The following is a 288,358-nucleotide window of genomic DNA, read 5'->3' on the forward strand; positions in this document are numbered from 1 at the left end:
TGGATTATACATATCTCATCTTTTCACTGGATGTATTCTAGATTGTACAAATCTCACCTTTCCACTGGATGGACACTGGATTATACATATCTCACCTTTCCACTGGATGTACACTGGATTGTACACATCTCATCTTACCACTGGGTGTGCACTGGATTGTACACATCTCACCTTTCCACTGGATACACACGGGATTGTACATATCTCACCTTTCCACTGGGTGTACACTGGATTGTACATATCTCACCTTTCCACTGGGTGTACACTGGTTTGTACATATCTCATCTTACCACTGGATGTACACTGGATTGTACATATCTCACCTTTCCACTGGTTGTACACTGGATTGTACAGATCTCATCTTTCACTGGATGTATTCTAGATTGTACAAATCTCACCTTTCCACTGGATGTATTCTAGATTGTACAAATCTCACCTTTTCACTCGATGTACATGGGATTGTACATATCTCACCTTTCCACTGGATGTACACTGGATTGTACACATCTCATCTTACCACTGGGTGTACACTGGATTGTACACATCTCATCTTACCACTGGATGTACACTGGATTGTACATATCTCACCTTTCCACTGGGTGTAGACTGGATTGTACATATCTCACCTTTCCACTGGATGTACACTGGTTTGTACCCCTCTCTCTTTCCACTGGATATACACTGGTTTGTACACCTCTCATCGTTCCACTGGGTGTGCACTGGATTGTACGTATCTCGCCTTTCCACTGGATGTACACTGGATTGTACAAATCTCACCTTTCCACTGGATGTACATGGGATTGTACATATCTCACCTTTCCACTGGATGTACACTGGATTGTACACATCTCATTTTACCACTGGGTGTACACTGGATTGTACACATCTCATCTTACCACTGAATGTACACTGGATTGTACACATCTCATTTTACCACTGGATGTTCACTGGATTGTACATATCTCACCTTTCCACTGGGTGTAGACTGGATTGTACATATCTCACCTTTCCACTGGGTGTACACTGGTTTGTACCCCTCTCTCTTTCCACTGGATATACACTGGTTTGTACACCTCTCATCATTCCACTGGGTGTGCACTGGATTGTACGTATCTCACCTTTCCACTGGATGTACACTGGATTGTTTATATCTCACCTTTCCACTGGATGTGCACTGGATTGTACATATCTCACCTTTCCACTGGGTGTACACTGGATTATACATATCTCATCTTTTCACTGGATGTATTCTAAATTGTACAAATCTCACCTTTCCACTGGATGGACACTGGATTATACATATCTCACCTTGCCACTGGATTGTACACATCTCATCTTACCACTGTATGTACACTGGATTGTACACATCTCATCTTACCACTGGATGTACACTGGATTGTACACATCTCATCTTACCACTGGATGTACACTGGATTGTACATATCTCACCTTTCCACTGGGTGTACACTGGATTGTACATATCTCACCTTTCCACTGGGTGTACACTGGTTTGTACATATCTCATCTTACCACTGGATGTACACTGGATTGTACATATCTCACCTTTCCACTGGTTGTACACTGGATTATACAGATCTCATCTTTCACTGGATGTATTCTAGATTGTACAAATCTCACCTTTCCACTGGATGTATTCTAGATTGTACAAATCTCACCTTTCTACTGGATGTACACGGGATTGTACATATCTCACCTTTCCACTGGATGTACACTGGATTGTACACATCTCAACTTACCACTGGATGTACACTGGATTGTACACATCTCATCTTACCACTGGATGTTCACTGGATTGTACATATCTCATCTTACCACTGGATGTACACTGGATTGTACATATCTCACCTTTCCACTGGTTGTACACTGGATTATACAGATCTCATCTTTCCACTGGTTGTACACTGGATTATACAGATCTCATCTTTCACTGGATGTATTCTAGATTGTACAAATCTCACCTTTCCACTGGATGTACACTGTATTGTACACATCTCATCTTACCACTGGGTGTGCACTGGATTGTACACATCTCACCTTTCCACTGGATACACACTGGATTGTACATATCTCACCTTTCCACTGGATGTACACTGGATTGTACGCATCTCATTTTACCACTGGATGTACACTGGATTGTATACATCTCATCTTACCACTGGATGTACACTGGATTGCACACATCTCATTTTACCACTGGATGTTCACTGGATTGTACATATCTCACCTTTCCACTGGGTGTAGACTGGATTGTACATATCTCACCTTTCCACTGGGTGTACACTGGTTTGTACCCCTCTCTCTTTCCACTGGATATACACTGGTTTGTACACCTCTCATCGTTCCACTGGGTATGCACTGGATTGTACGTATCTCACCTTTCCACTGGATGTACACTGGATTGTTTATATCTCACCTTTCCACTGGATGTACACTGGATTGTACATATCTCACCTTTCCACTGGGTGTACACTGGATTATACATATCTCATCTTTTCACTGGATGTATTCTAGATTGTACAAATCTCACCTTTCCACTGGATGGACACTGGATTATACATATCTCACCTTTCCACTGGATGTACACTGCATTGTACACATCTAATCTTACCACTGGATGTACACTGGATTGTACACATCTCATCTTACCACTGGATGTACACTGGATTGTACATATCTCACCTTTCCACTGGGTGTACACTGGATTGTACATATCTCACCTTTCCACTGGGTGTACACTGGTTTGTACATATCTCATCTTACCACTGGATGTACACTGGATTGTACATATCTCACCTTTCCACTGGTTGTACACTGGATTATACAGGTCTCATCTTTCACTGGATGTATTCTAGATTGTACAAATCTCACCTTTCCAATGATGTATTCTAGATTGTACAAATCTCACCTTTCCACTGGATGGACATGGGATTGTACATATCTCACCTTTCCACTGGATGTACACTGGATTGTACACATCTCATCTTACCACTGGATGTACACTGGATTGTACACGTCTCATCTTACCACTTGATGTACACTGGATTGTACATATCTCACCTTTCCACTGGGTGTAGACTGGATTGTACATATCTCACCTTTCCACTGGGTGTACACTGGTTTGTACCCCTCTCTCTTTCCACTGGATATACACTGGTTTGTACACCTCTCATCGTTCCACTGGGTGTGCACTGGATTGTACGTATCTCACCTTTCCACTGGATGTACACTGGATTGTTTATATCTCACCTTTCCACTGGATGTACACTGGTTTGTACATTTCTCACCTTTCCACTGAGTGTACACTGGATTATACATATCTCATCTTTTCACTGGATGTATTCTAGATTGTACAAATCTCACCTTTCCACTGGATGGACACTGGATTATACATATCTCACCTTTCCACTGGATGTACACTGGATTGTACACATCTCATCTTACCACTGGGTGTGCACTGGATTGTACACATCTCACCTTTCCACTGGATACACACGGGATTGTACATATCTCACCTTTCCACTGGGTGTACACTGGATTGTACATATCTCACCTTTCCACTGGGTGTACACTGGTTTGTACATATCTCATCTTACCACTGGATGTACACTGGATTGTACATATCTCACCTTTCCACTGGTTGTACACTGGATTGTACAGATCTCATCTTTCACTGGATGTATTCTAGATTGTACAAATCTCACCTTTCCACTGGATGTATTCTAGATTGTACAAATCTCACCTTTCCACTGGATGTACATGGGATTGTACATATCTCACCTTTCCACTGGATGTACACTGGATTGTACACATCTCATCTTACCACTGGGTGTGCACTGGATTGTACACATCTCACCTTTCCACTGGATACACACGGGATTGTACATATCTCACCTTTCCACTGGGTGTACACTGGATTGTACATATCTCACCTTTCCACTGGGTGTACACTGGTTTGTACATATCTCATCTTACCACTGGATGTACACTGGATTGTACATATCTCACCTTTCCACTGGTTGTACACTGGATTGTACAGATCTCATCTTTCACTGGATGTATTCTAGATTGTACAAATCTCACCTTTCCACTGGATGTATTCTAGATTGTACAAATCTCACCTTTCCACTGGATGTACATGGGATTGTACATATCTCACCTTTCCACTGGATGTACACTGGATTGTACACATCTCATCTTACCACTGGGTGTACACTGGATTGTACACATCTCATCTTACCACTGGATGTACACTGGATTGTACATATCTCACCTTTCCACTGGGTGTAGACTGGATTGTACATATCTCACCTTTCCACTGGATGTACACTGGTTTGTACCCCTCTCTCTTTCCACTGGATATACACTGGTTTGTACACCTCTCATCGTTCCACTGGGTGTGCACTGGATTGTACGTATCTCGCCTTTCCACTGGATGTACACTGGATTGTTTATATCTCACCTTTCCACTGGATGTACACTGGATTGTACATATCTCACCTTTCCACTGGGTGTACACTGGATTATACATATCTCATCTTTTCACTGGATGTATTCTAGATTGTACAAATCTCACCTTTCCACTGGATGGACACTGGATTATACATATCTCACCTTTCCACTGGATGTACACTGGATTGTACACATCTCATCTTACCACTGGATGTACACTGGAGCGTACACATCTCACCTTTCCACTGGATACACACTGGATTGTACATATCTCACCTTTCCACTGGATGTACACTGGAGTGTACACATCTCATTTTACCACTGGATGTACACTGGATTGTACACATCTCATCTTACCACTGGATGTACACTGGATTGTACACATCTCATTTTACCACTGGATGTTCACTGGATTGTACATATCTCACCTTTCCACTGGGTGTAGACTGGATTGTACATATCTTACCTTTCCACTAGGTGTACACTGGTTTGTACCCCACTCTCTTTCCACTGGATATACACTGGTTTGTACACCTCTCATCGTTCCACTGGGTGTGCACTGGATTGTACGTATCTCACCTTTCCACTGGATGTACACTGGATTGTTTATATCTCACCTTTCCACTGGATGTACACTGGATTGTACATATCTCACCTTTCCACTGTGTGTACACTGGATTATACATATCTCATCTTTTCACTGGATGTATTCTAGATTGTACAAATCTCACCTTTCCACTGGATGGACACTGGATTATACATATCTCACCTTTCCACTGGATGTACACTGGATTGTACACATCTCATCTTACCACTGGATGTACACTGGATTGTACACATCTCACCTTTCCACTGGATACACACTGGATTGTACATATCTCACCTTTCCACTTGATGTACACTGGATTGTACACATCTCATTTTACCACTGGATGTACACTGGATTGTACACATCTCATCTTACCACTGGATGTACACTGGATTGTACACATCTCATTTTACCACTGGATATTCACTGGATTGTACATATCTCACCTTTCCACTGGGTGTAGACTGGATTGTACATATCTCACCTTTCCACTGGGTGTACACTGGTTTGTACGCCTCTCTCTTTCCACTGGATATACACTGGTTTGTACACCTCTCATCGTTCCACTGGGTGTGCACTGTATTGTACGTATCTCACCTTTCCACTGGATGTACACTGTATTGGACATATCTCACCTTTCCACTGGGAGCACAGTGGATTATACATATCTCATCTTTTCACTGGATGTACACTGGATTATACATATCTCACCTTTCCACTGGATGTATTCTAGATTGTACATAGCTCACCTTTCTGCCGGATGTACACTGGTTTGTACATATCTCACCTTTCTACTGGATGTACACTGTGTGGTGATGTGCATCACTGTAAATACGCAAGGGTTTAATGTAAATACACATAGACTAGGTAGACACTAGAGGGAGCACCAGAGACATGACACACAGACATTCAACCAATAGGGCAGTAAGATAGGACACAACCAATGGGCATTCACGATACACACAGGGGTGACACTACCACAGGAGGGCATTACACCAACCCATATATAAGGACACAGCACACGTGATCTTCCTCTTTCCAGTGGAGACGCTTAGTGTGTACACAGGGTTGATTTGAAACCACATCACACCCATCACGTGGATTGTAGCAGACTGGTTAGTCTGAGTAGCTATAGCTGGATTAACAGGAGAGTCGAATCCAAGTCAGAGAATCGTTAACAGCTTAATAAATGTGTTAAAGCTATCTCTGTGGTAATATGCATCACTGTAAATACACAAGACGTTAATGTAAATGCACGTAGACTAGCTAGACACTAGAGGGAGCACCAGAGACATGACACACAGGCATTCAACCAATAGGTCAGTAAGATAGGACACGACCAATGGGCATTCACGATATACACAGAGGTGACACTACCACAGGAGGGCATTACACCAACCCATATAAAAGGACACAGCACACATGATCTTCATCTTTCCAGTGGAGACTCTCAGAGTATACAGGGTTGATTGAACACATCACACCCACCACGTGGATTGTAGCAGACTGGTTCGTCAGTCTGAGTAGCTATAGCAGGATTAACAGGAGAGTCAAATCCAAGGAGGAGGACCATTAACAGTTTAATAAATGTGTTAAAGCTATCTCCAAGTCTGAACCTTCCTTTGTCAGAGTGTACATCAAGGAAGCAGCTTATGCTATGTCCGTCAAGAGCATAACAAAACACACTAATTGTACATACCTCACCTTTCTGACGGATGTACATTAGACTGTATATGTCTCACCTTTCTGACGGATGTACATTAGACTGTATATGTCTCACCTTTCTGACGGATGTACATTAGACTGTATATGTCTCACCTTTCTGACGGATGTACATTAGACTGTATATGTCTCACCTTCCTGACGGATGTACATTGGATTGTACATATAATCACCTTTCCACTTGATGTATTCTGGTCTGTACATATCTCACCTTTCCACTGGATGTACACTGGATTGTATATATGTCACCTTTCCACTGGATGTCCACTGGATTGTATATATCTCACCTTTCCATCTTTGTAAAACATATATTTGCTGCTTTTTCTTGGGGGAATGCAGGAAAGGAAGATACTATATCCTTTGGTGCAATTGACACAAGATGGGTAAATGAGAGGCTTTTGTGGACTTTCTGTAGCAAACAGGAAGCAGGGTAATTAAAATCTAAAAGATTGGACCAACTAAAACCTAATACATTCACAAATAACAAATACCACTTTGTGTACCAGGGAGATCTGACTGAGCTCTGAAAACAGACTGTTCATGACAATCTCCTGGTCCACAGTAAAGTGCATTCTAACTGCAACCTGACCATTGACCAGGGACTGGGAGGGAATGGCTGCATCAGAGCAGAATAGGGGAGGAAGGGGAAAAGAAGGTTAGGAGTGGGAGGGTAGATGAGGTTCAGTAGGGAAGGGAGGATAAGAGCGAGAGGAGGGAAGGAAGGGGAGAGAAGAGGAGGGGAGGTAAGGGAAAGGAGGGAAGGGAGGGTAGGAGGGAGTATGTTAGGAAGGACTAGGTTAAGGGAAGGAAGGTTTGGATAAGGCCGAATGTTTGAGGAGGGAAGCGGAAGTTTCCAGTCCCAATCAAAAGAGACTGACCCGAAACATCATGGGCTGGATTCTCCGGGATGGGATTTACCGAGAACCCAGCCGCGTGTTTTCCGGTGGAGACCCGGGAGCCGGAATACCGACCCTGCCGTTCTCAACGGGATTTCCCAGTGACTGCACCCCTCGTCACCGGGGTAACCAATACGCCAGCGCGGGACCGGAGTATCCAGCCGGTGGCAACAATCTGTAGATCGCGCCCCACATTCTCCCGCCGGAGATGATTTGCACGAGTCTTCCGATCCCCCTGTGGTCATAAAGCGGGATGCAACTCAGTGATCCACGCAAATTTATGCATGGCGTGGAATAGGAGGAATAATGCTTCCCACAGATCCTGCCTGGACTGCTCTCCAGCTACCAGGCATGGCTCCCTTTTCTGATAGGGGGGGGGGGGGCTGGGTTCGCCAGTAGCCCCTGCCGACTAGCTCCACCCACAAGGAGCCATATAAATATGCATGAGCTCTCCTGAGCAGCCATTCTACCAGCTGCAGTCGGAGGATAAACATCCAACTGTAATAAAGCCTCTCTTGTACCCATTTGTGTCTTTAGTACAATTGATAGCGCATCAAGTTGGTCCACCGTGAGGTCCCCACGTCAGATTCATGATTGCTGAGACCACAAGTCAACCTCACCCACGTGATTCTCGGCCGCGCGGAGTGGGGGTGTGGGGGGGAATCACAGGAGTGTGGAGCATAGGGCATCGGCCGCTAAATAGATACAAATGGGTCACATGACTTATTTGTATTTATTTCCATGCTCCCGCTAGTGTGCGGTGAGGAACGTGTGGCAGCCAGCATGGGGGTCAGAGCATAGCTTTTGGCTCGGTGCCCAGCGCTGATCCTGATTTTGCTCCAGTGTCCGATTCTCTCTCCCATCGGGAAATGCTTTCTAGGCATCCCAGGGACGGAGAATCCAGCCCTCTCTCCCAACACATGTGGCCTGAGTAATAATAATAATAATCTTTATTGTCACAAGTGGGCTTACATTAACACTGCAATGAAGTTACTGCGAAAAGCCCCTAGTCGCCACACTCCGGCACCTGTTCTGGTACACAGAGGGAGAATTCAGAATGTCCAATCCATCTAACACGTCTTTCGGGACTTGTGGGAGGAAACCGGAGCACCCGGAGGAAACCCACGCAGACACAGGGAGAACGTGCAGTCTCCGCACAGACAGTGACCCAGCCGGGAATCGAACCCGGGACCCTGGCATTGTGAAGCAACAGTGCTAACCAGTGTGCTACCGTGCCGCCCAGTGTTTCCAATATTTCCTCTTTTTTGTTAGAAAATTCAGATTTGCATCATTCGCTGTGATTTGACATTGACTGCAACGTGTTCCAGGGAGGGTAATGTCACCAGTGAGTGGATTAAAGTGTCGGTGGTGGATTTTAGATGAATTGTTGGTATTTAACAAAACTTGAAAACAGGAAAAGATTTCAGCAGTGGGTCGCAGTCAGTTCAAGTAGAAGTGAACAATGGTTTATATGTGGAAGTAAGTGGTTTGGGGGAATGTTCCTGGAATCTAAGTATTAGGAACATGGGAAATTAACAAGATTAACAATGACCTTGAAATTAAAACAAAATAACAAACAAGTAACATGACTAACAGACACCGAGAGGAATAATCAGATGTGATTTGTCCTGTAACAAGATTAGCAGGAGTCTAGAGGCATCGAAGTGCGAATGGCCACATCAGAAACATTTACCAGAGATCAACGGGGCTAAACAAATGATTACTTGTCAAGGCAATGAATTTGAGAGAGGTAGACAGCAGAATCTACAGAGAGGACTATCAAAGAGACTAAACGGTATAGCTGCTAACACCCTTAGTGAGGAAGTAGGCTAGTTGCCCATCCAACAGTCAGACGGTTCCATCACATCGAATATATAATAATAATCATTATTATTGTCACAATAGGCTGACATTAACACTGCAATGAAGTTACTGTGAAAATCCCCTAGTTGCCACATTCCGGCGCCTGTTCGGGTACACAGAGGGAGAATTCAGAATGTCCAATTCACTTAACAGCACGTCTTTCGGGACTTGTGGGAGGAAACCGGAGCACCCGGAGGAAACCCACGCAGACACGGGGAGGTGTCCTGGATGGTGTTGAGCTTCTTGAGTGTTGTTGGAGCTGCGCTCATCCAGGCAAGTGGAGTGTATTCCATCACACTCCTGACTTGTGCCTTGTAGATGGTGGACAGGCTTTGGGGGGGGTCAGGAGGTGAGTACTCACCATAAGATTCCTACCCTTTAACCTGCTCTGGTAGCCACATTATTTTTTTTTAAATTTAGAGTAGCCTATTATTCTTTTCAGGGGCAATTTAGTGTGGCCAATCTACCTATCCTGCACATCTTTGGGCTGTGGGGGCGAGACCCACGCAGACACGGGGAGAATGTGCAAACTGCACACGGACAGTGACCCGGGGCTGGGATCGAACCCGGGACCTCGGTGCTGTGAGGCAGCAGTGCTAACCACTGCACCGTCGTGCTGCCCAGCACAGTACTAATGTGGCTAGTTCAGTTTCTAATCAATGGTAACCCCCAGGATTATTGGGGGATTATGATTATGGGGATTCAGCGATGGTCATACCATTGAACGTCAAGGGGTGATGGTTAGGTTGTCTCTTGTAGCAGATGGCCATTGCCTGGCAGTTGTGTGGCGTGAATGTAAGTTGCCACTTGTCAGCCCCAAGCCTGGATATTGGCCAGATCTTGCTGCATTTGGACATAGATTGTTTCAGTATGTGAGGAGTCACGAATGGTGCTGACCATGGTGCAGTTGATGAGGAAACTTCCTTCTGTGGCTACAAATGGAGAATCGATTCTCAGTCAACCTCCAAGACCAGAAACAGAAGCAGCTCTGAGTCAACTTCGGAAGTCTCTCTGGTTCCTTAATCCATTCTGTCCTATATTTCCTCTTCCCCTCTGAAAACAAACATCAGCCTCTATAGAATCTGGAGATGATTGTGAAATGATAATTGACAAACAGCAGAGTGTTTGCCTTAAACCAATGGGACAAATTGTCATAAACACAGTCAGTCACTCTCTTGAAGCGAATAGGAAATGGGGGTACATCAGGTGGGGTGAATCGGGGATTTAAAAAGGACTGGGAGATGGGAGGAGAGGGGGGTTCGATATTAAAGGATTTGTTTCTGGAAGGTTGTTTTGCGAGGCTGGAGGAGTTGAGGGTGAAATATGGACTGGGGCAAGGGGAGGTATTTAGATATCTGCAGGTCCGGGATTTTACCAGGAAGGGGGTTCAGAGCTTACCGATGGCGCCGGCCTCCACATTGTTGGAGGAGGTATTGACGACAGGGGGAATGGAGAAGGGGTGGTGTCGACAGTCTATGGGAGGATTCTGGGGGAGGACAATGCATCATTGGAAGGGAATAAAGCTAAGTGGGAGGAAGAGTTGGGGGAGGGTATGGAGGTTGGGTTATGGTGTGAGGTGCTACAGAGGGTAAACGCCTCAACCGTGTGCGCGAGGTTGGGGCTGATGCAGTTGAAGATGGTATATAGGGCGCACCTCACAAGGGTGAGGGTGCACCGACTCCTTGAGGGGGGGGTGGAGCATGTGTGTGAGCGCTGTGGGTGGAACCCCGCAAACCATGTTCACATGTTTTGGCCCTGCCTGAAGCTGATGGGGTATCGGACGGAGGTCTTTAAGGTCATCTCAGGTGGTACATGTGAGATTGGAACCAGGGCCCCTAGAAGCCATTTTCTGGGTGTCGGACCAGCCTGGGCTGGGGGGCGGGTGCCAGGGCAGATGTCTTAGCCTTCGCCTCGCTGATTGCCCGTTGGCAGATCCTGCTGGGGTGGAGGTTGGCTTCTCCGCCCTGTGCCTCGGCGTGGTGGGGGGGGGGGGGGGGGGGGGGGGGCTGCTGGAATTTGTGACACTCGTCACGGTAAGGTTTGAGTTGAGGGGGAGGATGGAAGGGTTGTACAATTCATGGGCATTGTTTATCTTGCACTTTCAAGAATTGGATGCCATTGAATATTAGGCGGGGGGGGGGGGGCAGGACTGGGGGGGGGGGGGTGTATTGTTTATTGTTTACCATGTATGGGATGACCATGGATTCTCTTTTGGTCTTATTTTGTATTTGGAATGTAGGTGGGAGGTGTGGGTGTGTATGTTGAAGGGGATGTGGTTGGGGCAGTGCTATTGTGTTTGTTATTGTTGGTCATCTTATGTTGGGTGTATATTTGATGAAAAAGTGGAAAATGAGGAGAATAAAAATATTTTTGGAAACGGACTGGGAGAGACACTGGACAAACTGCAGACGGATCTGTCCGATGGGGTGTGGTAATGTGATTAATTCAGTTCAAGTTAAAACGCAGGAAATGAGTTTAATCTTTTCCTTTTAGGCTAATGCTAGTCAGAGTTTTTGTTGATTGTTGGGCCTCGATCCTTAGGAATAAATTGTAGGAATTAGAATGGGATTCAGAGGCTGATTTCAGTCCTGATTGAGCCAGGAGCTGAGAGCCAGAGGCAGGGAAGGTACCACAACTCCACAAAGCTCCCAACATTCCCCACTGACACCTCCTCCACACCACCTGCCAGCCCAGGGGGCAGATACCGGGTGGAAATCCCTGGGTCACATTGGACCCACCCTCAAAACTACTTCCAACTGAATGAATTAACCATCTAATTAACAAGACTGACCTGTTGCACAGTGGCTCCCTACAAGGTGAGCTGAAATAGAGAAAGGGGATGTGATTAATGGAAGCAGTCATCATTTTAATCCCCCATATTCTCGGGCAGTGAGGGGTGGGTAACTAATACTGACTGAGCCAGGACATACATACCCCATCAATAAATATTTCACCATTCACGGCGCCGAAGTCCCAGGTTCGATCCCGGCCCTGGGTCACTGTCCGTGTGGAGTTTGCACATTCTCCCCGTGTCTGTGTGGGTCTCACCCCCACAACCCAAAGATGTGCAGGGTAGGCGGATTGGGCATGCTAAATTGCCCCTTAATTGGAAAAAATGAATTGGGAATTTGCAACATTTAAATACTTGACATTGGACACAAATTAAGCCATCCTCTCTCCATCCAGCCTCTCTCCATCCATCTTCTCTCCATCCATCCTCCCTCCATCAAGCCATCCTCTCTCCATCCATCCTCTCTCCATCAAGCCATCCTCCCTCCATCAAGCCATCCTCCCTCCATCAAGCCATCCTCCCTCCATCAAGCCATCCTCCCTCCATCAAGCCATCCTCTCTCCATCAAGCCATCCTCTCTCCATCAAGCCATCCTCCCTCCATCAAGCCATCCTCCCTCCATCAAGCCATCCTCTCTCCATCAAGCCATCCTCTCTCCATCAAGCCATCCTCCCTCCATCAAGCCATCCTTCCTCCATCAAGCCATCCTCCCTCCATCAAGCCATCCTCTCTCCATCAAGCCATCCTCTCTCCATCAAGCCATCCTCTCTCCATCAAGCCATCCTCTCTCCATCAAGCCATCCTCCCTCCATCAAGCCATCCTCTCTCCATCAAGCCATCCTCCCTCCATCAAGCCATCCTCTCTCCATCAAGCCATCCTCCCTCCATCAAGCCATCCTCTCTCCATCAAGCCATCCTCTCTCCATCAAGCCATCCTCCCTCCATCAAGCCATCCTTCCTCCATCAAGCCATCCTCCCTCCATCAAGCCATCCTCTCTCCATCAAGCCATCCTCTCTCCATCAAGCCATCCTCTCTCCATCAAGCCATCCTCTCTCCATCAAGCCATCCTCCCTCCATCAAGCCATCCTCTCTCCATCAAGCCATCCTCCCTCCATCAAGCCATCCTCTCTCCATCAAGCCATCCTCCCTCCATCAAGCCATCCTCCCTCCATCAAGCCATCCTCTCTCCATCAAGCCATCCTCCCTCCATCAAGCCATCCTCCCTCCATCAAGCCATCCTCCCTCCATCAAGCCATCCTCTCTCCATCAAGCCATCCTCTCTCCATCAAGCCATCCTCCCTCCATCAAGCCATCCTCTCTCCATCAAGCCATCCTCTCTCCATCCATCCTCTCTCCATCCATCCTCTCTCCATCCATCCTCTCTCCATCAAGCCATCCTCTCTCCATCAAGCCATCCTCCCTCCATCCATCCTCTCTCCATCAAGCCATCCTCCCTCCATCCATCCTCTCCATCCATCCTCTCTCCATCCATCCTCTCTCCATCAAGCCATCCTCTCTCCATCAAGCCATCCTCCCTCCATCCATCCTCTCCATCCATCCTCTCTCCATCAAGCCATCCTCTCTCCATCAAGCCATCCTCTCTCCATCAAGCCATCCTCCCTCCATCCATCCTCTCTCCATCAAGCCATCCTCCCTCCATCCATCCTCCCTCCATCAAGCCATCCTCCCTCCATCAAGCCATCCATCCTCCATCAAGCCATCCTCTCTCCATCCATCCTCCCTCCATCAAGCCATCCTCTCTCCATCCATCCTCTCTCCATCAAGCCATCCTCCCTCCATCAAGCCATCCTCTCTCCTGTCGACAACTGGAAAGTGAAGTGGAAAATGCACCCGAATGTATTATTATAAATATATTAGAATATTCATCTTGTCTTTTATTTTGGTGACTCCAAGGATGCTGAATATATCCCCATGTGTCAATCCAGATGTCCCAGTGCCCAGAGCCCAGTGCCCAGAGCCCAGTGCCCAGTGCCCAGAGCCCAGTGCCCAGAGCCCAGTGCCCAGTGCCCAGTGCCCAGAGCCCAGTGCCCAGAGCCCAGAATCCAGTGCCCAGTGCCCAGTGCCCAGTGCCCAGAGCCCAGTGCCCAGAGCCCAGAATCCAGTGCCCAGTGCCCAGTGCCCAGAGCCCAGTGCCCAGTGCCCAGAGCCCAGTGCCCAGTGCCCAGTGCCCAGAATCCAGTGCCCAGAGCCCAGTGCCCAGTGACTCCACCCACAGCTCTCAGCCAACACTCCACATGCGTTCACATCTTGAAGAAACAACGCCAATTGCGCCTGCCCCACCTGGCCAGCAGTTATTTGCCCCCCCCAATCCATGTGGAGCTGGTACTTACCAACCAGGACGAGCAATTGCAGAATCATCCTGAACGATTGAACGGATAGATATCGGTTCAGGAAATAGTGGGAAATGGTTCAAAGTTGTTTCGAAGCTTCGAAGCTGAAGGCAGATTCGAATTGGATTGAATCATCACTTTGCCAGAGGATATGAGAATGCAATCATTCTCCAAACTTCCCGCTCGTTATTCTCCGCCCCGCTGGCGGTGGCCAAAGCTCTCAGGCTCCACTATCTCACCGACTCATCATTCCCCCCCCCCCCCCCCCCCCCCTCCCCATGGAGGGGCATCAGGAATGAAACCGTTCAGCATTTATCCAGTTTAGGTTTGCTGATTGGAGGATACAGGGACCAATTCCTTCATCTTCCTCCAAGACAACTTTCACACCCACCGCAAAACCCAGCAGCCACCTCTGCCGCTGTAAACAGTGGCTCACAAACATCGAGGGAATGTCTGTTGCTGGTGGCAACTAGGCAAGAAATAGGAGCAGCAGGAAGTCCATTCGGCCGATCGAGCACCACCACCCCCATTGAATGGTCATGGCTGATCTTCCAAATTCAACCACTCTCCCTAGCCTACCCTATTCATTTGTTTCGTGTCCAAAAAATCTACCAATCTTACCCTTGACTAGAACCATTGTCTGAGCATCACTGACCCTCTGGGGACAGAATAACAAGGATAAAGATTCTGTGAAGAATTCCTCCTCATCTCAGTCCAGGTGGTGGATCCTTTATCCTGAGATTATGATCCTCAGTTTTAGACTCTCCAGACAGGAGAAACAGTCTCTACCCTGTCAAGCCGGCACTGAGATTAAGGCCCTTTTTCCTCAACCTTTTCTCACGGGCCAGTCCTTCCATCTGAGGAATTAATCGAGTGAGAATTCCTTGTACTCCTTCTCAGATGCTGTTAGGTGAGTTGGACATTCTGAATTCTCCCTCTGTGAACCCAAACAGGCGGCGGAATGTGGCGACTAGGGGCTTTTCACAGTAACTTCATTGCAGTGTTAATGTAAGCCTACTTGTGACAATAAAGATTATTATTATACAAGTAAATCCTTCCTTAGACCAAAACAGTCGACAGAGTTCCAGGTATAATCTCCCCAAAACTGCAGCCTGACTTATTTCTCTCATAATCTATACTCCTTTGAAATAAAGGTTAACATTTGATTTTCTAATCAATTGCTGTACCTCTATACCAACAGTCTGATTCACATACCAGGATACCTAAATCATGTGGCATACCAACATTAAAAAGAAATTCCAATTAAGGGGAAATGTTAGCGTGGCCAATCCACCTAGCCCGCACATCTTTGGGTTGGGGGGGTGAGGCTCCACATGGAGAGTGACCCAGGGCTGGGATCAAACCCGGGTCCTTGGCGCAGTGAGGCAGCAGTGCTAACCATTGCGCCACCATGTCGCTGCGGACACACTAGCATTTACTATTTCGTTCAAATCTTAAAAACAGCGGGCCGGATTCTCTATCGACGGGATCCTCTGTTTTGCCGGCAGCGCGTACATGCCCACGGATTTCCCAATGGCGTGAGGGTGCCCACAATGGGAAACCCCATTGGCCAGCGGCCAGGATAGAGGATCCCGCTGCCAGTGGGCTGGGGGGGTGGGGGGAGGGGGCACACCAGGAAACGGGAGTGGTGGGACAGAGCATTCCATCCTATCTGTTTTTCCATTCTCCTCCAAAAGTGGATAATTTCCTGCTTTTCCAAACACCCTCAATTTGACACTTCCTTTTCCAATAATCTAACTCACCTTTGCCGTGTCAATGTGATCTTCCCAACATCTTACTTCACCCGTTAGCTTTCTCTTGTCAGTGAACTTGGGTATGCGGCTCTCTGTCCCCTCATTTAATTCATTGGTGTAGATTTGCAAATTGCAAATAGCTGAAATCAGGCACTGATCCTTGCCGCACTCCACTTGTTACCTGTTCATTCTTAGTCTCTTTCTGTCCATTAACCAACCCTCTTTGCACTGAGGGGCATGTCTGGCCCCTCAGTGACTGGGACATGAGGTCGAGACCCTCAGCCATAGTCGTCAGAGACTGAGCCACGCCTTGGACACTACAGCCCGTGACTCGGACATCATGCTCCAGGTTTCCCACGGTGGGCACCAGCTGGGCAGCGTTAGCCTGGGTGCCACACATTCTGCACCATCTTCTGCACCATTGGCCTTTGGGACTATCGATAACCCTTCTGAATCTCACCCTCTGACCTATCATCTCCAGCAGCTCAGGCAGAACCATGTCCAAATGCTCGGTATCTGGCTGGGGCCCAGCTGAGTCCTGGGATCCAACCAACCTCCAAATGCCAGAGGTGTGGCTGAGGACAGATCGGTCACCCACGCAGCGCCGGCCCTAGGGTTGCTGGCGCCCCGGGCATGCTGAACTTCGGCGCCCTTGGGGGGGGGGCCGGGGCCGAGGAGGGGGGCGGGGCCGAGGAGGGGCGGACCCGAGGGGGGGGCGGGGGGCGGACCCGAGGGGGGTGGGGGGCGGACCCGAGGGGGGGCGGGGGGGGCGGACCCGAGGGGGGGCGGGGACCCGAGGGGGGGGCGGACCGAGGGGGGGGACTGAGGGGGGGGGGGGCGGGGGGAGCGGACCGAGAGGGGGAGCGGACCGAGCGGGGGGGCGGACCGGGGGGGCAGCCCTGGGGAGGGCGGCCACCGCGCATGCGCTGGTTGGCACCGGCCAAACTGCGCATGCGCGGGACCCGAGTCTCTGGCGCCCCCTCGCACATGGCGCCCCGGGCGACTGCCCGAGTTGCCGGTGCCTTGAGCCGGCCCTGCACCCACGCGGTGGCTGGCGGATGCTGCAGAGGTGAGGAACCACCAGGCTCCACCCGGACGTCCTGTCAAACGTGAGTACTGATTGCCTTACTGACTGACCCATCCCTCCCAGAAACCACATGTCCATTCTCCTGCAGGTCCTCCAGCCGACAGTACCGGCCCATCCCGGGCGGCCCCCTCTCCTGACTTCGAGGAGACCACCTCGGAGGAGAGCTCTGCGGATGCCACGATCGATGCGTCACAGCTGTCATCCCCACCCTCCACCAGCGCAGAGACACACACCCCGGTGGGAAATGTGAGTGAACAGGCTTCATGGGCACAATCTGGTGAGCACCACACAGCTGCTAATGTACATCAGGTGGACGCAGAAACCACCCCCCCGGGCAAGACAGCAGTCAGAGGGCTGCTGGATCCCAGGACCCAGCTGGTCCCCAGCTGATGCTGAGCCTCAGGAACAGGGTTACCCGGGGCTGATGGAGACGTTAGGGAGGGGCCGGGACATTCACAGGGAGATGTCAGTGTCACTCCAGCTGATCCATAATAGCTTGGAGGAGTCTCAGAGGCTGTGAGCGCAGGAGATGGTGCCGGCAATGAGTGGCACCAAGGTCGCTACCAGGGTTGTGACCGCGATGGAGAGCCTAGTGCAGGATGTTGGCACCATGAGTGAAGGTGACCAAGGCCGCGCAGTTGGTGACGGCCACGCTGAGGGCCTCGCTGGGAGATGTCACCCAGTACCAGGCCGACCTTGATGAGGTTCTGTGGGACATGTCCCTCTCTCCGATCGACATTGCCGAGGCGTTGCAGAGCTTGTCCCAGTCACTGAGGAGCATCGCTGAGGGGCTGATACAATGGTGCAGACCATGGAGAACTGCCAGGGCTGGCAGAGCCAGACGATACAGCGGCAGTCAGGGCTCAAACCAGCTGCCCTTCCATTCCAAGGTGAACCCAGGGACCTATGGGCACCGAGTGGGAGAAGGGAGCAGTGACTGCCAGGCCTGAACCGTCCCATAGAATGGTGGCGGTGGCCACCAGCACTTCCGACTTCCACTCGTCTAATGAGGCTGCGTCTCATAGATTATCATAGAATTTACAGTGCAGAAGGAGGCCATTCGGCCCATCGAGTCTGCACCGGCTCTTGGAAAGAGCACCCTACGCAAGGTCAACACCTCCACCCTATCCCAATAACCCAGTAACCCCACCCAACACTAAGGGCAATTTTGGACACTAAGGGCAATTTATCATGGCCAATCCACCTAACCTGCACATCTTTGGACTGTGGGAGGAAACCGGAGCACCCGGAGGAAACCCACGCACACACGGGGAGGATGTGCAGACTCTGCACAGACAGTGACCCAAGCCGGAATCGAACCAGGGACACTGGAGCTGTGAAGCAATTGTGCTAACCACTGTGCTACCGTGCTGCCGACAAGTGAGCCAGAGACCCCAGAGGACACCCACCAGGGACATCAAAGGCCACGGGATGAGGTAAGCAGCTGGCTGCCTCCACCTCAGATGTGCATCCTGAGGACACAGCAGGAGGCAGGAAGGGTCCCAGGGGACAGGAAAGTGGCTAATGTAACACCGCTATTTAAGAAGGGAGGGAGGCAGAAGACGGGAAATTATAGGCCGGTTAGCCTGACTTCAGTCATTAGTAAGATTTTAGAGTCTGTTATTAAAGATGAGGGCGTGGAGTACTTGGAAGTGCGTGATGAAATAGGACTGAGTCAGCACGGCTTCGTCAAGGGGAAGTCATGTCTTTTTTTTTTTAAATTTAGATTAGCCAATTATTTTTTCTAATTAAGGGGCAATTTAGCGTGGCCAATCCACCTACTCTGCACATTTTTGGGTTGTGGGGGCGAAACCCACGCAGACACGGGGAGAATGTGCAAACTCCACACGGACAGTGACCCAGAGCCGGGATCGAACCTGGGACCTCAGCGCCGTGAGGCGGTTATGCTAACCACTAGGCCACCGTGCTGCCCTGGGAAGTCATGTCTGACAAATCTGTGAGCATTATTTGAGGAGGTAACAAGGAAGTTAGACAAAGGAGAACCAGTGGACATGATTTATTTAGATTTCCCAATGGCCTTTGACAAGGTGCCGTATAGGAGACTGTTTAAGTTAAGAGCCCATGGTGTTCAGGGTAAGATCCTGGCATGGATAGAGAATTGGCTGACTGGCAGAAGGCAGAGAGTGGGGATAAAGGGGTCTTTTTCAGGATGGCAGCCGGTGACTTGTGATGTGCCTCAGGGGTCAGTGCTGGGATGACACAATATACATTAATGATCTGGAAGAAGGAACTGAAGGCACTGTTGCTAAGTTTGCGGATGATACAAAGATCTGTAGAGGGGCAGGTAGCATTGAGTAAGCAGGCGGGCTGCAGAAAGACTTGGACAGGCTAGGAGAGTGGGCAAAGAAGTGGCAGATGGAATACAAATTGGAAAAGTGTGAGGTTATGCACTTTAGAAGGAGAAATGGAGGCATAGACTATTTTCTAAATGGGGAAATGCTTAGGAAACCAGAAGCCCAAAGGGACTTGGGAGTCCTTGTTCACGATTCTCTTAAAGTTAATGTGCAGGTTCAGTCGGCAGTTAGGAAGGCAAATACAATGTCAGCATTCATGTCGAGTGGACTAGAAAACAAGACCAGGATGTAATTCTGAGGCTGTATAAGGCTCTGTTCAGACCCCATTTGGAGTAGTGTGAGCAGTTTTGGGCCCCGTATCTAAGGAAGGATGTGCTGGCCTTGGAAAGGTCCAGAGGAGGTTCACAAGAATGATCCCTGGAATGAAGAGCTTGTCGTATGAGGAACTCGGGCAGCACGGTAGCACAAGTGGATAGCACTGTGGCTTCACAGCGTCTGGGTCCCAGGTTCGATTCCCCACTGGGTCACTGTCTGTGCGGAGTCTGCACGTCCTCCCCGTGTGTGTGTGGGTTTCCTCCGGGTGCTCCGGTTTCCACAAAGATGTGCGGGTTAGGTGGATTGGCCATGCTAAATTGCCCTTAGTGACCAAAAAGGTTAGGAGGGGTCAGTGGGTTACGGGAAAAAGGTGTAAGTGAGGGCTTAAGTGGGTCAGTGCAGACTCGATGGGCCAAATGGCCTCCTTCTGCACTGTATGTTCTATGTTCTATGGTTGAGGACTCTGGGTCTGTACTCGTTGGGAGTTTAGAATGATGAGGAGGGATCTTATTGAAACTTTCAGGGGATCTTATTGAAACATGTGAAGCCTGGATAGAGTAGACGTGGAGAGGATGTTTCCACTTGTAGGAAAAACTAGAAGCAGAGGACACCATCTCAGACTGAAGGGACGATCCTTTAAAACTGAGATGAGGAGGAATTTCTTCTGCCAGAGGGTGGTGAATCTGTGGAACTCTTTGCCGCAGAAGGCTGTGGAGGCCAAATCACTGAGTGTCTTTAAGACAGAGATAGATAGGTTCTTGATCAATAAGGGGATCAGGGATTATGGGGAGAAGGCAGGAGAATGGGGATGAGAAAATATCAGCAATGATTGAATGGCGGAGCAGACTCGATCAGTTCAGTGGCCTAATTGTGCTCCTATGGTCTTACATAGTGGCAGAGCTAGGAAGGCCAGGCACATTAAGGATTACTGATGGTACTAGGGTAGGGGGGAGGAGGTAGGAGGTGGGGAGGGGGTTTGGGAGCTGGGAGGGTGGGGGTGGCAGCATCGGGGGTTGTGTAGTGTACAGCACATTAAACAACCTTTTGTACAACCATTATGATGCCTCTGCCACTTTCTTCCACAATGCTAGCTGACCTCCGGAGCCTTTGCCCGTCTTCAGGCATCCAGGCATCACCCCCCCCCCCCCCCTCCCATGTCGCTCACCCACTCTCCGGCCGTGGACATATCCCCGGAGCTGTGTCCCATTTCCTGGGTGTTTGGATGTTGCGTGTGAGCTGTTGCATCGCGCAGTGTTCAAGCACAGTGTCCAGGCATCATGGTCTGATTTGGATGCGAGGCAATGACTCCCACATGCTACACGGCCCGCCCATCACAGGAATCCACTTGAATTGCGTCAAGTGGTCACTTAACCATGATTGCCAATTCCGTATTAGCGATAGCCGCACAGCCGCACAGCCAGAGGCCTCAGCAGTCAATGGGGGTTATGGGTGATCAGTGGGGCAGATGGGCAGCATCTAGGATTGCCCCAGAACGGATCAGGATCGCACCCGGGTTGTCAGCGCCGGGAGGCAGCAGTGCTAACCACTGCGCCACTGTGCTGCCCGAGTGCTACCCACTGTGTTGCCCTAGTGCTAACCACTGTGCCATTCTGCTGCCCTAGTGCTAACCACTGTGCCACCCCGCTGCCTAGTGCTAACCACTGTGCCACCCCGCTGCCTAGTGCTAACCACTGTGCCACCCCGCTGCCTAGTGCTAACCACTGTGCCACCCTGCTGCCCCCGCCCTATATTTCTAACGATACCTAAGTTATAATTGGATCTTCTTCCATTAACAACCCAAACCCTCAATGCTGAATTCTCCAAAAGAAAGAAATATTGGCAGAAGAAAGGGGTCCAAATTGTGAATTTCTTGCTGACTCTCAGCTGAAAGTGGTGTGGTGTTGGGGAATCCCAGTCACTGAAACTGGTGAATCCCATTTCTTCCCACCGCTGAATGGGAAGTGCTGACAGTGAAGTGGGAATGGTATCCTGGAACTCTGGGCGGATTGTGTCTAATCCTCAATTATATTTTCAACTCAGTCCCTTTTTCCCAATGAAATGATTCTCACAGAAGGCTGGTGTCCCTTTGCCATTTAAACCGCTCTGATTCTCTGAAGTAAAGGATTTGTTCACAGGAAAGGGAACGGTCAGACCTCCGTTGATTTGTACCAAGTATTGGTGACAATGTGCTCAGTTCCGTTATTGGCAGAACGCACTCTATCCTTTTGTGAAAAGCTCCAGGCAGTTCCGAACTTTATGGTGGAAAGTTGCCAGTAACAATGTCGCTCTTTGTTATTTTCTTGGCTGGTGAGTATTGTACCTTGACCTAGGTCTATTGGCAGGTCGTCATTGAAATGATTGGTGCTGCATTCTCTATTCGGTGACATTGTGATTTAGGACATGTCGGTTCTGTGCTTTGCGAAACTGGATTGTCCTCTCCAGGGACACTAATTCCTGGTGATTTGGGATTGTCCGAATCTCTCCCGGGAGGATCCACAGGAATAGTCAGGTAGCTGCCGGCTGATTGGTAGTTGTGTGGAAGATGGAAGTTAGGCATCAGTCCACCTATTCATCCAACATCCAATCCAGATGTTTGCCTTGGCCAGTGACTACTGCTCCTACCTCCATCTCTCCGGAGATGTCCACAAGCAGTGAAAGCCATTTGCCCATAGCTGCGAGTGTGGGTCAGCAGGATGTGGGCTTGTGCACCGTCTGCCTGAGATTGGGGGCGAATCTCCTCCGAGTCCCTGCTGAACCTTTAGCCTGGGGCTGCCTCCTTGCACGTTACCATATAGATACAGGGCAGGGCCATTGGGAGAGGACCAGTAGAGCTGCCAGCCAAGTGGTGTAGAGTGAAAAACAGAAGCTATTAGCGTGTTGCAAAGGGAAAGTGAGGGTTACCAACATGTAAGTAATATTATTTTGTAAGGGCTCAAAATGTATTTGCAAGACCGAATGGGAACTGACCAGAGTGGGAATTTTCTGACTAAGATGCTGCTTGGTCGATTGTTTTGAAGATCCTAGCTATAGTGCAAACGTGATGGTATAATAATCACTGTATGAATATTGATTGGGTAACCAAAGTATCAAATCATGTTAATTTTGGAAGGGCAAATGCAAATTAACTATTATTTGTATAAGAACTATGGGAATGATGGATTGCAGTTGATTGGGGAGCCTGTAAAATAAAAAATAGTTGGCACAGTCCCAGATGACCATAGGCTGCTTCTCCCTTTCATAGAACTTGCAGTCCAAAGATGTGCGGGTTAGGTGGATTGGCCATGCTAAATTGCCCGTAGTGTCCTTAAAAGTAAGGTTAAGGGGGGGTTGTTGGGTTACGGGTATAGGGTGGATACGTGGGTTTGAGTAGGGTGATCATGGCTCGGCACAACATCGAGGGCCGAAGGGCCTGTTCTGTGCTGTACTGTTCTATGTTCTATGTTCTATGTAATTTACAATGCCATTTGGCCCATCTAGTCTTTGGCCCTTGGAAAGAGCACCCCATTTAAGCCCACACTTCCAACCTATCCTCGTAACCCCATCTAACTTTTTTTGGACACTAAGGTAATTTAGCATGCGAAGAAATAACTAAGCTGATGGCTGCAGAACTGGAAAGGCAGCTAACAAAACACCTGGAGGCAATGAGGAAGGAGATGAGGGAGGTTTTGAGTGTGCTGGTGGAGGAGGCGATTTCCCCGGTGATGACGGCGGTGGCGAGCGCAGTGGCGGAGGTGCGGGCGCAAGGGGAGGTGCTGAAGGTAGTGGAGGAGACGGTGTTGCAGCACAGTGATCAACTTACCTTGATGGGGAAGGAGATGCGGAAGGTGATGGAGATTAACAAGGACCTGCGAGGAAAATTGGAAGACCTGGAAAACAGGTCCAGGCGACAGAATTTGAGGATTGTGGGGCTGCCCGAAGGAGTTGTAGGGCCGAGGCCGACGGAATATTTTGCTGTGATGCTGGCAAAACTATTGGGGGAGGGGGAGGATCCCTCCCGATATGAGCTGGATTGGGCTCATCGGTCGGGGAGGCCTGTACCAAAGGCGAGTGAGCCGCCAAGGGTAGTGACTCTGTGCTTCCGTAGGTACAGTGTGAAGGAGAAGGTCCTGTGCTGGGCTAAGCAGAAGTGGGTGGTGCAGTGGGCTGGAGCTGGTATACGCAGATACTAGGACTTTATGGTGGAGCTGGCGAGGAGGCGGGCTGCTTTCAACCGGGTGAAGAGGGCACTGTTCATTAGCACGGTGCAGTGCGGCATTGTATATCCAGCGAAGCTGAGGGTGACCTACAAGTTCAAGGACTTTTATTTTGCAACGGCGAAGGCAGAAGGACTGTGGCAGAACTGAGAAGTTGAGATATGACCATGTGCCGATGTAACCTCATGACTGTATTTTCTTCATTTTTGTTTCTTCTTTTTTGTTTCCCTGTGTGCGGGTGTATGGGCTAAAGGAGCCGGTGTTGTATATATTTGGACAAGGGAAGTGATGGGACTTGCACTAGAAGTGAGGGCTCTTTGGGGTGTGGGTGTCTATGCGGGGTTTGTGTGCTAAAAGGGGATTTCTGGGTTTTCCTCGGGCCGGGCAAGGGGGAAAGGGATCCGGGCGGGGGCCTCCACGCTGGCCGGTTTAAACCGGTCAGTGAACGGGAGTGAGGTGGGGGGAGGGGCTGCGGCCATCGGAGCCTGGCAGAACAGGGTCCGAGGGGTCTAGCCGGGGTGGAAAGTTGGGGGGAAGGAACCGAGGTTGGGGGGAGGAGTTTTACAAGAGGCAGTGGGTGGGAGGAGTTGGAGGGGAGTGGAGTGGAGGGTTTACAACTCTTGGGTTTACAATCACATACGGTACTTTTTTGGACGGCGTTGAGTGTGGGGGGAGGGGATTCTAGGGTGACCATGGGCGGGGGGGGGGGGGGGAGGGGATTCTAGGGTGACCGTGGGCGGTCCCGGACTCCTTTCTCTTTTTCTCTGTTGTTTTTTGTTTCTACCATTGGGAGGGTTTGTTTTATTGGATGCATATATTGACAGGTGGGCTGTTGTTTGGGGTGGTGGGAGGATGGGATCATTGTTATTGTTAAGGGGATTGACTTTGTATTTGTTACCGTTTACTGTCTGGGGGTGGGGGGTGAATTTTGGAGGAAAATGTGAAAATGGAGAATAAAACATTTTTTAAAAAAAAGGTAATTTATCATGGCCAATCCAACTAACCTGCACATCTTTGGACTGTGGGAGGAAACGGAGCACCCGGAGGAAACCCACACAGACACGGGGAGAGCGTGCAGACTCCATCAAGTTATAGTTAATGGTTAATACAGGAGAATTTTTAATCAGTAAATATACCTAGCCGAATATTAAATTGAGATTAAATAAAATCTAATTACTGCGGATGCTGGAAATCTGACAGAACACCAGGAAATGCCGGGTAAACTCAGTGGGTTGGGCAGCATCTGTGGAGAGAGAAACAGAGTTAAACTCGTCACTTGGTGGAAGCACAGCTGCCTCACGGCACCGAGGTTCCAGGTTCGATCCCGGCCCTGGGTCACTGTCCGTGTGGAGTTTGTACATTCTCCCCGTGTTTGCGTGCGTTTCACCCCCACAACCCAAAGATGTGCAGGGTGGGTGGATTGGCCATGCTAAATTGCCCCTTAATTGGAAAAAATTAATTGGGTACTCTGAATTTTTAAAAAAAGAGAATGTGAGCTGTGTTTCTGTGTAGGTACTGGCACAGCCCCAGAGCTTATCCAGCATTTTCTGGTTTTATATGAAAATTGTGACTGATTTTCAATGTGGGTGGCATGGTGGTTAGCACTACTGCCTCACAGGGCCAGGGACCTGGGTTCAATTCCAGCCTCGGGTGACTGTCTATGTGGAGGTTGCACTTTCTCCCCGTGTCTGCGTGGGTTTCCTCCCGCAGTCCAAAGATGTGCAGCTTGGGTGGATTGGCCACGCTAAATTGCCCCTTAGTGTCCAGGGATGTGCAGGTTAGGCGGAGTTACGGGGATTAGGTGGGAAAGTGGACCTGGGTAGGTTGCCCTTTCAGAGGATAGGTGCAGACTCGATGGGCCAAATGGCCTCATTCTACACTGCAGGGAGATATTTTAGTTTATTTACAATCCCCGGGTATAAAACAGACAAAGTGCAAAACAACAGGAAACAGTAAAAAGGCAAAGCACAGAACATCACAAGTATTTCGCCCTTACCAGGAAACACAGTGGGTTGTCATAAGAACATAAGAACTAGGAGCAGGAGTAGGCCATCTGGCCCCCTCGTGCCTGCTCCGCCATTCAATGAGATCATGGCTGAACCTTTTGTGAACTCAGTTCCACTGACCCGCCCGCTCACCTTAACCCTCAATTCCTTTACTGTTCAAAAATCTATCTACCTTTGTCTTAAAAACATTCAGCGAGGTCGCCTCAACTGCTTCACTGGGCAAGGAATTCCACAGATTCACTGTCTTTTGGGTGAAGAAGTTCCTCCTCAACTCAGTCCTAAATCTGCTCCCCCTTATTTTGAGGCTATATCCCCTAGTTCTAGCTTCCACGGTTCTGTGGAGGGAATAATTGGTATAAATCTTCCACGATAATATCACACTATTTGAGAATAGGAGAACGGAAAGTTGACGATTTCAGTTGAAATTAATTGAGGGCTCCTTGTAGAAGTAACTCACTCCCATTCTGGTATATTTATTTTTGATGTAAAGTGTGGTGCAAAATTGACGCAAATAGAAATGCCCAGTTTGCATCATCACTGAATGTGTCTGTCTGCACCTCACTGACACTGACTCAGCCTGTGCTTGATGACATGTCTGAATGTTGACTCTTTCTCAGCTCCTTCCTTTTCGGTTTGAATCGTTGAACTCTGTTATTTTCTGTTACAGTTTTTCTGACCATCTCTGGGAATGTCGCAATGGCAGGTTGGTATCTGAAGTTGACAAAGGGGAAGTTAATTGGATGAATCACTTGATTGCTGAGAAGCTTCCCACCCTTTCACAAGACAAGTCACAGTAACAGTCAGCATTTCCAGCTGCTTTTGTTTCGATTTGATTGGATTGATTCTGTCGGTAATTCCCAGTCCTGCCTGGTTTCGCCAGATAGTTGAATATTTGATTTCCTGTTCGCAGGAGCAATCGCATTCATTACATATCTATAAATTAGGCAAAAAAGCATTCTGGAGATGCAGATCAGAGTCAGTCAGAGTGAGGGGAGACGGGGTTTCTGGATCTGTCAGGGGGGGGAGGAGGGGGGGGGGGGTCAGCTGGTGGAGTTAGTGGGACTGGATTCCAAAGTTTAGAGATTGACAGCAATGGGTGGGTTAGAAGGAATTTTTTTTTAATTAAAAAAAATTTAGAGTAGCCAATTATTTTTTCCAATTAAGGGACAATTTAGCGTGGCCAATCCACCTACCCTGGGGCAGCACGGTGGCTCAGTGGGTTAGCCCTGTTGCCTCACGGCGCCGAGGTCCCAGGTTCGATCCCGGCTCTGGGTCACTGTCCGTGTGGAGTTTGCACATTCTCCCCGTGTCTGTGTGGGTTTCGCCCCCACAACCCAAAGATGTGCAGAGTAGGTTGATTGAACACACTAAATTGCCCCATAATTGGAAAAAAAAATGAATTGGGTGCACTAAATTAAAAAAATAAAAAATAATCCACGCAGACACGGGGAGAACGTGCAAACTCCGCACGGACCGGTGGCAGCCCTTTCTCGACTTCCTGGTGAAGGGGTAGAGAGTGGTCGGTCTCAGCAGCAACTTGGGGGGGGGGGGGGTGGGTTTGGGGATGGTTAGGGGGTTTGTTTTTGCGGCGGTGGGTTTGCTATGTTGTTATTTTCTTTTTTCTTGTATTGCTGTTGGTTTTTTGTTATTATTTATTTGGGGGGGGTGAGTTATTTTATTGTGTTGGCGTGGAAACACGCCTTGTTTGTTTTAAATTGTGGGGAGAAAATTTGTTATTGAAAAAATTATTTTTTTTAAAAACTCCGCACGGACAGTGACCCAGGGCCGGGATCCGAACCCGGGTCCTCAGTGCCGTAGGCAGCAATGCTAACCACTGTACCACCGTGCTGCCCCGGGGTAGATGGAATGGCCTGATATTCCCCTGGGTAAGGACACAGGGGCACTGAGAAAAGTTGGCCAAGTTGAGTTCAGACTCAGCTTGGTGAAGGCTGTCCCACCCTGAATCTGCGACATGTTCAATGTTTGTGAAGAATTTCTGGGAATCCAATCAGACAGGATTTAGTGATGCTCCTGGTAGGCTGCAGAGGGTGAAGGGTACAAGTCACCCCCTTGTCAGTGGGATAGTCCCAAAAGACATGCTTGTTAGATAATTTGGACATTCTGAAATCTCCCTCTGTGTACCCGAACAGGCGCTGGGGTGTGGTGACTAGGGGCTTTTCACAGTAACTTCAGTGTTAATGTGTTACTTGGGACAATAATAAAGATTATTATTATGTTCCACTGCTCTCTGGTGGGATAGAATAAAGAAGGTTCACAGAAACTGGTTCTGCACTACAATCTTCAAGAGGGAATGTTGAATGTTGTCACAGTAAGATGTCTTACAACACCAGGTCACAGTCCAACAAGTTTATTTGGAATCACTAGCTTTCCTCAGATAGCTCCTTCATCAGGTCAGTAATAGACATAGACATAGAACAGTACAGCACAGATCAGGCCCTTCGGCCCTCGATGTTGTGCCGAGCAATGATCACCCTACTCAAGTCAACGTATCCTCCCTAAACCAGTAACCCAACAACCCCCCCCCCCCATTAACCTTATTTTTTAGGACACTACGGGCAATTTAGCATAGCCAATCCACCTAACCCGCACATCTTTGGACTGTGGGAGGAATCCGGAGCACCCGGAGGAAACCCACGCACACACGGGGAGTATGTGCAGACTCCGCACAGACAGTGACCCAAGCCGGGAATCGAACCTGGGACCCTGGAGCTGTGAAGCATTTATGCTAACCACCATGCTACCGTGCTGCCCCAAGTAATGAAGGAGCTGCGCTCCGAAAGCTAGTGATTCCAGATAAACCTGTTGGACTTTAACCTGCTGTTGTAAGACTTCTTACTGTGCCCACCCCAGTCCAACGCCAGCATCTCCACATCATGAATGTTATCAGGTGTGGGTTGTGGGTGAGCTGACATTATCTATGGTCTGTTCCAGGTGAGCTGACATTATCTATGGTCTGTTCCAGGTGAGCTGACATTATCTATGGTCTGTTCCAGGTGAGCTGACATTATCTGTGGTCTGTTCCAGGTGAGCTGACATTATCTATGGTCTGTTCCAGGTGAGCTGACATTATCTGTGGAGTCCCAGTCAGGGTGGCTGAGGAGTGGAGATGGCGTGAAATTCACTTGCAAGCTGAACGGACCTGGGCCAGTGGTCACAATGTTCCTGTACAAGGAGGGAGCAGTCTGGAGGCGAACCATAACCATATCGGGAAAGGGCCTCCAGGGTGTCTTCGAGTTCCAGGTGCAGAGATCAGACGAGGGGACTTACTATTGTGTGTATGACAGCGACAGGTTCGCGTCGGTAGCCTACAGTAACCGTGTGACACTAACTGTCAAAGGTGAGATTCCTGTTTGTGTTTCCCATTCTCTATCTTCCTTGTGGGGCGGGTCTTCCAATAGGAGGAGATATGTGAGGAGGGAAGCAAAGGTAAACACCCCCAGCCAATCAGCAAGGGCCACTCCTTCAAGGTAGAGATAGTTTGGGTATAAAACAAGCGAAATTCTGAAAAGAGGAAACAAATTTCATATCAAAAGAAAGGGACAATGGTAACTTGGCTAAGGGATAGGAAGGTCTGATGTGAGGTTTTACTAAGTTGAGGGGAGAATTTCAGATGAATTTCCAACCAGGTCCAGGCTGTGACTAAAACCACGTATTCCCAATTCGCTAGCATCGGCCGCTCTTCTGCTGCTGAAACCTCACCCACACCTTTTGCTAACTCCGGCTGACTTTTTATAAACTTGGGGCCATCCATAAATCCTATGTTCCGCCCCCACCGGCCAGCCCTCTGCTCGTTGACCTTCTCCGTCAGCATTGATTTTCAAGTTCCCGTCCACATCTTCAAATGGCTCCATGTTCCATTGCTCCCCCTTATTGGTAATCTCCAATCCGCCAACCCTGTGGGATATTCCCAATCTCCTCCACCTGCCCTCTTACACATCCCTGACCTTAATCTCCATTGCTGACTTAACTCCTAAACTCAGGAATTCCCTCCCTAAACCTCACCTCTCTTTCCTTTTTTTAAATAAATTTAGATTACCCAATTAAGGGGCAATTTAGCCTGGCCAATCCACCTACTCTGCACATTTGTTTTTGGGTTGTGGGGGCGAAACCCACGCAGACACGGGGAGAATGTGCAAACTCCACACGGACAGTGACCTAGAGCCGGGATCGAACCTGGGACCTCGGCGGCGTGAGGCAGCAGTGCTAACCACTGTGCCACCGTGCTGCCCTCTCACCTCTCTTTCCTGCGGGAAGACCTGCCACAAGAGCTCCCCATTGGACCAAACTTGTGGTTATTTCTGGACTAATATCTCATCTTGTGGCTCAGTGATCGCCTTAGAACATAGAACATAGAACAGTACAGCACAGAACAGGCCCTTCGGCCCTCAATGTTGTGCCGAGCCATGATCACCCTACTCAAACCCACGTATCCACCCTATACCCGTAACCCAACAACCCCCCCTTTAACCTTACTTTTTAGGACACTACGGGCAATTTAGCATGGCCAATCCACCTAACCCGCACATCTTTGGACTGTGGGAGGAAACCGGAGCACCCGGAGGAAACCCACGCACACACGGGGAGAACGTGCAGACTCCGCACAGACAGTGACCCAGCCGGGAATCGAACCTGGGACCCTGGAGCTGTGAAGCATTTATGCTAACCACCATGCTACCGTGCTGCCCCGTCTTTAGTGTTATGCTCCCGCGAAGGCCTGGGATGTGTTTGATGATGTTAAATGTGCTCTCAATTACCCTGCTAATGTTCTTACAGATAAATGGTCTGGTCTTTGTTACGGGAAATACAATTTCAAAGTTTGAGGTGACACTAATTTTAAGGAAGCAGTAAATAGTTAGCAGGATAGTAGCAGACTTTGGGAGGACAGAGACAGACAGCTGTGGGGGGGGAGGTGGAGCTGTGTGGGGGAAGGTGTGGGGGGGAGGTGTGGGGGGAGGTGGAGCTGTGTGGAGAGAGTGTGGTGGGGGGTGGGAGCTCTGTGGGGGGATCTCTGTGGGGGAGAGAGGGGAGCTCTGTGTGGGGGGGGTAGGAGGTGTTCTGTCGGGGGAGCTCTGTGGGGGAGAGCTCTGTGGGGGAGAGAGGGGAGCTCTGTGGGGGGGGGGGTAGGAGGTGTTCTGTGGGGAGAGCTCTGTGGGGAGGATAGGAGGTGTTCTGTGGGGAGAGCTCTGTGGGGGAGAGTGAGGGGAGCTCTGGGGTTGTTAGAGGTGAGAGGGTTGGGAAGACAGTATAACTGTGGAGGGCTGTTAGAACAGATGGAGTTTGTGAGGTGAGTTGGAGAGAAAGTGTTTCCTTTGACAACTAATCAGAAGTCTTAAATTTAAAATAATTGGCAAAAGAACAAGAGACAAAGCAGGAGCAAGGAAAAATCAATGCAGAGTCTTTATGATCTGAAATACATTTTGGTGGCAGTAGATCCATGATAGACATATAACTAGACAGAAACTTGACAATTTTCAGAGTTTTGTCTGAAACGTAATCATTTTCTCATCTCCTACAATAGAATCGATTTGGCCAATAGCAATGGGGATTCGTTTGGGTGTCATTTTCATCCTACACTTGGTTGTGGTCGCCGTGTGGTGTTGGAAACCTGCTAATAAGGAGCGCCTGAAGATAGACCTGACAGTGACTGAGCTTACTAAAACAGCGGAATCACTTTGAAATCGAATGTAGCGTTAAAAAAAATCTGTTTCTACCGCTCTTCATTTCTGGCAATTGACTATCTACCATCAAGTGGAAATCATGTAAACCATCAAACATCGAGGAACAAGGTGCTTTGCAGAAAGCTTTGGTCACAGTCATAAGGTTGACCATTCTAATAAGCAATGGGTCCTGAGTTTAGAGCTGACACTCTGTACTCAGGGTGAATGGCCCAGATAGAGCTGACAAACTACTAATGGGAAGAGATTGTTGTGTTTCTATTTCAGAGGAAGACCCAATTCTAGAAACTTGTCAACAATGAAGCAAAATCTGCCCAAAACGGAGACATTGTCAAACACATGAGGTCCATTCTGTGCCTGTTGGGGGTCGGAACTGTTAACTAATTAATTAACTAACTAATTAACATAAGCTCAATTACTTCTCATAAATGCCATGTTTAACTGTAAGAAGTCTTACAACACCAGGTTAAAGTCCAACAGGTTTGTTTCAAACACGAGCTTTCGGAGCACGGCTCCGAAAGCTCGTGTTTGAAACAAACCTGTTGGACTTTAACCTGGTGTTGTAAGACTTCTTACTGTGCTCACCCCAGTCCAACGCCGGCATCTCCACATCATGTTTAACTGTGATAGTGTTATTAGCTGCTCCTCGCTCATTGTTATTCTTCAGTGAATGTTATTAGTTGTTTTGTGGATGTTATCAAATTAAATTGTTAGTAATTGCATTAGTGGATCTTATTTCTTCTGTGACAATTGTCAAATAGGAGGATTAATCTTCAATAATTACAGTTCACTCATTTACAATCACTGTGTTAATCAGAGTGTCGGGTTGTCTATGTTTAGTACTGTGAGTTGTTTGAGGCATCTTCTGGTCATTGGGTAATGGAGAGCAGTTCATATTCGCTTTTAAAACAAAAATGAAATGAAATAATAATAATCAGAGGGGGCATTGTGACTAAATCAACAGTAAAGGAAACTTAACTAACTCAACCAGCCTGCCATTCCTGGGGGTGAGGAAGCAATCCAGTGCCCACCGTGTGCTCCCTCACCAGGGCCACTCAGCCGCAGACACCTCGGAAGAGAGGCAGACAGTTGGTACAGATGGTCCCTTGATTGTCCGCTGCCTGGACCTGTTGTTGGCCACCTTAGCCAGGCCCAGGAGTCCAAGAAGGTCCTCCTCTCTCTCCACCCCCCCCCCCCCCCCCCCTCTGCGCCTGGTTAAGGCAGAATTCTGAACATTTTGTCAAACCCTAAAACGGATTAATTGGAGGACAAGGTCACTTGCACACAAAAACAGGTGGGCAGCACGGTAGCACAGTGCTTAGCACTGTTGCTTCACAGCTCCAGGGTCCCAGGTTCGATTCCCGGCTTGGGTCACTGTCTGTGCGGAGTCTGCACGTCCTCCCCGTGTGTGCGGGGGTTTCCTCCGGGTGCTCCGGTTTCTTCCCACAGTCCAAAGATCTGCGGGTTAGGCGGATTGGCCATGATAAATTGCCCTTAGTGTCCAAAAACATTAGGTGAGGTTACTGGGTTACGGGGATAGACTGGAGGCGAGGGCTTAAGTAGGGTGCTCTTGGGCAGCACGGTGGCACAGTGGTTAGCATTGCTGCCTACGACGCTGAGGATCCAGGTTCGATCCCGGCTCTGGGTCACTGTCCATGTGGAGTTTGCACATTCTCCCCGTGTCTGTGTGGGTTTCGCCCCCACAACCCAAAGATGTGCAGAGTATGTGGATTGGCCACGCTGAATTGCCCCTTAATTGGAAAAAATAATTGGGTACTCTAAATTTATTAAAAAAAAGTAGGGTGCTCTTTCCAAGGGAAGGTGCAGGCTCGATGGGCCAACTGACCTCCTTCTACACTGTAAATTCTATGGTTAAGAACCCATTGGAACTGGAACATGGTGTTAACTGGACATTATTACAATTACCCACCTCTTGCAGCTTTTCCCTGATTGGTTGATGCTCAGTAACTAGAAAGCTGAAAAAAAAATATTTTTGCCAAAAGTATCCATCTCACTATTTCCCAATGTTAACAGATCATTTAAACAGGTCCAGGATCCTGATGTAGATCAGCATCTTTACTGAAAATGAAGCAGTTCTTCCTTGGGCCGTACTCTATCTGTGCACCAGGTTAAGTTGAAATCCATCCATTCGTTTTTTGAGATATATCGTTTACAGACAAACAGACTAACAGGGATCAAAATATTACCCTGGCAACCTAAAATTATATGAATGAAAAATGAAATGAAAATCGCTTATTGTCACGGGTAGGCTTCAATGAAGTTACTGTGAAAAGCCCCTAGTCGCCACATTCCGGCGCCTGTCCGGGGAGGTTGGTACGGGAATCGAACCGTGCTGCTGGCCTGCTTGGTCTGCTTTAAAAGCCAGCGATTTAGCCGAGTGAGCTAAACCAGCCCCTATGACAAGCAAGGAACATTTGCTCGGGGGTCAGTCACTGCTACTGAGCAAACTAGGCTCTGTTTGTGCCTGAGATGAAATGACTGCACTTTAACGGCGGCGTGTGTGGGAACTGCGAGATACAGAAGTAGATTTGGACCCAGGGATGTTACATTGACACAGGGAGTCCACACGGGGTAAGATACGAAGAAAGATTTATTTACACAAACTAAATATTCACGTGCCAGAGATCCCTCTCTGGTTCGCGCCTTACTGGCCAACCTTTGATACACCGGGTAATTTAGATACCCTAACCCTAGCAGGGGAGCTTGTACTGTGCAACAGGAAAGGCAAACATTCCCACTCCATTGGTCCTGGGCGGGATATTACAAACTGATCATTTCAGGTGGCGATGTTTTTCTCATAGAAAGAAAAAGATGACATGACTCTGCATCGATTATCCCCAAGTTTAATAACTGACATTTCCCCTGAACTCACACAGAGGAAATTCATGAGAAAGTATACAGGCCAAGAATCTGTTGATCGGCTTTGAATCCGAATCACTCCTGCAACTTGACAAGAAAAGCTTAGGGTCGTTATAGGTCATTTCTCAAATAATTTCTGACCCATTGTGGCATCACAGATATAGCCAGAAAGAAGAATTTTCCTTCAAGAAGAAGATGCCAACTGCAAATGATAAGTTGGTCTTCGTTGCAAGAGGACTTGAGTACAGGAACACGGGTGTCTTACTGCAGCTGTACAGGACCTTGGTGAGACCACACCTGGTGTATTGTGTGATGTTTTGGTCAACTGCCGGCATCATTATAACATTCAGAAGCCTACGTATATTGGTGTTCAGCTGACTTCCCTTCACAAACCCTGTCTGGTCCTCATGAATGACCCCCGGCACACAGTCCTCTATACTTGTGGCCAAGATCTTCGCCAACAGCTTGGCATCCACATTTAACAACGAGATTGGCCTATACGATCCACACTGCAGGGGGTCCTTGTCCCGTTTAAGGATCAAGGAAATCAGCGCCCGTGACATAGTCGGGGGGGGGGGGGGGGAAAGCCCCCCCCCTCCCTTGCCTTGTTAAAGGTCCAAACCAACAGGGGGCCCAACAGGTCTGCATACGTTTTGTAAAATTTGACCGGAAACCCACCTGGCCCCGGCGCCTTCCCAGACTGCATGCTGCCTATCCCAGTAACCAGCTCCTCCAGCTCAATCGGCGCCCCCAGCCCCTCCACCTGTCCCTCCTCCACCTTCGGAAATCTCAGCCTATCCAAAAAACGTCCCATCCCCCCCCCCCCCCCCCCCCCCAACGGGGGCTCGGACCGGTACAATTCCCCATAAAAGTCCCTGAAGACCCCATTAATGTCCACCCCCCTTCGCACCACATTGCCTCCCCTATCCGTCACTCCACCAATCTCCCTGTCCACGTCTCGTTTACGTAGCTGATGCGCCAGCATCCTACTCGCCTTCTCCCCATTTTCGTACACCGCTCCCTGTGCCTTCCTCCACTGAGCTTCCGCCTTTCCGGTAGTCAGCAAGTCGAACTTGGCCTGCAGGTTACGCCGCTCCCCCAACAGTCCCTCCTCCGGAGCCTCCGCGTATCTCCTGTCCACCCTCACCATCTCCCCCACCAACCTCTCCCTCTCTCTTTGCTCTCCCCTCTCCCTATGGGCTCGGATGGAAATCAACTCCCCTCTAATCACCGCCTTCAATGCCTCCTAAACTGTCCCCACCCGGACCTCCCCATTATCATTGGCCTCTAAGTACCTCTTGATACACCCCGAACCCGCCCGCCCACCTTCTCATCCGCCAACAGTCCCACCACCAGGCGCCAGAGCAGGCGCTGGTCCCTCTCCTCCCCCAGCTCAAGGTCTACCCAGTGCGGGGCATGGTCCGAAATGACGATGGCCGAATACTCGGCATCCTCCACCCTCGAAATCAGCCCCCTGCTCAGGACAAAAAAATCGATCCGGGAATAGGCTTTATGCACGTGGGAAAAAAAATGAATACTCCCTGGCCCTCGGCCTCGCGAACCTCCAAGGATCCACCCCTCCCATCTGGTCCATAAACCCCCTCAACACCTTAGCCGCCGCAGGCCTCCTGTCCGTCCTGGACATGGATCGATCCAATGGGGGAATCCAGCACTGTGTTAAAGTCCCCCCCCAGTATCAGGCCCCCGTCTCTAGATCCAGAATGCGGCCCAGCATACGCCGCATAAAACCCGCATCGTCCCAATTTGGGGCATAGACATTCACCAGCACCACCCGCTCCCCTTGCAACTTGCCGCTCACCATCACATACCTCCCTCCACTGTCAGCCACCACCTTTGACGCCTCAAACAACACCCTTTTTCCCACCAGAATCGCCACCCCCCCGATTTTTTGCATCCAGCCCCGAATGAAACACCTGGCCTACCCAGCCCTTCCTCAGTCTAACCTGGTCCGCCACCTTCAGGTGCGTCTCCTGGAGCATAGCCACGTCCGCCTTCAGCCCCTTCAGGTGCGTAAACACCTGGGCCCGTTTGACCGGCCCAGTCAGCCCCCTCACATTCCAAGTTATCAGCCGGATCAGAGGGCTCCCTGCCCCCCTCACCTGCCGACTAGCCATAACCCGTCCCCTGCCCGCCCCAGGCCGCTCGGCCCGTACCCCACGGCGGCAAACCCCCCCTCCCCCCGCATACTCCAGCTCCTTCCTGGCCATTTCAGCAGCAACCGGTACCCCCCCCCCCCCCCCCCCCCCCCCCAAGGCTGGGACCCCTCCCAGCCGCGTTACTCCCTCCGTAGCACTCCCGTGAGCCAGGGCCGGCCCAAGGTACCGGCAACTCGGGCAGTCGCCCGGGGCGTCATGTGCTAGGGGGCGCCAGAGACTCGGGTCCCGCGCATGCGCAGTTGGGCCGGTGCCAACCAGCGCATGCGCGGTGGCTGCCCTCCCCCAGGGCGGCCCCTTCCGACCGCCCCCTCCGTCCCCCCTCTGTCCGCCCCCCCGGCACCGCCCCCCCTCAGCCCCGCGCCCCCCCCTCGGCCCCACCCCCCCCTCCGCCCCCCCCCCTCGGCCCGCCCCCCTCTTCGGCCCCCCCCCCCGGCCGAAGTTCAGCTTGCCCGGGGCACCAGCAACCCTAGGGCCGGCGCTGTCGTGAGCCAGCTAACTTCTGCTGACCCCGGCAGCTCCCTCCACACCTCCGACCCCTCCCAACGTGGGGCTACTCCTCCTCCCCCAGACCCATCAGCAGACCCTCCTCCTGCCCCTCCCACTCTCGCGAGGGAAAAAAGCCCGCGCTTCTCAGCACCGACCCCGCCCCCATCCACCCTGAGCGCGGGAAACAGAAGAAAAGCCCGCGCTTTCCCTCTGCCCGACCCCGCCCACGCGAAAAAGACAGCACCCCACCCGCCCAAGAACCAACACACAACCAGCTTAAAACAGCATAAAACAGAGACCCTTCCCACCAAAAGTTATTTACAAACCCCCGACCCTCAGTCAGAGTCCAATGTCTCGGCCTGCACAAAGGCCCACGCCTCCTCCGGGGACTCAAAATAAAAGTGCCGGTCCTTGAAAGTGACCCACAGCCGCGCCGGCTGTAACATGCCAAACTTCACACTCTTTCTGTGGAGCACCGCCTTCGTCCGGTTGTACCCGGCCCTCCGCTTAGCCACCTCCGCACTCCAGTCCTGGTAGATCCGCACTACCGTGTTCTCCCACTTGCTGCTCCGCTCCTTCTTGGCCCACCTAAGCACGCACTCTCGGTCAGCGAACCGGTGGAACCGCACCAGCACCGCCCGTGGCGGCTCTTTCGGCTTGGGCCTCCTGGCCAGTACTCTGTGGGCCCCCTCCAGCTCCAGGGGCCCCTGGAAGGACCCAGCTTCCATCAGCGAGTTCAGCAAGACGACCACATAGGCCCCGAGGTTTGATCCCTCCAGCCCCTCCGTGAGGCCCAGGATCCGCAAATTTTTCCACCTCGACCAGTTCTCCACCTCCTCGAACCGCTCCTGCCCCTTCTTATGGAGCGCCTCATGCATCTCCACCTTTACCGCAAGGGCCGCGGCCTCATCCTCTCTTTCGGAGGCTTGTTGTGGGAGCTCCCGGATCTCCACCCCCTGGGCTTCCTGCGTCGCCAACAGCTTGTCTGCATTCGTCTTCAGCGAGTCTAGCAGCTCCACTTTAAGCTCCTGAAAACATCGCTGGAGAGTCTCCTGCTGCACCTGCTCTCACTGCCTCCATTCCTCTGGGCCTCCGCCGGCCACCATCTTGATTCTCTTCCCCCGCTTTTTCTTAGGCGCTGCCACCGCTATTTTGCTGGCCCCACTCCTGGTCAAGACCATAGACCACTGGGGATCCGCTGCAGACACCTTCCCACGTCGGGAACCGTCGAGCAAGTACTGCTGGGGGCCCTTAAAAGAGCCCAAAAGTCCATTCCTGGCGGGAGCTGCCGAACGTGCGGCTTAACTCCGCATAGCTGCAACCGGAAGTCAATTGTACCCATTTATAAAAATTAATATCCATATTATCCATTAAATAGTATCAATTGGTAGATTGTCTGAACTAAATTGCCCTTAGTGTCCAATGTTATGCAGGTTAGATGGTGTTTTGGGGATAGGGCAGGGGAAGGGGCCTGGGTAGGGAGCTCTTTCAATGGGCCGAATGATCTACTTTGCACTGTAGGAATTCCACGATTCTAATTCTATGAACTATTGCTGACACCTTCTACAACGTTGCAACAAAAGTTGGATTACGCTCTTAATTTCTGTTTGATGTTATTTTCCTCTTTATGTGAACAGTGCGGGGTGAATTTCTCAAGAGTTTGATGTTATTTTCCTGTTGGTGAGAAGAGTTTTGGGTTTGGTTAGTTGCTCAGGGTTAAAATTGCTCAGGGTTAAAATTGCTTAGGGTTTGGTTAGTTGCTCAGGGTTAAAGTTGCTTAGGGTTTGGTTAGTTGCTCAGGGTTAAAATTGCTTAGGGTTTGGTTAGTTGCTCAGGGTTTGGTTAGTTGCTCAGGGTTTGGTTAGTTGCTCAGGGTTAAAGTTGCTCAGGGTTTGGTTAGTTGCTCAGGGTTTGGTTAGTTGCTCAGGGTTAAAGTTGCTCAGGGTTTGGTTAGTTGCTCAGGGGGTGATTTGGGAGTTTGACCCTGAACAGAGGGGAAGCGGAAGTGCCAGTGTAGCGGAAGCGGAAGTGCGGGTGAAAGGTCGTTGCTGGGGGATGATGGCGGCCGATCTGCTCTGAGCGGGCTTCTCGCTGGGGGCGGATTCACTTCTCTGGGTTGAGCGGAATTTCACAGGAAGCGGGAGGGAGAAACTCGCCGCCAGGATGGGGCGCCGATCAACCAGCTCCACCAAGAGCGGCAAATTCATGAACCCGACAGACCAGGCCCGTGAGTACCGGGTGGGAGACTTTGGGGGGGAGACTTTGGGGGGGGGGGAGCGAGGGGAGACTTGGGGGGGGGGGAGCGAGGGGAGACTTGGGGGGGGGGGGAGCGAGGGGAGACTTGGGGGGGGGGGGAGCGAGGGGAGACTTGGGGGGGGAGACTTGGGGGGGGGAGCGAGGGGAGACTTGGGGGGGGGAGCGAGGGGAGACTTGGGGGGGGGAGCGAGGGGAGACTTGGGGGGGGGAGCGAGGGGAGACTTGGGGGGGGAGCGAGGGGAGACTTGGGGGGGGGGGAGCGAGGGGAGACTTGGGGGGGGAGCGAGGGGAGACTTGGGGGGGGGGAGCGAGGGGAGACTTGGGGGGGGAGCGAGGGGAGACTTGGGGGGGGGGGCGAGGGGAGACTTGGGGGGGGGAGCGAGGGAGACTTGGGGGGGGAGCGAGGGGAGACTTGGGGGGGGGAGCGAGGGGAGACTTGGGGGGGGAGCGAGGGGAGACTTGGGGGGGGGGGAGCGAGGGGAGACTTGGGGGGGGGGGAGCGAGGGGAGACTTGGGGGGGAGCGAGGGGAGACTTGGGGGGGGAGCGAGGGGAGACTTGGGGGGGGGAGCGAGGGGAGACTTGGGGGGGGAGCGAGGGGAGACTTGGGGGGGGGGAGCGAGGGGAGACTTGGGGGGGGGAGCGACGGGAGACTGGGGGGGAGCGAGGGGAGACTTGGGGCGGAGAGTTGGGCAATGGGAGAGTTTGGTGGTGGCAGGCGTGGGGAGAGTTTGGGTGTGGGGGGAGGGGGAGAGTTGGGGAGCGAGTTTGGGGATGGTGGGCGAGGGAAGAGTTTGTGGGTGACGAGGGGAGAGTTGGGGGGGCAGCGGGCGTGGGGAGAGTTGGGGGAACGGGGAGCGAGGGGGTGGATGGGAGGTGGAGTCTATCAGGGTGCTGGGAAGCCTGAGGCGGATACAGGGACCTGGGGAATTGAGGAATCCGGATCCGCCACCTCAATATCCCGATATAATATAGAGGGAGGATCTTAATTCAGAGCAACAAATACCGGCTGTGCTCTGATTGATATAAAATGCAGCAACCTTGGTTTGAGGCATTTTGATTGAGGCTCCTGTCCAACGCCTCCTGCTGGTATTTTTATCCTCACTTGGGGATCTCTGTCACACTCGGACCGGCACGTGTGAAATTGGATGGGTAAGTATAGAGAAATACAGCACAGAACAGGCCCTTCGGCCCACGATGTTGTGCCGAACTTTTGTCCTAGGTTAATCTTAGAATTTTGGACACTTAGGGCAATTTATCATGGCCAATCCACCCAACCTGCACATCTTTGAACTGTGGGAGGAAACCGGAGTACCCAGAGGAAACCCAGGGGCACACGGGGAGGATGTGCAGACTTCACACAGACAGTGACCCGAGTCAAAATCAAACTTGGGACCCTGGAGCTGTGAAGCAATTGTGCTATCCACAATGCTACCGTGCTGCCCTTAAGAAGAAATTAATCTACACTCCATTATTCTACCCTAATCCATGTACCTAACCAATAGCCGCTTGAAGGTCCCTAACGTTTCCGACTCAACTACTTCCACAGGCACTGCATTCCATGCCCCCACTGCTCGCTGGGTAAAGAACCTACCTCTGACATTCCCCCCTATATCTTCCACCATTCACCTTAAATTTATGTCCCCTTATAATGGTTTGTTCCACCCGGGGAAAAAGTCTCTGACTGTCTACTCTATCTATTCCCCTGATCATCTTATAAACCTCTATCAAGTCGCTCCTCATTCTTCTCTGTTCTAATGAGAAAAGGCCTAGCACCCTCAACCTTTCCTCGTAAGACCTACTCTCCATTCCAGGCAACATCCTGGTAAATCTCCTTTGCACCTTTTCCAAAGCTTCCACATCCTTCCTAAAATGAGGTGACCAGAACTGCGCACACTACTCCAAATGTGGCCTGACCAAGGTTTTGTACAGCTGCATCATCACCTCACGGCTCTTAAATTCAATCCCTCTGCTAATGAACGCTAGCACACCATAGGCCTTCTTCACAGCTCTATCCACTTGAGTGGCAACTTTCAAAGATCTATAGACCCCAAGATCTCTCTGCTCCTCTACATTGCCAAGAACCCTACCATTAACCCTGTATTCCGCATTCATATTTGTCCTTCCAAAATGGACAACCTCACACTTGTCAGGGTTAAACTCCATCTGCCACTTCTCAGCCTAGCTCTGCATCCTATCTATGTCTCTTTGAAGCCGACAACAGCCCTCCTCACTATCCACAACTCCACCAATCTTCGTATCATCTACACATTTACTGACCCACCCTTCAACTCCCTCGTCCAAGTTGTTAATGAAAATCAGAAACAGCAGAGGACCCAGAACTGATCCCTGCGGTACGCCACTGGTAACTGAGCTCCAGGCTGAATATTTGCCACCCACCACCACTCTCTGTCTTCCATCAGTTAGCCAGTTTGTTATCCAACTGGCCAAATTTCCCACTATCCCATGCCTCCTTACTTTCTGCATAAGCCTACCATGGGGAACCTTATCAAATGCCTTACTAAAATCCATGTACACTACATCCACTGCTTTACCTTCATCCACATGCTTGGTCACCTCCTCAAAGAAGTCAATAAGACTTGTAAGGCAAGACCTACCCCTCACAAATCCGTGCTGACTATCCCTAATCAAGCAGTGTCTATCCAGATGCTCAGAAATCCTATCCCTCAGTACTCTTTCCATTACTTTGCCTACCACCGAAGTAAGACTAACTGGCCTGTAATTCCCAGGGTTATCCCTATTCCCTTTTTTGAACAGGGGCACGACATTCGCCACTCTCCAATCCTCTGGTACCACCCCTGTTGACAGCGAGGACGAAAAGATAATTGCCAATGGCTCTGCAATTTCATTTCTTGCTTCCCATAGAATCCTTGGATATATCCCGTCAGGCCCGGGGGACTTGTTTATCCTCAAGTTTTTCAAAATGCCCAACACATCTTCCTTCCTAACAAGTATCTCCTCGAGCTTACCAGTCTGTTTCACACTGTCCTCTCCAACAATATGGCCCCTCTCGTTTGTAAATACTGAAGAAAAATACTTGTTCGAGACCTCTCCTATCTCTTCAGACTCAATACACAATCTCCCGCTACTGTCCTTGATTGGACCTACCCTCGCTCTAGTCATTCTCATATTTCTCACATATGTGTAAAAGGCCTTGGGGTTTTCCTTGATCCTACCCGCCAAAGATTTTTCATGCCCTCTCTTAGCTCTCCTAATCCCTTTCTTCAGTTCCCTCCTGACTGTCTTGTATCCCTCCAGCACCCTGTCTGAACCTTGTTTCCTCAGCCTTACATAAGTCTCCTTCTTCCTCTTAACAAGACATTCAACCTCTCTTGTCAACCATGGTTCCCTCACTCGACCATCTCTTCCCTGCCTAGCAGGGACATACATATCAAAAACACGCAGTACCTGTTCCTTGAACAAGTTCCACATTTCACTTGTGTCCTTCCCTGGCAGCCTATGTTCCCAACTTATGCACTTCAATTCTTGTCTGACAGCATTGTATTTACCCTTCCCCCAATTGTAAACCTTGCCCTGTTGCACGCACCTATCCGTCTCCATTACTAACGTGAAAGTCACAGAATTGTGGTCACTACCTTCAAAATGCTCCCACACTAACAAATCTATCACCTGCCCTGGTTCATTACCAAGTACCAAATCCAATATGGCCTCCCCTCTGGTCGGACAATCTACATACTGTGTTAGAAAAGCTTCCTGGACACGCTGCACAAACACTACCCCATCCAAACTATTTGATCTAAAGAGTTTCCACTCAATGTTTGGGAAGTTGAAGTCACCCATGACTACTACCCTGTGATTTCTGCACCTTTCCAAAATCTGTTTCCCAATCTGTTCCTCCACATCTCTGCTGCTATTGGGGGGCCTATAGAAAACTCCCAACAAGGTGACTTCTCCTTTCCTATTTCTGACTTCAACCCATACTACCTCAGTAGGCAGATCCACCTCGAACTGCCTTTCTGCAGCTGTTATTAGAATTAGAACAGTACAGCACAGAACAGGCCCTTCGGCCGTCAATGTTGTGCCGAGCAATGATCACCCTACTCAAGCCCACGTATCCACCCTATACCAGTAACCCAACAACCCCCATTAACATTATTATTTTTTAGGACACTAAGGGCAATTTAGCCTGGCCAATCCACCTAACCCGCGCATCTTTGGACTGTGGGAGGAAACCGGAGCACCCGGAGGAAACCCACGCACACACGGACGTGCAGACTCCGCACAGACAGTGACCCAGCCGGGAATCGAACCTGGGACCCTGGAGCTGTGAAGCATTGATGCTAACCACCATGCTACCGTGCTGCCCTTATACTATCTCTAATTAACAATGCCACCCCCCCCCCCCCACCTCTTTTACCATCCTCCCCCCACCTCTTACCATCCTCCCTAATCTTGTTGAAACATCTATAACCGGGGACCTCCAACAACCATTTCTGCCCCTCTTCTATCCAAGTTTCTGTGATGGCCACCACATTGTAGTCCCAAGTACCGATCCATGTCTTAAGTTCACCCACCTTATTCCTGATGCTTCTTGCATTGAAGTATACACACTTCAACCCATCTCCTTGCCTGCAAGTACTCTGCTTTGTCAGTGTTACCTTCCCCACTGTATCGCTACGTGCTTTGGCGTCCTGAATATCGGCTTCCTTAGTTGCTGGACTACAAATCTGGTTCCCATTCCCCTGCCAAATTAGTTTAAACCCTCCCGAAGAGTACTAGAAAACCTCCCCCCCAGGATATTGGTGCCCCTCTGATTCAGATGCAACCCGTCCTGCTTGTACAGGTCCCACCTTCCCCAGAATGCGCCCCAATTATCCAAATATCTGAAGCCCTCCCTCCTACACCATTCCTGCAGCCACGTGTTCAACTGCACTCTCTGCCTATTCCTAGCCTCGCTATCACGTGGCACCGGCAACAAACCAGAGATGACAACTCTGTCTGTCCTGGCCTTTAACTTCCAGCGTAACTCCCTAAACTGGTTTATTACCTCCACACCCCTTTTCCTACCTACGTCGTTGGTACCAATGTGCACCACGACTTCTGGCTGCTCACCCTCTCCCTTCAGGATCCTGAAGACACGATCCGAGGCATCCCTGGCCCTGGCACCCGGGAGGCAACATACCTTCCGGGAGTCTCGCTCGTGACCACAGAATCTCCTATCTATTGCCCTAACCATTGAAGCTCCTATTACTATTGCTTTTCTATGCTCCCCTCTTCCCTTCTGAGCCCCAGAGCCAGACTCAGTGCCAGAGACCTGGCCGCTAGGGCCTTCCCCCGGTAGGTCATCCCCCCCCCCCCCCCCCCCCCCCCCCAACAGCATCCAAAACGGTATACTTGTTTTGAAGGGGAACGGCCACGAGGGATCCCTGCACTGTCTGCCTGTTAGTTTTCCCTTCCCTGACTGTAACCTAGCTATTCTTGTTCAGTACCTTGGGTGTGGCTACCTCCCTGTAACTCTTCTCGATAACCCCCTCTGCCTCCCCGATGATCCGAAGTTCATCCAACACCAGCTCCAGTTCCCTAACACGGTCTCTGAGGAGCTGGTTGGGTGCACTTCCTGCAGGTATAGTCAGCTGGGGACACCAGTGGTATCCCTCACCACCCACATCATACAGGAGGAGCATGCAACTGCCCTAGCCTCCATCCCCTCTTACTTTACAGAATTAGCTGCCCTGTAGACCAACTGGACCTCCGACTCTGCTTCCATTCAGCTGTACTCTAAACTCCTGGCTCCCTTCACGCTCTTTGATAAATATAGGAAATGAAATGTAAGGAGCACCGTACTCCCTCCTCACCTAACTCCCTCAGTCACCAAACTCTCACTGTAGCACTCAAATGCACCCATATTCAGCACTCAAATGCACCCATATTCAGCACTCCATCAGTCACCAAACTCTCACTGTAGCACTCAAATGCACCCATATTCAGCGCTCCCTCAGTCACCAAACTCTCACTGTAGCACTCAAATGCACCCATATTCAGCGCTCCCTCAGTCACCAAACTCTCACTGTAGCACTCAAATGCACCCATATTCAGCGCTCCCTCAGTCACCAAACTCTCACTGTAGCACTCAAATGCAACCAGTTCAGCACTCCAGTGCAAACAAAGTCTGCACTGTAACTAGCTCAGATTTATACTGTGACTCTAGCCTCTGAAAACTGGCCTAATCTAATTAACAAGCTCCAGCTGCAAGTACCTGCAAATCGAAAATTGTTTAAAGCTGATTCAAAATTCACCTTCTTATAGACCAAACAGTAAATTTTAAGTTAATTAACTAAATAAAAGAAATACTAGACTTTAAATAAAAATGAACCCTTATACTCCCTCAGTCACCAAACTCTCACTGTAGCACTCAAATGCAACCAGTTCAGCACTCCAGTGCAAACAGGGTGAAGGCCGTTCCGACACATGAACCTGCTTCACCATTTGATAAGATCCTGCTGACCGATTAGCTGCATGAAGGTCTCACTGCAGAGACATGAGCCCCAAATCTAGGCCTGTGGGGATGCTGGAGGTGCTGGCTTTTCAACAAGGTGTTCACCTGTGGCCTCGACTGCCGTCTTAAATGGATGCAAAATATTGTATGGGACTGTTTAAAGAAAAGCAGACGCCTGTTTGCCAGGATGGGTGGCACGGTAGCCCAGTGGTTAGCACTGTTGCTTCACAGCACCAGGGTCCCAGGTTCGATTCCGGCTTGGGTCACTGTCTGCGCGGAGTCTGCACGTTCTCCCCCGTGTCTGCGTGGGTTTCCACCGGGTGCTCTGGTTTCCTCCCACAAGTCCCGAAAGACGTGCTGTTGGGTGAATTGGACATTCTGAATTCTCCCTCCGTCTACCCGAACAGGCGCCGGAGTGTGGCGACGAGGGAATCTTCACAGTAACTTCATTGCAGTGTTAATCTAAGCCTACTTGTGACATTAATAAAGATTATTATTTATCCGTCAACAATTTCTACATCATATTGCTGTTTGTGGGATCTTGCTGTGTACTGCAGCTGCATTTCTGACATAACAGCCACTACACATCAAAGAGAGCATCAATTGCTGTGAAGAGCTTTGGAATGTTCCACGGTTGTGAAAAATGTTTATATAAATAGAAGTTTTCCTTTTCTTCCCTTCCCTCCTAATTCTAATTTGATTCACTTTTTTATTAAACAGGCAAGGAGGCCAGGAAACGGGAACTGAAAAAGGTGAGGACCTGGAGTTCGTTTAGGATCACTACCTTTGCGTCATCGCCTGGGTATTTTCAATACCAGTCTTTAGATGGTTTGTGAATAATGTTCCCACAACCCGGAAATTCCTGGACAGGTTGTGTGCAAGTCGCCTGTTCACTCCATAAACAAAATGAGAAGAAACATTATTTTTGTTCCAAAAGTATTTTTACATATCGCCTGGGTGTAGTTTGAATGACACATGGGGCGATGGTGGGGAAGTGTTAATGTCACTGGGATAGTAACCCCGAGACCCAAGCTCTGGAGGCATGGGTTCAAAACACATGGTGTTTGAATTTAATTAATAAATCTGGAATATAAAACTTGAAATGAAAATTGCTTATTGTCACGAGTAGGCTTCAAATGAAGTTACAGTGAAAAGCCCCTGGTCACCACATTCCGGCTGTTTGGGGAGGCTGTTACGGGAACTTGTCTAAGTAATGGGGATTGTTGTAAAAACCCATTTGGTTCAGTAATGCCCTTTAGGGAAGGGAATCTGCCGTCCTTACCTGGTCTGACCTACGTGACTCCAGACCCACAGCAATGTGGTTGACTCTTAAATGCCCCCCTCTGAAATGGCTCAGCGCGACATTCAGCTCAAAGACAGTTAGGGATGTGTCACAAACGCTGGCCCAGCCAGCGTGCCCACTTCCCATGAAAAAATATATAGAAGTTACAACCGAGGAAAAGGCCATCTGACTCACCAATCCACGTCAGCATCTTCCCAGCTCGTTGGTAAGGGTTCTGGTCTCATATTTACTAACACAAACACCCATATGCCCGCAACCCCTTTCCAACACCGTCTCTCTACTCTAAACTCGAACGTTGACATTGTTTCTGTCTCAACAAATAACCTTGTGTTTCTCCTGCCCTTTGTATCTCGTATCTGTTCATCTCCCATTGTGTAAAAATTGACTGATAGCTTGGAGGGGAAATTACTTAGCTAGCTTGGGAGCCACCTGTAGGAAGATGATTCAAGGTTTATTCCCACACCTGTGCTGAGTTAGTGGATTTGAGCTTGAATTGAAATGTGTCTTTAAAAAATTTTAAATGCCCAATTGTTTTCCAATTAAGGGGCAATTTAGCGTGGCCTATCCACCTATCCTGCACATCTTTGGGTTGTGGGGGTGAGACCCACGCAGACACTGGGAGAATGTGCAAACCCCACACGGACAGTGACCCGGGGCCGGGATCGAACCTGGAACCTCAGCACAGTGAGGCAGCAGTGCTAGCCATTATGCCAACATGCCGCTCCTGTTGGAAAAACAATATGCCAGGGTTCTCACTTCCGATTGTCATCCAGTGATTGCTGCTGGATGAGAGCCAGAACGGCGGCTTGAATGCAATGCCCTGACGTATTGACTTCTCATATGAAGAGAAGATGACTGCAGTCAGCCTCAATTTCCAGATTGTGCAGGGGAAAAGAAGAGCTACTGAGTTGCTGGAGAAGGAATTGAAGGGAAACAATGCTATTCTGGTATGGAGAGTTGAGAAATCTGAAAAATTGCAAAGGAGAGATTGAGTTCGGAGATGAGGGAAGTTTAGGTTTGTTGAGCATGCGGAATTGACCATAATGGTGTCCAGTTTCTTCAGTTCAGTTGCTACTGATTATATTTTGTTTTATCAACTTCACATCATGCAATGTCCTTCGTGTAAATCTGAATTATTGATGGATCCTTTGTGTTCACAGAACAAGAAACAGCGAATGATGGTGCGAGCTGCTGTGCTCAAGATGAAGGATCCCAAACAGATCATCAAAGACATGGAGAAACTGGATGAAATGGGTAAAGAACAGGAATTAGAACATTCCCAGATGGAACTTTGTGATTTTTTTTTTAAAAGTCCGAACTATATTGAAATATCATATGTATCATATTCCTGCTCAGGGGGTTTGCAGTGTGGGTTTGACGTCTTGGTACACAAGTCATTCATGCCTTCTCAACCTTTGCCCCTTGCCTGAGGTGAGGGTGACCCTCAGGTTAAATCACCACCAGTCAGCTCTCCCCCTCGAAGGGGAAAGCAGCCAATGGTCATCTGGGAATGTGGCAACTTCACTTTTAAATAAGTCAATATTCCAGTCACGGCTCTCCCACTAACTGCTCAATCCTATTTTCCATGTGGTTATGGACAGTTAGTGAACAGTGTTCTCTTCATATATTTGGTGGTTTTAGCACCTCGAGTGTTCCTGTTTGCTTGGAATTGAAATCATCAAAACGTTGATTGTTTAAATCTTTTCTCCCCCCCTCCCTTCCTCCCAAGGACATGTCACACTTTTGGGCAAAGGATTGAGATTGCGGGAAATGATTTAAAATGTTGGAGCAGTTTTTTTTACTGTACCTGATGTGCAAGGTGAATACTAAGTGCTGTTGACCTGTGCTGAAATGATACCTGTTCTGCATGCTGTATTTTTGTTCCCCTCCCCCACATCTCCCTCCCCCATTTCCCGGTTTTGTGCAGAATTCAATCCCGTGCAGCAGCCGCAACTTAATGAGAAGGTGCTGAAAGACAAGCGGAAAAAGCTACGAGAGACATTTGAACGAATCCTGCGTCTATACGAAAAGGAAAATGCTGAATTTTATAAGGAGCTGCGGAAACTTGAGACTGAATATGAACAGAAACGATCGCAGCTCTGCCAGTTCTTCGATGCTGTCAAGGTAAGTGATGAGTTGAATGTACAAACCGACATCTAAACATATGATAAAAGCAAATTACCGTGGATGCTGGAATCTGAAACCAAAGAGAAAACGCTGGAAAATCTCAGCAGGTCTGGCAGCATCTGTAGGGAGAGAAAAGAGCGAATGTGTCAAGTCCAGATGACCCGTTGTCAGATGGGGTGATATAAACATATGAATTAAGAACAGGTGGAGGCTAGTTGGCCACTTCAACCTGCGCTACCATTTGATAAGATCATGGCTGGCCTTATTGCAATTTCAAATCCACTTCCCTGTATGCCCATATAATCTCTGACTCCCTTGTCAATCAAGAATTTATCTAACTCAAGGGCAGCACGGTGGCGCAGTGGTTAGCACTGCTGCTTCACGGTGCCGAGGTCCCAGGTTCGATCCCGGCCCTGGGTCACTGTCCGTGTGGAGTTTGCACATTCTCCCCGTGTCTGCGTGGGTTTCGCCCCCACAACCCAAAGATGTGCAGGTTAGGTGGATTGGCCACGCTAAATTGCACCTTAATTGGGAAAAAAAATGAATTAGGCACTATAAATTTATTTTTTAAAAGATTCACCTAACTCTAGCTCGGAATATTTTGGGGCGGCACAGTGGTGCAGTTTCTATATTACTTCAGATATCCAATGTCCACAGTATTTTGCTTTTAATTAAAAATTGTATTATTTCTGAAAACACTTTCTCATTACATTGGAATGCTGTTAATTATAAGATGGGTGTATGGTGTTCCTTAATCACGTTTTTCTGAGTGGATAGATATGATACGCAGCATGGTACGTTGCCACCTCCATATTTAGTGTCTGATAGCAGAAGGTCATTCTGGTCTTGTGCATCTCTGAAGTGACTTTGATCTCTGAGTATCAGGCCACCAGTGCATTTGATGGAGTGCAGCAGTTAAAGAGAAGTTTGGCTTTTGTGTGTTTCAGCCTAGCTTACACGGGATTTGGACCAAATTACTCACTTAAAGATCTTGTCCACAAAACCACAAATCTGTTGCAAAAGGTTCCTACCCTTGTGCAGTGTGACCTCTTTTTAGAGCTGGAGAAGGGAACAGAAATATACAGTTAACTGTGCTGTACCTGATCTGGCACACTGCAAAAAAATAAATAAAAAAAATAACCTTTATCCTAACAATGAAGTGCTCATCCCTCAAGTGTCCACTTTGTTCACTTGTCTACAATCCGTGTTGATGTGATTCTCCAAATGACATATTTTGTAACCCTGATGTTTAAGAACACTTGATAAAGGGGCAGTAATGTGTTTTTTCTTAAGTTGAGTAAAGGATTTCAGCTAACGTTAAACCAGAACTGAAATGCCCTTTCTGTGTGAGGATTAGCTGAGTTTTTTCAGAACAAATTTCCCTTGTGCTTAGAGAGTCTTAATGTTCTCCTGGTTTGGGGCGAGCTTTCTAATAGGCTCCTGAACCAATATTTTATGCTTCACTCAGAGTGTTCTCTGATGAGAAAAGATTGCAATGCAACTGACAACACACAAGACTTGCCAGAACTGATCTCCACTGCCATCAGATATTTATAATTCCAAATGCAATTGCTGGCAGGGGCTGTTCATGCTCACCTTTGTCTCCCTTGTACTAACGTATCAACTAAAGACATCAACTCTGATGTGAACAACTTATTGCAACAGGAAGCCAAGGACCATAGTTATCAGTGCTGCTATCAAATGACATGTTGTCCATTGCTGCAGTGTAAGCATGTGGCCGTTTCCCTTCTTTCTACAGAACGCTCAACATGTGGAGGTGGAGAGTATTCCACTGCCAGACATGCCTCATGCGCCGTCAAACATTATGATTCAAGATATCCCTCTCCCTGGAACTCAGCCACCGTCTATATTGAAAAAAACATCAGCTTACGGGTGAGCAGCAAATTAATTTGTACCTGAAGCCTCTTGAATATGCTTATAAACTGTGAATATTTAGAAACACGATTTTTGGGGTAGGCATCACTCAGGGCATTTTACTAAATGTATCCTTTGTGTTGTTGTGGTTAACCAGGACTGAAAGAAATTGGCTTGTTAGTGAGTGAAAGTCATTGATTCAGATAAGCAGCATGTAGCATTTTCCAGCTTATCAGTTAGAATTCAGGAAAACATAGTCGTGAACATGAACTCCAAATATTTTTTTTATTTTTTTTTTAAGAGTACCCAATTCTTTTTTCCAATTAAGGGGCAATTTAGCGTGGCTAATCCACCTACCCTTTGGGTTATGGGGGCGAAACCCACGCAGACACGGGTGCAAACTCCATACGGACAGTGACCCAGAGCTAACTGCTGTGCTACAGTGCTAACCGCTGTGCTACAGTGCTAACTGCTGTGCTACCGTGCTAACCGCTGTGCTACAGTGCTAACCGGCTGTGCTACAGTGCTAACCGCTGTGCTACAGTGCTAACCGCTGTGCTACAGTGCTAACCGCTGTGCTACAGTGCTAACCGCTGTGCTACAAGGTGTCTAACGCTGTGCTACAGTGCTAACGCTGGTGCTACAGTGCTAACCGGCGGTGCTACAGGTGCTAACCCGCTGTGCTACAGTGCTAAACGCTGTGCTACGTGCTAACCTGCGGTGCTAGCAGTGCTAACCGCTGTGCTGCAGTGCTAACGGCTGTGCTACAGTGCTAACCGCTGTGCTACCGTGCTAACTGCTGTGCTACAGTGCTAACCGCTGTGCTACAGTGCTAACCGCTGTGCTACAGTGCTAACCGCTGTGCTACAGTGCTAACCGCTGTGCTGCAGTGCTAACCGCTGTGCTGCAGTGCTAACCGCTGTGCTGCAGTGCTAACCGCTGTGCTACCGTGCTAACCGCTGTGGCTAACAGTGCTAACCGCTGTGCTACAGTGCTAACCGCTGTGCTACAGTGCTAACCGCTGTGCTACAGTGCTAACCGCTGTGCTACAGTGCTAACCGCTGTGCTACAGTGCTAACCGCTGTGCTACAGTGCTAACCGCTGTGCTACAGTGCTATCCGCTGTGCTGCCTTGAACATGAACTTTCACACAGTCGGACAATAGCCGTTTCTTCCTCACTAGATCTTATTAAATGCACAGTGAAACAGTTAGAATTTGTCTATATTTTGCTGTCAATCTCCAATCACATTAGTCATGGGATGAAGACAAGTGAAGCAGCATTCGAGGCTGAGGAATAATTGTACCAGGGCAAACAGATATAATTCAGGCCCTAAAATAAAGACACATTCCTCCTTTATTTTGGGGTTTGCAGTAAAATTCCCTGTTGGTGTTGATACTTTGATGGGAGGGTGAAAATATAGCAGAACAAGCTTACATGGGCAGTTTCCATTCTAAATATAGACAGCAATTTGTAATGGGGATCATTAATGTAAAAGTGTGTCGGAAAGAATTAAAAAATAAAAAAAATTTAGAATACCCAATTCATTTTCTCCAATTAAGGGGCAATTTAGCATGGCCAATTGACCTACCCTGCACTTCTTTGGGTTGTGGGGGCGAAATCCACGCAGACACGGGGAGAATGTGCAAACACCACATGGACAGTGACCCAGAGCCGGGATCGAACCTGGGACCTCGGCGCCGTGAGGCAGCAGGGCTAACCCACTGCACCACCGTGCTGCCCTGGAAAGATTTTTAATCCTACTTCCACAATGCTACCGGATACTTGGATTGAGTTTTTTTTTCCCTAAAGTAGGAGTGCGCCTCAGTTATATGTACCACGCTGGGTTAAGTATTGGGGATTATTTCTGTGCATTAAGTGTTGGGGCAATTTGAAGTGATACTTTTAAATGGGCCTTTTTTCTGAAAAGAAATCAACAATATTTGTTCTTCCCTGCAGGCCAACCTCTAAACCTGTTACACTAATGCCCCCTCCTTCACATGGAGTTCCTCGATTGCCACCGGGTAAGAAGCCCCCTGGGCTGCCCCCGGGGCCACCTCCACCTCAGGTATTAGCGCTTTATGCAAGAAGGATGGGCCCCCCTCCAGGCCTACCTCTGAAGGGAAAAGATGAAGATAACGTTTATGACCCTGAAACTGGTAAGGCATTCTTTACAGGTGCTGCTGTGTAGTTACAATATTTTTTATTTTTCGTGTAGTGCTCTGTGCGTTGGTCTAACACTGTGAATGTGGAGTGTCATAGGCACTATCCTGACACTTACTTTGCCTTTTTAGCAATTCAGGATATGCAAGAGGAGGATGAGGAGGACAGTGGGGATGATGATTACCTTGACGGCATGGAGCAGGATCTCGATGGAAATCGAGAAGACCAGGACGAAGACAGTGATGACTCCAAGGATAAAGACAGTGATGATGATGACGATGATGATTTTCGGCATCGAGATGAAGATGATGAAAATTTAAGACTAGATGATGATAAACCAGGTATGTTATCCTTTTATTAGGTTGCTGCCTGATGTGACACGCCTTTCCATGTGATTTTTATTCTGTCACATCACGCTGGGCTAGTGTGCGGTCAATTCCAGCCCCACTTGACCCAGAGTCATCACAGATAAAATAAGATTTTATTTAAAATGCCTAAGGTCCTTGGCTGAACCCAATGAACTACACTCACCAAATTTGTAACTGACACAAATAAAATTTTAATATGTGAATTATTGCAATTATAGAATTCACAGTGCAGAAGGAGGCCATTCGGCCCATCGAGTCTGCACCGGCTCCTGGAAAGAGCACCCTCCCCAAGGTCAACACCTCCACCCGTATCCCCATAACCCAGTAACCCCACCCAACACTAAGGGCAATTTTGGACACTAAGCGCAATTTATCATGGCCAATCCACCTAACCTGCACATCTTTTGGACTGTGGGAGGAAACCGGAGCACCCGGAGGAAACCCACGCACACACGGGGAGGATGTGCAGACTCCACACAGACAGTGACCCAAGCCGGAATCGAACCTGGGACCCTGGAGCTGTGAAGCCATTGTGCTATCCACAATGCTACCGTGCTGCCCTTATAAACAATGTGTAACTATCTAATATCCTTTTCCCAACCCCCCCTTCCTAACTACCCCCCTCCCCACACACACACACACACTCTCATCTACCTACCTTTATTGTATACATGCGTGTACGCGCGCAAATGCACAGGAAAGGGTGGTGGAAAAGGAAAGCAATTATTTTAAATTTATTTATGTTTTAATTTAGAGTGCCGAATTCATTTTTCACAATCAAGGGGCAATTCAGCATGGCCTAGGACAGCACGTTGGCGCAGTGGATTAGCCCTGCTGCCTCACGGCGCCGAGGTCCCAGGTTCGATCCCGGCTCTGGGTCACTGTCCGTGTGGAGTTTGCATATTCTCCCCGTGTCTGCGTGGGTTTCGCTCCCACAATCCAAAGATGTGCAGGGTAGGTGGATTGGCCACGCTAAATTGCTCCTTGGAAAAAATGAATTGGGTACTCTAATTTTTTTTAAAAATTAGCGTTTCCCAATCCGTCTAGCCTGCACATCTTTGGGTTGTGGGGGTGAAACCCAAGCAAACCCGGGGAGATGTGCAAACTCCACACGGAGTGAGCCTGGCACCTGGGCACCGTGAGGCAGCAGTGCTAACCATTGCACCACCGTGGTGCCGCTGAAAGCAATTATTAATAAAATAAAAGGATAAGAATCTTTGATGCACTGGAATGACTTCCAGTTAATGTCTTTCTGAAGTTCAGGCTTTTGTTTTGATACTTCTTCCTTCTTGGCTTGAGCTGGTTTTCTCCGCCATGATGATCTACTTTCTCTGCAGACTCAACATCGTCAAAGGATGTGCCAGGATATCACTGCTTTCAGAACAATAGAGCAGTTCTTTCACTTCCGAAAGCAGCAGAGAGCGTTCCTTCTCCTTCCAAGGTCTAAACACTTCTGCCCAGTTCTCTCGGAGAGCATCAGGCAGGAACAAATCACTGACCATTGTTAGGCAGACCGTTGTCCCTGGCCAACTCCCTGGGTGCCAGTTAACCAATGGATCTGATTTCCTCCATACCTGGTTCCTAAGATCCACTCAGTGCTGACTTCACCTTTCCAAAATCAAAATCTGTGAACAAGGCAACACGGTGGCGCAGTGGTTAGCACTGCTGCCTCACGGCGCTGAGGTCCCAGGTTCGACCCCGGCCCGAGGTCACTGTCCGTGTGGAGTTTGCACATGCCCCCCGTGTCTGCGTGGGTCACTGTATTGTGGAGTTTGCAAATGCCCCCCGTGTCTCACTCCCGCAACCCAAAGGGACTCTTCATTGTCCTTAGCCCCTTGGATCTCGACATCTGGGATATTTCCTATATTTCCTCTGCTCAACTTAAAGGTACATCTTCATTAAAGATCCATGAACTAAAAACATTAACCATAAAATAAATAGGAAATAAGAGAATCAACTGGAAGCGCCGTTACACGCGAGAGATTGGCGGCTTGTGGAAAGATAGCTATGCTTTTCCTTGCATTGTCGTTTACTGGGACATTGAAATGTTTTGATTGAGTGTACCTTGTCTTCCCACAGGCCGCATTGTGCGGTTTGCAGACATACAGGACAAACACAAGAAAAAGAAGAAAAACCTGAAGGAGCTGACTCCTCTGCAAGCGATGATGCTTCGAATGGCAGGTGAGTAATAGGAGAGGCTCTTGAATTCCATTGTAGGCAGCTCTGATTCACACAGAGACAGTAAACGGTCTGTAAGTGATGAGAATGGTAACGTGAAGATCGTTTTGGGTCGAAGTCTTCCAGAAGCTTAGAAAAACATTCTACTGCTGGTACTCCTTTAATCCTGGCTTCCTGAGCTTCCCAAACTCCTCCATTGGCAGTAAAGGCTCTGAGCTCAGGAAATCCCATCGTAAACCTCTTCCCGCCATTAACTATCTTTCCTCCTTGAAGGTATTCCTTAAAGCCTACCTGTTTGATTAAGCTTTTGATCACCTGCTTCAATATCTCATTGGGGTCAAATTTTGTTTGATAACATTCCTATAAGTGCTACGTGTGGCACAGTGGGCTAAACAGCTGGCTTGTAATGCAGAACAATTCCAGCAGCGCGGGTTCAATTCCTGTACCGGCCTCCCCGAACAGGCGTCGGAATGTGGTGACTAGGGGCTTTTCACAGTAATTTCATCAAAGCCTACTTGTGACAATAAGTGATTATTATTAAAAGATGCTTTAGTCTGTTAAAGATGCTATATATATCTATGTTGTTGCTGAGCCATATAGCCCAGGAGGGTCCCAAATTTAATCCACAGCATCTGCTGTGATTGCTGGCAGGGCTGTTACACAATATTAATCAGGAAAATGGTAAAGAACCTTTGCAAATAGCAAGTAAAACATATTAAAGGTAGACAATGTAGATGCAGCAAGACCTTTCCAACTGTCGAGTTGTGTGCCCAAATCCGGAGGCTAGAGATTCAAAAACACTGGCAAAAAATCTAGAAGAGAGGATGAGGAAAATTCTTTCTGGGAGATGTCAGGACCTGGAACACTTTGCCTGAAAAGGTGGTGGAAGCTGATTCCATAAACTCATTTTAAAGGCTCGTTGGACAGGGACTTGAAAAACTTAAGAAGATTGCGGACAAGAAAGGAAGGTGTGGGACAGAGCGGGACTACCCTTTCTAAGAGCCAGCTCGGGTGCAACAAGCAATAGAGTCTCCTCCTGTGCTGTAGGTTTGTAACATTCCATGAAATTAAAATCTGTAATGATTTAAATGGGAACTAATAAATCTCATTAGAAATGGCTATAGATCCCCAGATTATGGAAGAGTAAAATCAGCTGCTGTTTATATCCAGCGTCTCTTGCTGAACATCTGTGTGAACGTCGCTTAAAGCGATATTCAGGCTGGGTGATGCAATGGCCACCTGTACCAGATGCCAAAGCATTTCCAGCAATTGTGTAACTGTATAGCAGTGATCATTAGTATCTTTAGGTGGGCATTGGGTGGGAGGGAGTGAAGGACAGGTGGTGAAAGGAAATAAGTCTGAGACAGCAAATCATCCTGAGCTAGATGTTCAGAGATCATGTCCTGGTTGTTAAGTGCCGATGGTAACCACACGATAAAAACTAGGAAGCAAATCTTGACTTCTTCGACTCCCAAGTTTATTGTTTTGACCAATCACATCTTTAATAGTGCCACTTGTATCTTCTTTATATATTGGTACAAACCTATTAAACTATAAGAGCAATCTATTAAATAATTAAAGCCCCAGTTCTAACTTAAGTACATGGGAACATTAACTCTTTCCTAACACTGGTGCCGGACGTATCAACATAGTGCTAATTATAGGATCCATGGGCCCTGAAATTCCAGATGTTCTCCCAGAGATATTGGTGGGAGACCAGCTGAGTCCCCAATAAATTGTTTTTAAAGAGTCACGTATACTGTTTCCTTGGATTCGTTGGCCTTTTTCCAAAGTTATAATGGGACTGGAGGCTCTCGTGCAGAATTTCAGGGTTATGGCGTGTTACACCAGCAGAAAGGTCTCTGACAGTGAATACCAGAATAATACACCTGATAACGGCCTAGTCAGCAATATTCAATTTGGGTGATCGTTTTCGGTCGTTTAAAAAAAAAAAATTTACCCTTGTGCAGACTGGCATACTGAGTTTTATTTTTCCTTCCTGGGTTGCTGTGCTGATGAATGACATGGGGACAGCCACATTATTCCACTGCGAGGAATTAGTGGTTGACCTGGAACGAAAGGGAAATTGCTGGAAAATCTCAGCAAGTCTGGCAGCATCTGTAGGGAGAGAAAATAGCTAACGTTTCGAGTCCGATGACTCTTTGTCAAAGCTGTTTTGACAAAGCTTTGACAAAGAGTCATCGGACTCGAAACGTTAGCTCTTTTCTCTCCCTACAGATGCTGCCAGACCTGCTGAGATTTTCCAGCATTTTCCCTTTCGTTTCAGATTCCAGCATCCGCAGTAATTTGCTTTTCTCCAGTGGTTGACCTGGATTAGGGCCAATGTAGACTCTGTGGTAGCAACTTCACAATTTTTTTATTTGTTCAGTGTTTATACAGAGCTCTGTGTGCTGAATGTGAAATTAAATTAAAACCGTTCCTCCTATCAGGTCAGGATTTCCCCGAGGATGAAGAGGAGGAGGAGGAGGAAGCCCAGACGGATGGAGGTGCGGAAGAGGAAAAGATGGATACAGAAGAGCAGAGTCGGGAAAAACGACAGCGGGAGGAGGTGCGGCCAGAGGGACCACAGGTCCCACCACCAACTCAGATGCCCCCTCGGGTGCCAATGCAAGCCCCACCAATGCCGGGGCCTCCACCTCTTGGACCTCCTCCGGCACCTCCACTGAGACCCCCAGGACCACCGTCTGGCCTGCCACCAGGACCCCCTCCAGGTGAGAAACCGAACTGTGATAATCCTCCAACGCTAATTGGCGTGACTATGGAAATAATGTTATTTATAAAGCAAACTGTACACTTGAAGAGAGGACTCCCCATTTAAAATAACACAGAAAACTGTGATCACTTTGTACCTCTGCACTGGGAGATTTTGTTTGGAGTTGCTGAGCTTGGCTGTTTCGAACTGTTTGAATTGGTGTTGAAGCAGGGAAGACTTTGTAGATTTTTAAATTGACACAAAGTTCCCTCTTTAAGCATCGTGAAATTGAGTTTTCAATCTGCAATCAGTTCACTTGCGTGGCAGGTAGGGATGGGCAATCCATGCTGGCTGAGACAGCATCATCAACACCCTGTGAATGAATATTTTTTTAAATTGGTGAACAATTTGTGTAGTAAATTAATACTTTTTCAGCCAATTATTGTCAAGAGAATAGTCTCCCTAAAGTTGAAGGAGGACTTGGCTTTTGATGTAAATTATTTGTCACAGATATGTCCTGGCCAGTCTGCAGAGTAGTCTCCTGATTAGTTGAAGGAAAACTGCTTTTGGAGCAACTTTTGTTTTTTTTACACAGAGGGTGGTGAGTGCCTGGAACGCGTTGCCAGGGGAAATTGTGGGAAGCAGATACATTAACGGCGTTCAAAAGGCATCTTGACAAATACATGAATAGGATGGGTATAGAGGGTTACAGCATAAGGAAGTGCTGAAGGTTTTGGCAAAGGTTGGTATCATGACTGGTACAGGCTTGGAGGGCCGAAGGGCCTGTTCTTGTGCTGTATTGGTCTTTGTTCTTGTTGCTTCCAAGAGGGGAGGGCTGAGGTAGGATTAGAAAAAGACTTAGCTTGGAAATGCAACTTTTACTTGGTTTTCTAATTTGTTCTCGTGAAATGTCCCTTGGAAAGGGTCCACAGGAGGTTCACAAGAATGATCCCTGGAATGAAGAGCTTGTCATATGAGTAACGGTTGAGGACTCTGGGTCTGTACTTGTTGGAGTTTAGAAGGATGAGAGGGATCTTATTGAAACTTGCAGGATGCTGCGCGGCCTGGATAGAGTGGACGAGGAGAGGATGTTTCCAATAGTAGGAAAAACTAGAAGCAGAGGACACAATCTCAGACTAAAGGGACGATCCTTTAAAACAGAGATGAGGAGAAATTTCTTCAGCCAGAAGGTGGTGAATCTGTGGAACTCTTTGCTGCAGGAGGCTGTGGAGGCCAAATCACTGAGTGTCTTTAAAACAGAGATAGATAGGTTCTTGATGAATATGGGGATCAGGGGTTATGGGGAGAAGGCAGGAGAATGGGGAAGAGAAAATATCAGTCACGACTGAATGGCGGGGCAGACTTGATGGGCCGAGTGACCTAATTCTGTTCCTATGTCTTATGGCCTTGGAATCTGCAAGTCGAGTGTGTTGGCACAGTTAGGATGGCAGTGTTGCGGTTCTTATGGGATATTGTAACTTTTTTTTAAAGGTTTGACAGTATTTTTTTTGGTCAAAAGAGATCCAAAATATCTCCATCGCAGAGGATTTATCACGGTGATTAGTTATTTCTGTCTGATTATAATCATGTGCTGTTAATTACAGGTGCACCCCCATTCATACGACCACCAGGGTTACCTGGCATCAGAGGGCCGATTCCACGACTGCTTCCTCCGGGACCACCACCTGGGAGACCTCCCGGCCCGCCGCCAGGACCGCCACCTGGCCTTCCTCCAGGCCCGCCGCCGCGGGGACCCCCTCCCAGATTACCACCGCCAGCACCCCCAGGTAGGATGCAATCTGTTTCATGATATCTATTCTATTCATAAACAGTCGTCACAACACTCTAATGATGTAGCTGTAGGTGGGGCTGTAAGTATACATGTAGCACCCATTTAACACGGCGAGGCTCCCTGAAACATTATGTAACATACTGCTGCATTCTTTAAATAGTTCCCCAATCAGCTTCAACCTGACCAGAAAGGAGAATATTCATGCCTCCAAAGACAATATTTCTGTGGAAACCAGAAAGGACCAATGCGATGAGCAGTTAGCCGTTTGCCTGCATTTAACACTCTATGAAGCCAGAAGTATAAGTACATCACTGAAATTGTGAATTACACATTTATAACAACACTGTAAACTTTAAAACTCTTCAATCATTCAAGGAATGTGGGTGTTGCTAGTTAGGTCAGTGTTTATTACCCATGAGAAAGTGATGGTGAGCTGCTCCTTCCAATTGCTGCGGTCCATGGGGTGTAGGTACGCCCACAGTGTTCAGCCTCAGTGGCTCGCTGGGCCATTTCAGAGGTCATTTCAGAGTCGACCATATTTCTGGGGACCTGGAGTCCGCATTTCCTCAGTGCTGCACTGAAATATCAGTCTTGGTTTTTGTACCCCAGCCCCGGAGTAGACTTGATCCAGAAACATGTCACTCTGAGAAGTGAATGTGACCAACTGATCAATGGCTGGCCCGTGTGAAACTTGTGCTGAATGTTACGAATTTCCAAAATGTACGGAAACACAAAGTACTTGTGTTATTAGGGGCTGGTTTAGCACAGGGCTAAATAGCTGGCTTTTAGAGCAGACCAAGGCAGGCCAGCAGCACGGGTTCAATTCCCGTACCAGCCTCCCCGGACAGGCGCCGGAATGTGGCGACTAGGGGTTTTTCACAGTAACTTCATTGAAACCTACTTGTGACAATAAGCGATTTTCAGTTTTTGCTTTAATATGGCGGGTGCTCTAATCAATTGGGAATTATACTCTCTTCCAAAGGCCATACCTCATTTCATTTGATATGCACCTTGCCTCATGACAAACCCTGCAATGTATCAGATGCACATAATGCCCTAACTGATAATCAACTGTTATTAAAAACCAGAACTAGGCATTTGTAAAATGCCCTGTGGGCAGAATAATGCCTGGTGAATCAAACGAAAGGAAGAGTTTTACACATATAAAGGATCCAGTTAAGTTAGTACACATTTAGTGTAATTTATTTTTAGTTCATAATTTAGTTTTGACTTTAAGTTCCACCAATGAACCTTGTGCATAGTTTGCTTATAGAAATGATATTAATCAAAGGCGAAAGAATCAGAAATATTTGTGCTGCATAGCATGCCATATGTTTTCTGAAGGAAAGTGATTATGCAGTAATTCTCTGAAACCTTGTTCTCCAAGCCTAACAAATTGGCTTTCTCCCCAGGTATCCCACCACCGCGGCCAGGCATGATACGTCCACCAATGGCTCCTCCGCTAGGGCCTGCACCACCAGGGTTGTTCCCTCCAGCTCCAGTGCCAAATCCTGGCGTCCTCAGCGCTCCTCCAAGTCTCATTCAGCGCCCGAAAATGGACGAGAATGTGACCACTATCGAGAAGAAAGCCATCGCCACTATCAGCGCAAAGCCCCAAATCACCAACCCCAAAGCAGAGATTACCCGCTTTGTACCCACTGCACTGAGGGTTAAGCGAGAAAGCAAGAATCAGACGCCAATAAAGAAGGGAGAGGAAGAGGTTGTTGCTCCAATTAAACCAATACCAAAAGCCACGCCTGCTGTCTCTATCCAAACAAAGGACGATATCTATGAATCTTTCATGAAAGAAATGGAAGGACTTTTGTAACTAACCCAAACTTCTGCTCTCTCTTCTTGTCCTTGACCACCACCCAACTGCTTGGCATTCGTTTGAGATTTGTGTATATTCATTTCCAAGTCTGCTCTGTAGTTTTTTAAAAGCACTTGTGAAATCTGAATGCTTGTAAGATGTACTGACATTAGACATGCTGTAAAGCTCAACCTGATACCCTATTATGGTTGAAGTTTTCTAGCTGAGAATAGACCCTCACTCGTGAATTTATAAATACTGCACCGGAAGGTAAGACTTCATACCTACTTAGTTTCTAATTAGGGAGGAAAAGGGGTTTATTGCATGTCAACCTACATACAGAAATGTTTGTTTTGATCTCCAAATGCTCCCCCAGATACAGCTTTGTTTAAGTGGACATTGTGCAAGTATTTCATGCATTTTACATTTGCATAGTATGAAAAGTCTGGTGACAACATAAGTTAATCTAATATTTCATGGACCTGAATACTGAGGGAGTGCAAATCTAAATGTGTTCATTGTAGTGAATTATTGTAATACTGTTTGAGCCCTTTGGTTTTGTTTGAATATTATACATGATGAAGTAAATGGAATTAGTCCAATGTTGGTCGCTCTCACTTTTATTTGCACCTGAAATAATCAGTTTGCTCACAAGTGAAGTGACCTCCCATTTCTTTTATCTCAGTGAATTTCTGTAGAAGTAGCACTGTACAAATGTAACATTTATAACTTCTCATGTTTTAACTGCACCTCAATCTTTGAACAGCTAGAGTATTCTTGATTGATAATAATGTAGATGATGATATTTGCATACTTGGAAAGTTTATTTTCAACAAAGGCAGCAAAACAGTAAAATAGAATATCACCAAAAGACTTGCATTTATATAGCACCTTTCACAAGCTCCTGATGTCCCATATTCCTTTACAATAAATTACGTACTTTTGAAGTTGCAATATCCGAAATGCAGGAACCAATTTGCACACCGGAAGCTCCGACCAACACGAATGAGACAGTGATGTTGATTAAGGGATATATATATATGTATATGTATGGCACAGTAATTAACACTGCTGCCTCACAGCGTCAGAGACCCTGGTCCAATTTCGGCCTCTGTGTGGGGCTTGCACGCTCTCCCCGTGTCTACGTGGGTTTCCTCCTACAGTCCAAAGATGTGTACGTTAGATGGAGTGGCCATGCTAAATTGCCCCATAGTGTCCAATCATGTGCAGGTTAGGTGGGGTTATATGTGGGTGGGCTGAGGTAGGGTGCCCTTTCAGAGGGTGGGCTGAGGTAGGGTGCCCTTTCAGAGGGTGGGCTGCCCTTTCAGAGGGTGGGCTGCCCTTTCAGAGGGTGGGCTGAGGTAGGGTGCCCTTTCAGAGGGTGGGCTGAGGTAGGGTGCCCTTTCAGAGGGTCAGTGCAGTGGCCAGGTTACTGGGTCAGACTGGGATATTCCAACCCAGTTAATCTCTAGCTTTGTTAGACCATTATAACTACAGAACTTTATCTAACATTTGAGTTATCCAGCATTACCTGACCTATCTAACTTCCCATGTCTTAAACCGCACATTGCAACAGAAGCTGCAGGGGTAGAGGGGTCCTGCTCCTATTGAGCATAGAATGGACTGGGAGCCACCTGTACCTGTGGGTGGGCGGGGCCCGGGGAGGGGCGGGGCCCGGGAAGGGGCGGGGCCCGGGAAGGGGCGGGGCCCGGGAAGGGGCGGGGCAAGCTGAATGTCTCGATGGCGTAAGGAGCAGGTAGCGGGGCCGTGGTGACGCATGAGTGAAGGGGCGTGGCCATGATGGCGTTTGAATGGGTGGGGTCATGGTGACGCGCGAAGGAAGGGGCGGGCCTACAGTGACGGGGAGGCGATGGTGACGTTGGGAACGCTGATATCGCCATAGCAACCGCGACTTCAACATGGTGAAGTTCGGGGAGGTAAATAGCGGGGGCTTTGGGCCTTGTAACCGCGGTAATTCTTGCGGATGGAAACTGGAGCAGCTCCGGTAACGAGGGGAGAAGCCCCGCTCGCCCGTCCCCGCGCGGATTCACTCACTTTACCCAAACCCGCAGCTTCATCGAGAACGGGGGGGAGGGGAGGGGAGGGCCGCAACCCGGCCCCGCCTACCGCGCAGCCTTGACCCCGCCCATTGCGCAGCCTCGCCTGTCGCCCCGCCCACCGCGCATCCCCATTGGTCAGCCCGCCTGTCAGTTCCGACATCCCGGCTGGTCCGATTGGCTCAGCAGTGTGACTGACGGGGCGGACCGCGAGCTGATTGGGCCGGGCTGGACTGGAGGCGGGCCCAATTCGGTTAGCCTGCGCTGGGCCGCCGAGAGCTGGAGTCACCCAGACAGTCACCAACACCCAGACAGAGAGAGTCACCAACACCCAGACAGAGAGAGTCACCAACACCCAGACAGAGAGAGTCACCAACACCCAGACAGAGAGTCACCCAGACAGTCACCAACACCCAGACAGTCACCCAGACAGAGAGTCACCCAGACAGTCACCAACACCCAGACAGAGAGAGTCACCAACACCCAGACAGAGAGAGTCACCCAGACAGTCACCAACACCCAGACAGAGAGAGTCACCCAGACAGTCACCAACACCCAGACAGAGAGAGTCACCCAGACAGTCACCAACACCCAGACAGAGAGAGTCACCCAGAGAGAGTCACCCAGACAGTCACCAACACCCAGAGAGAGAGTCACACAGACAGAGAGTCACACAGACAGAGAGTCACCCAGACAGTCACCAACACCCAGAGAGAGAGTCACCCAGACAGAGAGAGTCACCCAGACAGAGAGAGTCACCCAGACAGAGAGAGTCACCCAGACAGAGAGTCACCCAGACAGAGAGAGTCACCCAGACAGAGAGTCACCCAGACAGTCACCAACACCCAGACAGAGAGTCACCCAGACAGAGAGAGTCACCAACACCCAGACAGAGAGAGTCACCCAGACAGAGAGTCACCCAGACAGAGAGAGTCACCCAGACAGTCACCAACACCCAGAGAGAGAGAGTCACCCAGACAGAGAGAGTCACCAACACCCAGAGAGAGAGTCACCCAGACAGAGAGTCACCCAGACAGTCACCAACACCCAGAGAGAGAGTCACCCAGACAGAGACCAACACCCAGACAGAGAGAGTCACCAACACCCAGACAGAGAGAGTCACCCAGACAGAGACCAACACCGAGACAGAGAGAGTCACCAACACCCAGACAGAGAGAGTCACCCAGACAGAGAGAGTCACCAACACCCAGAGAGAGTCACCCAGACAGAGAGAGTCGCCCAGACAGTCACCAACACCCAGAGAGAGTCACCCAGACAGAGAGAGTCACCCAGACAGAGAGTCACCCAGACAGAGAGTCACCCAGTATGTCACCAACACCCAGACAGAGTCAGACACAGTCACCCAGACAGAGTCACCCAGACAGTCACCAACACCCAGACAGAGTCAGACACAGTCACCCAGACAGAGAGTCACCCAGACAGTCACCAACACCCAGACAGAGAGTCAGACACAGTCACCCAGTCATAGAGAGTCACCCAGACAGTCACCCAGACAGTCACCAACACCCAGACAGAGAGAGTCATAGAGAGTCACCCAGACAGTCACCAACACCCAGACAGAGAGTCAGACACAGTCACCCAGTCAGAGAGAGTCACCTAGACAGAGAGTCACCCAGACAGTTCCCGACACCCAGACCGATACCCAGACACAGAGAGTCACCCAGACAGTCACCAACACCCAGACAGAGAGTCAGACACAGTCACCCAGTCAGAGAGAGTCACCCAGACAGAGAGTCACCCAGACAGATCCCGACACCCAGACCGATACCGATACCCAGACACAGAGAGTCACCCAGCCCCCTAGACAGATAAATCCCATTCACTGTGTGGACTGGTGGAAAATGGGAGCAGGAGGAGGCCATTCGGCCCTTCGTGTCTGCTCCACCATTCATTATGAGATTCCCCCCCTTATTCTTCTAAACTCCAGCGAATACAATCCTAACTGACTCAATCTCTCCTTGTACCTCCGTCCTGCCATCCCGGGAATCAAGACAGGGTCAGTAGGGAGAGCCTGACTCTAACTGGCTGAGAGCGAGGTTACACAAGAAGTTGCCTGAGTCTCACCCCCCCCAGCCCAGCTCAGAGATGAACTGCAATCCTTCCCCCACTAGTCCAGGAAAAATTCAGATAACTCAGCATGTTTCACTATTACCGAGAGTAATTTCCCAATGTGTTTGAAGTGTTGGCTAGTGTAGACTTGAGAGATGAACAGACACTTCCAACACTGATGAAGGTTCAACTCAAACTACTTCTAACTAACTAACACACGATGACTGGGTCTAAATGATGCTAACTTAAATTAGAGACCTAAGCCTTGTCCGAACCAGTTGATTCTCTCAGCACGTGGTGTGAGTCTGTGCTGGGCTGGATGAGTTCCTGTTACACTCAGAGGCAGCACCCAGAATCCAGCGGGAACCGTAGTGCCCTCTGCCTTTATATTGTGTGTATTCTAACTGGTGATTGGCTGCGGTGTTTGTACATGTTGATTGGTCCCTGTGTGTGTCCATCAGTGTGTGTCTGCACCATGATATACTGGTGTATATTATGACAGTGTTTACATCTCATTAACTCTACATTAACCTGACAGTTTTAGTATTTGAATACCGTTAAATCTGGAAATGTAACTCTTGTTGTTTATGCACAATAGAAACTTGGACTTGAAACAAACTCAGTGGTTTTAATGTATATTTATTACACCTTTGCAGAAGACAGAAAATTAAATTGGCATTTTTAGGCCACCTGATCATATCGCTAAGCTCTTCCCATATGCTACAATAACTCCTACAGTTATAATGGATTTGAAAACTCTACGCTGGATTTGATAAGTGTGGCATCCTAATGATATGATCAATGTATACAGTACTTCCTGCCATGAAGTTTTGAGCAAAATAAACTAACATTAAAGAAATGGCCAAAAGCTCATGAAGTTACAATGGTGATTGCTCTGAGAGCAATTGGGGGTGGGGGGTTTGGGGGGGGGGGGGGGGGGGGGGGTGAAGCATTGCCAGGAATTAAGCCAGTATGGTTAATTCAGAAAGCAAAGAGAATGGTAAAGCCTCAGCAAAGAGGTACTCTTCATGTCAACACGGCCAAAAGCGTTTGAAGGTTGACACTGACTATTGCAGCGGTTTAGACACTAACCTTTCACCTTTGTATACTTGGCTTTAAACCAATCTGAAGTGATCAGTTTTCTTTGTCTCAATCAATACAATCGTTGATCCAAACTTTTGATTCTTATTCATTTCCCCCCCCCCATAGCAACTGTCGAATACGCAACACACCCACTTAAAGGAAGGTGAGTGTTATTATACAAAGTTAGTTTTTAATAATAATAAATAGGCTTGATTAATACTTCCTGATTTTAAATGATAGTTTTAATAAGAGCCTAATTTGCAACATATGTTCCAGTGGATTCTCAGTTTGTAACTCAGTATTTTGACTTATTCAAATTTAAAACCAGTGTGGTGCTTTTCTAGGGCTTCCTCCTAATCCCATAATAATAATGTTTATTAGTGTCACAAGCAGGTAACACTGTAATGAAGTTACTGTGAAAATCCCCTAGTCACCACACTCCGGCGCCTGTTCAGGTACACAGAGGGAGAATTCAGAATGTCCAATTCACCTAACAGCACGTCTTTCAGGCCTTGTGGGAGGAAACCGGAGCACCCGGAGGAAACCCACGCAGACAAGGGGAGAACGTGCAGACTCCGCACAGACAGTGACCCAAGCCGGGAATCAAACCTGGGACCCTGGCGCTGTGAAGAGACTGTGCTAACCACTGTGCTACCGTGCAGCTCCTACATTAATCATAGAATTTACAGTGCAGAAGGAGGCCATTCGGCCCATCGAGTCTGCACCAGCTCCTGGAAAAAGCACCCCACCCAAGGTTAACACCTCCACCCTATCCCCATAACCCAGTAACCCCACCCAACACTAAGGGCAATTTATCATGGCCAATCCACCTAACCTGCACATCTTTGGACTGTGGGAGGAAACCCTCACAGACATGGGGAGAAGGTGCAAACTCTACGCGGATAGTCGCGCCAGGACCGGAATCAAACCCGGGTCCGTGGCGCTGTGAAGCAGCAGTGCTAACCACCGTGCCACCATAACCGGACTGCAACTCATGTTCTTTTGATGCCTCAGTTCTCTGGGCTGTGGGCATGGTTTCAGATAGGAATAATTCTCTCCCAATTCGGATACTGTGGTTATTCAGAATGGAATGATCCTGCTACAATTGATGACTAACGTCCCACAAAACTGCAGAACTGTGTAACAGTTTAGGGTTCTCAATACATGTACCTGCAAATATCCTTACCTTACAACAGCAACTATATTTCAATAATGCGGAGATGCCGGCGTTGGACTGGGGTGAGCACAGTAAGATGTCTTACAATACCAGGTTAAAGTCCAACATGTTTGTTTCAAACACTAGCTTTCGGAGCACTGCTCATTCCTCAGGTGAATCAGATATTGATCAGCTGTGAAGCGTTTTGGGAAGGTATGAGTGAGAGAAATGCTTTCTAACTGTCATGAATTGTTAAGCATTCTCCGTCGTGCAGAACAGCGTGGTCTGTTAAAAAGCCAGTCCTGATTAATGTCATCCTGTTAAACCTCAGTGTGAAAAGATGCAAACACAGTATCTCTTTTATTTCTATTCTCAGATACCGTTATCGAAGAAGAAGCTGAAGAGGGAGAAGAGGGTGCTGGCCTTCTGCCAGACCAGGCAACTACCACTGCCCCCACTGAGGGGCAAGTAGAGACTGAAAATGATGCACAGGAACAAGGTGAAAGAAAGTCATTTGTATGTTAACCGGTCTGTGTATTAAACCTGGGGTTCCCAAACTGGGGTCCGCAGACCCCCCAGGGGTCCATGGAAGATCTGCAGGGGGTCCATGATACTGGCAGCCGCTATATTCCGGTAAACGCTGGTTCCAACTATGTTGATCAACGTAAATAACCAAGTAAACTGAATTAAAGAAACAGAGACACAAATTAAAGGGGCAGTCCCTTAAAGGAAAACTGCCTTAAACAAGCGAATCACAAACGAGACTTAAAGCATCAAACCAAAATGTGATTAAAGTGGTCGATGAGCAACCCCAGCCCCTGCAGTGCCCAGTGGGCACGCAGTGTCTCGAGGGTGCCCATGGACAACGCGTGCACCATCTCCAGGGACACCCAGCCATGAATGTAGCCATGGTGGAGGGCAGTCAGTCGGGTCGGACGCCCTCGCGATCACCCGCTGCTTGGACCTGTTGATGGCAAGTTTAGCCAGGCCCAGGAGCAGGTTCATGAGGAGGTCCTCTTCCTTCCCTGCCCCTCTTCGCACTGGCTGCCTGTAGATCAACAGCATGGGGCTGAAGTGCAAACAACACTGCATGAAAATGTTTTTTCAATAATTGCAAAAGGGATGCAGTCAGTAGCAACCTATACAGACGTGGTCCATGGACTACACATGGCTGCAAGAAGGGCAGGCATTTGTGGAATCCGTGGACAGGTGCATCTTACGCTGGTTCCAAGGTTCAAGATTTAGAAAGAATTAGATAAATCAAATGGACAATCAGAGCAAAACCTCTTGTGGCACTGATAGCAGCCCATCAGCATCCAGTGCTCCGAGAGGCCGTGATCTGATTGACCCCATTTGATTTATTCCACCCTCGCAGGTGCTGGGCAGAACAGCGAGACCAAAGTGAGGCCAGAGTGAGGCAGCAGTCGAAAGGGGATGAATGGCCAGAAATTGGGCGGCAGCGCGAGGAGAGGCTGTGGATGGCCTACAGGAGGCAGCGGGATCTCGGGTAAGGGGAGTTTTCAGGCCTTGGGAAAGGAACAGGCAGAGGGGATTCGGACCTCATGACCTGAGCAGATTCGGGTGTTCAAGCTTTGGAAAGGAGCGGGGAGGAGGATCTGACCTCCAAGAGGGTTGTGAGGATGAGTGTGTTTGTATGTGTGCGGGTGAGTGTGTGTGAATGTGAGAGAGAAATGTATGCATGTGTGTGAAAGAGGGACGTGAGGTGAGAGATGTGCATGTGAGAGAGAGAGATGTCTGCGTGTGTGTGAATGTGAGAGAGAGAGAGATGTGAACATGTATGTGAATGTGATGCAGAAATGTGTGTGTGTGAGGGAGAGAGAGATGCATGTATCCGATACTAGAATCGGCGTCCTAGTATCATTCTTCCCATCAAAAATGACAAAGGGTGAGACTTACAAAGAAAAGTACAGAACAGCAACAGGCCATTCGACCTGCCAAGCCTACACCGACCATGCTGCCCATCTGAACTAAAACCCCCTTACCCTTCCTGGGTCCGTATCCCTCTATTCCCATCCTATCAGGGGCTGGTTTAGCTCACAAGGCTAAATCGCTGGCTTATAAAGCAGACCAAGCAGGCCAGCAGCACGGTTCGATTCCCGTACCAGCCTCCCCGGACAGGCGCCGGAATGTGGCGACTAGGGGCTTTTCACAGTAACTTCATTGAAGCCTACTCGTGACAATAAGCGATTTTCATTTTCATTTTCATTTCATATTCATATATTTGGCAAGACACCCCTTAAATGTCACTATCGTCCCTGCTTCCACCACCTCCTCCGGCAGCGAGTTCCAGGCTCCAACCACCCTCTGTGTAAAAAAAACTTGCCTCGTACATCTCCTCTAAACCTCGCCCCTCGCATCTTATACCTATGCCCCTGAGTAATTGACTCCTCCACCCTGGGAAAAAGCTTCTGACTATCCACTCTGTCCATGCTCCTCATAATCTTGTAGACGTCTATCAAGTCGCCCCTCAACCTCCGTCCTTCCAGTGAGAACAAATCAAGTGTATACAACCTCTCCTCATAGCTAATGCCCTCCATACCAGGCAACATCATGGGAAATCTTTTCTGTATCCTCTCTAAAGCCTCCAAATCCTTCTGGTAGTGTGGCAACAAGAATTGAACATTGTATCCTAAGTGCGACGTAACTAAGGTTCTGTAAAGGCGCAACATGACTTGCCAATTTTTAAACTCAATGCCCCGGCCTGATGAAGGCAAGCATGTCATATGCCTTCTTGACTACCTTCTCCACCTGTGTTGCCCCTTTCAGTGACCTGTGGACCTGTACACCTAGATCTCTCGGACTGTCAATGCTCTTTTAAAAAATACATTTAGAGTACCCAATTTTTTTTTCCAATTAAGGGGCAATTTAACGTGGTCAATCCACCTAACCTGTACATCTTTTGATTTGTGGGGATGAAACCCACGCAGAAATTGGGAGAATGTGCAAACTCCACCATGATAGTGACCCGGGGCTTGGATTCGAACCCGGTTCCTTAGTGGCGCAGTCCCAGTGCTAAACACTGTGCCACATGCCACCCTTCGCCTATCAATACTCTTAAGGGTTCTGCCATCCACTGTATATTTCCCATCTGTATCAGACCTTCCAAAATGCATTACCTCTCATTTGTCCGGATTAAACTCCATCTGCCATCTCTCCACCCATGTCTCCAACCGATCTACATCCTGCTGTATCCTCTGACGGTCCTCATCGCTATCCGCAATTCCCCCAACCTTCATGCCATCCGCAAACTTACTAATCAGACCACTTACATTTGCCTCCAAAGCATTTATATATATATTACAAAGGCCACAGCGCTGATCCCTGAGGAATGCCACTAGTAATAGCCCTCCAATCAGAAAAGCACCCTTCCACTGCTACCCTCTGTCTTCTATGACCGAGCCAGTTCTGTATCCATCTTACCAGCCCACCTCTGATCCTGTGTTATTTCACCTTCTGTACCAGTCTGCCATGAGGATATATTTTTAATCAAAGAATTTTAAAATCATTACCAGATTAATATATGCTTTGATATAGGGAAGGTTTGAGATGGTGCTTGGTAGGGCAGGAGATATAGGGAAGGTTTGTGATGGTGTGTGGTATGGTAGGAGATATAGGGAAGGTTTGTGATGGTGTGTGGTATGGTAGGAGATATAGGGAAGGTTTGAGATGGTGCGTGGTAGGGCAGGAGATATAGGGAAGGTTTGTGATGGTGCGTGGTAGGGTGGGAGATATAGGGAAGGTTGGTGATGGTGCGTGGTAGGGCAGGAGATATAGGGAAGGTTTGTGATGGTGCGCGGTAGGGTAGGAGATATAGGGAAGGTTTGTGATGGTGTGTGGTAGGGCAGGAGATATAGGGAAGGTTTGTGATGGTGCGTGGTAGGGCAGGAGATATAGGGAAGGTTTGTGATGGTGTGTGGTAGGGCAGGAGATATAGGGAAGGTTTGAGATGGTGCGTGGTAGGGTAGGAAATATAGGGAAGGTTTGTGATGGTGTGTGGTAGGGCAGGAGATATAGGGAAGGTTTGTGATGCGGAGCGAGGCCACCAGAGCGAGTTCAATCCCTGCACCGGCTGAGGTTATTCCTGAAGGCCCTGTCTGAGGTGTTGTGTCCCTCAGGTTAAATTTCCACCAGTCAGCTCTCCCCCCTCAAAAGGGAAATCAGTCATCTGGGACTGTGGCGACTTTACCTTTTAGATATAGCTAGAAAATATTTTTTACATTTTGCATCTATTTTGCGACAAAAAAAGGAGCACTGATATTATTAACAATAATCTTTATTGTCAGAAGTAGGCTTAAATTAACACTGCAATGAAGTTACTGTGAAAAGCTCCTAGTCGCCACATTCCGGCACCTGTTCGGGTACATGGTGGGAGAATTCAGAATGTCCAATTCACCTCACAGCACGTCTTTCGGGACTTGTGGGAAGAAACCGGAGCACCCGGAGGAAACCCACACAGACACGGGGAGAACGTGCAGACTCCGCACAGACAGTGACCCAAGCCGGGAATCGAACCCGAATCCCTGGTTCCATGAAGCAACAGTGCTAACCACTGTGCTACTGTGCTGCCCACTTTGATATTATGTGAACATTTGTGGTTCCACATGCTCTTGGGAGGTCACGAGGGGTTCTATGGCTCAAAAGGATTGGAAAGCCATGTATGATTTTATTTTTTTAAATAAATTTTAGAGAACCCAATTTATTTTTTTCCAATTAAAGGGAAATTTTTTAGCATGGCCAATCCACCTAGCCTGTACATCTTTGGGTTGTGGGGGCGAAACTCACGCAGACACGGGGAGAATGTGCAAACTCCACACGGACAGTGACCCAGAGCCGGGATCGAACTTGGGACCTTGGTGCCATGAGGCAGCTGTGCTAACCACTGCGCAACCGTGCTGCCCAGGAAACCATGTATTAAATAATCTCAAAGACTCGGGTGAAACCACCAGCGGCGTTGGTCACTCAACTCAAAAGAGAGAAGTCACAGCTTCAAAGTTGTGTCAGTCACAAACTTGCCTGGATCCTTTGAGTTAGTTTTGCTACCTTAGCAGATAGAGTACCAGGGGCTGAAGTGAAGTGTCTGGGGTGGAGTGGCCGGACTAATTATCCTGCCTGATTGTGGACAGGCACTGACATTCGTCACAGAACAAGCCTTGGGCCAGTAAAGGTGTATTCGGCCGTGAGTAGTTGCGACCTCTCATCCTGGCATCTTTCAGTTCTGCTGGAAAGGATGGAATTGGTTTATTTCTCTATGTCGTTGCAGGGGTTACTGAAGAAAGAGCAGAAGGAGAGAATGAACTTGAAGCTGTTGAAGAAGCTGCCCCTGCGGAAGATTTTCCCAGTGATGAGAGGGAGGAAATAAACCTACCTTCTGAGAGTGATGGAGGGTACCAAGAAATTCAAGAACCTGTGAGTGATGACGTACCAGAGGATATATTGGAGAACAAAATTGAGACAAGTAGCGATGTAGGTATGTTTGTGTGTATGAATGAAAGAGAGCATTCAGAAACCGATCTACCCAACGCAGTAACTCAAGTCCCTGAGTATGTAGCCTCCTGTGGAAAGTTTTCAGTTCTTAGCTCAGCTGTTAAACCGCCAAGATGTCGGTGTTAAGAAGGATGAAGAATGTATTTACAACGTGTAATACATTTATCTTTTCCACTTGGATGTGCTCCAGTAAAACAGAGTGATTCCAGAATAGTAATAATGATTAGAGTGAAGGAATCATTTTGAAGAGGAAATGTATAGGATAGCTTGGAATAAGAGAAAGGTAAGAGAGTTTGAAAATATATTTCTGAATAATTGCACAGTACCTTGTTTTCTCTACAGAGGGAGCAGCTGGTAGTTTAAATTCCCATTAATTATCTTTTTAAATTGCCAGGCTGAGGTTAAGGCCCTGAGGGTAGACCGCCAACAAGATTGAACAAATCGAGATTAGACAAAGTAGGAAGTTGCGATTAAAGGATAATGAGGCTTGAATATTCTAAACATAAAGATTATGGTGAGGAGGAAGGAGTTTGAGGCAGGGAAAGGTGTTAGATTAGGAGGCAGAATGGTCAGCCTTTATTTTAACCAATTGTGACAAGGAGAGGATGGAGGTTGGGAGGAACAAAGGGGAGTATGGTGCAACACGGAATGGTTAAATTCTCCATAACACTGTTAAATTATCCATGCATTTGCACTTGATTTGATTAATGTAAAGGTAAACATAATAATTATAAGTATTTTAATCCTGAAGGAGAGAAAACTGAAGAGTTAGACGTGACTGCAACAGAGATAGTTGTGAGTATCTGCTCCTGATTTTACAAATGATTCAAATCGTGATTCAAAATAATACATAATCTGCATACTTACATCCATGTTTTTAATGGAAACTACCTATGTCAGTGTAACATGTTTTAATAATACCCATCGGCGGGACGGCATGGTGATGCAGTGGTTAGCCGAGGTTCCAGGTTCAATCCCGGCTCTGGGTCACTGTCCGTGTGGAGTTTGCACATTCTCCCCGTGTTTGCGTGGGTTTTGCCCCCACAACCCAAAAATGTGCAGAGTAGGTGGATTGGCCTCGCTAAATTGCCCCTCAAAATTTTTTTTAAAAATAACTTAAAAAAAAACCCCTCATCGGCCAGCAGAAGCCTTGTTTGTATCCCCCGTCTCCTCAGTCTGTTTAAAGCAAATTTACTTTTCAATCTTCTGCAAGTTACGTCTAAAATTCCCCCAAATTAAAGATTGGGAAGACCAAAGGTATTGCCTCCAGCACCTGCCACAAATTCTCTCTCCTCTGATCTCATTTATGCCTCTGTTAAAAGTGAAAATAGAAATGTTTAGAAATAATCAGTCCATCCTTAATTGCCCCTTGAGGTTAGGTGGAGTTACTGCGATACGGTGGAGGCTTGGACTGAAGTAGCGTGCTCTTTCCAAGGGCCAGTGCAGACTCGATGGGCCCAATGGCCTCTTTTGCGCTGTAAATTCTATGATCTACGATCAGGCGACATTTCTGTGGAGGGAGAAACAGAGCTAGTCTCTAACGAGATTACCTGCCTCGCTGTGCCTGACCCGGGATGCGACAAGGCCGTTACATCTCGCCAGAGGCCTCCGCCTCATTTCGCCTCACGAGATCTGGTGAGGCCCATTGCAGGTGGGATCCAGATTTGCATATTCAAGTGTGCAGTCTGGCTCACATGAGTATGTTTACGCTGGAGTTACCCAAGGCGCAGGATCTAATGCCCGTGCCTCAGAGACCCTGAGCAAGAACTGGTCTCCATCAAGGTGGACCAGGTGTAGCAGCACTGGGGGGGTCCCCCAGGCGTTTAGGGGTCACTGGGTGGTCGGGCTCTAGGCAGGGTGGTACTCTGGCACTCCCAAGCACCATAGCCCTGCCAGCCTGGCACCATGGCAGCGCCACCTGGACACCCTGGCAGTGCCACTTGGGTGCCACCCTGCCACTACCAGGGTGCCCAGGTGGCACTTCCATGCTGGCAGGGACACTGCCAAGGTGCCAGGTTGGCAGTGACAAGGTGCCGAGTGACATCTTGCCTGTGCCAGGAATCGGCCTAGAGGTGCCCTACCCTTATGAGGTGGGGTGCGGGAGTCTAGAGGACCCCCTCATTGGTACGTTGGGGCATTGGGAGGGCCTGGAGGGCGTGGTGGGGGGAGTTCAGAGATTTGGGCGCCATTTAAAAAATGGTGCCCCGATCTCTTCTGCACTGGCAAGCGGAGCTCGTTAGTGCAGGAAATGGGAGAAGTGTGGTGGAGGCAGGGCGCTCCTCGCCGAGGACCAGAAATGGAACATTTAATAGTGGAGCCATTCTCGGCGCTGCCACGCCTGGAAACACCCGGCTAAACATGCCCGAACTGGGACTCTGTTTCATTTCTGTTAAATCGCACCCAGTGTTTCAGGTCAATGACCTTTCACCAGAACTGTTTTCACACATTTTATCACCTCCAGACTCTATTATTCTAATATTCTCCTGGCTAACCTCCTAGCTCACATCGTTCACAAACATCTGAACGACTGCTCCTTGGATTCTAATTGCATTAAATCCAGTTCAACAAAGGCCCTTTGGGCAGCACCTTCCAAACCCACAACCACTACCATCTAGAAGGACAAGAGCAGCAGATACCTGGGAACCCCACCACCTGGAGGTTCCCCTCTAGTCACTCACCACCCCTGGTGACTTGGAAATATATCGGCCGTTCCTTCACTGCCGCTGGGGCAAAATCCTGGAGCTCTCTGCCTAACAGCAATATAGATGTACCTACACCTTAGGGACTGCAGCGGGTTCAAGAAGGCAGCTCACCACCACCTTCCCAAGGGCAATTAGGGATGGGCAATAAATGCTGACCTGGCCAGCGATGCCCACATCCCTTAAGTGAATTTTTAAAAATCTCTGTGATCACTGGCCCATATTGATCCTGGCCCACAAGGCCTCAATATTTAAAATTCTCATCCATGTGTTCACATTGCTCCATGGCCTCATCCTTCCCTATCTCTACAGTCCTCTCCAGCTGTACAACTCTCTGCGTTCCCCAACACTGACTCCTAATGCATGCCTCACTTCCTTCAGTCAATTCACTCCTTGGCCAGCAGTGGTGGATGTGTATTCAGCTGTCTAGGCCTGAAGTTCTGTAATTGCCTCTCCTAACTTCTGTGCATCTCCCTGGTCCTCCTCCTGTAAGATGCTTTTCAAAATGCACCTTTTTGATCAAGCATTTAGTCTCCCTACCTGATGTCCTCTTCTTTGGCTCTGTGTCAATCTTTGAGAGTCTAGGATTTTTACTGGTGCTTTTGGAGATCGTGTCCCATGATTCTGTCTATTTGTTTGATTGTAGCTTTGAATCTGTTTAAGATTATTGTTGCTATGTTAGTAATTAACTTTTCCATTTGAGAGCTCATCTGACCAATTCAAACACACTGGTAACAATCCACCTAATTCCCTAAAGTGTTCATATATACTGTTGTAGTAAAGTTTAATATCCTTGAATGCCTTATGAACAAAATGGGCAAGGTTTAATCATTCTGTAAACTCCAAAAATCAATATTAGAAGTAGAAGTTGGGCAGCACGGTGGCGCAGTGGTTAGCACTGCTGTTTCACGGTGCCGAGGTCCCAGGTTCGATCCTGGCTCTGGGTCACTGTCCGTGTGGAGTTTGCACATTCTCCCTGGGTCTGCGTGAGTCTCGCCCCCACAACCCAAAGATGTGCCGGGTAGGTGGATTGGCCACGCTAAATTGCCCCTTAATTGGAAAAAATGAATTGGATACTCTAAATTTAAAAAAAAGAAGTCTGCAGTTAGATGGGCTCAGGACTAATGACAATGTGTCATTATATTGAGGTCTATGGCCTAATGTAGGCACCATGTAATCATGCAGTAACTTAATGCACTTTGGATTTTTTGCTCCTTTCCTGATGCACATTATTTTGCTGGCGTATGTTGCTACAGTCATCACCACCCTTTCAGTACATTGTCTAAATAACTTCATGCGTAGTGCAGCTGGCAGGTTTTGACCCTGCAGAACCATCATAGTCAAGCTGAATTTTGTTTTATCCAACATACACATCCTTCTGGGAGGAGTTAGGAGTAGAAAACGTGGCTAATTCTTCTCCTTCGATAATCTTAGTGTTTAAGTCAATTGTAACGTGCTAAGTAAAGTTCCAGCGGACACTGCCAGTTTCTCGATAGACTGGCAATGAAATCTGGTACCTTTCTGGTCAATGTTTCCTTGTATCACAGTGTGTGGTACATTAAATCCTCAGAGGAGCTGATGAATATCTTGGATTTGATTGAGCCCAGTGTAATCTGTCAATTTAAGCAAGTCATAAACCCAGGTAAACATAAATGCTGAAACTTGGGAACAAGACAATTTACTGTAATATTAGCAATGAAGCAGTTATTGAGTATGACTGCTCCATGTGTACCATGTATAAATACTTTAATCTACACTAATAAAAGATGTAGGCCAGCTTTTGTAAATCTATTTTGTAAATTTATTTTAGATGGTGATTGGCTAATATCATTTTGTACTGAAGAAGATTAGATTAGGTTTAGATTTATTTTCACGTGTACCGAGGTACAGTGAAAAGTATTATTCTGTGTACAGTCCAGACAGATCGTTCCATACATGAAAAACATAGGACTTACAATAAATACACAATGTAAATACATAGACATTGGGTGAAGCGTACGGAGTGTAGTACCACACAGTAGAGAGGATGGGTAGCAAGATCAGTTCACTTCATCAGAGGACCATTCAGGAGTCTGGTGGGGAAGAAGCTCTTTTTGAATCTGTTAGTGTGTGTTCTCAGACTTTTGTATCTTCTGCCCGATGGAAGAGGTTGGAAGAGAGAAGAACACGGATCGGAGGGGTCTTTGATTATGCTGCCTGCTTTCCCCAGGCAGCGGGAGGTGTAGACAGAGTCAATAGATGGGAGGCAGGTTTGCGTGATGGACTGGGCTGTGTTCATGACTCTCTGTAGTTTCTTACGGTCTTGGGCCGAGCAGTTGCCATACCAGGCTGTGATACAGACAGATAGGATGCTTTCTATGGTGCCTCTGTAAAAATTGGTAAGAGTCAATGTGGACATGCCGAATTTCCTTAGTTTCCTTTGGAAATATAGGCGTGTTGTGTTTTCTTATTCGTAGCGTTAACGTAGGTGGACCAGGACAGACTGTTCCTGGGTGATGTGTACACCCAGGAATTTGAAACTGTCAACCATCTCCACCTGGGCACCATTGATACAGACTGGGGCGTGTAGGACGCTTTGTTTCTTGAAGTCGATGACTGGCTCCTTAGTTTTGCTGATGTTAAGGTAGAGATTGTTGTCATTGTACTATGCCACTAGGTTCTCTATCTCCCTGACTCATCGTTGCTTGTGATCCAACCCATTACGGTTGTGTGATCAGTAAACCTGTAGATGGAGTTGAAAATGAATTTTGCCACACGGTTGTGTGTGTATAATGAGTATAGTAGGGGGGGGGGGGGGGGGCGAAGTACACAAAGATTTTACATTCACTCCAATCCACACTCTGTAAAAGCATCTTTCAGTTCACATTCCATCCCTGCTACCCCGTCAATCAGATTTATTTATATTGTTTAATTCAACTTTTTATACCACTAACAGCATGAAGAAACAAATGGAACAGAGAAAATGCCATCACCTTTGCCCACTAGTAGCACTTTTTCAGAAGGGGAGAAGGAAGAACCACTGACTATAATTGGTGAAGATTTAGCACATGATGATGGTCCTGTAAAGGAGGAATTTGCAATAGGTCTACCAACATTGGAACCTGGGACACCAGAGAGAAAAGGTATGATCAGCACTAAAGTGGCTGACAGAGGAAATTCTACCAATGTAAAGTTATATCTTGCATTTCAGTTGGATGGTAAGGTTAGCAATGATTGGGTGGCAGTAGGTTAAAGAGAGAAGTTGCAGCTCACGATAACCCATGAAAGGTACATAATCCTAACTGTATGCAGACAGGAGGATAATATCTTGGTCCTGGATGAAAGAATAGACTTTTGATTTGGAGGCACAATAGAAGTTGGGAAGAACAAAAGAAAAGGCCACTATCAACTTACTGAGGAATAATAACTTAGAAAAGTCTGTTGTCATGGCAAATGATTGAAAATGCTTCTTAACCCAATTGTTAGGTGGAATGTCTATCACCAGATTTAGATATTGAAGAAGCAGTGGGAGAGTGATTTCAGTGCTAAGAAAATATCACCTGAAGAAGGAGCCGTGCTCCGAAAGCTCGTGTTTGAAACAAACCTGTTGGACTTTAACCTGGTGTTGTAAGACTTCTTACTGTGCTCACCCCAGTCCAACGCCGGCATCTCCACATCAAGAAAATATCAGAGTGGGGTTCCGAGTTCATTGCCTGGTGTACTGCAGTGTATGACGCACACAGGAATGTCAGGCAGGGAGAAGCATACACTCATCCTGGAGATTGTCTGACATTCCCTCCATTTAAATTAAGTTGGGCTAGCACCTTTACAGACACAGAATTCTCCCCGGGCAGCCTTGAGTATTTATTACATCCAGGCAATCTGCAGCTAAATGGGGACAACGGGAGAATCCACGATCCTATCTTGCTCAGCTTTGTAAGTTTGTCACTTAGAACATAGAACAGTACAGCACAGAACAGGCCCTTCGGCCCTCGATGTTGTGCCGACCATTGTCCAAAACCAAGATCAAGCTATCTCACTCCCTGTCATTGGGTCCTCTATATCTATATTTGCTGCAGGAGACCTTCAGAAAAGAGTCTGACTTTATTTTTTCAATTGAAGCAAATATTTCTGATACTGTTGTAAGGAATGTACATTAGAATTACGAAGATTTGTGATCAAATGCTACAACAGCCAGGATATCATTTTAGAGGGTGTCTTTTATCGTCTGTTAGACTCACCCACCTATGAAAATAAAGAGGATGAAGCTGAAGCTGAACAAGCATCTCTTGATCGAATGGAGCTAGAGTACCAATATCAAGTAAATCACTTCCTTTTTATATATATTTTTAAAATTTAGAATACTTCCAATTAAGGGACAATTTAACATGGCCAATCCACCTACCCTACACATCTTTGGGTTATCATAGTGATATCATAGAATTTACAGTGCAGAAGGAGGCCATTCGGCCCATCAAGTCTGCACCGGCTCTTGGAAAGAGCACCCTACCCAAGGTCAACACCTCCACCCTATCCCCATAACCCAGTAATCCCACCCAACACTAAGGGCAATTTTGGACACTGAGGGAAATTTAGCATGGCCAATCCACCTAACCTGCACATCTTTGGACTGTGGGAGGAAACCGGAGCACCCAGAGGAAACCCACGCACACACGGGGAGAATGTGCAAACTCCACACGGACAGTGACCAAGAGCCGGAATCGAACCTGGGACCTCGGCGCCATGAGGCAGCAGGGCTAATCCACTGCGCCACCGTGCTGCCCACCCCTTCCTTTTTAATCTTCTTCCTCAGTTAGTTTGCAACATTATTTATTTCGCTCTTCTCATTTCTTAGCCATATTCTCATTCATTGTAAGTACACAAGATAGCTGCTATATTGTGAGTCAAGTAGTACTGGGTTCAAGTCACACTCCAGACATTTGAGCACGTGATCCAAGTTGACCTTCCAGTACAGTATTGAGGGAGTGCTGCACCATTGGGTATGTCCATATTTCAGGTCATAGAATCATAGAAAAGTATAGCACAGAAAGCGGTTCATTTGACCAATCAAACCTACGTCGATGTTTCAAAGAGCAGTTTGGGTTAGTCCCACTTTTTCACAGAATCACAGAATTATTATGACGCAGAAGGAGGCCATTCGGCCCATCCTGTCTGCAATCGCTCTCCCAAAGAGCATCATGGCTTAGTGCCATTCTCCAGCCTTTTTGCTATATGCCTGGACATTGTTTCTATTCAAATAATCATCTAATTCTCTCTTGATTGCCTCGATTAAACCTGCCTACACCACGCTTCCAGGCAAAGCGTTCCTTACCTGAACCACTCGCAAACATTAGCCACTTTCCAGCCCTCTAGGCCCCTTCCTGCCTCAAGTCATTCCTGAAAGATCATCACTAATGCCTCCACAATCTCCTCAGCTATCTCCTTCAGAACAGAGGGGCGTAGTCCATCGGGTCCGGGTGATTTATCCACCTTCAGACCTTTCAGCTTCCCAAGCACCTTCTCCTTAGTGATGGCCACTCACCTCTGCCCCCTGAGTCTCTTGAAGTTTTTTTCAATTTATTTACTTCTGGTTCTAAAAGCCTGTAGGTTCCAGGAGGAAGAGAAAGTTAAAGGAAGCCGGGTAAATGAATCAATTAAAAGATCCAATATATGACATTCCATTCTAATTTAATAATAGGAGGTTGAGAGACAGATTCACTGGTGCAAAATACAAAGCTGATTAAAATCCTTTCCTTTCTTCTGTTGTTGCCCAGGCGTTATTTGTGGAACGGCAGAATTTGAGGAACCATAATAGCCAATTACAGAACAAACTGGCGGACTATTACCGGAAGAAGAAGACCGAGGAAACAAAACCTGAGTTTAAAAAATCCCACTCTGACTATCAACAGCGATACGTGAGGTTCATGGGTAAGGAAAAGATTAGCGTGTGATAAGGACATTGTGAGAAAGAAACATGATCAACTCTGGGAATAAGTTTAAACCCAGTGTTGACAGAAGAGGTACAAAGAAACAGAGTTAATGTTTTGAGTTGAATTTCAGAACAGAAGAACTGAAGAAGAGCCATGTTGAACTCAAAACATTAACTTTATTTCTCTCTCCACAAACACGGGGAGAATATTTAAACTCCACAAGGACAGTGACCCAGAGCTGGGATCGAACCTGGGACCTCGGCGCCATGAGGCAGCAGGGCTAACCCACTGACCCACCGTGCCGCCCCCAGATGCTGCCAGTCCTGATGACTATTTCCAGCACTTTCTTGTTTTAATTTCAGGTCTCCTCGGGTATAGTAGGGAGAGGAGGTGACCGGAGTAAAGAGAAGCTGGAATTGATGCCACTGACTGAAGTTTGTTTGTTTGACGCAGATTCTCTGGCTAAGTTGCAGGCCAAATATAGGGAGGAGGTCGAATTATACACTGAACAGATCAATGATCTTACTACTGAGTGTGAGGAAAAGCAGCAGTTGACAGAATATGCATGGAGGATGTTTATGTCCAGGAAGAAAACGGTGGCAAAGACTGTAATAAACAAACGGCCAGGGCGACATGCAGCACTACTGGTAGGTTGATCATTACTGGGAGTGATTGAGGATATGTAAAAAGGAAAAGAGTAACAGAGTGAGTGTAAAGTGAGAATGAGAAGTTAAATAATAAATAAATAATCTTTATTGTCACAAGTAGGCTTACATTAACACTGCAATCAAAGGGCAGCACGGTGGCGCAATGGGTTAGTCCTGATGCCTCACGGCGCCGAGGTCCCAGGTTTGATCCCGGCTCTGGGTCACTGTCCGTGTGGAGTTTGCACATTCTCCCCGTGTCTGCGTGGATTTCGCCCCCACAACCCAAAGATGTGCAGGGTAGGTGGATTGGCCATGCTAAATTACCCCTTCATTGGAAAAAAAAATGAATTGGGTACTCTAAATTTATTTTAAAAAACAACACTGCAATGAAGCTACCACATTCCAGCGGCAGTTCAGAATTCTCAGCTGGTACGGGAATTGAACCCGCGCTGCTGGCCTTGTTCTGCATCACAAACCAGCTGTCTAGCCCACTGAGCTAAACCAGCCCCGCTTTAGAAAGCAATGAAATGCCGGATGAAATGAACAATTATTTTTTGTTTCTGTCTTCACTGTAGAGCAGTGGTGGCCAACCTGTGGTTCTGAGTGTGGACCACAAGACATTTTGTTGCCCGATGCCCATGAGCGAGGTTGCCACATTCCACTGATTTGTATCCATGTAGTTTTTTCCCCCCCCGGTTGTGATCGAAGTGATTCACACATAAAACGAGGACGAGTGAAGTGAGGAGCATTCTGATTGTCCACAAAATTGACCGTGAGAGCTGGGCGCTCCCTCTGTGTACATATTTATTTTGCTTTTGCCATTTGAAGTTGATAGATCTATGAATATATGCATGATTAAGTATTTTCTATAACTCGTTATGAAATATTCGGTGTGGATAAAATGTATTTAATCTTAACTCTTGATCGCCAACTCAGGATGGCGCCAGAGCTTGGCGACTCTCTGCGAGCTCTCCTAAACAGATCCTCTTTTTACATCTCCTGTAACCGTACTAATCTCTTAAAATTTAATTCTCAGACTAACACTGTCACTAACCTTTCTCTTTTCTGTGTATTTACTTTGTTTACCTTGTATTGCCCTATTATGCATTTTTGTTTCATGTACTAAATGATCTGTTTGAGCTGCTCGCAGAAAAATATTTTTCACTGTACCTCGGTACACGTGGCAATAAACAAATCCAATCCAATCATGGGGTCATGATTAGTGAACAAGCCTAATTTCAATCTCATGGCCACTGCATCCCACTCACTAGCCCAGGTTGCCAATCACTGCTGTGTACCCATCACTGCTGTGTACCCATCACTGCTGTGTACCCATCACTGCTGTGTACCCATCACTGCTGTGTACCCATCACTGCTGTGTACCCATCACTGCTGTGTACCCATCACTGCTGTGTACTGATCACTGCTGTGTACCCATCACTGCTGTGTACCCATCACTGCTGTGTACCCATCACTGCTGTGTACCCATCACTGCTGTGTACCCATCACTGCTGTGTACTGATCACTGCTGTGTACTGATCACTGCTGTGTAGGATGCAAAACCCATTCCAGTAGTGGCTGTAAATCGGGAGGTGAAAGGGAAAGAGGAACTTGGTGAAATTACAATAATTAGGGAAACGGTACTGAAAAAACAGGTGGAGCTGCGGGCTGACAAGTCTCCAGGTTCAGATGGACTTCATCCTAGGGTCTTAAAAGAGGAAGCTAATGAGGTAGTAGAGGCGTCGATGTTAATTTTCCAAAATTCCCGAGAATCTGGAAAGGTTCCATCAGATTGGAAAGTAGCAAATGTGAACCCTCTATTCAGGAAGGGAGGGAGACAGAAAACAGACCAATTAGCTTGACGTCTGTTGTGGGTAAGGTGCCAGGATTGATCATCGAAGTGGTTATAGCTGGGCATGCAGAAAAATTCAAGGTAATCAGGAAGAATCAGCATGTTTCTGTCAAAAATCATATTTAACCAACTTGCTCAAGTTCTTTGAAGAAATAATATGTGCTATAGATAAAGGGGAGTCTGTAGACGTACTGTACTTGGATATGCAGAAGGCATTTGATTTATTGTGATATTTCTTTTATTGTGATAGGAATAGAACATAAAAGTAAGAAAGGGATGCTTCAGTTATACAGGGCATCGATGAGTCCACATCTTGAATATTGTGTGCAGTTTTGCTCTCCTTATTTAAGTAAGAATGTAAATGCGTTGGAGGTGGTTCAGAGGAGGTTACTGGATTGAAACCTGGAATGAGCGGCTTGTCTTATGAGTATAGGTTAGACAGACTGAGCTTGTTCCTGCTAGTGTTTAGAAGAATCTGGGTGACTTAATTAGACATAGAATCATAGAATTTACAGTGCAGAAGGTGGCCTTTCGGCCCATCGAGTCTGCACCGGCCCTTGGAAAGAGCACCCTACTTAAGCCCACACTTCTGCCCCATACCCGTAACCCAGCAACCCCTCCCAACTCCTTTGGACACTAAGGGCAATTTAGCATGGCCAATCCACCTAACCTGCACGTCTTTAGACTGTGGGAGGAAACCGGAGCACCTGGAGGAAATTCACACAGACACGAGGAGAACGTGCAGACCCCACCCAAGCCGGGAATCGAACCTGGGACCCTGGAGCTGTGAAGAGACTGTGCTAACCACTGTGCTACTGTGCCACCCAATTTTCATATCAATTGTTGTGAACCCACTGATGTTCAATGCGAGGACATCCCAAATCCCAGAAGGTAAACCTGGAACGCCAGTTCTTAATTATTTATTTTTGCAATTTAGAAAGAAATGTGAGAAAATAGATTAAACTCAGAGAGGAAAGAGGTCAGTCCTGTTGTAAATTATCCAAGTAACAACATGTTTATTAAACTTTAAAATACACAAGAAAGACAGCAGTAAAGAACAACCTTTGCAATTAACTACAATACTGGTTACCCAGACAGTTTGCTTACATTAACCCACAATCTAAATCTATCTATTTTCCTAAACCCTGAGAATACACCTTCCCCAAAACAACATCATATAGGTTTTACACTATAAGCCAAATCCAGAAAATAGTTACCAGGCAGGACCTATAGCTTTTTTTAAGGAAAGGTTTAGAGTAAAACTTATGGAGTTTGACACAGACAGATTCCCAATGCTTTCTTTTCTGCATCGCTGCTTGCTTCTGTGAGAAAGCTCTGCTTTGGAACTGGATGTGGCTATGATCTAGATCCCTAGATTGCTTCACTTTGCTAAATAAAGTATTGGTTTCACGCTGCTACTAGGCTAACTGCATCTCACAAGTCCTCAGTGTGGCTAAATCCCGATCAGTTTCTTTTAAATCCAATTCTTTACTTTTCATTTTGTTCCAACTTCCTAACAATACGATCCTGAAGGGTTTTGACAAAGGTGGACATAGAAAGGATGTTTCCTCTTGCGGCTGAGCCCAGAACTCGGCAGGCATTGTTTCAAAATTAGGAGTCGACCAGGACAGCAAGAAAACTGTTTTCAAAGGGAGCAGAAGTAAAGCTATAATATTGGAACCTCAGTTTTCAGATCTAAGCCCTGTATGGATTTGAGTTCCTGTGAAGGGTATCAGATTGTGGAAGCTCTCTTATTAGATCTTAGACATACATTAACTTGATAGAGGGTTAACTTATTGTTAAGGGACAAATACAGCTGAAATATTTTCGTTTTGAAAGTCAATTTGACAATCTCAAATGGAAGTTGCAGACTAATTCGAAGCTCTCCAATTACCTTACAATGTTGTTCACTTACAACAATAATAATATTTGTTAGTGTCACAAGTAGGCTTAAACTAGCACTGCAATGAAATTACTGTGAAAAGCCCCTAGTTGCCACACACCGCCGCCTGTTCGGGTACACCGAGGGAGAATTCAGAATGTTCAATTTACCTAACAGCACATCTTTCGGGACTTGTGGGAGGAAACCGGAGCACCCAGAGGAAATCCACGCAGACACGTGGAGAACGTGCAGACTCCGCATAGACAGTGACCCAAGCCGGCAGAGACTGAGATGGAATCAGGTAGAATAAAAGACCTCAGACTCTTCCACTCATTCTCAACTTTATTGTGGGACTACAACCTGCAGAACGTTAAGGATTTTACTCTTTAGATCTCTAAATCTGATTGGGTTCTTAGTGTCAAGATCCTTTTTTGTTTGTTAATATTAAGATCAATAGGTGAGATATATGGGCAGCAGGTGGTGCAGTGGTTAGCACTGCTGCCTAGAGGTGCCGAGGTCCCAGGTTCGATCCCGGCTCTGGGTCACTGTCCGTGTGGAGTTTGCACATTCTCCCCATGTTTGAGTGGGTCTCACCCCCACAACCCAAAGAGATGCAGGGTAGGTGGATTGGACACGCTAAATTGCCCCTTAATTGGAAAAAATGAATTGGGTACTCTAAAATTTTTTTAAAAATAGGTGAGATATAATACTGCTAGGGAACGAGGCACTTCTATTGTGGATATCATTGTCACAATCAAGTAGTCCCAGCTCAGAAAATGCATGCAGAGTAAAACTTTCATTCTTCCCCAACAATATTCTTAACCAGAGAAGGTTACTGAAATCAGCCCATTTATGTATGTGCTTGTGTGTAGGAATTGGAACGCATTCAGATAACTGAGGAGCAGAAAGAGAAAGACATGAGGCAGATTCGATTTCTGACTATTAAAATGAAGAATAAACTGAAGTTTTATGAACATCAGCTGAAGGCGAAGGAGGAACTAGCAGGTGGACTGAACCTGATCGACTATGAGCAGCTGAAAATCGAGAACCAGTCTTACAGTGAGAAAATTGAGGAACGCAATGAGGTACAGAAGAATGATAATCTCTCCTGTCCACCAAGAGCTGGATGGACACTGTCCCCTGTCCATCAGTACTATCACTGTCGATCAATACTGTCCCTGTATATCGATACTGTTCCTGTCCATCAGTACTATCACTGTCGATCAATACTGTCCCTGTATATCGATACTATTCCTGTCCATCAGTACTATCACTGTCGATCAATACTAATGCCCTTTAGGGAAGGGCCCTGTATATCGATACTGTTCCTGTCCATCGATATTGTCCACTGTCCATCGATGCTGTCTCCTGTCCATCAATACTGTCCCCTGTCCATCGATACTGTCTCTTTGTGCATTGATACTGTCCCTTGTCCATTGATACTGTCCCCTGTCCATCGATACTGTCCCCTGTCAATCGATACTGTCCCCTGTCAATCGATACTGTCCCCGTCCATTGATACTGCCCCATGTCCATCGATACTGTCCCCTGTCCATCGATATCGTCCCCTGTCCATCGTTACTGTCCCTGTCCATCGTTACTGCCCCTGTCCATCGATAATGTCCATTTACCATTGATACTATCCACTGTCCATCGATAGTCCCCGTCCATCGATACTGTCCCCTGTCCATCAATACTGTCCACTTACAATTGATACTATCCACTGTCCATCGATACTGTCCCCTGTCCATCAATACTGTCCACTTACCATTGATACTATCCACTGTCCATCGATACTGTCCCCTGTCCATCAATACTGTCCACTTACCATTGATACTATCCACTGTCCATCGATACTGTCCCCTATCCATCGATACTGTCCCCTGTCCATTGATACTGGTTCCAGTCCATCGATTCTGCTTCCTGTACATTGATACCAACTGGACTATATGTGTTTATGGATGGATTGGATTCGACTGTGAATTTCCTCCCACCATGAGATAGTCCACCACACTCACTGTTCAAGCTCACATGTAAAGGAGGTGCCAGACTGGAAGAGTTAACCTGTTTAGGCACAGACAGAGGGAGCATTTCAATATTTTAAAGACACGTAGATATTGGATTAATCGTGAAATGCTCCTTTCAGCCTTAAATAAAAGGTCCACTTTTTCCAACACCATGTTCTTTTAGCAACAGGGGCTAGTCTTGCATTATGGAAAATAAATGTTTGACAGTACTACCTAGTGTAAAGGCCAGTTCCTAGCATGGAAAAGAGATACAGCAGCCCAGGCTAGTTGCCAGGTAATTAGAAGCTTACATGCAACCCACCAAAATCCAATGAAGCTGAGCCTGGGATGGGGAAACTTATAATAATTACATACAGGACCTAACTTGGACTGTTTATGGTTTAATACCTATTTATAGACTGTATTTAACTTCTTCAAATGGAGCGTGGAACAGTCTGGTACTCCATGTTTTTTTTATTTGTTTATCGGATGTGGGCGTCGCTGGCTGGGTCAGCATTTATTGCCCATCCCTGAGAGCAATTAAGAGTGAACCACATTGCTGAGGATCTGGAGCCACATGTAGGCCAGAACAAGTAAGGACAGCAGGTTTCCTTCCCTAATGGGCATTAGTGAACAGATGTTTTTTTTACAACTTCCGACAATGGTTTCATGGCTGATTTGTACTCAACTCAAATTTCATCATCGGCCATGGTGGGATTTGAACCCAGGTCCCAGGCCATTACTCTGGGTCTCTGGATTAGTAGTCCAGCGTCAATACCACTACGCCACTGCCTACCACACCTGTGTGTAAAGATTAAACAGAAATCAAAGCGCACACGAAATACCTTGATGCAATGAGGCTGCAATTCAGATATGCACTGCAGCATCATGTGTTTACTGTCTGCTAGTTATCACGGACAATGCCCGCGCTGTGCTATCAGCTGAAGATGCTGCTCTTGGGGTGATTGGAGCTTTTGTATCTGCTCCCTGGTACCTATATTCTCCCATAGACCCAAATACCTACACATCAATCCCCCCACTTGCCACCGTTACTACAGTGTCCCCCCTCCCCCACTCTGTGCCATTGCCCCAATACCTACATTCACACTGTTCCCTAATACTGATTTCAATGGATAAGAATAAACCAGCATTCCCATTGCTAATGCATCACCCTCCGCTGGTAAAGCCCAACCCCAGTGAGAGCCACCACCTTCCCCAGAGCTCGAGGAAAAGGGTGAACGATGGAACACTAAACGAGGTATGGAAACATTTGGGTGTAAGCAGTTCAAAACTGTAAGTGTCACATCGTGAGACAAACATTTTAGGTAGAGTTTTGCTTTTAAATGGAATATCGGAACAATGCCCAGTGTTGAGATCGGACGTTGGTCTTCCAGGAAGTCACAAAGATGCGGAAGAAGGTCGCAGTCACCATTGGGGTGATGACCCATATTAAAGAGAAGCTGGAGTATGTGGAAGCGGAGAATATGGAGAAGAAAACCCAGCTCATGGACCTTGAGGCTGTTGTGGCACAGGTATGGGGGTGGGGAGGGCCAGGGTGGGCCATCAGGGTGAGAGGATTTATTTTTAATTAATTTAGAGTACCCAATTCATTTTTTCCAATGAAGGGGCAATTTAGCGTGGCCAATCCACCTACCCTGCACATCTTTGGGTTGTGGGGGCGAAACCCTACGCAAACACGGGGAGAATGTGCAAACTCCACACGGACAGTGACCCAGAGCCAGGATTGAACCTGGGACCTCGGTGCTGTGAGACAGCAGTGCTAACCACTGCGCCACTGTGCCATCCTGACCCTTAAGGAAGAGTTGTGTTAGTTTAATAACATTAAGTTAACACAGCACACGGGAGGTATGTGATTGTTTTTCAGGAGGTTTTAATCCTTTTGACTTGCACATGTTAACACCTGTTGTAAAATCAGTGGGCTAGTGGCAGTAACAGTCACATCCAACTTGAATAAAAAGGAAAAGGTTCGGCCTTTGTGTAGCGCCTTTCCTATCTCCGGGTCACTGAAGTGTACAGTCAGTGTTGTAATGTGGGAAACAGTGCTGCATTCTGAGCAGGTTTGAGCCAGGATCTGACCCATTAAAATTGGGTGGTCTTATTTTCTTTTTACATTCTTAAGCTGATTTTTTTTGTTTTATAACGTGCCCTGGTCTGTAACCAGCCTTAAATCTGTGGTTGTTATAGAAACGGGAGATCCTGACCAAAACCAAACAAGCACGGGATAGAGTCCGGACAGCCAACTTCAAACTGAAGGAAAAATGTGGCCTCCTGTGCAACAAGGTGCTGCTTCGTGACTTTGAGGAGAATGTGGACACCAGTGATCGACTGCGCCAAAGGTTGGAGGTGCTGAAACGCCGACACGCTGATCTGACACTCGACTCCTACGGCATCAAGAAGAAAATTGAGTGGGTAAAGATGGGACAGTTGCAAGCTCAGTAACAGCCACTTTGGAGAGCTTGTCCACTTTATTCTGTTACGATAAATATTATATCAGCTGGCATCTGCGTGTTTAATCTTCTGTTCTGATAGTGAGAAACAGACACAATGGGGCAGTTTGTATAGCTGTGATGAGCCACGAGGCAAGCACAGCTACAGCGGAGCAACTTCAAACTGTCTCAAGATTTAGGCAAAGCCTCAAACACCAATCGGAATATCATCTAATGTACAGTTTCCTCGCCCGACTATTAACCAGTTCAAAGAGAGCAGAAAACAAAAGCCCATTCTCTCGATGTCAGTAAAATTCTTATTTTGAATAACTCTAATAATCAATTAAACTAAATCAGATAAACTGAGGGGCAGATGAGAGGGGCAGCCCCTTAAAGCCCAAAACAAAAAGCCAATCACAAATTAAACTTATAACATTATCCAAAATTCTTACGGTTTTGATGCACATTCTGATTTAGTCGTGGTAACCAAGTCAAGGCAACTCTGACAGGGCCAATTAAAATCCTTCCACACACCTCTCCCACTTGATCCAGACTGACAGAGTTTTACAGATTACTTAGAAATAACAATGCACAGATTAATGTCTGGCACTAGTTAAAAGTAGAACTTGAGATACAACTGGATGCCGCATAAGCATAAATATATTTAGATTATAGACTCTACACTGCTCCTCGCCATCGTTGTCTGCAAACTGATGGCGATATTAATGTTCAGGCTGATGGGGTTGAGTGTTGCTCACAGTGGTTTCTAACGGGTAACCCAGGCCATGCTGCTTCCCAGCTCAAACATGGACCACTGCCAGCACCTCCCAGTGTCAGACAATACCATACTGAGCCAATTCATGGAGCTCCAAGTGGCTAAACGCCTCCCAACGACAGATCACAGTAATATCTGTGGAAAGAGAGAGAATTCAACATTCTTAGATCAAGATTTTTTTTTAAAATTTAAAATCCCCAATTTTGTTTTTTTTCAATTAAGAGGCACTTTAGCCTGGCCAATCCACCTACCCTGCACCCATGCAGACAATATGCAAACTCCACACGGACAGTGACCCAGGGCCGAGATTCGAACCCGGGTCCTCAGCGCCGCAGACCCAGTGCTATCCACTGCGCCACATGCCGCCCAATTTTCATTTTGTTCATTTCCTAATGCACTGACTCTTCCTGAATCCTTGCCCAAGTGGTCACTGAACCTGGAGGTTCCCCTCCAAGTCACCCACCATCCTGACTTGGAAATATATCGCCATTCATTCACTGTCACTGGGGCCATATTCTGGCACTGCCTAACAGCACAGTGGGTGCATCTACACCTCAAGGACTGCAGCGGTTCAAGAAGGCAGCTCACCCCCACCTTCTTTTTTTTTTTTAAATAATTTTTATTGAAAGAGTTTTTCCATACAAACATTTACCCCTACTAATTTTTAAATTATTTACAACACAATCCCTCTAGGCAAATGTCCCTCCCTCGCCCGCCCTCTCGCGCGCACCAGTCCTCTCCCCCCCCCCCCCCCCCCCCCCCCCCAGGCAACCTTAACAAACAAGGCAGCCTACAGTTTCAGAAATGAGCAGCGAGCAGACTTGCCCGCGTTACAGTCGTGCATGTCCCCCCACGACCCTTGCTGCCCCCCCCTCCCCCCCCTCCCCTCCCCTCCCCCCCTCCCCTCCCCCCCCCTCCCTCCCCCCCCCCTCCCCCCCCCCCCCCCCCCCCGGGTTGCTGCTGCCACGACCCCGAACGTCTATCTCTGATCTAAAAAGTCAAGGAAAGGTTGCCACCGCCTGGCGAATCCCTGTACCGACCCTCTCAGGGCAAATTTGATCCTTTCTAGCTGAATATAGCTAGCCATATCGTTAATCCAAGTTTCAACGCTTGGAGGCCTCGCGTCCTTCCATTGAATTAATATCCTTCGTCGAGCCACTAGGGACGCAAAGGCCAGTATTCCGGCCTCCCTAGCCTCCTGTACCCCCGGTTCTACCCCGACCCCAAAGATCGCAAGCCCCCATCCTGGTTTGACCCTGGACCCCACCACCTTCGACACCGTCCTTGCCACCCCCTTCCAGAACCCTTCCAGCACCGGACATGCCCAGAACATATGCACATGGTTCGCTGGGCTTCCCAGACATCTGACACACCTGTCCTCACCCCCAAAGAACCGGCTCATCCTTGTCCCCGTCATGTGAGCTCTATGCAGCACCTTAAATTGAATGAGACTCAGTCTCGCACACGAGGAGGAAGAGTTGACCTTCTCCAGTGCATCCGCCCACGTCCCGTCTTCTATCTGCTCTCCCAGCTCCCCTTCCCACTTGGCTTTCAGCTCCTCCCCTGATGCTGCTTCCGCCTCCTGCATTATCTTGTAGATGTCTGATATCTTCCCCCCTCCGACCCAGACCCCCGAGAGCACCCTATCACTCGCCCCCTTACTGGGGAGCAGGGGAAACCCCTCCACCTGCCGCCTAGCAAATGCCTTCACTTGTAAATATCTGAACATGTTTCCCGGGGGGAGCTCAAACTTCTCCTCCAGCCCTCCCAGGCTCGCAAACCTCCCCTCTATAAACAGGTCCTTCAGCTGCCGTATGCCCACCCTGTACCAGCTCTGAAATCCCCCGTCGATGTTCCCCGGGATGAATCTATGGTTCCCTCTTATTGGCGCCGCCAACAGACCTCCCATTTCCCCCCTATGTCGCCTCCACTGCCCCCATATCTTGAGGGTGGCCGCCACCACCGGGCTCGTGGTGTACCTCGTGGGGGGGAGCGGCCAAGGTGCCGTTACTAGGGCCCCCAGGCTTGTGTTGCCACAGGACGCCCTCTCCATTCGTTTCCAAGCTGCCCCCTCCCCTTCCATCATCCACTTGCGCACCATTGACACATTTGCCGCCCAGTAGTACCCCGAGAGATTGGGCAGTGCCAGCCCTCCACTGTCCCTACTCCGCTCCAAAAAGACCCTCCTCACCCTTGGGGTGCCATGCGCCCACACGTAGCTCATGATGCTACTCGTCACCTTTTTGAAGAAGGCCCTAGGGAGGAAGATGGGCAAGCACTGAAATAAAAACAAGAACCTTGGGAGGACCGTCATTTTGATTGACTGCACCCTCCCCGCCAGCGACAACGGTACCATGTCCCACCTCTTAAATTCCTCCTCCATCTGTTCCACCAGCCTGGAAAAGTTCAACTTGTGGAGGGTCCCCCAGTTCCTTGCCACCTGCACCCCTAAGTACCTAAAGCTCTTTCCTGCTCGCTTGAAGGGGAGTCTCCCAATACCCTCTCCCTGGTCCCCCGGGTGTATCACAAAAACCTCGCTTTTGCCCAAATTTAGTTTGTACCCCGAAAAGTCCCCAAACTCTGCTAATAGTTCCATTATCTCCGGCATTCCCCCTTCTGGGTCTGCCACGTACAGCAGTAGATCATCCGCATACAGCGATACTCGATGTTCCTCCCCTCCCCTAGTCAGTCCTCTCCACCCCCCTGAACCCCTCAGTGCCATCGCCAACGGTTCAATCGCCAGTGCGAAAAGTAGGGGGGATAGGGGACATCCCTGCCTGGTTCCTCGGTGGAGCCCGAAATACTCCGACCTCCTCCCGTTTGTCACTACACTCGCCGTCGGGGCCGAGTAGAGCAACTTCACCCACTTAATAAACCCTTCCCCAAACCCAAACCGTTCCAACGTCTCCCACAGGTACTCCCACTCCACCCTATCGAATGCCTTCTCCGCGTCCAGCGCTACCACTATCTCAGCCTCCCCCTCCACTGCCGGCATCATAATTACATTCAGCAGTCTCCGCACGTTCGTGTTGAGCTGCCGCCCCTTCACGAACCCCGTCTGGTCCTCATGGATTACCCCTGGCACACAATCCTCTATTCTAGCTGCCAGGATCTTTGCCAGCAACTTGGCATCCACGTTCAGAAGCGAGATAGGCCTGTAGGACCCGCACTGCACGGGGTCTTTATCCCGCTTCAATATCAGGGAGATCAGAGCCTGCGACATTGTCGGGGGCAGAACCCCCCCCTCTCGCGCCTCATTAAAGGCTCGTACCAGTACCGGTCCCACCAAGTCCACATTTTTCTTATAGAATTCCACCGGGAACCCATCTGGCCCCGGCGCCTTCCCCGCTTGCATCTGACCTATTCCCTTGACTAGCTCCTCTAGCCCTATTGGCGCCCCCAGCCCTTCTACCAGCCCCTCCTGGACCCTTGGGAACCTCAATTTGTTTAGGAAGTCCTCCATTCCCCCTCTCCTCGTCGGCGGCTCAGACCGATACAACTCCTTGTAAAAATCCCTGAAGACCCCGTTCACTTCTTGCCCCTTCTGCACTACCTTCCCTCCCCTCTCCTTCACTCCCCCAATCTCCCTAGCCGCATCTCGTTTGCGAAGCTGGTGTGCCAGCATCCTGCTCGCCTTTTCCCCATACTCATAGACCGCGCCCTGTGCCCTTCTCCACTGCGTCTCTGCCTTCCTGGTGGTCAGCAGGTCGAACTTGACCTGCAGGCTGCGCCGTTCTCCCAGCAGCCCCTCCTCTGGTGCCTCCGCATATCTCCTATCCACTTCCAATAGCTCCCCCACCAGCCTCTCCCTCTCCTGCCTCTCCTTTCTTTCTCTGTGCGCCCTTATGGAGATCAGCTCTCCCCTGATCACTGCCTTCAGGGCCTCCCAGACCATCCCCACCTGCACCTCACCCGTGTCATTCAAGTCCAGATAGCTCTCAATGCTCTTCCGGACCCTTTTACACACCTCGTCGTCCGCTAACAGCCCCACATCCAGCCGCCACAGCGGGCGCTGGTCCCGCGCCTCCCCCATTTCCACATCCACCCAATGCGGTGCATGATCAGAGATCGCAATGGCCGAGTACTCAGCTTCCCGTACCCTCGGGATCAGCCCCCTGCTCAACACGAAGAAATCGATTCTGGAGTACACTCTATGGACGTGGGAGAAAAAGGAATACTCCCTCGCCCTCGGCCTACCAAACCTCCATGGGTCTACTCCTCCCATCTGCTCCATGTACCCCCTCAGCACTTCTGCCGCTGCCGGCCTCCTATTGGTCCTTGAGCTCGATCTGTCTAGCCCGGGGTCCAGCACTGTGTTAAAGTCCCCCCCACCCCCACCTTCTGAAGGCCAGCTAGGGATGGGCAATAAACGCTGGTCTAACCAGCGACGGCCACATCCCGTACATGAATAAAAAAATTGTACGAGTGTAAGTACACACGTTCCATAGCACACAAGGCCATGGACTAAGGGCTGGAAAATGGGATTCGAATAGATAGGTGCGAGATGGCCGGAGACACGATGGGCAGGATGCTTGTTTGGGAGTCTGTTCTCCCACCAGAGGAGAATTGTAACCGGTTTACGATTCCCCTGGGAGTGCAAACTAGCAAGCAATTCCGTTTTCCTCGCCATGTAGATTTGTGCATGGTGTGCATGCGGGATTCTGGGGGAATCCTGTTTACGGGCTGCCATTTTCAGCTGCGATCTGATAGCAACGTCCCGCAGTGCCCACCCCCTCTCCCCGCCCCGCACCACAAATCAGCCCTGAATCGCTACCTCCCCCCCCCCCCCCCCAACACTGCACAGCAGCCCTCTACCCCCGAAATACCTGGGTGTCCCCCCACTCCCAAGTATGGGGGTGCCCTGACCTGACCCCCCCCCCCCCCAGGTCCCCTTTAAAGTGGGACCCCCGCAGGGACCCTTGTAATAGGGGGACCCCCACAGGGACTCCTTGACCACAGCCCCCTGTAATAGTGGGACCCCCGCAGGGTCCCCTGTAATAGCAGAACCCTCCTCCAGGGACCTTTCCCCTCCCTCGGACCCTTGACCAAAGAGACCCCTCACAGGATCTCCTGTAATGGGGGATTCCCCTGGGAACCCCTGCATAAAGGGACCCCCCCTCACAGAAATGAGACCCCTGTCTGGATTCTGTAGAGCAGTCAGACGGACAGTCCAAGGAATTGCAACTATAACACTTACCTTGATGCTCCACGTGTCCAATCCTCGACAGATCCATTCGTTGCAAGCCATTCATAGCTTTCGAGTAGTGGTCTGTGATTGACAGCTTCGATAAACCATCTGCAGCTTTGATCCATACATCTCCCTTCACAGGGCGCCCTGTGAGGGAGGAGGCAGTGCACTGTGGGGCTGCTGGCCCTCAGTTGTGCTTGGATAGTCTCTACCAGCATGGTCTTGGCGTGGCGGACCTCACAGTGGGCCAAGGGTTAACTCCTTGGGTGGGAGGTGGGGGGGGGGGGGGGGGGGGGGGAGGTGGGGGGGGGGGGGAAGGTGGGGGGGTGAGGCTACCCCCTTGGCCCACCATGAGGTCCAACACGCCAGGGCCACGCTGATAGAGACCACCAGTGATCTGCGCCCACGTGACTCCCGGCTGCGGGGACTGGAGAATGAGGGAGGGCCGGAGAATTGGAACGCTGGGTTCGTTAAATGGATGCAAATGGGTCGTTCAGAGCGATTTGCATTGATTGACATCCTCCCGCTGGCATGTGGTATGGATCACCATTCCGGAGGGTCAGAATATCACCTTGATCCAGCATCGATCCCGATTTTGCCCCAACGCCCGATTCACGAATCCAGCTTTCCCAGGAAAGAGAATCCCGTTCTATGTCTCTATTCAGTGCTCACCGACCTATAGTCAGAGAGCAAGTGTGAGTTTAGATTAAGATTCAGGGGCTGGATTCTCCTCCGGCGTGGGATCCCCCATTTCACCGGCAGCACGCTGACGCCCACGGATTCTCCTCCGGCGTGGGATCCCCCATTCCTGGGTGCTGACTCTGGGTGCTGACTCTGGGTGCAGACTCTGGGTGCTGACTCTGCTCTGGGTGCTGACTCTGGGTGCAGACTCTGGGTGCTGACTCTGGGTGCTGACTCTGCTCTGGGTGCTGACTCTGGGTGCTGACTCTGCTCTGGGTGCAGACTCTGGGTGCTGACTCTGGGTTCTGACTCTGCTCTGGGTGCTGACTCTGGGTGCTGACTCTGGGTGCTGACTCTGGGTGCAGACTCTGCTCTGGGTGCTGACTCTGGGTGCTGCCTCTGGGTGCTGACTCTGGGTGCAGACTCTGCTCTGGGTGCTGACTCTGGGTGCTGCCTCTGCTCTGGGTGCTGACTCTGGGTGCTGACTCTGGGTGCTGACTCTGCTCTGGGTGCTGACTCTGGGTGCTGACTCTGGGTGCTGACTCTGGGTGCAGACTCTGCTCTGGGTGCTGACTCTGGGTGCTGACTCTGCTCTGGGTGCTGACTCTGGGTGCTGACTCTGGGTGCTGACTCTGCTCTGGGTGCTGACTCTGGGTGCTGACTCTGGGTGCTGACTCTGGGTGCAGACTCTGGGTGCAGACTCTGGGTGCTGACTCTGGGTGCTGACTCTGGGTGCTGACTCTGGGTGCAGACTCTGCTCTGGGTGCTGACTCTGGGTGCTGCCTCTGGGTGCTGACTCTGCTCTGGGTGCTGACTCTGGGTGCTGACTCGGTGCTGACTCTGGGTGCTGACTCTGGGTGCTGACTCTGCTCTGGGTGCAGACTCTGGGTGCAGACTCTGGGTGCTGACTCTGGGTGCTGCCTCTGCTCTGGGTGCTGACTCTGGGTGCTGACTCTGGGTGCAGACTCTGGGTGCTGACTCTGGGTGCTGACTCTGGGTGCTGCCTCTGCTCTGGGTGCCTACTCTGGGTGCAGACTCTGGGTGCTGACTCTGGGTGCTGACTGTGACAACTCTGTCACTGCCTGACTCCAATGAGCAGACATTTCAGAAGGAATATAGACTCTCCCCAGGGGGCTAACACGGAGGGTGCTGACTCTGGGTGCTGACTCTGGGTGCAGACTCTGGGTGCTGACTCTGGGTGCTGACTCTGGGTGCTGACTCTGGGTGCTGACTCTGGGTGCTGACTCTGGGTGCAGACTCTGGGTGCTGACTCTGGGTGCCTACTCTGGGTGCAGACTCTGGGTGCTGACTCTGGGTGCTGCCTCTGGGTGCTGCCTCTGGGTGCTGCCTCTGGGTGCTGACTCTGGGTGCAGACTCTGCTCTGGGTGCTGACTCTGGGTGCTGACTCTGGGTGCTGACTCTGCTCTGGGTGCTGACTCTGGGTGCTGACTCTGGGTGCTGACTCTGGGTGCAGACTCTGCTCTGGGTGCTGACTCTGGGTGCTGACTCTGCTCTGGGTGCTGACTCTGGGTGCTGACTCTGGGTGCTGACTCTGCTCTGGGTGCTGACTCTGGGTGCTGACTCTGGGTGCTGACTCTGGGTGCTGACTCTGGGTGCAGACTCTGGGTGCTGACTCTGGGTGCTGACTCTGGGTGCAGACTCTGCTCTGGGTGCTGACTCTGGGTGCTGCCTCTGGGTGCTGACTCTGCTCTGGGTGCTGACTCTGGGTGCTGACTCGGTGCTGACTCTGGGTGCTGACTCTGGGTGCTGACTCTGCTCTGGGTGCAGACTCTGGGTGCAGACTCTGGGTGCTGACTCTGGGTGCTGCCTCTGCTCTGGGTGCTGACTCTGGGTGCTGACTCTGGGTGCAGACTCTGGGTGCTGACTCTGGGTGCTGACTCTGGGTGCTGCCTCTGCTCTGGGTGCCTACTCTGGGTGCTGACTCTGGGTGCTGACTCTGGGTGCAGACTGTGACAACTCTGTCACTGCCTGACTCCAATGAGCAGACATTTCAGAAGGAATATAGACTCTCCCCAGGGGGCTAACACGGAGGGTGCTGACTCTGGGTGCTGACTCTGGGTGCAGACTCCGGGTGCTGACTCTGGGTGCCTACTCTGGGTGCCTACTCTGGGTGCAGACTCTGGGTGCTGACTCTGGGTGCTGACTCTGGGTGCAGACTCTGGGTGCTGACTCTGGGTGCAGACTCTGGGTGCTGACTCTGGGTGCTGACTCTGGGTGCAGACTCTGGGTGCTGACTCTGGGTGCTGACTCTGGGTGCAGACTCTGGGTGCAGACTCTGGGTGCAGACTCTGGGTGCAGACTCTGGGTGCTGACTCTGGGTGCTGACTCTGGGTGCTGCCTCTGGGTGCTGACTCTGGGTGCTGACTCTGGGTGCTGACTCTGGGTGCTGACTCTGGGTGCAGACTCTGGGTGCTGACTCTGGGTGCTGACTCTGGGTGCTGCCTCTGCTCTGGGTGCAGACTCTGGGTGCAGACTCTGGGTGCTGACTCTGGGTGCTGCCTCTGCTCTGGGTGCAGACTCTGGGTGCAGACTCTGGGTGCAGACTCTGGGTGCTGACTGTGACAGCTCTGTCACTGCCTGACTCCAATGAGCAGACATTTCAGAAGGAATATAGACTCTCCCCAGGGGGCTAACACGGAGGGGCGTTCCAGTGTCGCCCACATCAAAAGGTTCATTAACTGATAAACAAGTCTCAGATTCAGAAATTACAGGGAGCTTCCCAGGGCTCAATCAGCAAATAGTTCATACCCTCTCACTCCTGCCTTTGGAGGTTTGCTCTTGAACTGTCGGGTCGCTCTTTGTTTGAATTTCGGTGGCCCCTTTCTAGGGGAAGTGGTACATCCCGAAATATTGGCTGGCGGAATCATTGTGCTCATTTTCACAGAATGGGGCTCAGGCGGTGGTAAACGCTGTGCCCTGATCGCACTGAAAGACAAAATATTACAGTTACAACCAAAGATAATCAATTTCCCATATTGAATAGAAGGAATCGTCTGACGATTATTATCCAGGTGGGTATCAGCCGACTCCAACATCAACCCCAACCCTCACGCCAACTCCAATGTACTCGTATGGTACGGTTCTAGCTTTGAGACATTTGGGTGTCCTGTCTGGCTTGATTTTTAGGTGTACCTCGACCCCAGTCATAGAGCCTAATGAATCTTTGAACACCTTCTCATAACTCATAAGAAGTTGTTGCAAGGTGCTCTTTGACTCCACTAATTGATTGACTGGTTCCCAGTTAAGCCTAACCTTTGCTAATCATTCTCCGCCAAATAGAGCAGGAACATTTCCACAGACAACGTGAAGAGGCAACTTCACTATCTTCCCATTTTCTTCTACTTTCACCATAATGCATCCTTTTAATGGGACAACCTCCTCAGTTTACCTCCTGAGGATCACATTTGGAGATTTTAAAGGCAGATGCTTCGGCTTTTGATGGTAAATAATCTCAGCTATTAACGATTCAGCTACGCCCATATCCACTTGCATTTTAATTTCATGACCTTTGGATTTTGGATATACCCAAAAGCATTGTTAATCGCCCCTCATTGACAAGAGCCTCGCTTCAACTCCTGCAGTAGCTCCGTTACGTTGTCTTTTGAGTAATCGTGAATTTTGTCCAATAATTTATAGACACGACTCGTCTGTTTTGATGTGTGTCTTTTCCTCGCACATTATTGGTGTTGAAGAGGTTTTCCGAGCTCCACAAGCCTTGGCAATAAGGCCCATTTTGCCACAGTTGTTGCATGTATTTGTTTTACTCCAGTATCCCCCGTTGAGTGGACAACCTGTGTACCTCTGTGACATGGTTGCAACCTTGTTCCTAATGGTATCCATTTTGTGTGGCTTCACTCCAGCCCCTATCTGTGAAGCTTCTCTTGTTGTTAGCTCCATAGATGTGGCAACTTAAATCACTTCTCGCAAGCAGCTTCCTCTGAATTGCTTCACTGCCGGGTCCACAAACCAGCCTATCACGAAGAGTATCATCAAATGTTGCACCAAATTCACAATATTTGGCTAACTTTCTTAAAGTCGCTACGAATTGTAAAATGTTGCCACCTTCTTCCCGACTATGGCAGTGAAACCGAAACCTTTCTGAAATCAATGACTCAGAGTCTAGGAGAGAAAATCCCCTCTAAGACTTTCATTAAATCAATGTAGGACTTGGCCTGGTTTTTCTGGGTGGACTAAATTTTGTAGCAGCTTAAATGTTTACACGTTCCTGAGCTGAGAAATGTTGTAACCTTTATGTCCTCTGGGGTCTGATTTGCTATGAGATTAATTGGAATCTTTCCTCATATGAATTCAGTTTCTCAGCCTTCATCAGATGCACCCCGTTTCGCCATTTTGGATCCTGGCTCCTAGGGTCTAATTTCAAACAACCTCCTCCCTTTCAATGCTTATGGAAAGTATGGCACAAACAATCCCCTGTAGTTCGCCCCCCCCTCCCTGCCCCACATACTTTAGTTTAGATAGAGTTGGATCTTTTTGAGTCCAGGTGTTAAACGTGTTTGCGGATGGCAACAAAGTCTCTAACGAAGGCGGCACGGTGGCGCAGTGGTTAGCAATGCTATTTCAACGGCTTTTTTTAAAGTCCAGGTTGGGTTCTGTCAATAATTCGTTTTGGATAGTCAAGTTGTTTATTCCGCATACCAACCTGTCTCGCAGCATTTCACTTAGGGATAGTCTGAATTCACAATGTTCTGCCAATTTTCGTTTCTAGCCAAACAGTCAGTGACAGTTTCCCCTGGGATTCTCCCTGCTGTGTTAAAACGGGATCTCTGGAGCATAACAGAGGGTTTTGTATCTTTGTGGTTTTTTTAACCAATTCTACTAACTCGTTAAAAGCCTTCAAGTCAGGGGCATGGGGATAGGTCAGGCTTTTATCACACTCAATATCGGGGCCGCATGTTGTGAGTAAGATCACGTTCTGCTTTACAGTCGCACAGTGGTTAGCACTGTTGCTCACAGCTCCATGGTCCCAGGTTTGATTCCCGGCTTGGGTCACTGTCTGTGCGGAGTCTGCACGTTCTCCCCGTGTCTGCGTGGGTTTCCTCCGGGCGCTCCGGTTTCCTCCCACAAGTCACGAAAGACGTGCTGATGGGTGAATTGGACATTCTGAATTCTCCCTCCGTGGACCCGAACAGGCTCCGAGTGTGGCAACTAGGGGCTTTTCACAGTAACTTCATTGCAGTTTTAATGTAAGCCTACTTGTGACAATAATAAAGATTGCTATTATTATTTTTACCCCGGAAGAAGTCAGGGATACACTCTGTATATTGGGCCCAGTCTCTCCATTTACATCATCGGGTTAAAGTTTACCGAGAAAGGCATTTTCTTTTCTAACCGGAGAAGTCGCTTGTTGGACAATGAAGGTCGCTTGAGAAAAAAAAACTTGTTTACTCTTGGTCACGAATGTAATAATCTCACCAAGGCCAGTCTGCCAACACCAAACCATTTTATTCACCTAACAAACAGGGCCACAGAACAAGTCCAAACACAGAACACTGGCCTGGGGTGAAGCAGCTGGTTTTATGTTTCCCATTGGATGACTTCTTGCCCCCTCAATAGGGAAGTTCTTCCTCAATCCCACAGGGCCACCATAACATGGATAATGCATAACATGGGGCAGCACGGTACCATGGTGGTTAGCATAAATGCTTCACAGCTCCAGGGTCCCAGGTTCGATTCCCGGCTGGGTCACTGTCTGTGCGGAGTCTGCACGTCCTCCCCGTGTGTGCGTGGGTTTCCTCCGGGTGCTCCGGTTTCCTCCCACAGTCCAAAGATGTACGGGTTAGGTGGATTGGCCGTGATAAATTGCCCGTAGTGTCCTAAAAAGTAAGGTTAAGGGGGGTTGTTGGGTTACGGGTATAGGGTGGATACGTGGGTTTGAGTAGGGTGATCATGGCTCATCACAACATCGAGGGCCGAAGGGCCTGTTCTGTGCTGTACTGTTCTATGTTCTATGTTCTATGTAATAGGTGATAAAATCTTTCAAACTCAGTATACATTAGGCTCATGTTGGACGATCTAACACTCTCATTTCCCTTGCCCCCTTGTTATGTTTGAGAATTAAAAAATCAGCTTTTAAAAAATGTTGTACACCGATAATCCTCAAACAGGCTGATATTTCCCGTCAATCCGGAATAATAACTCCAGAAAAACCAACCATTAATCCCCATTTTGCTGGGGGTTAGCATGCCTGCAGCGTAGAGCACCCGCCTCTAGCTGCCGATTGGCCGGGTCCACGGCCGCGCTTGCGCACGGTGGCGACCTACAGCATGGTGGCAGCACCCCCCCCTTCGGCTGGCTTGCGCGCCCCGGACCACCTCCCCACAGTGCGCCAGCCCCTAAAAAAGTCTCCCCCTGCCCGCGGATCAGCCCGCGCTCGACTGTGGTGGTGCTGGACTGTGACCACAGCCGCCACGGCGAGTTCCCGACAGGATGGGGACCACACGCGGTCCACGCCGTCGGGAACTCGGCCGGTCGAGGGCCGAGCATAGGGGGCGGGCATCAGGCAACGTCCTGAGCCCATCGATACGTGGCACGGCGTGGAGGGGACGGAGCATCGTAAAAACGGCACCGTCCCCGATTCGGTCAGGAAGTTTGATTCTCCGGTCGATGGCCAAACTCGGTTTCGGTGTCGACAACCGGAGAATCCAATCCAGGGTCTTTTTTTCATATTATTCAATTTCTGTGCGGATCTCTGAGAGAATCTCAGTCGGCTTCCATTCGCAAATGAATGATTCTGAAAGTGAAACAGCAGCAACAGCGCCGGCCAACCTCCAAACAACACCAACAATCATTGAATATTCTTCTAAACGCACCCACCTTTACTTTAGATTCTCTGTCTCTGGGCATATTTGCTCAGAGGAAGTTTAAAAACCTCCAGAGTGAAGATAACCTCAAATCAGAGGAACAACCTTGTCTGGGAATAATTTCTGATTCCGTAAGAGGCAAGATTGAAGATTTGCAGATCTGATCCCCCAGCCCGTTGCTTCAGATTTACATCGAAATCAGAGCGAAATCTTTGCTCATCCTGTTCCCAGTTACCTGGGGGACTCGAGGTTGTATTTCAGTAATCGGATTCTGCTAATCTCACCATTGGGCAGTTCAGTGGCACATGTTCCCTTATTAACTCAGATTTATGATCATCTCAATTAAACCCCTGATGGGCAGGCAGGCAAGGGACAGGATTACTGTTAAAACCCACACTGGATGCAGTGGGGACGGAGGGGGAGGCGAGGGAGGGGGCAGAGGGAGGGAAAGGAGGGAGAGACAGGGTGGGACGGAGGGAGTGGAGGGGAAGGTGGAGGGAGAGGACAGGAGCGGCACGCAGGAAGAGGAGAGGGAGAGGGAAATGGGAGGGACGGGACGGAGGCGCTGCACTGTCAGAGGGTCAGTACTGAGGGAGTGCCGCACTGTCAGAGGGTCAGTACTAAGGGAGTGCCGCACTGTCAGAGGGTCAGTACTGAGGGAGTGCCGCACTGTCAGAGGGTCAGTACTGAGGGAGTGCCGCACTGTCAGAGGGTCAGTACTGAGGGAGTGCCACATTGTCAGAGGGTCAGTACTGAGGGAGTGCTGCACTGTCAGAGGGTCAGCGAGACTGTCACCTTTCAAGTATTTGATGTTTGCGATTTCCAGATTGGTATGTTACTGTGATAATGATAAATGAAAATCTCCTTTACTTACATCAGGAGGATGCTGACGATTAGCGATTTGGTATTTCAGCCTCGCGCTTGAACCTGGAGAGTTTCAGAATGATGCTCAATCCCCCCTTTAATACTCTCCACAGTTAATCTGCTTTTGCAATCTGTCTGTCCCACACAGTCTTGCTGTTTGTTAAATGTCTGATTGGCTGCATTCTGACCCACCTCCTGCTCAAGTTTAAGGAATTGATTTGGTGAATTTTCTTCCGGAGTCTGGGTCAGTTTATTGGAAGCTGATGAGAAATCCGGAGCTGAGGGACAGCCTCAGTGTCAATGTTAGAACAAACATAAAACATACAGTGCAGAAGGAGGCCATTCGGCCCATCGAGTCTGCACCGACCCACTTAAACTCTCACTTCCACCCTATCCCTGTAACCCAATAACCCCCCCTAATCTTTTTGTCACTGGGGGCAATTTATCATGGCCAACCCACCTAACCTGCACATCTTTGGACTGTGGGAGGAAACCGGAGCACCCGGAGGAAACCCACGCAGACACGGGTAGAACGTGCAGACTCCGCACAGACAGTGACCCAGCCGGGAATCGAACCTGGGACCCTGGAGCTGTGAAGCAACAGTGCCAATCACTTGTGCTACCGTGCTGCCCACGTGCTGAACAGTGATGGTTTGTCATGTGTTTTAGTGACTGGTTCCTGGGAACAGGGATCTGAACCTTGTCAGGATTGAGCGATTCGGTGATTCAAACAGAGAACTTGATGGAATGTATCTCTCTCTGTTTGATTTTTCAGTCTGGAGTGAGTGAATAGTGAGAAACTGCACCTTGCTGGTGGGGGAATGGCTCTGTCATCAGGAGAGTCCTGCTGCTGCTGGTGATTGCCCATAGAATCCCCACAGTACAGAAGGAGGCCATTCAGCCCATCAATTCTGCACTGGCCCTTTGAAGGAGCACCTCGGCCCACTCCCCCGCACTATCGCAATCACTCCAAAACCTAACCCGCACATCTTTGGACTTTGGAATGAAACCGGAGCACCCGGGGGAAACCCACGCAGACACGGGGAGAACGTGCAAATGCCACACAGTCGCCCAATATATGAATCGAACTGGCACTGTGAGGCAGCAGTGCTAACCACTGTATCGCTCCATTACTGTGAAAAAGATCAGAAATGAGGTTCATATATTCCCTCACAACCGGGACCTTCATACCATTGGGAGTGACACTCTTATGGGTGTCCTTCCAATGTGATGGTGTAACCCATTCAATACTAAAGCAGATGTGAGACTAGTGACTGTGAGACTAATGAGTGTGACAGTGTGACACTAATGAGTGTGTGACTAATGAGTGTAACAATGTGACACTAGTGACTGGGAGAACATAAGAACTAGGAGCAGGAATCGACCATCTGGGCCCTCGAATCTGCTCCACTATTGAATAAGATCGTGACTGATCTTTTTGTGGACTCAGCTCCACTTACCCGCCCCTCACCACAACCTATAATCCTTTTAATGTTCCTTAGAAAATTCAGCTAGGCCCCCGACGATGTCACGGGCGCTGGTTTCCCTGATCCTGAAGCGAGATAAGGACCCCTTGCAGTGTGGATCATACAGGCCAATTTCACTGTTGAACGTGGACGCCAAGGTGCTGGCGAAGATCTTGGCCACTAGAATAGAGGACTGTGTGCCGGGGGTGATACATGAAGATCAGACGGGATTTGTGAAGGGGAGGCAGCTGAACACTAACGTGCGAAGGCTGCTAAATGTGATAATGATGCCGGCGGCAGAAGGAGAGGCAGAGATTGTGGTGGCATTAGATGCGGAGAAGGCCTTTGACAGGGTTGAGTGGGGGTACTTGTGGGAGGTGTTAGAGAGGTTCGGGTTTGAGGAGGGGTTTATTAAACTGGTGAGGTTGCTGTACGACGCCCCGATGGCGAGTGTAGCAACAAATGGGAGGAGGTCCGAGTACTTCCGGCTCTACCGTGGGACGAGGCAGGTGTGCCCCCTGTCCCCCTTGCTTTTTGCGTTGGCAATTGAGCCTCTGGCCATGGCGCTAAGGGAGTCGGGGAGGTGGAGGGGTCTGGTGCGGGGTAGGGAGGAGTACCGAGTGTCACTTTATGCAGATGACTTGTTGCTGTATGTAGCAGATCCGGTGGGGGGAATGCCGGAGGTGATGGAGATTCTTGCTGAGTTTGGGAGTTTCTCGGGCTACGAGTTGAACCTGGGCAAGAGCGAGCTGTTTGTTGTACACCCGGGAGATCAGGAGGAGGGGATTGGTAGGCTCCCGCTAAAAAGGGCAGTGAGGAGTTTTAGGTACCTGGGGGTTCAGGTGGCTAGGAGCTGGGGGACTCTGCACAAGCTCAATTTTACTAGGTTGGTGGAGCAGATGGAGGAAGAGTTTAAAAGGTGGGGCATGCTGCTGCTGTCGTTGGCGGGTAGAGTACAATCCGTTAAAATAACGGTGCTCCCGAGGTTTTTGTTTTTGTTCCAGTGCCTCCCCATTTTTATTCCGAGGGTGAACAGCAGCATCAAGGGATTTGTTTGGGCGCACGGGACTCCGAGGGTGAGGAGGGTCTTTTTGGAGCGGGGCAGGGATAGAGGGGGGCTGGCGCTGCCCAACCTCTCTGGGTACTATAGGGTGGCTAATGTCTCGATGGTACGCAATTGGGTAATGGATGGGGATGGCGTCCTGTGGAGGCACGAGCCTGAAGGCACTGGTAACGGTGCCGTTACCGCTCCCTCCAACGAGATACACTACAAGCCCGGTGGTGGCGGCTACCCTCAAGGTTTGGGGGCAGTGGAGGCGACACAGGGGGGAAGTGGGGGGCTCGGTGGAGGCCCCGCTGCGGGGGAACCAACGGTTTGTCCCAGGGAACATTGATGGTGGGTTCCTGGGGTGGCACAGGGCGGGCATAAGGAAATTGGGAGATCTGTTCATTGACGGGAGGTTTGCGAGCCTGGGTGAATCCCGTGGTGGCTGCTGGTGGCAGGGCTGAGCCGGGCTGTAGTTCACGGGGTGGCCGCTGGTGGCGGGGCTGAGCTAATCAGTGCTAATCAGTAGAGAAGATGTGTGGAGAGGCAGCGGGAGGTGTAGACAGTGTTAATGGATGGGAGGCGGGTTCGTGTGATACACTGGGCGGTGTTCACGACTCTCTGAAGTTTCTTGCGGTCCTGGGCCGAGCAGTTGCCATACCGGGCTGTGATGCAGCCAAATAGGATGCTCGTTACGGTGAATATTTCCTCCTCAACTCAGTCCTAAATCTACCCTGCCTTATTTTGAGGCTATGCCCCCCTCCCGGTTCTAGTTTCACCCACCAGTGGAAACACCCTCCCTGCTTCTATCGTTCTGTCAGAATTTTATGTTTCTGTGAGATACCCCCGCATCCTTCTAAATTCCAATGAGTACAGTTCCTCTGGTGGCCGCTGGAGGCGGTACTGAGCCAGGCTGCAGTTCCCGGGGTGGCCGCTGGTGGCAGTAACGAGCACGACAGCTGTTCCCGGGGTGGCCGCTGGTGGCGGGGCTGAGCCGGGCAGCAGTTCCCGGGGTGGCCGCTGGTGGCGGGGCTGAGCCGGGCTGCAGTTCCCGGGTGGCGGGGATGAGCCGGGCTGCAGTTCCCGGGGTGGCCGCTGGTGGCGGGGCTGAGTCGGGCTGCAGTTCCCGGGGTGGCCGCTGGTGGCGGGGCTGAGCCGGGCTGCAGTTCCCGGGGTGGCCGCTGGTGGCGGGGCTGAGTCGGGCTGCAGTTCCCGGGGTGGCCGCTGGTGGCGGGGCTGAGCCGGGCTGCAGTTCCCGGGTTGCGGGGATGAGCCGGGCTGCAGTTCCCGGGGTGGCCGCTGATGGCGGGACTGAGCCGGGCTGCAGTTCGAGCGGTGGCCGCTGGTGGCGGGGCTGAGCCTGGCTGCAGTTCCTGCGGTGGCCGCTGGTAGCGGGACTGAGCCTGGCTGCAGTTCCCGGGTGGCGGGGATGAGCCGGGCTGCAGTTCCCGGGGTGGCCGCGGGTGGCGGGGTTGAGCAGGGCTGCAGTTCCCCGTGTGGCCGCTGGTGGCGGTGCTGAGCCTGGCTGCAGTTCCCGGGTGGCGGGACTGAGCCGGGCTGCAGTTCCCGGGGTGGCCGCTGGTGGCGGGGCTGAGCCGGGCTGCAGTTCCTGCGGTGGCCGCTGGTGGCGGGGCTGAGCTGGGCTGCAGTTCCTGCGGTGGCCGCTGGTGGCGGGGCTGAGCCGGGCTGCAGTTCCTGCGGTGGCCGCTGGTGGCGGGGCTGAGCCGGGCTGCAGTTCCTGCGGTGGCCGCTGGTGGCGGGGCTGAGCCGGGCTGCAGTTCCTGCGGTGGCCGCTGGTGGCGCGCTTTGCTACACTCCGCGGACTCGCCGCCATTTTGTGACCGTGTCTCAGCCGTGGCTCCGGATCTGGCTTCTCTCGCTCGGTAAGTCCCGCCACCGCCTCCCGGGGCCTCTCCGTTCCGCGGCTCCGACACTCTCTGCACCCTGACTGTGCCGTTGTGTTCGGGCCGGGCTGATTGGCCGCTGGGTTGCTGCTGTGTGAGGCCCAAACTGCGCTCTCGGGCTGAGGCAGTAGGAAAGACCGAGGCTTTGCGGCCTTGTCCCGGGTCTGGGCAGTTTGGGGAGGTGGTGAGGGCTGGGGAGGGGCAGAAAGGCCAAGCCCTGGGCCTGAAGCCTGGATTTGACTAAAATGCCCCCTGATTGTGGATCCTGAGTGTGGGCACCAAGCTTTGCCCCGTATGCCAATTCGCTGTCGCCTTGGTAACGGTGCCTTCGAATTGGGGGGTTATTGTTACCACGGGCAACGGCGATGGGGGTCCCGCTGTCACCGTCTCGCCTCCGCGGCCATACGGTAACGACAGGGAAACCGTGCTGGATAAACACACGGACAAAGGAAGGGGCTCGGCCCTTCGAGGAAACGAGCCGATCTTGGCCATTTCTCAGCCCGTGGGGTCCGTGGGGCCGAGTCGCAGCGGTGGGGAGCTGCGGAACATTGTTTCGCCTGATCCCGGCAAGGGACAGACCCTCAGGGTGAGGGATAGGAACTGGGGGAGGTAGAGAGTGCATGGGCTTCCCCGTGGCAGTCTGAAGGTCTTTGTTAAGTTTCTGCACTTGTGCTGATTGTTTGAGTGAAGCCGGTAACAATAAAAAACAGAGAAACGCTGGCAGTCTGGGCATTCATATCGCATCTTGTTGTCTGGCGAGATCTCAAAATATTTAACGTAAAATTAGACACTTTCCAGAATGCAGTTGCTGCAAGAGAAACCAAAGCTGACAAAATCCATTCTGTGCATTGGCAAACCATCAATGAGGTAGTGTTACATAGTAATTCACCATCTTCAGCGAGTGATTTGGAAGCATGCCCCTTCTCGTCAACTGTAGCGAGGAGCGTGAAACAGTAATACACATTCTGATTCGTTATCCTCTATGATTTAGAGTCTGAATTTTTCTCCCTCAATATGATTTCCTTCAGCAAAATTGAAATTACACACATGAAAGTTTGCTAATGGCCCAACTGCACAAGACAGGCCCCGATCAGCGACAAAGAACTGTGTTGCTCAGTCCTGCTTATTCTTCATTCCTACTCTTTGTTTTACAGTATACAGAATGCGTGCTGCCCCTGTAACACTCACTGGGTAGAGCCTCATGACGTTCAAAGATGAACCTCTGCTTCTGTGCGACAACTTTTACCAACATCTTAGCATCAAGGCTGTTGTGAAGTAAAATTGCTGTTTTGCTCAGGGTTTTCTAATATTGTGGCAGTCAGTGGTTAGTTCTGCAGCATCTGTAAGAAGCAAATTTGATTATGGATTTGATTATTTAGGATCACAGCCTGGGGGAAGGGAGGAACTGAGAATGACCACAGAAACTGGCACCAGTTTAATTTTGTACTGGTAGATATACAAAGGTATATACAAAAGGTAACTTGTGTGGGAAAGTAATGAGAAAGGGTATTTAGAGCAGTCATAGTTCCTGCTGATATCTTGCTGATGGGGGCTGGGACAGAGAGTGCTAACCTGTGGCATTACATTTCTTGGCCGGTAATCTAGTTGACATTGTGAACCTCTTAGCATCAATCTCACTTTGTTTTTTTGGATGTGCTTCAGTTGAGATGAGAGACACCGATGTCTCAGTTGTCAAATAATTTTCTCGAGTAAGGCCCAAAGTGACTGCCCTTCAGTATTTCTGCTTTCAGAAAAATGCAGGCCTCTTTTCAGGGGAACAAGGGGGTGAAGATGCAGGGTTGTTAGGAACTGAAATGAACCTGTGAATGGAGCTGTGATTATTTGAGGATATAGCAATCAGAGCAGTCGTTTACTCACACACTGTAGAAGATTCCATGGTACAGTTCAAAGATCTAAAACTTACAAATCAACTGTTCATTTATTTCAACATGGTTTATGGGAGCTTGCTGTGTGTAGTTTGGCTGCTGCTTTTCCTATGTTATAATAGTGAGTGCCGTCAAAACAATAGAATTTCATTGCCTCCCGATGAACTTCCTGAAGGACTATATAAACAAAATCAATCTTTCTATCTGGCTTGGTAGCTGAGTGTTACTGATAATATCCATAAAGTGAGCAGTGTTCACCCAGAGCTATTTGGTAAGGTGACTGTTTTCGGGATCAGTGAAAAGGAACTGTGTTTACTCGAACAATAAGGAAGCTCGGATGTTTTTACTCATGGTATCTGGTGGCATCCGTGAAAAATGTCGAGAACAACACCAGGAAAATTCATCACCCTGACCAAAGATTTTGACTGTGCAAATCATGAAGCTTTGTGGATTGTGCTGCAAATGTTTAAACATGGTCCCAATTCGGCAATTGCTTCACGATGATATGACTGCAATTGTCTTCAGTGGGAGATCGGAAATAGATGTCTTCAAAATCCAGACTGGCGTCAGACAAGGCTGTGTGATTGCCTCCATCCTATTTGCAATGACCAAACATGGCTGTCCACCTCGTCATAGATGCTCCCTTATGTCAGAATTAAATAACATCTAGAGGGAAAACTCTTCCATTTTGGTCGCTGCCATGCCTGAACTAAACTGACCATCATAGATGTTTGTGATCGATAGTTTCTGGATGACTGCAATGTCGGTGCCCACTCTTGGTGGATTGACATGCCATTCTTGATCTTATAAGAAACCTGGCCTGTTCTTGAATGTTGCCAAAACATAACTCCTATGCCAATCCACACCTGGTCAGCCAAATATTCCACCTCCCATATGGGTTGAAGGAGAGACTCTGGAATATGTTGAGTACCGTGGCAGCCACCTCTCTCAAAAAAGGTAAGATTGGCCAATAGTTCTGGAGAAATTCCGTCACCAGTGCCTCTGTTGCATTCTCCAGAGTCAGAGGTTGGATCGTTGAACAAATGTTAATGTCCTTCTTAAAGCTAGCTCCACAAGCATTCGGGCAAACTCCTACATTATCAACTTTGATGGACTGGACATAGTGCTGGATGGCCAAAAATTGTCTCCCTCTCTCGATCCTGTTCTCTTAGCTCTCAAATGACCAACATTCCAGGGGGAAGACAAAGAAAAAACATCAAAGACACTCTGAAGCCCTCCTTGAAGCATTGACATTAATCACTGAGAGGATCTTGCGACCATTTACTTAATGGTGGAACCTGCCTATCAAGTATGCCGTAACAATATGGCAGGAAGGAGAAAATCCTGCACTCTGGATCTCAATGCATGGACATCCTGCTCCATGTGCCCAAGGTCTGTGGCTGGAGAATCAGTCCGTTCAGATTTATGAGGACCCATGGTAGAAGCTCATGACCCTGAGTAGGCGGCATCTTTGAATTGATGGTGGCCTGTGTTGGGAGCTGTGATGAGAAGTGACGTTTGGTGATTGGAGATGTGCTTATTTGATGCATTTACTGAGGCGACCTGACAATTGCCACTCCATCCAACACCTTAAACATCCACCATCAGTTTGCCAGGGCTCCTTCAACAGCACCTTCCAAACCTGCGATCTCTACCATCTAGAAGGATAAAGGCAGCAGGCACATGGGAACACTGCTGCTTGAAAGTTCCCCTCCAAACCACATACCATCCTGATTTGTAATTATTATCACCGTTTCTTCATTGCCGTTGAGTCAAAACCCTCGATCTGAACAGCACTGTGGGTGTACCTACACCACTTGGACTGCTGCGCTTCAGGAAGACAGCATGTCACCTTCTCAAGGGCAACTAGTGATGAGCAATAAATGCTGGTGTAGCTGGTCCAGTCAGCGACGTCTGCATTCCAAATACCAATTTTAGAAAAGTTAGAAGGAAAAGATGGGAGGTGAGAATGAAGAAGATGAAAAGTAGTGACCTGGAAAGTGAAAGACCGATTAGAAGTGAAGGAGAAAGTAAAAATGGAAAGACTGATGGTCAAGTGAGTGAGACTGAAAGTCTTTCATAGCTAGTGCCTCATGGGAATTACATTTACTGCTGTGTGAGTATGTGAGTCACTGAAGGAGCCTTTGCAACTATTGAGCATCCTGGCGAGGTTGGGTACTATGGGATATTTTGCCCCTGAATAAATTTGAGCAGAAGTTTCACCTGAACCCTATACATGGGCAACGTCAGAAAGCGAGCACTGTTTGAGAGATGCCAGAGGGACTGTGTGTCACACCAGTTACTTCTCAGGGAGGTTCTCAATTCCACTGAAATGTACTGACTGCTGTGGGGATATTTTCTATTGACTGAACAAAGGAAATGTGCTGAATTCTTTGAAAATTCCTTCACTTCAACCCTAAATGGATGATGTGGCTCTTTTGTGGAGGGGCTGGTTTAGCTCACTCGGCTAAATCGCTGGCTTTGAAAGCAGACCAAGCAGGCCAGCAGCACGGTTCGATTCCCGTACCAGCCTCCCCGGACAGGCCCCAGAATGTGGCGACTAGGGGCTTTTCACAGTAACTTCATTGAAGCCTACTCGTGACAATAAGCGATTTTCATTTTTTTCATTTCATTTTGTCTCTGCTAGGAAGATTTTGTTGATGAATTGAAAGTGAGACAGTTATACCTGGAGATATTGGCTCACCGTGGCTCAACCTTCACTGTCAGCAGACCAGCTCATTGTTCAGGTGCCATATTGCCCTTCAAAATGACTGGTTATTTTACAGCAACAGTGTGCCTTAGAGACAGCCCATTTACATGCACAGAATGTGAAGGATGGATTAGGAAGTAGCTTCCACTCCACCATATTCCCCCAAAACATTGCACCCAGAGACCTGTTTACAATCTCTACAATTCTCAGCATTGACTCTCTTTCAGACAAAATGTTTGAGTTGATCCCAGCAGACCCCATGTTACTATTTGGAAGAAGACCAGGGGAATTAACCCCAGTGTCATCCTCCATATTTATTCCTCAATCAACATCACAAAAATATTGAACATACGATCAAGGAGCAGGAGTGGCCACTCGGCCCCTCGAGCCTGCTCCACCATTCAATAAGATCATGGCTGATTTGATAGTAACCTCAAATCTACATCCTGCCTACTCTTGATAACCTATCAATTCCCTACTTACCAAGAATCTATCCAGATCTGCCGTAAAAATATTCAAAGACTCTGCTTCCAATGCCTTTTGAGGAAGTGAGTTCCAGAGAGTCACCACCCTCTGAAATAAAACATACTCATTTCTGTCTTATATGAGAAACCGCTTACTTTTAAACGGTGACCCCCTAGTTCTAGATTCTCCCACAATGGGAAACCCTCTCCACACCCTGTCAATACCCCTCAGGATCTGATATGTTAGAATCAAGTTGCCGCTTACTCTTCCTCCAGCGGCTACAGACCTAACCTGTTCAACCCTTCTTCAGTAGACAACACGCCCATTCCTGGTATTAGTCCAGGAAACATTCTCTTGAAGGACACCGATATTGTACACAGTGCTCCAGGTGTGAACGTTTGGGCTATATCACATTGTTGTTTATGGGATCTTGCTATTTTGAATTTGGCTGCTGCGCTTTCTAAATTACAACAGTGACTCTATTTTGAAAGTACTTAATTATCTGTAAAGCACTTTGAGACGTCCAGAGGTCGTAAAAAGTGCTGTATAAATGCACGCCTTTCTTTCAAAATGCATTATATCCAGGGACCCCAGTTTAATTACTTTACAAACACATTACACTTAAATGTTTCTGGTCCCTCAAATTTGCAGGTTAATATTTCTGTTGTAGGTAGTGATTGCGTGTGCGTGTGTGTGTGTATGTGTGTGTCGTTTGCATTCATGTTCCACAGGTGTGCTGAATCAGATGTACAGCAAGACAAAGGGGATAGATATTAGATATTAGGAACAGTGCGCAAAAGCTTCATGAAGAAGCTGGGCTTTACGGGGGGGGGGGGTTTGACAGCGAGCGAGTCACAGTGTGTGACCTTACCACCACTTGAGGGCAGTGACAGGAGATCAGAGAGTTCTGGAGATGACAGATAGGAAGGGACAGGGCTAAGGAAGGTACACGGGTGAGAATTTTTAATCTTTGGGAGACTGACTGCCATTATGGGCGAGCAGAGGTGTTGAGTAAGTGGGACTTGGTGTGGAATAAGGTACAAGCAGCAGAGATTTTGATGAACTGAAGTTAATGGAAGGTTGAGGATTGGAGGTGGGCCAGGAGAAGATTGGAGTAGTTGAGCGTTGGGCTGATCGAAACGCGGAAGAGGTTATCAGGATTGAAGAGAATGGGATCAAATGAAGGCGGCCCCACAGAGCTGGACCATGGAGGACATGGTTGGTGTGGTCAAAGGCTGCAGCGAGGTCATGACGGGTAGTGCACCAAATTCACTATCGGTGTCATGTGTGACTTTGATTACGGCAGAGACAGAAACCCGGTTACAGCGATTCAAACATTGCGGGCCAAGCTGTTTAAGAAGTTGGAAAGAGAGCAAACTTGCAAATACCTGCATGCTTTTATTTTAGTTTTTTTAAAAATTCCAATTAAGGGGCAATTTAACGTGGCCAATCTGCCTACCCTGCACATCTTTGGGTTGTGGGGGTAAGACCCACGCAGACCTGCAAGTGTTTTGATCCAGTTACCACCTACATTCTAACAGCAGTACTCTTGGTCTTGGCACCGGATGTGCATCACCACAGGAGATCAACCGAAGCATGGACATAGCAAACCAACAAAGGAAAAAGCATGATGTTAACATCACTGTTTATCAGACCCTCAGAACCTGCTAACGCTTCTGGTGTTGCAGTGCAGTCACTCATATCAACAGAAAAAGCAGCCAGTCCTCCCCGTGTCTGCGTGGGTCTCACCCCCACAACCAAAAAGACGTGCAGGGGTTAGGTGGATTGTCCATGCTAAATTGCCCCTTAATTGGAAAGAAAGTGTTGCGTACTCTAAATTTATTTTTAAAAAGGCAAAAAAAAAAGTAAATAGCAGCCAAGTCCCACAAACAGCGTTGAGATTTGACAGTGATGAAAGAGGGTAAAGGTGGCCAGGGCAATAGCAGAACTCCCTGCTCTACAAATAGTAGAATCTTTGTCATCTACACAAATGACTGGGCCAGTAAGATGTCCTCTATTTAATATATCTTCAGTATTCCCTTTGTAATTCACTGGAGCATCAGCCTAGATTCTGTGCTTATGTCTGAGGAACCTTGCCTTGATTATGTCAGTGTCCGAGGATGCTTGTATATATTGTGTCAGTGTACCATTCCTATTTCCCAAGCTACCAACATAGCAATCTCTCCAAATGAGTAGACACTTGTACTGAATTTTGAGAAGCCAGGGCTGTAGTTGAAAATTTATTTCAGACTTTTATGTCCAGGATATAGAGGAGGTTTCCATTGCATCATTCCATTTGCTTGGAGGTAGAGATTGAAGTGTTGGGAAAATAGTTCCCAATTCAGGTTGCGATTCACCAGAATCTCCAAAATGGAGGTGATGAACCCAGTGTCTGTGTAACTAGTGTTACTCAGCATCTCTGTAACCTGCATCACTCGGTGTCAGCATACCCCATGTCACCCAGTGTCTGTGTGACCCATGCCACCCAGTGTCCTTGTTACGCAGTATCCGTGTGACCCACGTCACCCAATGTCCGTGTGAACCTTGTCACCCAGTGTCCGTGTGAACCTTGTCACCCAGTGTCCGTGTGACCCATGTCATCCAGTGTCTTAAGTAACCCGCTTCTCCCAGTGTGTATGTAAACCGCGCCACCCAGTGTCAATGCAATGCTTGTCACGCAATGTCTGTGTGACCCTCATAATGCAGTGTCTATGTAACTTGCCCTACCCCAGTGTCAATGCAACACTTGCCAGGCGATGTCCGTGTGCAGTGTCCCTGTGACTCATGTCAAGCAGTGTCCATGTGCCCCGCATCGTGCAGTGTCCGTGTGCCCCGCGTCATGCAGTGTCCGTGTGCCCCGCGTCGTGCAGTGTCCATGGGACCCGCATCGTGCAGTGTCCGTGTGCCCCGTGTCGTGCAGTGTCCGTGTGCCCCGTGTCGTGCAGTGTCCGTGTGCCCCGCGTCGTGCAGTGTCCGTGTGCCCCGCGTCGTGCAGTGTCCGTGTGCCCCGCGTCGTGCAGTGTCCGTGTGCCCCGCGTCGTGCAGTTTCCGTGTGCCCCGCGTCGCGCAGTGTCCGTGTGCCCCGCGTCGCGCAGTGTCCGTGTGCCCCGCGTCGCGCAGTGTCCGTGTGCCCCGCGTCGCGCAGTGTCCGTGTGCCCCGCGTCGCGCAGTGTCCGTGTGCCCCGCGTCGCGCAGTGTCCGTGTGCCCCGCGTCGCGCAGTGTCCGTGTGCCCCGCGTCGCGCAGTGTCCGTGTGCCCCGCGTCGCGCAGTGTCCGTGTGCCCCGCGTCGCGCAGTGTCCGTGTGCCCCGCGTCGCGCAGTGTCCGTGTGCCCCGCGTCGCGCAGTGTCCGTGTGCCCCGCGTCGCGCAGTGTCCGTGTGCCCCGCGTCGCGCAGTGTCCGTGTGCCCCGCGTCGCGCAGTGTCTGTGTGCCCCGCGTCGCGCAGTGTCCGTGTGCCCCGCGTCGCGCAGTGTCCGTGTGCCCCGCGTCGTGCAGTGTCCGTGTGCCCCGCATCGTGCAGTGTCCGTGTGACCCGCGTCGTGCAATATCCGTATGACTCACGTCGTTCGGTGTTGTGCTGTGCCTCTGTGGGGCGAGACACCGGTGCCTCTGTGTGCCCAGTTGTCTGTGTCACCCGTGTCATCAGTGTCTGTGTAACCTGTGTCACCTGTTGACTGTGTCACCCGGTGCCTGTTAAACCCGTGTCCCCCAGTGTCTGTGTGACCCGCATCACTCAGTATCTGTGTGACCCGTGTCACCAGGTGTCTGTGTCAACTGGTTTCCGTGTAACCCATGTCACAGGGTGTCCCTGTCAACCGGTGTCCATCTCACCCATGTAACCAGTGGTGCCCGTGTCACCCGCTGTCCCTGTAACCCGCGTGACCTGGTGTCCGTCTAACCGTGTCCCCCGGAGCCCATGTCACCCGCTGTCTGTATAACCCGGGTGTCCGTGTAACCCATGTCACCCGCTGTCTGTATAACCCGTGTCTCCGGGTGTCCGTGTAACCCATGTCACCCGGTGTCTGTGTAACCCGTGTCCGTGTCACCTGGTGTCTGTGTGACCTGCATCTACCTCGTGCCCGTGTGACTCGCGCCCACCCCATGTCCTTGTAACATTACCTGACTCACTCTGCAGATCACTTTAATGGGAGGCCAAGAATAATTGGAATCTTGCTGAGAAATCACTTTACGAATGTGAAACCGAGAATGGTGCAGTGGTTAGCACTGCTGCCTCACGGCGTTGAGGACCCGGGTTCGATCCCGATCCCGGGTCACTGTCCGTGTGGAGTTTGCACATTCTCCCCGTGTCTGCATGGGTTTTGCCCCCACAACCCAAAGATGTGCAGGGTAGGTGGATTGAACACGCTAAATGAAATTAATGAAATGAAAATCGCTTATTGTCACGAGTAGGCTTCAATGAAGTTACTGTGAAAAGCCCCTAGTCGCCACATTCCGGCGCCTGTCCGGGGAGGCTGGTACGGGAATCGAACCGTGCTGCTGGCCTGCTTGGTCTGCTTTAAAAGCCAGCGATTTAGCTCAGTGAGCTAAACCAGCCCCTAAATTGTCCCTTAATTGGAAAAAAAATAATTGAGTACTCTAAATTAAAAAAAAACAAATGTGAAATTTCTGTTTCACTTGAAAAATCATTGGAAAATTTCCCTACAATCAGAAATATTTTAAAATTATATTTCTATTTCTTTTTCATCAACTCTCATTGCAGGATAGTGATGCTTGTCCAGTTCAGAATGATTGGATGCTGAGTAATATTCCATACTTTCAATTCCAAACAATGGGAAATAGGATTTTGTTCAGTGGGTTGTGTTGTATCCAGGTTAAATAGGAAAGGATAGATCCATTAGAAATCCAGTTTCTAGTGTTTGTTTCTGTTGGGATTCAGTGGAAATGTTTTGATCAGTATTTGATGAGTCTGAGGAGCTAGGAACATAATCGATCTGCTGTAATTCTGAACAGGACCTAAATGAGGGTGAATGAGAGTGTGTGTGTGATATATCAGATTTGACTGGGATATATATACTAGGATTGGCAGAGCTTTTGTGATATTTTGGCTCTGACAGCATGTTTGTATGGTATATGTAAATTGACAATGTGCTGTGTGGTATACCGGGATTAATAGCATCAGTGCATATGTAGTATGAATGTGTGTGGTATACCTGGATTGACTGTGTTATACCTCAATTGATCGTATCTTTGTGTGTGTGCATTGAGTTTGTGTGTGGTATACTTGAATTGACAGTTTGTGCGTGCTGTGTGCATGCGGTGCGCGTGTGTGTGGTAGTATTATTGTTATACCTGGATTTACCATATGTATGCATGTAACTATTTTTCCATACCCCCTCTTATTATATGTTTGACTATTTGAAAAATGTTTTAATATGGACAAGGGATTATTTTCACTGAGACTAAATGTTGTTTTGTATGTTTATCAGTTTATTCTAAACACTGTTCATTGTAACACAGCTGACCAGGAAGCAGGAAGCTCCAGGGCAAGTGGATCTCAGTGTGGGAACGGGGACGTGAGTACGCACTGTTAGACCAGGTGTCCAACACGCAGGTACGCTGTCAATCCAGGTTTACCACTCACACTGTTAGTCCAGCTGTTCAACACACATGTACGCTGTCAATCCAGGTATACCACTCCCACACCGTCAGTCCAGGTGTTCAACACACATGTACACTGTCAATCCAGGTATACCCCACTCACACACTGTCAGTCATGGTTTCATTCCTTTAAGACTTGGAACTGAGTAGTTTGCTCAGCATTTCAGAGGGTGTTTAAGAGTCAACCACATTGCTGTGGGTCTGGAGTCACATATAGGCCAGACCGGGTAAGGACGGCAGATTTCCTTCCCTAAAGGACATTAGTGAACCAGATGGGTTTTAAAACAATAGACAATGGTTTCATGGTCATCGTTAGACTTTTAATTCCAGATTTTTCTTATTCAACCACCTGCAGTGTTGGGATTCAAACCTGGCTCCCCAGAGCATTGCCGTGGGATGACTAGTCCACTGACAGTTCTACTGTGCATCGCCTCCCCATGTTATGGTTATGGGGAGGAGGGGTCTGTTTGTGGGGAGAGAGTCTGGTCGTGGGTAGACCCATTTTTCTGGGTTTTTTTCAGATCAGAAGTCTTTGTTGTCAGAAGTTGCAGACAGGAAGAATACTGGAGGTTGCATTTGTTAACAGAAAGGTTCCCTCTGGAGCTAAACTGGAGCCATGAACTCTTATAACCCTGCTGTGCAATAGAGGCAGAGCCAATCTATGAAAAACTGCAATTTAGTCTGACTTCCAACAGGCGGCTGTTTTGTTGATAGGAGACCAATAGGCGGAGCATTGTTGGTGCGTCGCACTCGTGAGGCATTCACTTTGAAATAGATGTTTGCTTTTTCACATGCAAGCTCTGTAATCAGCACAATGCAGAGAATCGCCTTGAGCAATGGAGCAGCTGCTTTGTCTGGGAGAAAGATTGCATAAGCCAAGCTTGCTACATAAACATTCAGCAATTTTTTACCATTTGCCCTTTCAATTGGAAATCTTTCAAAAGGCCAAAATTGTTGTGAAGACTTGGAGAATATACTTTTCTGTTGCAAAAATCTACTTTGTTCATAAAATATCTAAAAGAACGTTACAGAACATTTCAAATAGCCATCACAGAGAGTGCAACGATATTCAGATTTTCTACATAGGTGGGTCAGTTCAGGGATGGGTTATTCGCGCGTTGTTTCCATGGTTAAATAGTGGGACAACTCTGGGAAACAGGGGAGACTGATTAGTTACTGGGTGCTTGGCAGCAGCCACAGGACCAGACCAGGTTTGGGAGAGCGAGGGAGGTGGAAATGAGGAAACTGAGGTGCAAATGGGCTAGGTCGCAGAGACATTGCTGTGTGTTTAGTCGGATTCCAGTGGCCATCACTGAGGAATTAAAGGAGATCTGAAAGAAAATGTGCAGATGGTGATTTGGAGCCCTGTCTGCTGCAAACTGTTCATAGCCCAGAGTATTTTTTGAAGTGAATTAATGCCGTTTTTTTAAAGGCAATTTAGAACGGATGGTTTATTTGAGGAAAAGACTGGCACCTACTTCACGAACAAAGGCCTTTTCCTGTGTTGTAACATTCAGCTATTGTATGATGTGTGTAACTGGATCCCAGCTGCAACGTGTACTTAATCAGATGCTGATGTTCGTGGGTGTGCAACCGTACATGTATGACCAGACTCTCTAACATTGCTGTATTTAACTTAATATTGCTGATCTGTTTAACTGGACTCCACGCTCGCCTAATTAAGATAACTCGTATAACCCATAAGAAAAGCTGATGATTGCAAAACAGATAACAGTGCAAAGGCAGCCATAAATATAGGCCCACGATGAAGACTACTGATGTGCAGCTGAATAACTCTCTTTCCATCTTATTTGAGTGGAGCCTCCACAGGTGTTTTGGAGATTGCAAAAAACAAAAGTGGCATGTAAATGCAGACCGAGATAGTCAGTGACTCCTCACTGAGCTAAAGCTCGTTCACCTATCATGGGCAGTCCCAGATCTAGAAATTTTAGACAGTCAGCATGAGTGTTGATGAAATTAGATGTCTCATTTGCTGGCACTTCTCCTCCTCCCCCAGCCATTGAGAATATTTCGGTTGATGCAGTTTGCAGCACATTTCGGTGAACTTACATACATGCTTTAACATTAGAGCAAGCAGTGTTTACTAAAACTGGTTTGCAACGGGAAAGTTTTTGTACAATCTTACTTTCAATTCACAGTGGGCTTGAACCATCCATCAACCGGGCGGGTTTCACATCCAAACCACAGGTCAGACTGCTTTGTTAACAGAGGAATTGAAAGTGCAGACTTGTAGTTGGAGTGTGTAGGTACCATGTCACACATGTTGATGTAAGTTATGTTACCTTGCTGCCATACGTTTTGGAATTATAGCAGGTTAACAATCTTGTTTTAATAATTTGAACAATTTTTGCTGTCTCTTGGGCAGTCCCTCAGGGTGGAGGGTGACTCGCTTCCACTCCGGGGAGGTGGGTTCTGCAGTGGCTGGATACTCCCATCCTGGATCCGCAGACTCTGCCACAGGTTTGGCAGGGGGTGTTTGATGAGGTGGGTGGGATGCTGTGGATTCTGCACCCTCTTTCCCCTGTTTCCGCTTGGCCTCCCAGTACTCCACCCTGTGACACTCGAGGTGACTGGCCCCTTCGCGGATTCTTCTTCTCCAGTTTGTGCGTTCTTCGGCAGCAATTCCCACGTGTCGGTGGGGATGTTGCATTTATTTAGGGGGGCTTTCAGAGTGTCCTTGTAGTGAACCCTCTGCCCCTCCCAGTGATCGCTTGCCATTGCGGAGCTCGGAGTAGAGCACTTGTTTTGGGAGTGTTGTGTCGGGCATGCGGGCAATGTGGCCTGCCCATCACAGCTGGTCAAGCGTCACCAGTGCCTTGATTCTGGGTATATTGGCCTGGGAGCGGACGCTCACCTTGATACACCTGCCATTGGGAATTACAGGATTTTGCAGAGGCAGCGTTGGTGATATCTCTCCAAGGATTTGAGGTGTCTGCTGTACATTGTCCATCTTTCTGATGCATACTGGAGGGCAGGGACCACGGCTGCTCTGTAGACCATGAGCTTGGTGTTGGGTTTGACATCTCGATCTTCAAATACTCTGCTCCTCAGGTGTCCGAAGACTGCACTGGCGCACTGGAGTCGATGTTGGATTTCGTTGTCAATGTCTGCTCGCACCGAGAGGAGGCTCGCGAGGTATGGGAAATAATCCACATTGTCCAAGGGCCCATCGTGGATCTTGATGGTCGGGGGACAGAGGTTGGGTTGGTCTCAGTTCTGGCCTGCAGGTGTCGGAGGTTCAACATTTTCCCGCTTAGAACATAGAACATAGAACAGTACAGCACAGAACAGGCCCTTCGGCCCTCAATGTTGTGCCGAGCCATGATCACCCTACTCAAACCCACGTATCCACCCTATACCCGTAACCCAACAACCTTAACCTTACTTTTATTAGGACACTATGGGCAATTTAGCATGGCCAATCCACCTAACCCGCACATCTTTGGACTGTGGGAGGAAACCGGAGCACCCGGAGGAAACCCACGCACACAGGGGGAGGACGTGCAGACTCCACACAGACAGTGACCCAGCCGGGAATCGAACCTGGGACCCTGGAGCTGTGAAGCATTTATGCTAACCACCATGCTACCCTGCTGCCCCTATGTCCGGTATGTTAGCACTACTCCTGCAGGGAGCTTCAGAGTGACGGGGTGGAGTGTTGCTGTGAGGAAGATGGAGAATTGCAATGACACAGCTCTGATTGACTCCAGTTTGCACACATATTGGGCGTGTGATGGTTCCGTTGGCTAAAGATCATGTCCATTGAGCCTCTTGATGGGTGGAAGCCACTGGGAGGATGGGGTTGAGGAGCATTCTCGTGGGAAAGAGTAGGGAAATCTCTCTATAATTTCCGCCCTTGGACCTGTCTCTCTCTTGATAATAGTCACAATTAAGGCATCTCAGATCATCCGGCATTTGCTCTCTTCCTTCCAGACAAGGTTGATGAAGTGGATTTTGGTCAAGAGTGCATCTCTGCCGTAGTTAGTACTTCTATGGGGATTCCATCTGCCCCAGAGGCCTGGTGGTTTTTCAGCTGTTGGATGGCCTTTTTGACCTCACGGTGATCTGGGATTGCGCTGCGGTGGTGGTGGGTAGCGTGTCGTGTGATGGTGGTCGAGGACACTCGTGTCGAAGGCTGTGTCTTGGTTGAGGAGGTCCTCACTGTGCTCTCTCCAGCGGGTACTGACTGCCTCTGTGTCTCTGATCAGCGCCTCTCTGCTTTTGGCTCTCAGTGCGGTGGGTCCTTGGGACCCCGGGCTGTAGATGCGTTTGATTGTGCTGAAGAATGTGCACACGTGGTGCTTGTCGGCGAATTGTTGAGTCTCTTGCGCCCTTTCCACCCACCATCTGTTCTTTAGGTTGCGGCTTCTTTGTTACACTTCGGCCTTCAGTTGCCTGTAGACTTGTTCCCTCTCACTGGAGTTTTGGTGGAGCTGCCAGTTCAGGAATGCTGTGCGCTCGCGGTCAAGGAGATTCTGAATCTCCTGATCGTTCCTGTTGAACCAGTCTTGGTGTTTCCTGGTCGAGAGACCCAGCCTCTCCTCGCAGGTGCTGACTATGGCGGCTTTTAAGGCGGACCAGGCGCAGTGGGTGTTCTGCGGCTCCGGCTTATCGCCAGGTTAGCTGTGAGATGCCGGCTGAGTAGCTCGTTCTTCTTGGGGTGTTTGAGTCCAGCGACATTGAGTCACTTGTGGCAGAGTTTCTTCTGCCTGTGTCGGTTTGGAGCCAGGGTGATGGAGATGATAGAGAGGATGAGTCGGTGGTCAGTCCAGCAGTCGTTGGTTCCGGTTGGTTCCGATTCGTTGCTCAGACAATAATATAGTCTATTAGGTGCTGGTGCCTGGAGTGGTCGAAGTTGCTGCTCTCGCCCCTGCTTGCCTCTCCCCAGCTTCCCTCTCCCCAGACCAATCAACTGTTTTTTGCCCTGCTTCACTCACTGAATCCTAACGTCATCCCATGCCATGTCTCTGCCACTTGCGCTCTTTCAATCTGTTTCTCTGCAACTCCTCGCGCTCTTTCACCCCGTGTCTCTGCCACTCTCCTCGTGCTCTGTTACCCTGTGTCTCTGCCACTCTCCTCGTGCTCTTTTACCCTGTGTCTCTGCCACTCTCCTCGCGCTCTTTTACCGTCTCTCTGCCACTCTCCTTGAGCTCCTTCACTCTCTGTCTCTGCCACTCTCCTCGTGCTCTGTTACTCTCTGTGTCTCTGCCACTCTCCTCGCGCTTTCACCCTGTGTCTCTGCCACTCTCCTCGTACTCTGTGTCTCTGCCACTCTCCTCGCGCTCTTTCACCCTGTGTCTCTGCCACTCTCCTCGTGCTCTTACTCTGTGTCTCTGCCACTCTCCTCGTGCTCTGTTACCCTGTGTCTCTGCCGCTCTCCTCGTGCTCTTTTACCCTGTGTCTCTGCCACTCTCCTCGCGCTCTTTCACCCTGTGTCTCTGCCACTCTCCTCGCGCTCTTTCACCCTGTGTCTCCGCCACTCTCCTCGCGCTCTTTCACCCTGTGTCTCTGCCACTCTCCTCGTGCTCTTTTACCCTGTCTCTGCCGCTCTCCTCGTGCTCTTTTACCCTGTGTCTCTGCCGCTCTCCTCGCGCTCTTTTACCCTGTGTCTCTGCCGCTCTCCTCGTGCTCTGTTACCCTGTGTCTCTGCCGCTCTCCTCGTGCTCTTTCGCCCTGTGTCTCTGCCGCGCTCCTTGTGCTCTTTCACCCCTGTGTACCATATCACACATGCTGATGTAAATTATGTTAACTTTCTGCCAGACGTTTTGGGATTATAGCAGGTTAACAATCTTGACCAATTTAATAATTGACCAATTTTTGCTGTGCTTCAATCAAGCGAAGGAAATACAATGACATCAAATACCAGGAAAGAAATCGGCAATGTCAATTGTTGCTTTAAGCCGGAAACAAAAACAAATTGTTGTTGGTCAGTTTTGTGGAATATCAGTGCACCCTTGCAGAATTCTGCCTTTACAATGGACGGGTTAACATATTTTTAAAAGTCAGATTATTTGTCTGAGCTCCAATGCAACATTGCAGGCTCAGTTACTTGTATTGAGAATGTTTCCCGTGCAGCAGATGTTTGCATGGTCACAGACCCATTCAAATCCAGGCTCTAATTCTCCATGTTTGCTTTTTTCTAATTTGTGCGTGGACTGTGGGCATCACTGGCTGGGCCAACGTTTGGTGCTCATTCCTAATTGCCCTTGAACGTAGTGGCTTGCTAGACCATTTCAGAGGGCAGTTAAGACTCAACCACATTACCGTGGGTCTGGAGTCACATGTAGGACAGACCGGGTAAGGATGGCAGATTTCCCTTCCTAAAGGGCACAAACAAACCGAATGTGCTTTTACAGCAATCGATGGTCACCATCGGTTCGACTAACTTTAAATTCCACATTTGAAAAAATTATTTTATTTAATTTCCACCAGCTGCCGTGGTGGGATTTGAACCCATGTACCCAGAGCATTAGCCTGGGCCTCTGGATTACTGCCATCTCGCCGTTTGCCCACTGAAATAGAAAAGAAATAAGAACGGGCGGCACGGTGGCGCAGTGGTTAGCACTGCTGAGGATTCAATCCCAGCCCCGGGTCACTGTCCGTGTGGAGTTTGCACATTCTTCCCATATCTGTGTGGGTCTCACACCCACAACGCAAAGATGTGCAGGGTAGGTGGATTGGCCACGCTAAATTGCCCCTTCATTGGGAAAAAAAGAATTGGGTACTTTAAATTTATTTTAAAAAATATATAAGGACATATTTAAATGTCCTGTCCCAGCTTGTGGTTATTTAAAACAACTTCTATTGAGCCACCTTGGAGGGGAGGAAAAGTGAACAGAAGTCAGCAGAAGATTAAATCGAAACCTGCTGCAGTGAGATGATAGGAAGGAATGGGCAGGACATCTTTGGGAATGCCAGAAGAGCAGAATGGGATGGGATAAAACAGAATGCTGACTCTTTTTATTCATATGGCTGGGGAAGCCGTTATAGTTTCATGCCGAGGTTAACAATCCATTCAACTTGGGGCGGCATGTGGCACAGTGGTTAGCACTGGGACTGCAGCGCTGAGGTCCCAGGTTCGATCCCGGCCCTGGGTCACTGTCCGTGTGGAGTTTGCACATTCTCCCCGTGTTTGCGTGGGTTTCACCTCCACAACCCAAAGATGTGCAGGGCAGGTGGATTGGCCATGCCAAATTGCCCCTTAATTGGAAAAAAGAAATAAATAATTGGGTACTCTAAATTTAAGGAAAAAAACAATCCATTCAACCTTTTCCAGTTTATGCATTGTGAATGCTGATGATGGCACCAGCAATGGAGAGCTCAGTGCAGTAGTCCAGTACAAGGCCATTGGTCTGACTTGGATGCCCACAATCTCAGTTTGAACTGTACCTCCTGTTCCACACCCTTCTGGTCCTATCCTCAATGACTAAGGGTTGTCCAGATTTTCTTTGGAAGGTTGAAAGCTGGAATAAGACCACTTGTCTCAGTTACAAGGTTGTGGCTGCCCAGAGGTGGGGCTGTCATTTGTACAGTGTGGAGTGTGTTTCAGTAGGTCTGTGGGATTTTGGACAAATGCGTGGGTTCAGTTTGAGATCCTGGGTCAATGCTTTGCGAGCTCTCAGCCACTGGTGTTCTTTGAGGAAGGTATTTTCCCTGTGGATGCCAGGAGGTTCACTGTGTGCCAGCACATGAAGCCACTCGAGCTGTGTTGGGTTCAATGTCCCAGAAATAATCCTCATGACTTCCTGGAGGTGAATACCTACCATGTTTGTGTAGCGGCTGCTGACCCAGGTTGAGCAGCAGGTCTCTGCTGTTGGGTAGACAAGAGCGAGTGAAGCAGTGCCTCATGTGTTGATTCTGCAGTCCCAAATAACCGATAAAACAGGCACACAGTAGTAAGTAGAAGAGTTAAATGGGCGTGAAACATTAACTGTATTTTCTCTCTCCACAGATGCTGCCAAACCTGCTGAGTTTTCCTAGTATTTTCCGTTTCAGATTCCAGCGTCTGTAGTACATTGATTTTATGACATGGTAGTAAAGGCTGACAAGGAGAATACATTATTACTTTCTAATTTTCACTGCTAAATACAAATCATATACAATCAAATACAAATACAGGACGGCAAGGTAGCACAGTGGTTAGCACTGTTGCTTCAGGGCATCAGGGTCCCAGGTTTGACCCAGGCCTGGGTCACTGTCTGTGCGGAGTCTGCACGTTCTCCCCATGTCTACGTGGGTTTCCTTCGGATGCTCCGGGTTCCTCCCATAGGTCCCAAAAGACCTGCTTGTTAGTTGAATTAGACATTCTGAATCCTACCTCAGTGTACCCGAACAGGCGCCGGAGTGTGGCGACTAGGGGATTTTCACAGTAACTTCATTGCAGTGTAAATGTAAACCCACTTGTGACACTAATAAAGATTATTATTGAATCACAAAACACTTGATAAATGATCTGCCCATCACCTCCTCCCTCCAAGATTCAGCAGGTTTCATCCTGTTTATTCCTGGCTTGTTGACTGTAACATTTCATATAAATTTACTCGAGATGGCTATCTTATTATTCAGAGAAACTTGTGTAACCATTCCATGATTCCATGATAATGCACCCAATAGTCATCATTTAATTTCATGACATTGAGCTTGTGTGAAAAGCGATTCAGTATCTCCATTGCCGTACAACATTCAGGAAGCTTGCAGGAAGCTGTTGCAATTTAAATCTCTTTTTGCACAACTGTATACTCAATATGAATGACTATCATTATTTACAGTCTCCCTGTGGAGGACCCAGGCAGGATTTGACCTTATATTAGGTTTCACTGATTGATTTCTGCGATGCCAAATTTGATAGTGATTGCTCTGTCTCTGCATCACGCCTTCCACGAGGTTGCCCGCCAAAAACAGTTGGTTACTGCCACCAAGTGCAAAACTCCTAGAGCCCAGTGGTGTTAGAAAACCGAAGCGCAGTAGCTCACGTGATGACCTTGGAGGTACACAGAAAGTTTGAACCTGCACATGTTTTGTGCATCATGTGCAGATATTGTGTGTCATATGTGCAAACACAGATAATTGGCTGGCACCTTCTGCACTGTAGGGATTCTCTGATTCAATAATATGGGGAACTTTATAAACAGGTTTCATTTTTTTTAATAAACATTTTATTGAGGTATTTTTTGGCATTGTAACAGCAGCAATATAAACAATGTACATAAAAATATAAACATAGTGCAAATACCACCTCCCTCCCCAACAGGTCCCACCATTAATTAACCCCCTAATCTACGCTAACCTAACCCCCCCCCCTTCTGCTGACGGTTAATTCTCCGTGAAGAAGTCGATGAATGGTTGCCACCTCCGGGCGAACACTATCAGTGATCCTCTCAAGGCGGACTTAATTTTCTCTAGATAGAGAAAGCTAGCCATGTCCGATAGCCAGGGCTCCGACTTCGGGGGCCTTGAGTCCCACCATGCTAGTAATATCCACCTCTGGGCTACCAGGGAAGCAAAACCCAGAACGTCCGCCTCTTTCTCCTCCTGGATTCCCGGATCCTGCGACACACCGAAAATCGCCACCTCTGGATTCAATGCCACCCTTATTTTTAATACTTTGGTCATGATGTCAGCAAACCCATGCCAAAATGCCCTCAGCTTTGGACATGCCCAGACTTGTGGACATGGTTCGCTGGTCCTCCCGCACATTTTGCGCACCTATCTTCCACCCCAAAGAATCTGCTCATCCGGGCCACTGTCATGTGAGCCCGGTGAATGACCTTGAATTGAATCAGGCTGAGTCTGGCACAAGTTACGGTCGCGTTGACTCTACTCAACGCATCCACCCTAAGGCCCTCCTCTATCTCTCCCCCCCAGCTGCTCCTCCCACTTTCGCTTCAGCTCCTCAGTCTGCATCTCCTCTGATCCCATAAGTTCCTTATGAATGTCAGAAACGCTCCCCTCACCTATCCATCCTCTGGAAACTACCCTCTCCTGAATCCCCCTTAGCGGCAGGAGTGGGAAGGTTGGTACCTGTCTACACAGAAAGTCCCGCACCTGCAGATATCGAAATTCGTTTCCCCCGCCAATGCAAACATCTCCTCCAGCGCCTTCATATTCTGAAAGCTCCCCTCTATAAACAAGTCCCCCATCCTCTCAATCCCCACTCTCCAGGGCAAACCGGTGATTGTCTCAGATTGGGGACCAGACCGATCCTCCCACTTCTCCCACATATCTCCTCCATTGCGCCCAGACTCTCAAGGCCACCACCACCAGGGGGCCGGTGGAATACCGTGCCTATAGGCAGGTTTCTGTCATGATGCGATATATTTTTGTCGATTCAATATCTCACCTGTAATTAACCAGATTCATAATGGTGTGCGCCTAACCAAATTTATTGATGGTTCCTGCCTAACTGGATTTATTGACGATGGTTCCTGTCTAACCGGTATCATTGACGATGGTTCCTGTCTAACCGGATTCATTGACGATGGTTCCTGTCTAACCGGATTCATTGACGATGGTTCCTGTCTAACCGGATTCATTGATGATGGTTCGTGTGTAACCGGATTCTTTGATGATGGTTCCTGTCTAACGGGATTCATTGACGATGGTTCCTGTCTAAAGGGATTCATTGGCGATGGTTCCTATCTAACCGGATTCATTGATGGTTCCTGTCTAACCGGATTCATTGACGATGGTTCCTGTGTAACCGGATTCATTGACGATGGTTCCTGTGTAACCAGATTCATTGACGATGGTTCCTGTCTAACCGGATTCATTAACGATGGTTCTTGTCTAACCGGATTCATTGATGATGGTTCCTGTCTAACCGGATTCATTGACGATGGTTCCTGTCTAACCGGATTCATTGACGATGGTTCCTGTCTAACGGGATTCATTGACGATGGTTCCTGTCTAACCGGATTCCTTGACGATGGTTCCTGTCTAACCGGATTAATTGAAGATTGTTCTTGTCCAACCCAATTCATTGCTGATGGCTCCTGTCTAACCGGATTCATTGACGAAGGTTCCTGTCTAACCGGATTCATTGACAATGGTTCCTGTCTAACCTGATTCATTGATGATGGTTCCTGTCTAACGGGATTCATTGACGATGGTTCCTGTCTAAAGGGATTCATTGGAGATGGTTCCTGTCTAACCGGATTCATGATGGTTCCTGTCTAACCGGAATCATTGACGATGGTTCCTGTCTAACCGGATTCATTGACAATGGTTCCTGTGTAACCGGATTCATTGACGATGGTTCCTGTCTAACCGGATTCATTAACGATGGTTCTTGTCTAACCGGATTCATTGATGATGGTTCCTGTCTAACCGGATTCATGATGGTTCCTGTCTAACCGGAATCATTGACAATGGTTCCTGTCTAACCGGATTCATTGATGATGGTTCCTGTCTAACCGGATTCATTGATGATGGTTCCTGTCTAACCGGATTCATTGATGATGGTTCCTGTCTAACCGGATTCATTGACGATGGTTCCTGTCTAACCGGATTCATTAACGATGGTTCTTGTCTAACCGGATTCCTTGACGATGGTTCCTGTCTAACCGGATTTATTGATGATGGTTCCTGTCTAACCGGATTCATTGATGATGGTTCCTGTCTAACCGGATTCATTGACGATGGTTCCTGTCTAACCGGATTCATTAACGATGGTTCCTGTCTAACCGGATTCCTTGACGATGGTTCCTGTCTAACCGGATTCATTGACGACGGTTCTTGTGTAACCAGATTCATTGCTGATGGCTCCTGTCTAACCGGATTCATTGACGATGGTTCCTGTCTAACCGGATTTATTGACGATGGTTCCTGTGTAACCGGATTCCTTGACGATGGTTCCTGTGTAACCGGATTCATTGACGATGGTTCCTATCTAACCGGATTCATTGACGATGGTTCCTGTCTAACCTGATTCCTTGACGATGGTTCCTGTCTAACCGGATTCATTGACGATGGTTCCTGTGTAACCGGATTCATTGACGATGGTTCCTGTCTAACCGGATTCATTGACAATGGTTCCTGTCTAACCTGATTCATTGATGATGGTTCCTGTCTAACGGGATTCATTGACGATGGTTCCTGTCTAACCGGATTCATGATGGTTCCTGTCTAACCGGAATCATTGACGATGGTTCCTGTCTAACCGGATTCATTGACGATGGTTCCTGTCTAACCGGATTTTCATTGATGATGGTTCCGGTCTAACCGGATTCATTGACGATGGTTCTTGTCTAACCGGATTTTCATTGACGATGGTTCCTGTCTAACCGGATTCATTGACGATGGTTCCTGTCTAACCGGATTCATTGACGATGGTTCCTGTCTAACCTGATTCCTTGACGATGGTTCCTGTCTAACCTGATTCCTTGACGATGGTTCCTATCTAACCGGATTCATTGACGATGGTTCCTGTGTAACCGGATTCATTGACGATGGTTCCTGTGTAACCAGATTCATTGATGATGGTTCCTGTCTAACCGGATTCATTGATGATGGTTCCTGTCTAACCGGATTCATTGACGAAGGTTCCTGTCTAACCTGATTCATTGATGATGGTTCCTGTCTAACCGGATTCATTGATGATGGTTCCTGTCTAACCGGATTCATTGACGATGGTTCCTGTCTAACGGGATTCATTGACGATGGTTCCTGTCTAACGGGATTCATTGATGATGGTTCCTGTCTAACCGGATTCATTGACGATGGTTCCTGTCTAACCGGATTCATTAACGATGGTTCTTGCCTAACCGGATTTTCATTGATGATGGTTCCTGTCTAACCGGATTCATTGGAGATGGTTCCTTCCTAACCCGATTCATTGATTACATTTTTTTTTAGAGTACCTAATTCATTTTTTCCAATTAAGGGGGGATTTAGCGTGACCAATCCACCTGCCCTGCAGATCTTTGTGTTGTGGGGGCGAAACCCACGCAGATACGGGGAGAATGTGCAAACTCCACATGGACAGTGACCCAGAGCCGGGATCGGCGCCGTGAGGCAGCAGGGCTAACCCACTGCTCCACTGTGCTGCCCTAACCGGATTCATTGATGATGGTTCATGTGTAACCGGATTCATTGACGATGGTTCCTGTGTAACCGGATTTATTGACGATGGTTCGTGTCTAACCAGATTCATTAACGATGGTTCCTGTGTAACCGGATTCATTGATGATGGTTCCTGTCTAACCGGATTCATTAACGATGGTTCCTGTCTAACCGGATTCATTGACGATGGTTCCTGTCTAACCGGATTCATTGATGGTTCCTGTCTAACCTGATTCATTGATGGTTCCTGTCTAACCGGATTTATTGACGATGGTTCCTGTCTAACCGGATTCATTGACGATGGTTCCTGTCTAACCGGATTCATTGATGATGGTTCCTGTCTAACCTGATTCATCGACGATGGTTCCTGTCTAACCGGATTTATTGACGATGGTTCCTGTCTAACCGGATTCATTGACGATGGTTCCTGTCTAACCGGATTCATTGATGATGGTTCCTGTCTAACCTGATTCATCGACGATGGTTCCTGTGTAACCGGATTCATTGACGATGGTTCCTGTGTAACCGGATTCATTAACGATGGTTCCTGTGTAACCGGATTCATTGATGATGGTTCCTGTCTAACCGGATTCATTAACGATGGTTCCTGTCTAACCGGATTCATTGACGATGGTTCCTGTCTAACCGGATTCATTGATGGTTCCTGTCTAACCTGATTCATTGATGGTTCCTGTCTAACCGGATTTATTGACGATGGTTCCTGTCTAACCGGATTCATTGACGATGGTTCCTGTCTAACCGGATTCATTGATGATGGTTCCTGTCTAACCTGATTCATCGACGATGGTTCCTGTCTAACCGGATTTATTGACGATGGTTCCTGTCTAACCGGATTCATTGACGATGGTTCCTGTCTAACCGGATTCATTGATGATGGTTCCTGTCTAACCTGATTCATCGACGATGGTTCCTGTGTAACCGGATTCATTGACGATGGTTCCTGTGTAACCGGATTCATTAACGATGGTTCCTGTCTAACCGGATTCATTGGCGATGGTTCCTGTGTAACCGGATTCATTGACGATGGTTCCTGCGTAACCGGATTCATTGACGATGGTTCCTGTGTAACCGGATTCATTGACGATGGTTCCTGCGTAACCGGATTCATTGACGATGGTTCCTGTGTAACCGGATTCATTAACGATGGTTCCTGTCTAACCGGATTCATTGACGATGGTTCCTGCGTAACCGGATTCATTGGCGATGGTTCCTGTGTAACCGGATTCATTGACGATGGTTCCTGTCTAACCGGATTCATTGGCGATGGTTCCTGCGTAACCGGATTCATTGACGATGGTTCCTGTGTAACCGGATTTATTGACAATGGTTCCTGTCTAACCGGAATCATTGACAATGGTTCCTGTCTAACCGGATTCATTGACGGTCGTTCCTGTCTAACCGGATTCATTGACGGTGGTTCCTGTGTGACCAGATTCCTTGACGATATTTCATATCTTTTACTGAACAATTTCTCCTGCAATTTCTCTTTATTGAAAGCTTAGATTTTATTGTTATGTTACATGTTATCTGGAACCTATCTAATTGATCGTCATTGTAAAGTGTTTGTTCTTCATGATTTCACTATTTGCAGAGTTTTGCAGAACATTATCCCCATGCGAGGTGGGACTGTATTGTAATGTTTTCCAGGACCCACTGCTCTTTTTGATACATCCCCTGGCTTTGGTTTGTAGGGCATCATTTCAAAGTAGGTAGATGACAAAGAGACTCCGCAGCGTAGTAAACAGTGAGGTTGGTTTAAATGTTTTTAGGAGGGCTTGGATAGATGGGTGAAATAGATAGACATAGGTCAGATGAAGTTGAACACAGGTATGTGTGAGGTGATACAGGTTGGTTGGAAGAATGGTTGGGCGGCATGGTGGCACAGTGGTTAGCACTGCTGCCTCACAGCGCCAGCATCCTAGGTTCAATCCAGCCATGGTGACTGTGTGGAGTTTGCACATTCTCTCCGGGTCTGTGGAATTTCTTCTTGGTGATCCTGTTTCCTCCCACAGCCCAAAGATGTACAGAAAATACACCTTAGTGTTCAACGGTTAAGTGGGGTTATGGGGGGGCAGCACGGTGGCCTAGTGGTTAGCACAATCGCCTCACGGCGCTGAGGTCCCAGGTTCGATCCCGGCTCTGGGTCACTGTCCGTGTGGAGTTTGCACATTCTCCCCGTGTCTGCGTGGGTTTCGCCCCCACAACCCAAAAATGTGCAGAGTAGGTGGATTGGCCACGCTAAATTGCCCCTTAATTAGAAAAAATAATTGGCTAATCTAAATTTAAAAAAAAAAAAAAAAAAGTGGGGTTATGGGGGTCGGGTGGGGGACTGGGCCTTGGTAGGGTGCACATTCGGAGGGTCGGTGCAGAATCAGTGGGCTGAATGGTCTCCTGCACTGTAGGGATCCTATGATAGATGCAATTGAAATGAATATTAGTTTTAAAGGGGGAAGCAGGAACAGAGAGACCTGAGTTAGCAACACAGATTTGGGAAGGCTGGTTTTCAAAAAAAACGCATGGAACTTCTGTTTTGTTCATGGCATGGAGTATGCGTGCAGGAGGTATGCTAAATCTTTACATATCATTAGTTCAGCTTCAGCTGGAGTATTGTGTCCTATTATGGGAACCATACTTTGCAAATACTTAGAGAGGGTGCAGAGAAGATTTACTAGAACAGTGTGCCAAGGGCTTCCGTTATGTGCAAAAGCTGGGTTCTCCTTCAAGCAGAGAAAGTTAAGACATTTATGTGATAGAAGTGTTCAAAATCATGAATGGTTTTTTTGATAAGAGTAAATAAGGAGAAACTTTCCACTGGCAGGATATCAACCACTAGAGAAAGCAGATTTTGATCTGCATTGTGCTGTCAAAGGGTGGTAAAGCAGATTCTTTTTTTTTTTTTTATAAATTTAGATTACCCAATTATTTTTTCCAATTAAGGGGCAATTTAGAGTGGCCAATCCACCTACTCTGCACATTTTTGGGTTGTGGGGGCAAAACCCACGCAGACACGGGGAGAATGTGCAAACTCCACACAGACAGTGACCCAGAGCCAGGATCGAACCTGGGACCTCAGCGCTGTGAGGCGGTTATGCTAACCACTTGGCCACCGTGCTGCCCTGGTAAAGCAGATTCAATAGAAACAGTTAAAATAGAATTGGATAAATATTTGAAGGGAAAGGTTTGCAGAGTAGTAGGGAAAGAGGAGGGAAGTGGGACTAAATGGATGGCTCTTTCAAAGAGCTGGCAGAGACCCGATGAGCTGAATGGGCTCATACAAAGATACGTAGAAGATAGGAGCAGGAAGAGGCCTTTTGGCCCTTCGAGCCTGCTCCACCATTCATCACGATCATGGCTGATTCCATGATTCTATATGGTGTATACAATCGATAATAGTACATGTCTCACAAAGTGAGTTTATAAGTACTGAACTATATTCCATTGATGGGGAAGGTCTGGTAATGAGAATGTGTTAACTAGAATACAATGATGAATATACAAACATAAGAATTTGGAGCAGGAGGGAGGTCACTTGGCCCTACTCTGCTATTCAATAAGATCATGGCTAATCTGTTGTTACCTCAATCCCACATTCCTGCCTGGCCCCGATAATCTTTCACCCCCTTGTTAATCAAGAATCTATCCAGCTCTGTCTTAAAAAGATTCAAAGATTCTACTTCCACTGCCTTTTGAGGAAGAGAGTTCCAGAGACTCACCCCCCTCGGAGAGAAAATTCTCCTCAACTCTGTCAGAAATGACTTCATTGCAGTGTTAATGTAAGCATACTTGTGACAATAAAAAGACTATCATATTATTATAAATGAGCGACCCCTTTTTAAACGGTGATCTCCAATTCTAGGTTCTCTGGCAAGAGGAAACATCCTCTCCTCATCCACCCTGTCAATACCCCTCAGAATCTTATTTTTTAAAATAAATTTGGAGTACCCAATTCATTTTTTCCAATTAAGGGGCAATTTTAGTGTGACCAATCCACCTAGCCTGCACATCTTTGGGCTGTGGAGGCGAAACCCACACAAACACGGGGAGAATGTGCAAACTCCACACGGACAGTGACCCAGAGCCGGGATAGAACCTGGGACCTCAGCGCCGTGAGGCAGCAGGGCTAACCCACCCCTCAGGATCTTATAACGGTTTTGATCTAGTCGCCTCTTTCTCTTCTAATCTCTAGTGGATACAAACCTAACTTCAGTTAGGGCGCTTGAGAGTTGCAAGTTAGCTAGGAATGATCTAAAGAGAGAGCTAAGAAGAGCCAGGAGGGGACATGAGAAGTCTTTGGCAGCTAGGATCAAGGATAACCCTAAAGCTTTCTATAGATATGTCAGGAATAAAAGAGTGACTAGGGTAAGAGTAGGGCCAGTCAAGGACAGTAGTGGGAAGTTGTGCGTGGAGCCCGAGGAGATAGGAGAGGTGCTAAATGAGTATTTTTCGTCAGTATTCACACAGGAAAAAGACAATGTTGTCGAGGAGAATACTGAGATACAGGCTGCTAGACTAGAAGGGCGTGAGGTTCATAAGGAGGAGGTGTTAGCGATCCTGGAAAGTGTTAAAATAGATAAGTCCCCTGGGCCGGATGGGATTTATCCTAGGATTCTCTGGGAAGCCAGGGAGGAGATTGCTGAACCTTTGGCTTTGATCTTTAAGTCATCTTTGTCTACAGGAATAGTGCCAGAAGACAGGAGGATGGAAAATGTTGTCCCTTTGTTCAAGAAGGGGAGTAGAGACAACCCCGGTAACTATAGACCAGTGAGCCATACATCTGTTGTGGGCAAAGTCTTGGAAAGGTTTATAAGAGATCGGATGTATAATCATCTGGAAAGGGATAATTTGATCCGAGATAGTCAACATGGTTTTGTGAAGGATAGGTCATGCCTCACAAACCTTATTGAGTTCTTGGAGAAGGTAACCAAACAGGTGGATGAGGGTAAAGCAGTTGATGTGGTGTATATGGATTTCAGTAAAGCGTTTGATAAGTTTCCCCATGGTAGGCTATTGCAGAAAATACGGAGGCATGGGATTCAGGTTGATTTAGCAGTTTGGATCAGAAATTGGCTAGCTGGAAGAAGCCAAAGGGTGGTGGTTGATGGGAAATGTTTAGACTGGAGTCCAGTTACTAGTGGTGTACCACAAGGATCTGTTTTGGGGCCACTGCTGTTTGTCATTTTTATAAATGACCTGGAGGAGGGCATAGAAGGATGGGTGAGTAAATTTGCAGATGACACTAAAGTCGGTGGAGTTGTGGACAGTGCAGAAAGATGTTACAGAGGGACATAGATAAGCTGCTGAGCTGGGCTGACAGGTGGCAAATGGAGTTTAATGCAGAAAAGTGTGAGGTGATTAATTTTGGAAGGAACAACAGGAAGACAGAGTACTGGGCTAATGATAAGATTCTTGGTAGTGTGGATGAGCAGAGAGATCTCGGTGTCCATGTACATAGATCCCTGAAAGTTTCCACCCAGGTTGAGAGGGTTGTTAAGAAGGCGTACGGTGTGTTCGCTTTTATTGATAGAGGAATTGAGTTTCGGAGTCATGAGGTCATGTTGCAGTTGTACAAAGCTCTGGTGCGATCGCATTTGGAGTATTGCGTGCAGTTCTGGTCGCCGCATTATAGGAAGGATGTGGAAGCATTGGAAAGGGAGCAGAGGCGATTTACCAGAACGTTGCTTGGTATGGAGGGAAGAACTTATGAGGAAAGGCTGAGGGACTTGAGGCTGTTTTCGTTAGAGAGAAGAAGGTTAAGAGGTGACTTAATTGAGGCATACAAGATGATCAGAGGATTAGATAGGGTGGACAGTGAGAGCCTTTTTCCTCGGATGATGATGTCTAGCACGAGGGGACATAGCTTTAAATTGAGGGGAGATAGAATCAGGACAGATGTCAGAGGTAGGTTCTTTACTCAGAGAGTGGGAAGGGAGTGGAATGCCCTGCCTGCAACAGTAGTGGACTCGCCAACACTAAACGCATTCAAATGGTCATTGGATAGACATATGGATGATAAGGGAATAGTGTAGATGGGCTTTAGAGTGGTTTCACAGGTCGGCGCAACATCGAGGGCTGAAGGGCCTGTACTGCGCTGTAATGTTCTATGTTCTTCAACCTTTATTCATTAGATAACCTGCCAGGCAGCACGGTGGCGCAGTGGTTAGCCCTGCTGCCTCACGGCGCCGAGGTCCCAGGTTCGATCCTGGCTCTGGGTCACAGTCCATGTGGAGTTTGCACATTCTCCCCGTGTTTGCGTGAGTTTCGCCCCCACAGATGTGCAGGCTAGGTGAATTGGCCATGCTAAATTGCTCCTTAATTGGAAAAATGAATTGGGTATTCTAAATTAAAAAAAAAATAGACAACCTGCCCATTCCTGGTATTAATCTAGTACAGTGTTCTTCAAACCTTTTTTCTGGGGACCCATTTTTACCAACCGGCCAACTTTCAGGACCCAACCCGGCCGACCTGCATGACACACGCCAGCCGACCTGCACGACCCACCATTTTCCCTTACCTTGTTTGCTGCTGACAGGAATGGAGGAAATGGTTTTGGGTCTCTTCGGCCCTCGTACTCGCTCCTCCAATGGAACCTGTTGGATGAAGGTCAAACCTTTCGGTGTCGGAAAGTATGGAGTCTCCATCTGTCCAAAGTTCTGAATTGTTTCCTGTAAAATTATTATTGGCGCGCATGCGCAATGTGGCCGATTTTCTTTTTAACATGTTCGTGGCCGCTTGCAGCCGAAGTTATGAAACGCCGGCTGCTGAGTGGGGATTTGCGCGATCGGGAGCGCCGCGGACAACAGCTCCGCGACCCTCCCGACACTCGCCCGCGACCCACCCGCGGGTCGTACCCCCGACTTTGAAGAACACTGGTCTAGTAAACCTTCTCTGAATTGCTTCTAATGTGTTTACATCTTTACTTCAATAAGATGGCCAATACTATACACAGTATTCCAAATGTGGTCTCACCAGTGCTGTGTACAACTGAAGCATAACCTCCCTACTTTTGTAATCAATTCCCCTCACAATGAAGAATAAAATTCTATTAGCTTTCCAAATTACTTGCTCCAATAATAATCTGTATTAGTGTCACATGTAGGCTTACATTAACACTGCAATCAAGTTACTGTGAAAATTCCCTAGTCAACACACTCCGGCACCTGTCGGAAACACAGAGGGAGAATTCAGAATGTCCAATTCACCTAATAAGCACGTCTTTTAGGACTTGTGGGAGGAAACCGGAGCACCCGGAGGAAACCCACGCAGACACGGGGAGAGCGTGCAGACTCCGCACTGACAGTGACATAAACCGGAAATCGAACCCGAGTTCCCTGGCACTATGAACTAGCCTTGTACACTAGCCATTTGTGATTCATGCCCGAGGACACCCAGATCCCTCTGCACTTCAGAGCTCTGGAATCTCTCATTTAGACAGTAAGCTTTTTTATCCTTCCTGCCAAAATGGACAATTTCATATTTGCCTCCATCTGCCAGATTTTTGCCCAATCGCGTACCCATCTATGTTCCTTTGTAGCATCCTTATGCTCTCGTCACAAGTTACATTTCTACCTACCTTAAAGGGACCAAGGGATATAACGGGATCAAATGATATGGGGGGAAGGCGGGATCTGGGTTTTGAATTTGATGATCAGCCATGATCATAATAAATGGCGGAGCAGGCTCGAAGGGCTGAATGGTCTCCTCCCGCTTCCATTTTCCATGTTTCTATCTTTGTGTCACTGGCAAATTTAGTAACCATACTTTTGGTCGCTTCATCCAAGTCATTTATATACATTGTAAAAAGTTGACGCCCAGCACACATTTCTGTGGCACATGACTCCTGCCCAACAGTAAAAGACCCATTTATGCCAACTCTGTTTCCTGTTAACTAGCAAATCTTCAAAATATGTCAATATGTTACCCCTACACCGTGAGCTTTTATTTTACATATTTGATGTGGCACCGTATTAAACGCTTTCTGAGAATCTCAGTACAGTACATCCACCGGTCCCCCTTCATCCACAGTGCATGTGACTCATAGAAACATACATAGAAAATAGAAGCAGCAGCATGCCCTTTCAGCCTGCTCCGCCATTCGTTATGATCATGGCTAAGAGTTATATTTAATTCCTTTTTGAAATTACACAACATTTTGGCCTAAACTGATTTATGTGGTCGTGAAATCCACAGATTCACCACTCTCTTGGTGAAGAAATTTCTCCTTACCTCAGTCCTAACAGGTTTACCCCAGAAACTCAAACTATAGCCCCGAGTTCCCCACCATCGGGAACATTCTGAATCTACCTTGTCTAATCCTGTTATAATTTTGTAAGTTTTTATGAGATCCCCTCCCCCCCCTCACTCTTCTAAACCCCATTGAATATAATCCTAATCGATTTAGTCTCTCCTCATATGACAGTCCCGCCATCCCAGGAATCAGCCTGGTAAACCTTCGCTGCGCTCCTTCCATAGCAAGAACATCCTTCCTCAGATAAGGACACCAGAACTGCATACAATACTCCAGGTGTGGCCTCACCAATGCCCTGTACAATTGCAGTAAAACATCTCTGTTCCTGTACTCAAATCCTCTCGCTATGAAGGCCAACATACCATTTGCCTTCTTTACTGCCTGCTGTACCTGCGTGCTTACTTTCAGCGACTGATGCACAAGGACACCAAGGTCTCACTGAGTATCCACCTCTCTCAATTTACAGCCATTCAAATAATAATCTGCCTTCCTAATTTTGCGACCGAAGCGGATCACCTCACATTCATCCACATTATACTGCATCTGCCGTGCATATGCCCACTCACTCAGCCTGTCCAAATCCCGCTGAAGCATCTCTACATCCTCCTCACAGCTCACCCTCCCACCCCACTTTGTTTCATCTGCAAATTTGGAGATAATACATTTATATACAGCCTCGTTAAGATAGTTTTAGGATGGACAAAGAACACAGAAATGTTATATTTTATGGAATTTAAGACCTGTAACCAAGGATATCTCATAATTTGTATTCCCGATTTAGTCGTGGGGCAGGTTCCTGGGAGTAATCCAGGAGAGGATTACTCCAGAGATGTGGTGACATATTGGTATTATCACTGGACTAGTAATCCAGAGTAATGCTCCGGGGAGACAGCTTCAAATTCACCATGCCAGATGGTGAAATAACAAACTGGAATTGAACGTCTTAACGTTGATCATGAAACGATTCTTGTATGGTTCACTAATGTCCTTTAAGGGAAGTGAATCTGCCATGTTTACATGTGACACCAGATCCACAGCATTGAGGTTGACTCTTAACGGCTGTGCACCCCTCTGAAATGCAAGCATTCAGTTCAAGGCATGAAGTGCACAACAGTGACGCCCACACCCCATAAATGAATAGAGGAAAAATATATCAACGTTGGAAGTGTCTAAATAAAGCTTGCGGGGAGTCAGTGGTTGTGTATGTACAATGTGGTTACGTACTGATCTGATGTTACAGAATGCAGAATATTTTTTGACATTTTCAACACTAGTAAGTTATTGTACTGGTCTGAGGACCAATGACAGACTATAAGGCTTTGTATGTCAACTGGAGACATGTATGTACCATCAGTGTATTTGTAAAAATTAAAAAAGGCAGAAATCCCAGCTGTTCAAGCTGGGCGTGAGGCAGATCAAATTATCATTGAGCTGTGGAAAATTAGACACCACCGAACTTCCTGTTAATGTGAAAACTTCCTGTTTTTGAACTGTCGACTGTGAATGCAACCTACAGTTTCTACATTTAGGTGCTTGGGAAAACGTAAACCTCTGCCATATTACATAATAAGTCGAGAACCAAGATAAACGTTGAGCTAATTGGAGAAGCATTCATTACAAACTGGAGCACAGTGTGTAGCCTGTTACAGGTACACCATTTTACAGGATTTAAAAAATTATTTCATGGGAGGTGGGTGTCGCTGTCTATTGCCCATCTCTAATTGCCCTTGAGTAGATTGTGTTGAACTGCCTTCTTGAACCATTGCATGTGGTGTTGGTACACTCCCAAAGCTGTTATAGAAGGAGAAATGGAGACCGTGTCTTTGTAGTTTGCCACGGTGCTGCAGAAGGTATTTTAATGTGCTGTTGCCTGTTCTTGGGATATGGTGGATGAAGATAGTGCTCCCATAATATTGATTACATAGTGAGTTCCAGTATTCGCTGATGATGTTATCCAGGTCCTGGTGCAAGCCAGCATGGGCTGCTTCATTACTGGAGGAGTTGTGAATGGAACCATCAGCTAATAACCCCATACTGACCTTGGGTAAGGAATGGTCATTGATGAAACAGCTTTAAATGGCTGTGCCAGGGAACCTTCATTGAGCATCTCCTGCAGTGAAACTCCTGTAGTTGTGATGATCAGTCTCCGACAGCCTTGGCGTCGGGTTAGCCCACCTCGAGGATTTTTCACTCTGACCTCCATTGAGTTCACCTTTCAGATGAGTTGTTGAATTTGAGTTATTTTCTGCACAGTGACTGTAATTGATCCTATGGTACGACATGAATAAGAACAGGGGAATTGTGTCAGCATTTGGCCTACATGTAGCCTAATTAGTTCACTCTCCGGGCATTCAATACGATTTGGGCTTTAATTCCTCTTCTCTGCCCGTTCTCCTTATCCCTTGATTCCTCGAGAGACCGAATATCTGTCAATCTCAGGCTTAAATATATTCACCAATGGAGCATCCACACCCTCTGGGCTACAGAATCCTAAAGATTCACAACCCTTCGGGTAAAATCATTTCTCCTCATCTAAGTCCTAAATGATAAGTTTTCCCGTGTTTCCGATTCCCCAGACCAGGAGAGACAATCTCTCAGCGTCCACCTATGCCACCCCTTCAGAATCTTGTAGCTTTCAATAAGATTGCCTCTTATTCTTCTAAACTTCAGAGAATATAAACTCAATTTACTCAGCTTCTCATCATGGAGCAAGCCTCTCATCCCAGGGGCCAATCGAGTGAACCTTCGCTATACCATCTCCAATGTAAGTATCTTTTCTCAAATGTGGAGACTAAAACTGCACAGTCTTCCAGATTTGGTCTCACCAAAACCATGTACAACTCTGGCAAGAATTCTTTATTCTTGTTCTCCACTCCCCTTGCTCCCCTGGTAATGAAGGCCAGTGTGCCATTTGCTCTCCTAATTGCTTGCTGCACCTGTATGTAAACTTTGTGTTCTCCCTGTGTTTGTGTGGGTTTCGCCCCCACAACCCAAAGATGTGCGGGGTAGGTGGATTGGCCACGCTAAATTGCCCCTTAATTGGAAAAAAAATAATTGGGCACTCTAAATTTTTTTTTTAATTATAAAAACTTTGTGTTCCTTGTACCAACACACCCAAAGTATCAGCTCCTAACAAGTTTCTCACTTTAAAAAAAATATTCAGCTCTTATTTTTTGAAAAACGTGAGTAAATTCACACTTCCCTATGTTCTAATTCAGTGGCATCTTGTTGCCACTCACTTAATCTGTCTATGTCCCTTTGCAACCTCGCTGTGTCTTCCTCACAATTTACCTTCCCACCTAGTTTTGTATCATCAGCAAAGCTAATTATCTGGTCGTGCCTCTAGTTTGTGTTTATGGGATTTTGACTGCCACTTTTGCCTGTACAACGACAGTGGTTGCACTTCAAAAGTAATTCCCTGGTTTAGAATGTGCAGAGGACATGATAAAAGCTATTATATAAAGGCATCTTCTTTCTTTATCTGTTAAAACAACTAATGCAGGTATCTGTTAAAACAACGGTCCATCATGCCTCAGTTGGCTCTCTGATAGAGCTATCCAATGAACCCTACACCCCTGCTCTTTCCCCACAACCCTGTCATATTTTCTCTTCAGTACTTATTCAATTCTGTTTTGATTGTTACTCTGGAGTCTGCTTTCACTCTCCTTTTAGGCAGTGTTTTTCAGTGTGCAGGAACTCACCAAGCAAAAATGTTTCCTCATGTCACCTTTGGTTCTTTGTCAATCTCCTTAATCTGTAGCCCTCACTACTGTCTCTTCAACCACTGAAGACAGTTGCAGTTTAATTACTCCATTTGAAACTTTCATGGTTTTGAACTCCTCGGTTCTAAGGAGAACAACCTGAGTTACTGCAGTCCCTCTGGATAAGTGAAGTCCATCATCCCACGTACCATTGTCGTAAATCTCTTCTGCGCCATCTCCAAGACCCTGACACCCTTCCGACAGTGTGGTGCCCGGAACTGAGTTATATATCCAGTTTTTCTTTAAACAATGAGAAGGGTTCATGCGTGAGCTAATTATAATTACCACAGAGGTCTTGTGGCTACCTCTGGTCTGGATACTCTGGGTTAAAGTACCATGCTAAGACTTGTTGGCCATGGAAGGAGGGTCATAACCTGGTTCAGCAGATTGATAATCAGCCGGGGAATCCTCCCACTATTCCCCTAAGGGGGAAAAGTGTGTGTAACCCTAAACAAAAATATAGTTACCCAGAATTTGCTCATTGGGATAAAGTAGTCATTTGAAAGGAACAATGGCTGTGGGGTTTACTGCCTACATGTCTCTAATTGTAACCTCTCTCTATGTCACAACATCTGGTTATAATACATGTAGAATATATGGTTAGTATCTGGAATGCACATTCTGAGAGTGGTGGAGGCAGATTCAGTTGTGGCATTTTGGCTTTTAAAAGATTTCGACAATTGTCTGAAGAGAACACAAAATAGGGCTACAGAGCTAGGCAGGAGCGTTGGGGGAGGTGGGTTGCTCCTGCAGAGAGCCATGCCATGATGGGCTGAATGGCCTTTTTCATTGCTATAACTATAATAGTCTTTATTAGTGTCACAAGGGGGCTTACATTAACACTAATGAAGTTACTGTGAAAAGCCCCTAGTCACCACACTCCGGTGCCTGTTCAGGTACACGGGGAGATTCAGAATGTCCAAGTCATCTAACAAGCTCGTCTTTTGGGAGGAAACCGGAGCACCCGGAGGAAACCCACACAGACACGGGGAGAACGTGCAGACTCTGCACAGGCAGTGACCCAAGCCGGGAATCGAACCTGGGGCCCTGGCACTGTGAAGCAACAGTGCTAACTACTGTGCCACCATGCCGTCTATGTCCAATTCATCTAAGATACACATCTTTCGGGATTTGTGGGGGGAACTGGAGCACCCGGAGAAAACCCACACAGTCACGGGCAGAACGAATACGATAGAACCCAGTAACTAGTCAAAATCCTGGGAATACTGCAACATCTATTGTGATGATGCGCAACTTTAGGTTGAACCACACAATGGAGACTTAACTCAGCCTTAACTGTGAAGGTGTGAGGAAATGAACATTATCAAAAATATTAGCCATTTGGCAGTGGGTAAAGACTCGCCATCATTTGCAGGGTTCAGATGAGAGCCATTGTAAAAGTGGGAAATCAATTGAGGAGGCTCAGCTAGCATCATATCACAGGTTTATGATGCCACTTGAATCTCTGGATTGATTACCAGACCCCAGGAGATAGCGGAGAATGCCCATGTGTACCTGTCGCCTTCTATTTTTCTTTCCTTCCAGCTACTGGTTGACACCCGCCCCTCTGCTTGATGATTTAAACATTTATTACAGTTCCAAGTCAACTTGTACACAGCCTTACGGTATAGCTAACAATGTTCTAGAGCATCTGATTAGTGCATCAGTGCTAAATGTATAAAATATTTTCTCTATTCTAGTGTATCTGATTGGTAATTTGACTTTCGCTCAGTTCTTCTGTCTGTAGTCTGTTTGCCAAGTTGTAATCTCCCTGCTCATGGGGTCTTGACCAATACCTTCCCCTCAGTGAGCATGATTGTTTTTGTGGAATGTGTCTGATTTGCAGACTGCTGCAGTATTGGATTCCCTGGCAAAGTTGCGGTTTTAAAGTGATCTGCAGCAATTAAAGATATTTCTCGGAAAGGAGATGAATTACTGTATAATTTTTTAAAGTAATGTGTCTGTTGTATGTCAGATTGCAGTGTTGTTCTGCCTGTTACATTGCACCCCCTGCTGTTGTGTTGTGTTGCCATATGTCTGGCTATAGTGTGTGTTACAGTGTGTGGGGCTGTAAGGTATGTGTGACACTGTGTCAGGCTGCATTGTCTGTGTTACAGTGTGTGGGGCTGTAAGGTGTGTGTGGGGCTGTAAGGTATGTGTGACAGTGTGTCAGGCTGCATTGTCTGTGTTACAGTGTGTCAGGCTGCATTGTCTATGTTACAGTGTGTCAGGCTGCATTGTCTGTGTGACAGTGTGTCAGGCTGCATTGTCTGTTACAGTGTGTCAGGCTGCATTGTCTGTGTTACAGTGTGTCAGGCTGCATTGTCTATGTTACAGTGTGTCAGGCTGCATTGTCTGTGTGACAGTGTGTCAGGCTGCATTGTCTGTTACAGTGTGTCAGACTGCATTGACTGTGTTACAGTGTGTCAGGCTGCATTGTCTGTGTTACAGTGTGTCAGGCTGCATTGTCTGTTAGTGTGTCAGGCTGCATTGTCTGTGTTACAGTGTGTCAGACGGCATTGTCTGTGTTACAGTGTGTCAGGCTGCATTGTCTGTGTTACAGTGTGTCAGACTGCATTGTCTGTGTGACAGTGTGTCAGGCTGCATTGTCTGTGTTACAGTGTGTCAGGCTGCATTGTCTGTTACAGTGTGTCAGACTGCATTGTCTGTGTTACAGTGTGTCAGGCTGCATTGTCTGTGTTACAGTGTGTCAGACGGCATTGTCTGTGTTACAGTGTGTCAGGCTGCATTGTCTGTGTTACAGTGTGTCAGGCTGCATTGTCTGTGTTACAGTGTGTCAGGCTGCATTGTCTGTGTTACAGTGTGTCAGGCTGCATTGACTGTGTTACAGTGTGTCAGGCTGCATTGTCTGTGTTACAGTGTGTCAGGCTGCATTGTCTGTTACAGTGTGTCAGACTGCATTGTCTGTGTTACAGTGTGTCAGACTGCATTGACTGTGTTACAGTGTGTCAGACTGCATTGTCTGTGTTACAGTGTGTCAGACTGCATTGTCTGTGTTACAGTGTGTCAGGCTGCATTGTCTGTGTTACAGTGTGTCAGGCTGCATTGTCTGTGTTACAGTGTGTCAGGATGCATTGTCTGTGTTACAGTGTGTCAGGCTGCATTGTCTGTGTTACAGTGTGTCAGGCTGCATTGTCTGTGTTACAGTGTGTCAGACGGCATTGTCTGTGTTAGTGTGTCAGGCTGCATTGTCTGTGTTACAGTGTGTCAGGCTGCATTGTCTGTGTTACAGTGTGTCAGACTGCATTGTCTGTGTTACAGTGTGTCAGGCTGCATTGTCTGTGTTACAGTGTGTCAGACGGCATTGTCTGTGTTAGTGTGTCAGGCTGCATTGTCTGTGTTACAGTGTGTCAGACTGCATTGTCTGTTACAGTGTGTCAGACTGCATTGTCTGTGTTACAGTGTGTCAGGCTGCATTGACTGTGTTACAGTGTGAACAGACGGCATTGTCTGTTACAGTGTGTCAGGCTGCATTGACTGTGTTACAGTGTGTCAGGCTGCATTGTCTGTTAGTGTGTCAGACTGCATTGTCTGTGTTACAGTGTGTCAGGCTGCATTGTCTGTGTTACAGTGTGTCAGGCTGCATTGTCTGTGTTACAGTGTGTCAGGCTGCATTGACTGTGTTACAGTGTGTCAGACTGCATTGTCTGTTACAGTGTGTCAGGCTGCATTGTCTGTGTGACAGTGTGTCAGGCTGCATTGTCTGTGTTACAGTGTGTCAGACTGCATTGTCTGTTACAGTGTGTCAGGCTGCATTGTCTGTGTGACAGTGTGTCAGACTGCATTGTCTGTTACAGTGTGTCAGGCTGCATTGTCTGTGTTACAGTGTGTCAGGCTGCATTGTCTGTGTTACAGTGTGTCAGGCTGCATTGTCTGTGTTACAGTGTGTCAGACTGCATTGTCTGTGTTACAGTGTGTCAGGCTGCATTGTCTGTGTTACAGTGTGTCAGGCTGCATTGTCTGTGTTACAGTGTGTCAGGCTGCATTGTCTGTGTCACAGTGTGTCAGGCTGCATTGCCTCTGTTACAGTGTGTCAGACTGCATTGTCTGTGTTACAGTGTGTCAGGCTGCATTGTCTGTGTTACATTGTGTCAGGCTGCATTGTCTGTGTTACAGTGTGTCAGGCTGCATTGTCTATGTTACAGTGTGTCAGGCTGCATTGTCTGTTACAGTGTGTCAGGCTGCATTGTCTGTTACAGTGTGTCAGGCTGCATTGTCTGTGTTAGTGTGTCAGGCTGCATTGTCTGTGTCACAGTGTGTCAGGCTGCATTGTCTGTGTTACAGTGTGTCAGACTGCATTGTCTGTGTTACAGTGTGTCAGGCTGCATTGTCTGTGTTACAGTGTGTCAGACTGCATTGTCTGTGTTACAGTGTGTCAGGCTGCATTGTCTGTGTTACAGTGTGTCAGGCTGCATTGTCTGTTACAGTGTGTCAGGCTGCATTGTCTATGTTACAGTGTGTCAGGCTGCATTGTCTGTGTCACAGTGTGTCAGACTGCATTGTCTGTGTTAGTGTGTCAGGCTGCATTGTCTGTGTCACAGTGTGTCAGACTGCATTGTCTGTGTTACAGTGTGTCAGGCTGCATTGTCTGTTACAGTGTGTCAGGCTGCATTGTCTATGTTACAGTGTGTCAGACGGCATTGTCTGTGTTACAGTGTGTCAGACTGCATTGTCTGTGTTACAGTGTGTCAGACTGCATTGTCTGTGTTAGTGTGTCAGGCTGCATTGTCTGTGTTACAGTGTGTCAGGCTGCATTGACTGTGTTACAGTGTGTCAGACGGCATTGTCTCTGTTACAGTGTGTCAGGCTGTATTGTCTATGTTACAGTGTGTCAGGCTGCATTGTCTATGTTACAGTGTGTCAGGCTGCATTGTCTGTGTTACAGTGTGTCAGGCTGCATTGTCTGTGTTACAGTGTGTCAGGCTGCATTGTCTGTTACAGTGTGTCAGGCTGCATTGACTGTGTTACAGTGTGTCAGACTGCATTGTCTATGTTACAGTGTGTCAGACTGCATTGTCTGTTACAGTGTGTCAGGCTGCATTGTCTGTGTTACAGTGTGTCAGGCTGCATTGTCTGTGTTACAGTGTGTCAGGCTGCATTGTCTGTGTTACAGTGTGTCAGACTGCATTGTCTGTGTTACAGTGTGTCAGACGGCATTGTCTGTGTCACAGTGTGTCAGACTGCATTGTCTGTGTTACAGTGTGTCAGGCTGCATTGTCTGTGTTACAGTGTGTCAGGCTGCATTGTCTGTGTTACAGTGTGTCAGACTGCATTGTCTGTGTTAGTGTGTCAGGCTGCATTGTCTGTGTTACAGTGTGTCAGACTGCATTGTCTGTGTTACAGTGTGTCAGACTGCATTGTCTGTGTTACAGTGTGTCAGACTGCATTGACTGTGTTACAGTGTGTCAGACTGCATTGACTGTGTTACAGTGTGTCAGACTGCATTGTCTGTGTTACAGTGTGTCAGGCTGCATTGTCTGTGTTACAGTGTGTCAGGCTACATTGTCTCTGTTACAGTGTGTCAGGCTGCATTGTCTGTGTTACAGTGTGTCAGACTGCATTGTCTGTTACAGTGTGTCAGACGGCATTGTCTGTGTTACAGTGTGTCAGGCTGCATTGTCTGTGTTACAGTGTGTCAGGCTGCATTGTCTGTGTTACAGTGTGTCAGGCTACATTGTCTCTGTTACAGTGTGTCAGGCTGCATTGTCTGTTACAGTGTGTCAGGTTGCATTGTCTGTGTTACAGTGTGTCAGACTGCATTGTCTGTGTTACAGTGTGTCAGACGGCATTGTCTGTGTTACAGTGTGTCAGACTGCATTGTCTGTGTTACAGTGTGTCAGGCTGCATTGTCTGTTACAGTGTGTCAGGTTGCATTGTCTGTGTTACAGTGTGTCAGACTGCATTGTCTGTGTTACAGTGTGTCAGACGGCATTGTCTGTGTTACAGTGTGTCAGACTGCATTGTCTGTGTTACAGTGTGTCAGGCTGCATTGTCTGTGTTACAGTGTGTCAGGCTGCATTGTCTGTTAGTGTGTCAGGCTGCATTGTCTGTTACAGTGTGTCAGGCTGCATTGTCTCTGTTACAGTGTGTCAGACGGCATTGTCTGTGTTACAGTGTGTCAGGCTGCATTGTCTGTGTTACAGTGTGTCAGGCTGCATTGTCTGTGTTACAGTGTGTCAGGCTGCATTGTCTGTGTTACAGTGTGTCAGGCTGCATTGTCTGTGTTACAGTGTGTCAGACGGCATTGTCTGTGTTAGTGTGTCAGGCTGCATTGTCTGTTACAGTGTGTCAGGCTGCATTGTCTGTGTTACAGTGTGTCAGGCTGCATTGTCTGTGTTACAGTGTGTCAGGCTGCATTGTCTGTGTTACAGTGTGTCAGACTGCATTGTCTGTTACAGTGTGTCAGGCTGCATTGTCTGTGTTACAGTGTGTCAGACTGCATTGTCTGTGTTACAGTGTGTCAGACTGCATTGTCTGTGTTACAGTGTGTCAGACTGCATTGTCTGTGTTACAGTGTGTCAGACTGCATTGTCTGTGTTACAGTGTGTCAGGCTGCATTGTCTGTGTGACAGTGTGTCAGACTGCATTGTCTGTGTTACAGTGTGTCAGGCTGCATTGTCTGTGTTACAGTGTGTCAGACTGCATTGTCTGTGTTACAGTGTGTCAGGCTGCATTGTCTGTGTTACAGTGTGTCAGGCTGCATTGTCTGTGTGACAGTGTGTCAGACTGCATTGTCTGTGTTACAGTGTGTCAGGCTGCATTGTCTGTGACAGTGTGTCAGGCTGCATTGTCTGTGTTACAGTGTGTCAGGCTGCATTGTCTGTGTTACAGTGTGTCAGACTGCATTGTCTGTGTCACAGTGTGTCAGACTGCATTGTCTGTGTTACAGTGTGTCAGACTGCATTGTCTGTGTTACAGTGTGTCAGGCTGCATTGTCTGTGTTACAGTGTGTCAGGCTGCATTGTCTGTGTTACAGTGTGTCAGGCTGCATTGTCTGTGTTACAGTGTGTCAGGCTGCATTGTCTGTGACAGTGTGTCAGGCTGCATTGTCTGTGTTACAGTGTGTCAGACTGCATTGTCTGTGTTACAGTGTGTCAGACTGCATTGTCTGTGTTACAGTGTGTCAGACTGCATTGTCTGTGTTACAGTGTGTCAGACGGCATTGTCTCTGTTACATTGTGTCAGGCGGCATTGTCTATGTTACAGTGTGTCAGGCTGCATTGTCTGTGTTACAGTGTGTCAGACGGCATTGTCTGTGTTGCAGTGTGTCAGGCTGTAATGCGTATGTTACAATGAGCCGAGCTATAATGCCTGTGTTACAGTGAGTCAGGTTGTAATGTCTGGGTTAGTGTTTCAGGCTTAAACGTCTGGGTTAGTGTTTCAGGCTGTAATGTCTGGTTTAGTGCTTCCGGCTGTAATGCCTGTGCTGCAGTGTGTCAGGCAGCACGATAGCATCGTGGTTAGCACTATGGCTTCACAGAGCCAGGATCCCAGGTTGGATTCCCGGCTTGGGTCACTGTCTGTGCGGGGTCTGCACGTTCTCCCCGTGTCTGCGTGGGTTTCCTCTGGGTGCTCCGGTTTCCTCCCACAAGTCCCGAAAGAAGTGCTATTAGGTAATTTGGACATTCTGAATTCTCCCTCTGTGTACCCGAACAGGCGCTAGAATGGGGCGCGAGGGGCTTTTCACAGTAACTTCATTGCAGTGTTAGTGTGAGCCTTCTTGTGACAATAAAGATTATTATTATTGCCTGTGTTACAGTATGTCAGGCTGTAATGTGTGTGTTACAGTGTGTCGGGCTGTAATGCCTGTGTTACAGTGTGTCGGGCTGTAATGCCTGTGTTACAGTGTGTCGGGCTGTAATGCCTGTGTTACAGTGTGTCGGGCTGTAATGCCTGTGTTAGTGTGTCGGGCAGTAATATTAATTTTACAGTGTGTCAGACTGTGTAATATGTTAAGCTATGTTTGTGTTGCAGTATGTTGGGTTGTGTCTGTGTTACACGGTGTGGGGCTGTAACATCTGTATTACTGGGTGTGAGGCTGTAACATATGTATTACAGGGCGTGGGGCTGTAATGTATGTATTACAGGGGTGTCAGTCTGTATTGCCTGTTACCGTGTGTCAGTTTGTATTGTCTGTTCTAGTGAGTTGCGCTGTGTCTGTGTTACAGTATGTCAGGCTGTAATTGTCATAGATTGTCATAGAATTTATAGTGCAGAAGGAGGCCATTCGGCCCATCGAGTGCACCGGCTCTTGGAAAGAGCACCCTACCCAAGGTCCACACCTTCACCCTATCCCCATACCCAGTAACCCCACCCAACACTAAGGGCAATTTTGGACACTAAGGGGTAATTTATCATGGCCAATCCACCTAACCTGCACATCGTTGGACTGTGGGAGGAAACCGGAGCACCCGGAGGAAACCCACGCACACATGGGGAGAATGTGCAGACTCCGCACAGACAGTGACCCAAGCCGGGAATCGAACCTGGGACCCTGGAGCTGTGAAGCAATTGTGCTAACCACGATGCTACTGTGCTGCCCATAAATGTCTGTGTTACAGTGTGCCAGGCTGTAATATCTGTGTTACAGCGAATTGGGCTGTCTGTGTTACATGAGTCAGGCTGTGCCAGTGTTACAGTGGGTCAGGCTGTAATGCCTGTATTGCAGTGTTTTGGTTTGTGTTAGTGTGTTGGGCTGTAATGTCTGTGTTACAGGCTATTGGATCGTGTAAGTGTGGTCACTGTGTTTGCGTTCCAGTTTGTCGAACTGTGGTGTCTATATTATAGTCTGAAAGATTTGCTGTCTAATAGTGTGTTGGGCAATATTATCTGTGTTACAATATGTTGATTTGTGTTTAATACTGATGCTTATTTTTGCCGATATTCTCTAAAGTCACTGACTACAAATTATTTCTGTGTTACAGCGCACTGGAGCATGGTTTTAAGGCACTGACTGGTCGTTCAGTCATGGCTGATAAAAGGAAATTACAAGGTAAGGGATCAGTCTGCAGGTTAAGGTTTTGGTTTGTTAAATGGGGGGGGGGGGAACATTCTTGGTGTAGTCGTTCTAGTTCCTGTCTTCCTGATCTGAAATTTGACGTGTGATGCTTGCATGTCCGACTGCGCAGAAGCTGTGATAAGAGGTTGCTGAATTGGTTGAAGAATGGGGCAGTTTATTGGTCTCTGCTTTGGTCTGGGACGTTGAACAAGAACCTTCACGCAGCCTAATTAGTTCACTCTCTAGCTTCAGAAAGCGCAAGCAGTGTTAGAAGATAGTTCCTGTATGTCTGTTCCTTGATCCTACAATGTAATTCCTCCTGGAATTCTTGCTGCATGTGATCCATTCGCAGCCCTTCCCCAGCCCATTCACCAGCTCCCTTTAATTAAAGAACCAGCGGCAGTAATTGACAAATACATTTACACTGGTTTTAAGAAATACCAACAATGATTCTTAATAGCAGACAATGTCTTAATATTTGCACACCTAGATTACTAATTCCACATTGGTTACTAGTCAGTAATGTGGCGTTTTTTTGCCAGTGGGATATACTGTACTCCAACTAAACTGTAGCTAATGTGCTACCGGGTTTTTATTCAGGGTTGAAATGCCTCAGCAGTAATCTCCTGTTTTCCAGGTGTGTTGATTTCTCTCTGCAAATACCCGCTACACAATATGAGGAAAAGTACCCCAGACACCAAATCCTGATTCTCAAATGTGGACATTGCAGTCTGAGAGGGGGTGTGGGATTCTGAGGGGGCGGGGGGAGGGTGCAGAGACTCTGAGCAGGGACTAAATGGGAACGTGAGGGATTTGAGAGAAGGGAGCTGTGAGAAAAGTACAGGGCCCCAATAAAGAGAGGCATTTTGTGTGCAAAATGATATTTGATATTCGAGCACATTGCCTGGGGGTGCTCTGGACTATGTATCTATAAACCTCCAGAAAGGCTTAGGGGTTAGCACAGTGGGCTAAACACTTGTAATGCAGAACAAGGCCGGCAGCGCGGTTTCAATTCCAGCCTCCCCGAACAGGCGCCGGAATGTGGTGACTAGGGGCTTTTCACAGTAACTTCATTGAAGCCTACTCGTGACAATAAGCGATTATTATTATTATTATTATTATTATTATTAAAGTCCATCTTCTAATTAATCCTTAATTAAAATGACTGGGGGAGGGGGTCAGGTGACATGGGCGTGGGAATAGTAGCTCTTCCATGGGTGCTAGCGCTACTCATTTTTTAATCCTCCTTTTATCCTTTTTGCGCGGCAATTGCTTGCCTAATCCAGGAGTTAATGCTCCATACTACGTCCGTAGAAGATTTTTGGATGAATGTTGGAGAAAAAAATGTCGAAGAATCCAAAGAAACCTGGCGATAAAAGAGAGCGTTCGGATGCCACAGGGGGCGGAGCTGTCTTCTCAATATGGCGACCTGATCCTCAACGGGTTCTCGACCCAGCACTTCCGAACTCGCTGCAAATAATGACTGAAAATATTATCATAGTAATAGACTACACTTGACGCGTTGACTCAGAACATAAGTGCTCATGAGGCCAAGCTACAGAATACTAATAAAAGGCTCGATGCAACAGAGGAAAGTATCCTGGATGTCGAAAATGTTGCTTACTCAGCCGAAGTTTGCATTCAATCCTTGGAAGATCAGCAGTGTGGTACGACAGAAATCCTGGAGGAAAGGTAGCATGGTGCTGAGGACCCAGGTCCGATCCCTGTCCCGGGTCACTGTCGGTGTGGAGAGTTCACATTCTCCCCGTGTCTGCGTATATCTCACCCCCAAAAAACCCAAAGATGTGCACGGTAGGTGGATTGGCCACGCTAAATTGCCCCTTCTTTGAAAAAGAAAATGAATTGTGTACTTTAAATTTAAAAAAAAAAAGAAATCCTGGGAGATCTGGAGAACCGAGGCTGAAGGAAGAATGTCAGGGTCGTCAGTCTCCCAGAAGGAGTGGTAAGATCCCTGTCACATATTTTGAGAGCTGGCTGCCACATTTCCTTAAGCTGGATGTGAAGGATCGGTATTTCAAGGTGGGACGGGTACATCATATCCTGTCTTTCAGGCTTAGGGACAATCAACACCCAATGCCCATAATCATTCAGTAGTACAGTCGCAATTCTGATCAATAAAAATGTTCCATTCAAGGTGGAGAATTGTGTGAACAGTAAGGGGAGGGGGTAGATATGTGTTTGTTACGGGTCTTGTATGTGGAGAATCTGTTTTGATAATGAATGCAAATGGCCCACCAAATCACTCCCCAGAGTGTGTTTCCAAAGTCTTCATGCAGAGTTGGCTTCAGCTAATTCTTTTGTGGGCGGGACTTTAATTGTCACTCAAACCTCTCGGTGTATAAGCTTCCAGTAACCTGAAATCCCTCCACCCCTCAGGCAATGCCGTTGGTGACAGTTTGTGAGGAGGTGGGGTACTTAGACATGTGGAGAACATGACATCCTTCAGATAAAGAATTCACATTCTTCTCGGCTCCTCATCAGTGTTGTACTTGAATTGACTATTTCTTCATACTTCGAGCAATCCTACATTTGGGATCCTCCTGCTCTATAGGTAGCATTGTGGTCTCTGACCATGCTCCCGTTTCCTCGAAATTTTAGTCAAGGGCCTCCCGCCCCTGATCTAAATCATGGCATTGCGACACATCCTTGTTCAAGGATAAACCCGTCACTCTGTATTTTAAGAAGGTGTTTGAGCTTTTTTACTCCGTAAATTCCCTTCCTGATGTGACCCCCTCCATTTTGGGGAGATTTGCAAGGTTTCTGCTAAAGGGTTGGGTATTTCCTATAGAGTTAACGAATGGTGTAGAGTGCTGGGAAGTCAGGGCTGGTTGGAAGTTATGTTGGCTGAAGCGGAGAGGAGTACGGGAGGAACCCGACCAGCAGTTGGTGAGGGAGATTAATGCGGCTTGATTCCTTGCTGACCCAGCGGGAAGTTTGTAAAGTAAAAATTGTAAGAGTTCGGGAACAAGCCAAGTAATTACTTGGCTTTCTTGACTAAGAAGGGGGCCGATTCTAGGGCTGGCCCTCTGTGTGTGATTCCAGGGGTAATAGATTAATTAAAGCTGCGCACATTAATAGGCGGATTCTTTTCTTCCCGCGATCTTGCTACAGTCTCAGAGGGTCAACGGTTGGTCCTAAATGCTCCCGTTTCTAAAAGGGAGGTGACTGTAAGGGAGCTCCAACCGGGTAAGGCAGGGAATTTAAGAACTTGCTGATGGATCCGTAAATTGGTATGTACTGTCATTAATTTGAGCCAGGTGCTGTATCATAGGCCCTTGGCAATAGTGCCTTTGAATGGTTAATGATGTGAGAATTTTGGCCCTCAGAGAGGGACCATGCAGAAATGCCCATATCCCTCTTGTTGTTTGCATTGGCCACAGAGCCTTTTGTGGCAACTTCCCATTCAGGTGGTCCCCTTCGGGATTTACATATCTGGATGTTGCAAATACCCCTTTCTTTCAGCAACTGTCGGGGACCATTTTCCTCTGTTGATTGCGTCTATTAGGTGGGACCTGACATGTTGGTCCTTCCTGCAGATATCGTGGCTGGGTAGGATTGCATTGATTAAAATGAATGTGTTGGCTAGATTTTTGTATGCTTTACAGATGTTGCAAATCTTATTGCCTGCCAAGGTCTTAAAAAAGATCAATGGAGTGATCAGATCGTTCATATGGAATAAAAAGAAGCCTTGTTTGAAGTTGGCCAAGTTGCAGCTCCCTGGTTCTAAGGGGTGATTAGGGATGCCAAATATTAAAATGTACCAATCAGCCTCTCATCTTAGGTTCATAAGGGACTGGGTTAGAAATAACCCCACTTCCATTTGACCAGTTGTGTAATTAGAGGCACCAGTTCTTAAAGACCATTGTTTTGATCCTTCTTTCTCTTATGTTTGCAGAAATAATTGTTCTGGACTGTGTTTTGAAAGTTTGTTGAGGTATCTGTAAAAATGATAAAACTTGAATAAAAATATATATTTTTTTTAAAGTAAGGGCACGCTAATAATGTTGCTGTGTGCACCTGGTTTAACCAAATAGGATTTAATTGGCGATGTTTTGTTTTCCCCATCGGTTTTAAAGTTAATTGAAAATAATTGGCCATCACTAACTCACAAGTGAACTCTGCAATTCAAGAGAAACATTAACCCCTTCAATTTGCTGTCCTGCAGGGGAAATTGACCGCTGTCTGAAGAAAGTCAGTGAGGGTGTAGAAACCTTTGAAGACATCTGGCAAAAGGTAGAGTTGGTTGAAGCTGGCTGCTCCCAGGTTGAGATCAGGTTCCTCCAAGTTATTCACAGGCTGATGCACTTGCTCTCTGTGAGCGTTTCCATGCCTTCCTATTTTAAACTGGAAACAAACTATCATTAAAGGTTTTATATCTCACGCTGCAGTCATTTCATCTCCTTGTGTACTGTGACATCCCTCTTAGCAGAAACAATTGTCAAAATTGGTTCTTACAATCCCGATTGCTTCCGTTCATCCAGTCACCTCTGCTCATCAACATCCCACCTTTGTCCCTGTTTCTCAATTCGTGCTTCATGAAAGATTATGAATTTTGAAATTAAATAGATATTTGTTTTTGACAGTTAGCTACTTACACAAATCAGCCGCATTTCCTGATCTTTCCTGTAACATTAATTTTATCTTTTTTTGTTTGTTGCAAAACATAAGGAATTAAAATTGCACCTGTGAGATTTTTTATTAAAAAATTAAATTGAGTTCAAAACCCAGAATAGCAAAGAGTCACCATTCTTGGAGGAACCTCTTCTGTGACTGAAAAAAGGAAAAGCTGATGTAGTTTTCAGCCACGGTTAATTTGATTCAAGACAAATGAACAGAATCTCTGGAGACAATCCCAGGCCTGTAATGTGTACTTCACCTCTTGTTAGATTTTGAGGTTGCCCTATGATGATCAGATATTGCGCTTAGAGGGACAAGGGCACTGTTATTGGTGAGTCCAGGTTTTCTTGATCTCTGTGTCTCCCTTTTCTCTTCCTTTCTCCCTTTCTTTTAAATCTCTACCATATTCGTTCTTTCCCATTGCTTCACCCCTTTTTCTCTCTGCCTCCTGGACTTGACATTACGGTGTGGACCTTTCCCAGTGACGGTGAGATTATGAGATCTGAGGGCAGAAAAATTAGTTGGCATTGTTAAAATGCCATTTTGTTTGTAGTCGCTTAATCTTCTCTTGAAACTACCGTATGAATGTTTTGTCATGTTCCTACAGGAGTACTGCTGAGCTGGTAGAACTAACTGATTTTAAGGTGTCACTCATTACCAGTGACTATTAGCTTTATGTTACTGTATCAGGTATTCTGAGGTTCTTTCCCCTTGTTAAAACGGTTTCTTGTACAATTTCCTAATTTTATAATTCATGATTATTTTTTGCTTAATTTCCCAAATACTCACCATTTTAAGACTTCCAGGTTTATGTTCTTCTAGCTGCAGATGATGTTCCCCCCTGGTGTGGGGCGAAGACTGTCCTTACCTGCCCTGTACATGGACAGAAAAACCTCCACACATTCGAAACTAAAGGCAGGAAGTGATAGTGATGGACAGTCCCGGTTGCAAAGCTGTACCTCGGATTATAACTGTTGGGATGCCATTTATTGGATTGTATTCAGTGTCATAACTGCAAGGGAGCAATCAGGGACCATTGAGTGTGGATATGAGAAGAAATGTCCTTTCTAATGTTGCGGGCAGTAAAATAATCCAAATTCAGCTACTGGGTACCGAGAATATTATCAATTTATACTGTGTGTCAGTGAAATAATCAGCAAAGTCAGTACTTAGCTGCTGACAGGCCATGATTCCTGGCTAGCATCAGTAGAGTGAAGCTCCCAGACTGCCAATATGGACAGTTTAGTGCCAGTTAAAGGAAATCACCGTGTGAAGTAGAGGAAGCCAATGGGAAAGCTTTGAGCTAAATGTAAGTTAAATGGCACATTAGCTATCACTAAAATAGTCAGGAATATGTTCAAACTCAGTTTTTAAAATAACACTGTTAAGGTTTTTCCTGATCTTTAACGGCAGCACGCAGACTAAAATACAGAAAATTTATTTGACCAATGTCACGTTTTTCTCAGTGAAGGGAGATGATGCCCTCGGAGCAGAGTCTTGATGGCTTGACCTGGATTGTCATTGTGATTCAGCTGTTCCCAGCTCCTAGAGCAAACATAAACCCTAAGCTAAAGCCATAGGTCTGGTGCGCAATGACAGCAAGGCCCTTTTTAACAGCGTCTTCTTGTAAACAGGTGCACAGCGCAGCAAACGCCAATCAGAAGGAAAAATATGAAGCTGACCTGAAGAAGGAAATTAAGAAACTACAGGTGAGAGAAAGAGCCCCGAGGTGGAGGCTTTTATTTTGCTGATGAGCTGTTTCAGGTCCTGAGGTAATATGCAGACTGGTCTCTGTCGCGGCCACGTGATCTGGTTCAGCACCCCATGGCTGACGCATGGCGATCACGAGTGTGTGTAGATGGATTGTACATTCGCTCAACTGATATCTTCACAACGAGCTTGTGTGTTGGTGAAAAGATTGTTTCCCCCACAATTAAAAAAAAAAAAATATGGCATGTGGATGTTGCTGGCATCCCATCCCATCCCTAGTTGACCTACATGGCAGTGAGTGGTTATGGTCTGCTACTACACCTTGTGCAGTTACTCCCTTGGTGCTATTAGGGAGAGAGTTCCAAGATTTTGATCTTGTGACTCAGAAGGAACGGCGATATATTTCCAAGTCAGGGTTATGTATGGCTTGGAGGAGAACCTGCAGGTGGTGGTGTTCCCGTGTGTCTGCTGCCCTTGTCCTTCCAGCTGAGTTTGGAAGGTGTTGTCAAAGGAGGTTTGGTGAGCTATTGCAGTGCATCTTTTATGTAGTGCACACTGCTGCCACTGTGCAACGGTGGTGGAGGAAATGGCGATCGAGTAGGCTGATTTCTCCTGTATGGTGTTGAGCTTCTTGAGTATTGTCGAAGCTGCACATACCCAGGCCAGGGGAGAATATTCTCCTGACTTGAATCTTATGAACTTTGGAAAGTCAGCGGGTGATTTATTTGGCTTAGAATCCCCATTCTCTTATCTAGTCTTACTGTCATTGTATTTATATTGCTGTTACAGTTCAGTTTCTGATCAATGGTGAGCCCCAGAATGTTGATAGTTCAGCAATGGCAATGTAATTGAATGTCAAGGAGAGATGGTTAGGTTCTCACTTGTTGGAAATGATCATTGCTGGACAGTTGTTACTTGCCACTTATTGCCCAAGCCTGAATGCTGCCCAGGTCTTGCTGCATATGGACACGGACTGATTCAGTATCTGAAATTGCTCATGGTATTGAACATTGTGTGATCCCTGGAATGAAGAGCTTGTCGTATGAGGAACGGTTGAGGACTCTGGGTCTGTACTCGTTGGAGTTTAGAAGGATGAGGGGGGATCTTTTTGTGTCAGGTATGACTGAAGTGGAGAGTTTGTCCCCTGATTTCCACTGACTTCAATTTTGCCAGGGCTCTTTGATGCCAAACTCAGTCATTCGCTGCCTAGATGCCATGGGCAGTAATTCGCACCTTTCCCCCCTTCACTTCCAACCGTTCTGTCAAGAATGTTAAGTTATGCTGCAGCTGAGAGATTGCTGCTTTCACAATCATTTTCACACTTCACATTAGGGCGAAGTGTCCAGATTAGTGCAGCAGCTGTTTTAGACACAACAGGATCCCAACAAAAATGGAAGTGACAAGCTGACGCAGTTTAATGGTCTACTTTCCATGTGAAATACATTTAATTTCACAGCGTTGTCATCCTGTTTTTCTCTCAAACCCGCCTTTACGCTCGTCAGCCATGACATTAATGATGAAAACTGAGTAAGCGCTGAGCAGAGAGGGCTTAGCAATGGGACATAGCATCACAAAGGGGATTCCGGGGTTAGAGTGTAGCAGAGATTTAGGCTTCTGGTCAGAGTATGAATCACTTGCCGGTTGTCAGAAGTACTGAATTGTGACACAACAGAAGTCTCTTACCGTTCTGTCATTCTCTCACAGAATTATTGTCGTCACGGGTATCAGAGGCTGATGTGCTTTGTTGCCCGTGCAGACTTGCAGACCTCGCTCACTCACCCTCTTGAAGCAACTGGGTGGCAGGTCTCAATGTTCCGAGGCGTTAGAATTGATTTGGAGATGGATTTAATAAACAGGTCAGATAATGACTGGATGACTGTTCATCGGTAACATAGTGAACAAGTAATTTATAGTTCAAACAGAATCACTAATCCAATTTCAGCTGCTGGTATAACTTTCCCTTGCATCGAACGGTAGAATAAAATGTAAAGTTGGAGACAATTGTTTTCCACGTTTGAATCCATTTGAAACTTTGGCTCTGATAGTTGGGGCTGTATGCAGGGTGGAAAGGAATATGACATCACAGAAATAGTTCTCATTCATTAAATCTTACTTTTTAAAAAAAATCTGTAAAGTCGAACTCTACCAGAGGAGATGTATATTTGTGCTGCATTCCCAGTGTCTTCATTAAAACAATTGAGATTCTGACAACATTGAAACAGCGTAGCAGAAATACTTGTGAACCTGCTAATAGATTTGCTAAAAATAGCATGTCGAGGGAATTATTGGCATTCAAACAAAAATACAAATAAGGAAACTTCTAAGAAGTCATGCCAGTCCAGAAGTATCATCCCAGGAATCCCCAGTAATAGAACCAGTTCCATCTGATTTTTCTGTAAGATTCTGAGGCGGTGCCTCTATGGACATTCCATTTCCTGAGCAGGCCCAGGATCAATCTGTTGTAAGTATTGGTTCCAATACAAAAACAACAGGTTATATGTCATTCTGTCTTCCTGCTGATGATTTACATTTGTTGTATTGTGTTCTGTTTCGTCTGCAGAGGTTGCGAGACCAAATAAAGACATGGGTGGCCTCCAACGAAATCAAAGACAAGAGGCAGTTACAGGAAAATCGAAAACTCATTGAAACGGTAATGTACCCTCACAGTGTCAGTGCTGTACTGTATAATACCTGTACTGCCCTGCACCCTCACAGTGTCAGTGCCATATTGTATAATACCTGTACTGCCCTGCACCCTCAGTGTCAGTGCTGTACTGGACAATGCCTGTACTGCCCTGCACCCTCACAGTGTCAGTGCTGTACTGTACAATGCCTGTACTGCACCCTCACAGTGTCAGTGCTGTACTGTACAATGCCTGCATCACCCTGCACCCTCAGTGCTATACTGTACAATGCCTGTACTGCCCTGCACCCTCACAGTGTCAGTGCTGTACTGTACAATGCCTGTACTGCCCTGCACCCTCACAGTGTCAGTGCTGTACTGTACAATGCCTGCATCACCCTGCACCCTCAGTGCCAGTGCTATACTGTACATTGCCTGTATCACCCTGCACCCTCACAGTGTCAGTGCTGTACTGTACAATGGCTGTACTGCCCTGCACCCTCACAGTGTCAGTGCTGTACTGTACAATGCCTGTACTGCCCTGCACCCTCACAGTGTCAGTGCTGTACTGTACAATGCCTGTACTGCCCTGCACCCTCACAGTGTCAGTGCTGTACTGTACAATGGCTGTATCACCCTGCACCCTCACAGTGTCGGTGCTGTACTGGACAATGCCTGTACTGCCCTGCACCCTCACAGTGTCAGTGCTGTACTGTACAATGCCTGTATCACCCTGCACCCTCACAGTGTCAGTGCTGTACTGTACAATGGCTGTACTGCCCTGCACCCTCACAGTGTCAATGCTGTACTGTACAATGGCTGTTTGCATCACCTGCACCCTCACAGTGTCAGTGCTGTACTGTACAATGGCTGTATCACCCTGCACCCTCTCAGTGTCAGTGCTGTACTGTACAATGCCTGTATCACCCTGCACCCTCAGTGTCAGTGCTGTACTGTACAATGCCTGTATCACCCTGCACCCTCACAGTGTCAGTGCTGTACTGTACAATGCCTGTACTGCCCTGCACCCTCACAGTGTCAGTGCTGTACTGTACAATGACTGTATCACTCTGCACCCTCACAGTGTCAGTGCTGTACTGTACAATGCCTGTATCACTCTGCACCCTCACAGTGTCAGTGCTGTACTGTACAATGGCTGTATCACCCTGCACCCTCAGTGTCAGTGCTGTACTGTACAATGCCTGTATCACCCTGCACCCTCTCAGTGTCAGTGCTGTACTGTACAATGCCTGTATCACTCTGCACCCTCACAGTGTCAGTGCTGTACTGTACAATGCCTGTATCACCCTGCACCCACACAGTGTCAGTGCTGTACTGTACAATGCCTGTATCACTCTGCACCCTCACAGTGTCAGTGCTGTACTGTACAATGGCTGTATCACCCTGCACCCTCTCAGTGTCAGTGCTGTACTGTACAATGGCTGTACTGCCCTGCACCCTCACAGTGTCAGTGCTGTACTGTACAATGCCTGTATCACTCTGCACCCTCACAGTGTCAGTGCTGTACTGTACAATGCCTGTATCACCCTGCACCCTCTCAGTGTCAGTGCTGTACTGTACAATGCCTGTATCACTCTGCACCCTCACAGTGTCAGTGCTGTACTGTACAATGCCTGTATCACCCTGCACCCTCTCAGTGTCAGTGCTGTACTGTACAATGGCTGTACTGCCCTGCACCCTCACAGTGTCAGTGCTGTACTGTACAATGGCTGTACTGCCCTGCACCCTCACAGTGTCAGTGCTGTACTGTACAATGGCTGTATCACCCTGCACCCTCACAGTGTCAGTGCTGTACTGTACAATGGCTGTACTGCCCTGCACCCTCAGTGTCAGTGCTATACTGTACAATGGCTGTTTGCATCACCCTGCACCCTCACAGTGTCAGTGCTGTACTGTACAATGGCTGTACTGCCCTGCACCCTCACAGTGTCAGTGCTGTACTGTACAATGGCTGTATCACCCTGCACCCTCACAGTGTCAGTGCTGTACTGTACAATGGCTGCATCACCCTGCACCCTCACAGTGTCAGTGCTGTACTGTACAATGGCTGCATCACCCTGCACCCTCACAGTGTCAGTGCTATACTGTACAGTATGCCTTTTTTGTCTTATCACATCGTGTGTGGTGACCTTTTGTCTCCATTCTGTACCACGCTGACGTCATGTGTTCTGCACAACAGCAAGTCATTACTCCACCTGCAGTGGTCAGGGCATTTCCACCAGGTCTTACGGTTGCTTTGCTCTGATTCTTGAATACATCAGACAATAAGTGTAGGTTGGTTGGTTGACTTTGACCAAGTTCCTCTCTGCACAGTTTTAACAGCGGTACTAAAGTTAGTATGCATGCACTAATTATTCAAATTAGCATAGCAACAACCAGAAAATTGTCTTGTTTCCACTCTGCTCTGGACTTTGTAAATTCTGTCCTCGCTTTTCATCTGTTGCATAAGAATACCTCCCCTTTAGTTCCACTGTTTACTGTGATTTGGATCATGCTGTGCGATTGCCTTATTATCAGTAATGCAGAGCTACATTTCTTCCATGTTGCCCACTATCTTATTTAACATAGTGCATTCTGTTCAAAGCCCACATTCTCCCTTTGTTCTCTGCAAATTCACACAGACTTGTTCCTGCACTTCCATATAAAGTACAAAGAGAAAGATGCATTAATAAAAGACAGTGTTGGGGCAGCACGGTGGCGCAGTGGGCTAGCCCTGCTGTCTCACGGCGCCGAGGTCCCAGGTTCGATGCCGGCTCTGGACCACTGTCTGTGTACAATTTGCACATTCTCCCCGTGTTTGCGTGGGTTTCACCCCTATAACCCAAAAGAGATGCAGGGTAGGTGGATTGGCCACGCTAAATTGCCCCTTAATTGGAAAAAATGAATTGGGTACTCTAAATTTAACAACATAAATAAAAGACAATGTAAATTTCCAGAAGTCAAGTTGGAAACTAAAGCAGGGAGACTTTTAGGTCTCATAAAGTGTGAAAAATACCCAGGAACACTTGGGTGCTGAGTACTGACTGGGTAGACATGGTCACATGCTGAACTTTAATGGTCTAAAGCACGGAAAATTCTTTCATTTCTGCATGTATTTTAATGCTTGCTTTTTATTGAAGGAAATTATATGTTTGACTTGATGATATGTATCTGCGCCCAGGGTTTTAGTCCTGTACAGGCACAGCCTGAATGGCCTGCGTTATCCAAAGATGTCAGATTTGAGTGTTGTGTCTTCCTCACACTCTAATCTGCTGGCCTCAGTTGTTGGTCAACTTTCCCGTGTTGTTTTGTGATTATCAAGTGAGGGAAAGAAAACGTGTCACCTCACTACAATTGTAGCGCCGTCAGGCAGCCACAGGGTTGCTTTGGGTCAGCTGATCGGAGAGGCGAATGAGCGGGGCCAGGGGTAGAGAATGCATAGCGCAATTTTCAAATCTAAATTTGAGGTTCAAGTATTTAAATCTTTTCTATAAAGCAAATGGAAAGGTTCAAGATAGTGGAGAGAGAAACAAAGACCAAAGCCTATTCTAAAGAAGGGCTGGGATCAGCGACGAAGGTGGATCCTGCACAGAAGGAAAAGGAAGAAATCTGCCAGTGGCTAACGGTGAGTGATGGCACTGTAGTCCAAATGCTTTTCAGAGGGCCAATGCTGACACAACTCAGGCCAGTTCAAGAACTCCTGCTGTTGCTCCCAGAACTCGCCACATTGTAGGCGGAAAGGGTACGTGGCAAGGCATGAACTCGCACCTCGTCGGGAACGCTGCGAGACTCCTTTTTCTCTTTACAATTTTGTAAATTATTTTTTGTTTGTGTTTTTTGAGGTTGCTTCCTCTGTTTTTTCACTGTTATTTTTTGCATTTCAGTTTTGTTTATCCTTGTTTTTTTTATTAATATATTTTCCTGTGCAAGATATTTCGGCCTCACTATGTTGCCTCCCACTTGTCTGAGGCACGGCACCACGTTAATGCTGGTGCATAAATGCAAGCTGTTGCTTCTTTATGTGCAGGTTGGCCTCATTGCGGACCCTGCTGATGCTGGCATTGCAGCTGAATTGTCAGCCTTGGGGCAGTTCCTTTGCTGCTGTCACTCAGAAAGCCTTTTGGCTTTACTCACTGGAATCAGCCACATCTGCTCCTCCCCAAGTGGGTTTGCAGAGGACAGTGACCAGCAGTGAGCGTGCATGAAAAAAGATGTGATGTTGGCCGATCAGTCAGAGGCCAGGGGGAAGATTTTGGCTGTATTCAGTTGCCTGAAACTGTTGTGGAATATTTTGGGGATCTGAAACCTGGCCTATCAGGAATTCCATCTACAATATAACAGTCTCCCAGTTAAATTGTCCGTGTCATTATTGTGATTATAAAAAATTCCAAAACCTGGAATTGCTAAAACAGTATATATCAAAAGAAATATCAGACGAGATAAACTCTGGTATTAAAGAGGGCAGCCTGAGAGTTGTTGACCTGCAATTCACTGATTCCGTGACTAGCTGGGGTATTGGGATGTGGGGTTAGTGCTTTGTTGTGAATGTGTTATGTCCCTACTGACTGATGGCCAAGTGGCAAATTGACAGCATGATCGGCCCCTCTCGCCTCTGCCATGCTTCACCATCCTCTAACAAGGGCTTTTTGATGACAATCAGTATTGTGAGCAAAATTGGTCAAATTCTGACATTTAGAAAAGGATTCTAATTAATCATGCAAATCTCTTTTTTCATTATCTGTCTTCCATTTCAGAATACGATAGACACGTTAAATATGCAGGTGAGTCACCTTGGCTAATTTTACTATCAATTTGTTTTTTAACCTAGTAATCGCAGTTGATTTATTTTTGAGTCTCGTGCTATGCCATGCAGATCAGTGAAGGTAATCATGTTGCTGTTCCCAGGTCGATCTTTTTGAAAGTGAAATGGAAACTTTGTCAGCGGTGACAAGGAAAAAGAAAGGGGAAAAAGAGGTAGGAATGAAATGCCTTAATACTCAGCCCACAGGTATAGCCCTGACCATACCTGCCTGTTACTGTAGGACCCTGTGAATACATCTTGTGTTCCTGCTGCAGTAGAACCACCTGTGAGAATGTTGTACATACACCAGACACCCTGCATATTCATTTCTCAACTGCTGTATTCTTCACCTTGTTAACTGTGGTCATGTTGTTAACTATGGGCATTTCCTGTTTATTCAGCAAGCCACAGTTGCCACACTAATGTATTGTTAATAGTCTCACATTTCTTCGGTTAAGCACCGAGGAGACTGAAGGCAATATCTTTGGTCCCTCGCCGCAAATTCTGCCTCTTCACTGTTGACTTCAACCCTTCTTTCTGACCATTGTCCTGGACTGAACCAGATCGTTTGCAATCTCAGCATATATTCACCTCGAAGCTGAGCTTCTGACATCATGTACTGCCCATCATAAAGATTACTGACCTCCACTGCCCATCTGCCACTGAAAACCCTTATCATCTCCAGACTTGGCTACTCCAATACCGGCCTCCCATTCTTCACCCTCGATAAACTAGATAACCCAAAACTTGACTGCCCAAACCTTACCTGTACCCAGTCCTGCTCACTTTTCGCACCCTGTGCAAACTGACCAATGCTTTATTTTTAAAATTCATAGATAGAATAGAATTTACAGTGCAGAAGGAGGCCATTCGGCCCATCGAGTCTGCACCAGCTCCTGGAAAGAGCACCCTAACCAAGGTCAGCACCTCCACCCTATCCCCATAACCCAGTAACCCCACCCGACACTAAGGGCAATTTAGCATGGCCAATCCACCTAACCGGCACATCTTTGGACTGTGGGAGGAAACCGGAGCACCCGGAGGAAACGCACACACACACGGGGAGGACGTGCAGACTCCGCACAGACAGTGACCCAAGCCGGAATCGAACCTGGGACCCTGGAGCTGTGAAGCAATTGTGCTATCCACAATGCCACCGTGCTGCCCTAACTTTAGAACAGTACAGCACAGAACAGGCCCTTCAGCCCTCGATGTTGTGCCGAGCAATGATCACCCTACTTAAACCCACGTAACCCGTATACCCGTAACCCAACAATCCCCCCATTAACCTTACACTACGGGCAATTTAGCATGGCCAATCCACCTAACCCGCACATCTTTGGACTGTGGGAGGAAACCGGAGCACCCGGAGGAAACCCACGCACACACGGGGAGGACGTGCAGACTCCACACAGACAGTGACCCAGCCGGGAATCGAACCTGGGACCCTGGAGCTGTGAAGCATTGATGATAACCACCATGCTACCGTGAGGACCTTGTGGCAATCTTTCTGCAGATCATAATTCTCATCCTTATGTCTAAATACCTTTATTCCCAAATCCCTATCTCCTTAACCATCTCCAACCTGGCAACATGTCCCCCCTGCCCCTCCTCCCTTCTGCCCATTACTGACCATGCCATCATTCTTCTAGGTCCTGTGTCCTGGACATCCCTGCTGAAACTCTTTCACCTCCCATCTCTCTCTCTCTCTCCCTTTAATGCCATCCTCTTTAATGAAGCATTTCGTCACCCTCCTAATATCTCCTCCTTTGTTTCGTAAAGTCATAACTTCACAGAAGGAGACCAATCAGCCTGTTGTGTGTGTGTTGACTCTCTGTAAAGCAATTCAGCTAGTCCCTGTCCTTTCCCTGTAGCCATGCTATTTGTTTTTCTGAAGGTGCTGCATATGCAGGACTCTTGGTGTCCATTTTTATCTGTTAGTGGCTCTAAAGCACAGATGTTTTTCCAAGCTATAGGCGCTGTATAAATGCAGTTGTTAGTCAGTTCAATCACCAAGACTACTGTTAAAAGAACCGTAAAGCTTTCTTTATACAATTTGTTCAGTACTTTTAATGAATGTGTTTTAAACAGCTTTTAGGTGGGCATTGTGATTGCTGTACATACTGTTTGGTATGTCAAACACCAGTTTATAAAGGTGCATCGTGACTTTTCTGCCTGGCAGCCAAGCAACAGAGGATTGTTTGCAGAGGTGGGTAGGACCTCGCCCAGGGATCCATGTCAGAAACTCCCAGTGAAGCAGAATTATGGTGTGGATTTGAGGATCTGACAGCTTGGCATAGATAGTGCAGCCTAATCTTTGAGTAAGAAGGTTGTGGTTTGAAGCCCTGCTGCGGGCCTTGAGCACATAATCTAGGCTAACACTGTAGGGCAGTAGCCAGGGAGTGCTGGAGTGTCAAATGTGTCGCACTCTGGATGAGACATTGAACTGAGTGAACACTTCCCTATTCACATAAAATACTCTACAGCTCTTTTCTTGAAGAAGAGCAGGGATTTCTTCCAGAATTCGTACTTCAACTAACACCCCAAAAGAGATTAACTGATCATTCATCTCACTTCTGTTTGTGGGACCTTGCTTTGTACAAATTAGCCGCTACATCTGCCTATAGAACCATAATAACCACTCCAGAAGCAATTACATTGGCTGAAAGGACACGGAAAGTGAAGGAACAATTTGTTTACATAATATTGATCATAATCCATGAACTAATTATATTTTGCATTCTATCTCATTACAGCTGTAAAATGTGTAAACATGTAGTAGTCTTGAAATAATAATTGAAGCCTTTTCCAAGTCTGACCTGAATCTGAACTGATTGCTTAGTTTAAAAAAAAATAAATTTAGAGTACCCAATTCATTATTTCCAATTAAGGGGCAGTTTAGCATGACCAATCCACCTAGTTGGCACATCTTTGGGTTGTGGGGGCAAAACCCTGCTTAGCTCTTTTATCTAACTTGTGGCAATCTTTCTGCAGAAACAAGACCGGTTAGAAGAACTGAAGCAACACATCGAGAGGCACAGGTACCACATAAAAATGCTGGAAACTCTGCTGCGCATGTTAGACAACAGCACGATAGAAGTGGACCAGATCAAGAAGATCAAAGATGATGTTGAATACTATGTTGATTCCTCTCAGGACCCAGACTTTAAAGAAAATGAGTTTTTATACGATGATCTTGATCTTGAGGAGATAGGTAAGAGTATTCTTATTCTGCTGTGGGTCGGGTGGCTTGTCCAGAACCAATGGCAAAGCTACTTTAAACTAACAAATGGGAGGCAACCTTTGTTGGGTAAAGCAGCGGTATATGTGTGTGTATTAAAACGTGTTCTTTCGTGGAAGATCTGGAGCCAGAGGAGTTTCCACTTCCTCAATTTGGAACTGTCTCTGCTGGAATTCCCTCCCTCAGAGACACTTATTTTTTTGTTAAAAAGAGCTTTGGTATATACTTTGTACCATGTACAATGACCAGAAAACATTCCTTGTTGTTGGTGGAGCTGAGAACAAATAGTTTAGGATGAATAAGAAAGGGTAAGCGGTGAGTTCCAGGGCTCATACTCAAAAGAAGCTATTCCCCATCTGCATTGAGTGACTCTGGACACAGCTATCGGCTGGCAGCCCATCACATTGCAGTGGATGATCATTGTTAACTTAAAAACAAGTAAAATGGTAAGGCTAGAATGTGGCCTTGGTCATTACCCCAAGAAAAAAAATCTGCTGGAAAAGAGAGCAAGGGAATAGAAATTAAATGAATGAATAGATGTAACAACTAGGCAGATGAAGAGGAAGCAGAGTATGCTGTTGGGAAATGTATGGTCTCTTCTGATTAATTGGAGTTGATCACTGAATGAGGGGAGTTGAATAGAGTGGTTGACTGGACATGTTAACAGATTGGGGACATCAATCGTGTTGTAGTTAACATAATTGTTCATTGACAATTTGGTCAGTAAGAAAGGGTAAGAGTTTCATGGCTCCTACTCAATTAAAGAAGCTATTCTCTATAAACCCTTGCAGCTGTTTAGAACTAATTTTCAGTGGGAAGCTAAAGGTTCCTGTTAGCAAATGAGCAGAGTTATAATAGTCTTGATAGAGAGTGGATGACACAGCATTGTTAACTGGCTGGTAACCACATACCCTTAGCTCCTGGGATACATTTACTATTTGAAATTTGCTCTAAACCCAACATTAATTTAGACATTCTAAAACCAAACCAATTGCTCTAATTATTTGTCCTGATTGTAAGCAGCTGTGATGAGTAACAATGGCTGGTGACAGCCAGTCACAGCTCTGCATTCATTAACTTCTCATAAAAAAGCTAAACTATCCACCAAATCACAGGATTTGGTAGTTTAGAAGCTCCTCTCTTCTTTAACATCTCAACTTTAGTCCTCCACCCTTTATCAAGACTATTATAACTGCTCATTTGCAGATAGGAACTTTCAACTTCCCACTGAAAATTAGTTCTAAACAGCTGCCAGGGTTTATAGAGAATAGCTTCCTGAATTGAGTATGAGCCCTGGAACTCATCGATTACCCTTTCTTACTGACCATATTATCAATGAACAGTTGTCCCCAAGCTGTTAACATGTCCACTCAACCACTCCATTCAACTCCCCTCATTCAGTAATGAAGTCTCTAGTTATACTGTGCTTCAGTAGGATTAATATGCCTCATTGTGGATGAATTATACTGTCTGGTTTTAACCCAACTCCATTTTTCCAGCACAAACATCAATAATGGCAACATCACCAGCAAGTAACAGTAACAGCAATGTGGAAGATGAGCTTTTTAACCCGTGTAACAGCACTCCCACCTCTACGACATCAAGTTCTCCTGTACCGCTCAGTCCAGCCAACCAGTCTGTGGTGAGTAATGATGTTTTATGATATATTTTGGACATTCAGACAAAGGGGTACATCTTCAAAAGAAGAAAACATCTTAACAAATGCACTGCCACCTGCCCTCCCCAAACCAGAAAGAGATTATGCACATGTAGGAAATGGGTCTAAATGCTCACGCTGGCCGTGCTCAGGTACAGTGATCACATCACTACCTGCATTATCAGACCTCTGCACTAACTCGCGGTGGGGGCAGTTACATTCTGTTTCAGTTCAGCTAACCTGGTGATGTGAAGTAATCGGCCTTGTACTTAATTGTTCTGTGTAAGCTGTCCGTTGCAACGTAATGATGTATGCCTCATTATTTCATTTCAATTTTGAATTGTCCTACTACATTTAGAGCAGTGTTTCCCCCAGTTCTCCTATAGATGGCACTTTGTTGGGATGTCCTTCTGCAGGCAACATTCTACCTGAGCCGCACCTAAATTGCTCCCCCATGCATCTGGTCATTGCATGTTTGGTTATTTGATCGAGAGTCCATCGCAAACAAAGCTGCTCTTATCTCCCAGCATGGAAACTTGCCCTAGCCCAACCAATGACAGTGAAGTCTATTATCTAATGCCTACCGCTACCGTTTGAGATAAGAAGTCAGGAGAAAATATGAATTGTATTTGGAGGTTTCCTGTTCTGTGTAGCTTAGTTTGTCGAAAGGGGGTACATTAACCCATGCAATCATTATGATGTTGAAATTCTTACCAATGCCTTCAGTGCTGATTTTGTAATGCTTCATTTGCAGGAAAATCACGAGGATGAACGGAAGCGGAGTAGGTCAGACAGCGAAATGAGCTTGGTCAGTTTGCCTTTCGAGGGAGTAGATTGCACAGTTTGTTATAAAGATTATGTTATGTTAAACAAAAAGATTCCATCTTGTACAACGTGAATAAGCTGAAACTTTGGGGGAACAAACTTTGTTGTAGATTAAATTTGTCAAAGTATGATTACTCCGTTCCCCTCCAAAAAAAACTAACGGTATTAGTGGGCCAGAGTTGATGGTAACTGTTGTCTTCTTACTTTGTCAACCACTTCAGTTGCGGGTTCAAGATGGGGACTGTGCCTCCTCTTGTAGCAGCTTCTTAAATATATGCTGGGGCTGGAGGTGACCAATCCTGGGGCAGCTTGTTTTTAATTCTCCTTCTGCCCCTGCGAAAGCATTCACTTCTCATTTGCTGTCAATGGGCTGGTTAATGCTCAGCATTTGTGGAGAATTTTGAATTGGAAAGTCTGAGCACTCCCCTCTTGGAATGCGGCTGAAATTCCCCCTGTCCTGAGCCTGCGATGACTTTTGGACCGTGGCATGTTTCTACTGTTGTGATGTGGAATAGACAACACTGAACGTCACTATTTCCCAGTTTTCTCACGGTGGAATTAAGCCTGGTTTAAAAATATTGCGGATGATGGAATCTGAAATCAAAATAGAAAATGCTGGAACCACTCAGCTGGTCAGACAGGATGGGAGAGAATTAACGTTTTAGGTCGGTGAACTTTTAGTAGAACTGGAAGGTGAGAGGTTAATACCTTTTTAAGCATGTACAAAGCTTGGGGAAATGGGAAAGGAAAGAACAATGGGGGAAAAGTCTGCAACAGGATTAAGAACAAGCTTTCTGTGTCCTCTCTTCCCACTTGCCCCATATTCACACCACTTCTCTGCTCTCTTTTCCACCCTCAGTCCCCTGCAAAGGTTCTAGGCAGCAAGACGCACCATGGTAACAATCTCCCTCCATCCGTTTCTATTTCCCAGAGTGCGCAGGGGTTGAACAGCACAAAAACGCCGACCCTGCCCTCGAATGGATCCAGCAATGGTGGAAACAAGCTGCTACAATCCAGCAAGAGTTATTCACTGTAAGTACAGGCAATCCTGCCCCAGCCTTTAGAAATCAATTCCACCCTGTTTCTGGCATCCTTAGTATTTCAGTGTTATATAATGCCTCATACTTTAACCCGAGTAAGCAGACAAAAGACACCGTATCAGTAAAATTACTTGATGTCTGTTGGAGAATCTATGCTTCATTGTTGTAAGTGTACACAGGGCTGGGTCCATGGTGATTTTAGTTTAGCACAGTTTGGGTCAGTGGATAGTGATCTAAGCTGACATTCAATGGCGGAGCCCTGTGTTGTAAGAGGTGTCATCCTTCAGGTGAAAATTTTAACCATGATCCTGGCTAGACTCTGGGCTTGGTTGTCATTAAGATCCAATACCATTTTTCTCCTGGTACTCTAGTCAACTTTCCTCCTTCATACAACACAACCAAAAATAGAGTAAGTGGCCACTTAACTGTGGGATCTTGTCAAGTAAAGTAGTCGCTGCATTTACCTATATAACATTAAAGAACTGGACTTCAAAGGAGCTTGTAATGTGTGGAGTTGTTTCAGAGATGTGATAAGGCCTGAAGAATGCTGACAGTGCAGGATTCCCTCAACCAGCCAAGATTATGGCCGAATCCTGGAGTGTGGTTTCAACCTTTCAATTCTCTGGTAAAACTGGTTCTGAATCGAGGCCAGATTAATGATTACAGCCATTTCCGCTGCCTGTCTTTGTTTTTAAGTAAATTAGTTTAAGCATTTAACGCAGCTGGTGGTGGAAATGAATCCACTATCTAATCCTGGCCAGCATTTTAGGTATAATTGGGCTTTAGAACAGAGCCTACCAGTGGTCTGCATTAACTTGGCACTTCGATGATAAGGCATCTGAGATGGGGAAGATTCTTGATTGTGCATTAGGGGGACATTTTGATGGTCAGGTTGATTGAAAGTGAGCTCTTGGTCTGTTTATGGTTGCCTCACTTGGGGAGTGTTTTGACCTTGACACTGGGTTTATACATCGTGTCCCAGAGGGCGTAGTCACCCCATGATCTTTCCATTGGACCAGTACGGAGGAGTGTTTACAGAAAACCTGCCAGCCCCCACACACTTCGCTGGTGAATTAAATGTGAGCAGACGTCTTGTAGAAGGAGAAAGGGGCGAACTTGTAAAAACAGTTGGTGCTGCTAATCCTTCTTGGGGATGATCAGAAACCATGTTGTCTTAAGAGATGAGAATAAGAACATGGATGGGGGATTTCGGGGATGGTATAGAGCGGGCATTAGACAGCTGAAGGACCTGTTTATCGACGGAAGGTTTGCGAGCCTGGGGGAGTTGGAAGAGAAATTTGGGCTCCCGCCGGGAAACATGTTTAGATATCTGCAGGTAAAGGCATTTGCTAGACGGCAGGTGGAGGGATTCCCTGCGCTCCCCGCGAAGGGGGTGAGTGACAGGGTGCTCTCGGGGGTCTGGGTCGGGGAGGGGAAGATATCCGATATCTACAAGCTTATGCAGGAGAAGGAAGAGGCGTCAGTAGAGGAGCTGAAAACGAAGTGGGAGGGGGAACTGGGGGAACAGATCGAAGACGGGACATGGGCTGATGCCCTGGAGAGGGTAAATTCTTCCTCCTCGTGTGCGCGGCTTAGCCTCATCCAATTCAAGGTGCTGCATAGGGCCCACATGACTGGGACGAGGATGAATAGGTTCTTTGGGGGTGAAGATAGGTGTGCCAGGTGCTCGGGGAGTCCAGCGAACCATGCCCATATGTTCTGGGCATGCCCGGCATTGGAGGAGTTCTGGAAGGGGGTGGCGAGGACGGTGTCAAGGGTGGTGGGATCCAGGGTCAAGCCAGGATGGGGACTCGCGATCTTTGGGGTTGGGGTAGAGCCGGGAGTGCAGGAGGCGAAAGAGGCCGGTGTGCTGGCCTTTGCGTCCCTAGTTGCCCGGCGAAGGATTTTGCTACAGTGGAAGGACGCGAGGCCCCCAAGCGTGGAGACCTGGATCAATGACATGGCGGGCTTTATTAAGCTTGAGAAGGTTAAATTCGCCCTGAGAGGATCGGTGCAAGGGTTCTTTAAACGGTGGCAACCTTTCCTCGACTTTCTGGCTCAACGATAGGGTACTGGGACAGTAGCAGCAGCAACCCGGGGGGGGGGGGGGGGGGGGGGGGCGTTGATTATGTTAGCTTATTTTATTTAAATTTGATTTATCTAATTTTAATTTATGGTTAAGTTCTCTTGTTTGGGGGGGGGTGGGGGAATGTGATACATGTGATGTTACGGTATGGGGGGAATTGTGGGTGTTATGGGGCTGTTAGTTGCATATTACTGCTTTTTGCTATACTTTTTGTTATATTTTCTGCAAAAAATTCCAATAAAAAAATTAAAAAAAAAAAAAAAAGAGATGAGAATAAGATGGCTGTTTGGTGTATGGTGTCCTCTGGATTGATTAGTGGGACCGAATGCCCATTCAAGTTGTTTGTCTTTGAGAATGTTTGAACTCTGCTCCAAAATGATGCTCCACATGTGTTCGTGTGTAACCACCGTTTTTCTCTAATGTCCCAAGCTTGTGGTCTCCCTTGTATGAGGTGTTGATGATTACATTAATTTTTCACTAAAAGTAATTCACACTCTGATTCCAACCAGAAAAAATAGGTTGGTTTCTGGAGGTGTTTAACTAAGCTGGTCCGAAGGGGTTAAATGTTTGGTATTGCAACAATATTGTGGTGGTGTTTTTATTTCCTGAAAGATTGACTATGCAATCTGAGGGCCAGGTGCTAAAATTCATGCCACTGGGTTTCAGAGACTGTATTATCGTTGTTGAAACATTGAAATTAATTCTATTCTGGCAATGTGGGCTGAGCTGAGAGCAAACGCTACCAAAACCAGCCAGAATAAGGAGGCATAAACAGCCTTAAAATTAGGACCAGGTTATTCTGGGTTCTGTCAGAAAGCACCTTGCACCTAAGGTGATGGAAACTGGAAAGTTCTGAACCAAAATCTGTTGAAGTGATGTGAGTGTTGGAGGGGCTGGAGTTGGTGAAGGAAAGTTTCAAAAAGGGTTAAAAATTCAAGGTCGAGGACTTCCAGTGGCGGCGTTTGAAGAAGATTTGGTCTAACGTTTGTGGATATTGGTGGATTAAGTATCACACATCAAGGGGGTAGCACGGTGGTTAGCACAGTTGCTTCACAGCTCCAGGGTCCCAAGTTTGATTCCCAGCTTGGGTCACTGTGCGGAGTCTGCACTTTTTCCCCGTGTCTGCGTGGGTTTCCTCCCACAGTCCAAAGATGTGCAGGTTAGGTGGATTGGACATTCTGAATTGCCTTTAGTGTCCAAAAAGGTTAGGTTTGAGGCAGCAGTATCCTCGATTTGTGCGTTCTTGGCTGAGGTGGTGAAGGTGCACGATGCGGAGTTGAAAGGTGGAGGTTGCTCTGTCTAGGAAGTGATCAGGTCACCTCACTGAAGTAGAGATGGCGGCTGACAATAAAGTTTTAAGGGCTAAGGTGGAGGACCTGGAAAATTGTTCAAGAGGCAGAACTCGAGGAACGTCAGGCTGCCAGTGGGCATGAAGGGCCCAAGCCAGACAGAGGACATGGCATAGTTGTTTTGGAAGATGGTGGGGGGATGGTGGACCCTCCTGAGTTGGATCAAGCCCACGGGTCATTGGCCCCTGTGTGGATAATTCCATAGCTTCCAGGACATAGTGGGAAAAGAATCATTGTGATTGCAGATGGGACGGAAAGTTACCGAGATGTTGGAGCGGGGCTGGTGAGGAGGTGTGCAGCTTTCAACAAGGCCATGGCTGTGCTGTTTCACAATTTAAATTTATTGTCATATGTACTGAGGTACCGTGAAAAGTATTGTTCTGCGTACAGTCCAGGTAGATCATTCCATACATGAAAAAAAAGAACATACGATAGATACACAATGTAAATACATAGGCACAGACATCGGGTGAAGCATACACCGTGTGGTGCTGCAACAGTAGAGAAAATGCATTGAGATAAGTTCAGTCCTTAAGGGGGCCTTTCAGGACTTTGGTAACAGCAGGGAAGAAGCTGTTTTTCAATCTGTTTAGTGCCTCTTCTGCCTGATGGCAGAAGTTGGAAGAGTGACTAACCCGGGTCGGATGGGTCTTTGATTATGCTGCCTGCTTTCCCAAGGCAGCGGGAGGTGTAGACAGTCAGTGGATAGGCGATGGGTTCACGCGAGGGACTGGGCTGTGTTCATGACTCTCTTGTAGTTTCTTATGGTCTTGGGTCAAGAAGTTGCCAGACCAGGCTGTAGTCAATAGAAAGGAGTCTGATGTAGGAGTCCTTGTTGTCAAGAGATGAGTGTGGGGCCTGGGAGTTAGCGTCTGCTGTGGACTGTTTGCGAATTGCAGTGTATTGAGGCAGTATGTTGATGTCTGATGACCAACCTCTCGAAGCACTTCATAATGATCGATGTCAAGGGAAAGAGAGAGAGAGAGAGAGAGTGAAGGGGTTAAATATTTTTTTTTTAAATTCAAGGTCATTAGCATGAAGTCGTGGAGCAGGTATGAGGAGCAGAATGGCTGCCTCTTCGATGATAGGCGATGACTTGGGAGGAGACCTTGTAGAAATCGACTAAGACCAGAATATTTTTCCTAGTATTGCAAGAATGTTTTTGAGAAAACAATTGAGGCTGCATTTATTCACTTCCTCAGGCCCTGGAACCAGAGAGGCAATAGTTAAACTGATGCCAGATACCAAGGAATTGATTATACAAATTGGAATGAGCTGGATTGATGGGACAGTGTGTCAAGAGCCCTGGGACCACTTGAGGAATAAACTGTTTTTCTATTTTCCAGGACACAGGGAACAAATTCCGTTTCTGCCTATGCAGCAGCTGTGGCAGCCGGAACCACCACAATCAACACCACCAGCTCATTCCAGTCGCGACCTGCCAATGCTGTGCCCATTCCCACCAGCAAGCAGCAAAATGGAACTGCAAGTAAGTAATAGTGCCCACTCTGGCTGCTGCTGTTAATATGATGAGCATATATCTTCACTGTTACCTCTCGAGTATCTGTGGTGTAAAACTGTTTGGAACTGTCCAAGCAGTGGGTTGTTCCCCTCTGGGATGCAACCTGGTCTGATTTTTCTGTGTCCCGACTTTAAGCATCCCACATTAAATCAATTTAGAATAGTCTCATCCACCGTAATTGGGGCAAAGGTCACCAGCTCACTTAGTGATTACAATGGACGACACAGTAGCACAGAAGTTAGCACTGTTGCTTCACAGCCTCAGGGTATGGGGTTCGATTCCCGGCTTGGGCCAGTGTCCGTGTGGAGTCTGCACGTTCTCCCTGTGTGGGTTTCCTCCGGGTGCTCCGGTTTCCTCCCACAGATGAATTGGACGGTCTGAATTCTCCCTCTGTGTACCCGAACAGGCGCCGGAGTATGGCGACTAGGGGCTCTTCACAGTAAGTTCATTGCAGTGTTAATGTACGCCTACTTGTGACAATAATAAAGATTATTATTGTTATTAGAGGATGTCACACAGGATGTGAAGTTTGGGCTTCACCTGTTGCAGCAGAGTAGGGTAAGCATTATTCTGTATTTAACCCATGCTCCAGCTCACTTCGAAGTTTGCGATGCAGGTAGTCTGTCCAAATATTTCCCTGAATGAAATATGCCTTGGCTCAGTAGTAGCATTTTCACCTTAATCAGGTTGTCAATATTTATCCAAATGTCACTAAAACAGATTATCTGGTCATTTGAGGGCTGGATTAGCTCAGTGGACTAAACAGCTGGCTTGTAATGCAGAACAGGGCCAGCAGTGCGGGTACAATTCCCGTACCGGCCTCCCCGAACAGGCGCCGGAATGTGGTGACTAGGGGCTTTTCACAGTAACTTAATTGAAGCCTACTTGTGACAAGTGATTATTATATTATTACAGTAGTCCCCCGTTATACCGCGGTTCGCGATATACAGCGGGGGGGCTTATGGACCCCAACTGTCAGCTTCCCTCTCCGGATCAAAGTGAGCCGGCCGCTGAAATTGACACTGCCGGCTGCTCCAATCAGCCGGCAGTGTCAATTTCAGCGGCCGGCTCACTTTGATCCGGAGAGGGAAGCTGCTCTCTCACTGAAACAATCAGCCGGCCGCTGAAGTTGACACTGCCGGCTGCTCTCTCCCTCCAATCAGAAACATTAAAACTTAAAAGTTGGATTGGAGGGAGAGAGCAGCCGGCAGTGTCAATTTCAGCGGCCGGCTGATTGTTTCAGTGAGAGAGCAGCTTCCCTCTCCGGATCAAAGTGAGCCGGCCGCTGAAATTGACACTGCCGGCTGCTCTCTCCCTCCAATCAGCCGGCAGTGTGGATATCCGCGGCTCGGATGCAACGCGGGTGGCTGTCTTGGACCCCAACACCCGTGTTATAAAGGGGGACTACTGTATTTATCTTCCTGTTTGTGGAGATTTGCTGTTGGCATATTGGCTGCTGCATATCGTACAACAGTGACTACAGTTCAAAAGTACTTGATTGGGTGTAAAGCGCTTTGCATTTCCAACAAGCATGGAAGACACAGTAAGAAAAAGGCAGGTTCTTTCTGAAGCATTTGTCACTTCGAACTCCTCTAAACAACAAGTTGTTGGCCGTAACTGTGGTAACACACCTCCCACAGCTCATGTTAAAGCTTCAGGGATTGCTGCTGAATTGTAGAGATGTATTTTGCTGTAAAAATGTGAATGATGCATTTATTGCTGACTGTAGTGTCTTGTTGGCCAGCACGGTAACAAAGTGGTTAGCACTTCCGCCCATAGTGCTGAGGACCCAGGTTCGATCCTGGGCCACTGTCCGTGTGGAGTTTGAACATTCTCCCTGTGTCTGCGTGGGTCTCGCCCCTCAACCTAGAGATGTGCAGGTTAGGTGGATTGGGTTCTCTAAATTAAAAAAAAAGAGACTATTTTAGTGTCTTGGGAGTGCTGCTGAATACTGAGCCTATTCCTGAATAGGAATGGGGGTATGGCTGAACCTAGTATTTCCAGCTGAATATATACACTGTCTGGGATGTTACACGTGCTGGCAGAGTTTCTTTATATTGAATTGAACCTTTTTTTTTTCAGGTTATAGTGCAGTGGTTGCTGAGAACAGCATGGAACATCAGAACAGCTACAGTCTTCCTTCCAGTACAAACAGCCAACCAACTGGCACAACTCCCTTACAGAATAATGTGTGAGTAGTGCAGCACAAGCTTGCTCTGTACGATCTGGCAGTGATGCTGTGGAAAATGGCAGTGACACAGTGATACTGTCCTCAGTCTCCCTCTTCCCCACATCCCTGTCCAATTATGCCAGCCCTCAAACAAAAAAAAATCACCAAAGAAAATAAGTGTTGGAAATTTTGAGGCCCAAAGGATCAAGCTTGTGAGGTGACTGGTTCAATCCTACCAAGTTGTGAAATCCAAGCTGCATGCATCTAGTAACTTGAGTTACCAAATTGTTAACGTGACTGCTTCAGAAAATCCACCCTTACCCCTCCTGGTCACCATGTGCACTGTCTGATTATTTCTAAACAAATCTAGTAAGTAGCTCAGTTGTTAGGGTGGTATAGTAAATGTAGGACTGATTGCATACCGAGAGCAAACTTAGAAAAACCTGCATAGTTGTCCATGAATCACTGCTTTTAGCTTTGCTGTTGAATTCATGACTGCCTCTGTCGCTAAAGAAATGGTGTAAAACTATCCAGGGTTCACCTAACTCAATAAGATGAAGACCGATTGATATATTTGTGTCTTACTTTTGATTGCATTATCTGTCTGTTGTGCAGGAAGGAGCCAGTCAGTGTATCTGTAGCCAGCACAACAAACATCATCCCTGTTCTTGCAGCCAGTCAAGTTAACACCCAAGCCTCCAACTTCTCTGATCTTAAACCAGCACCAGCCATGATGAATGGACCCTTACCGTTTGTCTCTCAGGATTTAAAGGTATGTACAGAATGAGAGAAGATGGACCAGGTGGAGAGATTCCACATTGGCTTGTTTCACTGAAAAGCTGCACAGTTTTTAAGATACCTGCTAGTTATCAGAGTGCTGATAGAGAAACTCCTTCACTTGGGACCACGTTGTGAGGGATTGCATTGCCATGGAAGTAGCAGCCAGTGTCCTAAACGTCACTGAATTTGCTCTCCTATTGTGCTGTCCATGCCCCCCAACCCCACAAGAGGCTGTTCCATCCCTTGGCTGGCTTTGCACTGATCATAAGATCGTAAGGAGTAGGAGTTGGCCATTCAGCCCATTGAGTCTGCTCCACTAATCTTATCATCAAGGCTGATCTGATTGTGGCCTCAACTCCACTTTCCTCCCTGTCCTCCAAAGCTCTTGACTTCCTTGTCAACCAAAAATCTGCCTTTTTTAGAACATAACATAAAAAAGCAGGAGTTGGCAATTCAGCCTCTCGAGCCTACTCCGCCAGTCAGTACGATCATGGCTGATCTCCCTTTTGGCCTCAATTCCACTTCCTGCACGTTCTCCATAACACTTAACCAACTATGAATTAAAAATTTGTCCATCTCCTCAAATTCACTCTATGTCCCAGCATCCACCGCACTCTGTGGTAGTGAATTCCACAGATACATGACCCTTTGAGAGAAATGAGTTCCCATTTGTTTTAAATCTGCCACCCCTAACCCCTTTCCTCTCGTTCTAGATTACCCCACAAAAGGAAGCATCTGTTCTACATCTACGGGTCTCCTCTCGTTCTTCTTAACTCTAGAGAGTATAGGCCTAAACTGCTCAATCTCTCTTCACAAGACAAACCCTTCATCGATGGAATCAATGTAGTGACCCTCCTCTGAACTGCCTCTAATGCAACTACATCCCTCCCCAAACAAGGGGACCCAAACTGTGCCCAATACTCCAGGTGCGGTCTGACCAATGCCTTGTACAGTTACAGCAACACTTCCCTACTCCTTTAGCTATAAAGGAGTAGGGAAAATTCCATTTGCCTTTATTACCCGCATGCTAGTTTTTTGTGATTTGATGCAAGAGGACACCATAGTCCTTTTGCACTGAAGCACTCTGAAGTTTCTCTCCATTTTTCTGACCAAAATAGATAACCTCACACTTACCCACTTCAAACTCCACCTGCCAAATTTTGACCTACTCACCTAACCTAATCTATATCCATTTGTAAGTTTCTTATTTCCTCATTGCGACTTACTATCCCACATATTTTAGTATCATATGCAAATTTGGCTATAGTACCTTCTATTCCGATATCAAAGTCATTAACATGTATTGGAATATTGGAGCCTGTCGCATCCCACTAGTTGCATCTTGCCAACCAGGTAAAGACCCAAAGACCTTGTGTATTAAACTTGTGCGGCACCTTGTCACATGTCTTCTGGAAATCCAGATATGCTTCATCAAATGATCCCTATTAACCACTTTGCTTGTTAAATCTACAAAGAACTCTAACAAATTAGTCAAGTACAATTTACTCGTCATAAAACCATGCTGACTCTGATGGATTGCATTTTGGCTTTCTAAATGTCCTGTTATTCCTTCATAATGGATTCTAACAATTTCCCAATGACGTGTTAAACTAACTGGGACCCAGTTTCTGCCTCCCTCCCTTTCTGAATAAGGGTGTTGAACATTTTTCCAATCCACTGGAACCTTTCCCGCATCCAGGGAATTTTGGAATATTATAACCAATGGATCCACTATCTCCATTGCTGCTTCCTTTAAGACTGAGATGTAGGTCATTAAGCCCTTGATTTATCCACCTTCAATCCCAATAGTTTTAGTACTTTTATCCCCCTGTTGATTGTAAGTTCCTCCCTTTCTATTACTTCTGCGTTACTTGTTATTATTGGTATGGTACTACTATCCACCTCCATGAAAACTTGAGACAAAATATTAATTGTCTGTTATTTGTGCTCCCCACTATTTTTTTTACATATAAATCTAGAGTAATTCATTTACTCTAATTCATACCCCAATTCATTTTTTCCAATTAAGGGGCAATTTAGTGTGGTCAGTCCACCTACCCTGCACATCTTTGGGTTGTGGGTGTGAAGCCCACGCAAACACTGGGTGCTCCGCACTATTAACTCCCTTGTCTCATCTTCCAAGGGCCCAACATTCACTTTAGCTACTTTGCCCTTTTCTCAGGCCCGGCTGTCTCTGCCTCTCGTCCCGAATGGAGGTGTCCCTCGCAGGTCTGGGTGTCTCTGCCTCCCGTCTCGAGTGGAGGTGTCCTTCGCTTGCCAGGCTGTCCCACCCGACAACGTTCCAGCAATAAGACTGAATACTTGGGTATCAGAGCTAGCTGTGCCCCTAGCCAAGCGGCTCCAGTATAGCTACAGCACTAGCATCTACCCGGCATGGTGGGCAATTGCCCCGGTGTGTGCTGTACACACAACACAGGATCAATCCAACCCAGCCAATACTACCCCATCAGTCTACTCTCTACTATCTGCAAAGTGATGGAAGGTGTCACCAACAGCGGTGGAGGAGTCCCTCGCAGGCCAGGCTGCCTCTGCTTCCTGTCCCGAGTGGAGGTGCCCCTGCTATTGCCTGGCACTTGTGTGATGCAGATATTACTTAGCCCAAACTTGAATGTTGTACAGGTCTTGCTGCCTTTGGACATGGGCTGCTTCTGTATCTTGAGGAGTTATGATCTGGGACCCCCCCCCCCCCCCCCCCCCCCCCCCCCCCCCCCCCCCCCACTCCGGGGGGGTTCGGGTTGATTCCAGTTTTGCTAGAGCTCCTTGATGCCATCCCTGGTCAAATGTTGCCTTCATATCCAGGGCAGTCTCACTCGCCTCCACTTGAGTTTCATCCATGTTTGGACCCAAGGCTGCAATGAGGTCCTGGCAGAAGCCAAACTGTGTCAGTGAGCAGGTTATTGCTGCGTGAGAGTGCTGTTGGTGACACCTTCTGTCACTTTGCAGATAGTAGAGAGTAGACTGATGGGGTAGTATTGGCTGGGTTGGATTGATCCTGTGTTGTGTGTACAGCACACACCGGGGCAATTGCCCACCATGCCGGGTAGATGCTAGTGCTGTAGCTATACTGGAGCCGCTTGGCTAGGGGCACAGCTAGCTCTGATACACAAGTATTCAGTCTTAGTGCTGGAATGTTGTCGGGGTCCAAAGCGTTTGCAGTAGCCGATGCCTTCAGCCATTTCTTGGTATCAGATGGTGTGAATGTCATTGGCTGAAGACCGTCACTTGTGATGCTGGAGACCTCTGGAGGAGTCCAAGATGAATCACCAACTCGACACCTGTGGCTGAAAATGGTTGTAGGTGCTTCAGCCTTACCTTTTGCACTGATGTGCTGGGATCCTCCATCAGAGGATATTTTGTGGGGCTGCCATCTCCTGTTAGTTGCGTAACTGTCCTCCATCATTGACAACTGGATGTGGTGGGTCTGTAGAGCATAGATCTGATCCATTGGTTGTAGGATCAATTAGCTCAGCCTATCACATGTTTGGAATGCCAGCCTTGAACGCATTCAGTGACCTAGCCTTCGCAACTCTTTGGTCGAGAATTCCACAGACTAATGACCCTCTGAGTGAAGAAATTGCTCCTCATCTCTGTGTCTAAAATGGGAAGCCCCTTCTTCTAGATCCCCCCATGAGAAGAAACATTCATTCCCCCCCCCCCCCCCCACCCCCAGCAATTATCTTGTACCTGCAGGCTAGCTTTCTGAGATTTGTGTACTTAAGTCTGCTTATGTAGCTTGTTTAAATTCCTTTCGGAAATCCAAAGACGCTACATCTGCTGGTATAAAAACAGAAAATGTTGGATAACTTCAGGTCTGGCAGCATCTGTGGAGAGTTGAACTTTCATTCGAGTCCACATGACTTCTCAGACCATCTGCGGGTTCCCTTTTACCCACCCTGCTTGTTACATCCTCCGAGAACTCTAATAGATTTGTTAAACACAATTTCCCTTTCACAAAACCATGTTGACTCCACCAGATTGTTACGATTTTTTTCGAACACCTCCGGAATAACTGATTCTGGCAGTTTTCCAATGAGAGATGTTAATTCACTTGGCCTGTAGTTTCCAGCTACTTCCTCCTCTTCACCTGCATTGTGACATTTGCCTTTTTCCAGTCCAGTGGAACTGTTCCAGAATCTAGGGAATATATCATCCTGATCCAGCACTGGAACAGTCTTGTCTTAATGGTGTAATTGGATTTGGAAATGAAGAAAGTTTGCACTTCGGGCAGACTGGAGTGGGTCAAGATGTCTCCATTTGAGGGGTTGCCCTCCAAAATGTTGTTTCTGAGAGAGCCTGATTCTGATTCAGGATTCCATTGGAGCTTTATCAGCTGGGGTGTGGGTTTGAGACGGCTTGTTCCATGGACCACTCGCGACTGGGAATGAGCATTTAAACGGGCCAGATATATATCTATTCTGGGGGAAAATGTGAATTTGGGTCTCCAATGAAAAATCACCATTGCCATCGGTCACAGAACACCATCGGAGAGAGACTCTCATTCGGGTTTGGCTAAATGAACAAAACATACATAGAACATACAGTGCAGAAGGAGGCCATTCGGCCCATCGAGCCTGCACCGACCCACTTGAACCCTCGCTTCCACCCTATCCCTGTAACCCAATAACCCCTCCTAACCTTTTTGGACACTTGAGGGCAAATTAGAATGGCCCATCCACCCAACCTTTGGACTGTGGGAGGAAACCCACGCAGACACCGGGAGAACGTGCAGACTCCGCACAGACAGTGACCCAGCGGGGAACTGAACCTGGGAAGCTGGTGTTGTGAAGCCACAGTGCTGTCCACTTGTGCTACTGTGTTTCCCTTCTAGGTCTGTTTTTTAACAGCTTTCAATAAAGGTTGGAACACTAAAAACATGTGTGAAGTTAGAATATGTCAGAGTTGAGCTTTAGAGCTGAGGTGGCATGGTTGTTTTGTATGCTCTTGGCTTAGTTCCATGACAAATTCATAACCCAATTTTCAGAACACTGGAGTAGCCCTGGGGCAAAATAAAGTTGATTTGCTGCTCATGCCTGCCACCTACAGGCCAGTGAAGGTGCGGTGGCCACTGGTACAGAGAGTTGTCCGGCTGGCCAGAGGCCCCTCTGCCAGGAGGAAACTGCTGCAAACCTAGGTGTTTGGTATGGAAGTGAAGCTTTGGTCGGCTGCTTGGGGTACAACTGAAGATTCAACTTTCCAGCCACCTACATCAGAATTATTCTGTCTGCGGTTCCAACAAATACAGAAGGAAAATTATAGCCGTTGCTACAAGGGAGAATTTTTGTTTGGATGCAGTTTAACATTGTAGATCGATTTGATTCCATTTGTTAGGGAAATAGTCGGTGGTCTTTTTCTTTGTGAAAAATGTTATTTGAATACATCCTTTCACTCCCTGCATTCCCTTCCTCATCTCCACACCTTGCTCACCTGGCCCAGGTGCTCTCCTCGCTCACCTCCCACATTCTTTCTTCTCTGCCTGTACTGACTCCCACTTCCAGAACACTGCACTTGCTGACGGACCACTGGCTTCAGCCCACGTTGCATTAATTTCAAAATGGTTGTCTTTGGTTACACTCTTTCTCCACCCTTCAATTTACAGCTTCTCCCAGCTCACACCGTTGCATATCCAACATAAGCCTGTTGTGTGACACGCACACACACACATACACACACACACTCTGACACACACATTCACACTCACTCATCACCACCTCGCCATGCCCTGAAATTAATACCAACAGACTTTCAGAAACCTTTCCAAGTGCCCCAGATCCTGAGGCAACCGTGATTTGCTTATAATTCCTTTGATTAGAGTACCTCAATGTCTAAATGCTAACCTTGCCATCCTCTCCAATGATGTTGGCTTTTTAAAATTTTCGCAAGATATTTAAGCCCCATATTAGCATCCTATGTGTTGTGATTGACTGACTAGAAACTGAACTGCCATATAAATACTTTGGCTACAAGAGCAGGTCAGAAACTGAGAATTCTACAGGGACTAACTTACCCCGTGACTCCCCAATGCCATCTACAGGGCACCAATCAGGACTGTGATGGAATACTCTCCCACTTACTGTATGAACGCAGCTCCAACAGCGCACAGCTCAAGACAAATCAGCTCTGCTGCCTCACAGCGCCAGAGACCAGGTTCAGTTCCAACCTTGAGGTAACTACATTCTTCCCATGTCTGTGTGGGCTTCCTCCGGATGCTCCGGTTTTATCCCAAGTTCCAACGGTATGCCGGTTAGGTGGGTTGACCAGATTAAATTGTCCCTTAGTGTACAGGGATGTGCAGGTTAAGTTACGGGATTGGGGAGAAGTGGGCATATGTAGGTGTTCTTTCAGAGGGTCGGTGCAGACTCGATGGGTCGAATGGCCGCCTACTGCACTGTAGGTATTCTATTCACTCGATTGGTAACACATGCATCTTAAGCATTCACTCCCACCACTGACACAGTGTGCATCATCTACAAGATATCCTGCAGCAACTCCCCAAGCGGCGGGGGGCACAGTGTCGAGGACCTGGGTTCAATCCAGGCCCTGGGTCATTGTGGAGTTTGCACTTTCTGCATGGGTCTCGCCACCACAATCTGAAGATGTGCAGGGTAGGTGGATTGGCCACGCTAAATTGCCCCTTAATTGGGTGCTCTAAATTTATTTGTTTAAAAAGCAACTCCCCAAGTTTCCTTCAACAACGCCTTCCAAATCTGTTACAATACCACCCTGAAAGAGCAAGAGTAGGAGATGCATGGGAACACCACTACCTGCTGAAACCACACTCCATCCAGACTTGCATATATTGCTGTTTCTCCATTGTTTTTTTAAAATAAATTTAGATTACCCAATAATTTTTTTCCAATTAAGGGGCCATTTAGCGTGGCCAATTCACCTACTCTGCACATTTTTGGGTTGTGGGGGCGAAACCCATACAAACACGGGGAGAATGTGCGAACTCCACACGGACAGTGACCCAGAGCCGGGATCGCACCTGGGACCTCAGCGCCGTGAGGCCGCAGTGCTAACCACTGCGCCACCGTGCTGCCCTGTTTCTCCATTGTTGATGGGTCAAAATCCCGGAGCTCCCTCCCTAACATCACTGTGCATGTACTTGCACTATAGAGTCATAGAATGGTTACAGCACAGGAGGCAGCTCTTTGGCCTGTTATGTCGGTCCTCTGAGGGAACAATTTATGTAGTGCCCCTCTCTGCCTTTTCCTGTAGCCCTGAAAACTTCCACCTTTTCAGATAATGCTCCAGTTCCCATATAAAAGCCTCTGTTGACCCTGACACCACCCCCACATTCAGGCAGCGTATTCCAGATCCTAACCACTTGCTGTGATTTTCCTCATGTCGCCATTTTGTCTTTTGTCAATTCCCTGAAATCTGTGCCCCCTCGTTCTTGATCTTTGCCTATCAGAGCGGTTTCTTTCTATCTAATCTGTCCAGTTCCCTTATGATTTTGAGTAAAAACAGAAAAGCTCAAAGCCTGGTAGCCTCTGTGGCTAATCTCTACCTTTTCTTTCTTTGTAACTGATGTTCCTCATCCCTGGGAACATTCCCTGAAACTGCAGTGGTTCAGAAAGGTGTGTTACTGCTGCCTTCTCCAGGGCAGTTAGGGATTGGCAAAAAGCACTCGCTATGCTTGCATTCCATGAATGATTTGTTTTTAAACTGGCCATGAGTGTATGTTGATACACAGGATGCTCGAATGTCATTACTGAAACCTTAGTGCTGGAAATAAGCCCAGTCCAATAAGAATCTCCCTCCAGCTACCCAGCCAGCCTGGCACTGAATATTAGAATGTTGAGAACCTTGGGTCGATTCACAGCACAACCTCTATCACCCATTAATGATGACTGTTAGACATTGACAGATGTATCCAGAGAGGAATGTTATCTGTATACCCAAGTATACGAGTATGATAGTGGTGGTCTTGAAGCAGGTGGGAGCCTCGGAACAGAGTAGGGTGAGGTTGAAGATGTCTGCAAACACACCAGCCAGTTGGTCCGCACAGAATCTGAGTGCACGACCAGGGACTCCGTCAGGACCCATTGCTTTCCATGGATTTGCTTTCTAGAAACGGGCGGCACGGTAGCACAGTGGTTAGCACTGTTGCTTTACAGCTCCAGGTTCGATTGCTGTCTGTGCAGAGTCTGCACGTTCTCCCCGTGTCTGCGTGGGTTTTCTCCATGCGCTCCAGTTTCCTCCCACAAGTCCCGAAAGACGTGCTTGTTAGGTGAATTGGACATTCTGAATTCTTCCTCTGTGTACCCGAACAGGCGCCGGAATGGGGCGATTAGGGCATTTTCACAGTAACTTTATTGCAGGTTAATGTCAGCCTTCTTGTGGCAATAAAGCATATAATAAAGTACTACATATATAAGAACAACCATCAGGAAGGATTTTATCACCTTCACTTGAAGTTTGACAAGTGACATGAGCTGTATTTGTGTAATGTTCAGTGTCCACATAATTGTTACTGAGAAAATGTTTTGCAAAAGAAAAGCACTTTGTTCAGTAATTATTTCATGGTATTCCGGTAAATTCAGTGTAAATATATCTTTAGATTAATTATATTTCTGACTACATAAGTGCAGACTTTCTGCATAATTCTACCCATTCTCCTGTAAACTGTAGTCCCTGAATCTGACAGATGATGGTTGCTGTAGTTAGTGGTGCAGCATCAAAGTACATCACTCCAATTCAACATCAGGAACCCCTGGTTTTGGCTTTGTTTTCATACCAATTTGCACAATGAGCATCGTTTCTCCCTTTTGGGTGTTGGATTCTTTTTTTTTTAGTCAGGTTGAATGAAAAACCAAGTTTCTGGGCTCTCAGTTAGTTTCCGTAGCTGTTGAGCCACACATCTGTCTGAAGCACTGGCCAGGAGTGCAGCACCATGTCCCCGTTGTATTTTCTTGCTGGTATAAACCCTCTGACGGAGGGTCTTCTCAAGCTGGGTGGAGTTACCATTCTCATTGTCACAGCCGAGCTTTCAAACAAGGTAGCTTTGCACGTTTACGTGACCGTTTCAGAGAGAGCTGTAAATAAAAACAATTCCTGGCAGTGGTTTTTGTTTGAAAGGGTAAGGACTGTTGATTAGAATGTTACGGTGTGTTAGGTCACAATCTGTGCGTCCACGAGGGTTGCAGTTTGAAGGTAAACTCCATTTCATGCCCAATTCGCACCTATTTCCGTGTGGGGGGGGGTCTCCCAATAACGAGCAGCACGCCTGTTGCACCAAAGGCCTCTTCCGAATGGTTTGTTTCATGTTTTTTTTTTTCTGCCACAATTGTACGTTTGTTTTGTTTGAATGTATATTTTAACTTGGCCCTCTTTCCACTCCGTAACCCCTGCCCCGTTTAGCTTTCCTAGTTCTCGTTCTGATCTTGCTCGCTTCATTCTCTGCTCTCCTTTCCTGTCAGCATTCCCAGCAAAATGCCCCATGAGCTGGGGCTGCCAAATTTCAACAGCATTTGGCTGTGAAAGTGCAACTTTTGTCAGGCACGCATCTAAAGATGTACTAAAACTTAACTTATCTAAGTTTGGTAGCACTTTCACCAGAGTGGAAAGGTTGTAGGTAAAAGATCCTCTGGGTGAGGTGAGTGCCAAGTCTGGGCTGGCATTCCAGTGCAGTACGGAGAGGGTTCTGCATTGTCGGAGCTGCTGTCGTTTAAATGGTCCATAACCGTAAAAGACCCCATGACACTGCTTGAAGCGTAAGGTGACCAGCTGATAATTCCTTCAATTGATTGGTTTATTTAAATTGCTATTCACTGGATGATGCTGTATTTAGAAAATCACTTTAAAAATCACAATTCATTATGTGAGGCATTTTGAAAAGATTGATGTTGGGCAGCACGGTGGCCTAGTGGTTAGCACAGCTGCCTCACGGCGCTGAGGTCCCAGGTTCGATCCCGGCTCTGGGTCACTGTCTGTGTGGAGTTTGCACATTCTCCCCGTGTCTGCGTGGGTTTCACCCCCACAACCCAAAGGTTTGCAGAGTAGGTGGATTGGCCACGCTAAATTGCCCCTTAATTGGAAAAAATAATTGGGTAATCTAAATTTATTTTTTAAAAAGATTGATGTTTTTTGTCCTTGGTGCTTTAACATTTATTTCTGTGCATACAGCAGGCTCCAGAAACGCTGAGCTCCTTAAAAAGCATGGCAGAACGCGCAGCTGTGAGTGCAGGATTGGAAGAACAGGTTCAGTCATTGCACTTGAACGAGAGAGGTGAGTAGCTGCCTATTAGCAGTTCCCTGAAGGGGGCAGCAAACATCTGTCATTCTTAGCTGGTTATTAAAGGTTTTCACCTCGAGATGGCACAGTGGTTAGCACTGCTGCCTCACGGGAACGAGGACCTGGATTCGATCCCGGCCTGTCCACTCCAGAGGCAGTTACTGCTGCAGGTTAGACAGGAGCTGCCATGAGTAACATCTGGAGTAACAACGTTACTGACTGTATGTTAGACAGGAGCTGTCTGGAGTAACAATGTTACTGACTGTTAGACAGGAGCTGCCTGGAGTAACATCTGGAGTAACAATGTTACTGACTGTATGTTAGACAGGAGCTGCCTGGAGTAACATCTGGAGTAACAACGTTACTGACTGTATGTTAGACAGGAGCTGTCTGGAGTAACATCTGGAGTAACAATGTTACTGACTGTTAGACAGGAGCTGCCTGGAGTAACATCTGGAGTAACAACGTTGCTGACTGTATGTTAGACAGGAGCTGTCTGGAGTAACATCTGGAGTAACAATGTTACTGACTGTTAGACAGGAGCTGCCTGGAGTAACAACATTACTGACTGTATGTTAGACAGGAGCTGTCTGGAGTAACAATGTTACTGACTGTATATGTTAGACAGGAGCTGTCTGGAGTAACATCTGGAGTAACAATGTTACTGACTATGTTAGACAGGAGCTGTCTGGAGTAACAATGTTACTGGGTATGTTAGACAGGAGCTGTCTGGTGTAACATCTGGAGTAACAACGTTACTGGCTGTATGTTAGACAGGAGCTGTCTGGAGTAACAATGTTACTGACTATGTTAGACAGGAGTTGGCTGGAGTAACAGCAAAGGTGCCAGAGGATCCAATATAACCCTGCATGGTCTAAATAAGGGGCAGAAACAGCTGAGAAATCCCTGCTGTATTCAGACCTGTGTTTGGTTACCCTAGTGTGCAACCTATCAATTAACTGTCAGCTGCACTGTGGAACAGGGCAGTCTTAATTGATCTGAGCCAATAGGATTGCAGGGAACTGCGATTAAAAGGATGGAACTCTTGTCGGCAACCAAACTGCACTCAGCTCAGGATGGCCTGCTCTTGGTCAGAAGTCTGCTGCGATCAACCTCTAATTGGAACATTCCCAAAGATGCATTTTGTTAAAAGACAAATATTAAAATGTTTGTAAGTAATGCCTGGAACCCCCAAATTTTCAACAATTTGAAGACTGGCGGAAAATATAACCACAGTATTAATTGTGCAGTGGGCAAGTCACAATGGGTTTCCTAGTCTCTGTGTCGGAGGTCCAGGCCACATTTTGCATCTACTGGCAGCCATTTCAAAAGCAGTTTGTTTAGAAGCTGGGAGCCCCCAAGGTGGGGAGCAGGTGAAAAACAATTCTCTTGCTAACCGCTTAGATATCAGTGAATATATTTGATACTTTTTCTATGTTAAGTTTATTATTATATATTCATAAAGATACTAGTTTATTATGGTGCAACTTGTTTGAAGTTGTTTGTATATATCTGATAGCTCGTGATCAGACAGATTCCTGACCAATGGTGCATCCATTAGGGGAGGTATGGAGATACTATGCAGGTTTTAAATGATTAAAATCTGTTCTATATAAAATCTGTGTTAAAAGTGGTGGGGTTTTCCCCCCAGATCTCTTCAGCACCCCATCGTCACAGAGTAACTCGATGACGTCTAACGTTCCACAAACAACAGAGGTTCACCTTCAGCCGATGCTGGGCGTGTGCCCACTGAGCCCAGTACATCTTTCTAAGGACCAAGAATACCAGCTGCACATGGTGGAATCCGCCTGGCTTCACATGCCTCATCCATCAGACTCTGAGAGGATACGGTCAGTAGTGGCTTGAGCTGGGAATAAGCAATAAAACGAGTTTGTCAGCTGGACGTCAGCTGTTGTGATTGGTTTCGGGGTTAATTGAAGCAATACTTTTTTTGAATGGCGAATATCCTGCACTTTTTTACCATAGACCCTGATAACAACAGCCATTTCTATATAATGTTTTTGCAGGGTCGTTACTATAGTTTCCTGGTATTATAGTAAAGTTGGGAGTAGATAACTTGAGAAATAGACACTTTGGATATCTGAAATTCTTTTTCCAGTGACTGTTCTGAAGAGCCTGTAAATCCAAACCTTTCATGATGGAGCTTTGTGTTTTTGAAAGGCACCTTTCTGTTCAGCAAGTGATTTATAGAATTAATACAGGAACAGTACACAAGGAAAGGTGGCTGAATATCCCAGTGAACAGCCTTGCCTGCTGGTCTAACCAGGCCAGGTGCGGCCGTGTTGATATCGGTAAATGGAGACCATTGGCAGAGTAGGTCTCCGGTGTGGGAGTCTATGGTATTCCCATAGAGCTTGGTTAGCTGGGGTGAGAATGTGCTGCTATAGCTGTGTCTGTGTACGGTTGGTTGGGTTTGTTGTAGAATTTCAGCTGCTCTCGAGATTGATGGCGATGCTGATTTGGAAGTAATTCTCCTGAGTTTCCGTGGTAAAGTTATTTTGTTCATGTGCATGTTTAGGTGTGAGGGGCAGCACGGTGGCCTAGTGGTTAGCACAACCGCCTCACGGCGCTGAGGTCCCAGGTTCGATCCCGGCTCTGGGTCACTGTCCGTGTGGAGTTTGCACATTCTCCCCGTGTCTGCGTGGGTTTCGCCCCCACAACCCAAAAATGTGCAGAGTAGGTGGATTGGCCACGCTAAATTGCCCCTTAATAGAAAAAATAATTGGGTAATCTAAATTTAAAAAAAAAAAATGTTTAGGTGTGAGTATGACGTAGGAAGAGAGTGTGATTGTGAGGCCGTGGTGGAGAATTCTCTTGGTTTAGTTGGCTTTTGCCTGTACTGAACACTGAGGTTCCAGTTAGTATCTTCACGCTGCAATTGTTGGTCTTTGTGTTTACCCACAAGCAGAGCTGGGTACAGAAAGGCATGGTGTGTTTAACATTGTGAAACATTAGTTAGATTTGGCCATGATCCCAGGATTCTGACAATGTCATACCGTTAGATTATTAGATATATGATATTATTGGAAATGCATTGATTTTATTTTTCCTGTCCAATACAATATTTTAAACTGTGGAAATGTAATAAATCAAGTTCAGAATTGCCACAATAAAAGCATTGTAATTTTTCTATTTTTCCCCACAGACACTACCTCCCACGTAATCCATGTCCCACACCGCCTTATCACCATCAGGTCCCCCCAGTCCATTCAGATACACTCGAGTTCTACCAGCGATTGTCAACTGAAACCCTTTTCTTCATCTTTTACTACCTAGAGGTGGGTATTGGTCTGACTGTGTTGTAACAAGTGATCGAACGGCAATTGTTCAGGTTTTACGCCATGCAAAGTCTGTGATTGGGTAAAACAGATATTGGGCCCACTGACTTGACTCAATGGAATTCCAGGCTAAGTTGACTAACCAGATCCCATTTACGGTGGCACAGTGTTTAGCACTGCTGCCTGACAACGTCAGGGTCCCGGGTTCGATTGTCTGCGTGGGTTTCCTCCGGGTACTCCGGTTTCCTCCCGCAGTCCAACGATGTGCAGGTTAGGTGGATTGGCCATGGTAAATTGCCCTTTAATGTTCAAAAGGTTGGGTGGGGTTACAGGGATAGGGTGCTCTTTCAGAGGGTCGGTGCAGACTCGATAGGCCGAATGGCCTCCTGTGCTGCAGTGATTCTAAGTATTGGTGATTTCACATGTCCACAACTCATCCACCTCTTTTATATCCTCCAAAAGGGGTGGGAGATTACTGCCAGAGCTTTTACACTGACCCTTTGGCCTCTTCCCTGGCCTAGGTCATTAAATCTACCTGGTTAAAGTCCATTTGTTTGGTCAGTCCAGGACCATCCTGCCAGCACTCACTACCCAGCCTGACACAGGCTGATTGGGCATTTGTGGGGCTCAATGGACCCTGTAACCCATGAACCTCACAACGAGGACCCTCCTTTGAGATGCGAGACCAGGCGGCACGGTAGCACAGTGGTTAGCACTGTTGCTTCACAGCGCCAAGGTCTCTGGTTCGATTCCCAGCTTGGGTCACTGTCTGTGCGGAATCTGCATGTTCTCGCCGTGTCTGTGTGGGTTTCCTCCGGGTGCTCCGTTTCCTCCCACAAGTCCCAACAAGGCGTGCTGTTCGATAATTTGGACATTCTGAATTCTCCCTCCGTGTACCCGAACAGATGCCAGAGTGTGGTGACTAGGGGCTTTTCACAGCAACTTCATCGCAGTGTTAATGTCAGCCTACTTATGCCAATAAAGATTGTTGTTGTTATAGAGGAATAAAGGTACGGCCCAGTCTCTGAGATTGAGAACTCTGACATTGAATCTGTGTCCCACGGCAGCACAATGGCGCCGAGGTCCCAGGTTCGATCCCGGCTCTGGGTCACTGTCCGTGTGGAGTTTGCACATTCTCCCCGTGTCTGCGTGGGTTTCGCCCCCACAACCCAAAGATGTGCAGGCTAGGTGGATTAGCCACCCCTTAATTGGAAAAAATAATTGGGTACTCTAAATTTATTTTTTTTAAATTGTATTGTCAGAAGGAGGGGGGAAAGTGCTGAACACAAGAGCACAGGACTCCAGTGATAACTGTTATCCACGCTAAATTGTCCCTTGATTGCAAAAAATGAATTGGGCACTCTATAGTTTATTTTTAAAAAAGAATCTGTATCCGACTGCCCTGCTCCCATGTGTTGCATTCCAGACATTCGCAAACTGCCAGGAGGAATTCCTCATCTCAATGCCTCGAGTGTTCTTTGTGGTCCTCCTAATTCAAACTGTGCGCTGTAAATTAGCAAAAGGCGCTAAAGGTTAATGTTTTTCAGCTGCAAACATCTGGTGTGGGTATGCTGAAGTCTTGGTGTTACATATCCCCATGACTCCAGTGCAGTGAATTAGTGCAGTTTGTTCTGTAGGTAAACACAAAGCTGTTTGCACAAACGTACCAGTTAACAGCAGGAAGCAGAGTTTTATGATCTTCATTTTAAAAATTTGACCTGCCCAGTTGGTACCTTTTCATGCCTGTTTTGATATTGGAGCCTGACTGTGGTACAAGGAATCTGCACCAAAAGCTTGTGACGTTTGAGCTTGAACTGTAAGACTTTTAAAAGCTTGGTTTAAAATAACTTTCTCCAACCTTAATCCTGAAGACACTTTGTTGAGAATAGTTATATCGGGTGTGAATGTCCTGTACATCACCCGCATAGAATCATAGAATCCCTACAGTGCAGAAGCAGGCCATTCGGCCCAGCGAGTCTGCACCTGCCCTTGGATAGAGAACCCTACTTAAGCCCACACCTCCACCCTAACCCCTCCCTGTAACCACAGTGGTTAGTATTGCTGCCTATGGCGCTGAGGACCCGGGTTCGAATCCTGGCTTGGGTCACTGTCCATGTGGAGTTTGCACATTCTCCCCATGTCTGCGTGGGTTTCGCCCCCACAACCCAAACATGTGCAGGCTAGGTGGATTAGCCACCTTATTCGAAAAAAAAATTTGGGTACTCTAAATTTTATTTTTTTTAATTGTATTGTCAGACGGAGGGAAAAGTGCTGAACACAAGAGCACAGGACTCCAGTGATAACTGTTACAATCTGAAGAATTTAAATTAAAAAAAAAAAAAAAAAACAGAAACACAAGATAAAAGATACACACTTCAAAATAATCTGAACAAAATCACCCCCAAAATGCTTTGTCGACGGTAACACAAAACAATATTTTTTGGGCAGCAGTCCTTATGGATTGTTGACCATGAAATATTTCATAAGACAGAGTAATTGCTTTTGTTTTAAACAGACGTCCAATCCATGAACCCTGAGAGCAACTCTGCACTGATGTGGCTTTTCCACCGGGAGATTCAAAATGCATTGGGCGGGATTCTCCGTCCCTCCGTGCCAGAACTGGGGTGTGGCGTGTCCCCATGATTCTCCGTCTCATCAGCTGGCCAATGGGGTTTCCCCATTGTGAGCAGCCCCACACCGCCAGGAAATCCCCAGTCTGCTGGCCCAGCGGAGAATCCCGACAGCGGTGAATCCAGACCATTGTTTCTCGGGAGAAATATTCTCCCGGCCCAACACGGAGTTGCTTTCTTCTGTTCAAAAGATTTCCCAGCACATTCCAGAACACAGGAACTGGCTTTCACTGGAACAGACACGCGCACATGCACACCCTACACCTGAAACCCTGTTGTCATAAACACCCTTTTCATCCTGGTCCTCTGTGTTTTCTTCAAATATCCCAGGTTCCCAACTATTAAAATCAATCATGTTGCTATTTTACCTCCTTATTTCAGATCAATAACACCTGCCCTATTTGCTCACTAATCTCCTGTAAAGCACAACTTTGTCACCTGTGAGACTCCTTTTGAAATGCAGCAGCAACACATCAGTTTCAAAACTTATCCCCAAATGCAAACTCCAAGTCTACTTTATTTACTGTTAGTTAAGACCCACCATAAGGATCTCATTACAGAATGCAAAAGGATAGCGCCGTTAATCTTTCACCACTTGGGTTCCACAATCTGACTCCAACAACCTCTCTGATTAACCCTGGATAGGTGGGCACAGCTTTAACTTTAAATGCACAGAATATATACGAAGCACAGAAATCTAGAAAGATCCACTTCTCAGCACTAAACACCTGAGTATTGACAGGCCATTCAACCTTGGAGGCACCACCACAGCTGAGTTTGTTCCCCTGACTTAGCATTTGTACACATTGATGCTCTGGTGGATAGTGAGGAGCTGCATTTCCCCCCCAGCCACTAATCCAGTGGCTATGGCCAAGTGTGTCCGCCCCACTGCAAAGCCAAGAATCAGCCAAGTTAACGGGGTTCACACCTGGGCTGTACCGCTCAAGTTGTTGCACTAATAATAATCTCTCTATTAGTATCACAAGTCGGCTTATTGCAATGAAGTTACTGTGAAAATCCCCTAGCCACCACACTCCGGCGCCTGTTCGGGTACACGGAGGGAGAATTCAGAATGTCTAATTCACCTAACTGCACGTCTTTTGGGATTTGTGGGAGGAAACCGGAGCATCTGGAGGAAACCCAGGCAGATGCGACGCACAATTTTAAAAAATATATTTGGAAACTCCATATAGTGAAAGGAAATTATCCATTTTTAATGTTTATTTTTTGGAAAAAAACCTTTTAATTGTTGAAATGGGAATGTTGTCGAATGGACGGTGCAGACTCGATGGGCCGGCTAGCCGCCTCCTACATTGTCGGAAGTCAGTTCTATAGAATTTCTGTGTTCTAGGTTTGCGTCGCCAATTATGAAAGACTTAATGGAAAGTAATTTTTTCAGATGTTATCCAGAATTATTTTAGTTCTTGTAATGGATAAAGATGGGCTTCCTTATGACTGTGTACCTTACCGAGCATGAATGATCCAGGTTTAGCTGTTAAAGACGATGTCCTGCAGTTGGTGCTGTCTGTGTTGGGAAGGGCATTAGCTGGACGGAACTCAATTCCACTAGGAATAGTCAGTAGAGGTCAGCTGAAGACGATCTGCTAAAATGACATGCTTTACTGGATAAATAATCTAAGGACAGTCAGCTGAGGTATGGAATTTTCATAGAATTTACAGTAAAGCCGGCCATTCGGCCCATCGGGTCTGCACCGGCCCTTGGAAAGAGCACCCTACCCAAGCCCACACAGCCACCCTATCCCCGTATCCCAGTAACCCCACCCCACCCCACCTTTTTGGACACTAATAAGGGCAATTTATCATGGCCAATCCACCTAACCTGCACATCTTTGGACTGTGAGAGGAAACCGGAGCACCCGGGAAAAACCCACGCGGACACGGGGGGGAATGTGCAAACTCCGCACAGACAGTGACCCAAGCCGGGGATCAAACCTGGGACCCTGGAGCTGTGAAGCTACTGTGCTGCCATTGTTGCCCAGACGGAATCGGTACCTATAAGAGGGGAGGCAGGAGATGGGAAAATTGTTTTGGAATGTTTCAAAAGGTATACCTAGATAGCTAACAACTGGAGAAGCTGGCAATGTTCCCTTCGGAGCATTAAAGGGAGACTTGATAAGACGTGTTTAAAATGATGATGCATTTGAGGTAGGGAGAAACTATTTCCAGTGAAAGGTGGGGTGAAGACCCAGGGGGCTCGGGTGCCCAGGCGCAGGGGGCTCATGTGCCCAGAGCAGGGGGCAAAACTAGAAAATTGCAGGGCTGCGTGGAGTCAGGGGGAAGTTTGACGAATGGATTGGTAGCATGGCAATGATGGGCTGAATGGCCTCCTGTGCTGCACAATTTATGAACTGATGCAACCCTGTTTTTAGCCACCTTTTCATTTCTTTTGCCAGGGGACCAAGTCCCAGTATTTAGCTGCTAAAGCTTTGAAGAAACAATCCTGGAGATTCCACACCAAATATATGATGTGGTTTCAGAGACATGAAGAGCCAAAAACCATCACCGATGAATATGAACAGGTATGGATCTGCCCCGGGTTCTTCCATAAAAGCAGCCAATGATCCTTCTGTGTGGGGGGTGGGTTGGGGGGGACGGGGGGGGGAGCGGGGGGGGGGGGGGGGGGGCGGGGGGGGGGCGGGGGGGGGGAGAAGAGTTTCAGGGTAAAGACTGAAATGTTTCAAATCATTTGGTCTCGAAACAAACCTTTGAAGGAAACTGGCTGGTTTCTTTCTGAAAATTGTACTTTTAATGATCCTGAATATTTCATCCTTTGCTCAGTTACTTGTGTGGGGAGGAGAAGCTGGCGTTGCTCACCTTGCAGCAAAGAAGGTTATGGGGAGATGGGTTCAAAATTGTGCAATTTGGATGGGTCACTGAGGAAGTTTAGATTTCTACAATTAGAATGGGCAGTAACAAGAGGGCACGGATTTCCACCAATAGAACTGGGCGGAGAGGTGTGGGAAATTCACATTTGAGCAGTGATCTAGAATATATGACCATGATGAGTTGTTGGAAGTAGATTAAAGGGTTACGTTTGACAAAGGGAATTAGATAAATACGAGAAGTTGAAACATTTACAGAGCTTTGGGAAAGGATCTGGTCAGTGAGGATCAGACACTAAGGGGGATACTGGGCGGAATGCCCAGCTCCTGTGCTGAACCATCGTGTGATTCTACTCGTGCTTACACTTCTGTGCTATTTCCCTTACTGGGGCAGGCACTTGTGAGACCTGGAGGCTTCAGTCAGAGGTCTGACGCCTCATAGCAAAACTTTAGTAAGTAAGGTCAGCACGGCGGCACAGTGGTTAGCCCTGCTGCATCATGGCGCCGAGGGCCCGGGGTCGATCCCGGCACCGGGTCACTGTCTATGTGGAGTTTGCACATTCTCCCCGTGACTGCGTGGGCCTCACTCCCACAACCCAAAAGACATGCAGGGGAGGTGGATTGGCCACGCTAAATTGCCCATCAATGAGAATGTGTCCTTTAAATTTGTAATGAAGAAATAAAGAATTTACTAAGGGTTTGAGGGTAGGCTCTGTGTAGTCAGTCTGACCAACAAAGACAATTTGTGTGCCTTTGGGGCTAAAACAGGAATGTGGTTTAGCTGTGACAGCTTGCTGTGCTTTCTCTCCAACTTCTTTTCCCTATCTGAACGTCATAATCACATTTTGAATTTCTCATTACCATAAAGCCTTTGAGCGTAATATGATTTGGTATTAAGCTCTCTGTTCCAGTCCTTCACCTGCATCTCTTCTGTGCCCACTTTGCACAGAGACTGTTTTTAGATTCATAGGGCTGAAGTTAACATTTTCACAGTATAACGAGTGGCTGCCAGCCCCTAACATTGGGTAAATTATGCAAAGAATGTGTTAAACCACCGACCAAGTGGCGGGTGTGGGTATGGGGGCTTCTGTGTTTCGATCGTGGGTGAGGTGTAATGATAGCGTTGGGTCTGTTTCCAATTACCTCAATGGGCACTTGCTTGAATGCCGTTCCCTGATGTTGCCATAGTCCCAGATGACCACAGACTGCTTTCCTGAGGCGGAGGAGAGCTGACTGGTGGTGATTTAACCTCAGGATTACCGCACCTCAGGTGAGGTTGATAAGGCTTCATTAAAACCTCAGTCAGTACGGGGAATTGAACCCACACTGCTGGCCCCGCTCCGCATCGCAAACCAGTCATCCAGCCAACTGAGCTAAACCCCTCCTGACACCCAAACTCTGAGCAACATTGATGGGAGTGAGGCAATCTCTTCACTCATTGGAGACCATGAATTAGATATTGAAACAAACTAGATTAATCTGAAACTGCTTTCTCTGTAAACTTCCCTGTACAGATGTTTACATCTTACTAGGCTTTTTTTCTGACCCAACAGGGAACATACATTTACTTTGACTATGAGAAATGGGGCCAGAGAAAGAAAGAAGGCTTCACGTTTGAGTACAGATACTTGGAGGACAGGGACCTGCAGTAACCAGGACGTGTACATCCTGTGTGAGGGTGGAGTTCTCTTTCCCCGTGCTGCTGATTGACCTTCAGTAACCCCGTGTTGGGCTCACCAGTCTGAACACACACAATTGTTCTTGGAAGAGAACTTTCATTTAGAGACCTTGTACAATTTTGAGGAAAAAAAAAAGAAAGGCGAAATAAATCAAAAATGTTGTACATCATGTATTTTGTTCTAACCTGTGCATAAGATATTGTATTGGAAAATACTTTGTCAGGAATCTGTACAGTTCTGCGTTTAAAAAGCAGTTAGTGCTTGTATGAAAAAATAAAACATTTTTCATGTATGTTTGTGGATGTTTATTCCGTGCCTGGGTTGGGGCTTTTTTTTAATTAACTGTTCAAGTTGTCCACTTTTTAGACTCTTGAGGTAAAACTTTGTATTTGCAGTGTGCCATTTAAACCTGTTTACAAGCATATGACAAGACCGTTGTTGGGGCTTCTGTCTGTCTAATGCCCCAATAGTATATTCTTTTTTTCTCATCTCAACACATCATCTGTCTGCTTCTCCATGGCTGCAATACTGGAATTGAACTCCCTCCTGTTTGCAGCCTTGCCTCCACCTCATTCCTAAGTCTCCTGTCTCAATACTGTTGGGCTTTCTCTCATCCCTGTGCTGACGGTGAAGCTTGCATTCAAATTAGGAGTCATGAGGACGGCACGGTGGCACAGTGGTTAGCACTGCTGCCTCACGGCGCTGAGGTCCCAGGTTCGATCCCGGCCCCGGGTCACTGTCTGTGTGGAGTTTGCACATTCTCCCCGTGTCTGCGTGGGTTTCGCCCCCACAACCCAAAGATGTGCAGGGTAGGTGGATTGGCCACGCTAAATTGCCCCTCAAGTGAGGAGGAAAATAAAAAGGGCACTCTAAATTGGGGGGGAGAAAAATGAATTGGGTACTCTAAATTTATTTTAAAAAATAAATTAGCAAGAGGGCGATTCCAATGTGGCCACTGCATTTAGATCCCCATGGGCACAAATTTGACCTTTGCATCTGCGTTTTAGTGGCGGATCCATAAAACATTACACCTAAAAGGTTTGGGTTTGGTACTCAATTCGTCAAATTAAGAAAATTGTATGTTCCTCACTCGTTTTATCGAAGCCCTTGATAATTTAAACACCTTGATTGAATCTCTTGACTTCTCAATTTCTCTGCTCCAATGTAGTGTCTGTCTCTGTCCATGGCCATTGTGTCATCCTGGTGAACCTATTTGCTTTATAACTTCAATGTCCTATCCAAAGCTGCACACAACTTGTAACTATCTGCTGATGAGTGCGACCAATCTTGTATTTTGTATAAATATATATTTTTATTCTTGTGTTTCCCTATTTATTAAACCCAAAATGCTGTTGGTCTTGTTATGCTGTATTTACCTGTCTGCCCATGCCACTGAATCGCCGCCGACGTGCAGGCCTCCTCCGCAAACTCCTTTTATTGTGTTGTTAGCAAATGTTGGGACTGTGCTTCCTGAGACTAAATCATCTGTGTACACACAGCAAAAGTTTAGACTCCAGAGCATCCGTCACTTAAGTCAGTGGTTCTCAAATGTTTTTACATCGCTAAAGCCTTCCATCTCTTAAAAATTTAATACAATTTTTATTAGTTTACAATGTGAACCTGATCATTCAATGCCAAATTCAATATTGGAGCCTCTCTCCCCTCTATTGGAGTCTTCCCTTTGGTTTTACTTCTCCTGTTCCTTTTCCAACCTCTCCCTGTCTCCGTCGTTTCTCCCAGGTTTTTGCACCCTTTTTGTGTTTTTGCGCAAGAGCACGGGGCCTTTGTCTTCAACTCTGTGGTCGGCATGTCCAATTCCCAAAGAACCCAGGATCACCTGTGTATGTCGGCCAAGGAAGAGCTGCCCGTGCACAGTTTGGAATATTTTATGTTGGGAACAAACGTGCGCAGTTCGGATTTTATACATCGATTACTTTTTAAAAATAAATTTAGAGTACCCAATTCTTTTTTTTTTCCAATTAAGGGGCAATTTAGCAAATCCACCTACCCTGCACATCTGGGTTGTGGGGGTGAGACCCACGCAGACACGGGGAGAATGTGCAAACCCCACACAGACAGTGACCTTGGGTTGGGATCGAACCCGGGTCCTCGGCGCCATGAGGCAGCACCTTGCCGTCCATTTTTATACATCAGTTAGGTCCATAATCCGAACTGCACGTGTACGTCCCCTTCCCAGCTGGCGCATGCGGAGCAGGCCCAAGGTTCATCAGGACTTGGAGATGTTGACCACGGAGCTGAAAACGAAGATTGGATGTACTTTATTTGCTTTAATGTGTTTATTTTTGAAAATCTTTTTATTGGCTTTTCTCATTTATAAACAGTTGTTACTTATATACATTACATTTTCCTTGCCCATGCTAATTTGCTTTATTTTACAGTGAGGTTTGTTTTGTCCTTCATTTGACTAACTACGTACATTTTGCTGCTCTCGGGATCGATCTATGATCCCCCCCCCCCGGGTTGCGCAATCCTTTGGTTCTTCATCTTTTTTCCCCTGGCTTACTCCTTGTTGCTGGCCTCGAATAGGTTTTGGAACAGACCGACGAACTGCCCCCAAGTATCCAGGAAGCCTCCCTCTGACCCTCGGGTGGCGAACTTAATCTTCTCCAGGTGGAGAAATTCCAAGAGGTCAGCGAGCCAGTCTGCAGCTGTGGGTGGTGCTGTCGATCGCCAGCCGAGCAGGATTCTCCGGCGTGCGATTAGGGAAGCGAAAGCCAGGGCATCGGTCCCCTTCCCCATGTGTAACTCTGGCTGCTCTGATACCACTAAGATTGCCACTATTGGGCATGGCTTCACCCTCACCCCCACAACCTTGGACATTGCCTCGGAGAAGGCTGTCCAGGACCCAGCAAGCTTGGGAAGAGCCCAAAACATGTGGCTGTGGTGGGCCGGGCCCCTCTGGCACCGTTCACATTTGTTCTCCACCTCCGGGAAGAACCTGCTCATTCGGATTCTGGTCAGGTGTGTTCTGTGCACCATTGAGCTGCATTAGGCTCAGCCTTGCGCAGGAGGAAGTGGAGTTCACTCTGCTCAGTGCTTCGCTCTAGAGTCCCCATCCCACCTCTGTCCCCAGTTTATCCTCCCATTTTTGTCTGGTTACTTTAATGTTTTTGTGACACACTTGTGGAGCCTTCCCGATGCACCAGTGTGCTGCGTGTACACTTGCTGGGGACCTGACTCGTCTTCCAACCTTAGCAACCACCATTTGCCTAACTCTCGTCTGACTCTCACTGTCTAAGAAATAACTGGAATAAATAGATTGGGATTAATGGGATGTCAGTCAAACCTGCTCCATCCATGCACCCAGAATCAGTTCATTGTCGACTCGGCCACCATCAATATTAAATGTGCTGCTTCCTTTGAAACTTGCAACTGTTAATATTTATTACTCTGTCCCCTTGATGCATATTGTTCTATCCCTATGGAGGTATGATTGGAAGTGTTCTTCACACATCCTAAGCTTGGGTTAAGCATTCCCATTGCTTGCGAATCTGTAACAATAATTTTTCTGTTTGTCAATCAACAGGATAACAAGGTAACACTTTTTTATTCAAATACAAAAACAAAGTGCTGCAAATCTGAAACTGAAAATGCTGAAATTACTCGGCAGGTTGGCGAGAAGTCTTATCGACCTGCAGTGTTCGCTCTGTCTCTCCACAGGAGCTGATGTTTCCAGCATTTTTTGCTTTTGTGATATCGGGCTGGTTTAGCATATGGCTAAATTGCTGGCTTTTAAAGCAGACCAGGCAGGCCAGCAGCATGGTTCAATTCCCGTACCAGCCTCCTCGAACAGGTGCTGGAATGTGGCAACTAGGGGCTTTTCACAGTACCTTCATTTGAAGTCTACTCGTGACACTAAGCGATTTTCTTTTTCATTCATTTTTCATTCACTTATTTCGCATTTCACCTGGTAACAGATCAGAAAGAAGTCTGGTGAGATGAACAAGTTGCGGAGTAGGTGAAAATATCTGGAGTTCTCCCATTCATTTTAGTGCCTGCTGTAGGAGGAAGGGTTGCAGTTGATTGATTCGTGCAATCCTTCAGCCAAAGTGTCTCTGAACAAGAACCACAATGATTTGTTTTGACTGTCCGGGTTCCCTACGTTTCAATCCAGGAAAGGCAGTTAAAAGGAACTTCCTCTTCATTCAGACTGGAAGGTGACTGAGGTTTTGCTCTGATTGAATTGTGATTGACGATAGTCGGTGTTTCTTCACATCACCACTCCCATTGCAATCTATCCACCGACCCTGATTCATTAGACGATTAAAGGAGTTGGGGAATGTATTGTGTTCTTTCTGCCTGGCTACACGGTTAATAAGTGGCAATTGGCTGTATGTGGGTCACTGGGTGTTTGTACAGCACGGCAAGGGTTAGAGGAGACCGTGGTCTGTTATAGAACTGGTGAGTTAAGATAATTCCATTAATTATTTTGTAACTTTGTCGGTCATATTTTGTCTCTTACTTTACCAGAGGTTGCCCTGGTTAGTGACACTCCGAATTCTCAATTCCCGGACCTGATGGCTATGAAAGCATAAATTCTGGTTCCGTTTAGCCAAATCCGATCTGGAAAATACTGAGATCGAGGTGCGTGCTGTCAAAAGCCAATTTATAAACACCGCTTTGTGACCAGATCTTAGTCTGACCGGGGTGAATTCAGGCGAATAATGTGAACATGCAGATACTGTCTGTAGTAAAGGTGTTCTGTGAATTTTCATTTTAGGTAATGCTGTGGGTTAGTGGAACAGTTGTGATCACTGTTGGCTAAAACTGGCACAGAGTTTCATAATCTTCATGAGAGCAAGGCAGAAGGGTGAACAAGGGGACCCCATGGAGCGAAACCTCAGGTATGAGCATGGTGAGAGTCTGAAATATATTCCAGTTAGCTCCCCCCCCGCCCCCCCCAACCTACCCCACTATTTCTTGGTACCTTAACTGGAAGTTGAAGAAATAATAGTCAAATGCTTTAAACCCATTCTAATGTTTGAAATTTAAGATTAGAAATACCAGACATCTATCTATGTATCCTTTCAACGTATTATAGTATTACTGCACAAAGAACAAAGCAAAGTACAGCACAGGAACAGGCCCTTCGGCCCTCCAAGCCTGCGCCGACCATGCTGCCCGTCTAAACTAAAATCTTCTACACCTCCTGGGTCCGTATCCCTCTATTTCCATCCGATTCATGTATTTGTCTGCACTATCAGGAACTATTTTAATGTACACAGCAGCACAGTAGTTAGCACTGTGTTTCACTTGGAATCGCCAAGTTCCCAGGTTCGATTCCCGTCTTGGGTCACTGCCTATGCGGTGTCTGCACGGTCTCCCCGTGTCTGCGTGGGTTTCCTCCGGGTGCTCCGATTTCCTCCCACAAGTCCCAAAAGACGTGCTTGTTAGGTGAATTGGACATTCTGAATTCTCCCTCTGTGTACCCGAACAGGCGCCGGAATGTGGCGACTAGGGGCTTTTCACAGTAACTTCATTGCAGTGTTAATGTAAGCCTACTTGTGACGATAATAAAGATTATTGTAATAATACGGTACCTTTTAATGTAGTAAGTCACAGGAGTGCAAGCAGACAGAATTTGATGTTGAGCCACATTAGATCATTGGATCATTCGGGAGGCGGAGGGGGTTATTGAGAGGAGTTATAGGGAGGTAGTCAGACCTCAGGTAAAAGAAGAAGGTAGATGGGTTACCGTTGGGAGGGAGAGGGAACCGGCAGGCAGTGCAGGGATCCCCTGTGGTCGTTCCCCTCAATAACAAGTATACCGTTTTGGATACTGTTGCGGGGGACGACTTACCAGGGGTAAGCAATAGGGCACAGGTCTCTGGCACAGAGTCTGTCCCTGTTGCTCAGAAGGGAAGGGAGAAGAGGAACAGAGCACTTGTCATTGGGGACTGCATAGTTAGAGGAACAGACAGGAGGTTCTGTGGGAACGAGACTCATGGTTGGTGTGTTGCCTCCCAGGTGCCAGGGTTCGTGATGTCTCTGATCGTGTTTTTGGGATCCTTAAGGGGGAGGGGGAGCAGCCCCAAGTCGTGGTCCACATAGGTACCAACGACATAGGTAGGAAGAGAGATGGGGATTTGAGACAGAAATTCAGGGAGCTAGGGTGGAAGCTGAGAGCTAGAACAAACAGAGTTGTTATCTCTGGGTTGTTACCCGTGCCACGTGCTAGCGAAGTGAGAAATAAGGAGAGAGAGGAGTTTAACACGTGGCTACAGGGATGGTGCAGGAGGGAGGGTTTTGGTTTCCTGGATAATTGGGGCTCATTCTGGGGTAGGTGGGACCTCTACAAACAGGATGGTCTTCACCTGAACCAGAGGGGTATCAATATCCTGGGGGGGAGATTTGCTAGTGCTCTTCGGGGGGGTTTAAACTAATTCAGCACGGGGATGGGAACCTAAATTGTAGTCCCAGTGTACAGGATGTTGAGAGTAGTGAGGTCAGGGATAGAGTTAAAGGTTCGAAAGAGGGCACCGGCAAGCAAGACGCTGGTTTGAAGTGTGTCTACTTCAACGCCAGGAGCATCCGGAATAAGGTGGGTGAGCTTGCAGCATAGGTTGGTACCTGGGATCTCGATGTTGTGGCGATTTCGGAGACATGGGTAGAGCAGGGACAGGAATGGTTGTTGCAGGTTCCAGGATTTAGATGTTTTTGTAAGAACAGAGAAGATGGTAAAAGAGGGGGGGGTGTGGCATTGTTAATCAAGGAAAGTATTACTGCGGTAGAAAGGACGTTTGAGGACTCGTCTACTGAGGTAGTATGGGCCGAGGTTAGGAACAGGAGAGGAGAGGTCACCCTGTTGGGAGTTGTCTATAGACATCCGAATAGTTCCAGAGATATAGAGGAAAGGATAGCAAAGATGATTCTCGACAGGAGCGAGAGTAACAGGGTAGTTGTTATGGGGGACTTTAACTTTCCAAATATTGACTGGAAATACTATAGTTCGAGTACTATAGATGGGTCAGTTTTTGTGCAGTGTGTGCAGGAGGGTTTCCTGATGCAGTATGTAGACAGGCCAACAAGGGGCGAGGCCACATTGGATTTGGTACTGGGTAATGAACCCGGCCAGGTGTTAGATTTAGATGTAGGTGAGCACTTTGGTGATAGTGATCACAATTCGGTTATGTTTACTTTAGCGATGGGCAGGGATAGGTATATACCGCAAGGCAAGAATTATAGCTGGGGGAAAGGCAATTATGATGCTATTTGGCAAGATTTAGGATGTATAGGATGGGGAAGGAAACTGCAGGGGATGGGTACAATCGAAATGTGGAGCTTTTTCAAGGAACAGCTACTGCGTGTCCTTGATAAGTATGTACCTGTCAGGCAGGGAGGAAGTTGTCGAGCAAGGGAACCGTGGTTTACTAAGGAAGTTGAAGCACTTGTCAAGAGGAAGAAGAAGGCTTATGTTAGGGTGAGACATGAAGGCTCAGTTAGGGCACTTGAGAGTTACAAGTTAGTTACAAGAAGGATGGGTTAGTAAATTTGCAGATGACACGAAGGTCGGTGGAGTTGTGGATAGTGCTGAAGGATGTTATAGGATACAGAGGGACATAGAAAAGCTGCAGAGCTGGGCTGAGAGGTGGCAGATGGAGTTTAATGCGGAAAAGTGTGAGGTGGTTCACTTTGGAAGGAGTAACAGGAATGCAGAGTACTGGGCTAATGTCAAGATTCTTGGTAGTGTAGATGAACAGAGAGATCTCGGCATCCAGGTACATAAATCCCTGAAAGTTGCCACCCAGGTTAATAGGGCTGTTAAGAAGGCATATGGTGTGCTAGCCTTTATAAGCAGGGGGATTGAGTTTCGGAGCCACAAGGTCATGCTGCAGCTGTACATAACTCTGGTGCGGCCGCACCTGGAGTACTGCGTGCAGTTCTGGTCACCACATTATAGAAAGGATGTGGAAGCTTTGGAAAGGGTTCAGAGGAGATTTACTAGGATGTTGCCTGGTATGGAGGGAAGGTCTTACGAGGAAAAGCTCAGGGACTTGAGGTTGTTTTCGTTAGAGAGGAGAAGGCTGAGAGGTGACTTAATAGAGACATACAAGATAGTCAGAGGGTTAGATAGGGTGGACAGTGAGAGTCTTTTTCCTCGGATGGTGATGACCAACACGAGGGGACATAGCTTTAAATTGAGGGGTAGTAGATATAGGACAGATGTCAGAGGCAGTTTCTTTACTCAGAGAGTAGTAGGGGTGTGGAACACCCTACCTGCAACAGTAGTAGACTCGCCAACTTTAAGGGTATTTAAGTGGTCACTGGATAGACATATGGATGAAAATGGAATAGTGTAGGTCAGATAGGCTTCAGATGGTTTCACAGGTCGGCGCAACATCGAGGGCCGGAGGGCCCGTACTGCGCTGTAATGTTCTATGTTCTAAATGCAAGGATAGATGACCATGGGTTCAGTCATAGAGGAGGAGGGAGAAATTTCAGGCTGCAGCTTCTGAAGGCCCGGCTGCCAATGTTGGAAATCAGAAATCTGCAAGAGGCGGAAATCAAAGGAACGCAGAGATCTGGGAACGTTGTGGGGGTGGCGGAGGTTACAGAGATAGGGAGGGGCGAAATTATGGAGGGATTTGAAAATGAGGGTGAAGGATTTGAAAAATGAATGGGATTTGATGTCAGGCAGCCAGCACGGAACTTGGTGCGAGTTAAGATGGGCAGTGAGAAGTATATGGAGGCTACAAGGAGAGTGTAGGAATAGTCAAATCTAGGGCAATACGGTGGTCCAGTGGTTAGCAATGCTGCCTACGGCGCTGAGGTCCCAGGTTCGAATCCAGGCTCTGGGTCACTGTCCGTGTGGAGTTTGCACATTCTCCCCGTGTCTGTGTGGGTTTCACCCCCACAACCCAATGATGTGCAGGGTAGGTGGATTGGCCACGCTAAATTGCCCCTTAATTGGAAAAAATAATTGTGTACTCTAAATTTATTTTAAAAAAGGAATAGTCAAATCTGAAGGTAGCAAGAGCATGGATTAAGGCAAGAATTAAAGTTTCTAATTGTGAAAAAAGGCTTGAAAAAAAGTTGTGTGTAACTGGAACAGACAAGGGAAAGGTGGAAACATGAAAATTACAAGATTTTGCAGATGTTGAAAGGCTGGTGGTCTACTGATTGATGGAGGGAAATAGACTCTGAATTTATCATGGGGTGGGGTTTGAAGAAATGTTTTGAGTTATTAAAACAAACAGTGATTGTAAAAAAAAAGGGATTGGGCAATTGAAAATGAATATTAAAGGGTGGAAGGGATCGAGTGCAGTGCCTTTCGAAGGCTATACCGAACTCTTTAGTCACTATTGCAATGGGTCTACTAAATCATTGCCAGTGAAAGCTGGCAGGGAGTAATTAGCATGTGAAGCGTGATAGGTCATCATTCAGACATAGAGGGATTATTATCTAAATGATAAAATATTAAAGCATGCTGCTGTGCAGAGAGGCCTGGGTGTGCTAGTGCATGAGTCGCAAAAAGTTGGTTTACAGGTGCAACAGGTGATTAAGAAGGCAATGGAATTTTGTCCTTCATTGCTAGAGGGATGGAGTTTAAGACTAGGGAGGATATGCTGCAATTGTATAAGGTGTTAGTGCGGCCACACCTGGAGTATTGTGTTCAGTTTTGGTCTCCTTACCTGAGAAAGGACGTACTGGCGCTGGAGGGTGTGCAGAGGAGATTCACTAGGTTAATCCCAGAGCTGAAGGGGTTGGATTACGAGGAGAGGTTGGGTAGACTGGGACTGTACTCATTGGAATTTAGAAGGATGCGGGGGTTCTTATAGAAACATATAAAATTATGAAGGGAATAGATAGGATAGATGCGGGCAGGTTGTTTCCATTGGCGGGTGACAGCAGAACTAGGGGACATAGCCTCAAAATAAGGGGAAGTAGATTTAGGACTGAGTTTAGGAGGAACTTCTTCACCCAAAGGGTTGTGAATCTATGGAATTCCTTGCCCAGTGAAGCAGTTGAGGCTCCTTCATTAAATGTTTTTAAGACAAAGATAGTTTTTGATGAATAAAGGGATTAAGGGTTATGGTGTTCGGGTGGGAAAGTGGAGCTGAGTCTACAAAAGATCAGCCATGATCTCATTGAATGGCGGAGCAGGCTCGAGGGGCCAGATGGCCTACTCCTGCTCCTAGTTCTTATGTTCTTATTTGAACTCTCCAAGTTTGCTTAGGCCACTCTTCATTTAGATTTGGAGCAGGGGTGTGAAACCCGAATGATCTGAAGGGCTGAATTCCTTCGTCTGAAGGTAGGGGCTGGCCAGAGCAATATTGTTTTACAAAAGAGACATGCAATGAGAGCCAGATATTCCATATAAGAACTTTAGTAAGCTGTGTATGTGCATTACCGTAGCTATTGAATAGCAAATAAAATTACCGAAACACTTAATTGTCAAAAATAGATGAGTGCATTTATGCAGATCTGTACTTGTGACATAATATTGCTTGTAAGCAAGTGTAACATATTAACTATTAAGCTGTTGATCTCGTAGCCTGCCTGTGTATGTGGTATGTTTCATTGTGTCTTTTAATATTGTACTCTTTGGCACCAGATACAGTTTGCAAACATATTGAGCAGAAAGGCTTTTCGCTTGCTTCAGTAAAAAAGTGTATTTCCATTTGCTTAAAAATGCACAGCATGATCGCTTCTCGGCCTTTTGGCTAAGATGAGCGTGGGATCAGGTGTGACGCCTGGATCTGGTATGTCTCTGCTGTGGACATTATGAATTGGATTCAATTTGAATTGGTTTTTGGAGCAGGCAAGGAGCTGGATTAGGGATTGCCCCAGCCCACACTCTGAGCTCTGGCTTTGTAACTCTGATAAAATAATGCACAGCATTCTTTATCTGTGTGGGCGCAGTGTCTGCATGGGTCTCGCATGTGCAGGGTAGGTGGATTAACCACGCTAAAATTGCCTCCTTAATTGGAAAAACAGTAATTGGATACTCTAGTATAGTCCACAGAGATGCACCATGCCTACAGGAAATGTTCTAAAACACCGATCATGGTGAAAATTAAAAGGTCCATTGTTCCTTGTGTTCGCATCGCTCATTGGAGCACTCTGGTGGTGAAAGAGTGTTACTGCATTGGGTCTTTAATAACAGATTTGCCTTGGTTGCTTAAGTGGGGGTATATGATTTGCCCCTGTGGACTGGGTTGGGGTCACGGGTGACTGACATGTGAACAGTTGGGGAAGCACACAAGGTCACAACTATAATATTCCTTTCAGTAGTTTACTCCACTAGGAAGGATGTGAGGATGCAGAGGAGATTGATCAGAATGGTTCCAGGATGGGGCAATTCTAGCCGCACGATTACGCCAGTGGAGCTGGGATCGTTCTTGGAGCAAAGGGTGCGGCACGGTAGCACAGTGGTTAGCACTGTTGCTTCACTGCGACAGGGTCCCGGGTTCGATTCCCGGCTTGGGTCACTGTCTGTGCGGAGTCTGCACGTTCTCCCCGTGTCTGCGTGGGTTTCCTCCGGGTGCTCCGGTTTCCTCCCACAAGTCACGAAAGACGTGCTGTTAGGTGAATTTGACATTCTGAATTCTGCCCGTGAGAGTCGGCGAAACAGAAGGAAATTGGACTACGGAAATAAACTAGCAGAACCCCAGGGGTAGAATAGAGGAATGGGACTGAGTGTCTTACTGTACACCGAGTAAATGCTGAATATAATCATCCTATGACACTGTTGGATTTCCACTGTCAGTGGATAGAGGACATTAGATTTACCCGAGTCAAACCCCTCCTGCGTGAGGATGAGCTTGATCCAATTGAAGGTGGCGCACAGGGTACAATATGACCCGAGCGAGGGTGAGTGAGTTCTTCCAAGGGGTGACCGATTATTGCGAAAGTATGAGCGGGATTGACGAATCATGCACGTATGTTCTGGGGCTGGAGAAGGTGGAGAGATACTGGGAGGCGATGTTTGGGGCGCTATCTAAGATGGTGAGGGTGAGGGTGCAGGTCGACCCAATGGTGGCGATCTTTGCAGTATCTGAAGTGCTGGAGCTGCCAGAGGCCAAGGGGGCTGATGGTGTGGCCTTCTCTTCTCTGCCCTGCGTAGGATCTGGCTAAACTGGAGGCCGGATACGCGGCTGGGGGTGGCGGCCTGGCTGGGGGGGCTGGGATGATCTTCTCCGATTGGGAAAAGATTAGATTTGAGTTGAGGGGGTCAGCGGAGGGCTTCGAGACACGGTAGGGGTGTTCCTGACAATGTTTGAGGAACCATTCGTCACGGGGAGAAGGGGGGAGGGGTAAAAAGGGAAAAGTGTGGGGAGGAGGATTAGATTTGCCTGTGTGGGGGGAGGGGGGTATTAGATTTGCCTGTGTGGGGGGAGGGGGATATTAGATTTGCCCGTGTGGAGTGGGTGGGCGGAGGATTTGATTTACTGTTGTGTTGTGTGATGGAAAAGCATCACGGAAACTGAAGGAATCTCCCTGGTGTGTCCAAAGGTTTTCCTGTGGAGAAGTGTCCAAGTCAGTGAGGAACAACTACTGCACTCTAATGAGATGTGGGTGGCAAGCAGGGTGTGTGGGCTGATGAGGACAGACAACATCAGGAGCCAGTACATCAGGGGGTCAGTGAAGATTGTTGGAGCATCAAAGAAATTGGCCAAAAAGTATTTGAAATGATATGGTCCCCTTTACAGAGAGAGAGACATGGACTGGAGATTGGACTGGCGGGAATAATAATAATCTTTTTATTGTCACAAGCAGGCTTACATTAACACTGCAATGAAGAGCCGAGGATGGAATGATACGCTACCAATGATTTAAACATAGTGGGTATAAAGATCCAGGATGCTGAACAGGAGGGTGAACGCTGTTTTACTCATCAGAATCTACGCTAAGGTAGTAAATACACACACCGGATAACCAACATGTCGCTCCCAGTCTGGGCCGGCCTTTCTACTAGATTGTGAGCCCCAGCTCGGCGTGCCTCCGCCAACTAGCGAGGTCGCTCCACGCGTCCTGCTGGGAGATCAATCTGGCTAACCCTGTGGGCCTCGTGTGGGTTATTACAATAGGATTCAGGGGAAAATGGGTGATTGATGACATGGAAAAGGGGGATTGACCAGCGCTGCAGAAACCCCAAATATCATGGATGAAACTTTTTTTTTTCTTAAAATTTAGAGTACCCAATTCATTTTTTTTCAATTAAGGGGCAATTTAGCGTGGCCAATCCACCTACCCTGCACATCTTTTGGGTTGTGGGGGTGAAACCCACACAGACATGGGGAGAATGTGCAAACTCCACACGGACAGTGACCCAGGGTCGGGATTCGAACCCGGGTCCTCAGCGCCGTGAGGCAGCAATGCTAACCACTGTGCCACCGTGCTGCCCTTCATGGATGAAACTTAAAGATTAGATCAGGTTTTTCAAACTCAGGGTCTCGGACCTGCAGGTGGGTTGCAGGCGCGTGTCGGGAGCGTCGCGGAGCAATCGGTCAGGGAGTTCCCGATCGCGGCGGAAGTGCCCACAAGCCGTGTGTGCCAGCAGCCACAGCATTTTGCCTTGCTCCACCCGTGCCAGCAGCCGCAGCATTTTGCCTTGCTCCACCCGATTGGCACTCAAATTATCCAATGGATGACTAGCTTTCCGAACGTCGCATCCGACGTCTAATTGTTCTGCTGACCAATAGGGGCAGGCGGTATTCCCGCCGGTGGGACTGTTGGAGCTCGGGGCCTGTGAAGGACACGGAGAGAGGAGACGGCACATGATGCAGTGGTTAGCACTGCTGCCTATGGAGCTGAGGACCCGGGTTCGATCCCGGCTCTGGGTCACTGTCCATGTGGAGTTTGCACATTCTCCCCGTGTCTGTGTGGGTTTCACCCCCACAACCCAAAGATGTGGGTGGATTGGCCACACTAAATTGCCCCTTAATTGGAAAATAAAATATTGGGTAATCTAAATTTAATTTAAAAAAAACACCGCAATGAAGTTACTGTGAAAAGCCCCTAGTCGCCACATTCCGGCGCCTGTTCGGGTAGACAGGGAGAATTCAGAATGTCCAATTCACCTAACAGCACGTCTTTCAGGACTTGTGAGAGGAAACTGGAGCACCCAGAGGAAACCCACGCAGACACGGGGAGAACGTGCAGACTCCGCACAGACAGTGAGCCAAGCCGGGAATCGAACCTGGGACCCTGCCGCTGTGAAGCAACAGTGCTAACCACTGTGCTACCGTGCTGATCTATTAATTGTGCCAATGCAAATCAGGATGCAAAGCCCATGTGTTGTAGGGAGGGAAGTACTGACAAGTGAAAGATTAAAACCTTCAAGACTGCCAAGGTATTTGACATGGCGAGTTCGAGGGCAAACCTCTTGATTTTTTTTTTCAAAAGGGTGCAGTGAGATCTGAAATCGTCGGCTGAAATCCTTCACAGAAATGGGACATTGAAGCGAGTGAGATGGTGAGGATCAAACAGGCTCACCAGTTTGAAGGTAAGCGGAAATGGGTTGTGACGGTCGGCCCACGTGGGTCCTTAACCATGTCCGAAAGTGGGTCCCCGGCAAAAAAGAAGTTTGAAAAACCCTGGATTAGATCTATCCGTGTGGACTGGGTAGGTGGTTATTAGGAGGCTTTTAGCTCCACATTTGAGAAATTGGGATTCAAAATATCCAAACAGACACCAATTTCCACCAGCAGCGGACCGAGGCCGCTATTAAATCTATTCCAAGCTGTTTGTGATTCTGTTATTGGGGTGAAACTCAAAGAAACCAGCACTAATTTCTGGTCCAGTAGGTGGCGCACGCAGCCCACACAATAGCGATGGGATCTGCTGTTTACTCTGCAGTTCAGCCTCCAAACTGAGCTTTATGCAGACCAGGAGTCCAGCAGGATTATGGGTGAGGCGCGAGCCAGTTGATTGAACCTACCCAACTTTTAAAAATTCCATTCACAACAAAATCAGAAATCACTACCTCTGCGAAGGTGGTGGTGAGCTGCCTTCTTGAACCGCTGCAGTCCGCGTGGAGTAGGTACTCCCACAGTGCTGTTAGGGAGGGATTTCCAGGATTTTGACCCAGCGACAGCGAAGGAACGGCCGATATATTTCCGGGTCTGGTAGCGCGGAACGCTGGTGCAGTGGTTAGCACTGCTGCCTCACGGCGCCGAGGTCCCAGGTTCGATCCCGGCTCTGGGTCACTGTCCGTGTGGAGTTTGCACATTCTCCCCGTGTCTGCGTGGGTTTCGCCCCCACAACCCAAAGATATGCAGGGTAGGTGGATTGGCCATGCTAAATTACTCCTTAATTGGAAAACAAAATGAATTGGGTACTCTAAATGTATATTTAAAAAATTTTGGTTTGGAAAATAAGCAACTTGGATGGAAACTTTAAAAATTTTTTTTTACATTTTTACAATTAAGGAGCAATTTGAAATGAAATGAAATGAAAATCGCTTATTGTCACGAGTAGGCTTCAATGAAGTTACTGTGAAAAGCCCCTGTGAAAAGCGTGGCTCTCTGCACATGTTGTGGGGGCGAAACCCACGCAGACACGGGGAGAATGGGCAAACTCCACACGGACAGTGACCCAGAGCCGGGATTGAACCTGGGACCTCAGCGCAGTGAGGCTGCAGGGCTAACCACTGTGCCACCCTGCTGCCCTGGAGGGAAACTTGCAGGCAGTAGTGTTCCCATGGTCCTGCTGCCCTTGTCCTGCTAGGTGCCAGAGCCATAGACACAGCACAGAAAAGGCCCTTCGGCCCATCAAGTCTGAGCCAGTCAAAAACAACCACCTAACCATTTTCCAGCACTTGCCCTGGGATCACAAGTCCAGATCTAAATACTTCTTCAATGTTGTTAGCAGCACGGTAGCATGGTGGTTAGCATAAATGCTTCACAGCTCCAGGGTCCTAGGTTCGATTCCGGCTGGGTCACTGTCTGTGTGGAGTCTGCACGTCCTCCCCATGTGTGCGTGGGTTTCCTCCGGGTGCTCCGGTTTCCTCCCACAGTCCAAAGATGTGCGGGTTAGGTGGATTGGCCATGCTAAATTGCCCGTAGTGTCCTAAAAAGTAAGGTTAAGGGGCGGGGGGGTTGTTGGGTTACGGGTATAGGGTGGATACGTGGGTTTGAGTAGGGTGATCATGGCTCGGCACAACATCGAGGGCCGAAGGGCCTGTTCTGTGCTGTACTGTTCTATGTTCTATGTTGTGAGGGTCTCTGCCTCCACCCCCCTTTCAGGCAGCGAGTTCCAGACTCCCACCGCCCTCTGGGTGAGGGTTTCCCTCCCATCCCCTCGAAACCTCCGGCCCCTCACCTTAAATCTCTGGCCCCCTGGTCATTAATCCCCCCACCAAGGGGAAAGGTTGCTTCCTGTCTGCTCTATCTATGCCCCTCATAATTTTATACATCTCAATCATGTCCCCCCTGCTCTAAGGAAAACAACCCCAGTGTATCCAATCTCTCTTCATAACTAACACTCTCCGGCCCAGGCACCATCCTGGGAAATCTCCTCTGCACCCTTCCCAGTGGCTATCACACCCCTCCTATAATGGATTCCAGAGCTGCCACAATACTCTAGCTGTGGCCTAACCAACATTTGAAATGAAATGAAAATCGCTTATTGTCACGAGTAGACTTCAATGAAGTTACTGTGAAAAGCCCCTAGTCGCCACATTCCAGCGCCTGTTCAGGGAGGCTGTTACGGGAATCGAACCGTGCTGCTGGCCTGCTTGGTCTGCTTTAAAAGCCAGCGATTTAGCCCAGTGTGCTAAACAGCCCCTTTTACACATTTTATACAGTTCCAGCATAACCTCCCTGCCTCGGCTAATAAAGGCAAGTATACCAATTGCCTGCTTAACCCCTGTATCCACCTGCCCTGCTACCTTAAGGGACGGGTATATATGCACAGCAAGATCCCTCTGATCCTCGGTGCTTCCCAGGGTCCTGCCGTTTATCCTGTATTCCCTTGTTTGTCCTGCCTCACACTTACTGTAACATTGCTTCATATCTGAGTCTGTTCTGCACAGGATGTCTGATTGGAACAAGGGTGTAGAGACTGTTAATCTCCCAACAAGAGGCAAACCATGTTTGCTAACTGCTTGTGCGATGTTGTGTACTTCAAAGTAGAGTGAGAGATATTGTTCATGTGCCTGGGGTACCAGCTAGTCACAGTTGTGACTAAATCCGCAGCTGTTGATAGTGAAGGAGCTACCGAGGGAAATAACAACGTTTCCAAAACAGACGAGTTTCGGCTAGCCAGGCCTTTCCCTCTGGCAGCTGCTGTCATTCTCTGTGACAAACAGAGCCTGACTCCAGACTGGCTACTTGTCTTTCTGACTAATAACCTCCGCATCCTAATGCCCTGCCCCTAGTCTCCTGCCATTGGCTCACCGATCGTCATGGGTCCACACCTTCTCCCAGACAATTAGAAATGGAGCCAAACTCTTTGTTACCCAATGGGCCATTTTTTTTTGTTTTTTAATAAACATTTTATTGAGGTATTTTTGGTTTTACAACAAAATAAACAACAAACATAAGTCTATAAACATAGTCCGAAGAAGTTGACGAACGGCTGCCACATTACGGGCGAACCCTAACATTGACCCTCTCAAGGCGAACTTTATTTTCTCCAAACAGAGAAAGCTAGCCATGTCCGATAGCCAGGTCTCCGACTTCGGGGGCTTTGAGTCCCTCCAAGCTAATAGTATCCGTCTCCGGGCTACCAGGGAAGCAAAGGCCACAACGTCTGCCTCTTTCTCCTCCTGGATCATAAGAACATAAGAACTAGGTTCAGGAGTCGGCCCTCTGGCCCCTCGAGCCTGCTCCGCCTTTCAATCAGATCATGGCTGATCTTTTGTGGACTCAGCTCCACTTTCCCACCCGAACACCATAACCCTTAATCCCTTTATTCTTCAAAAACTATCTATCTTTATCTTAAAAACATGTAATGAAGGAGCCTCAACTGCTTCACTGGGCAAGGAATTCCATAGATTCACAACCCTTTGGGTGAAGAAGTTCCTCCTAAACTCAGTCCTAAATCTACTTCCCCTTATTTTGAGGCTATGCCCCCTAGTTCTGCTGTCACCCGCCAGTGGAAACAACCTGCCCGCATCTATCCTATCTATTCCCTTCATAATTTTAAATGTTTCTATAAGATCCCCCCTCATCCTTCTAAATTCCAAAGAGTACAGTCCCAGTCTACTCAACCTCTCCTCATAATCCAACCCCTTCAGCTCTGGGATTAACCTAGTGAATCTCCTCTGCACACCCTCCAGCGCCAGTACGTCCTTTCTCAAGTAAGGAGACCAAATCTGAACTGAACCGGACCTCCGGGTAATTCTGAATACATTTTCTCAACCGCCCGCACACCTCGTCCGCTCAAAGCCCCACGTCTAACCTCCAGTGCGGGCGCTGGTTACTGTCTTTACTAACCCGTAGGTCAACCCAGTGCAGGGCATGGTCTGAGATTGTGATCGCCGAGTACCCCGTGTCCACCACCCCTGTCAGTAGAGCCCCGTTCAGAATAAAGAAATCAATCTGGGAGTACACTTTATGCACGTGTGAGTAGAAGGAGAGCTCCTTCACCCTCGGCTGCCCAAATCTCCATGGATCCACCCCCCCCCATCTGCTCCATGAACCCTTTTAGTTCCTTTGCCATTGCTGGCACCCTGCCCATTTTCGAGCTTGACCGGTCCAAGCCAGGGTCCATAACTGTGTTGAAGTCCCCTCCCATGATCAACCTGTGCGAGTCCAGGTCCGGTATCTTCCCCAGCATCCTCTTTATAAACCCCACATCATCCCAATTTGACGCATACACATTTACTAATACCACCTGCCCCCCCTCCAGTTTCCCACTAACCATAATGTACTGACCTTCCACGCCCGAGAATATTCTACCCGCCTCAAACACCACCCGCTTGTTGGTCAAGGTCTCGACCCCTCTGGTCTTCGAGTCCAGTCCCGAGTGAAAAACATGTCCGACCCATCCTTTCCTCAATCTAATCTGGTCAGATACTCCAAGGTGCGTCTCCTGCAGCATTACCACGTCCACCTTCAGTTCTCTCAAATGCGCGAACACGCGTGCCCTCTTGACCGGCCCATTGAGCCCTCTTACATTCCAGGTGATCAGTCGAGTTGGGGGGGCTCATCGCTCCCCCCCCTTCGCCGATCAGCCATCCCCTCTCTTGGGCCAGTTGCCAGCCCGCGCCCCACGCCTCCACTGGCCCGCCCCCAGGCAGCCTCCGCCCCCGGGCAGCCTCCGCCCCCGGGCAGCCTCCGCCCCCGGGCAGCCTCCTCCCCCGGGCAGCCTCCTCCCCCGGGCAGCCTCCTCCCCCGGGCAGCCTCCTCCCCCGGGCAGCCTCCTCCCCCGGGCAGCCTCCTCCCCCGGGCAGCCTCCTCCCCCGGGCAGCCTCCTCCCCCGACCTCCTCCTCTGTCCCTCAGCAAAAGTCCCTCCCTCGTCAGCGGAACATTTTTCACTTCTCCCCCCCCCCCCCCCCCCACTCCATGTAACAGCACAAAATAAATCAGTCCCTTTGATAAGCCTAACCCCCCCCCCCCCAACTAGGCTTCCGTAAGCTAGCCCGCCCAGTTAACTTGATGGCCCTCGCCCCTGGCGCCAGACAGTCTCCCACCTATTGTTCCAATGGGCCATTTTTGAAAGCCTTTCAATAATTCCTGGCTTAGACCAAGCACAGCGTGACCTGCAGTTCTCCTCGCCTTATTACAAAAAGGATGTGGAGGCAGGGCAGCACGGCGGCGCAGTTGTTGACAATGCTGCCTCAGGGCGCCGAGGTCCCAGGTTCGATCCCGGCTCTGGGTCACTGTCTGTGCGGAGTTTGTACATTCGCCCCCACAACCCTTAAAGATGTGCAGGGTAGGTGGATTGGCCACGCTAAATTGCCCTTTATTTGGGAAAAAATGAATTGGGTACTCTAAACTTTAAAAATAAAGATGTGGAGTCAGTGTAGAGGGTCCTGACAAAATTGACAAGGATGATGCCAGAAACGTGTGGGTACAAATATCATAGAATCATAGAATTTACAGTGCAGAAGGAGGCCATTCGGCCCATCAGGTCTGCACCGGACCTTGGAAAGAACCCACACTTAAGCCCACACCTCCACCCTATCCCCGTAACCCAGTAACCCCACCCAACCTTTTTAGGACACTAAAGGGCAATTTAGCATGGCCAATACACCTAGCCTGCACATAGAATCATAGAATTTACAGTGCAGTGGGTTAGCACTGAGGCCTCATGGCATTGAGGTCCCAGGTTCAATCCCGGCTCTGGGTCACTGTCCATGTGGAGTTTGCACATTCTCCCTGTGTCTGTGTGGGTTTCACCCCCCACAACCTAAAAATGTGCAGAATAGGTGGATTGGCCACGCTAAATTGCCCCTTAATTGGGAAAAAATAAATTGGGTACTCTAAATTTAAAAGAAAAATAAAAATTTACAATGCAGAAGGAGGCCATTCGACCCATCGAGTCTGCACTGGCCCTCGGAAAGAGCACCCCATTTAAGCCCACACTTCCAACTTATCCCCGTAACCCAGTAACCCCTTTTTGGACGCTAAGGGTAATTTAGCACGGCCAATCCACCTAGCCTCCACTATTTGGACTGTGGGAGGTAACCGGAGCACCCGGAGGAAACCCACACAGACACGGGGAGAACGTGCAGACTCCGCACAGACAGTGACCCAAGCCAGGGATCGAACCTGGGACCCGGGAGCTGTGAAGCAACTGTGCTAGCCACTGTGCTAACGTACTGCTATCTTTGGCCTGTGGGAGGAAACCCATGCAGAGAAGGAATGACAGTGGCTCTCTTTTTTTTAAACTAAAGGCTGAGATCGGATAGTTATTTCAAATTCTGAAAGGTTTTGATAAGAGTGGATACAGAGAGAATGTTTCCTCTTGTGGGACAAGCTATCTAGAGGGAGTTGCTACAAGATAATCACCCAAGAATTCACACCAGGAATCCAGCAGGAACCACTTCGCTGAGAGTGGGTGAGAATGTGGAATTCACAATGCCAATCGCCCAGACCCCAATGCAAGAAGGGAATTCAGGGTTACAATGATTTAAACGAGTGAAGAAAAGAGGCTCGGGTAGACCTAAAACACCAGCATGAACTGGTTGGGCCGAATGGCCTGATCTGTGCTGTAAATCCTGTGAAATACGTATGGAATATAATAAATAGTAGTATTAACAATGAAGAAAACAGTTGTTTGAAATTCCACTAATGATTTTCTCCTGTTTTGCCTCCAGAGGTGTCTTGGAAGTTATTATTTGATTTCAGGAGGATTGAAGGAGGAGTTGGGGAGTTTAAATAAATAAATTTAGAGCACCCAATTCATTTTTTCCAATTAAGGGGCAATTTAGCGTGGCCAATCCACCTACCCTGGGCATCTTTGGGTTGTGGGGGTGAAACCCACGCAAACACGGGGAGGACGTGCAGACTCCGCACAGACAGTGACCCAGAGTCAGGATCGAACCTGGGACCTCGGCGCCGTGAGGCAGCAGGGCTAACCACTGAGCCACCGTGCTGCCCTGGAGTTGGGGTGTTGCAGGACCTGCTGGTATGCTAGTTACAGTGTTAGGGTGGGCTCGGTCACTCTGTTTGTGACCAGCCTTCTGTTGCAATCGACACCATATAAATGTACATTGTTTTTGTGGACACACAGAATATTATTTAATTTGATCAAATCAGCAAAACAAAATGGAAATGTGTGGTTCTGTTCTTTTATTCGGTGAGGGCTTTTGATCGGGGAGAGAAATAGGGAGAAATCGTTTCAGCTGGTAGCCAGAGGAAAACAATTGAAGGTACTGGTGATGAAGCGAAGCGGAGAGGCAGAGGTTGATTGTCACAGTGAGTTGTCCTGATCTGGAACGTGCTTCCTGAAAGGTGATGGCGACCGATTCAATTGCGCCATTTTAAGGGGAATAAACACTCATAAAAGAACCGTTTTTGGCGGGAGTACGGGGGGGAAGAGTGGGTTGAATTTGATAGTTCCAAGGACCACTACCGACATGATGGGCTGAATGGCCTCCTGAGCTATACAATTCTGACTCTAGTGCCTCCTTTTAAAGAATCCCATGCGGCCAATTTAAATTGGTCTTTATTATTTGAACTCAAACTCAATTTCCTTCATTTGAGATTTTAACCAGAACAGGCAACAGGAGACAGTGCGGGGAAGTAACTGGAAACTTTATTTTATGATCTGAATGAATACTTAACAAAACAGGGCGGCACGCTGACAGGGATACTACAGTTGCTCCTTTCCAGTTCGACACAGGGTGATACTCCCCCTCCGTTCTCTCCCCCTCCGTTCTCTCCCCCTCCGTTCTCTCCCCCTCCGTTCTCTCCCCCTCCGTTCTCTCCCCCTCCGTTCTCTCCCCCTCCGTTCTCTCCCCCTCCGTTCTCTCCCCCTCCGTTCTCTCCCCCTAATGCCGATGGTTCTGTTCCAGTGTGGATGGCAGTATCTGCAAACTTCACTTTCTAACGTGGCGTGCGCCTTTCTCACTGAGAATTCCCGAACCCCTTCAAGCCACAACCCACAGCTTTATCAATAATGTTATTGTTTTCTGATTGGCCTGAATGAGATGAGGCTAATTCTTGGCCTAAGGGGTGCGTGATCAATCTGTGAATGGTCTAGGCGGGCACAGGGCACCATCACTTTCTAATTGGTTTCTCAAGGGGGGTGGTTATCTGTTGACATCATTTCCCAGTCGCCTGACTGACCCTCAAGTTGTCAGTTACTTGTGGGACCCAATTCCCCGTTTGTTCCTGTCACCTCTTGCTAAGATCCGAGGAGGTTTAATGGCATCTTCCCTGCCTATTTGTTTAGGATGGGGAGGAAGTCTGATCCTTATGGATGTTGGCTTCAGCGCATTGTCTTGGGATTTGCTTAATTAGTGCAAGCTCTTCATTAAATCAAATCCTTACCAGTGACGGTTTTAAAGACCCTGCCCTTTACTCTGTAGGTCTTGGTGCTTGGACTAGAGTCACATCAATGTGTTTTCCAATTTTTCCCAATTAAGGGGCAAAGTTTAGTGCTTGTACCGTGTTTGTTTTGTACAACTGTGTTGTGAACTGCTTTAATAATCAGAGTGTCCTACCCCCCTCCTCGTACATTAGTACTGAGGGGAGGGCACCCTGTTTCTCCAACACAACATTAGTGTTTGTACCGTTTGGCCATGTATATATTTTTTACTGTTTTAATAAAAAGATATGGCCAGTCCACCTAGCCTGCACATCTTTATGGGTTGTGGGGGTGAGGCCCACGTAGGCGAGGAGAGTGTGCAAACGTCACACGGACAGTGACCTGGGGCCAGGATTGAACCCGGGACCTCAGTGGCGTGAGGCAGCAGTGCTAACCACTGTGCTGCCCTCCCTTCAATGTTGGAACAAAGAATAAAGTGGTAAAGTTGCTGACAACTTGTGTATCTAATGCAGAAAGTTACCAAGTGCTAATAGAGAAAATTACTAAGCAACAAAAACAGAAAATACTGGCCAATTTCAGCAGGTCTGACAGCCTCTGTGCAGAGAGAGAAGGGAGCCAACGTTTCCAATCTGGATGATTCTTTGTCAAAACTAGAGAACACTGGAAATAGGAAAGTGTTCTCTAGTTTTGACAAAGAATCATCCAGACTGGAAACGTTGGCTCCCTTCTCTCTCCACAGAGGCTGTCAGACCTGCTGAAATTGGCCAGTATTTTCTGTTTTTGTTTCAGATTCCAGCCTCCGCAGTAATTTGCTTTTATTTTAAGTTCCAATGCAAGTTGCAGTTGTATACAGAGTAAGTATATAAGTGCATGGCGAAATACACTGTTTAAAATGTGACTGTTTAAAAAGTCTCCTTATGCATTAATTAATATAGTGTTGACTAATAATCTGAAGAATTGCATTAATATAACTAATCACATACTGTCACAAAGTCCAACTCTATACAAAGTTCAAGGTAAAAGCTTCTTAAAGCCTATGAGCTAAATGAATGTAAGAAACATCTGTTATACTCCCCTCCCTTGCACCTGTGAGTTCCTACTAGTCTTTTTACTAATAACAAATGTGAGCTTCCCGTTCAACCTTGAAGGCTCAGTAATTTACAACAGGCACTTCTTCAGCCATTTTGTCTACGATGAGCTCGCCCATAGTTAGATTTATTCTGTCAAATCCTAAAATGCAACGTCCTGTCAAGAGTCACACGGTGCTGAAACTAAAATTTACTAAGTTTAATCAGAATCATATAGTATGTTGATTAATTATTGCACTAAACTAATACTATTCATGTGTTATCAATTTATCAACTACATCAGCACACTACAGTAACCTGTTATAACCTCGCCTGTTAGAAAAAGACAAGCTGGAGGTCTGGCTGAAACATAAAGTTTCATTGCCTAATGATGTTGGATTTTGTTGATATAGAGTATTTATTTTGCTATGCTAAAGTTGTGGTTAATTTACTGAGTTATTTATTGACTAGTATTTATTGGAAGTCCAGAGAATAAGAGTTCAAATTCCACTGTTTGAAAATCTAAGTTCATTTTTTAAAATCCGGAATTAAAGATTTCTGCTCAGTAACAGTCTATCTGGTTCACCAATTCTCTTTTAAGGAAGGAAATCTGCTGTCCCCACCTAGTCTGCACACTGGTGGCACAGCCCCTTTTAAGGGGATGGGCTCCACGGACCACACGGAACACCTTGGGCCCAATCACACAGAAGAGCAGAAACCCTGGCCAATAGGGAGTTTGGGGGGGGGCCTGGGAACAGGACCCCGGGGCAGTGCGGACCCCGGGGCAGTGTGGACCCCAAAGTGGTAAAGACCTGTTATATTGTGTCCGCTGCCTGTTATCTAACTGCCTTCGCCTTTCATCAACAAACTTCTTGTTAACTACTGGAAGCCTCCGGTGTCTTGTCTCGAACCACCGAATTGGCGACGAGGAAAAATAATTTGATGGTAACTGACGGGCGTTGTGAATTGAGGGGGGAAGGGGGAGAAAGTAGAGAAACTCCAGCAAGTGTGGGAATTGTTCATACCGTGATTGGAAATGCCGATCGTTGGGAAGCTAGTCGCACTCGACCAAGGGCACTGCGGATTGGAATCAGGACGTCGAATTGCTTCGCTATGTTTTACCGCAAACAGGATCATGGGTGAGGATGAGCTGGAGGTGACATTCCCGACAGTTTGCGGGCCCCAGACCGATAATTTGATTCGGAACCTCCCATCCACAGAGGCATCTGACTCGAAGACCTTTGAACAGATAGTGAAATTGGTCAAAGAACATTTTAACCCAAGGCCCTCGATTATCCTCCAGCGCTATAAGTTTTACTTTGCAATGAAAGACCGTGAAGAGTCTGCCTCAGCCCTGTAACCAGCTTTGGGAGCACACTTAGTGACGCATTGCGCAGAGGTGGACCCCCCCCGCCCCCAGGAGACCCCCCCCGGAGACCACCCCGCCCCAGGAGACCGATCGTGTTCAGGAGTTTGGGTCCTTCTGATGCAACTGAAGGCGACACATTCAAACACGTTGCTGTGCAAGACAAAGTGCGCCAATGCAAAGACAAACAGCAGCAGTCCAACGTGCCACTGGACGTAGTGGGGAAGAGCTCTGAAGTAGAGCATGAAATGTATCGGCTGAATGCAGTCCAATTAAATAAGAAGGCTCTGATTTTCCAGGTGAATGGCAAACCCATTAAAATGGGGTTGACAGTGACCATCGTGGGGGAGGAGATTTTTCACTATTATTGTGCAGGAACTCGGTCTTTAAGCTTGAAGAGTACGATAGTCGCGTTTTCCACGTACACCGGGAAATTGTGAAGATCATTGGAACCACCAGAGACCTACGAAGGGTTTAAAGCCCATCAGCCTTTGGCTGTTGTGGAAGGACCCAGTCTGAAGGGAACAGAACGGTGACAGGAGACTAGGCTCACTTGGCTAGAAATCTTCAAAATATCCAATGGCGTCCCCCAAGATGTCCTAAAGAAGAATGAAGACGTCTTTCACAAGGAACTGGGCTGGAAAGGCGTAAAAGCCAAAAACGATGTCAATCCAGATTTGATGCCCAAGTTCTTCAGATCAATGGCATCCGCCCTGCATCAGAAGGGTGAAGCAGAGCTAAAGAGATTGGAAGAGCTGGGTGTAATCAAACCCATTCAGTATTAGGAGTGGGCAGCACCCTGTCCTTGAGCCTGATTGCTCGATAAGGATTTGTGGCGACTATAAACTGAACATAAATCAGGCTGTCCATGCTGATTGGTATCTGTCTTCCTGAATCGGGAACGTATTCTCCTGGAAACCTCATCTACTCAAAATTGGACCTTAGTCACACCTACCTTGTAACTATATTTGGATGAAGAGTCTCAGAAATTTGCCACAATAAAAATCCACCAAGGCATCTTTCAGTATACAAACCTACAACATGATGGAGAGTCTCCCAGGAATTTCCACGATGATGGTCTACTTTGGTGATGTGTTAGTCGCTGGCAACACTCCAGGAGAATACAGGACCAGCCGAGAGGAAGTATTAAAGATATTTTGGGATGCAGGGGTCCGCTTTAAACAGGAAAAGTATACTTTCCAGGCCTCCAGTAACATAGTTTGTATTTAACGTGAATGTAGCAGGTTTGAATATCCTGGAAGAACAGATTGAGGCGATACAGGTTGTCCCTTCACCCAAACATGTCAGCGAGCTCGAATCCCACCTCCCTCTGGTTATTATTATGAAAGGTTCATTTGAATTTAGCCACAACATTAAACCAGCGGCTGAAGAAGAATCAGTGGTAGCAATGGAGAAAATCCCAAGAGGAAGCCTTCTGAATCAGGCCGGTGTCAACAGGAAACACCTCACTATCTGCCGAGTCAATGGGTGGCGACCTCCAGCTCCAAGTAGACAAGTCCCACCAGCATTGTGAACGCTCCAGTAACTCTGTCTGGCCAAAGGGAACCAGGGGTCCTGAACCTACTCAATCAGCCACATCCAGAGAGGCCAGCTGCCTGTTGTTGATGCGGTGCCTCCAGAGGGTGACACCGATTGTTGACAATTCGATTGCCCAGGAGGGTGCTGAGCCTGTGGCAGGGCCATAAGACATAGGAGCAGAATTAGGCCACTCGGCCCATCGAGTCTGCTCCGCCATTCAATCATGGCGGATATTTTCTCATCCCCATAACCCCTGATCTCAAAGACACGCTGTTATTTGGCCTCCACAATCTTCTGCGGCAAAGTGTTCCACAGATTCACCATCACGAAGGTCTGGAAGTCTCCGGATTTGACTTTATTTGATGGACACTCTTTCCCCTGTTGCTTCTTGTACATTTACGATTTCTGTACATAGCGTTTTGGGGTAGTTACTATAAGGGACTGGGGGGCGGGGCCCCTTTAAGGGGGCAGACTGCACCAACAACATGACTGGCTCGAGGCCAATCGTGTGGGAGCTTGCGAACCCTATCCAATAGGGAGTTTGTGCGGGGCCCTGGGAGCAGGACCTCTGGCAGTGTGGACCCCGAATCAATGTGATTACACCTGTTCTACCCTATTAACTACTGGAACCTTCCAGTGTGTGTCTCAAACTACGACACACACCAACATTGTTGGCACTCAACTACCCTCTGAAATGTGACTATGAAATGGAATCAAACTGCTGCCAGTACTTCAAGAAAACCTGTGGACCCACTTCCTCAGGACTACGAGAAATGGGCAATAAATAAATGTCCTTGCCAGCAACACCCACATTCTTGCAAATGACGAAAGAAAATCCTTAGCAACAGCCTGTTTGTTAAATAATAATTAGCAGTGACACTGGGGAAATGATTCACTGGACCAAAACTTTATTTAACTTTAAGTTGAGTTTCTTCCTCAGCTATGAGTTTGGAGAATTGCATTTCTGGTTTATTGAGTTTAAGACTCCTGCCCGAGGCTGAATGTATTCAGTAATTCAATAGTTTGTTGAGTCAATAATTAATCCCATTTTTCAGTTGTTTTTGCTCTGCCGTTGAACGTGTTGATGCTGGTAAAACACCGTCTGCTGCCCCTCCCCGTGTCATTGTCACACCCAGACAATAGGGGGTCGGCCCCTTGTTCACAATTGTCTCCGACAGTGGTCTGCAGTAGAAAGGAGAGGGGATGGCACAGGAACTGTGGTTATATTCCTCTTGCTTCTCGCTTTGCCAAAACACAAATGATGGGGTATTCCACAACGTTAATCACAGTTGTGTTCTGCACCAACTTCCCTTGTTGTGAGTGGAATTATTGAACAGTCAACGATGTGCCTTGAAACTTGGCTCAGGATTCGAAGGATTACCTGAATGCCAAAGTGTCCTTCACAACTTTATCTCCAAGTGACCTGTTTTCAGCTGAGAAAGAAAGGGGGCGTGAGTCATTCAAAAACACCCGATATGGTATCATCCCAGCAGCACATAGCCAAGCACAAGGGTCCACATCGCACTAGAAACTCCCAAATCGCACTGCTTTAAAGAACACTTTCATTCTCTCCTTACCCCTCCTGTACCAATCCTTCCTGGGACAATGCCAAGTGGAGGACGCACGTCTCCCTGGCTGGACCAGGCCGCTTTTGTGGAGTGACCATTCACCAAACATCCACCGATGGTGGAGGGGGCTGTGGGGTAAAACGGTGACAGAGGGTCAGGGTTGGGGTATAATGTTGGGGGGGAAGTGTCTCGAGTTGTGTGTGGGATTTGGAGTGACCCTAGTTAGAGCCAGGAGTTTGGCAAGGACTCAGGGTCACTGGGAAAATATAGGATCCACTAATCATTTTATGAAACTTCCGAATGTAAACTCTAACGAGGGCCAGGAGATTACACGATGTTGCCAACAGTGAACGTCCATTACTATAGCGCCTATCACAACCCAGGAGCATGTTTCAGCTTTGTAATGAAATGTGTTTGCAGTTCAGTCCCTGGTGTTATGTAGGAAACACCAAAGCCAATTTTCACACAGCAAAATCCCACAAAGAGCAACATATTAAAGATCAAATTATCTGTTTTAGTGATGTTGATCATGTCGAATAATTTTTTTAATTAAATTGAGTACCCAAATCCTTTTTTTTCCCGCAATGATGGGGCAATTTAACATTGTTTCAAGTAGGCTTCAAATGAAGTTACTGTGAAAAGCCCCTAGTTGCCACATTCTGGCGCCTGTTCGGGGAGGCTGGTACGGGAATTGAACCCGTGCTGCTGGCCTGCCTTGGTCTGCTTTCAAAGTCAGCGATTTAGCCCTGTGCTAAACCAACATTGAAGCCTACTTGTGACAATAAGCGATTATTATTATTAATAAACCCCACACCGACAGTGACCCAGTGCTGGGATCGAACCTGGGTCCTCGGGTGCTGTGAGGCAGCAGTGCTAACCACTGTGACACTGTGCCGCCCCAATCGTGTTAAATAATCGCCAGAACTCCCCTTCACAATGATGTCATGGGGTCTTTTACATCCCCCTGTGGCAGTGCAGGACACCCTCGGTGCCACACGGGAAGATTTTGTACTCTTGTGTCTGGGGTGGGTCTTGAACCGACAACCCTCTTATCCAGGTGTGAGTGTGTGTTCCTGACTCACATGGGAAGAAACAAACGTATGCAAAAGGTTTGAGCCAGGTTAGAGCAGGAGCAGAATGGCTGGAACAGGCACAGGAAACCCAGACGGGGTTGGGTTAATTACGGAATGAATGAATCACTGGGCTGTTTTAATGAGTGGATGTGTTGTAGCTCGCGGTGATGGGTTGGGTCTGTCCTGTCTTCTGGAAATGGGTGGAATGTTGTTTGCTGTACAGTCACTGAAAACACCTGATTGTTTCTGAGGAAACTACTGCTCAACTCGTAAAGATTGCCAAATTCTGAAAATGTTTGAGAATTGGGTTGGGGGGGGGGGGGGGGGAGTTTGGAGCATAGTCACTGTCTTGAGATCGGAAACGCAGCAGCCAAACTCTGCACAGAAGGATCCCACAAACAGCAATGTCATCATGATGAGATGTTGATTGGGAGGTAAATATTTGACGTCCGGGCACTGGGGAGAACATCCTCCAGAATAGTGCCACAGGATACCATCAACTGAGTTTAACCCTTAACTCACAATACAGTAATTCTGACAGTGCGTCGCTCCCTCAAACTCCTGGAACTGCAACTTGAATGCAATTGGGAATGTTCCAATGGTCCATGGTGGGTGACGGCAGGACCCATTTAGGGGGGGGGGGGGGTGTTTAGAATGTCACCCCTGAGACTCTGGCTGCCTTGGATGGAGGCCTCGCTGTGAAACTGCAGTGCCTCCTGTGGGTGACAGGAGAATAAAGTGTGAAAGATAATAAAACCCCAAAATAGAAAACCTGGGTGAAGAGCTGCTGAAGCAAACTGTACTTTTTGGTTAACTCCTGTTGGTGTGGTGACAGATGCACAACTATTTCCCACATTGCCAGGTAATGGCTCCACTATTAACCGCTCCCTAAACCTTTCTTCCATCTGCTCCAACATCCCCTATGTGGCCCATGACAAATTTCCTCTTCAAGTACCGCGGGATGTTTTACCTGAAGGTTCAAGAAACACAAGTTGTTATCTGAAGGCACAGGGACCCTGCACTATCGTCACATCACTGAGGGCAGCACATCTTTGGGTTGTGGGGGTGAAATCCACGCAGACACGGGGAGAATGTGCAAACTCCACACAGTGACCCAGAGCCAGGATTGAACCTGGGACCTCAGCGCCGTGATGCAGCAGGGCTAACCCACTGTGCTGCCCAAGGTGATGAGGATTATTAAGGGTGCAGGTGTGAGTCAGGGAGTGACATCAGGTTTCTTTCCATGACCTTCTTCTCCCACATTGTTCTGTTTGTTTACACTGCACAGCATGGTGGTGTTTGCCTTTAAACAGAGAGTGTTTGTAGCTCTGAGACATGATTGAAAAGGGAAATGGCACAGATTATCCAGGTTTCTCAAATGGACGCTCACTCCGAGATGATGCAGTTAAAAACTGCACCCCCCCCCCCCCCTCCCCCCCCTCCCCGGCCCGAGATGCCCCCTAATCTGACGAATCAGAGAAAACCCAACAACAGAAAATTAAAGCATCTCATTAGAATCTGTGTTGTAATTATTCCTGTTTTAAAAGAAAAGGGGACTGTTACTCTGGGACAAATGGATCTGGCTGGAGTTTATTCTGACCAGTCCGAGAACGTTTGGTCATTTAAACTCTGAAATTCCACAACTTAGGCTTCAATATGATGACTGCACAATGTTCAGCACCATTCACAACTCCTCAGATAATGAAGCAGTCCATATCCAAATGCAGCAAGACCTGGACAATATCCAGGCTTAGGCTGAGAAGTGGAAAGTTACATTCGTGCCATACAAGTGCCAGGCAATGACCATCTCCTACAAGAGAAGATCTAACCATCGCCCCTTGTCATTCAATGGCATTACCATCGCTGAATCCCCATAATCAACATCCTGGGGGTTTGAGTTGGATGATCAGCCATGATCGTGATGAATGATGGAGCAGGCTTGAAGGGCCAAAAGGCCTCCTCCTATCTTCTATGTATCTATGTTATCATTGATCAGAAACTGAACTGGACCCAGCCACATTAATATTGTGGCTACCAGGGCAGGTCAAAGGCTAAGAATCCTACGGCGAATAACTCCTCTCCTGACCCCCCCAAAGCCTGTCCACCATCTACATGGCACAAGTCAGCAGTGTGATGGAATACTCTCCACTTGCCTGGATGAGCGCAGCTCCAACAACACTCGAGAAGCTCAACACCATCCAGGACAAAGCAGCCCCGCTTGATTGCTCCCCCTCCACAAACATTCACTCCCTCCACCACTGACGCACAGTGGCAGCCGTGTGTCCCATCTACAAGATGCACTGCAGCAACTCACCAAGGCTCCTTAGACAGCACCTTCCAAACCCACGACCACTACCATCGAGAAGGACAAAAGCAGCAGATACCTGGGAGGTTCCCCTCCAAGTCACTCACCACCCTGACTTGGAAACATATCGGCCGTTCCTTCACTGTTGCTGGGGCAACATCCTGGAACTCCCTCCCTAACAGCACAGTGGGTGTACCTACACCTCAAGGACTGCAGCGGTTCAAGAAGGCGGCTCACCCCCACCTTCTAGGTGATGGGCAATAAATGCTGGCCTAACCAACAATACCCACATCCTGTAAATGAATTTTAAAAAGCCCTGTCCTTGTAGTTGAATGTTGAAATGCTTATTTCCCTCTCAGTAAATTTCCTGTATTAAAGGAAATTTAAAATTGGCACCTCCCCTAAAGCCAATTTGGCATCAAATGAACCTTGACTATATTGCAGCTATTACCAGATCTGGACACTTCCTGATTCGGAGGTCGGGGGCACGGATATTTGGTGCCTGAGGTAGATGTTCAACCCCTATTGCCAGCCCTGCTAACGTTTGAACATGAATTTTGTGCATTAGTACCAATAAAAATTCTGCATTTCTAATTCCAGGTTTATTGAAGACGGAAAGCAGAATATTATGATATTAATTGTTCGTTCTCAGGATTGTTAATTGGTTTGGAAGAATCGTGTAGATGTATAAACTTGTAAAAATGTCACAGAAACAGAATGAGGAATGCGACGTGGAATCTTGCAAAAGGTGGCATTGTAAATACGTGGCTATGTATACTAATGCCGGGATAAGTGGATGTGTATCTGCTGACTTTTCATTCCCGCTGCTGAGGCGGTGTTGTTTACATGTGGAATTTCAGGAATAGGTCACTCAGTTTTCTTTCTGCCCCCACCCCCTCACATTTTGATGCCCCAGTCAGTCACTGGCCTGAAACACAATCCGGACCTGGCTTCTTCATTCTATTCCAGTGTTTTCTGAAGTATCAGAATGTGTGTAAATATTCCAGCTGCTGAACATTACACTCGCCCTTGATTTAACACGTGGGAGGGGCTTGCCAAAATTAAACTGGAGCTACCAGTTCAAACCCGCTCCAAATCCAACACTAAAGTACAACGAGCTTGGTGCTGTTTTCAAAAGTTTTTTTTTTATAAATTTAGATTAGCCAATTATTTTTTCCAATTAAGGGGCAATTTAGCGTGGCCACCTACTCTGCACATTTTTCTTTTTGGTTTGTGGGGGCGAAACCCACGCAGACACGGGGAGAATGTGCAAACTCCACACGGACAGTGACCCAGAGCCGGGATCGAACCTGGGACCTCAGCGCCGTGAGGCGGTTGTGCTAACCACTAGGCCACCGTGCTGCCCCTGCTGTTTTCAAAAGTGACCTTGTTTAGATTTCTTTGTTCTCCAACAGCTAATACAAGTCAATGGGGACAGATTAAATACTAAATCGCAATTTCCCCCAATTTAGTCCATTTGCTAAACGAGCCAAATTGAAACCTTACTCGGTGCTTAGCACTGCTGCCTCACGGTGCTGAGGTCCCAGGTTCAATCCCGGCCCTGGGTCCCTGTCCGTGTGGAGTTTGCACGTTCTCCCCGTGTTTGCGTGGGTCTCACCCCCACAAACCAAAGATGTGCAGGGTAGGTGGATCGGCCACGCTAAACTCCCCCTTAATTGGAAAAAATGAATTGGGTACTCAGAAACTGAGCTACACTGACCCAGAGCTCGAGCCGAGAGGAGATATCCCGCCAGCTTACAGCCTTCCAAATATTCTTCATAACATGATCTCAATTTATCAGAGAACATTTAATCTACAAGGTTTGGATAGCCGAGTGCCAAGGACATGCAGAAACCCAAACCATCAATATCTTCTCTTTAGTAGGAGTTAGAGTTAGAGTCAGCGGGTATTTATGTCGCACCTTCAGCCTCATGAAACATCCTGAGATGCTTCACAACAAAGTTATGAGGCAAAATTTAACATTGAGCTTTTCCAAAGAAATATAAAGACTGGTGGCCACAATCTTGGTCAAAGGGGTAGATTTTAATTGAAAATCGCTTATTGTCACGAGTAGGCTTCAATGAAGTTACTGTGAAAAGCCCCTAGTCGCCACATTCCGGCGCCTGTCCGGGGAGGCTGGTACGGGAATCGAACCGTGCTGCTGGCCTGCTTGGTCTGCTTTAAAAGCCAGCGATTTAGCTGAGTGAGCTAACCAGCCCCTGGTTGGGAGAATAAAGGTCATGGACCAAGCAGATGAAGGCATGACCATCGATGGTGGAGTGATAAAAGAAATCAGGGAGGAGAAGAGACCAGAAGTACAAAAATCTCGGATGGTTCTGGAGGAGGTCACACGGCATTGAGGGATTTGAACCCACAACTTTCAGATTCAGAGAGTGATGTCATAGAAAAGGTACAGCGCAGGAGGCCATTCAGCCTATCTTGTCCATGCCAGCCCGAGGGCACCAAGGTGCCCTCTCTAATCCCACCTTCCTGCACCCGCTCCATAGCCCTGTAGTTTACAGCACTTAATGTGCAGATCCAGGTACTTTTTAAAAGAGTTTAGGGTCTCTGCCTCCACCACCAACTCGGGCAGCGAATTCCAGACTCCCGCTACCCTCTGAGTAATAAAGTTCTTCCTCACGTCCCCTCTGCACCTTCTGCCACTTGTCTTTAATCGCTAGCCCCGGTTCTAGAATTCTCCACCAAGGGAAACAATTTGATCCTGTCCAATCTATCGCTTCCCCTCATAATTTTGGACACTTCAATTAAGTGACCCCTCAGCCTTCTTTGTTCCAAGGAAAATAACCCCAACCTATCCAATCTCTCCTCGTAGCCACACTTTTTAAAATAAATTTAGAGTACCCAATTATAATTTTTTCCAATTAGGGGGCAATTTAGCGTGGCCAATCCACCTACCCTGCACATCGTTGGGTTGTGGGGGTGAGACCCACGCAGACACGGGGAGAACGTGCAAACTCCACACGGACAGTGACCCGGGGCCAGGATCGAACCTGGGCCCTCAGAGCCGTGAGGCAGCAGTGCTAACCACTGTGCCACATGCCGCTGTGTAGCTACACTTTCCCAGCCCTGGCAACATTCTTGTAAACCCCCTCTGCTCTCTCTCCGGAGCAATAACCTCCTTCCTGTAATGTGACCAGAACTCCCCACAATACTCCAGCTGTGGCCTCACTAGTGTTTTATACAATTCCAACGTTATATCCTTACTTTTATATTCTATACCTCTGCCAATGAAGGACAGCATGCCATCTGCTTTCTTAACAACCTTGTCTACTTGAACTGATGCCTTTAAGGACCCGAGTACTTGCCCGCCAAGATCTCTCACTCCATCTCCCTCTCTTATTGCCATTTATTATGTGCTCCCTATAACTGTTTGACTTCCCTAAATGCTGACCTCACTTCTCTGTGTTAAATTCCATCTGTCACTTTATCGCCCACTCCACCAACCATCTATATCACTCTGGAGATTCTAGCTCTCCTCTACACTGTCCACCACTCGGCCAGTCTTTCCCCAATCATGCTCCTCATTCACGTCCAAATGGTTAATATATAGCACAAACAGTAAGGGTCCCATCACTGAGCCCTGTGGAACTCCACTTGAAACAGCTTTGCAATTGCAAGGGCAGCCATTGACCGTTACCCTTAGTTTCCTGTTACTAAGCCAACGTTTTATCCAGTTTTCCACATTGCCCTGTATCGCATAGGCTTTCACTTTCTTGACCAAACTGCTGTGCGGGACTTGCTAAAATGATTCACTAACCATTGGCCCCGAGGTCACATTCAACTATTCCCAAGTGTGCCTCTCACTGATTGCTCATCATGACCTGGGGCATGGCTTGAGCTCGAGATCCAGCGAACACAGTCTGAGACCAGTTAGCCTGACACACTCTAACCAAATAGGAGTCCTGATCTGGGGAAGTCAGCTGAATGGTTTGTAACTTTCGAATAAGTTTTTATAGAGAGACGGCTGCACTAATTAGTATTGGTAAAAGTATTAGTGACCACAGGAGAGTCACAGGTGAGGGAGGGAGGGGCAAGTGTGTCATATTCACCTCCACATAGAGCGGAAAAATCTAATTTTCTCTCCCAAAATGCAGTGACAGGTGGAGATAATTTGCAAAACTGAGTTTGCAGATTTTTGTTGGGCAATTAATAAATTTGGTAATTTTGTTGGAGAATGAAGGTGGATAAATTAAGTGACATAGAACATAGAACAGTACAGCACAGAACAGGCCCTTCAGCCCTCAATGTTGTGCCGAACAATGATCACCCTACTTAACCCGTAGACCCATAACCCAACAATCTCCCCATTAACCTTACACTACGGGCAATTTAGCATGGCCAATCCACCTAACCCGCACATCTTTGGACTGTGGGAGGAAAGCTATGATGGAATAGTGAGAGAACAAAGGGCTGAAGGTTCATCTTCTATTCCACACCGAAGAGAAAGTGCCTGCCCCGGTAACTGGGATTTACAATTAAAGGTGTATTGACACCAAATGGACTAACAGTTCTGGCTGTTGCGAAAGCAGGCAAAATGATGAATGCAGAAACACATGACTGATACAAAAGGCTCCTTGTGTGGGTTTTGCATACTGTAATTCCTAAACTATGCTGATCACTTGGTACCTCCCTCTCTACAATCATTCAGCTGTCAGCAGCCTGCGAAAAACAACATCTTTTCAAAAACAAGTCTTCAGAACCTGGGGCGCAGCTAAAATACGGCAGCCTTCATCATCAAAACAAACTCCAAGAGTAAACTGCGTCCCTTCGATATGGTTGAACTTCTGACTAGAATTACAGGTCCAAGATGGAATGCAAACCCAGCACGATTGTTCGCACATGCCAAGATTGAAAGAATAAGGGCTCTCTCTCACTGGGGGTCAGTTCCTGAAGGTGCGGGGGTCAGTTCCTGAAGGTGCTGACTCTCACTGGGACACAGTTCCTGAAGGTGCTGACTCTCACTGGGACACAGTTCCTGAAGGTGCTGACTCTCACTGGGACACAGTTCCTGAAGGTGCTGACTCTCACTGGGATACAGTTCCTGAAGGTGCTGACTCTCACTGGGACACAGTTCCTGAAGGTGCTGACTCTCACTGGGAGACAGTTCCTGAAGGTGCTGACTCTCACTGGGGGACAGTTCCTGAAGGTGCTGACTCTCACTGGGGGACAGTTCCTGAAGGTGCTGACTCTCACTGGGGGACAGTTCCTGAAGGTGCTGACTCTCTCTGGGACACAGTTCCTGAAGGTGCTGACTCTCACTGGGACACAGTTCCTGAAGGTGCTGACTCTCACTGGTGGTCAGTTCCTGAAGGTGCTGACTCTCACTGGGGGACAGTTCCTGAAGGTGCTGACTCTCACTGGGACACAGTTCCTGAAGGTGCTGACTGTCACTGGGATACAGTTCCTGAAGGTGCTGACTCTCACTGGGACACAGTTCTTGAAGGTGCTGACTCTCTCTGGGACACAGTTCCTGAAGGTGCGGACTCTCACTGGTGGTCAGTTCCTGAAGGTGCTGACTCTCACTGGGAGACAGTTCCTGAAGGTGCTGACTCTCACTGGGACACAGTTCCTGAAGGTGCTGACTCTCATTGGGACACAGTTTCTGAAGGTGCTGACTCTCACTGGGACACAGTTTCTGAAGGTGCTGACTCTCACTAGGGGACAGTTCCTGAAGGTGCTGACTCTCACTGGGGGGCAGTTCCTGAAGGTGCTGACTCTCACTGGGGGGCAGTTCCTGAAGGTGCTGACTCTCACTGGGGGACAGTTCCTGAAGGTGCTGACTCTCACTGGGGGACAGTTCCTGAAGGTGCTGACTCTCACTGGGACTCAGTTCCTGAAGGTGCTGACTCTCACTGGGGGACAGTTCCTGAAGGTGCTGACTCTCACTGGGATACAGTTCCTGAAGGTGCTGACTCTCACTGGGGGACAGTTCCTGAAGGTGCTGACTCTCACTGGGACACAGTTCCTGAAGGTGCTGACTCTCACTGGGACACAGTTCCTGAAGGTGCTGACTCTCACTGGGGGGCAGTTCCTGAAGGTGCTGACTCTCACTGGGACACAGTTCCTGAAGGTGCTGACTCTCACTGGGACACAGTTCCTGAAGGTGCTGACTCTCACTGGGACACAGTTCCTGAAGGTGCTGACTCTCACTGGGATACAGTTCCTGAAGGTGCTGACTCTCACTGGGGTACAGTTCCTGAAGGTGCTGACTCTCACTGGGACACAGTTCCTGAAGGTGCTGACTCTCACTGGGACACAGTTCCTGAAGGTGCTGACTCTCACTGGGACACAGTTCCTGAAGGTGCTGACTCTCACTGGGGGACAGTTCCTGAAGGTGCTGACTCTCACTGGGGGACAGTTCCTGAAGGTGCTGACTCTCACTGGGGGGCAGTTCCTGAAGGTGCTGACTCTCACTGGGGGACAGTTCCTGAAGGTGCTGACTCTCACTGGGACTCAGTTCCTGAAGGTGCTGACTCTCACTGGGGGACAGTTCCTGAAGGTGCTGACTCTCACTGGGATACAGTTCCTGAAGGTGCTGACTCTCACTGGGGGACAGTTCCTGAAGGTGCTGACTCTCACTGGGACACAGTTCCTGAAGGTGCTGACTCTCACTGGGACACAGTTCCTGAAGGTGCTGACTCTCACTGGGACACAGTTCCTGAAGGTGCTGACTCTCACTGGGACACAGTTCCTGAAGGTGCTGACTCTCACTGGGATACAGTTCCTGAAGGTGCTGACTCTCACTGGGGTACAGTTCCTGAAGGTGCTGACTCTCACTGGGACACAGTTCCTGAAGGTGCTGACTCTCACTGGGACACAGTTCCTGAAGGTGCTGACTCTCACTGGGACACAGTTCCTGAAGGTGCTGACTCTCACTGGGACACAGTTCCTGAAGGTGCTGACTCTCACTGGGACACAGTTCCTGAAGGTGCTGACTCTCACTGGGACACAGTTCCTGAAGGTGCTGACTCTCACTGGGAGACAGTTCCTGAAGGTGCTGACTCTCACTGGGGGACAGTTCCTGAAGGTGCTGACTCTCACTGGGGGACAGTTCCTGAAGGTGCTGACTCTCACTGGGACACAGTTCCTGAAGGTGCTGACTCTCACTGGGACACAGTTCCTGAAGGTGCTGACTCTCACTGGGACACAGTTCCTGAAGGTGCTGACTCTCACTGGGACACAGTTCCTGAAGGTGCTGACTCTCACTGGGGGACAGTTCCTGAAGGTGCTGACTCTCACTGGGACACAGTTCCTGAAGGTGCTGACTCTCACTGGGACACAGTTCCTGAAGGTGCTGACTCTCACTGGGGGACAGTTCCTGAAGGTGCTGACTCTCACTGGGATACAGTTCCTGAAGGTGCTGACTCTCACTGGGACACAGTTCCTGAAGGTGCTGACTCTCACTGGGACACAGTTCCTGAAGGTGCTGACTCTCACTGGGGTACAGTTCCTGAAGGTGCTGACTCTCACTGGGACACAGTTCCTGAAGGTGCTGACTCTCACTGGGACACAGTTCCTGAAGGTGCTGACTCTCACTGGGATACAGTTCCTGAAGGTGCTGACTCTCACTGGGACACAGTTCCTGAAGGTGCTGACTCTCACTGGGACACAGTTCCTGAAGGTGCTGACTCTCACTGGGACACAGTTCCTGAAGGTGCTGACTCTCACTGGGACACAGTTCCTGAAGGTGCTGACTCTCACTGGGACACAGTTCCTGAAGGTGCTGACTCTCACTGGGATACAGTTCCTGAAGGTGCTGACTCTCACTGGGACACAGTTCCTGAAGGTGCTGACTCTCACTGGGACACAGTTCCTGAAGGTGCTGACTCTCACTGGGACACAGTTCCTGAAGGTGCTGACTCTCACTGGGACACAGTTCCTGAAGGTGCTGACTCTCACTGGGACACAGTTCCTGAAGGTGCTGACTCTCACTGGGATACAGTTCCTGAAGGTGCTGACTCTCACTGGGACACAGTTCCTGAAGGTGCTGACTCTCACTGGGATACAGTTCCTGAAGGTGCTGACTCTCACTGGGGACACAGTTTCTGAAGGTGCTGACTCTCACTGGGGGACAGTTCCTGAAGGTGCTGACTCTCACTGGGATACAGTTCCTGAAGGTGCTGACTCTCACTGGGGACACAGTTTCTGAAGGTGCTGACTCTCACTGGGGGACAGTTCCTGAAGGTGCTGACTCTCACTGGGACACAGTTCCTGAAGGTGCTGACTCTCACTGGGACACAGTTCCTGAAGGTGCTGACTCTCACTGGGACACAGTTCCTGAAGGTGCTGACTCTCACTGGGGGACAGTTCCTGAAGGTGCTGACTCTCTCTGGGACAGCTCCTGAAGGTGCTGACTCTCACTGGGATACAGTTCCTGAAGGTGCTGACTCTCACTGGGACACAGTTCCTGAAGGTGCTGACTCTCACTGGGACACAGTTCCTGAAGGTGCTGACTCTCACTGGGACACAGTTCCTGAAGGTGCTGACTCTCACTGGGACACAGTTCCTGAAGGTGCTGACTCTCACTGGGACACAGTTCCTGAAGGTGCTGACTCTCACTGGGACACAGTTCCTGAAGGTGCTGACTCTCACTGGGGGACAGTTCCTGAAGGTGCTGACTCTCACTGGGATACAGTTCCTGAAGGTGCTGACTCTCAGTTAGGGGACAGATCCTGAAGGTGCTGACTCTCAGTTAGGAGACAGCTCCTGAAAGACACGATGAGAGTGATGAACGAAACACTAAGAGATGAAACGTGTGTGGTGAATTTTAAACCCTTGCATTGGCCTCAGTATCTTGGGTAAATATTTACTCTTCCCCTAATGTCACCTAATCTGGCTGTCTGGTCATTTCCACATTGCCGTTTGTGATCAATGTCCCAGAGCCGTGACCTCTGCAGCCCCCAAGGATCTATCCATGCCCTCACCGTGACCTTTCCTTGACCTCACTGTGACCTCTCCATCCCTTCTCCCTGCCCTCTCCGTGACCTTTCCTCTTTCTCATCTGCATCCCTCCGTGACCTCACTGAAAGCTCAGCATTAATTATTATGTAAACGCTGATTATGCCCAGCTCTACCTCACCAAATTAGGGTGGCCAGTCCACAATTCAAGCATCGTAAAAGTTGGGCCAATGGAATTTTGTTTATATAAAGGAGGTTCCCTGAGGAGTAGATAATTAGAGACATTGGGCTGAATTCTCTGCCGTCGGTACTCTCCATTTTGCTGGCTGCCCAGGGGGGTTTCCCGACAGCGTGGGTCTGTCCCACAGTTTCAATCCCGTCTCTGGGTCACTGTCCGTGTGGAACATGGAACAGTACAGCACAGAACAGGCCCTTCGGCCCTCGATGTTGTGCCGAGCTTTGTCTGAAACCAAGATCAAGCTATCCCACTCCCTGTCATTCTGGTGTGCTCCATGTGCCTATCCAATAACCGCTTGAAAGTTCCTAAAGTGTCCAACTCCACTATCACAGCAGGAAGTCCATTCCACACCCTAACCGCTCCCTGAGTAAAGAACCTACCTTGGACATCCCTCCTATATCTCCCACCCTGAACCTTATAGTTATGCCCCCTTGTAACAGCTTCATCCACCAGAGGAAATAGTCTCTGAACGTCCACTCTATCTATCCCCCTCATCATCTTATAAACCTCTATTAAGTCGCCTCTCATCCTCTTTCGCTCCAATGAGAAAAGCCCTCGCTCCCTCAACCTTTCCTCATAAGACCAACCCTCCAGTTTGCACATTCTCCCCGTGTCTGTGTGGGTTTCACCCCCACAACCCAAAGATGTGCAGGGTAGGTGGATTGGCTACGCTAAATTGCCCCTTAATTGGAAAAAATGAATTGGGTACTCTAAATTTATATTTAAAAAAAAGAAATGTCAAATGCCCTTGAATGTTCAGGGCCCATTCCATATTTGAAACCATCGCCAATGGCGATCATCATATTATTTGTGCGCTCGATTCCCCCATCTTATTCTGAGTGCTGTTTGCATTCAGATAACGAACCGTTCATTCTGTCCTTGCACCATTTCACCCCCCCAACTCTCCGACCTCATTTGCTGAGTGACTTTGGCTCCCAGTCAGGCAACAGCTCAATTTTAAACTTCTCATCTTTATTTTTAAATCTTTTCTTGGCCTTTCCCCTCCCTATCTCTCTATAATCTCCTCCAGCCCCGCAACCCTCCATGATAATTACCCTCCTCGAGTTCTGGCTCTCTGGGCTTCTAATTGTACCCATTGGCTGCCCTGCCTTTAGCTACCTCGGCCCCAAGGTCTTCCCTTCAATAGACCCAAAATCTACCCCCTGACCAAGCTTCAGGTCATCTGACCCAACGTCTCCATATGTCGCTCCATGTCATACATGTCTGATCACAATGTCTCCAGATTTTTTTTTTTAAATTTAGATTACCCAATTATTTTTTCCAATTAAGGGGCAATTTAGTGTGGCCAATCCACCTACTCCGCACAGCATTGGGTTGTGGGGGTGAGACCCACGCAGACACGGGGAGAATGTGCAAACAGACAGTGACCCAGAATCGAACCTGGGACCTCAGCGCTGTGAGGCGGTTGTGCTAACCACTAGGCCACCCTGCTGCCCTGTCTCCAGATTTTTATCGTGTTAAAGACACAATAAGTTTAATTGTTGGCAAATTTGTTGCTCTGCCAACTTAAAACCTTTGCGATGTTCTGAGGAGGTTAGAGAGTTCTTTGAGCTGCTGAGTTTAATCACGGTGCGTGGGGGAGAAAGAGCACAAATTTAGACATGTCACACAATTGATCTTGTTGCTGGAGTGATGTATTGCACATTTTAAACTGCTTTAGGGATAATTATCTCCCTGGTTTAGCACACTGGGCTAAATCGCTAGTTTTGAAAGCAGACCAAGGCAGGCCAGCAGCCCGGGTTCAATTCCCGTACCAGCCTCCCTGAACAGGCGCCGGAATGTGGTGACTAGGGGCTTGTCACAGTAACTTCATTGAAGCCTACTCGTGACAATAAGCGATTTTCATTTCATTTCCCAGTTGTTTAAATGCTTGCTGTATGTGAATAGCGACGGCCACAAGTCTCCTGTTCTCATCACTAACACAGGGGGCACCATTAAATATACTGGCTCCCAACTTTATCATCAGGGTGGGATCAGGTCATGTGATCTTAGTACAAGTGATGCTGCCCCCCCCCCCCGGTTGAGCAGGTTCTGGGTGTGAATTCATTGCCTGTGTAACAGGCCAGGGGCCGGAGCTGGGAGAAGGTGAAGATTGACGAGGGTGCAGAGGGAATAACGGATTGGTCTGTGGCCAATTTAACCCAAAGTGCTTTCCTTTCTTTTTAAGTACAAGTTAGAGCACCCAATTATTATTCCCAATTAAGGGGCAATTTAGCACGGCCAATCCACCTACCCAGCACATCTTTGGGTTGTGGGGGCAAAACCCACGCAGACACGGGGAGAATGTGCAAACTCCACATGGACAGTGACCCGGGGCCGGGATTGAACCTGGGACCTCGGCGGCGTGAGGCAGCAGTGCTAACCACTGTGCCAATGTGCCGTGGCCCCCCCGCCCTCCCCCCCCAGTGCATTCCTGCTGTAATATTAACTGATTCAAACACACACTGCAAATCCTTTAATTAAACTTTATTGTCGCTATAAAAATGTTATCAATAGTTAAAACCACTGATCTAATAAATATTTACATAGATAAATTTACAGTTATTATAATTCCACGGCTGCAAGTGCAGAGAGGCAGAGAACAGGAGAGTCATTAGAAAATCACCTCTGGCCTTTTATATTATAGAACTATTTATTTTTAGAAACGATGCGGATTGAATTGCGATTTGGGAATTTCTCCATCCCAGCTGATCCAGCAGCTCTGAGAGGACAGGAAGATTCACGGATTACAACATCGTGGCGGAGCTGGGAGATGCAAATCAGTGCAAGGAAGAGAAAGATCCCAAGTGTAGCAGATACCTGGGCAGTGGAGTTTTCAGCCTCTGTGACCCAACAGTATCCCTGCCTTAGGGAGGGGACATGGGCAGGGGAACCATGCACGGGGTCACTCTGCAGCCACTCCTGGCAACAGGTGATGCACATGGAGGTTAGTTCGGTGATTACTCCTTTAGCTTCACTCGGACTGGTATATTCAAGAAGGGATTCAGGAAGGTGGGCATGGATGGCGCAGTTGTTAGCACTGCTGCCTCACGGTGTCGAGGACCCGGGTCACTGTCCGTGTGGAGTTTGCACATTCTCCCCGTGTCTGCGTGGGTCTCACCCCCACAACCCAAAGATGTGCTGGGTAGGTGGATTGGCCACGCTAAATTGCCCCTTAATTGGAGAAGAATTGGACACTTTAAAATTGCAACAAAAAAAAAGAGGGAAAAAAAAGGTTGGGCAAGGGAGAGGGTGAGCGAGAAAGCGCCTCGGGAGAAGAGGGGCAAAGTAGAGAAAGAAAGGAAATCTGCACTGCAGACAAACAAACAAACAAACAGATGCCACCCCAAGTATTTTAACACACACACATTGACATCACCAATAGCTTATCGAATAAAATCAATGTGGCAAAATTAATTTCAGGGTTGATAATCTGATTCATATTGTAAATTAAAGCATTCATTGATTTGATTGTTATTCGTGATAAACATAAATAGATTTCTTTCCATGGTATTACGACAATTGACAGAGTAATGCCCAGAGACAGACCCGTGGAGTCAGAGAACCAGCACTTTGCAGCAGTAACCAGGGAACCAGTGACTGACTGACTTGCCCATTGAGTAAATACTTCACATCCTGGACAGGAATCAGGGGAAAAGTTTTCCCATGTTGATAAGCTGATGCCTCCAGGAACTCTCTGCTCACTGAAGAATCTCAGTCAACGTACAGCCGAGAGACGCGAGTGAGGGATGAGTGAAGTGGGCAGCCTTGTGACAGGACCGGCCCGGCTTGTCGCCTCTTGAGTGAGCCCTGAATGTTCTAGAATGTTGTCTGCCTGTTATGGTAGTTGAGGTAAGGATCTTGTAAGAGGGGTGTGGGGTGGTAGCTGGGTCTGGTATGAGGGCGAGGGATGGTAAACTCCTGGGGGGAGGAATACACCTAAAAACAGAAAGTGCACAACGTTAGATTAGAGTCAAGGGTTAAAGTCGACACGTTTACATAACCAACCTACAACCTTGAAGACATTGGTCTTCATTGTTATGGGATCTGTAACCCACTCCTCAGGAAAGGTGCTCCTGGGGGCAGCACGGTGGCACAGTGGTTAGCACTGCTGCCTAAGGCGCTGAGGACCCAGGTTCGGATCCCGGCCCTGGGTCACTGTCCGTGTGGAGTTTACACATTCTCCCTGTGGCTGTGTGGGTTTCACCCCCCACACCCCAAAGATGTGCAGGCTAGGCGGATTGGCCACGCTAAATTGCCCCTTAATTGGGTACTCTAAATTTTTTTTAAAAAGGAAAGGTGCTTCTGCGATTTCCTGTCACTTGGAATCCCCAGTATTGATGCACCCTTTGGTTCCGGAATATGGGGAGACACCAGGTGTCAAAACACTCCGCTTTGGGACCCCCTCTGGGACTCAGTTCCTCCTCTCGCAGGAAGTTTACTACACCTTTTCAAAATGGCAGGAGGTTGCGATGGGAATAGACGGAGAGGAACCATTTTTACTGGCAGGAGGATCAGTAACCATAGGAACACAAATGTCAACGGTATTGTTATTGGCAGAACCAGAGATTACAAAAACAAGCAGCAGCAGAGTGGGTTTAATTGTTTAACTCTTGAAAAGAAACTGCCAAGGACCAGCCGGCTGGGAGGTTTCTGTGACTGGGCTGTGCCAGTTTAAGAGTGAAGGGCCTGGGTATGAAAAACGTGCCAAACCTTCGGATGTGGAAGTGAACAGCAAGAGTCTCAATAACTCTGCGGCAAAGACAGAAAGTGGAGTCCCTGCCATCATTTAGGGACAGTGCAATGAGTTGAGGGGTAGAGGTTTGTGAACGAGCTGGGACAATGAACTGGTTGATGCAGGACAAGGCTGAATACACAGAGATAGTGTCAGCAGGAATCTGTACTTACATTTCGGCCCATGGGCGAAGGGCCTCTATATGAGGGCGAGTGGAGATTGTCTTCAAAATTCAGAGCGATTCCTGTAGAGGCAAATTAAATCAGGTGAGAAAAAGCTGATAGTTAACACGGTCGTGCCTCAGCTCCATGCCACCACCCTTCAATTGTTCTCTACGTTTACATCTTGAGATATCCCAGGGGGCAGCACGGTGATGCATTGGTTAGCACGGCTGCCTCACGCCACCGAGGACCCGGGTTTGATCCCAGCCCCGGGTCACTGTCCGTGTGGAGTTTGCACATTCTCCCCGTGTCTGCGTGGGTCTCACCCCCCACAACCCAAAGATGTGCAGGGTAGGTGGATTGGCCGCGCTAAATTGTCCCTTCTCTTTAAAAAAAAAACACATCTGCTGAGGGGAGGGGGGGAAACAATTACTCACCTCGGTTGGACTCCTCCAAGAAGAACACTTGATTGTCCACACCCTTCAGTCCTGGATTCCTTTGACTTGAAGCTATGTTTTCTGGTGGGTCATCTTCTTTCTTTGCCGGGCAGGTGATGTGCCGGAGTTCCGGGAGAATGTAGAACAGGATGAAAACCCAGCCATTGGCGACCAGCGCAATGCTGAGGGTTGGATCATCCCAATCCGGACTCTTGTTTAACTCGGCGTTACCACGCACAAACATGACAATCCACACCACCCAAATAGCTATGGAGAAGAACATGGTGACAAAGATGTGAGCTCCGTGTTTCTTCCACTTTCTATAGTGGCCGCAGAAAGTGAAGGTGGACAGGATGAAAGTCAGGGCCATTAGGAACATAACGTAGATCAACAGCATAACAAAGTCTTTGTTTTCATAGCTACAGACGTTATTGAGTCGGACAGTGGTCAGCACCAGGTACTCAACGGCAATGATGACTTGTACCAGAGTCAGAACCAGAACCAAGCCAATCATTTTACAGGTTGAGGGACCTTCGCCTGTTCGCACCAACCTCTGGAGCCTCCACGCATGGGCCAGGAGGCAGGAGAAAGATATGGAGAAGAGGACTCCCCAAAGGAAGAGTCGGGTGGGACATGTCCTCTGGTCAAATTTGATGATGAAAGCAAAGGTCAAACCAAATATTCCCAGTGTGCTATTCAGAAAAATCCACTGGATGGCCACACTGGCTTTCTTCCTCTTGTCCTGAATGAATGGGATGATGCAGAGCAGAACCACGATTAATATCAGAGTGATGACGATTCCAACAGCAGCAATGGCTTCCAAAACAACGCCCCAAACAGCATTGAGGTCACACAGATTGAAATAAACTGATTCAAGGCTTGATTCGCAGCCCCTGGGAGGTGGACTCTGGGCTGATCCACAATCCAATAGATATAATAGAAGCAAAATGGGCAACGTGGAGAATATCTTTAAATCCATCCTGAAAGAGAGATGACACTAGCTGTAAAACATAAAATTTGTAAAGTACTTAAAAAATGTAGGTTCTGTGTGACTAATCTCTCTAATCCATGACTTGTTTATATTTATGGGCGGCACGGTGGCATTGTGGTTAGCACTGCTGCCTCATGGCACCGAGGATCCGGGTTCGATCCCGGCCCCGGGTCACTGTCCGTGTGGCGTTTGCACATTCTCCCCGTGTCTGCGTGGGTTTCACCCCCACAACCCAAAGATGTGCAGGTTAAGTGGATTGGCTGTGCTAAATTGCCCCTTAATTGGAAACAAATTGGGTACTTAAAATTTTTTTTTAAACTCTTTTTTGTATTTCTTCTTGGGATGTGGGCAGTTTCCTCATATGAAAAGAAAATTGCTTATTGTCACAAGTCGGCTTCAAATGAAGTTACTGTGAAAAGCCCCTAGTCACCACATTCTGGCACCTGTTCGTGGAGGCTGTTACAGGAATTGAACCGTGCTGCTAGCCTGCTTTCAAAGCCAGCGATTTAGCGTTGTGCTAAACAGCTCCTTATTAAGTGCCCATCACTATTTCCTCCTGAGTAAATGACAACACTCTTGAATCACTTGTTGCCCTTTGAAGGATATTTAAAGTAAATAGTGCATGACCTTGGTTTAGAGCATTGATCACAATAATCTGGAACAGGGTGTGTGTTTTTACTGCACCCAGCACTTCACTATCTCTCAGTCTCAATTCTGTATATTCACTGAACGGGGGGGGGGGGGGGGTGTTACACATTGTATCAGAACCCTGCTAACGATCTCGTCACATGTTTTGCTCATCTTCACCAGTTACTGAGAGGGTTAAACCCTTCAGCTTGGTTAAAGGCACACAAGTTACTGGCATTGCAAAAACATCCCAAGGACACATCTCGCTGGTGCCACATTGTCTGGCGTTGGCAGAAAGGGAGGCGTTAATCACACACAACTGTTTATTGCTGCAACATCCCTATCTTGGGAAAAGCTGTTATCCAAAATCGGACAGGAGAGGTGATTGGCGGGCAGCATGGCGGCCTAGTGGTTAGCACAACCGCCTCACGGCGCTGAGGTCCCAGGTTCGATCCCGGCTCTGGGTCACTGTCTGTGTGGAGTTTGCACGTTCTCCCCGTGTCTGCGTGGGTTTTGTCCCCACAACCCAAAAAATGTGCAGAGTAGGTGGATTGGCCATGCTAAATTGCCCCTTAATTGGAAAAAATAATTGGGTAATCTAAATTTAAATAAAAAGAGAGGTGATTGGATATTGTCACTAATTAGACATGCACATATTGTAATTGGTGAATTGTTCACATACTATGCATGATTTAAACCTAATCGATACTAATGATTGAACATAGATACTAGTAATAAATGATTGGTATATGCTAATTTCTTATATTAAAATCTGATGTAAACTGTGTCTAATCTAAGGGCTCTCTGGCATGTTGGAACATCACAGCCCTTTGCTTTTGGAATAAACGCCTTGTTTCAAACTCCGAGAATCTCTGCCTGGGTGTCTCTTTTCATTTTTCCCAATTAAGGGACAATTTATCGTGGCCAATCCACCTACCCTGCACATCTTTTGGTTGTGGGGTGAAACCCACGCTAACACGGGGAGAATGTGCAAACTCCACACGGACAGTGACCCAGAGCCGGGATCGAAACTGGGACCTCGGAGCTGTGAGGTAGCAGTGCTAACCACTGTGCCACCATGCTGCCCCTGTCTGGGTCCCCGAGACTGAATAGCTGTACTTCTCTTCCACATTGCTACTTGCCCAAAACCAAATTGTAATATTGTCTTTTGGATTGAAAATCCTTTTCCAACTGTAGAAAATATCTCAGCCATTTCTTCTCCATTAGCCCCCATTGTACCCGAAGACTCACTAAAGTTCATTCCAGGAATAAAGATCATGACTGTCCCAGTGAGAGAGACAGAGCCAGGTCTCATTGGGAGACTTTTCAGCATGAAGCATTGGCCAGCAATAAAAACCCTGATGACTCATTCACCCCCATCGATTCTGCACCGACCCTCTGAAAGAGCACCCTACCTTGGTCCTATCCCCCACTCCGATCTAACCTGCACATATCTGCACTGGGAGGAAAGGATACTGGGAGAACTTAAACTCCACACAGACAAGACAGTCGGCAAGACCAGAATTGAACCCCAGGTCCCTGGCGCTGTGAGGCAGCAGTGCTAACCACTGTGCTGCCCTCCCTGCTCATCCCAAGATTAGAAACACCAGAAAAATGAATAGCCAGGGATATCTTCGTGCTGGAATGTCTATGTAAAATGAAAGTTAACCAGAGCAAAATACTGCATTTATTGGAGTTCTGAAACAAAATTTAAAATGCTGGAAATACTGAGCATGTCTGTAGTAGAGAGAGAGAGAGAGAAACTGAGTTAACAATTTAGGTCAATGACATTTGACCAGGACTGATTCAGAGATTGATTCAGAGTCACAGACCTGGAACATTAATTCTTTCTCTCTTCACACAGTCTGCTTGGACCTGCTGAGTGTCAATAGCATTTTCTGTGATGGTTTCTGAGCAAAAGGAGGGTCCATGATTGGTGCCACACTAACTTTAACAGCATCATTGAGAAGGTGGAGATCCTGGAGACTCCAGAGTGGGATGTGAGTGGGTGGCAGGACTGGCACAGGGGGAGGAGTGGCTGAAATCGCTTTTCCATGTGCACAGGACTGGGCAGAGAAAGATCGCTGCTGAACACAAGTGGCTGACGCTGAAACATACAAGCTCAAAGTGGAAAATCTCAGCCTTGCATTGCTGCCACCAGCCGAGAGCATAGTGTGGGATCGGCCTCTGCAACGCCCCAAACTCCCTGCCTTGTATGTGAAGAAGCTCCGTTTGCATTGAGGAGAGTGTCAGTCAGCCACATAGCCAGACTCACCCCCCCCCTGATGACCCAGGGAAGCTCTGACACTTCACACTGGCTTCGCCCCACCCGGCCCTCAGTAAAACAAACATTTCCAGCTCAGTCCTCAAATTCCAGCTCAAGTATTTTACCCATTTACAAAAACAAAATACAAGTAGCATGGGAAAATAAGACAAATTCGTATTTGCTGCTAGCTTGTGAAAGTCAGAATATCAAATAAATGCAGGAAACGTTGAAACAGCAGAGTTCCTACCTGGCAAACGGGCTGTGAGTTCTCAGTGTGTCTGAATGCTGAGCAATTCGCACTCTGCCGTTCCTTTATATCCTCCAGGTGTGCCCAGGTGTGTCCAGGTAAACGTCAGATCTCTCTGACGGTGCTGTGGTTCCGCCTGTTGTTTTTTTAAAACCCTGTTGAAGTAATTGCAACTCCTCCCTGGTATTGCTGCAAACTCCTCCAGGCAAAGCCCTTCAACCATCATCCACTTATTCTACATAGCTGAAAAACTTGCTTTTATATGACGCCTCTCTCATCTCAGAGCTTCCCATTGTGCTGAACTGTGCTGTAAATTCTATGATCTATGGACAGGCGCTGGGGAACTTTTGAACTGCCTGAAACTGCTGTAATGCAGGAAAGTGCTGCAGCCAATCTGTTCACAGTAAGCTCCCACAATCAACAAAGAGCCCCCCCCCCTGGTCCTGATGCCCCCCCAGGTATAACTAGAGGGGCCCTTGCTGATAAAAGCAAATTTCTGCAGATGTTGGAATCTGAACCAAAAACAGAAAATGCTGGACAATCTCAGCAGGTCTGGCAGCCTCTGTGACGAAACGGAGCTGACCTTTCGAGTCTGGGTGACTGTCAGAGCTGGATAGAATTGGAAATAAGATGGGATTTATACACTTGTGGTGGTGGGGGGGGGGGGGGGGGGGGGGGGTAAGGGCTGGGTAGAGGGCCAGGGAGAGGGGAAAGCTGGGAAGAGATTGACAAAAATGTTGTGGACAAAAAGGCAAGGGGGAGTGTAAATGGTGATTGTGGCCATGGAGGGAACATTCACATTGTGCACAACAGTAGATCAGAACGTGTAAATGGCTGGACAAAGGTGAGCCATGTGACAAAGGGCAACTAGGGACAGGTGGAGTGGGGGGAGGGGGACAATGGTGACAGAAAAACCGGTCAATGGAAGAAGTGAACATAAATTGATAGAAATAACAATGGGGTGAAGGTGGAGGAGAGAGTTCACAGTCTGAAGTTGTTGAACTCGATGTTAATTCCGGAAGGCTGTAACGTGCCTAATGGGAAGATGAGGCGCTGTTCCTCCAGTTTGCGCTGGGCTTCACTGGAACATTAGAGCCGGCCAAGGACGGACATGTGGACGTGAGGGCAGGACGGGGAGTTGAAATGGCAGCGACAGGAAGGTCTGGGTCCTGCTTGTGGACGGACTTTCGAGTCTGGATGACTCTCTGTCAGAGGTGGATAGAATTGGAAATAAGCTGAGATTTATACAGTTGTATAAATAAACTGGAGGTGTCTGCAAAGCGGTCACCCAGTCTGCGTTTACTCTCTCCAATGTAGAGTAGACCGCACTGGGAGCAGCAAATGCAATAGACCAGATTGAAGGAGATACATGTGAAGCACTGCCTCGCCTGGAAAGAGTGTTTAAAGCCAGAGGCCTCAAAAGACCCCATTCCAGAGACTTGAGCACAGGATTGTTCGGACACACTGGGCTAGCACGCAGCCAAATCCAGCCCCCATTGACCCAGAGTCGCAACACAAGTGAATTAACTAATAATTCTCAGAAAAATACCCCAAGTCTTTGGCCCTTTGCTGCCCAATAATTACAGCATTAATTACAATAATTATTAAGGGGCAATTTAGCATGGCCAATCCACCTACTCTGCACATCTTTGGGTTGTGGGGGTGAAACCCACGCAGACACAGGGAGAATGTGCAAACTCCACACGGACAGTGACCCAGAGCCGGGATCGAACCCGGGACCTCAGCGCCATGAGGCAGCAGTGCTAACCACTGCGCCACCGTGCCTTCCATACAATCAGCAGGTTTGTAGATGTAAACACAATTAATGTTTATTTATAACAGGAACTCTAATAAAATATGCAGCAAATACAACTGATTAACTATTATCTACATCCTAATCCCTGCTTTAACTCCCCCCCCTCACCCTCTACACAGGCACAAGACAGACAAACACAGAGGGCAAGAAAGGAGTAAAAACACAGAAGTAAAAGAATATAAAGAGTCTTTGTTTCAGATGTTGTTTCTTGGGGCCTTCTTATACCCCGAAGGGGGCTTTGCGCGCTTTTGGGAGGGCCTTGAACTTGACCCCAATCAATTGGGCTGTTTCTTGATCATTTGCATTGATCCTGAACAATAAAGGGGAGGGCGCCCTGTTGGCTTGGCGTGTCCCAGGTGGCCGTTGGCCTGGCTTTGTTCTGTTTGGGGAACTGGCGCTGTGAGGTCTGGGGCCAGATCGGTTACTTAAGTATCTTCCTTTGTTCCCGGAGATGGGCTATCCATATGCTAATGGTGTTCCCGAGGATGGGCTATCCATATGCTAATGGTGTTCCTGAGGATGGGCCATCCATATGCTAATGGTGTTCCCGAGGATGGGCTATCCATATGCTAATGGCTGTTCCCGAGGATGGGCTATCCATATGCTAATGGCTGGTCCCGAGGATGGGCTATCCATATGCTAATGGTGTTCCCGAGGATGGGCTATCCATATGCTAATGGCTGTTCCCGAGGATGGGCTATCCATATGCTAATGGCTGTTCCCGAGGATGGGCTATCCATATGCTAATGGCTGTTCCCGAGGATGGGCTATCCCTATGCTAATGGTGTTCCCGAGGATGGGCTATCCATATGCTAATGGTGTTCCCGAGGATGGGCCATCCATATGCTAATGGACCTACAGTTTCGATCTCGTCTGGAAGCTGTTTCTCCAATATGCAGACAGGCTCTGTGCCTCCTTGCTTTCTTAGCATTGTCCATATTTCCCTGCAATCTTTGCAAATGTCCATCTTGTATTCGCTAGGACCTCGCCGCTGTCAGGCAGCAGTGCTAACCACGCATATATCTTTTCATTATCAGTTACAACTTAACGGTATTAAGTAGACAAAGGCCACAGCACAATGGCCTCTGGTAGACTGATAATTGTACAGTCATTGCAATGTACAGATTTGGTATTGCCCTTACAGAGACAGTAAAGGCGATTGATGTGGTTTGGGACAATGGCCTTCCCCATTGATGAATGAGGTTACCCTGTACATTTTTTGCGTGTCTCCCATTTCCTAATTGCACTCTGAGGTCAGGTTCTGATTGTCTGTGTTTGCTTTGACAGCCGAGCTGCTGGTTCTGACTGGCACTCGAAGATAAATCCAAATGAATAAACCCAAACTTTGGACCTTCAAGGATACGGGGCAAGCAGATTGGACACTGGGCTGGACTGAGGAGCCTAACTCCACCCCTCCTTATCAATATTTACAATTGTATTTGTGAATTAAGAACACATTTTGTGTCAGCTGAAAGACGTGAACCGAGCACAGATCTGAATTCGAACCTGGGCTCCTGCTGAGTTTTCCGCATTCTCCACTTTCTGTATCACATTTGAAAGACAACAATGGAATATTTGCACGGTGGCGCAGTGGTTAGCACTGTTGCCTCACAATGCCGAGGTCCTGATTTGAACCCGGCCCCGGGTCCCTGTCCGTGTGGAGTTTGCACATTCTCCCCGTGTCTGCATGGGTCTCACCCCCACAACCCAAAGACGTGCAGGTTAAGTGGATTGCCCATGCTAAATTGCCCCTTAGTGTCCAAACAGGTTAAGTGGGGTTACTGGGTTATGGGGATAGGGTGCAGGCATGGTTTTAAGTAGGGTGCTCTTTCCAAAGGCCAAATGGCTTCCTTCTGCATTGTAAATTCTACGATTCTATGTTAAACAGCAAAAGCATTCTTGAAATTCTTAATACAGTATTGTTCCAGTGATGTTGAAATTTGCGGTGAAAGCCCCTGGGACATTGGCCCGGTTGTTAATGGTTTCTGAGAAAGAAAAGATGAAAAGGTTAAACTCAGATGAAGAGCTGATGTGAAGCATAAACATCCACATTATCCAGTTGAGCAGGATGGTTCTGCACTGTCAGGATTCCATGTGATTATGTAAAATAATTCTCAGAAGCTGCAAAGGGTTTAATACGAAGTAAGTGAGGTCAGAGATATGTGAGGTCAGAGGTATGTGAGGTCAGAGATATGTGAGGTCAGAGATATATGAGGTCAAGGTATGTGAGGTCAGAGATATGTGAGGTCAGAGGTATGTGAGGTCAGAGGTATGTGAGGTCAGAGATATGTGAGGTCAGAGGTATGTGAGGTCAGAGGTATGTGAGGTCAGAGATTTGTGAGGTCAGAGGTATGTGAGGTCAGAGGTATGTGAGGTCAGAGGTATGCGAGGTCAGAGGTATGTGAGGTCAAACATATTGGGCAGGATTCTCCGTGCCAATAACAAAGGGCGGGATTCTCCCTTCCAGAAGGTCCGGGGTGATTCTCCGTCTTCAAGGGGGCTGGCAGGGCCCCGGTGAGCATCCCACAGCTCTGGCTGCCAGCAGGGCCCTGCAGGAACGCCCGCGCGGCCGCATGTGCACGGTGGTCGGCCGTGGGTCCGTGCATGCGTGCGGCAGTCGTAGTCCCAGTGCTAACCATTGCGCCACATGCCGCCCTAGCCCCCTCAGAGGCAGAGCCCTACAGGGGCCTGGCGCTGAGGAACATCCCCCCCCCCGAATGAGTGTGCCTGCCAATCGGTAGTCCCCCAGCGTGGGCCTGGCCACCGTGGAGGCCCCTCCCCCAGAGCCGGACCACCCCGCCCCCCCCGCCCCTTTCATGGCCGTGCATCTTCTCAGGACACAACCCAAGGTGCCCTGTCCGCGACCACCCAGGGGCTCCAATGATCTCCAAGTCCACCCGTGGTATGGCCATCCTGTCTTGTCTCTGTAGACGGCGACCGGTAGTGATTCCTGGCGGCCTAAACCGTGCCGGCGATGATTCCCGGGAGCTGGCTTCTGATTGGCTGAGCATATTTAACTAAATTTAAAGACTTAATTCTGCTCAGCTGGGCCCTTGCCCAGCGAGGGGCGTGAACCGAATCACGTCGGGTGTGGCGGGCCGGGATCATCGCCCTTCAGCTGAACCCCGTTTAGGGGCTCTCCCACTGCTCTCTGGGAATAGTGGAAGGGGCGCCGTGCACAAGATGGCCAGAAAATCGCCCCCATGACCATGACTCTAATCTCAGGATAGGTGATTCATAACAGGACTGGTCAGGTGGATTTGTGCCTCCTCGCTGAACTTTGTCATATTGGGATGGGCCGGGAAGCAATGATGTCACAATAAATTAGGCAATGTCAGATGAGGCAATGCCCCTGCAGGTCACTCCAAAACTATTTAAGGTGAATAGGTATGTGTGACTTAACTGTTCACCCACCCAGCTCCTCCTGTGATTGTTCCTGCCGAATATTCATAGGGGTTATTTTTGGAGCCTGTTCGCATTTTGAGTTAACGGGTGTGTAAGCAATCGCAATGGGTGAGGTCAGGCTTGAGATCACAGCTAATGCGCAGGTCAAAGTGGGAAGGTCAGAACTTTTTTGTAAAAATTAAATTTCGAGCACCCAATTATTTTTTTCCAATTAAGGGGCAATTTAGCGTGGCCAATCCACCCACCCTGCGCATCTTTGGGTTGTGGGGGTGAAACCCACGCAAACACGGGGAGAATGTGCAAACTCCACACGGACAGTGACCGGGGCCAGGATCGAACCTGGGACCTCGGCGCCATGAGGCCGCAGTGCTAACCACTGCACCTCCGTGCTGCCCACGGGAAGGTCGGAACTGAGGGAGTTGGAACAGTCCTTGGGTCTGGTTAAAAAATGGGTTAGAATCTTTTGATTTTACTGCGCTGAAGAAGGCCATTCGGCCCATTCTCCCTGTGGTGACTGTTTGAAAGAAAGAATGTAACCCCGTTCGCCCAGTTAAACCTTTCAGCTCTGCATATAGTTCCCCTTCAAGAATCTGTCCATTTCCCGTCGAAAAGTTATATTTTTATAGAGTATATCTCTTGAGACTTTAGATTTTAGAGAATAACACAACAACCTTACAAAATGATACATTGCCGTAAACAAAGAGGAAAAACACAACGGTTTCACCGTCATCAGCAGAGAATGGAGCAGGAGGCTGAATATAATCATCAGACAAACTAGATTCTCGCCCAGAAACCGAGGGCGAAGCAGGACAGGATTGTGACAACGAGACAGAATGGCGCACATCCCCCCACGTCTCGCGGCCCCAGTTTCATCTCGGGAAATCAGGATACGCTTCCTGCTCCATGATCCCCCCCCCGCCCCCCAGCATTCATCCCCCTCAACCCCAGCCGCCCCAAAGGCATCAGCGACCCCTCACAGCCCCCTCCTTACTGATATCAGACAAATCTGCGCCCCATGCAGGAGCCAAGAACTGGTCTGTCTCACCCCCACCTGGAGAAAACAATAGAAAATACACATAAAACCCGGTTCTGAGGGCAGTTACACACAGACCACACAACAAAACTAAACCCCGATCCAGGCCCAGGACAGAATCAAATCATTCCAGACAAAAGTGAAGAGACAGACCGACAACAACAACAACAACATGTTTGGATGATCAAACCTTCAGGGCCTCCCGAGGGAGAAGAGGGAGAAGAAAGAATTAACACGAGCAGAACAAACCAACCTGACAACAAGAGATCAGGACCCGAGCCGGACCACAGGCCTCCCTGGCTCCCGCCCAGTACCCACCATTGAGGAGAACAGGTCACTGAATCAGCAAGAAGATGCCCCACCCCCCCCCCCCCCCCCCCCCCCCAGGGCGATACCGTCAAGGCCCAAAACTCGGGCTATCCACAGGTCCCCGTGTAACAGAGAAGCAAAACCCCAGCCTCTCAACACGAAGGGGAAATAGAACGACAACGCCGGCCTGGCCCAGCTCAGCATCAACCAAAAACAGAGGGAGCTATACTCCCAGAACCTCCTACACTCCAGCCCTTACCTTCCCAACTCCACCAGGGCGACGTTCTGTCCCCCTAATAGAAAGAGGAGAATGACTCCATCCTCAGCCCAGTGGGGGCCCCAGTTCAGGAAGAAGCAGAACCGTCAACACACCCAGCAATTGGGCACCTTGGGAGGGAGGGTTGATTCCCTCCTCCCCCAGACCCCCTGAAACCACCAGACAGATCCGGATAATCACTAACGCAATGTTCACCCAGACAAAGAGAATAGAAACCTCCAAAGACATGCTGGCCGGACGAGCTCAAAGCGACAATCATCACAGAGCGGGGACCCAGAGCATCATCACAGAGCGGGGACCCAGAGCATCATCACAGAGCGGGGACCCAGAGCATCATCACAGAGCGGGGACCCAGAGCATCATCACAGAGCGGGGACCCAGAGCATCATCACAGAGCGGGGACCCAGAGCATCATCACAGAGCGGGGACCCAGAGCACCATCACAGAGCGGGGACCCAGAGCACCATCACAGAGCGGGGACCCAGAGCATCATCACAGAGCGGGGACCCAGAGCATCATCACAGAGCGGGGACCCAGACCATCATCACAGAGCGGGGACCCAGAGCACCATCACAGAGCGGGGACCCAGACCATCATCACAGAGCGGGGACCCAGAGCATCATCACAGAGCGGGGACCCAGAGCATCATCACAGAGCGGGGACTCAGAGCATCATCACAGAGCGGGGACCCAGAGCATCATCACAGAGCGGGGACCCAGAGCACCATCACAGAGCGGGGACCCAGAGCATCATCACAGAGCGGGGACCCAGAGCATCATCACAGAGCGGGGACCCAGAGCACCATCACAGAGCGGGGACCCAGAGCATCATCACAGAGCGGGGACCCAGAGCATCATCACAGAGCGGGGACCCAGAGCATCATCACAGAGCGGGGACCCAGACCATCATCACAGAGCGGGGACCCAGACCATCATCACAGAGCGGGGACCCAGAGCATCATCACAGAGCGGGGACCCAGGGCATCATCACAGAGCGGGGACCCAGAGCATCATCACAGAGCGGGGACCCAGAGCATCATCACAGAGCGGGGACCCAGAGCATCATCACAGAGCGGGGACCCAGAGCATCATCACAGAGCGGGGACCCAGAGCATCATCACAGAGCGGGGACCCAGAGCATCATCACAGAGCGGGGACCCAGGGCATCATCACAGAGCGGGGACCCAGAGCATCATCACAGAGCGGGGACCCAGAGCATCATCACAGAGCGGGGACCCAGAGCATCATCACAGAGCGGGGACCCAGAGCACCATCACAGAGCGGGGACCCAGAGCATCATCACAGAGCGGGGACCCAGGGCATCATCACAGAGCGTGGACCCAGAGCATCATCACAGAGCGGGGACCCAGAGCATCATCACAGAGCGGGGACCCAGACCATCATCACAGAGCGGGGACCCAGAGCATCATCACAGAGCGGGGACCCAGAGCATCATCACAGAGCGGGGACCCAGAGCATCATCACAGAGCGGGGACCCAGAGCATCATCACAGAGCGGGGACCCAGAGCATCATCACAGAGCGGGGACCCAGAGCATCATCACAGAGCGGGGACCCAGACCATCATCACAGAGCGGGGACCCAGAGCATCATCACAGAGCGGGGACCCAGAGCATCATCACAGAGCGGGGACCCAGAGCATCATCACAGAGCGGGGACCCAGAGCATCATCACAGAGCGGGGACCCAGAGCATCATCACAGAGCGGGGACCCAGACCATCACAGAGCGGGGACCCAGAGCATCATCACAGAGCGGGGACCCAGAGCATCATCACAGAGCGGGGACCCAGAGCATCATCACAGAGCGGGGACCCAGAGCATCATCACAGAGCGGACACTCAGAGCATCATCACAGAGCGGGGACCCAGAGCATCATCACAGAGCGGGGACCCAGAGCATCATCACAGAGCGGGGACCCAGACCATCATCACAGAGCGGGGACCCAGAGCATCATCACAGAGCGTGGACCCAGAGCATCATCACAGAGCGGGGACCCAGAGCATCATCACAGAGCGGGGACCCAGAGCATCATCACAGAGCGGGGACCCAGAGCATCATCACAGAGCGGGGACCCAGACCATCATCACAGAGCGGGGACCGAGAGCACCATCACAGAGCGGGGACCCAGAGCATCATCACAGAGCGGGGACCCAGAGCATCATCACAGAGCGGGGACCCAGACCATCATCACAGAGCGGGGACCCAGAGCATCATCACAGAGCGGGGACCCAGAGCATCATCACAGAGCGGGGACCCAGAGCATCATCACAGAGCGGGGACCCAGAGCATCATCACAGAGCGGGGACCCAGAGCATCATCACAGAGCGGGGACCCAGAGCACCATCACAGAGCGGGGACCCAGAGCATCATCACAGAGCGGGGACCCAGAGCGTCATCACAGAGCGGGGACCCAGAGCATCATCACAGAGCGGGGACCCAGAGCATCATCACAGAGCGGGGACCCAGAGCATCATCACAGAGCGGGGACCCAGAGCATCATCACAGAGCGGGGACCCAGAGCATCATCACAGAGCGGGGACCCAGAGCATCACAGAGCGGGGACCCAGAGCATCATCACAGAGCGGGGACCCAGACCATCATCACAGAGCGGGGACCCAGAGCATCATCACAGAGCGGGGACCCAGGGCATCATCACAGAGCGGGGACCCAGAGCATCATCACAGAGCGGGGACCCAGAGCATCATCACAGAGCGGGGACCCAGAGCATCATCACAGAGCGGACACCCAGAGCATCATCACAGAGCGGACACCCAGAGCATCATCACAGAGCGGGGACCCAGAGCATCATCACAGAGCGGGGACCCAGAGCATCATCACAGAGCGGACACCCAGACCATCATCACAGAGCGGGGACCCAGAGCATCATCACAGAGCGGGGACCCAGAGCATCATCACAGAGCGGGGACCCAGAGCACCATCACAGAGCGGGGACCCAGACCATCATCACAGAGCGGGGACCCAGATCATCATCACAGAGCGGGGACCCAGAGCACCATCACAGAGCGGGGACCCAGAGCATCATCACAGAGCGGGGACCCAGAGCATCATCACAGAGCGGGGACCCAGAGCATCATCACAGAGCGGGGACCCAGACCACCATCACAGAGCGGGGACCCAGAGCATCATCACAGAGCGGGGACCCAGAGCATCATCACAGAGCGGGGACCCAGAGCATCATCACAGAGCGGGGACCCAGAGCATCATCACAGAGCGGGGACCCAGGGCATCATCACAGAGCGGGGACCCAGAGCATCATCACAGAGCGGGGACCCAGAGCATCATCACAGAGCGGGGACCCAGACCATCATCACAAAGCGGGGACCCAGAGCATCATCACAGAGTGGGGACCCAGAGCATCATCACAGAGCGGGGACCCAGACCATCATCACAGAGCGGGGACCCAGAGCATCATCACAGAGCGGGGACCCAGAGCATCATCACAGAGCGGGGACCCAGAGCATCATCACAGAGCGGGGACCCAGAGCATCATCACAGAGCGGGGACCCAGAGCATCATCACAGAGCGGGGACCCAGAGCATCATCACAGAGCGGGGACCCAGAGCGCCATCACAGAGCGGGGACCCAGAGCATCATCACAGAGCGGGGACCCAGAGCATCATCACAGAGCGGGGACCCAGAGCATCATCACAGAGCGGGGACCCAGAGCATCATCACAGAGCGGGGACCCAGAGCATCATCACAGAGCGGGGACCCAGACCATCATCACAGAGCGGGGACCCAGACCATCATCACAGAGCGGGGACCCAGAGCATCATCACAGAGCGGGGACCCAGAGCATCATCACAGAGCGGGGACCCAGAGCATCATCACAGAGCGGGGACCCAGAGCATCATCACAGAGCGGGGACCCAGAGCATCATCACAGAGCAGGGACCCAGAGCACCATCACAGAGCGGGGACCCAGACCATCATCACAGAGCGGGGACCCAGAGCATCATCACAGAGCGGGGACCCAGAGCATCATCACAGAGCGGGGACCCAGAGCATCATCACAGAGCGGGGACCCAGAGCATCATCACAGAGCAGGGACCCAGAGCACCATCACAGAGCGGGGACCCAGACCATCATCACAGAGCGGGGACCCAGAGCATCATCACAGAGCGGGGACCCAGAGCACCATCACAGAGCGGGGACCCAGACCATCATCACAGAGCGGGGACCCAGAGCATCATCACAGAGCGGGGACCCAGAGCATCATCACAGAGCGGGGACCCAGAGCATCATCACAGAGCGGGGACCCAGAGGAAACTCGCAGCCACCATAATCAGTCCCACCTCAGCACGCGTCAAAACTATTCGTCACATTCTGATAGCTGAGGGAGGAGTAGAGAGAGAGGCAGGCGGATAGAAACTCTGCCCAGGGCATAATATAAATAAATAAATTCCTCCACCCTTCACCCACCCCGGCTCCTGTCGTCTGCTTCATAAACAGGACAAGGAGATGACAAAGTTACTCCCCTCCCCCAGGGCTGCCATGACACATCAATGGTTTCCATGGTTACACCCTCACTGAGAGATGGCAGGGCCATGGGGGCGGCAACATCTTGTACAACAGCATCCCCAGCGAGCTCTGGCTGTTCGCCAACGCACACACCCCCCCTCCCTCTCCATATGAATGAGTCACGGGCACACACGCATGCATCACGCAGCCGGACACGCACACACACAGGGATCACCCAGCCGGACACGCACACGCAGGGATCACCCAGCCGGACACGCACACGCAGGGATCACCCAGCCGGACACGCACACACAGTGATCACGCAGCCGGACACGCTTACGAAGGGATCACGCAACCGGACACACACACACAGGGATCACCCAGCCGGACACGCACACGCAGGGATCACCCAGCCGGACACGCACATACAGGGATCACGCAGCCGGACACGCACATGCATGCAGCACGCAGCCAGACACGCACACACATGCAGCACGCAGCCAGACACGCACACGCAGGGATCACCCAGCCGGACACGCACACGCATGCAGCACGCAGCCAGCCACGCACACGCAGGGATCACCCAGCCGGACACGCACACGCAGGGATCATGCAGCCGGACACACACACACACACACAGTGATCACGCAGCCGGACACGCACACGCAGGGATCATGCAGCCGGACACACACACACACAGGGATCACGCAACTGGACACGCACACGCAGGGATCACCCAGCCGGACACGCACACGCATGCATCACCCAGCCGGACACGCACACGCAGGGATCACCCAGCCGGACACGCAAATGCAGGGATCACGCAGCCGGACACGCACACGCAGGGATCACGCAACCGGACACGCACACGCATGGATCACGCAACCGGACACGCAAATGCAGGGATCACGCAGCCGGACACGCACACGCAGGGATCACGCAACCGGACACGCACACGCAGGGATCACGCAGCCGGACACGCACACGCAGGGATCACCCAGCCGGACAGTGGAAGGTGATCTTGAAGACAGGGGTCAGACTCTCTCAGCCAATGAGGAGCAGCAGAGCTGACCTCACAGCGAGTCATCACCCTCCCCCCTCCCGCTGAGATTGTCAACATGACGTGCTGCTCAATGACACTCCTGGTTGCTGCACGCGCGCCGTTATAACGGCCCCCTGCCTCGGCCTGAGGCTTCCGGCCCAGAGTTTCATTGAATGAACTTTATAATAAATGTAACAGTTAGATTCTGCTTTTATACAACAATCACACTCAAAATGCCGCTCCAGCCTGACCAGCCCTGAAAGCTCAGAGACAGCCTCACTGCAGGATCCACCCTCACCCTGAACATTATAGTCAATAAACACGTTCCCCTCCTCCGCCACTCTCTCATTTCGGAATCTCACAACGAGACCCTTAGTGGTACCAAGGGGATCGGGATGTTGTCCAATTGGCCGAACCCCCCACCCCCCCCCCCCCGCCCCGCCCTTTGCTTTGTTAACTGCTAAATGTGGCCATTGGCGCAGAATGGCGATTCTGATTATCAATCGCGAGTTGCTCTCGCGGACGTGGTGATATTGGGAATTGCTACCTTGTGTGGCTCGATGGCATTGCCGTGAGAGAGGAGTCACGGGGAGGCCAGGCTGGGAAGGAACGGAAGATTTCATCCCCTATTGGACATTGCTGAACCAGCTCACCGTCACCTTTACTGAGATAACCTTTACCCTCAATGTTTTGAACCTGAATTCAGTTCAAATTTAAACAGCGATGGTGGGATCTGAACTCTCAACATTTTTTTTTTTTGTGATAAATTTAGAGTACCCAATTCATTTTTTCCAATTAAGGGGCAATTTAGCCTGGCCAATCCATCTAACCTGCACATCTTTGGGTTGTGGGGGTGAGACCCACACAGACACGGGGAGAATGTGCAAACTCCACACGAACAGTGACCCAGAGCCGGGATCGAACCTGGGACCTCGGCGCCATGGGGCAGCAGGGCTAACCCACTGTGCCACCGTGCCACCCTCAAATTTTTTAATTATTGGTCCTGGTTCAGTCTGCCCCACACTGTCCCAGGAACCCGGCTGATTGACCGGCTAAATCTGAGAGTTTATCTGTCTGACTAAGTGGACGATGGCAGCTCACTTATGCTCCCTACTGGTGGAACGGTGAATTGCAGTGAGCGTTTGATGCAGAGCCGAAGTAACTTTTCTCTAATCCAGGGTTTTTCCAAGAGCGGGTCGGGTCGCGGGCGGGCGTCAGGAGAGTCGCGGGGGGGGGGGGGGGGGGCAATCGGTTGCGGCATTCCCGCGGGGGTCCCAATCACGGGAGAAGGACTCAATGGCTGCAGCCGGCTTTTACGTTGAGAATGGCGTCTGCTGTAACGTTTTAAATGAAAATAAACGAGGCTGTGTGGACGTTTCCGTCCAGACATGGCAGCAGGGAGCAGGTCACGCTCCCGGCACATACCCTTTTAAAAAGAAATATTGCAATTAAGGGGCAATTTAGCATGGCCAATCCACCTCCCCAGCACATCTTTGGGTTGTGGGGGTGAGACCCACACAGACACGGGGAGAATGTGCAAACTCCACACAGACAGTGATCCAGGACCGGGATTGAACCCGGGTCCTCGGCACCGTAAGTCCGCATATGCATTTGTTGTCAAGCGCCCTCCATGTACTGTGCTTTTGGCAGCAAATCACGGAGCAGAGTTGCTTCCATTTTCAAGCTGCTGGCAAACAAGGCAAGAGGATGGTGGAGATGGCTCATTTTCTTCAAAGAAAGAGACGGCCAGAGACACAAATAGGCAGTGTACCTACCGGCCAGGATCTGACAGCTGAATCTGCTGGAGAGAGCTGCCCCGGAGAGTCCAGGGCAGGACAGAGCAGTGTTAGTGTCAGCTCTGTTCAGAGCTCCAGGGACTCTGGCTAACAGCCCACAAAAAGAAACGTAACTTGGGAACAAAACAGTATAAAGATGATTTCTTGAGGTACGGTTTTGTCAGTTGTGCCAATGCAAATAAAGAAGCAATAAAGAAATGTGTTACATGCAGGAAGAACTGGCAAATAAGAGAAGTTTCAGATTTTGAAAGAGAAGTGGTGGGTGAAATATTCACTTTGAGACCCCAGAATCAGTTATTGACTTATAGCGGTAATACCATATTAAAAACACACCAAAAGGTCATGAGGCTGTCAGCATTCTGGTGTAGTCCATCCCAGGAGTACCCAATGTTGAGTAAAACAAGCATTTTGTTGCTATTGCCCTTCATGACGACCTACATGTGCGAGGTTGGATTTTGGAAATGGCACAAATGAACTGGCTGAACTTCGCACCTGATGTGCGCGTTGCCTTCTCCTCCTGCGAACCTGATTGGTGAGATTGTCAAGAGCAAGCAGACGCCCTTTCCCGTTAAAGGGAAGAGAATGTGGCGTGGGTCGCAAAGGTCGGCCAGTTGGCAAAAGTGGGTCCCAGGATAAAAAGTTTGAAAAACATTGCTCTAATCTATGGACTCATTCATTTGAAGTTAAACCTTGTTCCAAACATTTGAAGTTGAAACAGGGCGAACAATTGTCCTGTAGTTTATGGGATCGTCCCATAGTTGGACTGGTTGTCCTGTGTCCTGGGTTGTTTGAGGCTAAGATGCTATTGAATCTGTATTCCCCACATTCTCCCCGTGTCTGCGTGGGTTTCTCCCCCACAACCCAAAGATATGCAGGGGAGGTGAATTGACCACGCTAAATTGCCCCTTAATTGGAAAAAATAAATTGGGTACTCTAAATTTAAACAAAAAACTGGCACATTCAGCAAATTCATTTCATTAACATTGGAATGTCGATGGGGCAGGATGGGGAGGTGCGTCATGAGGCAGACTGATACTGGAACAGACGCAGGAGTCAACAAATATTTAAAGGTGAACAGTGACAAGATACTGAAAGAATGTGGCAGGAAATGAGGTAACTGGTGTTTACAGATTCCAACTGCAAGAACAGTTGAAAGTTCATTCTGTAGACGTGCCATTCAACCAGACACACTACTGACTCTGTTCCTGTTAATACAGAGACCGCAAAACAACAGGGTCCCACAGTCACAGCAGAACGCAGCAGTAAGAAAGAGCAGACAGAAACAGATAAATGGAGAGCAAGTGATAGAGAGAGAGTACAGTGACACTCCTGAAGAATATGTGGACTGATCATTTTCCCAGGATAATTTGCAGAAAGACTTGCATTTCTAGAGAATCTTTCACAACCTCAAAACATCCTAAGTCACTTTCACAGTCAATGAAGCATTTTGTAATAGTTTAGTTACTGTTGTAATGTGGCCAACAAAGCAATCAATGTGCACAGAAAGATCACGCAAACAACAGTGGAATATGGTCCAGGTCTCCTGTTGGTGACTGAGGGGTAAATATTGCTCATTTGGTGGAAATCTCCACTCAAAATAGCAGCATACAAGGGCAGCACGGTGACGCAGTGGGTTAGCACTGCTGCCTCACGGCGCTGAGGTCCCAGGTTCAGTCCCGGCTCTGGGTCACTGTCCGTGTGGAGTTTGCACATTCTCCCCGTGTCTGCGTGGGTTCCACCCCCACAATCCAAAAGATGTGCAGAATAGGTGGATTGGCCACACTAAATTGCCTCACCTGTAGTCAAAGATGATGACTCCCCCAGTATTACTCGGATACTACACCACTCCCTCAGTATTACTCGGATACTACACCACTCCCTCAGTATTACTCGGATACTACACCACTCCCTCAGTATTACTCTGATACTACACCACTCCCTCAGTATTACTCTGATACTACACCACTCCCTCAGTATTACTCTGATACTACACCACTCCCTCAGTATTACTCCGATATTACACCACTCCCTCAGTATTACTCTGATACTACACCACTCCCTCAGTATTCCTTTGATATTACACCACTCCCTCAGTATTACTCTGATACTACACCACTCCCTCAGTATTACTCTGATACTACACCACTCCCTCAGTATTCCTTTGATATTACACCACTCCCTCAGTATTACTCTGATACTCCACCACTCCCTCAGTATTACTCTGATACTGCACCACTCCCTCAGTATTACTCTGATACTACACCACTCCCTCAGTATTACTCTGATACTACACCACTCCCTCAGTATTCCTCTGATACTACACCACTCCCTCAGTATTACTCTGATACTACACCACTCCCTCAATATTACTCTGATACTACACCACTCCCTCAGCATTACTCTGATACTACACCACTCCCTCAGTATTACTCTGATACTACACCACTCCCTCAATATTACTCTGATACTACACCACTTCCTCAGTATTACTCTGATACTACACCACTCCCTCAGTATTACTCTGATACTACACCACTCCCTCAGTATTACTCTGATACTACACCACTCCCTCAGTATTACTCCGATATTACACCACTCCCTCAGTATTATTCTGATACTACACCACTCCCTCAGTATTACTCTGATATTACACCACTCCCTCAGTATTACTCTGATAGTACACGACTCCCTCAGTATTACTCTGATACTGCACCACTCCCTCAGTATTACTCCGATATTACACCACTCCCTCAGTATTATTCTGATCCTACACCACTCCCTCAGTATTACTCTGATACTACACCACTCCCTCAGTATTACTCTGATACTGCACCCCCCCAGTATTACTCCGATATTACACCACTCCCTCAGTATTACTCCGATGTTACACCACTCCCTCAGTATTACTCTGATACTGCACCCCCCCCAGTATTACTCGGATACTACACCACTCCCTCAGTATTACTCTGATACTACACCACTCCCTCAGTATTACTCTGATACTACACCACTCCCTCAGTATTACTCCGATGTTACACAACTCCCTCAGTATTACTCGGATACTACACCACTCCCTCAGTATTACTCTGATACTACACCACTCCCTCAGTATTACTCTGATACTACACCACTCCCTCAGTATTACTCTGATACTACACCACTCCCTCAGTATTACTCCGATGTTACACCACTCCCTCAGTATTACTCGGATACTACACCACTCCCTCAGTATTACTCTGATATTACACGACTCCCTCAGTATTACTCGGATACTACACCACTCCCTCAGTATTACTCCGATGTTACACCACTCCCTCAGTATTACTCTGATACTACACCACTCCCTCAGTATTACTCTGATATTACACCACTCCCTCAGTATTACTCTGATACTACACCACTCCCTCAGTATTACTCGGATACTACACCACTCCCTCAGTATTACTCCGATACTACACCACTCCCCCAGTATTACTCTGATACTACACCACTCCCTCAGTATTATTCTGATACTACACCACTCCCTCAGTATTACTCTGATACTACACCACTCCCTCAGTATTACTCTGATACTACACCACTCCGTCAGTATTACTCTGATACTACACCACTCCCTCAGTATTACTCTGATACTACACCACTCCCTCAGTATTACTCCGATGTTACACCACTCCCTCAGTATTACTCTGATACTACACCACTCCCTCAGTATTACTCTGATACTACACCACTCCCTCAGTATTACTCTGATACTACACCACTCCCTCAGTATTACTCTGATACTACACCACTCCCTCAGTATTACTCTGATATTACACCACTCCCTCAGTATTACTTGGATACTACACCACTCCCTCAGAATTACTCCGATACTGCACCACTCCCTCAGTATTACTCTGATACTACACCACTCCCTCAGTATTACTCTGATACTACACCACTCCCTCAGTATTACTCTGATACTACACCACTCCCTCAGTATTACTCTGATACTACACCACTCCCTCAGTATTACTCTGATACTACACCACTCCCTCAGTATTACTCTGATACTACACCACTCCCTCAGTATTACTCTGATACTACACCACTCCCTCAGTATTACTCTGATATTACACCACTCCCTCAGTATTACTTGGATACTACACCACTCCCTCAGAATTACTCCGATACTGCACCACTCCCTCAGTATTACTCTGATACTACACCACTCCCTCAGTATTACTCTGATACTACACCACTCCCTCAGTATTACTCTGATACTACACCACTCCCTCAGTATTACTCTGATACTACACCACTCCCTCAGTATTACTCTGATATTACACCACTCCCTCAGTATTACTCTGATACTACACCACTCCCTCAGTATTACTCTGATACTACACCACTCCCTCAGTATTACTCGGATACTACACCACTCCCTCAGTATTACGCTGGGGCATTGGCTGAGATTCTGTGCCTGGAGTTAGACCTGATTTGGGCAGGATTGCTACCATCCAGTCATGACTAACACCTGAATTACAAAGATTATCTGCAATTGTTCAACTGCATTCCAAGTGCCTTCATGACCTATCTCTGTTAATTGGTACAATATTGGGATGTGGCCAGGTAGAGCCTAATAAAGACCGTTGATCTAAATGTTTAAAGAAGCAAACATATCATACTGTGTGAAACACTTTCAGATTCTCTGATCCGTGATCGAGGTGTTTAAATGAAAGTTTTGTTATTTCTAAGTGTTGAATTTGAGCTCATACAAAACGAGTGGGATTGACTGAAGTAAGACCTGCAAACAGAAGATATCCGGAGCGATGGTTATCCCATCCACTCCATGTAATGAAGGAAGAAAGATATCTCGAGATATGGTGACTTTGTGACAAAGTAAGGCAATAATATATCTCAGTAAAATTGTGACGTTGGGTTGTAGTAACAGCGAAACAGTAACATGGCATGGATTGTGCTGTAAGTGGCAACGTGGGAGTGACTTTGGAGGAAGCTGCCTCCGAGATCCAGAATCTCTGCAATGCAGAGATCTCCTTTCCCCTCATTCATTTCAATTTGGCATCAAGTCTTGGGATCCAGCAACAAAGATCTTACGAAACAGGGTCAGCAGCCAATCACACTGACGAACTGTCACAGGCAGCAAACCAGGAACCATGGGCGACATGGTGGCACAATGGTTAGCACTGTTGCTTCACAACGCCGGGGACCCGGGTTCGATTCCCGGCTTGGGTCACTGTCTGTGCGGAGTCTGCACGTTGTCCCCGTGTCTGCGTGGCTTTCCTCCGGGTGCTCCGGTTTCATATAATTTACAGAAGAGCCATTGGCCCCATCTAGTCCACACCGGCCCTTGGAAAGAGCACCCTACCCAAGCCCACACCTCCACCCTACCCCGCAACTCAGTAACCTCACCTTTCTGGTCACTAAGGGCGATTTAGCATGGCCAATCCACCTAACCTGCACAGCTTTGTGACTGTGGGAGGAAACCGGAGCACCCGGAGGAAACCCACGCAGACACGTGGAGAACGTGCAGACTCCGCACAGACAGTGACCCAGGGGGGAATCGAACCCGGGACCCTGGTGCTGTGAAGCAATTGTGCTATCCACTGCGCTAGTCTGCCCACGGCTTTTCTAATTTAAGGGAGAGAAGTTTTATTTTGCAAAGATATACTTTATTTGTAAAATATGGGAAAGAACATTTCAAACATTTCCCCATGGTCGTCACGGAAAGTGCAATAATATTCAGATTCTCTACAGAAACCAAGTTGCACTCTGAGGCATTTCAATACAATTGTGATGTCTGTAATTGTGCACCTTCAACGTGAGCCCGATAGGGTTCTCTACAATTCCACTCTCCGCAGTCTCTGGCTGAAAGCTCTCAGACAACGACCTCGCCACAATGTGTCTCTGTGGCGGCTGATCCAAGCTTCGTCTGCGTCCCTCAGCACCTAGTCCTGGGCTTTGGAATGTACCCGTCTGCAACACTCAGCTGGGGGCAGCTCCGCGCTGGAAGACCAACATGTTTCCAGCGGACAGAGATTCCCGACTACTCCTCCAGACGTCTATGCCCCCTCTCGACAAACCAGCTTCTCAAAACTGGGCCGAGGATGCGCACTCGAGAGGAATTTGATTCCCATGTCCTGCTGCACTCATTGTTGTCTAGCCAGATCATATCTCGATGCTTCATCTCGACACATTGCAGTGGAGCTGAACCCAGCAGTAGATGAGATTCTTTCATCCTCCGCAGGGGGTTGACTATCTGTTGGGTACATATCCTGGCTGATTAGCAGTTCTCCTCATTGTCCAGCTCTTTGTAATTTGAATAGTTTGGATGTCTGTGGATTATTTGAAATGTCTCTCTCTCCTTTCACACTTCCTGGGGTGGGCTAGGGTGGGGGAGGAGGGGGGGGGGGGGGGGGGGAGAGGGTGGGATCTTGGTTGCTTTTCTCACATTCAGCAGCCTGCTGGTCTCGCATTTTAAAGCCCTTCGTTTTGTCTCATTTCAAGTTCTAGAATTTCAGTTGGGGGCTTTTAAAATCTGTTGCTTCACGGCGACAAGAAAACTCCAGTTTGTAAGAAGGGATAAAACTCTTCCGATGCTCCATTCTGTCCACTTTCCTGCCTGTCTCCGAATCCCGGACAATAAATAAAAATCTGCAGGGGCAGCACGGTGGCACAGCGGTTAGCACTGCTGCCCCACGGGGCTGAGGATCCGGGTGCAACTCCGAACGTGCGTGACTGTGACCCAGAGCTGGAATTCGAAAAGAACGAAAACTTTTACTTAAAAGGCTGACTATTCGGTGAGATTTCCCGCCGCGGGTGGAAATCGCACCTTTTCCCCCACCGGAACTGACACTTTGCCTTTTTTTGGTAAGATTCCGTCCCAATGGGGCAGCACGGTGGCCTAGTGGTTAGCACAACCGCCTCACGGCGCTGAGGTCCCAGGTTCGATCCCGGCTCTGGGTCACTGTCTGTGTGGAGTTTGCACATTCTCCCCGTGTCTGCGTGGGTTTCACCCCCACAACCCAAAGATGTGGGGCGCAATTCTCCGCACTCACGACGGTGCGGAGAATAGCGGGGTTCGTAAATTTTTACGGCCACGCTAGTCTGACGCCCTCCCGCTATTCTCCCCCCCCCGACTCCCGATACGAATCGCTGCCGCCGTTTTTTTACGGCCAGCAGCGATTCTCAGCTGGCCGATGGGCCGAAGTCCAAGCCCTTTACGGCTGTTTTTACGAACGGCAAACACACCTGGTCTGGCCGTTCGTAAAAACGGCCGTAAAGTCCCGATTTTGAAAACCATGGCACCGATTGGCACGGCAGTACCACGGCCGTGCCAAGGGTGCCATGGGCCCGCGATCGGTGCCCACCGATCGCGGGCAGCGGGTCCGATTCCCGCGCACTCTTTGTCCTTCCGCCGCCCCGCAGTATCACTTCGCGGGGCGGCAGAGGGGCATCCCGGCCCGCGCATGCGCGGGTTTCGCGCAAATGCGCGATGACGTCATCCGCGCATGCGCGGGTTGGAGTCTTCCAATCCGCGCATGCGCGGCTGACGTCATGTGACGCGTCAGCCGGCGCAAACTCTGGCAAGCGGGCTTAACGAAATTCGATAAGCCCGCGATGCCGGAGTTCACGGCCGCGGCATGCTAGCCCCGACCGGGGACCAGAATCGGTTCCCGGTCGGGGGGGGGGGAGGCTGGCGTCAAACCCGCCCGGATTTGACGCCAGGCTTACGATTTCTCCCTGTCTGGGAGAATCGCGCCCGTGCAGAGTAGGTGGATTGGCCCTGCTAAATTGCATCTTAATTGGAAAAAATAATTGAGTAATCTAAATTTTTTAATAAAAAGATTCCGTCCCATGTCTGGGAAACACTTGGACACATTTATGACATTAGTCAGGCAGTATTGAGAACCAGAATGACCTTGCTTTTTAATAATACATAACAACATTCTGCCAGGTGTGATGATATGAATTATACACCTGTGTGCTCACATCAATCTGCACATTTCCCTCTAGTTACAGTGTCAATAACCGAAACAGGGTCAGCTCGTCGGTACGTTCCTGTGAGACCTCCTCACTCCTGGGCCTGGCCGGACCTGCATTCCGAGGGAATCGAGGGAATGGTCTGGCCTAACTGTCTGCCCCTCTGCCATGCGGATATTCACAGCTGGTTGCTCCCGGAAAGGGTGCATGCCTGCTGGTACAATCAGGCCCAGTGGGCACCGCAGGTGGGGAGGGGGGGGGGGGGGGTTAATTGACCCCTTTAATCATATTTTGAGTTGATGTGTTCAGTTTCCTTTGCAATTTGATTTTGTTTGATGCAGTGTCCCTTTAAGGGGCTCTTTTGATTTGTCCCTTAGTTTCAATTAGTTTGGTTCAACCCAAAATAGCTTAAGTTCCTGTGATTGAGTCACAGGCTGACCGCCACCCCACCTCCCTCACTGCCTTTAACAAACTATTAACACTGGCCCTTCACCTCTTCCCAAAATCAACTCTCCACATTCAGAACTTTGAGTGGAGCACATCCTGGTCAGCTGAGTGGCCACTGGAGCAGCCTCACCATGAGAATCTCCACCACCCACTGGATAGGGAGTGTGATTCGCAACATTGTGAACTGATTAAGTTTTGTACGGCTGGAGTTTTGTAAGGTGTGGGTATCAGTGTCCGGGCCGGCATTTATTGCCCATCCCTAATTGTCCCATGAGAAGGTGGTGGTCAATGGCCTTCTTGAACCACTGGAGTCCTTCAGGTATAGTGTGCTGTTAGGGAGGGAGTTCCAGGATGTTGCCCCAGTGACAGTGAAGGAACGGCCGATATATTTCCAAATCAGGATGCTGAGTGATTGATGGGGAACCTCCAGGTGGTGGGGTTCCCAGGTATCTGCTGCTCTTGTCCTTCTCGATGGTAGAGGTCGTGGGTTTGGAAGATGCAGCCTAAGGAGCCTTGGTGAGTTACTGCAGTGTATCTTGTAGATGGGACACACGGCTGCCACTGTGTGTCGGTGGTGGAGGGTTTGAATGTTTGTGGAAGGGGGAGCAATCAAGCGGGGCTGCTTGGTCCTGGATGGTGTTGAGCTTCTTGAGTGTTGTTGGAGCTGCACTCATCCAGGCAAGTGGAGAATACTCCATCACACTCCTGACTTGTGCCTTGTAGATGGTGAACAGGCTTTGGGGGGGTCAGGAAGTGAGTTACTCTCCGCAGGATTCCCAGCCTCTGACCTGCCCTGGTAGCCACAGTATTAATGTGGCTGGGTCCAGTTCAGTTTCTGATCAATGGTAACCCCCAGGATGTTGATTGTGGGGGGGGGGGGGGGGGGGGGGGGGGGGGGGGGGGGGGGGTTCAATGATGAACCATTGAGTATCCAATTCATTTTTTCCAATTAAGGGGCAACTTAGCCTGGCCAATCCACCTAATATTTTTGGGTTGTGGGGGTGAAGCCCACGCAAACACGGGGAGAATGGGCTAACTCCACACGGACAGTGGCCCAGAGCCGGGATCGAACCTGGGACCTCAGCGCCGTGAGGCTGCAGAGATAACCACTGCGCCACCGTGCTGCCCTCTGGAGCTGAGATGATTGACCTGCAACCACTACAACCATCTTCCTTTGTGCCGGGTATGACTCCAACCAGCGGAGAGTTTCCCCCCTGATTCCCATTGACTCCAGTTTATCTAGGGCTCTTTGATGCCACACTCGGTCAGATGCTGCCTGGATGTCCTATCCTTGTAATCCCATAACCCCACCTAACCTACACATTTTCGGACACTAAGGGCAATTTAGCATGGCCAATCCACCTAACCGGCACATCTTTGGACTGTGGGAGGAAACTGGAGCACCCGGAGGAAACTCACGCACACACGGGGAGAAAGTGCAAACTCCACACGGTTACCCAAGGATGGATTGAACCCGGGTCCCTGGCGCTGTGAAGCAGCAGTGCTGTCGAAGCTTTTCATCTTGCACTCATCAGGACAATCAGAAGAATACCAATGTCAGGGGAAACAACTGTATACTATGTGAGAAGAGGGTGTTGGTTGGTAGAGACATTGTCATGGAAAATTCACCAGTTGCTGATGAATGACAGTTAACTGCCAAGCATTGTATGAAATTTAAACCAGCAGCGTGACTGATCAAGTCATTGCGCGAGGAATGGACCAATTCATGGCTGTCAGTTATTATGTTTAGCTAAAACAGCTGACATACTTATCTTCACACTGGCACTGAAATCAAATATGCCACATTTCTCATTTGTGTGTACACATTCTTTCTGTCTGCAGAGAACAGGGCCCCGTGTACTAATAGACGTACGTTGCGGTACACGCACATGCACCACACTGCGGGCCAGACTGTCAATCTTAAATTGGTTGTTAGCATAATTTTTTCAGCACACTGAAGATTCTTTCGTAAATGTCGTCCAATAGAAGAATCACAACAAATGTCGGACACCATGGCCTCCTCCGTGCTGGGACCCATTGTGAGCGAGAACAGAGATTGGGCGTTCCAGACAAAACTCCATCAATCCGCTGCAGCTCGGGAAAATCCCAGCCGCAAGTGAGGACGGAAGATTTTGGCCTGTGATTTGAGTTCTGCAAGCACGGGCTGGTTGGGTACGGTCCTGTACTTTGCCGATTGCAAACAGCGGAAGGGGCCTGTTCCTTGATACGATTCACCAGCCTCTGCAGATGTACGGCCAACGTTCACGGCATCACACTGAAATTCATATCCCACCTCGGCAGAATATCTGCCTGGATTGATGGCAGCACTTTGTTAGTGACGAATGCCACTCGTGTTGTTACTGCATTGTGGCAGTGTGAAACAGCTGGTTTCACTTGTTGCTCAAATGTTTGAGATACTTTCCCTTCCAGGGTAATTTGAGGTCGACTGGGCGCTTTTCAGGGCCAAAAATGACAGCCTTAGGCCCGTTCTTGAGTTTGCGCGATCTACAGCATAAAATGACCCAATCAGGGCAGCCATGATCACATAGGATTGTCAGAGGGTCAGTACTGAGGGAGTGCTGCACTGTCAGAGGGTCAGCACTGAGGGAGTGCCGCACTGTCAGAGGGTCAGTACTGAGGGAGTGCTGCACTGTCAGAGGGTCAGTGCTGAGGGAGTGCTGCACTGTCAGAGGGTCAGTACTGAGGGAGTGCCGCACTGTCAGAGGGTCAGTACTGAGGGAGTGCTGCACTGTCAGAGGGTCAGTACTGAGGGAGTGCCGCACTGTCAGAGGGTCAGTACTGAGGGAGTGCCGCACTGTCAGAGGGTCAGTACTGAGGGAGTGCCGCCCTGTCAGAGGGTCAGTACTGAGGGAGTGCCGCACTGTCAGAGGGTCAGTACTGAGGGAGTGCTGCACTGTCAGAGGGTCAGTACTGAGGGAGTGCCGCACTGTCAGAGGGTCAGTACTGAGGGAGTGCCGCACTGTCAGAGGATCAGTACTGAGGGAGTGCCGCACTGTCAGAGGGTCAGTACTGAGGGAGCGCTGCACTGTCAGAGGGTCAGTACTGAGGGAGTGCCGCCCTGTCAGAGGGTCAGTACTGAGGGAGTGCCGCACTGTCAGAGGGTCAGTACTGAGGGAGTGCTGCCCTGTCAGAGGGTCAGTACTGAGGGAGTGCTGCACTGTCAGAGGGTCAGTACTGAGGGAGTGCCGCACTGTCAGAGGGTCAGTACTGAGGGAGTGCCGCACTGTCAGAGGGTCAGTACTGAGGGAGCGCCGCACTGTCAGAGGGTCAGTACTGAGGGAGTGCTGCACTGTCAGAGGGTCAGTACTGAGGGAGTGCGGCACTGTCAGAGGGTCAGTACTGAGGGAGTGCTGCATTGTCAGAGGGTCAGTACTGAGGGAGTGCCGCACTGTCAGAGGGTCAGTACTGAGGGAGTGCTGCACTGTCAGAGGGTCAGTACTGAGGGAGTGCTCCACTGTCAGAGGGTCAGTACTGAGGGAGTGCTGCACTGTCAGAGGGTCAGTACTGAGGGAGTGTTGCACTGTCAGAGGGTCAGTACTGAGGGAGTGCCGCACTGTCAGAGGGTCAGTACTGAGCGAATACCTTGCTGTTGTTCAGCCTCCTCCTCCAGCTCCAGGGATTCGGAATGTGTCATAGATGTGAAAGGTATGAGCTCCCAGAGTATTATTTGAAGAAAAGCTCGGAACACTTCCAATCTCCATAATAACATTCCCCTCTTAACCAATAACAGCACAAACAGGTTGTTGATCAGTATCTCATTGCTTTTTGTGTGTGGGATCGTGCTGTGTAAGCACTGGCTGCTGTGCTTCTCACAACAGTTTCTGCACTTCAAGTTGTACCTTATTGCGCTCTATAAATGCAAATCTATTTACTTGCAAAGTGCTGGGATGTCCCAATAGCTTCCCTGACAATGAAATACTCTCACTGTTATAATGTTGGGATTAACTTGGGTACAGCGAAATCCACAAATATCAGTGTGATAATGGCCAGATCGTCTGTTTCAGTGAGGCGCCTGTGTTAACATGAAGGGTTCAGCTTTGTATATCGTGTAAACAGGGGCAAATTCTGACCTCAACAGACCCATTTTCACACCACTGCAATAGTTTACATGTTGTGGAACTCCTCCTCTTTGTAACTGCCATTGAACACGGTGCAGGATGGTCCAGTATATAAACCCAACATCGCAATTGGCAACGCACTCAAATCTCTACCACCTGCCTTAGACACAGAGCAACACAAGGGTAAGTGTTATTTAATCTACTTTGTTAGATTGTCATCAGAAATACGCTAAGACGTTTGTCCGGCAACTTTGTGAGGAGGGTGAAAAAAATCTTACAGTCACAGGTTTTAGGTCCAAGGTGATCTTCATACTCTTCAGCTGCAAGAGGGGAATTAATGCTTCTCAATTTGCTACAGAAACAGGATTGCTCAGAATTTTACTGATGGATGAGAGTTCAATGTGCTCCCTGTGAGAGAGAGAGAGAGCGAATCGGAGAAATTTAACTCATAGAACATTACAGCACAGTACAGGCCCTTCGGCCATCGATGTTGCGCCGACCTGTGAAACCCCTTTAAAGTCCCTCTACACTATTCCCTTATCGTCCATATGCCTATCCAATGACCATTTGAATGCGTTTAGTGTTGGCGAGTCAGAGTGAAACAGAGATCTTCATAGAGTGAAAGAGAGAGAGTGACCAGTTTTTAAAAAATTGATCATTCATGGGATGTGGGGCAGCACGGTGGCCTAGTGGTTAGCACAACCGCCTCACGGTGCTGAGGTCCCAGGTTCGATCCCGGCTCTGGGTCACTGTCCGTGTGGAGTTGCACATTCTCCCCGTGTCTGCGTGGGTTTCGCCCCCACAACCCAAAGATGTGCAGAGTAGGTGGATTGGCCACGCTAAATTGCCCCTTAATTGGAAAAAATAATTGGGTACTCTAAATTAAAAAAAAAAAAATTCATGGGATGTGGGGGTTGCTATCCCTAATTGTTTTAAACGAAGGGGCTTGCCACATCACTGCAGGGGGCATTAATGTGGAGTCACAAGTCGGCCAGACCTGGTAAGGACGGCAGATTTCCTTCCCTAAAGGACACGAGTGACCCAGATGGGTTTTTACAACAATCGACAATGGTTTCATGGTCATCATTACTGAGACGGGCGGCACGGTGGCACAGTGGTTAGCATTGCTGCCTACGGCGCTGAGGACCCGGGTTCGAATCCCGGCCCCGGGTCACTGTCTGTGAGGAGTTTGCACATTCTCCCCGTGTCTGCGTGGGTTTCACCCCCACAACCCAAAGATGTGCAGGTTAGGTGGATTGGCCACGTTAAATTGCCCCTTAATTGGAAAAAATGAATTGGATATTCTAAATTTATAAAAAAAAAATCATTACTGAGACTAGGGGCAGCACGGTGACGCAGTGGTTAGCACTGCTGCCTCACAGTGCCGAGGTCCCAGGTTCAATCCCGACCAGGGGTCACTGTCCGTGTGGAGTTTGCACATTCTCCCCGTGTCTGCGTGGGTTTCGCCCCCACAACCCAAAGATGTGCAGGGTAGGTGGATTGGCCACGCTAAATTGCCCCTTAATTGGAAAAAATAACTGGGTAATCTAAATTTATAAAGAAAAAAATCATTACTGAGACTAATGTTAAATCTAGGTTATCACGTGAATTAAAATTCTACGAGATGCCATGAACCCTTGTCCCAGAACATTAACCTGGGCCACCCGATTACTAGTCCAGTGACATTATCAGTGCCCCCCGTCTCCCCTTTGTGAAGGGGCTCGGATGCTTGCTCAATGAATGAATGAGCTTGAAATATTCCGTCAGTTTATTCCAGGCTGTAATGTGTACAATCACGTCTTGTTCGCAGGTTTACAATGAAGATCACTGATTTCCTTACTGCTGATGACGTGGCCGCTGCTCTCGCTGAATGTAACGGTAAAGTCACTTCCCAAAATTCCTCATTATCTCTGAATGATTCCTGAATTTCCAGGTTCCCCTAAAGCCTCATTCAAACTTGTGGGATTCACTTCACCCTCCCTAATCCAGCGTCAGTTACCCCAATCATTCCCACATTGTTCATTCAGATAATCAATCTCAGCTCACATTGCAGCTATGTGTGGCTCGGTCCTCACCTGTAACTTGACCGCAGCCTGTGACACATGGACCCTGTCAAGGGAGAGAGTAGCAGGGGCGTTGGCAATCATTTTCAATTCCTCTCTGGCCACAGGAGAGGTGCCGAGGGACTGGAGGATAGTCAATGTGGTTCCATTATTCAAGCAGGGAGGAAGGGATAAACCAGGAAACTACAGACCAGTCAGTCTAACCTCAGTGGTGGGGAAACTATTGGAAGCAATTCTGAGAGACAGAACGAATCTGCATTTGGAGAGGCCGGGATTAATCAGGAACAGTCAGCGTGGTTTGGTTAAGGGAAGGTCATGTCTGATCAACTTGAGAGAACTTTTCAAAGAGGTGACCAGGTGTGTCGATGAGGGAAATGCATTGGATGTAGTCGACTTGGACTTCAGCAGGGCTTTTGATAAGGTGCCACATGGGAGACTGACAGCGAAGGTAAGAGCCCATGGGCTCCAATGAAATTTGGCAAATTGGATCCAGAATTGGCTGAGTGGCAGGAAGCAGAGGGTGATGGGCGAGGGTTTTTTCTGACTGGAAGCATGTGTCCAGTGGGGTCCCACAGGGATCAGTGTTGGGGTCCCGCAGGGATCAGTGTTGGGGTCCCACAGGGATCAGTGTTGGGGTCCCACAGGGATCAGTGTTGGGGTCCCGCAGGGATCAGTGTTGGGGTCCCACAGGGATCAGTGTTGGGGTCCCACAGGGATCAGTGTTGGGGTCCCGCAGGGATCAGTGTTGGGGACAGGGATCAGTGTTGGGGACAGGGATCAGTGTTGGGGTCCCGCAGGGATCAGTGTTGGGATCCCGCAGAGATCAGTGTTGGGGTCCCACAGGGATCAGTGTTGGGGTCCCACAGGGATCAGTGTTGGGGTCCCACAGGGATCAGTGTTGGGGACAGGGATCAGTGTTGGGGACGGGGATCAGTGTTGGGGACAGGGATCAGTGTTGGGGTCCCACAGGGATCAGTGTTGGGGTCCCACAGGGATCAGTGTTGGGGTCCCGCAGGGATCAGTGTTGGGGACAGGGATCAGTGTTGGGGTCCCACAGGGATCAGTGTTGGGGACAGGGATCAGTGTTGGGGTCAGGGATCAGTGTTGGGGTCCCGCAGGGATCAGTGTTGGGGACAGGGATTAGTGTTGGGGTCCCACAGGGATCAGTGTTGGGGACAGGGATCAGTGTTGGGGTCAGGGATCAGTGTTGGGGCCCCGCAGGGATCAGTGTTGGGGACAGGGATCAGTGTTGGGGACAGGGATCAGTGTTGGGGTCAGGGATCAGTGTTGGGGTCCCGCAGGGATCACTGTTGGGGACAGGGATCAGTGTTGGGGTCCCACAGGGATCAGTGTTGGGGACAGGGATCAGTGTTGGGGTCCCACAGGGATCAGTGTTGGGGTCCCGCAGGGATCAGTGTTGGGGTCCCACAGGGATCAGTGTTGGGGTCCCACAGGGATCAGTGTTGGGGTCCCACAGGGATCAGTGTTGGGGTCCCGCAGGGATCAGTGTTGGGGTCCCACAGGGATCAGTGTTGGGGACAGGGATCAGTGTTGTGGTCCCACAGGGATCAGTGTTTGGGACAGGGATCAGTGTTGGGGTCCCACAGGGATCAGTGTTGGGGTCCCACAGGGATCAGTGTTGGGGACAGGGATCAGTGTTGGGGACGGGGATCAGTGTTGGGGACAGGGATCAGTGTTGGGGTCCCACAGGGATCAGTGTTGGGGTCCCACAGGGATCAGTGTTGGGGTCCCACAGGGATCAGTGTTGGGGACAGGGATCAGTGTTGGGGTCCCACAGGGATCAGTGTTGGGGACAGGGATCAGTGTTGGGGTCCCACAGGGATCAGTGTTGGGGACAGGGATCAGTGTTGGGGTCCCACAGGGATCAGTGTTGGGGTCCCGCAGGGATCAGTGTTGGGGTCCCGCAGGGATCAGTGTTGGGGACAGGGATCAGTGTTGGGGTCAGGGATCAGTGTTGGGGTCCCACAGGGATCAGTGTTGGGGACAGGGATCAGTGTTGGGGTCCCACAGGGATCAGTGTTGGGGTCCCGAAGGGATCAGTGTTGGGGACAGGGATCAGTGTTGGGGACAGGGATCAGTGTTGGGGTCCCGCAGGGATCAGTGTTGGGGTCCCACAGGGATCGGAGTTGGGGTCCCACAGGGATCAGTGTTGGGGCCCCACAGGGATCAGTGTTGGGGTCCCACAGGGATCAGTGTTGGGGACAGGGATCAGTGTTGGGGTCCCACAGGGATCGGTGTTGGGGTCCCACAGGGATCAGTGTTGGGGCCCCACAGGGATCAGTGTTGGGGCCCCACAGGGATCAGTGTTGGGGTCAGGGATCAGTGTTGGGGTCCCACAGGGATCAGTGTTGGGGTCCCAGAGGGATCGGTGTTGGGGACGGGGATCAGTGTTGGGGTCCCACAGGGATCAGTGTTGGGGTCCCACAGGGATCAGTGTTGGGGCCCCACAGGGATCAGTGTTGGGGACAGGGATCAGTGTTGGGGACAGGGATCAGTGTTGGGGTCCCACAGGGATCAGTGTTGGGGCCCCACAGGGATCAGTGCTGGGGACCCACAGGGATCAGTGTTGGGGTCCCGCAGGGATCAGTGTTGGGGACAGGGATCAGTGTTGGGGACAGGGATCAGTGTTGGGGACGGGGATCAGTGTTGGGGACAGGGATCAGTGTTGGGGACAGGGATCAGTGTTGGGGACAGGGATCAGTGTTGGGGTCCCACAGGGATCAGTGTTGGGGTCCCACAGGGATCAGTGTTGGGGTCCCACAGGGATCAGTGTTGGGGTCCCACAGGGATCAGTGTTGGGGACAGGGATCAGTGTTGGGGTCCCACAGGGATCAGTGTTGGGGTCCCACAGGGATCAGTGTTGGGGTCCCACAGGGATCAGTGTTGGGGTCCCACAGGGATCAGTGTTGGGGCCCCACAGGGATCAGTGTTGGGGACAGGGATCAGTGTTGGGGTCCCACAGGGATCAGTGTTGGGGCCCCACAGGGATCAGTGTTGGGGACAGGGATCAGTGTTGGGGTCCCACAGGGATTAGTGTTGGAGCCGTTGCTGTTTGTGGTTTATATAAATGATTTAAATATGAATGTCGGAGGTTCATCAATAAGTTTGTGGATGATTGGAAAATCGGTGGGTGGTGAATAGTGAGGAGTATAGCCTCCGATTACAGCAGGATACAGCCGGGCTGATCAGACGGGATGGTCAGGGGCAAATGGAATTCAATCCGGATAAGTGTGAGGTGATCCACTTGGGCAGGACAAACAAGGCAAAGGGGAATACAGGATAAACGGCAGGACCCTGGGAAGCACCGAGGATCAGAGGGATCTTGCTGTGCATGTACACCGGTACCTTAAGGTAGCAGAGCAGGTGGATACAGTGGTTAAGAAGGCACCTGGTATACTTGCCTTTATTAGCCGAGGCACAGAGTTTAAGAGCAGAGAGGTAATAATGATAATCGCTTATTGTCACAAGTAGGCTTCAATGAAGTTACTGTGAAAGCCCCGAGTCGCCACATTCCGGCACCTGTTTGGGAGGCCGGTACGGGAATTGAACCGTGCTACTGGCCTTGTTCTGCATTACAAGCCAGCTGTTTAGCCCACTATGCTGAACCAGCCCCTAAACCAGGTTATGCTGGAACTGTAATAAAAATGTTGGTTAGGCCACAGCTAGTGTACTGTGTACAGTTCTGAATCCACATTATAGGAGGGATGTGATAGCACTGGGAAGGGTGCGAGGAGATTTACCAGGATGATGTCTGAGTTTCAGCTCGGAAAGAAGTTTGGATAGGCTGGGGCTGTTTTCCTTGGAGCAGATGGAACATGATTGAGACCCTGTTTATAACATATTGACCCTGTCTATGACACGTTGACACTGTCTGTGACACATTGACCCTGTCTATAACACATTGATACTGTCTGTGACACGTTGACCCTGTCTGTGACACGTTGACACTGTCTGTGACACATTGATCCTGTCTATAACACATTGATTCTGTCTGTGACACATTGACCCTGTCTGTGACACATTGATCCTGTCTGTGACACATTGACCCTGTCTATAACACATTGATTCTGTCTGTGACACATTGACCCTGTCTGTGACACATTGACCCTGTCTGTGACACATTGATTCTGTCTGTGACACATTGACCCTGTCTGTGACACATTGACCCTGTCTGTGACACATTGACCCTGTCTGTGACACATTGATTCTGTCTGTGACACATTGACCCTGTCTGTGACACATTGACCCTGTCTGTGACACATTGATTCTGTCTGTGACACATTGACCCTGTCTGTGACACATTGACACTGTCTGTGACACATTGACCCTGTCTATAACACATTGATTCTGTCTGTGACACATTGATCCTGTCTGTGACACATTGACCCTGTCTGTGACACATTGATTCTGTCTGTGACACATTGACCCTGTCTGTGACACATTGACCCTGTCTG

General features: G+C 48.2%; 6 protein-coding genes across 20 annotated transcripts in view; 4 read left to right on the forward strand and 2 right to left on the reverse strand.

Moving 5' to 3' along the window:
- Positions 1 to 39,615: 39,615 nt before the first annotated feature.
- LOC119956382 (WW domain-binding protein 11) lies at positions 39,616 to 63,522 on the forward strand. The gene is made up of 11 exons (XM_038783553.1): positions 39,616 to 39,819; positions 47,045 to 47,076; positions 48,788 to 48,881; positions 49,555 to 49,751; positions 51,514 to 51,647; positions 53,587 to 53,786; positions 53,922 to 54,131; positions 56,238 to 56,339; positions 58,787 to 59,068; positions 60,654 to 60,836; positions 62,254 to 63,522. The coding sequence occupies exons 1-11, from the start codon at positions 39,756 to 39,758 to the stop codon at positions 62,667 to 62,669; spliced, it is 1,914 nt and encodes a 637-aa protein (XP_038639481.1). The 5' UTR covers positions 39,616 to 39,755; the 3' UTR covers positions 62,670 to 63,522.
- A 973-nt stretch (positions 63,523 to 64,495) lies between these two features.
- ccdc96 (coiled-coil domain containing 96) lies at positions 64,496 to 92,038 on the forward strand. Its single transcript, XM_038783591.1, has 12 exons — positions 64,496 to 64,588; positions 67,988 to 68,024; positions 69,394 to 69,516; positions 74,299 to 74,505; positions 75,274 to 75,317; positions 80,157 to 80,343; positions 81,436 to 81,521; positions 82,975 to 83,128; positions 83,584 to 83,777; positions 88,384 to 88,596; positions 90,912 to 91,049; positions 91,723 to 92,038. Exons 1-12 carry the CDS (start codon positions 64,571 to 64,573, stop codon positions 91,975 to 91,977), a joined length of 1,656 nt encoding a protein of 551 aa, XP_038639519.1. The 5' UTR covers positions 64,496 to 64,570; the 3' UTR covers positions 91,978 to 92,038.
- LOC119956615 (retinal cone rhodopsin-sensitive cGMP 3',5'-cyclic phosphodiesterase subunit gamma-like) lies at positions 92,031 to 106,404 on the reverse strand. Its single transcript, XM_038783953.1, has 4 exons — positions 106,325 to 106,404; positions 101,378 to 101,554; positions 97,950 to 98,074; positions 92,031 to 92,874 (listed from the first exon to the last, which is right to left on the reverse strand). The coding sequence occupies exons 2-4, from the start codon at positions 101,503 to 101,505 to the stop codon at positions 92,798 to 92,800; spliced, it is 330 nt and encodes a 109-aa protein (XP_038639881.1). The 5' UTR covers positions 101,506 to 101,554; positions 106,325 to 106,404; the 3' UTR covers positions 92,031 to 92,797.
- Positions 106,405 to 110,624: 4,220 nt separating this feature from the next.
- LOC119956267 (CCR4-NOT transcription complex subunit 3-like) lies at positions 110,625 to 204,978 on the forward strand. Of its 14 annotated transcripts, none has more exons than XM_038783321.1 (23): positions 110,625 to 110,708; positions 121,269 to 121,362; positions 124,482 to 124,565; positions 155,462 to 155,529; positions 159,722 to 159,789; positions 161,808 to 161,882; positions 164,444 to 164,533; positions 168,003 to 168,131; positions 169,261 to 169,287; positions 169,412 to 169,480; positions 172,302 to 172,521; positions 174,048 to 174,190; positions 174,960 to 175,013; positions 175,890 to 176,062; positions 180,852 to 180,994; positions 183,110 to 183,218; positions 183,813 to 183,969; positions 190,030 to 190,161; positions 194,127 to 194,229; positions 195,887 to 196,085; positions 197,402 to 197,534; positions 202,579 to 202,704; positions 204,540 to 204,978. In XM_038783321.1, exons 3-23 carry the CDS (start codon positions 124,534 to 124,536, stop codon positions 204,657 to 204,659), a joined length of 2,370 nt encoding a protein of 789 aa, XP_038639249.1. In that variant the 5' UTR covers positions 110,625 to 110,708; positions 121,269 to 121,362; positions 124,482 to 124,533; the 3' UTR covers positions 204,660 to 204,978. The 14 variants fall into 14 exon arrangements, with proteins under 14 accessions (XP_038639249.1, XP_038639246.1, XP_038639248.1 ...); XM_038783318.1 differs by lacking the exon at positions 124,482 to 124,565 and adding an exon at positions 156,822 to 157,227; XM_038783320.1 differs by lacking the exon at positions 124,482 to 124,565 and adding an exon at positions 156,822 to 157,227 and having other exon boundaries at positions 204,561 to 204,978.
- A 27,475-nt stretch (positions 204,979 to 232,453) lies between these two features.
- On the reverse strand, positions 232,454 to 255,457 carry LOC119956468 (G-protein coupled receptor family C group 5 member B-like). Of its 2 annotated transcripts, none has more exons than XM_038783740.1 (4): positions 255,135 to 255,457; positions 251,004 to 251,983; positions 250,579 to 250,649; positions 232,454 to 233,000 (listed from the first exon to the last, which is right to left on the reverse strand). In XM_038783740.1, the coding sequence occupies exons 2-4, from the start codon at positions 251,980 to 251,982 to the stop codon at positions 232,968 to 232,970; spliced, it is 1,083 nt and encodes a 360-aa protein (XP_038639668.1). In that variant the 5' UTR covers position 251,983; positions 255,135 to 255,457; the 3' UTR covers positions 232,454 to 232,967. The 2 variants fall into 2 exon arrangements, with proteins under 2 accessions (XP_038639668.1, XP_038639667.1); XM_038783739.1 differs by lacking the exon at positions 232,454 to 233,000 and adding an exon at positions 249,010 to 249,609 and having other exon boundaries at positions 255,135 to 255,286.
- A 26,459-nt stretch (positions 255,458 to 281,916) lies between these two features.
- LOC119956383 (parvalbumin, thymic-like) overlaps positions 281,917 to 288,358 on the forward strand; it is an 18,579-nt gene continuing 12,137 nt past the window's right edge. Inside the window, exons 1-2 of the mRNA XM_038783554.1 lie at positions 281,917 to 282,003; positions 283,631 to 283,698. Coding sequence (XP_038639482.1) covers positions 283,638 to 283,698 — 61 coding nt within the window. The 5' untranslated portion in view covers positions 281,917 to 282,003; positions 283,631 to 283,637. The remainder of the gene's footprint in view (positions 282,004 to 283,630; positions 283,699 to 288,358) is intronic.

Source organism: Scyliorhinus canicula, chromosome 23, assembly GCF_902713615.1.
Source record: "Scyliorhinus canicula chromosome 23, sScyCan1.1, whole genome shotgun sequence".
Classification (NCBI taxonomy): domain Eukaryota; kingdom Metazoa; phylum Chordata; class Chondrichthyes; order Carcharhiniformes; family Scyliorhinidae; genus Scyliorhinus; species Scyliorhinus canicula.

Coding starts and splice junctions, on each gene's coding strand:
- LOC119956382 (XM_038783553.1), top strand. CDS start 39,756: ATGGGGCGCCGATCAACCAGCTCCACCAAGAGCGGCAAATTCATGAAC. Junction 53,787..53,921: donor CGTTTATGACCCTGAAACTG/GTAAGGCATTCT, acceptor TTGCCTTTTTAG/CAATTCAGGATATGCAAGAG. Junction 59,069..60,653: donor GCCACCAGGACCCCCTCCAG/GTGAGAAACCGA, acceptor TGTTAATTACAG/GTGCACCCCCATTCATACGA.
- ccdc96 (XM_038783591.1), top strand. Junction 68,025..69,393: donor ACACACCCACTTAAAGGAAG/GTGAGTGTTATT, acceptor TTCTATTCTCAG/ATACCGTTATCGAAGAAGAA. Junction 74,506..75,273: donor TGAGACAAGTAGCGATGTAG/GTATGTTTGTGT, acceptor TTAATCCTGAAG/GAGAGAAAACTGAAGAGTTA.
- LOC119956615 (XM_038783953.1), bottom strand. CDS start 101,505: ATGAGCACAATGATTCCGCCAGCCAATATTTCGGGATGTACCACTTCC. Junction 98,075..101,377: donor CCAAAGGCAGGAGTGAGAGG/GTATGAACTATT, acceptor CCTCCCTCACAG/GGCGCCCTGTGAAGGGAGAT. Junction 92,875..97,949: donor ATCTGTCGAGGATTGGACAC/GTGGAGCATCAA, acceptor CTCTTTCCACAG/ATATTACTGTGATCTGTCGT.
- LOC119956267 (XM_038783318.1), top strand. CDS start 157,080: ATGAGGCCAAGCTACAGAATACTAATAAAAGGCTCGATGCAACAGAGG. Junction 157,228..159,721: donor ACAGAAATCCTGGAGGAAAG/GTAGCATGGTGC, acceptor GCTGTCCTGCAG/GGGAAATTGACCGCTGTCTG. Junction 183,970..190,029: donor TTGTCTCTCAGGATTTAAAG/GTATGTACAGAA, acceptor TGCCATCTACAG/GGCACCAATCAGGACTGTGA.
- LOC119956468 (XM_038783739.1), bottom strand. CDS start 251,982: ATGGATTTAAAGATATTCTCCACGTTGCCCATTTTGCTTCTATTATAT. Junction 250,650..251,003: donor CTTGGAGGAGTCCAACCGAG/GTGAGTAATTGT, acceptor TTGCCTCTACAG/GAATCGCTCTGAATTTTGAA. Junction 249,610..250,578: donor CTTCGCCCATGGGCCGAAAT/GTAAGTACAGAT, acceptor TTCTGTTTTTAG/GTGTATTCCTCCCCCCAGGA.